At 52.4% G+C, this 283,780-nt stretch overlaps 3 protein-coding genes and 1 long non-coding RNA gene across 10 annotated transcripts; 3 read left to right on the plus strand and 1 right to left on the minus strand.

Moving 5' to 3' along the window:
- The first annotated feature begins 8,966 nt into the window (after positions 1 to 8,966).
- KCNJ1 (potassium inwardly rectifying channel subfamily J member 1) lies at positions 8,967 to 45,674 on the plus strand. Of its 4 annotated transcripts, none has more exons than XM_056509579.1 (3): positions 8,967 to 9,316; positions 11,013 to 11,082; positions 24,909 to 29,579. In XM_056509579.1, the coding sequence occupies exon 3, from the start codon at positions 24,911 to 24,913 to the stop codon at positions 26,024 to 26,026; it is 1,116 nt and encodes a 371-aa protein (XP_056365554.1). In that variant the 5' UTR covers positions 8,967 to 9,316; positions 11,013 to 11,082; positions 24,909 to 24,910; the 3' UTR covers positions 26,027 to 29,579. The 4 variants fall into 4 exon arrangements, 3 of the variants coding, with proteins under 3 accessions (XP_056365554.1, XP_056365555.1, XP_056365556.1); XR_008842119.1 differs by lacking the exon at positions 24,909 to 29,579 and adding an exon at positions 43,984 to 45,674 and having other exon boundaries at positions 9,203 to 9,316; XM_056509580.1 differs by having other exon boundaries at positions 9,212 to 9,304.
- On the minus strand, positions 37,289 to 128,419 carry FLI1 (Fli-1 proto-oncogene, ETS transcription factor). 4 transcript variants are annotated; one of them, XM_056509575.1, is made up of 10 exons: positions 128,384 to 128,419; positions 126,455 to 126,536; positions 75,816 to 76,024; positions 67,609 to 67,760; positions 63,543 to 63,746; positions 56,740 to 56,805; positions 43,184 to 43,249; positions 42,276 to 42,338; positions 40,748 to 40,795; positions 37,289 to 39,819 (listed from the first exon to the last, which is right to left on the minus strand). In XM_056509575.1, the coding sequence occupies exons 2-10, from the start codon at positions 126,491 to 126,493 to the stop codon at positions 39,290 to 39,292; spliced, it is 1,377 nt and encodes a 458-aa protein (XP_056365550.1). In that variant the 5' UTR covers positions 126,494 to 126,536; positions 128,384 to 128,419; the 3' UTR covers positions 37,289 to 39,289. The 4 variants fall into 4 exon arrangements, with proteins under 4 accessions (XP_056365550.1, XP_056365552.1, XP_056365551.1 ...); XM_056509577.1 differs by lacking the exon at positions 43,184 to 43,249 and having other exon boundaries at positions 128,384 to 128,416; XM_056509576.1 differs by lacking the exons at positions 126,455 to 126,536; positions 128,384 to 128,419 and adding an exon at positions 111,975 to 112,417.
- Positions 110,640 to 114,012, plus strand: LOC130262441 (uncharacterized). Its single transcript, XR_008842120.1, has 3 exons — positions 110,640 to 110,903; positions 112,586 to 112,777; positions 112,966 to 114,012. It is a non-coding gene; the product is annotated as an uncharacterized LOC130262441 (long non-coding RNA).
- A 41,575-nt stretch (positions 128,420 to 169,994) lies between the features above and the next one.
- ETS1 (ETS proto-oncogene 1, transcription factor) lies at positions 169,995 to 247,765 on the plus strand. Its single transcript, XM_056509594.1, is given in 11 exon segments — positions 169,995 to 170,074; positions 176,465 to 176,547; positions 178,464 to 178,499; positions 178,501 to 178,609; positions 222,522 to 222,641; positions 223,099 to 223,299; positions 227,391 to 227,468; positions 228,458 to 228,703; positions 233,040 to 233,300; positions 241,942 to 242,060; positions 243,241 to 247,765. Coding segments are annotated over 10 exon segments (1,458 nt in total). The 5' UTR covers positions 169,995 to 170,074; positions 176,465 to 176,475; the 3' UTR covers positions 243,457 to 247,765.
- The last annotated feature ends 36,015 nt before the right edge of the window (positions 247,766 to 283,780 follow it).

Here is a 283,780-nt window from a genome sequence, read left to right on the forward strand (position 1 = left end):
CCATGGCCCTGTGCTCCCTACAGCCCTGTCCTGCAGCCCCTGCCCTGCTCAGCTGGACTGGGGCTGCTGTCTCTCCCCTGCCTCCTCATCAGGAAACCAGCATCCCTCCTTTGTCCCTCAGCTGCTGGCCTTCCCAAGCAAGGCCTGGGTCTGCATTCTCTGGGAGATGCTCTCCTGCAAAGGGAGCACTGGGGCACCTGCAGGGCTCACTGGGTGCTCCATGCTCCTTTCTTTGCTGGCAGCAGCCACACACAGAAGGAATGGCAGCTCCTCTGCCAGCCCACTCTGCTGGCAAAGCCCACCAGGAAAAGGGCTGGGGGCTCCTCAGGGGGCAGGAATTCAGGGGCTCCAGCTGCCCTTGGTGCCTTGGTGGGGCACAGACTCACAAGGCCAGGCTTGGCTCCTGGATTCAGCTCTTCCCATGGAGCCTTTGCCTCACAATTCCAGGCCTGAGCTGCCCTCAGGCACAGCCAGAGATGACCCTCCTCCCAGGGAAAGGGCAGAACAAAGAGCATTATACATGTGAGGGGATGGCTGAATTCCTCACTGCCTGTCCTGTCTTTGCAGCCTCTGGTTCCTCGCTCCTCAGACTGGGGAGATGACTAAATAAATAATCATTGCACACAACTTGCTCACTTCCTCACTCTGCCCATCACCCTGGGCTCCATCCCCGCCATTATCTGCAGGGGGAATTCAGCAGGGCTGGAATTCCTCCACACAATGTGCTCTCACTTTCTTCATGGCTCCCAGGGGAGATCCCTGCCTGACTGCAGTGGGCCAGGAAATCAAACCAGGTTTCTCCCTTAGTTATCCTCTGTGAAAAACAGAGTGGTGACTGCACCCCCAAGGGAGGGTGAGTTTCACTGATGGATGCTGATGGAGCCCTTGGACAATGTTCTGCTTCACAGAAGGATTGTGCTGCACTCTTCCTTCTCAAAGCACCTACTGACACTGTCCAAAGTAAAAGCAGCAATAATCACACCCAAGGAAAGGCTGAGCCTCACAGGCAGCCTGCTCAGGGAACAGGTGGAATGAACTGCCCAAGGTGGAAGGAAGGAAGGAGGGAAGGAGGGAAGGAAGGAAGGAAGGAAGGAAGGAAGGAAGGAAGGAAGGAAGGAAGGAAGGAAGGAAGGAAGGAAGGAAGGAAGGAAGGCTGAAATGGCCAGTTGGACATTGGCCCAAGGAGTGACCCTGGGGACACATCCCAAAGGGGACAATGGCACCACCAGCAGGTGCTGCTGCAGAGGAAACCAGAAGCATGATAACATCTGGGAATTTCTGAGGTGCAGCAAGATCACCCCACTGGATTGTCAAGGGGACAGCAGAACAAGGAGTGGTGCTGCTGAGCAGAGTGAGGCAGGGCTGTAGCTCCACACAACTCTTCCTTTCTTCATCTGGGAAGTGCAAGGAGTGGAAAACTGAGGCACAGACAACAGACTTACCAGAAGTCCATATCCTGTTCTCCAGAACTAGAGATCATATTCTATTCCCAACTGAATTTTGCTGGTGATATTGAACACAGCCCTGAGAAGACAACTGAAGTAAGCCAAATCTGCTCATGTCCTTTTTGGAAATTCTCCCTCTGGCAGACAGAGACAGTCCCCATGCCTGGCTGTGCCCTGCCCAGCTCCCAGGCTGGCTCAGGCAGGCAGGGTGCCACATGCTCCAGAGGAAAACGTGTGTGGAGACACCTCTGTGCTCCAGCAAAGCTGGATCTGACAGCCTGGGGGCTCTCCCAGGCTGGTGTGGGGACAACACATCACAAATGGCAATTTAGAAACGTCTCAGGCCCTTGAGAACAACTCAAACTTCCCTAAATGCCCTTTTAGAGCTTCCAGAAGTGTGTTTATTTGGAAAGCAGTGTGAGAGGAAACATGCAGAGGATGAAATGGAGTGTGAGCTCATTTTAAGGCTTCAGAGTATTTGATCAATTGCTGCACAGAAAAACCTTCATAGTCGTGTGTACCTGGGACATCTGTGCCCCTTCCTCTACCTAATTAATTAACTTTGTCACTGAGTTGGAGCTCCTAATTAACACTTTTATTACCATAATGCTTTATTACACCAGAAGGGTGAGAGCTCCAGTGTCCCACGGAAACCTGATGGTACCAGACAAACCCAGCTGAAAACCTGGAAACAAAACTTCAGCAGGAGTTACCTGCTGAGCAGTTCTTCAGTGGCTTCACTCTTCTACAACAGAGGGTTTCAAACTTCTGTTTTTCGAGCTTCAAGCAGAAGATATTTCAGATCCCTCTGAGTCAGTGCCAATGCCACTGTTCAGAGCTCTCACTCATTTCTACACAGATTCCTTTGCTCAGGAGTGCAGAGAAGGTGACAAAGATACAGCTGCCAATGCAGGAACATGGCTCTTTATCAGTTCAAGCTTCTTCTGTAGGCTCAGCTTCACTCTCTGAAAGGAGGATTCAGTGACTAGGAAAGGGAAACAAACTCCTGCTGTTTGTGCAGGGGGGATTGCACACCCACCCGAGGTGCCATGAGCCCCTGCTCTGATCCCTGTCTGATCCCTCTCCCTGCTCCGATCCTGCTCCTGGTTCCAATCCTGATCCCTGCTCCAATCCTGCTCCTGGTTCCTGCTCTGATCCCTGCTCTGATCCCTGCTCTGATCCTGATCCCTGCTCTGATCCCGATCCCTGCTCCCATCCCTGCTCTGATCCCGATCCCAGCTCTGATCCCGATCCCAGCTCTGATCCCGATCCCAGCTCTGATCCCGATCCCTGCTCCCATCCCTGCTCTGATCCCGATCCCTGCTCGGATCCCTGCTCTGATCCCTGTCTGATTCCACTCCCTGCTCCGATCCTGCTCCTGGTTCCAATCCTGATCCCTGCTCTGATCCCAATCCCTGCTCTGATCCCCATCCCTGCTCTGATCCCAATCCCTGCTCTGATCCCAGCTCTGATCCCCATCCCTGCTCTGATCCCTGCTCTGATCCCTGCTCCCATCCCTGCTCCCATCCCTGCTCCAGTCCCTCCCTGCTCTGCTCCCATCCCTGCTCCCATCCCTGCTCCCATCCCTGCTCCAGTCCCTCCCTGCTCTGCTCCCATCCCTGCTCCCATCCCTGCTCCCATCCCTGCTCTAATCCCTGCTCTGCTCCCATCCCTGCCCCGCTCCCTGCTCTGATCCCGATCCCTGCCTTGCTCCCTGATCCCGATCCCTGCTCCCATCCCTGCTCTGATCCCTGCTCTGATCCCGATCGCTGCTCCCATCCCTGCTCTGCTCCCCTGCCTGCTCTGATCCCGATCCCTGCCTTGCTCCCTGCTCCCATCCCTGCTCTGATCCCTGCTCTGCTCCCATCCCTGCCCCGCTCCCTGCTCTGATCCCGATCCCTGCCTTGCTCCCTGCTCCCATCCCTGCTCCGCTCCCATCCCTGCCCCGCTCCCTGCTCTGATCCCGATCCCTGCCTTGCTCCCTGCTCCCATCCCTGCTCCCATCCCTGCCCCGATCCCTGCTCCGCTCCCACCCCTGCTCCGCTCGCTCCCTGCTCCGTGCCCCATCCGTCCCTCGCTGCCGGGCTCTCTCTGCCCAGCCCAGCCCAGCCCAGCAGAGCTGAGCTGCAGCTCAGTCCGGCCAGCAGGGAGAGCGGAGCTTTGTGCGCCCGTGCCCCGCATTTCCCGGGAAGGGAGGCTCTGCCGAGCAGCTGAGTTAAAGTAAACGCAGGTAAGGAGCTTTGCTCCTTGCAGCAGAAGTCGGGATAATTCCCTCCATCAGCAGAGCTGCATAACCCCCTTTCCCCACGTGGCACTGCCAGCAGAGATGTTGTCCTGTCAGGCCTTGCCAGGGACCCGGGGGCATTCCAGTCCCACGGTTTTAGGAATTGTTTTATGGCAGCTGAGCTGCTTCAGTGTAACTTAAAGAGAGTATTAAATTCTCGTCATCAGTTCTCTGAAAATCATAGAAAAATGAGGTGTGTGAACGTGTCAGAAAGACACAGAACAACTTGGTTTGTTCAGCTTGGAGAGGAGGAGGATGAGGGGAGACCTCAGGGTGGTCTTCAGCATCCTCACGAGGGGCAGTGGAGGCTTGGACAACATTCCCAGGCACAGAGTGGGACTGTTGGGTGTCCTGTGCAGGGCCAGGAGCTGGACTGGATGGTCCTTGTGGTTCTCCCTAGCTCAGCAATCCGTGGTTCTGTGATTCCATGGTAACTCACTGGGACATCTCTCATGCTGTGAGTCCGAGGAGGGATTTCCCGTCTCTGAGCCCATCTCCTGTGCTCTGTAAAGAAGAGAGCAGAGATCTCAAGGGTCTTGCTGCTGTTTCTGACCTCCAGGAGTCCAATCCCACTGGGATCTGCCTTTCTGGGCTCCCACACTCGCTGCCAGCACGACAAACCAGCATTTCCACAGCCTATGCATTTAAATTTTGTCATTAGGCAGAGGAGGACAAGGCTTCACCAAGCTGCTGCTCCAGAGCACGTGAGGCTGAAGCGATTACAAACCCTTTACTCTCATTGCCAGCAAGGCTGGAGGGTGCTGGGAGGGACGGGGTAGAATTTTCTCCATCTCTAAGGCTGTTCTTCCATCGCAGCACTCCGAGATTTACACTCTCTGCCTGCGGGGTTTATTTAGGAAAGGCTGAGGCTTCTTGGGGAAGCCAAGAGGAGCCAAAACGCTGCTGTGCCACATTTCCCTGGGCTGTGCCAGCGCTCATTCGCAGGGCAGGAGGTTCGGGAGTGACTCAGAGAGCAGAGATGAGCCCGGCTCATCCCGGAAGGATGGAACCATCCCTCCCGGGACTCAGAGCCCTCCCGTGCTCAGCACACCGAAAACCAGGGCTGTGAGGCTGCCAGGATCCCTGCGCCGAGGTTAATGAATAAACAACCGCCCGCAGGACTCGCTCGCCTCCTATTTTTAACATCTCTATCTCTGATTGCATCTTCGAGAGACCTCTCCAGAAATAACCATTCCAAGAGATAAAAGCTCTGGATGTTTCCTTTGACAGAACAGAGATTAGCAGCACTTAGACAGAAAAACTGCTGGTAGGCAAGCAGGCTCTTGCTTTTTATAGAAAATGTTGCCTTTATCGTGGCAAACAGAAAGCTGAGAGACAAGAAAATGCAAATATAGCAAGGGACATCTGGAAATGGGAGCTCAGCCGTGCCGTGTTTCCCCCATTTCTTCCTGGTGGGAGATGCTCTCATCACACACATTTCCAGGAAAACAATGAAGGAAGCTCAGAAAAGTGGGCAGGGTTGGAAATTGGGAGAGCTGCCAGCACACCAAGGTCGCTGCTGAAAATGGGATTTAATTGCTTGGTTGTGGATGCAATTTTGGGAATATTACCCGAGGTGAATAGAACAAACAGTTTCACAAACACAACCCCTTGGATTTCCGAGAGTGGCTTGGGTGGTTTGGAATGCCTGGCATGAGAGACCAGGAGGAGAAATCCTTCTGCCCCTTGTGGGAATCCCTGCCATCCAAGGGGGCTCTCGCAGCAATTTGTCACTTGTGCAAATCTAGGTCATTTACTCCCCTCCTCCTGCTCTGCTTTCTTCATGCTAAATATAGAATGCATTTTCTGGCTTCAGACTGAATAAAGTTGTTAATTACACTCTTTCCTAAAAACCTGCAATTGAAATTCACTTGGGGAGTCTCTGAAAGCTGGGGAAGGCTATTCTTTTTTATAGTATTCGTTTGACATGTCTTAGAGGAAAAAGGAAGAAAGCCCATTTGCTTTTAATTTCTCAGTTTTGAGAATAATATTTAACAGAAATAAATCCCTTTAAGGGCTCAGCTATGCTCTTTGAAGCTAGAGGGGAAAATCCCATTGAGTTTCAGTGCAGGAGAACCAGCCAGATGCTTTGGAAAATTATGTTAAACAATCTGCAGTGTGTTAAACGATGCAAGAAAATTAATTTGTGCCATCATGGACTGCCAATAGGTGAAAAAGATGTGAATCCTGAGTGTGGTAGGTAGGGTACAAAAATAACCAGGTTCTTTCAGGGTGTACCTCATCACTCAGCTCTGGGTAAAGGCTCTGCAGCAATTCCATCCTCAGCTCCTGGTGCTGTAAAAGCCCAAAGGTGCTGGTGCAACACCCTGCCTGCCAGGAATGTCAGGAGGTGGAACAGATGGATTGACACCCTCTGCAGATGGAAAGGGCTGCCTGTGTGATCAAATTTGTTATTAATGATGGAGCTATTAAAACAAAGGGGTGTCACTCCTGCATCCCCAGTGGGGTCACTCCTGCATCCCCAGTGGGGTCACCCCTGCATCCCCCAGCAGTGGGGTCACTCCTGCATCCCCAGTGGGGTCACTCCTGCAGCCTCATTGGGGTCACTCCTGCAGCCCCATTGGGGTCACTCCTGCATCCCCCAGCAGTGGGGTCACTCTCACTCCTGCAGCCCCACTGGGGTCACTCCTGCAGCCCCACTGGGGTCACTCCTGCAGTCCCAGCAGTGGGGTCACTCTCACTCCTGCATCCCCAGTGGGGTCACTCCTGCGGCCCCACTGGGGTCACTCCTGCATCCCCCAGCAGTGGGGTCACTCCTGCGGCCCCACTGGGGTCACTCCTGCATCCTCAGTGGGGTCAATCCTGCATCCCCAGTGGGGTCACTCCTGCAGCCCCAGTGGGGTCACTCCTGCAGCCCCAGTGGGGTCACCCCTGCATCCCCCAGCAGTGGGGTCACTCCTGCAGCCCCACTGGGGTCACTCCTGCATCCTCAGTGGGGTCAATCCTGCATCCCCAGTGGGGTCACTCCTGCATCCCCATTGGGGTCACTCCTGCAGCCCCACTGGGGTCACTCCTGCAGCCCCCAGCAGTGGGGTCACTCCTGCAAAGGGCTCAGATGGACTCAGGGGCTCAGCTCAGATCTGGGGGGAAGTTAGAGCAGGAGTTTGGGCAGGGCACAGCCAGCTCCCAGAGCACAGTGCCATTAGATCAGGCTGCAGAGGGCTCTGCAGCACATGGGGGCAGCAGGAGGCACCTGGTTCTTGCCCAAGCCTCTCCCCATGCAAAGGGAAGGCCTGAAGCTCCCAGGTGGCCGAGGCACTGTGCTGTGCTGTGGGATGTGGCACTCAGGGGCTGTGGGATGTGGCACTCAGGGGCTGTGGGATGTGGCACTCAGTGCTGTGGGACATGTGGCACTCAGTGCTGGTGGGACATGGCACTCAGGGGCTGTGGGATGTGGCACTCAGTGCTGTGGGATGTGGCACTCAGGTGCTGGTGACATGTGGCACTCAGGGGCTGGTGACATGTGGCACTCAGGTGCTGGTGACATGTGGCACTCAGGGGCTGGTGAAATGTGGCACTCAGTGCTGTGAGATGTGGCACTCAGTGCTGGTGACATGTGGCACTCAGGGGCTGGTGACATGTGGCACTCAGGTGCTGTGGGACATGTGGCACTCAGGGGCTGTGGGATGTAGCGCTCAGTGCTGTGACATGTGGCACTCAGTGCTGTGAGATGTGGCACTCAGATGCTGGTGACATGTGGCACTCAGTGCTGGTGACATGGCACTCAGTGCTGTGGGATGTGGCACTCAGGTGCTGTGGGACATGTGGCACTCAGTGCTGGTGACATGTGGCACTCAGTGCTGGTGACATGGCAGTCAGTGCTGTGACATGTGGCACTCAGGGGCTCTGGGATATGGCACTCAGTGCTGTGGGATGTGGCGCTCAGATGCTGGTGACATGTGGCACTCAGGGGCTGTGGGATGTGGCACTCAGTGCTGGTGACATGTGGCACTCAGTGCTGTGGGATGTGGCACTCAGTGCTGTGGGATGTGGTACTCAGTACTGGTGACATGTGGCACTCAGGGGCTGGTGACATGTGGCACTCAGTGCTGTGGGATGTAGCGCTCAGGGACTGTGACATGTGGCACTCAGTGCTGGTGACATGTGGCACTCAGTGCTGTGGGATGTGGCACTCAGAGGCTGTGACATGTGGCACTCAGTGCTGTGACATGTAGCGCTCAGTGCTGGTGACATGTGGCACTCAGGGGCTGTGGGATGTGGCACTCAGTGCTGTGACATGTGGCACTCAGTGCTGTGGGATGTGGCACTCAGTGCTGTGGGACATGTGGCACTCAGTGCTGTGGGACATGTGGCACTCAGTGCTGGTGACATGGCACTCAGGGGCTGTGGGATGTGGCACTCAGTGCTGTGGGACATGGCACTCAGTGCTGTGACATGTGGCACTCAGTGCTGTGACATGGCACTCAGTGCTGTGACATGTGGCACTCAGGGACTGTGACATGTGGCACTCAGTGCTCTGGGATGTGGCACTCAGTGCTGTGACATGTGGCACTCAGTGCTGGTGACATGGCACTCAGGTGCTGTGGGATGTGGCACTCAGGTGCTGTGACATGTGGCACTCAGTGTTGTGACATGTGGCACTCAGTGCTGGTGACATGGCACTCAGGTGCTGTGGGATGTGGCACTCAGTGCTGTGGGATGTAGCGCTCAGGGGCTGTGACATGTGGCACTCAGTGCTGGTGGGACATGGCACTCAGTGCTGTGAGATGTGGCACTCAGTGCTGTGACATGTGGCACTCAGGTGCTGTGGGATGTGGCACTCAGTGCTGGTGACATGTGGCACTCAGTGCTGTGGGATGTGGCACTCAGAGGCTGTGGGATGTGGCACTCAGTGCTGTGACATGTGGCACTCAGTGCTGGTGACATGTGGCACTCAATGCTGTGGGACATGTGGCACTCAGTGCTGTGGGACATGTGGCACTCAGTGCTGGTGACATGGCACTCAGTGCTGTGACATGTGGCACTCAGTGCTGTGGGATGTGGCACTCAGTGCTGTGACATGTGGCACTCAGTGCTGTGACATGGCACTCAGTGCTGTGACATGTGGCACTCAGTGCTGTGGGATGTGGCACTCAGTGCTGTGACATGGCACTCAGGGACTGTGACATGTGGCACTCAGTGCTGTGACATGGCACTCAGTGCTGTGACATGGCACTCAGTGCTGGTGACATGTGGCACTCAGTGCTGTGACATGGCGCTCAGGTGCCGCTGGCTGCAGCAGTGGCCGCTCCTCCAGGCAGTGCTGCTTTGCTCTGCACCTCTGGCAGCCCAGCTCTGCTGCTGGCTCCCATCCCTCCTGCAGCCCATTCCCCTGCCTTCCACATGGCCCTTCCAGAGGAGGCCCAGCATTAATGAGCCATTGCATACAGATGAGCTGGCAGCCAGTCCCAGCTGCCACGGCCACATAAAAGCCAACCAGGGCCTTGGGCTCTCTTCCTTTGGATGCAGGAGCTGCTGGACCCAGGTTCTGTGGAAGTTCCCTGCTCTGGGGGGCACACACAGCTCTTCTCCCTTCTGCAGACACCTGCCCTGGGTAAGGCTCAAGGTAAGGGCTGTGTTCTACTCTTTTCCCACCATATTTCCCTAGAGACTGTCCCTTCTCTTGCCTTGCACAAATTTGTCATGTCAGGACACAGCAAGGGAACCAAAAGATCCTTTTGTTTTTGTGGACTAGCATGTGTGGATTGCAGTCTGCCTTGGCACTGGCTCACCTCTCCCAGGGCAGCCCTTTGCCATTCTCTGCCTCCATTTCTGCTCCCACTAAGCAGCTACTGAGGAGAACACTGCCAAAGGAAAACTCTGCATCTGCTGGAGCCAGACAGTGAGGGCAGATGATGGTGATTCAGGGAATGCTGAGTGGGTTTCTGACAGTGACATGGGGCTAGAAGGGCCTTAAACCTCAGCTCTGTGAAAAACTGGGGTGGGATAAGCTGGTGCAAGCTCAGGGCATGTTAGATTTATGTGGGAGCTGCCAGTGCTGTTCAGCCCTGTGCTAGCAGCAGCCACCTGGGCTTCAGAGTGCCTTAAGCAGCTTCAGAGTAGCTGAGGGGCTGATGAAGTGTCAGTGAGCAGCCGAGGAGCATCAGCTCAGGGTTTCCACAGCCCTGCCTGAACTGGGAGTGTTTCAGCTCCCCAGAAGCAGCAGCTCAGAGCAGAAGTTCCCCCAGCTGAGCTGCAGGAGATGCTCAGAGCTCCAGGAACAAGGTTCTCAAAACTTCTAGACCACCCTTACATTCTGTTCCATTTTGGCATGACAATGTGTAGTGCATGGTTCACTTCCTTTATCTCACAGTCAGTTGCTGTTCTCAACCCCTATAAACATCAGCAGGGAAAGAGAAAAATCTGCATATGTGTTAGTAATAAATTTAAAAATCAGGGCATACCACGTAAGGGTTGACTTGTCAGAAAATGGTAATTAAAAGTGTTCCAGCTGACAGTGCTGCTTTAATGAATTATTAGTAATGTTCTCTGAGAACATTTGATGAAAGACACCATAAGAGCTCTTGCTTAAACAAACCAATTTTCTGCATCATGCAACCTCAGTGCACAAGAGGGGGAAAATGTCCCTTATAGAATTACAAAAATAACCAGGTAATGGTTTGAATGATCAAGTTGGCCATTGGTACTCAGCCTGCATTTCCTACAGCACAGCCTTTTCCCACGGGTGCTTATCTGAGAGCTGCTGCTCCTGAGTTAAACTCTGTCCCAAAAGCCCCAAGAGGGGCAGTGCAGGAGCCTCTCACAGTCACAGGTGCCCCTCAAGCCCAGGCAGGGCCTTGGGCTCTGGGTCCTGTCCCAGCTGGGGCTCCTGGATCCCCCCAGGCTCTGCCTGGGGAGCTGGGCAAGGCAGCCAGAGCACGAGTGAGGAGCTGGGGGTGGATGCAGAGAGCATGAAGTTCTAGGGATGGGCTCTTTGAGTGCCCAAACCAGTTGCCCAGTGGCTCTTTGTGCCTTTTACTGCTTGGCATCTACGGCAGCTCCTGCAGGAGGTCCTTCATTCCAGGCATAGGCAAGGCTGGGAAGGAGACAATGAGGGGAGAGTGTGTGGAGACCTGGAAACACAGCCCTGCTTAGTGTGGAGTGGGGAAGGATGAGGGCAAAGGGCACCTAGCCTTAATCATGGATTTGTGTCTGGGTGTGGAGGGGACAGGTGGGGAAAGAGGCTCTCATGCCTCGTTTCCTTGCCATGGGGCTCTTGCTGGGTGCCAGCTCCATCCAGATTTGTTGTTTGTCCTTGACAGGAGAAATGTAAGAGAGCAGCACTGGGAATTCACCCTTCTGGCAGAATCCTGTGGACCCAGCCCAGCACTGGTGAGCAGCACGTCCTGGGGACCTGGCAGGGTGGTGGGACAGCACTTCCAAGAGCTCAGAGCTGCAGGGGCTGCTCTGGCCCAGCAGCCCCCTGGGACCAAGGCACATCCCCAGATCTCTGGATCATTCAGGAAAAGGGCAGCTGGACACGGGAATGGCACTCCCCTCTGCAGTGCCTGCTGTGAGCCCCCACAGCCTGCCTGCTGCAGCTCAGCCTGCCCACAGGGAAAAGGAGCTTTAGAGCTCAGCTGCAGAGCCTGGGTGCCCCAGAGAGCTGCAGAGCTGTCCCAGGGCAGGGCTGGGAGCAGCAGGGCCCATGAGGCTCACCCTCCCTGCTGAGCCTCGCTCAGGTAAGGCTTTGCTCCCTCCTTGCCTTCACCAGCGTGCTGGAACAGCTTGGGATTTGGAGAGCAGGGCTGGGGACCTCTTCCTCTGCAGCATTCCAGGGAAAGGCAGGGAACTGAACCTCAGGCTTTAGCAGCCTCTCCCAAGCACTGTCTGTGCTGAGGGCAGAGCTGTGCACAGGGAGCCCAGAGTGGGAAGCAGCAGCCAGGCACTGCTGGGAGCCCTTGGAATGCCCATCCCAAAGGGAAAACCAGGCAGTTTTCAGCTTTACAGAGCTGCTGCCACCTCTGTGGCCACCCTGTGTGTGGATGTTTGTTAGCACTGAGAGGAGCCCATCTCACTTCCCTTTTTTCTCTGAATTTGGGGCTGTGTCTAATCTTGTCAGCTCCTCCAATACAAACTGCAGCTCTGGTGCCTCTCCTAAATGAGCTGTCTGGGCCCTTCAAGAGTTTGAAGGGGTAAAGTGAGGCGACGGTAAATCCTTCATGGGTTTTACACCACTTTAGTGGAACTCTGGAAAGCTCAAATAACATCCCAAGGTTTGCTGCATAATTGAATCCTACACGAAGTGGCACAACTGATACAAGATTTTTAAAAGCTCATTAATGGCTGAGGTCAGAGCTTCGGTTTTGGAAGGAATTCAGTCCCAGATTCAACTCGGGCACTTAACAGAAGCAGAAACTTTAAATAGGAATCTTGGTACCCAGAACTGCTTGTGTAGCTGATGGCCCAGGGAAGTTTGAAGCAATTCACTCTGGAATGGCAGTTTCTGAGAACTGAGAGGAATTCTGAGGCACTGGAGTCACTTGAGTAAGTTGGAATGAATCACCCCCACAGAAAATTCCATCAGGACTTCAGCCCCTAGATGAGTGGGAAGGATGTGAGATGCCTGGGCAGGTTAAGCAGTTTTTCCCTGGAAATGACACAGGGATACATGCAAAGGGAGTCCAGGAGGTCAGCACTGCTCTCACTTTTCTGTCTGGGTCTGTCTGGAGCATAAGGACCTCCTGCAGGAGCTGCATCAGGTGCTGAACAATAAGAGGCCAAAAAAGCCACTGGGCACTTGGGGATGGTGTAATTTAAATACATAGCGTTGCACAGTGTGGGAGCTCATCATAAATCTAAACTGAAGACCTTAATTTGCAAAAGGATCTGCAAATCAGCTTTATATTTGTCCCCTTCCAAAAGCCATTGTATATTCCCTCTGTTTCACTCCTTGCTGAGAGCATTGAGATATTAGACAGGCAGAACTTTTTTCCCTTCACAGATAATAAACAGATGCCTGCCAATATAGCAGTGGGGCCTCTCTTATGAGAATCTCCTAAAATCTGTGCTCCATTCCAGCTCTGACTGCAGCAAGCTGATGCTGTCACCTGTCCACAGCTCCAGAGGTCTCAAAACTTTACAGCCATTTAATTTACCCACCCAACCCACTCGTCCCTCTTCCATCTCTGAGCAGATAGGGAAACAGGCACAAAGAGGAGAATATTTGTCCCACAGTATACAAAAAAAAGAGTGGAAATTTGGGAATTCAGCTTAGCTATTTGGGCTCTGGGGAATGCTTTATCACTTGACTGCACTTCCTGGGTCCTGCAGCCAAAAGCAATATGATTAGGACAGATTAGTTTGGGTTTGGGCTAAGACAGAATCTGTTCTCTAAGTTTACTCCTTGCTGTGAAATAGCAAGGAATGAATGTACTGAATGCTGGTCTCTGACCTTGGTAATAAGTTGATTTAATTGGATTTGATTTTTCAAATGTAACATCTCAAGTCAGCCATGAACTCTGGAATTAGCACAGCACATCTCAGCACAGGAGAGATTCTCCAGCAGCAGAAGGAGATGAAGTCCGTGCCCAATGAATTTCAAATTACACTGAGGATGAACTCAGCCATATGCATGTCAGACCCAAATTGGGCAGGCTCTGAGTGCAGCAGGCAGCACAGTTATTAATGGCTCACATTTGCTATTAGGAATGCAAAGCAGCTGCTTTGCAGCCAGTTTGTTCTGATGTCTCCTCACACCAATGACCCATGTGACGGGTCAATAATTCACTCTGTGCACTCTGCAAGGCAGGAGTGCCTTGCAAGTCAATTACACTCATAGAAATAATTAGGAGCACAAAAGTAGCTGGAAGATTGGGGTAGAGAAAGCCTTGCTGGTGAAATATTGCATGTCCCAGCAGAGCTGAGGGCTCCTGCCTGCAGATCTGCAGCTCGTGCTCCCCAGCACCTTCCAAGGGCCCTGAGCACGGCCCTGGCAGCAGGAAATGCCTGAAAAGGGACAATATTCAGTGCCAGGGTTTCAGGGAATAATCAGGTTCCCTTGTAACTAAAAGCTATTTTCTTTCTGCAGATGTATAAAAAAGTAGGGCATTAGGCAAATAGCTGCCTGCTGAGATCTGATCCTCAAAATTGTTCCTGAAATTTGTTTAGCTTCCATGGCATTAAATTGTAATAAATCCCAGGAACATTTCAACCAATCTTCTGGGCACAAGCAGACAGACAAAATCTGCTTCATCAGACCCTGTATGAAAGCACAAAGTGCCTTTCCCAGCCCTGAGTTCAGCTGGGAAGTTCTGAAGTTCTCTCAGCCTAAGTCTTGGGCTGAGCCTAAAGCTGTGGCAGGGCTGCAGGCTGTGCTGTGGTCCCTGGAGTCAGGGTGTTATCCAGCCCTGGGGGATGGAAATTGCTGAGATGAGGCTGGAATGGCACTAGGTGCTGTTGGAAATAAAGGGAACCAGGGGCAGACAAAACCCAGCAGTGCCAGCCTGCAGCACTTGTGATGCACAGGGATCTTCCCAGGCCCTGATGTGACACTGATGTGACACTGATGTGACACTGTGCAGCCTGGGCTGGCTCAAGGTGGAGCAGGAGCAGGGAGAGCAGGGCCAGGCAGCAGAAAGGAGCAGGGAAAACCAACAGGTTTTCCTGATGCCTTCAGTGCCAGCCCAGGAATCCCTAGGGCAGGAAACCTGTATTATCCCAAGGAAAAGTGCATCTGGTCAGGAATGCAGCTAATCCTTGCCCTTTGGAGCAGTTCTGTGGGGTCACCAGAGGTTTCTTTGCTTTCTGCATGTACAGTGAGAATTAAGAGGTTGCATTCTCACCCCCAGAGGATCCCACTCCCTTGGTGCCACTGTGGCCCACTTGACTTTGAGTGCAGATATCAGGGAGGGTCTTTTTGCTTCTGAGGTAAAAAGTGAGTTGAAAAGCTGAAGCCCAAAGTCTATGAACAGAGAGAAAATCTGGAAAATTCTGGTGTTCCTTTCAACACATCTGCTGGGAACCTCCTGAGTGAGAGGCAGGACACATCCAGAGGAGCCTAGCACAGGGTCTGTTAATATTCCTGTCTAAGAGAAACTGATCCTATGCACAGAAATTCAGGAAACAAGGACAACCTGATTGCAAAACAAAGCCAAGTTCAAGCAACAGCAGAGCCAGGAGCAGACAGAACAGTAGCAGAAGAGCTAAGAGTAGAAAAGCCCTCTGTAAACAGTGCATTTGTGGGATTTACTATGAGGTACTGTTATTTAATGAAGGGGATGAGAGGTGCTAAGTAATGAGCAGAGCTCAGGCTGCAGTGCAGCCTTTAATCCCTGGCAGGTGAGGCAGGCAGAGCTGGAAATGCTTCACACACAGCTCAGTGATGTGAATGATCCCAGGGAAGAGCTCCACGCACACTTTGATCTTCAGAGAAAGCCTTCCTCACCTTGCTCTGTGTTTGCATGAAGAAAAGCATCAAATGTGAAAGAACCACCTTCTGTGGGAAACAAATAGCAATAAATTCTATTTCTAGCCCAGCAGTGCTCCTGCAAGGTCTCAGAACCCCTGCCAGCTGTGCCCAGGGATCACTGCAGTCACTGCTGTGCTGCTCTAACAGGGCAGGGCAGTGAAATAGCACCTGGTGAAACCCCAGCCTTAAAATAGCCCCACAGGTGCATGTGCAGTAGAGAAATGAATCTAATTTCCTTTGCAGACAGGGACCAGGAGTTAGAGAGAGCTGGAAACATCTGAGTGCATGGGGTCAGCTCACCAACTGCTGTTTCCAGGCCAGTGAATCCTCTCATGAGCCACCCATCCCAGGGGAGTGCAGCCACCTGCTGTCCCACCCTGCTGTGCCTCTCCAAGGCTCTGCTCCCCAACCCTCTGTCTGGGGAGTGCTCAGGGGCTGGCACTCCCACTGGAGCCCTGGCAAAGCAGGGTCTGAACCTGGCTTACCCAGAGCAGAGTGACAGAGCTCTCTGCTCTGCTCGGGTTATTGGCACCAAACCAGCACAGACAGGGCAGTTTGGCCACCTCAGAGACCAAGGTCACCTTGTAACACCAAAGGCTGGGCTGCTGGGAGCACAGCTGAGGTGAGGACAGTGCTCTTCACATCCCACCAGGACATTCCCAGCCTGAGTGGGCATTCCCTGGAGCCATGTGCAGGGCAGGGATGGCAGCAGAGCAGGGACCCCAGGGTGCCAGTCCCACCAGGGCAGGGTCTGTGTGCCTCCCCTGGCTCCCCAGGCTCCCAGCAGCACATCCAGCCTGCCCTGGGGTGCAGTGTGGCCGTGGCAGGGCCAGCCAGGCTCTGGGTGTGCTCTGAGCACCCCTCACCAGTCTCTGCCCCAGAGCTGGAACTGGCTGCTCCCTGCACTGCTGTGGGGACACTTTATGTCAAACAACGTTTGCTGTCCTGTTTCTGCCCCTGTGCAGAGCTCAGACAGAGGAGCTGCAGTGCCCCTGCAGTGCCCTGAGTGGGGAGAGCCCTTTCCCAGCCCAGAGTTCACCAGTGCTGAGTTCTCTGCAGTACTGTCACATCCCGAGGTGTCTCCTCAGAGCTGAGATCCCCTCAGGAGGACATGCAGGTGTTTTGGAGCCCAGCTCTTTCCAATGCCAATCAATGAGAGACTGCAGGAGGCTGTTCTTACAGGTTTTCATGGTTGTTTATTGTTCCTTATCTCAGGAATGCTTTGTCCAGTGAACAGCAGTCTGCTCACCAGACATCCAGGGCAGAATCTGCCTGGCAGAGGCAGGACTTGTCTTTTATAGTCTAAATTACATACTAGGTATTTACAATTGACTCCCAATACACTTCAGTCTTAAAACATGGTCCAGCTCTGTTCTCATCCAATCTAAAAGTGCCAGCGTGTCACCCAGCATGGATGACACAGAGAAGAAGGAGGAAGAGGTATCCACACCCTCAATTCACCATGTTGGCCACGTGTCCCTTATCACAAACATTCTAGAAATCTGCTAATTCTACATTCTAACAGTCTAATTTACACTCTATTTATTTTTGTGGCTTGCATTTCTTCTCTCAATGTTGGTAAATTGTTCCAAGCAGTTAAATCCAGCCCCTGAGACACCTGGGTCTCATTCAAGGGTCTTTGGGGACCCCACCAGGGGGGTCTCAAACCTCCCAGGGAAGCCAGAGGAACACTCTGGGCTCCCACACAGTACCACAGCAATACCAGCTGAGACTCCCTGGCACTTTGAAAGGAAGCCTGTGCAGAGCAGGGCTTTATCTCCAAGGCAGTGCTGGGTGCTCTGCCAGCAGAGCAGGGCCAGGCCTGTCAGGGCTCACAGGTGGCTTTGCCTTGGCAAAGTCTGTCCCCTGCTGTGTCCCCAGCCCAGGGCCAGCTGCCTTTGGGCTCCTGCACAGCTGGTGACTGACACTTGACATTGCCAGCCTGGAGAAACAAGGTGGGAGTTAATGATTCAACCCCTTAAATGCCTCAGCCAAGAACACCGAGGTGGGGAATGTGCAGAATTGGCTCACATGACTCTGCCCATTTTCCCTGTGGCTTTCTGGGGGTTTTTATGCAGCATTTGCCTTCCAGCCCTGCTGCTGAGGGTTCACTGCATTCAGATCAGTCCCACATGTCCAGGTGAGAGCCCATTTCCATCTGCCTTTCACACATTCACAGGGCAGTCCTTTTGTCTGGCACACAGAGCAGGAGCAGCCACACAAACCTGCCTTTCTCCATTAAAAAACCAGCTAAAAGCAAAAGGCTCCATGGTCAAGGCTTCTCAGCCCAGCAAAATCAATTCTCTTAAAGCAGAACACAAATCTAATACAACACTGGGGGGAAGTTAAATCCCTATTTTTTTTCTCATGCAGCCACAAGATGTCACACACAACTCTACTACAATGAGAATTATTTGTGGGGATTTTTTGGGGCCAAATTAAAAATGCAGAAAGATACCATTTGCTTGAGAAATAATTTCTCCTAGACAGCAATTTCCTACTAACACTGACATATTTTCAGTGGAAGCCTATTTGCCTGAAAATAGGAATGAGTTCTGTTGAGAAGTCCTGCTAGAAAGAGAGTTCAGCTGCCAGTAGAGGCAACACCCCAGCTGCACCCTGAGCTGGAGCCTGGGAATTCTCTGTCCCAGAAGGGGCACTGGGAGGTTCAGTCCAGCTGTGGAATTAGCCTGGCACTGCAGGAATATCCAATAATGATGTTTTCATTGTTGCTGAATGGTTTTGTGCAGCCAGAGGAGTTTCCAAGGGAGGGACAGTGGGCCAGGGCAGGAGGAAATGCTGTTTCTGTTCCTCTACCAAACCCTTCCCAGTGTTTGTTATGGGATGTGTCCTTTCCTCTCAGCCAGCTGAAGCCTTTAACTCTCCCCCAGAAAATGCAGCCCTGGATTAATTTCTGTGCAGCATTAATTACAGTATTTTTATTTGCTAACAATGGCAGTAATGTCTTTATTGTTGTAAATCCTTTATTTATACGTCTCAAGTAAATATTTTAACCTTTGAGGACCCCAAACACTCCTAAGCTTTCAGAAAACAAGATTTGCTTGAGTCCCCAGTGCTGCAGTGCCTGTTCTTTCATTTATTCCCATGAGGGAATTATTTCTTCCCCTCAGATTTGTGGGGGGAGCTGCAGCCCCTCCTTTCAAACCATGTGTGCAGGGCACAGCATTCCTGGGTGGAATTAGTGACTGTTTGTTATCACAGGAATATGATGGAAAGGTGGCTCCAAGGGGCACCCAAGCCACACTGGGGCTGCTCAGCAGCAGCACATCAGGTGCCAAACCCTAAAAAACAGGCACAGGGCACAGAGAGAGGGTCTCACGAGGCAGAACCCCCGGCAGGGCAGCACTTCTGGGGGCACTGAGTCCCCTGGGCAGCCAGCTGCTCCTGTAGGGTCCTGCACCCCACAAGTGTCAGGGCTGGCATGGCTCTGATCCTCAGGGCAGGAGATGGGGAGGAGACAGTGCCTGTCCTGGGAATGTCCCTGCTGGGCTGGGCCAGTCCTGCTTCCTGCAGCTCTGACAGGAGGATGAAACTTCCCCTCTTCTCCCATCTGAGGGGGACAGCTGGGCACTTTGGGGGTTTCTTTCTGTGCTCCCCCAGAAATGTGGGGTGGGAGCTGCCTCTTCCAAGGAATTCCATTTCCCAGTGGGTGCTGTGATGGCCAGCCCCAGGCAGGCAGGCATCCCTCTGCCTCTCCTGCCTGGAGAAGGGCAGCTGGGGCACCTCTCAGTAATTCTGATCAGCAGGGGAGAGGGCAGGGCAGGGTACAAGATCCTCTGGGCTATCCACTTGAAATTCCACTTGGGCTTTAGGCAAGGGCAGGCCCTTGGCTGGAGCTGTGACAAGGCTGCAGCTTAGCCCTGAGCCGGATGGAAGGATCACATTTCCCACATGGAGCTGGCATCCAGGAGACTCTCTGGAGGCACAGGCACAGCTCAGAGCTCCAGGCTGCTGCCAGGGATAAATATTCCATGGTGGCACTGCCAGGGCCAAGAAGGATCCCTGCCAGTGCCAGCAGGTCTGGTCCTTGGCAGGTGTGTCCCTCAGGAGGATGCTCAGAGGATGGTTCAAAGCAGGTTCTGTACAGACAGACCCCAGGGCCAGCTGGCTGCTTTAGGGACCTTAGATTTCCTTCCACTCCCAACTGATTCAGCTCCCTGTGACAGCCCTTGATGCTGATTTTGGTGTAAGCAACAAGAGAGAATGATTCAACTGCTAACCCCTCCCAACAGGCTCATTCCTGCTGCATCCCATCCCAACAGCCTCATTCCTGCATCCCATCCCAACAGCCTCATTCCTGCATCCCATCCCATCCCATCCCATCCCATCCCATCCCATCCCATCCCATCCCATCCCATCCCCTCGTGATGCAGCTGCAGGTAACACACCATGAGGGTAAGAGTGTTAGAGTTTGCTATTCTCATAAAAAGGGATTTGATAAGGTATTAGGAATTGGGTATTTCACATACTTTGTTCAGAGGAAGTTCAACAAAAAGAAAAACACAGAAAGGACTGAAAGAAGATCTGAATTTTGCAAAGAACTGAACAGGACTGAAAAAAAAATAATCCTTTAACTCTGTATCCCCATTCTTCAACCTAAGCTGCTTAGGACTTCCTCTGAATCCCTAACAAAGATGTATTTCTCCAGCAGACTGGAGGCTCAGGGAGCTGCTCTGTCTCCCCCTAATGATCCAGCTTGGCTCCCATCCCCACTGCTGCCAGTGTGGAGCCACAGACAGAACTTCAGGGAGAGAGCAGGAGAGGGAACCCATCAAACATTCAACACCTTTTCCTTCTCCCCCTCTGATCTCTTCAAGGGCTGCACGTGGCTGGGATTAAAGCCAATTCCCTGGACTGAACTTACCCAAGGAGCAATTGAATATCTTTATCTCCCACATCCAAAATTTTTCAGAGCAGAGCAGTTGAAAGTAAAGAGAAGCACTGAGTAACTTTCCTGAGGGAGCAGAGGAACTCCAGCTGCAGGAACTGCAAGGACTGGTGTCACCCACTTGCAGAGAGCAGGCAGAGACACAGGTAACAGCTCTCAGATATCTGGGATGGAGGCACTGCTGGAGTGCTTGGAAAGCTGTGAATGGAAACATGGAAGTTTCTGCTTCCTCTGGTGATCCCTGGGGAACAGGAGACCAGGGAAGGGCACCCTCCTTGTTTCACAGCTGACCTGGACAGGCCCTGTTTGCTCGTGGGGTTTTTATTGGTGCCCATCCCCTGTGAAGAGCTGGAGCAGTGCACCTTCCCCAAATCCCACCACACACAATTCCACACTCAGACAGACAGCAGGGCCCTGTTTATTGGGGCCCAACAGGAAACACATGCTGGTAAACATTAGCCAGGATGTAGCTGGGCACCTCTGCAGATTTGAATTAAAAGGCCTTTAATTGCTGTATTATATAACTTGCTTTATATAATCTTCTCCAGACAGTTGGTGATATTCTCACAGCAGGCTTATCCAGGAGGGAATTTTTCTCCTGCTGAAGCAAATCAACACATTTCAGCTGTGTGTGGGGGCAAGGGATTTGTTGAAAGGAAAATTCCTTTGTCATCCTGCCTGAGCAGAGGTGTAATTCTTCTGCCTTTTGATCTGCTCGGGGGTAGCTTGAGCAGGGCTTGTAAAGGAGCCTGGGAAGGGCCAGGGATGATTTAAAGAGAATCTGGAGCTGGGGACCTGTCCTCAAGGATCCAGGCTGAGCATCTTGTTCTCAGCTCTCCTGTGGTTGTTTTCTGTCCAGCTGCATGTCCAGATCCTCACTCAAACCCCAGCAGGTTTCCAGTGGAGGCTGGATCAGAACTGTGGCAGCAATTTATTATTACTATTATTGTTATTGTTATTATTATTATTGTTGTTATTATTATTATTATTATTATTATTTTATTTTATTTTATTTTTTATTTTTATTTTTTATTATTATTATATTATTATGGGCAGATTAGAAACCAGAATTCCTGCAGGTTTCTCCCCTTCACACCTGTTCCCTGAGGCTGGGAGCCTCTTCATTCCCAAGAAGTGCATGTGCAGCTCACCATGCACAAGGTCAGGCATCTCAAAATGTCACCCTGCCATTCTGGTAAAGCCAGTGTTCACATTCCTGCAGAAAAGGACAAAATGAACACAAGGGCCAGCTGAAGTTGGGTGCTTTTTTTTTTGCTTTTTTTAAGTCTAAGCCCTGGAAAATTTTTTGGAATAATGTGTTACACAGGAATATTTTATTTCTGCTCAAGCTATGCATTAACATGGACATATAAAAAGTGCATCAGGAAAATAAAACTTGAGAGTTGTTCAGGAAAGTGTGACCTCATTCCCCTTTCCTTGAACACAGGTTTAAAGTTTAACCTCTGTCAGCTCCATTTGCAAGCAGTAAATGCAACAGCAAAAGGGTGAAAAAGTACAGTACAAAGTGACCTTCATTTCTTTCTTTTATTGAGCAGGGGAGGAAGGTGAGTCAGTCCATGTGCAGAAAAAAGGCAGCTGTAAGAGACACAGAAATAATTTTATTCCTGCTGCTGATACTAACAAGGACATTAAATAATAGAATTACTTCTGGCTTTACAAAATGCAATTAATTTGTACTTAGACTCCGTCCTTGATAATTTAATATTTTCTCTTTGCTGCTGATTGACTCATGTGAAGGTGTTTTCTGGTGCCTCTGACTGGGTCTGATGGGAGGATTTCTGCTTTAGCCAGCTGAGCCATCAGGCAGCTTCTCTAATAATATTACAGGGTAAAGGGACAATGCCAAGCAGCAATTCCTGACTCCATAAAGCTCTTGTGGTGGCAAGGGGACCCTCAGAGGGGACACTTGGTCCAGCTGTACAACAGGCACACACACTTCTCCAGTCTTTAAATGGCTACAGTTAAATGAGACAAATTTCACAATAAACCCCCAGCAGTGTCTGACTGCTGACTTGGGATTATCCTCATTTTGGATATATGAAATTAGACCTTAGGGGAGGTAACCAGCCCTTGCCACAAGTACTTAAGCACATGAAATCAAGCAAAATTTGGCCCTTTGCCACCAGTTTGAGCCCGAGCATTTTGCTGCTGACCAAAAGGAAGCCTGGGAGGGCTGGTGATAGGAGGCAGGGTTTGAGATAAGGGTGTAAAAAAAGTAATTCCTAAGGCTTGCTTTACTGTCCCTTCTACTGGAAGGTAAAGTAACAACAGAAACACAAACATCAGTTGCTGATTTTGGGTGAAGTCACAGGTTTTCCCAAAGGAAGCACTGCCAGGGCAGCTGCAGGAACCCCAAACCCTCACTCTGTGTGGCTGGGGATTCTCCTCCTCAGAACACCCCTGTGTGATTGAGTCAGCACTGGGAATATTTTCCCCTCAAGTTCTTGGTTTGGAAGCTGCAGCATTTTGCCCCAGGGCATGTGATCACAGCACCCAGCTCATCCAGCCACTAAAGAAGGATTTGGTTCAACAAAAGCTAAATAAAAAGGCACACATGGATCCAGGGCAGGCTCACTGGGCACTAATCAAACCTCCTCTCTGGCAAACAAACCTTTGGTGCTTCAAGGGTGATAAACTCAGAAATCAATTATTTCTAAGAGCTCCTAAGTTTTGGGTCAAAGTCAGGCCCTTGGATGGTCCATGAGCATCCCAGGCAGTGTCTGACTCTGCAGTGCATCAGCTTCTCCCACTGTGTGTCTGAGTAACTCCAAGACTGGGAAATTTTCAGATGTAGGTTGAGCCAAATTCCAGCCTGAACACATCTGTGGCATTTTCTCCATCAATGACTCTCATTTCCTGTGCCTCTTGTTAGCTTGGTCAATCATAAAATAAGAGGGACAGAGAGCTACACTTTCCTTTAGAGGATCAGGTTCAAAATCCATTCTTAGTTTTAGCATCACCTTTGTGGTGAGCAAATACCCAAATTCTCCTGCTGGAGTTTAATCTCTTCTTTTGTTCTCACATAATAATCCTGTTTGAGATGCCTGTGTGATTCCAGGGTCTGAATTTCACACCTCCAAACCCCATCCCTAACCATGCTAAAAATAACTGCGTGCCTGGCTTAATTATGCCTTCTGCATCTGCTCCCCTTTGTCCCTAAATTTCCATCCAGAGTCTCCTAATATTGAGACACACACAAAGCTGCATCAGCAGGCCAGCATTCAGCTCCTAAAAGGCAGAAGGTTCTCCAAACCCAGCAGTTTTCCCCAAACCCAGCAGTTTTCCCCAAACCCAGGAGCTTTCTCCAAACCCAGCAGTTTTCTCCAAACCTGCAGTTTTCCCCAAACCCAGCAGTTTTCTCCAAACCCAGCAGTTTTCTCCAAACCCAGCAGTTTTCCCCAAACCCAGCAGTTTTCCCCAAACCCAGGGGCTTTCTCCAGACCTGGCAGTTTTCCCCAAACCCAGCAGTTTTCCCCAAACCCAGGAGCTTTCTCCAAACCCGGCAGTTTTCTCCAAACCCAGCAGTTTTCCCCAAACCCAGCAGTTTTCTCCAAACCCGCAGTTTTCTCCAAACCCGGCAGTTTTCTCCAAACCCAGGAGCTTTCTCCAAACCCAAGAGCTTTCTCCAAACCCAGCAGTTTTCTCCAAACCCAGCAGTTTTCTCCAAACCCAGGAGCTTTCTCCAAACCTGCAGTTTTCTCCAAACCCGGCAGTTTTCTCCAAACCCGGCAGTTTTCTCCAAACCCGCAGTTTTCTCCAAACCCGGCAGTTTTCTCCAAACCCAGGAGCTTTCTCCAAACCCAAGAGCTTTCTCCAAACCCGGCAGTTTTCTCCAAACCCAGCAGTTTTCTCCAAACCTGCAGTTTTCCTCAAACCCGGCAGTTTTCTCCAAACCCAGCAGTTTTCTCCAAACCTGCAGTTTTCCCTAAACCCGGCAGTTTTCCCCAAACCCAGCAGTTTTCTCCAAACCCAGGAGCTTTCTCCAAACCTGCAGTTTTCCCCAAACCCAGCAGTTTTCTCCAAACCCAGCAGTTTTCTCCAAACCTGCAGTTTTCTCCAAACTCAGGAGCTTTCTCCAAACCCAGCAGTTTTCTCCAAACCTGCAGTTTTCTCCAAACCCGCAGTTTTCCCCAAACCCAGCAGTTTTCTCCAAACTCAGGAGCTTTCTCCAAACCCAGCAGTTTTCTCCAAACCTGCAGTTTTCCCCAAACCCAGCAGTTTTCTCCAAACCTGCAGTTTTCTCCAAACCCAGCAGTTTTCCCCAAACCCAGCAGTTTTCTCCAAACCCAGCAGTTTTCTCCAAACCCAGCAGTTTTCTCCAAACCTGCAGTTTTCTCCAAACCCAGCAGTTTTCTCCAAACCCAGCAGTTTTCCCCAAACCCAGCAGTTTTCCCCAAACCCAGCAGTTATCTCCAAACCCAGCAGTTTTCTCCAAACCCGGCAGTTTTCTCCAAACCCGGCAGTTTTCCCCAAACCCGGCAGTTTTCTCCAAACCCAGCAGTTTTCTCCAAACCCAGCAGTTTTCCCCACACATGCCCACCATGGAGTTATTGCTGCTCCAGGCTTCACTTACACAACCGAGCACAGGGCAATATTAACACTTGACTGACTCAGAGTTTATTGAGCAAGCCTAAATGGTTGTTTTTTACTGGAATGCTCCTTAGGCAAGGAACCCTGAGTTTCCTCACCAGCTCACTGGAACTCCTCCCCACCGACGGTGGGAAAACACGCAAACGAAATAACTCTGTGCCTTGTGTCAGGGTTGCCCCGGGCTGCAGGCAGAGGTTTGAGCCCGCTGGTGGCTGTTTGTCCCCCCAGAGATGTTCAGCTCCCTGCGGGAGCGCTGCCGCAGCCACCTGCGGGAGCGCGGCCGGCGCCGCGCCCGGCTCGTCTCCAAGGACGGCAGGTGCAACATCGAGTTTGGCAACGTGGAACGGTCCCGCTTCGTCTTCCTCATCGACATCTGGACGACCATCCTGGACCTCAGGTGGAGGTACAAGATGACCATCTTCATCTCGGCCTTCCTGGGCAGCTGGTTCCTGTTCGGGCTGCTCTGGTACGTGGTGGCCTACATCCACAAGGACCTGCCCGAGTTCAACCCCTCCATCAACCACACGCCCTGCGTGGAGAACATCAACGGCCTCACCTCGGCCTTCCTCTTCTCCCTGGAGACCCAGGTGACCATCGGCTACGGCTTCAGGTGCGTGACGGAGCAGTGCGCCACCGCCATCTTCCTGCTCATCTTCCAGTCCATCCTGGGCGTCATCATCAACTCCTTCATGTGCGGGGCCATCCTGGCCAAGATCTCCCGGTCCAAGAACCGGGCCAAGACCATCACGTTCAGCAGGAACGCCGTCATCAGCAAGCGCGGGGGGAAGCTGTGCCTGCTGATCCGCGTGGCCAACCTGCGCAAGAGCCTGCTGATCGGGAGCCACATCTACGGCAAGCTGCTGCGCACCACCGTCACCCCCGAGGGCGAGACCATCATCCTGGACCAGGTCAACATCGACTTCCTGGTGGACGCTGGCAACGAGAACCTCTTCTTCATCTCGCCCCTCACCATCTACCACGTCATAGACAAGAGCAGCCCCTTCTTCCACATGGCGGCAGAAACGCTGCTGCAGCAGGACTTTGAGCTGGTGGTGTTTCTGGACGGCACCGTGGAGGCCACCAGTGCCACCTGCCAGGTGAGGACGTCCTACATCCCCGAGGAGGTGCTCTGGGGGTACCGCTTCGCTCCCATCGTGTCCAAGACCCAAGAAGGGAAGTACAGAGTGGACTTCCAGAACTTCAGCAAGACGGTGGCTGTGGACACCCCACACTGTGCCTTCTGCCTCTACAATGAGAAGGAAGCCAAGGCCAAAGAGAAGAAAGGTTATGACAACCCTGGCTTTGTCTTGTCTGAAGTCAATGAAACCAGCGACACAAAAATGTAGTGCCAGGTATTCATGGGACTGAGTTTGCAGAGAAAATTAAGTCTTGGGACAATTGATAAATAACTCAGTAAAACAAAACAGAAACACAGGTTTGGGTTTGCTCTAACCCAGCATTTGTTTTCTCAAAAGCCTCCAATCAAAGAGGAGCAGCATACCAGTGATCACTATTTAACTACACTATATATATTTCACAGAATTTATATTTTTATATCTATGGGACATTTAACAAAGCTGCTATGTTGGAATGTCCAGCTCACCTAAGTTTTCAGGTGCATGCAAAGGTAAGCCTGAGAAGATGGAAAGAAATTTCAGGACATTAAAGATACACAGCTGCTGAAAGGAGAATGTGAAAAGGTGAGACAGAAGGCAAAGCTAAGGAAACCTAAGAGACTTAGGAGCCAAAACCTCAAAAAACATTCTGGTTGCCAAAGTCCTCTATGAAAACAGACTGTCTGGCCCTGCAACTTGAGGACCTCTGAATGTTCTGAAACAATTGCTTCCCTCTTTCTTTGGGACTGCTGCAGCTGCAGGACAGAGCAGTAAGGGGTGGGACAAGCTTAGGAAATAGAGAAGACAGAGCTTGGGCCAAGCTGCTGCATCTCCAACTCCAAAATGTGACTTCTCCCCTCTGAAAGCCTTTGACTCTTTTCAGGGGAAAAGAGCCAAATGGAAATGAAAACTGAAAAACCAAGAAGCAGAGACCCACTCTGGGACAAAAGAAATGCAGCTTATTCCCAACTGCCCCAGGAGCTGCCTGGATGGGGAGCAGGGAAACATTTGAAGACAGCTCTTCAGAAAGGTGGGGAGATGGAGAGCACATTGATTCCTTCACACCTGGCAGAAAGCACTCTACTGGGAGAGGAGAGGAAATTCCTTCCAAAAAATCCCCAATGCAAGCTGAGATTATCTTCCCCTTTGAAGCACAAAGGTCTTGTTCAAACAAAACCACAGCCCAGGAGCCTCCTACCAACATTTGGCTTCAGATTTGGTTCCAAACTGTTCATCTCCCCACAGCCAAACGTGCATCCCTACAGGAAACAAGGTCTGCTCAGTGGGAGCTGAGCAGTGCTGAACATTTTCTGGGAAGGATTTTTGACATAAATGAAACAAGAAGCTTCAGTACTTTTTTAGTGAATTTCTGCTTCCTCATGGTCATGTTCTTTTTTTCCCCAGTTCATTCTGTTACTGAGAGTTCTAGTGGCAGACCAAAGAGTTTTTGGGAACTCTTCCCAGTGATGTAACTCAGCTCATCAATTTTCAATGCTGTGGTAAAATGGAAATAGTGTTAAAAGCTGCTGGACTAAGTGGTTTTAAAAGAAGGGGAGAATTCAGCAGGTCAGATGATGCCAAGAGAAAGTTGTGCTGCAAATGAGCACAGTGTGAGCATGGAAATCAAACTCTGGGAACCAGGAGTGTTCAGGTTCCAGTCCCAGTGAAGTGTGAACTCCTCTCTTGGGTCTGAACAAGTCACTTTACTCTGAATCTCTGATTTGCCAACTGTAACACAGAACATAAACACTGACATTGTACAGAGAGTGATGTTATGAACAATTATGTCACTAAAGCACTTTAAAAGGCAATTCTCAATCTTTCCTCAGTGCACCACTGTCACACCCTTCTCCACCTCGGGATGGAAAGGTCAGCACACAAAGTTCTGCTCTCATCACACATCAGAGCTACCAAAAGTGGCTGCACCAGGCCAGGACTGTGAACAGAGAAGCAGCAGTGAGACCCTTGAGGTAACTCACAGACACTGCCTGATATTTTAATTGTGCTGGATTGCAGCCTTGCAAACCAAGTGTAAAAAATACAGTTTTTACAGCACCTTAATGTCCCTCACATAATCAGCTTGGAAGGACAGTTTTGACCCCCCAAAACAAACATCAAGAAATCAGTGGCCATGCACAGAAAGCTGGGAGGGAGCAGGGAAGTGAAATGATGTGTCCAGAGCCCCAGAGTGGGCTGGAGCAAAAGCCAGCTCCATCCTTGCAGAGCTGCTGCTGCGTTTCCTCCCAAGGCTTCCTGCACAGTGCCCTGGGTGCAATGCCCCAGAAAGTGGCACTGTCAGTGCTCAGGGCTTACCAGCCACACCTCTCACCCCTGGGAGAAGCAGGATGCCTTTAACAGAAGCAGAAAGAGTGTCCCCACTGGACAGAAGTATCAAGGGAAATGCATTTGAAAGGTGAAACCACACAGTGCAATGAGGAGTCAGGGAAGATTCCTGATTCAGTACTGGTTTGGGATGTTAGTGCTGGTGGGGAAGGGAATCAAACACTCTGCAGTGCCTGTCCAAGAGGGGGTGCAACCTCCAAAGCTCAGAGGTCCCTAAACAATGCACCTCCAGGTACTGCCCTTGGAAAACCTCCTCGAAATCCTGAACCTCACCGTCCTTCCTGATGCACTGATGGAACTTTTCCTGTCTCTGCGTGTGAGCATGAGGATGTGTGTCCCATCCCTGGAGCACAGCTCAGAGAGAGGACACCTGAGCCCCTGACAGTCACACCTGCCTTGGGACCTGCAAGGGAGCTGCCCAGGGGTGACTGTGCTCTTATTTTGGTGTAACTGGGAAGGACCCAGGAGCAGAGGAAATCCAGGGGATGGATCAAAGCTGGCAGGGCCATGGCTGAGCTCCCGTAGGACGGGATGATGCTGGGAGCTGACTGGGAATCCTGGAGTGAGCTCCCACCCCTGGAGCCCTGCCAGCCCCACAGCAGAGAGGGCTGAGCAGAGCCCAGCAGCAGCACAGCAATGAGTGGAATTTCCTCTGGTTGTCCAGGGAGAGCTGCTTGTCCCTGGGCAGATAAAGGGCTGGCCAGGAAGGAGTTATCAGGGACAGGCACTCGGGACACACGCCAGAGAAAAGCTATTTTGGGGCTGTCACCCCTGCTGCCATTAAAAGAAAGTTCTGTTAAGAGGATGAAAATAAATTTAATCTTGTTGAGCAGAAGTGGCTGGAGGGAAGCACAGAGCTGATACTGGAAGACAAAGGCTGGTTCTTCCCCTGGCAGGGCTTTGTTCCTCCAGCTCTGCTCAAGCCTTGCAGCTCCTGCTCCCTCGGGGTGCCCATCCTGCCCTTGTCCCACAAACTGGGGCACCCCATGGGGCCAACAGCCTGGGCCACATGCTGCAAAGGTCTAAGCAGAAAGTCCTGCCCCTTCAGGAGAGCAATCAGACCATTCCTGCTGGATTAAGGCCTAAAGGATTTCCCTGGCAAAGCCAAGCAGCAAGGCTTGGGAATAATGTGTCTGCACTAAACTTAATTTATCTTCTCATTTCACAAACAACATGTTTCTTCTACTGTATTTATTTTAAACATTCATTCAAGCTGTGCATAATATTTCAATCATTTTGAAATAGATTTACCCTCCTGCTGGCAAATGAATAAGGCATCCTGCTGACTGCTGGAGAAAGGGCCATGAATAAAAATAACTGCTTCTGGTAAACTGACATGTGCTGGTTTGCTGTCTGTCTGCACACATGCTCTGGGAGGAACTGCTGAAAAGACACTCCTAAATAATAATAACAACAATATAATAAAATATAATAATAAAAACTCCTGGCACACTGTTCAGATTCTCCCACTGACTTGCACTGCTGGATTGGGGCAGACTCTGCTCACAGGCTGCCTGGGCAGCTCCTCCTGGGCACAATTCCCTGGAAATTCTGCTGCTCACCCACAAACGAGTCAGCAGTGAGCAAAGACACCAGGGGAACAGCCCATCCCCTTCCCTCTCCCCAGGCTGACTGAGGTGGTCATACCCTTGGGAATTCTGCTGGGAACAGCCTCATTTCCCCTCCCAAAATCACAAAATCACCCTTGCCTTGATCCACAGTCATGGATCATGGAGCCCAGCTCCTGCTCCCCACAGGAGCAGGGAGAAAACACAGCCCCAGGCCAGGAATGTGAGCAGGGAAAGGGAAGCAGAGAGGGAAACTGTGCAAGCTCCTAAACCTTCAGGTGAATCCTGCTCCAGCTCGGGGAATTTCTGACACCATCAGCACTGGCCCTGAATCACATTTAACCCTGTGACAGCATCACTGCCACAAGGGTGAGGAAGGCTGCAGCTCTCCCAAACACACACAAAAGATAATTCCTGAGGCCAAGCTGACATTCCTGTGGTGGAAGCATCTGCCTGGGGACACCTGAACAAACTCCCTGCTGCACATAAATTCTGCTGGCTCAGGGGAGGTGGATGAGCAAGGGGAGGCTGCAGAGGAGACAGACTCACTTGGGGTCTCTTTGTTTTTTTGATGCTGGCCAAATTTAAGCACAGAAAGCATTAAGCCCTCACTCTTCTGGGCAACCACATCCCAACCAGCTGTGCAAAATCACCACGTTAATCTGTTAATCAGAGACAGGTGGGGAGCACAGGGATTCTGGGGAGCACAGGGGTGTTGGGGAGCACAGGGATGTTGGGGACCATCGGGGATTATGGGGAGCACAGGGATGCTGAGGACCATCGGGGATGCTGAGGAGCATAGGGATGTTGGGGAACACGGGTTCTGGGTAACACAGGGATTTTTGGGAGCACAGGGATGCTGGGGAACACAGGGATTCTGGGGAGCACAGGGATTTTGGGGAGCACAGGGATGCTGGGGAACACAGGGATTCTGGGGAGCACAGGGATTTTGGGGAGCACAGGGATTTTGGGGAGCTCAGGGATGCTGGGGAGCTCAGGGATTTTGGGGAGCACAGGGATTTTGGGGAGCACAGGGATTTTCGGGAGCACAGGGATGTTGGGGAGTACAGGGATGCGGGGGACCATCGGTGATTTTGGGGAGCACAGGGATTTTGGGGAGCACAGGGATGTTGGGGAGCACAGGGATGCTGGGGACCATCGGGGATTTTGGGGAGCACAGGGATGCTGGGGAGCACAGGGATGCTGGGGACCATCGGGGACGTTGGGGACCATCGGGGACGTTGGGGACCGTCGGGAAGCCGAGGATGAGGCGGTCCGCGGGTGTTTTCTGCGCCGCTGCCACAGGATGGCACCGCTCACCTGCGGATCAGCCGCTCCGCAGCCCGAACTGCGCCGGGCGACCGCGGCAACCGCGAAAAGCAAAGCAGGAATTTACTGGGACTGCTCCGCGTTTTATTACACGAAGTTCACTGCATTTCGCTCGGTTCTGGCACGGGCCGTGCCAGCAGGATATTTTTAGCCCCTTCACAGAAGCGTTGGGAATTGTCGGCGGTGAATTCGGAGGTGATGTGTGAGAGGAGGGCTGGGGGTTGCAAACATCGGTGCTGCTGCAGCCAAAGCGGAGCGGGGGATGCGGACGGCGAGGCTGGCTCTGGAGAGAGCCGTGTCCATGGGGAGCTCTGCTCCTGCTCTGTGCCTCCGTGTGCCCAGCGGTTAGAACCTCCCCGCACAGCGCTGCTGGGTTAATGCGTGCGCTCCGTCACCTCGGAGGCTTTGCCAGCCTCACTGGTTCCTCCATCCTCCCGCAGAGTGAGGGACCAGCCCCCCAGAGCCACTGTCCTGCTCAGATGGAGCCCCCCAGAGCCACTGTCCTGCTCAGATGGAGCCCCCCAGAGCCACTGTCCTGTTCAGATGGAGCCCCCCAGAGTCACTGTCCTGCTCACATGGAGCCCCCCAGAGTCACTGTCCCGCTCACATGGAGCCCCTCAGAGTCACTGTCCTGCTCACATGGAGCCCCCCAGAGCCACTATCCTGTTCAGATGGAGCCCCCCAGAGTCACTGCCCTGCTCAGATGGAGCCCCCCAGAGTCACTTTCCTGCTCAGATGGAGCCCCCCAGAGCCACTATCCTGTTCAGATGGAGCCCCCCAGAGTCACTGTCCTGCTCACATGGAGCCCCCCAGAGTCACTGTCCTGCTCACATGGAGCCCCCCAGAGTCACTTTCCTGCTCAGATGGAGCCCCCCAGAGCCACTATCCTGTTCAGATGGAGCCCCCCAGAGTCACTGCCCTGCTCAGATGGAGCCCCCCAGAGCCACTGCCCTGCTCACATGGAGCCCCCCCAGAGCCACTGTCCTGCTCACATGGAGCCCCCCAGAGTCACTGTCCTGCTCACATGGAGCCCCCCAGAGCCACTGTCCTGCTCACATGGAGCCCCCCAGAGTCACTTTCCTGCTCAGATGGAGCCCCCCAGAGCCACTGTCCTGCTCACATGGAGCCCCCCCAGAGTCACTGTCCTGCTCACATGGAGCCCCCCAGAGCCACTGTCCTGCTCACATGGAGCCCCCCAGAGCCACTGTCCTGCTCAGATGGAGCCCCCCAGAGTCACTGTCCTGCTCAGATGGAGCCCCCCCCCAGTCACTGTCCTGCTCACATGGAGCCCCCCCAGAGCCACTGTCCTGCTCACATGGAGCCCCCCAGAGTCACTGTCCTGCTCAGATGGAGCCCCCCGTGCCCTGAAGTGAGGAGCCAGCCCCTCCAGAGCCACTGTCCCGCTCACATGGAGCCCCCCAGAGTCACTGTCACTGTGTCAGAGCCTGCAGAGCCAGCACATCCCTTGGGAAGGGTCAGGAACCCAGATCACATCCCTGTGTGCTGCTGTGCCCGGAGCTCCACACACCAGGACTGTGGGACGGTGAGACGGTGGAATTATGGAACTGTGGGACTGTGGGACTATGGGATTGTGGAACTGTGGAACTACAGGACTATGGGACTATGGAACTATGGGATTATGGAACTATCGGACTATGGAAATATGGGACTATGGGAGTATGGGACTGTGGGACTGTGGAACTAGGGGACTGTGGGACTATAGGATTGTGGAACTACAGGACTATGGGATTGTGGAACCGTGGGACTGTTGGAGTATGGGACTGTGGGACTATGGGATTGTGGAACTATCAGACTATGGAAATATGGGACTATGGGAGTATGGGATTATGGAACTATGGGACTATGGAACTATGGAACCAGCCCAGAATCCCAGGATGGTTTGGCCTGGAAAGGTCCTTAAAGCTCATCTCCTTCCGCCCCCATAGCAGGCCCCCCTGCTGCCCTCTATCCCTCATGGAGAAGGATGCTGGTCCCCAAATTCCCACAGCAAGGTTGGAATGCTGGCAGTCCTGGGTCTGCAGAGCTTGGAATGTGCTGGCTGAGAATTTTGGGGAGCTGCTCAGCTCCCTGTCAGCCTTGAGCCTCCAGAAATTGAGCATAAAGGGAAGTTTTAAAACCTCCACAGAAACATCTGCCCCGAGCTGAACCCCCTTCTCAATTTGTTTTGCCTCAACATTACAGTACACTATTATATCAAATATCAGTATATATACATACAGAATTTTATCAAATATGTGTGTATATATATACTGTTCTATGAAATAAACATAAATCTATATGGAATCACAAAGAGGTTTAGGTTGGAAGGGACTTTAAATCTTATCCCATTCCACCTGCTGACATGGGCAGGGACACCTTCCACTATTCCACATTGCTCCAAGCCCCATCCAGCCTGGCCTTGGACACTTCCAGGGGTGTGACAAGTGTATATATGTAATAGATAGATAGATGGATAGATGGATAGATAGATAGATAGATAGATAGATAGATAGATAGATAGATAGATAGATTAGATTAGATAGATAATGTGTGTATTGTACATGGGTCCTGAGGGAGACAGAAATCCCAGGGAAGGTGTTCAGGTTTCTGCAGGTGCTGTGTGCCAACACTCCCAGCCCTTCAGCCACTGCACAGAGACACTTGGGACACAGACCCTGTGCTCCCAAGGCTGGGGTGTCCCTGCCAGAATGGGCTGCAGGGAGCAGACTCTGCTGGCCTGAGCAGCAGCAGGGAGGCGAGGTGCATCCAGCACTGGATTTTACAGCTCTGGGAGACAGAAACTTAGGGAGAAGCCAAAGCAAACAATAAGTTTGCAGCAGTTCCTGGAAAGGAAGGAAGCAGCTCTGCTGGTGAAATCACACCAAACTGCCAGAGCCCCAGGCTCCTCATCTTCCCAAACCACTGCAGCTTCAAATAGGAGCTGCAGTCTGAATCCTGTAGTGCCTGGTTAGGAGCAGCAAGGTCCTTTCCCCTGGGAAACCTTCTCAAATCCCTTCCCACTGCAGTCACTGGTGCAGGTTAGGGTGGCTGCTCAGCCACACCCAGCTGTGCCCATCCCCTGCCTGCACAGAGCAGATCCTTGGGGCAGCTCCCCCACTTGGGGTGCAGGGCTGATGGGTTTATTGCTGCCATGGCCTCAAAACTGCTCTGCCTTTGGTCTTCACATGCAGTGGGTTTGGTATCAGACTCTGCTTGCTGCTCTTGGAGCCTGATTTTTGTCAAGGACCTCTAATTCTATTCTGATACAATAGAAGAATCTGAGCTTCATATAGAGGGATTTCTACCTGTGTAGCATAAAAAATTGTAACACACAAGCTAAATTATGTGTTGTCATTCTCCACATGACCTTAATCAAAGGTCTCTCAATTCCTTTCTGATACATCAGAAAGGTCTGAGATTTATTTGCAGCGAGTTCTGGTTTCACAGATGAAAATTTTCATGTGTATGTTCTGCTGGGTATTGTGCAAAAATATACAAATAAGGTCTTTGAAGTGAATTTATAAATGCCAGCCCCTGCCGTGCCCCTGGACTGCAGCTCTGATTAACACCAAATGCAGCCACGCTCGGTTTGATGTGGGAGAACAGCTTTGGTAGGCAGCAGGCTAAAGTCTCAACTAATTTCACAGAAGTTATTAAAAATACTGGATCAGCACAGCAAAGCAGCCTGTAAAACTCTGTTATTGTAATAGGATAATGAAGTGAAGCTGGCTGCTTTCACCCAGCATTTACAGACTGATGGCTCTTTCCTTGTGACAGAGGTGGGAAACAGCAGCTGGGTTCATCCCTCCTGAAGCACAAAGCTTCAGGCCAGGGCTCTTACTGCCATGGATGTGGATGAAACATCCTGGGCAAGTCCAGCCTCACATTAAATGTTTACATCAACAGAAGTCATGGCAGATTTCCCCCATAATTAATGTCCCATTTGGGCTGGAGTGCACTTGTTGGGCATGAGTAGGAGAAATGTCTTTGTCTTACTAAGGGAAAGTCTTGGCACAGGGAAATCCCTCTCCTTTGCCACAGTGCTCTGTTAGAAATCTGCAGCTGTTTGGAAGCTCATCCTCAGGGCTAAAATACAGTTTTTAGGTATATAAAGCAGGAAGGCAGCAGTGTGCTCAGAGGGTTCAGTCATACAGGGATTCTGGACAGGAGGGATCTCAGGTGCTTGGCTCTGGAAGGATTTGCTATCCCTAGTTCAGAGCATCTAACAAGTGCTTAAGCTGGGAGCTCCATCTTCCAGTGGGGATAAAAAGCCTGCTTCAAAATCCAGTTCAAAGCAGGTTGCAAACCTGCTGTCTGCAAATTAAGCAGGAGGAATTCACACACAGAGAGGCAGGAGCAGCTCAAAGAGAGAAAAGCAGCACAGAGGTCCAGCCAAGAGAGCCAGAGCTCTGAGCCTGTAAAGCCATTGCTGATTCTACTCAATGTACAGGCTGCATCTCTATTTATAGACAGAGGAATGTCGAGTTAATTCCAGTTTGGCATATTTGAGCTCGATCCCATTCAGGGTTTGAGGCTGGTGGATCAGAAATCCTGGGGAAATGCCAGATCCCTGGAAATCAGCAGCTGAATTCACCCTGATTGCAGTGGGAGCTGGGTTTCCTGGGGAGCTCTGAGTCCTGAACAGAGAACATTGGTGCTGCCCCTGTTGACTCCCAGCTCACAGCCATGTGATCCCAACCATCTGTCTGCTAAACTTTCTGACTGAAGCCTGAAATACTTGAATTCCATCTGCCTTGTCCTCCTGGGAAAAGCACAAAGTAGCATTAGGGCTGTCAAATCCCTTGTTTGCTTTGTCCCAGTGTGCCCCAGAAACTTGGGCTGGGAGGGGAGATCCCCCTGTTCCCACCCCTGGCACTTCCAACGTGGCAAAGCCAGGCTGATTTTGAGGGGTACAAATTATCTACTCCAATCTCTGTCTTATTTATCTTTCTCTATGTAGGAATGTCAATTATTAAATCCTCTGAAAAAGCTCTAAAAGGTGCCTGGGAAATGCCCCAGCACTGTGAGGCTGCCTGGCACTCTGGGGGGAGAGCTCCTTGCTCTAAGATCTCTGGATTCCATGGGAATGCCTGGAGTGGGAGGCAAAAATCTGTCTAAAGCTAAATATTAGCAAATACTACAAAAAAATTAGTATCTAAAGCTAAATATGAGTAAGTACTAGAAAGGATTAATGCCAGCAAGTACCATGAAGGGAAGGATGAAGGAGGCAGAGAAGACCTGAGCTGGGTTGCTGCTCTGATCATCTCCCATCTCCTTCAGCTGGGCAGCCAGAATCAGATGTTTCTTAAATTGTTGGTTATTTTCAAATGTCTTTTCTTCCCCCCCAGAATTCCTGCTGGCCAAATTTTGCTATCAGGGACATCTTTGCACTCTGATAACATTTGGATTCTGTCTTTAGATGCTTTTGTGTAATCTCATCTTCTGATTTTCCTATTACTGGCAGGCGGGCAGGATACGGTGTTCAAATAAAACACTTGATATTTCCACTGGTGCTGCACAGCCAGAATTAATCTCGCTGGTGCTGCAGTGGAAAACAACGGAGATAAGCAACAAACCACTCGCTCTTGTGACTAAATTGAGCAACCCTGGTGGAATCCAGAGAGGGAGCAGCCCTGGGGGCTGGAAGTTGCCCTTTTCAGAGCCAACCCAGCTTTGTCCTGGCGCTCAGCAACAAAAGGTTGTGTGCAGGAAGGAAGTGCTGTGCTTGTGCAGCCCTGGCTTCCCAAGGTTTATCAGGTCTGCAGGAGCTCCAGATATCTCTCAGGACCACCGTGCAAAGCTGCAGGAAGTGCCTCGGCCTGACCTTTATCCACAATCAGAAGATTCCTTGGCAGAGCTTGTTTTTGCAGCCTCCACCTCAGGAATGCTGTGGAGCGCTGGCTCTCCCTGGGGCTGGGGGTAGGTGGGAAACAGGAGCGGGCTGGGCACACACTGACATTCCTGGGGGGCCCTGGGGCACCCCAAGAGCCACCTCCACACTTCAGCTTCTGAGCTCTGGCTGCCCTCCTCCTTCCTCTGTCTCTCCCTGGACAAAAGCCAGAGCCTGGGGTCTAATCCCTTCAACAACCAAATCCAGTCTGATCAACTCTGGCAACAATTTTCTGGAATGAGTAGTCAATACTACAGGGATGGGTTTTGCCACTACTGTGAAGCTGCTTTCTTTCCCATTTTAGCTAAATTTGATTTCAAGTGTGAGAGGGGAGGGAGAGAGTGGGACAATGTGATGCCTTAGTGAAGAAAACCACCATTTATTTTGTCTTTTTTTTTTTACATCATCTTCCTCATACAACTGTTTCATTGTAACATTAATACATATTTAAAAAAAAAAACAACCCACCAAGATAGCTTGCAAAATTATATATATTTTAATATCCAAAAAGTACATTGCATATATATAGTAGCAAAAGCCCCATTTCCATGGGTAGCTCCTTCATACTTAAATTTTGCGATTATTGCAGAAATGTTACTTAAAAACACCCCGAAAGCACTAAGACCTAACTGTGTAAGCTTGATCTTCTCTTCCCACTGTGTTAAATAATGGCATCAGTGCTTGTGTTCAACGTTCTGAGCAGACTCCAATGCTCTGGTTTCAGACTAAGCTCCTGCAATCAGATGCACATGGACCAAATCCCGCCCCCACAGCGTCCCAGGGGTTGGTCTAGACTAGATAGTTGTGATCCTGTTAATTGGCTGCCACTTAATACAAGTCAGCTAATGGGTTGTACATGGAAATCTCGCCCCCCAGACATCTGTTCCAAACCCCAAACACTTGTGGTTTACCCTCTGTTTACGGCACCAAACCGCCGCTTGTGCAGCGTCACATTGACATGTGCAGAGCTGGGGATGGCTGAGAGCTCTGGAAGGGGTCGGATTTCCACAGAACCCCCCAGGAGAAGCCATCAGAAAGAGGGGCATTTCCTTGTTTTATCTATGAAGTGGTTAAGATCTTCCCAAAGTTCAGGATTGGGTTGAAAAGCGATCGCAGAATATTGCAATGGCTGCCTGGAGATGTTGGGCCTGTTTTCAATCAGTCTCAATGCAAACCTGGGAGTAAGTGGAGTTAATCTGCAGACAGCTACAACAGACTAATACAGAAAATCCTCTCCTCTAGACAAACCCAGGGCAGTCTGGAAGGTTTCTGGCCACTCTGGGGTCAGTCATGGATCCAATTGCAGGACCAAGCCTATCTCCAACAGATACATTACTCATGTCTTATTTTTTATTTTTTTTTTTTAGCAAAAAGTACAAAGCTACAGCCCAAATGTACAGATTGAAAAGATGTACAAATTACATTAAAAAAATAAACAAAAACAACCAAGCTGGTAGTAAAAAAACAAACCTGCATTTGTGACCGAGGTCAACTCGTTTTATTTACTCTTTCTTTTAAAACTGTGAGATATAGGGAAAAATAACTCTGCATAATTTATACAGTGATTTGCCTTCTGGTTTGTTGACCCTTGGTTTGGCGGTCTGACAAACGCACAGCGTTCGCGAATCGGTGCTCCCAGAGCCCGCGGCTCCGCAGAGCCAGGGACCTGCTGTCGTTTATTCTCTTCCCTTCTGCTCTCAAGGAATGTCTGTGCTCGACTTTGTTCTGGTTTCTGCTGCTTTCTGAGTTCACGCACACAGTTGAATCAAGTTGTACTCTAGAAAAGTTCCTTCAATGCCCTTTACTTCTTAAAATATACATGTACATATATATATATGAATATATATATATATATTTAATTTCCAGTTGGGTGAAAATACTCCTCTGCCTTAGAGCTAAGATTCCAGTTGTGGTCCCCTGCAGCCCAACGTCCTCCACTGAATGGTCAAATGGCCAGTGAGAGAAAATCCAGAGCGGTCATCTTCTCCTACGACCCACTGCTTCATCTATGCCTTGTCAAAAGCCTTTGAACCCTTAAAAATTCCTCTCCTCCAAAAGCTAATAATCCTTCCAGGGAATGGTGAACCATCTTCATTGTCACTTCCTACAGAGGACCAAGCCTTAAACCCCAAAGAAAATGCAGAGTACTGGCCCACAGGAGCTTCCATCTCTCAGTTCAAGACACAAGAGTCCAAGTTACAAAAGTAAAAGGTTTGGTCCAGGAATAACAAATATCCAGTTTTAATTCTTCCCCAGAAAGGCCGCAATTATCCATTAAGGATCATCCCAAAAAACCATAAAAATCCCAGGAGTAAAGAAAAAGTCCAACCAGGCTGCTCAAGGCCACTGGCGGATCAAAGCATTTTAGTAATAGCTGCCCAAGTGCGGCGTGACGTGGGCGTTGGGGTGGCGAGGCACGTTGGGGTTGGGGTAGATGCTTCCTGCAGGGGAGGTCCAATAGGGGGAGGCCGCTCCGAAGAAACTGGAAGACGTGACGGGCATGGAGGAAGGGTGTGGGGGCACAAAGTTCACCTTCTGCTGGTGGGTGTGGTAGGACGGCATGTAGGACAGATCCGACGGGTACTTGTACATGGAGGACTCGGTGGGGTGGGGCTGCAGGGCCTGGGCGATGCCGTGAAAGTCAAATTTGTAGGCGTACCTCTTGCCGTGCACCTTGGTCATGATGTTCTTGTCGTAGTAGTAGCGCAGGGCGCGGCTCAGCTTGTCGTAGTTCATGTTGGGCTTGCTCTTCCTCTCGCCCCAGCGCCGCGCCACCTCGTCGGGGTCCGTCATCTTGAACTCGCCGTTGGTGCCCTCCCAGGTGATGCAGCTGGCGTTGGAGCTGTCCGACAGCAGCTCCAGCAGGAACTGCCACAGCTGGATCTGCCCGCTGCCTGCAGACACAGCGGGGACGGGAAATGACTCGGGGCTCCTGCTCACAAAGGCAGGAAGCAGAAGGGCTGTCTCCATCTCGGCTGGAGCTGCTCCTTCAGCCCTGGAGAGGCAGCTCAGGAGCGGATAAACCGCTCCCAGCAAACAAGTTACTCAGCCCTTTGTTCTGGGCCTGGGCCTGAGGTCACATTGCGTTTCATAACCTTGCCTTTGGCCTCAAAATGCTCAGGCTGCTCACGAGCAGGGATTTCTGCAGAGCTCTCACTGCCTGGTCAGCACAGTGTGCTGCACCCCTCCACTGCTCACTGCTGGCCATGCAGATGGTTTTGGGTACCCCCAGCTCTCTTTCCAGGGGGTGATCTGAGTTACACAGATAAGTGTTCTGAGTTCCCCAGATGACTCCTGGTTTTACTGAGGGTAGTTGTGCAAGTAGTTTAGGGTAAGTTAGGAGCCTTAGGAGGATGTTTCCATGTGTAAAGGTTGGTTAGTTCAAGCAGGATTTGCTCCAGGCCTAACTCCCTAAAATCAGGGATTAGTTACTGCAGGTGATGATGTGCTAGGGACAGTTACACTGAGACTTTCAGATATATTCTGTGCCTTTCTTCCTGTAACCCACAGCAGGTAGTGAAAAATTAATCTGTACTGCAAATCTGAGAGACCTGCACCTATAAAACTCCTCTTAGGGAATGCTGGGTTTGGGTCAGAGCATCCAGGGTGGTGATTTTGCCCCAACAGTGATGTTGCACCACGTTCCTCACTTTCCTGTAAGGATTTGGGCCAAAACCCTTGTGAGGTCACAGGACTGAGTTCAGTGGCTCCCACAGGTCCCCCCAAGGGTACAGGGACAGCAGTGCAGGCTGGAGCAGCAGCTCCAAAGGAAAATAATTCACCTCTTTGATAAGGGGGGTCTGAAATGTAAAATGAACTCACCTGGATTGGCAAGACGGCTGCTGGTGGGCCCCAGGATTTGGTAGGGATCTAAAAAATAAAATAAAGTAAAAAAAAAAAAAATCACCCAACAAATTTTAAAGGATCGTTAATCAAAAAGAAACTCCAGGTCATTATGTTTTATCTAGAAACCAAATTTTCATTTTCTTTCTTTACACTTTCTGCCCTTTCCCAGGGCCTGGCAGTGCTCCTTCTTTCATTCTTAGCACACAACCACCAAGTATTTCTGGAATCCAAAATGGCACAGCCACAGTTTCTGGCACTGCTCTCAGACCTGGCTGCTCTTGCAGTCTGGGATGTCCTTGGACATACCCTGCACTGTGTGGCAACCAGAAAACACCAAATGTGGAAAAAAAACCTGTGGGATAGAGAAGAACAGCCACAAAGCAGGAGCCAAAGTTTTTCTCCTAACAAGAAAGAGCTAAATAAAAGGAGAACAGATGAGATTTTCAGATTCACTTGTTAGCAGCTGAGCTGAGGGCAGGAAATATTCACCCAAGTCTCTCTTTGTGAAGGAAACACGGCATTAGAGAGATGAGAGTAACAGAGTTTGTCACTGGCTCCACCAAGGCTGAGTGGCTCCTGAAAACCCCACAAAGCATTTATTAGGAATGAATTCCTTCCCTTTCTGTGGGGCCTCCTCAGCTCTAATCTCCACACTTCTCCTCTGCCTCTCTCTGGCTGTGGTGATTTGGATCTGCAGTTTGCTGGTGGATTGACTCGGTGCCAAGGGAACCAGAGGGAGAGGATGGAAAGCAGCAGGGCTGGGCAGGAAGGTGGGGAGGCAGCAGGAGCACCCCTGCCCTGGGGGCTGCTTTCCTCCTCTGCTCTGGGCTGGGCTGGGGAGGCTCTGCTGGAGTGGCTGGAGACACTTCCAGTGGGAAGGGCCAAGCTGGGATGTTCCAAGGACACTGGGATGTTCTTTGGCAGGGCAGGGCAGAGCTCTGCTGGGATGTTCCAGGGGCACTGGGATGTTCCTGGGGCTGGGGAGGGGCAGGGCAGCCACACTGAGCTCTGCTGGGATGCTCCAGGGGCACTGGGATGTTCCTGGGGCAGGGCAGAGCTCTGCTGGGATGTTCCAGGGGCACTGGGATGTTCCTGGGGCAGGGCAGAGCTCTGCTGGGACGCTCCAGGGGCACTGGGATGTTCCTGGGGCAGGGCAGGGCAGAGCTCTGCTGGGATGCTCCAGGGGCACTGGGATGTTCCTGGGGCAGGGCAGAGCTCTGCTGGGATGTTCCAGGGGCACTGGGATGTTCCTGGGGCTGGGAAGGGCAGAGCTCTGCTGGGATGCTCCAGGGGCACTGGGATGTTCTTTATCTGGGCAGGGCAGAGCTCTGCTGGGATGTTCCACGGGCACTGGGATGTTCCTGGGGCAGGGCAGCCACATCAGCCCATTGGGAAGTGCTGCTGGCACAGCTCAGTCCCTGCCCTGAGCCTTCCCTGCCTGTCCCTGCCTGGGGCTGCTCCACACTGAATTCCCCAGTCCAGGGCTCCCAAAATCCCCTCTCACCTGGCTGGGGCCGCTGCTGCTCCGTTGTCTTATTCACGTTTTGTGTCCCTGCAACAGGAGGGCCTGGGAAGAGAGAAGGGTTTATAGGCACAGAGAACAGGCACAAAGTACAAAATGCATCCCACAGCAATCTCAGCAGCTGCAAGGGAAAGGTTTGCTCAGACCAAGAGCTGGTATTTTGGGGATTTCATTATCAAATTAAAAGATGTCCCTAGAAATTTCAATTTTCAGCATAAAATGAAAATACACCAGTAAGGAAAGCATTGTGTAGATATTTGCAATTTGCCAAATAGGCAGCGAGACAAGGAAAATATTATGTAGATACTTCATTAATTTTCTGTCTTTTATTGCAACTGAACTTCCAGTCTAGTTTGCATCCATGCTGTGAACAAAAAATTGGATAATTAAATGTACAAATTCCGACCTCCTTCCACGTTGAAGCTTTCCCCACATTTTTTGCAAATGCAAATTGTTTTTTATGCCAAAAAGTTAGGGGTTTATCAAACATTTTGTTGAAAATTATCATGGTGACTTGTATAAATCCCAGGAATAAATAATAATAAATCCCAGGAGCAGGAATATCTGCTCCTCCTCTTTGTACCATTTCTCACAGCAGAAAACTGTGACTCAAAGAATAATTCTGCCATTTGGGGTGAGCAGAGCTCAGGAAGCTGCAGAGCAAAGGGGCAGGTGATTCCAGAGTGTCTGTGCAGAGGATTTGCTCCTGGCCCCTAAACCAAACCCTACTCTGTCCATAGATCATTCTACTTCTCATCTGCCCCTGATTCTGCCTCTTATCTGTCCCCAGATCTTCTGCCCCTCTGACACTCCTAACACAAGCCAGCTGTGCCCAAGTCTCATTTTAATCTTCCATTGCCCAGTCTGTGATTCCCATTGGGACAACTTACTTTTGGAGAGGCCAGAATTCCCATTACTGCCCCATCCTGCTCTCCTGACTGCATCATAGGAGGGATCTAATGACAAAAGACAACAGGCACACAGGGGTTGAAATGAACTTTAAAAAAAAAAACCAAACTTGGAAGAATCTGGCTTTGCTCTGTGGGCCCAGCTAGCTTGGTTTCTGTGGGGCTCAATGTATTTTCCTCTCCCACCTCTCCAGTGCTCCCCTAGCCCCTCACAGGAGTGTAAATAGGGGTGTAAATGCAGCAGTGGGGCTCTCTGACCATGAAGTGCTAGCACTGCACTCAGTGGAATTCAGTGGGACCCATCCCAAACAAAAGGAGACCCCTTTTTCTTAGCCCAGGACTCAGAGAACCACAGGCAGAGGAGGAGGTGATGAACCCTGTTATTATTTCACAGGAATTAAATGAGGATTTTAAACCTGGGGAGGCTGAGGATTTGGGGTCACAATAAGCAGGGGGTTTCATGGAGAGGGAAAGGGGAAAAGCATCCTCCAGGGACATCCCAGTGCTCCTCTGGCCAGCAGCTCCTGCCTGTGGGGCTGTGCAGCTCCCTGAGGATCCATCCCAGGCATGGCACATTCCTCCAGGGCTGGGAAAGCCGCTGAGGCTTTGGAATTACAGCCCTGCAGTTACTGGCATGGAAAGGGAAACACAGAGGGAAGGGAGAGGGTGGGGTGGGGGAGCCAGGGGAGGAGGGAGCAGAGGGGAATGGGGGAAAACACAGCTCGTGCAATCTGCCTGGTTTTATTTTTATTTTACTTGTTTGCCTTTTTCCCTTTTTGCAGAAACCACAAACCCCACTGCAAACAGATCAGGCTGGAAAACAAACCACTGTGGTTTCAGCTGGGACAAAGAGTGGGATGGGGCAGTGGGAAGAGGGAGGTGCCAGCCTCATCCCCACGGGACACCTGCCCACTCCTGATCCTTCCCTGCAGCTCTGGGCTCTGCCTTGCTGCTGCTGGGACCTTCCCCAGTGTCCAGCTGCTCTCCTTGCTCTGAACGAGCTGCTGCTCACAGGGGGGCTGAAAAATCACCATGTCATCCCAGTTTATCCCACTGAGCCACAGCTCTGCCAGTGACCAGCAGCAGGAGAGCAGGCTCTGGGGCTGCCCCTTGTCCCATGCCCTGCCTGCAGCCAGGCTCTGACTCCACTGCTCCCCTGGGACACCCCTCTGCATTACTGCAACCAGAACTATCAGAGCCATGTTTGGGGAAACGCTTGGAAAACCCCAAATTCTGCAAAACCTTCAGCAATGTCCACCTGAGGTGTGCTTTTTGGTTTGTTCAATCAATAAACAGTTCTTTAATGCAGCATTAATGGAAATGACTCTGTTAAAAGAAAGGCAGCAATTCTTTTTCCAACAGAAAAATCCTTTTCAAAACAGGGAAAAATTTCCTTCTCAGAAAGCAGCAGAACTCACTGACAATTTTCAGTTTTCTCTGATTAGGCCTGATCAATGACTCAAGGGAATTATCTGCTACAAAGGGGTTGCTTGATCCAGAGTCATCAGTGTGTTTGGAGTCAATAAACAGGCCATGACTTGGAGAGATGATCTTCCTCCTCCTGCTCCTCTTCAGGTTTAACCCAGGCTGAGTCCCCCTGCTTTAGTTTTTCCTCTATAAATATGGATTATGGAGCAAAGTGTAGCAATGTATGGGGGCAGCCTTGTGTTGTAGGATGTGACTTTGCCATAATAAAAAGGGTTAAATATGATAATCAGCCCTGCTATTGAAGCACCATGTGCACTCAGCTACTGCAAGTTTCTGACTCTTTCTCTCCCCTTCAAAAAAAAAAAAAAAATCCAAATGCAGGAAGCTATTTTTATTTCACAAAAATCCCTGCAACGTGAAAGAACCACACCAGCCCTCCTGGCTTCCAGGCCCAGGCTCGAAAGCTGAATGTGTTTAAAGCAAAATGGAAAAGGCAGAGCCAGGGAAGCCATCCAGAGACTCAGATTCCTGCAAAAACAGGATCATTCCCAGGCCCAGTGGCTTGAGAGATCCTACAGAACTACAGCCAGACAGGGAGAGTCTTATCTGTCATTTAAACCATTTGGATTTTACACCAAAACTTGCCATGGGATGGAAATGCAATTAAAAGACTTGGACTGGGGTTCTCTCCTGGTGTAAATCAGTGAAATGGGGGCAAATTTATCCCAGAAAGGATCAGGTCCCCATGTCTGGTTTAGACTTAAAAGGCCCTGTGGAACAAGAGCCCTATGACAAATGTGTGTTCAATACAAAATGGAATTAAAGAGCAGAAAATAAATCATAGATGCTTTCAAGAACTGTCATTCTGCAGCTGTCTGGTTTATGTCCAGAAATTCCCCAGCATGAATGCTCAGTCTATTAGGAGGAAGGTAAAGGATATTAATAATGCTTTGCACTTTCACAGCACCTTTCAGCTGAGGATCTCCCAGCTTTGCAAACATTCACACTCACAGTGTGTCTGGGAAGGAGGTTAAAGAGAACTGTATTTATTCACAGGCAGAAATGCACTTTCCAGCCTGAGTGCAGCCCAGAGAGCTTTGGGGAGTCTGTGTTTGAGATAGGATGTATTGGGGAGCAAACCCTCTCTGATAAGCTTCAAAAAAAACCCCAAAACAAACCCCAAAAAACCCTGGTGTTTTATAAATCTGAGAGTTTGGACAGAGGGAGGCAAGGAGGGGTTTCACAGTGCCTGTGCTTCCTGAGCTGCTGGGAGGTGCTGGCAGAGCCCCTCCAGAGGGGCTTTCCCACTCAGGCCAGAGTCAGGCACCACCTTGTGCTGCCAGCCCTGGTGAGGCTTTCCAGGAGAACAACGAGATTTGGGCCTGGAATAGCCACATTTGTAAGGCCTTTCTTTTTCTAGGATGGGTCATTTATGGACTCAATGCCTTATGGGCACTATAGGGGAATCCTGTTTGGGATGCCACACATGCTGGCACTACAGGCAAGACTGGGAAGGAATGGAGAGCCCAGAATGGCTGGAGCTGGTACCTCCAGGGAAATTCAGCAGCTGGAGGGTGGGAAGGGGCTTGTCCTAACCATGGAGACAGAGCCAGGAAGGGAGACAGGGGGAGGCAGGCCCAGGTGTCCTGGGGGATCCAGACCTGTGATGGGGCTAAGTGGTCACTGGGCATCTATTTTGTGGCAACCACTTTATAGGGAGAGAGGGAAGGGAGGGTCAGGCACCTGGAGAACTCTGTGGCTCTCACAGCCCAGTTCAGATCTGCAGCTTTCTCCTGATTTGCTTCACTGAAACCTCCAAGGCCAAGTCCTGCCTGGAAACACCTGTGCTGCCAGCCCAGGTGAGACAGGTCCTCCCAGCACAGCCCCTTCCAGCTCTGGCCCTCCTTGCAAACACAGGCTGGGCTTTGCCAGGACCCCTCCTGCTTCAGGAGGAAGGCAGGAGCCTGGCCTGGGGGTGGGATTTACATTAGCCCCTAAATGGGGAAAGCAGACACAGTGTGCTGGGGCTGCAGCCCTGGGATCACCCCAAGTGGTGCCTGGGGTCTGTTCTGTGGCAGGTCTGGACGGGCAGGGGAGGGCACAGGAGGCCAGGGTGGCAGTGGTGGCACTGCCCTGGTGTCCCCAAGGTGGGAACAAAGCCCAAACCCCTCTGCTGCTGCAAGCCCAGCACGTCAGGCAGGCCTGCCCAGGTCTGTGTGTCCTGAGCTGCCTCTCCCCTCCTGCAGATCCCACCCAGGGGCTGGTGCTGCTGAAAGGAGAGCAAAACCCAGACTGCAGCTTTCTGCAGGGACAGGGGGCCAAAGCCTCCCCAGCTCCTCCCAGCACATCCATGGGCTGCTTTACGTGCTGGCAGAAAACATGAGAGCTGTGGAGCCTGTCAGGTCCTTCCCTGGCTCCATGGACACGTTCTGAGTGCCCCACACACTCACAGGGCATTTCTGACTGTCACTGTCACACACACAGGGCATATCTGACACACACACACACACAGGACATTTCTGACTGTCACACAGTCACACACACAGGGCATTTCTGACACACACACACACAGGACATTTCTGACACACACACACACACACACACACACACACACAGGGCATTTCTCACACACACACAGGGCAGTTCTGACTGTCACACACACACACAGGGCATTTCTGAGTGTCACACACACACACAGGACATTTCTGACTGTCACACACACACACAGGACATTTCTGACACACACACACATACACACACACACACACACACACACACACACACGGCATTTCTGACACACACACACACATACACACTCACAGGACATTTCTGACACACACACACACATACACACACACAGACACACACACAGGGCATTTCTGACTGTCACACACACACAGAGGACATTTCTGACTGTCACACACACACACAGGATATTTCTGACTGCCCCATACACAGAGGACATTTCTGACTGTCACACACACACACACACACACACAGGACATTTCTGACTGACACACACACACAGAGGACATTTCTGACTGACACACACACACACACACACATACACACTCACAGGACATTTCTGACACACACACACACACACACACAGGACATTTCTGACTGTCACACACACACACACACACACACACAGGACATTTCTGACTGTCACACACACACACATACATACACACACACACACACACACACAGAGAGGGCATTTCTGACTGTCACACACACACACACACACACACACACACACACATACACACTCACAGGACATTTCTGACTGACACACACACACACACACACATACACACACACACACAGAGGACATTTCTGACTGTCACACACACACACACACACACACACAGAGGACATTTCTGACTGTCACACACACACACATACACACACATACACACACAGGACATTTCTGACACACACACACATACACACACACACACACACACACACACAGAGGACATTTCTGACACACACACACACACACACACATACACACACACAGAGGGCGTTTCTGACTGTCACACACACACACACACACACACACACACACACACACACACACACACAGAGGACATTTCTGACACACACACACATACACACACACACACACATACACACACACAGAGGGCGTTTCTGACTGTCACACACACACATACACACACACAGGACATTTCTGACTGCCCCACACACTGCAAAGCTCCCAGGGCCAGCAGAGGAGCTCCAGCTCCTCTCAGCACCAAGCACTGGGCTCTCTCCTGTCTGTAGGTGAGGGCAGGGATGGTGGGGCAGGGACTAGAGCAGGGGCTGAGGACTCCTGTGGCCTTTCCAATGGCTCTGCCAACTTCCCATCACATTTAGCCAGGCCCAGGGAACAGCTGTGTGTCCCAGCTGAGCACACTGAGGCCTCAGAACCCCACAGCATCACTCATCCTGGGAGGAACTGTTTTCAACTTACCACCCCTGCTAATTAAAACAATTCATTAGCACACGTGCCACATGTCATGCTCTTTGTCCTTCCTGGCCAGTGTTTCTGTGACTGTTCCCATGGTTACATGAGACTTCCCAGTCCTTCAGCATCAAACTCTTCCTCTTCCCCTTCAAGACACACAATGTGCTGTTCCTTGAGCTAAGGAACCACCACTCCCAGGGGCAGAGGAGGGAATCAGGAATTCTAAGTCTCTTCACTAAGAGGAAGCAACTCACTGAGTGCAGAATTATTTAAAAGTTACTTCTATTTGACATTATCAGGCTATTTGATTATTTCACAATTGGAAAATATTACCAAGCCATCTTTTGCATCTGCCTTGGTGCAGTAGGACTGGATGATCTCAGAGCCTTTCCAACCAGAATGGTTCCCTGATTCTTCTACATTGCTGTTCACCTGTTTCACAGATCCCAAATCCAGGCCTGGAACAACACCAGCTTTTGACCTGAAGTCAACTCAAACCAAGTGAGAAGCAGCTGACTGCTGGATTTAAATAAGAAACCTGCAGCAGAGATGGATGTGAAGAACAGATTTAGTCTGAGGAGTGTCTGAGAGTAGCTGAGAGCCTGGTTATGAATTGCTGCCTTTATAGAAATACAGATCAGAGGGATCAAACCTTTCTGACTGAACTCCTAAACCAGTGATGGATTAAAGCCCTGTGGCTGAAGCCCACTTATTTCAGACAGGATCTGGATGGTGTAGGAATGGAACTGGTACCCAAGGTTGTGTCCAAGGCTGGGCAGGGCTTGGAGCACCCTGGGATGCTGGAAGGAGTCTGTGCCCATGGCAGGCTGAGGCTGGATGAGCTTTAATGTCCTTCCAACCCAAGCCAGCCCATCCTGGGGGGATTTCCTGAGCTGGCCAGGCAGGGTGAGCTCAGGACAGGGCTGCCCTGTGCCTGTCCCTGCTCAGAGCTCCCACAGGCAGCCCAGAGCCCAGCTCTGCTCCCAGCCAGGCTCAGAGTGGCTCCAGCCCAGGAGCAGCCCTGGACCCCCAGCCACCTCTGCCTCGCCCCTGCAGCCTCACAGAGACACTGCATGTAGAAAAGGAGGAAGGAACAGGAAGATTTTTTTTTTCCCCTTGTTGTTTCTTTTTTTAATACCAGCAGCAGAAATCTCAATGCACAGTGCACAGAGACTGAAGAATGTGTCCTGAGAATCCCTCCCAGAGGCAGCCTGGAAAAGCAGCTGCTGTGCAGGCAGCAGAGATGCTCCTGAGCTGTGCAGGGCTGCAGGCACAGCCAGGGCACACCTCCAGAACCCCAAACACGCCCAGCAGGGGCAGGAATGGCATAAAACCATCCACAGGCTCCTGTTTGAAAAACACTCAAATGCAGAAGTAAAAAAGGCCCAGCCCTCACATCCATGGAGAAAAAGGCCACGCACACACGAGAGAAAAGGGAAGACACACATGCACAGCCAAGGCAGCTCTACAGCTTTTTAGTCATCATCAGGAAAGAAATTAACTCTTGTTTTAGGAAGCAGCCCGAGCACTTCCAAGGCTGGGGAGGGAGGGCCTGGCACCCCAGCAAACACCAGTGCAAAAACACCCCTTGCACTGCACCCCAGGCTATAATAATGGCTCTTTTGCTGGGGGAAAAGGAAGGATAATGGTTACTTAGAAAGTGCTCCAGACAAGCTGTCAGGTTGAATTCAGAGAACTGGAGCCTGCTCTGGGACAGCGCTGGCTCGGGGTGATCCCCTGTGAGTTGGGTTTCCTGCCTGCTCCAGCTCCAAGACAACGAGTCTTTGTTTCCAGCTTTTCTGGTGAAAAAACACACGCCTGCCTCCGAAGAGGGTCAGGGAGAAAGCAGACAAAACACTAACTCTGGAATTTCAAAGGAAAACAATTAAAAAAAAAAGAAAGTATAAAAAGCAAAATCCGAGCGCGCTGGCTACTGTCTCCCCTGAACTCATAAATCCCGGCTTGGCCACACAGCCAAAATGAAAGGAGACCTAAAAAAGCCTCCCCTTTCTCTGCTGCCGAGCTAAAAATGGGATATTTCATCACCAGGCACACAAATATCACTGAGAAATGTTTTAGCAAGTACAGACAATTATGAGGGCACAAAGCTGCAGCTGCTTTTCCTCTGCCACAACTGGAGAGTTTAAAAGCTCTGCTGGAAAAGGGGCACTGACACATTCAGAGGAGAGTTTGTTGGATGTGGTCAATGTTTTTCACTGCAAGTTTTTAGATGTGAAAAATGGCCTTTCCAGGAGAAGGGTTTTGTGCAGGAATTTGAGTGTTTTCCTGAGGGAAACCACATTCCCCGTGGTCTCTGCCCCTCTCTCCCCAGTTCCTCAAAACCTGAACCTGTTACCCCAAATTGTCAGTTTGACAAGAGGGAGGAAGAGTTTTGAGGAGTGTAAAGGGAACAGAGGATGCAGCCCTAATGGTGAGGAAAGCAGCTTGCAGAGACTCATTTTGTGAAGTACCAGGGAACTGGAGTGAGAGAGATTTTAACTGATGCTCCAACACCAGGAAACTCTTTCTCAGGGCCTCACAATGAATATTGGTAGAAAGCCCCAGGAAATCACATTGGATTTCAGAGTTCACTGATTTATTTATCTTCTTAAATTTGCCAACAGCTCCACCAAACACACCCCTTGTACCCAAACAACCCCATTGTTCTCACAACTTCCACAATGCAAACATAAATATGGGATAGCCACAGAATAAACCCCTAAAATCCCCTCCTCCATCTCTGTTCATGCATTCACTCAGAGATTTCTTCCCTCTTTGGAAGGCACCACATCCCTTTTCCCTGTGCTCTGCTCGAGTTTGGGTTGGATTTCTGAGACTTTGGGCTGGTTTGTCACTGTTCTCAACCAAATCTGGAAGGCTCAAGAAGGATCTCATCCCTCTCTGCAACAAGAGGAAACTGCCTCAGTTTGGTTTGGAATTTCTTCATGGGAAGGGTTCAGCACTGGAAGGGGCTGCCCAGGGAGGTTTGGAGTCCCTGGAGGTGGCACTCAGTGCTCTGGGCTGGGAGGGCTTCTCCAGTTTAATGATTCTGGGATTTTGGGGTTGGGCTGGGTGCATGCAGAGGACAAATTTGTGTGGAATGCAGCTTTTGAAGCAAAATGCTGAATGACCTGGAGACACAGAGCCCCGGGAACCCCTCTGGTTAATTCTGAGATGCTGAGCCTCCCTGCACAAACAGCACTTCCCTGGGATCATCACCTGCTGGAAAGCACCACAAATCCCAGCCCAGGTTCATGGGCACAGGGAACCTCACACATCCACACACCAGGATTCTGCCTCCCTGGAGCCCCCAGCTCTGCCCTGGCTTCAGCTCCTGCCCAGCATTTTGCTCGTGTATTAAACACACAAATTACACAGACCCTGACACATTGGAACTTTAAACTGTGCTGGAGCGAGGCCAGAGAGCTCAGAGCCCTTTGGGGACGTGGCCCTTTGGCCTCCCAGTGTTGTTGTATGTGAATATTCTTTCCATTTCCCTGTGCTCTAATGACTCCATTCTGCAGGAGGGCAGTTTAAGGTGCCCCTGGACTGGGGCAGATCTGTGGCTCAGATTCCTGTCCCTGTCTGCAGCACCCACAGCAGATCACTCCTTGCTCCAAAGAAAATGCCCCAGATCATCTCTGCAGTGGGAAGGGCACACAGCTCTCTCCATTTCCCAGAAAACTGCTCTCCAGCCAAGCAATGCTGGTGATTTTCATCAGGGCAATTTACTCCTCAGACGATTTGTCCCAGTGATGCTCAGCCCCATCCCTGGAGTGCTGATGAGGCTGCCAAGGGGAGAGGGGGCAGGACAAGGTTCTGCCAGCCCCAGCTGAGCCTCACAGGGTCAGAGATCTGCACTGGAGCCCCTCGGGCAGAGCTGCATCCCTCTGTGAGCTGAGCTGGCACTGCAGGAGTGACAGGAACAGGGACAAAGGGAGTCAGGTCTGCAGCTGCAGCCAGGGCACCAAAGCCAGCTCTGGGACAAGGGCCAGGCCCCCTGTGCTCCTGGGGACATCCTGGGGAGGCAGCAGAGCCATGTGCTGCAGCTGGAACATCTGCAGCTGTCTGTGCTGCAGCTGCACCTTATTTTTTTTTTTTTTTTTTTTTTCTTTTTTTTTTTCTTTTTTTTGGAACATGTTGTGTAAAGCAGAGTGTAAATGTATGCAAAGGGCTCCTGTCTCTCCCTGGAATCTGCACAAGCAGGCTATTTGCACTAGTTGTGTAGAAAAATTCCAGGAGGAGTGAAGAAAATGGTATTTTTTTTCCTGTCTTTGGCATGTTTGGTACTATTTCATCACCTGCCTTTGAATCCTCAAGGGAAGGTGGTTAGAAAAACTCGTCTGTTTTTATTCACAGGCGTAGAGAGGAGAAATATTTACAGGGTTGGTAGATCCCAGATGCATTGACATGAAGAAAACTGTTTAATCTTTTGAGATGCTAAAAAAACTGTAAAAAAACAACAATCGTAATTTTTAACCTGAAATTCCTTTTCGAAAGGAAGATCATCTTCTGGAGCGAGAATATCATCTTGAAGTTAGCCCATTGGAAAGGAAACAAGGAAAATCCTGTTTCCTAAAATAAAAAACCCAGATGAGGAATTCCAAGCCCAGTTTTATGAGCAGCATGAGTGTGTGCTGTGCTGCTGGGTGAGCACTTCCTTCTGCTCCCCAGCCCCTCCTGCCAGCCTGGTGTGCTCTCCTGTCTCCTTTCCTGCCTTCTTTCCTCAGCACCAACCTCAGGAGTGCTGCACCAACCTCCAGTGTGGAAGGAATGATGGAATTTCTGCCTTGCAGGAAGAAGTGGGGGAGGAATGGACGGGATTTCGACATTCCTACGTAGTTCTTAATTTTTATTTGCCTCTCCCCTGGGTGTGCTGTGTCCTTTATTGACGCATGATGAAAGTTCCATGTGAAGCTGAGGGCTCCACGCTGACAGCAGTGAGCCCAGAGCTCTGTCAGCTGCACCACAGACACTCCTGAGGCCACTAAAACTGCAGGGGGAGGGACATGTCCCCCTCAAATTTCTTTCAGTCTGAGTCACAAAATGTTTATAAATTCAGAGGAGCGCAGTTCTACACAGAGATTTTCTCTTTAAGGAAAAAAAAAAAAAAAAGTTTAAAAATAAATAATAATATAAAAAATTCAGACTTTTCTTGGCTTTATTTTTAACAACTGCCTGGCCTGATGCAGAATGAGCAGAGGTTTGGGTGCAGGGGGAAATTGTGAAGGAGCACATGTCCCTACTTTATTCCCACAGGAGCAAGCCCAGCTTGGATGAAGTGAGGTTTCAATAAAAGACCTTCTGCCTTTCCCCACTGTTCTTGTTAACCCAAACCTGTGGTCTGTCCATGCAGCCACGTTCTCCTGGAGAGCAGAGAGGCGTTTGCACCTCATTTGTGGGGTGGGCAGGAGGTTTCACCCCTTCCCAGAACCTTCTCGAAGGAGGAGCTGAACAGAGCTCAGGGAACAAACCCAATGTCCTGCAGTGGCACAGAGGGAAAGGAAAACCCCAGTGAAGGCTCCTGTCCCTGCACACTGAATTACAGACCCTGCACACTGAATTACAGACCCTACACACAGAGTTACAGACCCTACACACTGAGTTACAGACCCTACACATCGAGTTACAGACCCTACACACTGAATTACAGACCCTACACACTGAGTTACAGACCCTACACACCAAGTTACAGACCCTACACACTGAGCACAGACCCTACACACCGAGTTACAGACCCTACACACTGAGTTACAGACCCTACACACTGAGTTACAGACCCTACACATCGACACGGAGTTACAGACCCTACACACTGAGTACAGACCCTACACATCGAGTTACAGACCCTACACACTGAGTTACAGACCCTACACACTGAATTACAGACCCTACACACATCGAGTTACAGACCCTACACATCGAGTTACAGACCCTACACACTGAGTTACAGACCCTACACACTGAGTTACAGACCCTACACACTGAGTTACAGACCCTACACACTGAGTTACAGACCCTACACACTGAATTACAGACCCTACACATTGAGTTACAGACCTACACACTGAGTTACAGACCCTACACACTGAGCACAGACCCTACACACTGAGTTACAGACCCTACACACGAGTTACAGACCCTACACATCGAGTTACAGACCCTACACACTGAGTTACAGACCCTACACACTGAGTTACAGACCCTACACACCGAGTTACAGACCCTACACACTGAGTTACAGACCCTACACATCGAGTTACAGACCCTACACACTGAGTTACAGACCCTACACACCAAGTTACAGACCCTACACACAGTTACAGACCCTACACACTGAGTTACAGACCCTACACACTGAGCACAGACCCTACACACAGAGTTACAGACCCTACACAATCTGAGCACAGACCCTACACACTGAGTTACAGACCCTACACACTGAGTTACAGACCCTACACACTGAGCACAGACCCTACACACCTGAGTTACAGACCCTACACATCGAGTTACAGACCCTACACACTGAGTCACAGACCCTACACACTGAGTTACAGACCCTACACACTGAATTACAGACCCTACACACTGAGTTACAAACCCTACACACTGAGCACAGACCCTACACACTGAGTTACAGACCCTACACACAGAGTTACAGACCCTACACACTGAGTTACAGACCCTACACATCGAGTTACAGACCCTACACACTGAGCACAGACCCTACACACCGAGTTACAGACCCTACACACTGAGTTACAGACCCTACACACCAAGTTACAGACCCTACACACTGAGCACAGACCCTACACACTGAGTTACAGACCCTACACACTGAGCACAGACCCTACACACTGAATTACAGACCCTACACACTGAGTTACAGACCCTACACACCGAGTTACAGACCCTACACACTGAGTTACAGACCCTACACACCAAGTTACAGACCCTACACACTGAGTTACAGACCCTACACACTGAATTACAGACCCTACACACTGAGCACAGACCCTACACACCGAGTTACAGACCCTACACACCAAGTTACAGAGCACAGAACAGATTTTTGCTTTTTGTCACCCTGCTTGGCCTTTATTAAACCCCATTTAAGGCTCCTGTCCCTACACATCGAGTTACAGACCCTACACACTGAGCACAGACCCTACACACCAAGTTACAGAGCACAGAACAGATTTTTGCTTTTTGTCACCCTGCTTGGCCTTTATTAAACCCCATTTAAGGCTCCTGTCCCTACACATCGAGTTACAGACCCTACACACTGAGCACAGACCCTACACACCAAGTTACAGAGCACAGAACAGATATTTTTGCTCTTTGTCACCCTGCTTGGCCTTTATCAATTCAGCTTCTCTGTGCAGGTTAGGGATGTGCCTCATCCTATCCCTGCCCAAACCACTCTGGGATTCTGTGATCACACCCATCACACCATTGCTCACAGCTTTATCCTGACTGAGAGTCCAGTTTGTCAATAAAAATAAGAGCCAGGAGCAGGGCTGCAGCTGCAGAGGAAAACCTGAAACACCTGCTGAAGTGCACAAAAACAACTCCAAAGCTGGAAGGAGCCTCAACAGGGTTATCAACTTTGAAACTTCAAGGTTTCTAAGCTAGAGCTACATGGTCAGAATTTCTACTAGATAAAAAAAAAATTAAAAAGGGTTATTTGAAACAGGAAATAAAATCAAACTATTCCAAAATGTCAAAAAGACAGATTTGGTTTTCCTTGCTGCTTGAAAGGAGCTACAGATGGGTTTAGAATACCTGTGTGGTCTCTACAGCAGTGAAATTTATTGTGAGAAGGTTTTATCCTTTCAGCTGTGAGCTCAGAGGTTCACAGTGTCTCAGGCCTTGCTGTCTGTGAGATTCCAGCTCTCCACATGAGGAACAGGAAATGTGCCAGCAGCTCACCAGCTCAGCAGAGCACAAGTGACAGTGACACCTTTGGTGCTGGCTGGGGGAGCAGAGTGGGGCAGCACAGGGAGGATTATTCCTTTTGAGCCCTGCTGTGGGTGCAGAGCAGAGCAGAATATTTCCATGCCAAAGACACTATTAACAAGGTCTAGCTTTAACCCAACCCAACCCAACCCAGGACATTTATATGCACAACACTGACCTTCTTTGGTGGCAAGACGTGAGGAATCTGTGTGGGATGGAGTGTTGTAGACCAGCAGTGAGCTACCTGCAAGGCAAAGAAAAGGACTCAGAGCAGGCTGGGCACACTCTGCCAGGGGAACCATGAGGGCAGGCAGGAAATGTTGTTAATGGCATGAAAAAAGCTAATTTTGATCCTAATTAGGCACACATTTTCTATGAAATTAATCTGAAAGCTTGGTAGCTGCAGGTCACACATGCTGCTGTTTCTCCAGTTACAAAAAATAAAGATATTTGTCTCCTTCACCAAGAGCCTTGATGTCCCCCATTGAAAACTGATCAGAATCTATCCCAGCACAGCCTCCAGAAATGCCTGTGGCACAGACTGTGTGACAGGATAAGGAAGAAGCTGTGACAGAGAAATTTCCTGTTTGAGGAACAGGCAGGAGAAAAGGCACAAACTGCACTGTCAGGACCTGGCCATTTTTAGAGTGTCACATGCTTGGTTTGGGGCCAGCAGCTGCTCAGCTCTGGTGGGATTCCAGCATCTCCCGTGCTCTGGGGAACGGGGAGCAGCTCTGGGTTCTGAGCCCTTTTCCACACGTGCAGCACAAACAGAACCCACTGGAAGGGTCTGTTCTGCTCAGCCTGGGGGGATAATGTTCCTTGTGAAGCATTTCCCTCTGGTTCTGCTGCAAACTCCCCTGGAGATGGAGGGGGAGCTCAGGGAAGGCAGCGTGAAATGGTGAAGTGTGCTCACACAGCCCCAGGGCTCGCCTTCCTCGGAGCAGCCTGGCTCAGGGACAGCCCTGTTTGTCCTGAGGATGTGCTGGAGCAGCTCCAACCCTGCCCTGAGGGTGCTTTTGGCTTTTTTCCCCTCCAGAACGGGATGCTGCCCCTGAGCCCTCTGCAGCTGAGCTGAGCTGCAGCATCCTGAGCAGCAGCTGAGCCCTGCAGCCCCTCGTTCCCGAGCCTCAGCAGCCCCTCAGTGCCCACAGAGCATCTCCCTGCCCTGGAGCTGAGCTCAGGCAGGTCCCAGCCGGGTTTGGGTCCTGCAGGTGCTGGGGATGCTGGCCCTGTGCTGCTGTGGGCTCGGTCCATCCCCAAACGGAGCAGGGAGGACACGCAGGCAGGAGGTGCTGGGAAACAAAGCTGGGAGGGGAGGATGGATGGTCCCAGATGCTGCGAGTCAGGGGATGTTTCCTAAGGCCAGGATGGATGGTGAGCAGGAGGTGAAGAGTTCAGAGGGATCCCAAGGGCACCCTGGCTCTGAGAGCTGCCAGCAGCCAAAGGGACTGGCTGAAATATTTGGAGAGATCGGCAGCTTCAGGAATTGAAACAACTCTGTCCACGTAACTCATGTTTTCAGAGGATGGTTTCTGGCTTTGGCATTTTTTTCTCGAATATCTGCGGGGAAACTCCTGTCCACCACTCTCTTCTTTTCGGGTTATTTAAAGCCATCCTGAGTGCGACGCCCAGCCCAGCTTCCCCCTGCCAGACAGGGAAGTGCTGGGGAATTCAGAAACGTGGTTTTCTATGACTAAAGGAGCGGCTGGGGCGGCGGGGGTGGGGTGATGAATAGCACCGAGCAGGATCAACCTATGGCTGCTTTGGGCGGAAAAACGCAGCCCGAGCCGCCGGGAAGGAGCGGCTCCCCCGCTTCAATCGCCCCGAGTTCTCACCTTTGCCCGGCAGCCTGAGGTTTCTGCTGGGACACCACAGAGAGGGAAATGTGTTTCCTATTAAGGGTTCCAGTGGAGGAGGGAAAGGGAGAGAGGCAGACCCAGATCGGGGCAGAGGGAAGCAGACAGACAGACAGACAGAAGCCAGGCTGCTCCTCCCTCTCTCCTTCGGGGGCAGAGCTTTGGCTGCGATGAATTTTCACTTTTGTTCCTGTTCCCCCCCGGGTCAGTGACACCATGGAAGGACCAGGGTTAATGCAGCGAGGGCTGTTCTCCCACAATTAATGTCTGAACACGTTATTTATCCCATGGCTCCCCCACCCTTCCCTCTCTTGCATTTCCCTTGTGTTCACTGCAAAAAGATGGAGAAGGACTGAAAACCAGGAGAGTTTTTTCCCCATAACCCCTTCCCTCTCACAAGGCAGCTCATCCTTCAGAGGGGCAGGAACACCTTGGTCCTGCAGTCTCAGGGTTTTATTTAATTTGAAAATCTTTTTTTTACCATCACCTTCCCCAGCCCTGGGGCCCCACCTGCCCAGCTCCTGCTGGAACCCAGCTCCTGCTGCACTTGGCAGGATGGTTTTGTTGGGCATTTGTAGGAGTTTAGAGTATTTTTTTGGCATTAACACATGGCTCAAAACCACTGGGCAGGTTTTTCCTTCTCACCACAGCCTCATTCTTTCCCCTTCAGGTTCCTTTGTGCACACCCCACACCCTGGCCCCCAGCAGGAGGGAAAGGATGGAGGTGGCAGCTCAGCTCCTTTTGGTCCTCATGGATGCTTCTAGAACTCCCTTCCCTGCCCAGCAGCTGCCTGGAGAGGATTCACCAGGCAGAATATGCTGGAGAAGGATCAATCTGGAGCCCCAAAGTGTGTAGGGATGAACAAAAAGAAAGCAAATCAAGGCATGGCTTCGGGATTTTGGAGAGGGCACCAAAAGAAACATGCAAAAAAAGATGATTGCTTGAGGGGGTGGATAGGGAGCTCCCCAAAAAAGCCACTGGGATGTTTGGGAGAGAGTCCTGCAGGACTGGGCTCTGCACTCTGAAATCTCCTGAGGATGAGACACCAGAATTCCTGCCAGCTTCAGTGGCTTGTGGCAACAGGAAACAACTGCACCCTTCTGATCCCGGCCTAAGCCACAGATTAGAGGTGCTGTGGGATGAGTTTGGGTTACTCTCAGCTGCATTACACAGCTCACCTTGAACCTTCCATTGCTAAAACTGAGACTGAGCTTTTGTTGAGGTCATGCAGATGTTGCTGGTTTATTTTTTCAGTCTGGACTCATATATGTGCCAAAATAATGTATTTCAGCAGCAGCTTTAAGCAAGTTTTCACCCTGATCAGGAGTGTAAAATGCTGAAAACCTTCTGGGAAAGCTCATTTCTCCTTGCTGGGTGAGCAAACAGCTCAGAAAGTTCAGATCAGCTTTGTTTCTTGGGAAACAGACTCTGAAGTTGAGGATTCATGAATCATCACATATCCAGCTTTACATCCCAAGAGCACAAACACCTTTAGAGAGCCTGGGCAGAGGCAATCCAGCCTGCAGGGCTGCAATTCCCCCAAATCTTCCTTACCCCAGGCAGGAGCTGAATGTCTGTGGGACAAACACCCTTCCAAAAGGGGAAAACTCGTGAAAATAGCAGCCCATGTCCCCATGGCACTGAAGGTGGTGTGGAAAAGCCATCAGCTCCTCTGAAGCTGTGACTCCAGCAGGTGACACCAGCACTCAGAGCAGCCTGTCCTGGGGCTGGGAATGGTGCAGCAAGGAGGGATGCTCTGCCCAGCTCCAGCAGACAGGAGCTGCTCTGATGAGCACATCTGGGGCTCAGCACACACAGATTCCTCCTCCTAAAGCTGGGGATGCACTGGGACTGAATTCCCTGGGAAAAAGGAGTGAGTAATCTGCCTGAATCCAGCACAGCTCCTCGGGTTTTGCACTGGATTAACAGCACTGCAGGCACCACCCTGGCAGGACAGGATGTTTTGCTGATCACAAACACTGGAGCTGCAGCAGGGCTGCAGTGCTGGGCTGTGGCTGTGCCCCACAGATCCACCACCCCAAAGGAGGCCCAGTGACAAGGCAGGATGGTGCCACCCTGCAGAGAGCAAAACCTCCCAGGTTTGGTGTTTAAAGGCAAGGTGTGACCCAGGCAGTGCTGTCCTGGGTGCCAGCGTGCCCCCATGCCTTGCTGGCCATGGAGACCAGTGTGACCAGACTCCAGCACCCAAGGGCTGCTGGCATCAAGCAGGAAGTTGTTCCTGAGCAGATGGGAAAGGTGGCCACTGAACCCAGGATTTCTGTGGGAGCCCAGAGTGTTCCTCTGGCTTCCCTGGAAGGTTTAAGACCCCCCTGGTGGGGTCCCCAAAGACCCTCGAATGAGACCCAGGTGTCTCAGGGGCTGGATTTAACTGCTTGGAACAATTTACCAACATTGAGAGAAGAAATGCAAGCTGCAAAAATAAATAGAGTGTAAATTAGACTGTTAGAATGTAGAATGAGCAGATTTCTAGAATGTTTGTGATAAGGGACACGTGGCCAACATGGAGAATTGAGGGTGTGGATACCTCTTCCTCCTGCTTCTCCGTGTCATCCATGCTGGGTGACACGCTGGCACTTTTAGATTGGATGAGAACAGAGCTGCACCATGTAACAAGATTGTATTGTATTGGGGGTCATTTGTAAATACCTAGTACATAATTTAGACTATAAAAGATCAGTCCTGCCTCTGCCAGGCAGATTCTGCCCTGGATGTCTGGCGAGCAGACTGCTGTTCACTGGGCAAAGCATTCCTGAGATAAGGAACAATAAACAACCATGGAAACCTCTAAGAACAGCTCCTGCAATCTCTCATTGATGGGCATTGGAAAGAGCTGGGTTCCAGACCACCTGCATGTCCTCCAAAGGTGATCTCAGGTCTGAGGAGACACTTCGAGATGTAACATTTGGCGTCCCTGGGTGGGCCCGAACCACCAACCTTTCAGTTAACAGCTGAAATTTTGGGCTCATGCCATGAGATGAACGCTGCAGTTCCCCTGGTAGTGCCTTTGGACAGCCCAGACAACGGGACACAAACTGGGGATGAACCTGGGGATGCCACCTAGAGAATTCCACTCCTCTGCCAAGCTGCCCAAATTCAGCCTGCTCCTGTGCTTTGAACCCACCCAACCCCTCTCTCTGTCCATTCTCAAGCCTTATCAATAAGACAATTCAAGTGTCTCGCTTGCAGGTTTATCTGGTGGGAATTTAGAAGCGTTTCTGGTTACCAAGTGCCTGATTTCCCCAGTCAGCAGGTTTGGCCAAAGCACAGAACTGCCTTCCTATTTCCCAGGAAAGTGTGCAAACCTTTGAAAGCTTCCTGTGGGCCAGCAGCTCTTTGCTGATGAAACAGAATTGAATTTGCCAGTGATTGTGGATGGGAAATCGTTTCATTGGCCAGTCATGAGGGACAGAAACTGCTCCAATCCAACAGTTTGTTTTTTTGTTGTGAATCATTTCCTTGGCTCGACTTCTCAAGAAAAATAACATCACCAATCTGTGATCTAACTCCTGTGCCACTGGAATCTGTGAAACTCCCACTGATTTTAGGTAGAGGGAGATCAACTTTCCAGCAAAGTTGGAAGAAGCACCCTAAGTTCTGTATCTTTGCTTCACTGGCCAGAGGAGACATTTCCAGCTGCCTTTTCATCACAATTGGATTTTCTAGTGGAGAAAATACACTTTTTCCTTCCTCTCCTTGCATTCCCACCTTGATTTATGGCACCATCTCCTGATTTTTGAGTGCTTAAATAATGATACTCCTATGAAAGCTGTTTCACTTGGAAAAACAGCAGAGCATGTGGGGCCCAGCTCCAGTCCTCTGGTCATTACAGCACCATTACCCTCAGCACACCTTTATGGGGAACAGGAAATGCTTTTAGCTCCATTTATAGCAAAGAGGAGACATTTGGAAGCTGTGGATGTGATCATGATTGCACAGAAATCTTGGAAAAGCTGAAATCTAAGACTCCCATCACCCATCAGAGGGTGTGCTGTCCCCAGGGTGATCATTCCTGGGATAATGGATAATTTCCAGACTGCTCACAGCTCCTGGGCTTGGGCTTAATAGAGCAAAAAGGGGAACTGGATCCATCCCATATTCAAGTGTGGGGCAGAAAGGAGCAATAAGAGCTTCCACAACCTTTTTCTCATAGTCCTGGGTCATTTGCACAACATCTGCTCCAGTACATTTGTATATGGGGAATGACTCCTGGATTTTCAGCTCTCTCTAACAAACCTGGGCCTGCAGGAGCACAGGAAACCTCCAGCCCTGACCAGTTATGGGTCCTGTTTATGAGAGGGCACAGCTATAGAATCATCTGCCTGACACAAATCAGTTAAAGTCAGGTTTAATCTCCATGGCAAATATGTGTATTTTTATCACACATGCACAGATGTTGTTATCTGTGAGACTTATCTAATCTCATCCAGAGCCCTGCTCACTTCTTCACCTCCCTGATAGCACCAGTAGCTCCATCTGTGTTCATCTAAACTTTCCAAGGCAGTTTTATTCCTCGTTTCCCCGTTTGCTCTCTCTGCTTGCCTTTCTCTGTGGTTTGCCCTGGGGGTCCCACATCCCAGCAGGGTCGGGGTGGGGCAGGGTGTTGGGGAAGATGCAACAGGAAAGCCTCAGTTGCTGAACTACCATGAAACAACAGGATGGCCCCTGAAGGCAATCCCCTCTTGATTGAACAGTGCCCTCGGCCAGAGAGCAACTCCAAACGTCCAAAGAGCAGCTTTTAGAGTTTAAAATAACACATTATGTTAATATAAGGATTCCTATAGGCTGCCTGTAAATGCTACAGAATTTGTATCTTGTATTGCATTGGTTAGTGGAAATTAGAATATTCATCATGGAAGAAGATTTATTGTATTGAAAATGGGAAATCACTCTCTTCTCCCTTTTCTCTTCTTACTTCTCTTCCTCTCTCCCTCTGCTATTACCCCACCACCCTTTTACCCCATTACTCTTTTTCTCCCACCCCTTATCTCTTTTTGTCCAACTCTGGGCAGGTTTAGAAGGGCTCTTACAATAAAGTGTAACTTTTAGCACACACAGAACGCTTCAGTTTGTCCCCACCTCTGCAGGATGGGCAGTACTCACTTTCCCTGAGGTAACTGAGGTGGGAGAGCAGGATTTCCGTGTTGTAGGGGGAGGTGGTGCGCAGGAAGTCGTCCTTGTTCATCTTGCAGAGCTCCTTGCCGTCCATGTTCTGGAAGATGCTGGTGTCGATCTCCATCAGCCCGTACTCCTTGATCGCCCACTCCAGCCACTGGCGCACGTGCTCCTGCGTCCAGAGCGTGGGGTCTGCAGGACAGGCACGGGTGGGCACGGGTGGGCACAGGGGAGGGGCAAACACACACACAGGGTGGGCACAGGGTGGGCACAGGGGAGGGGCAAACACACACACAGGGTGGGCACAGGGTGGGCACACACAGAATGGACACACACAGGGTGGGCACAAGGGTGGGCACACAGGAGGGGCAAACACACAGACAGGATGGGCACAGACAGGGTGGGCACACACACACACACACACACACACACACACACACACACACACAGGGTGGGCACACACAGGGATGGGCACAAGGGTGGGCACAGGTGGGCACAGGTGGGCACAGGGTGGGTACAAGGTGGGCACAGGGTGGGCACAGGTGGGCACACACAGAATGGACACACACAGGGTGGGCACAATGGTGGGCACACAGGAGGGGCAAACACACACACAGGATGGGCACAGGGTGGGCACAGACAGGGATGGGCACACACAGGATGGGCACATGGGCACACACAGGGATGGGCACACACACACACACACTCACACACAGAATGGACACACACAGGAATGGGCACACAGGGTGGGCACACACAGGGATGGGCACACACACACACACACACACACACACAGGGATGGGCACACAGAATGGAGACACACAGGGATGGGCACAAGGGTGGGCACAGGTGGGCACAGGGTGGGTACAAGGTGGGCACAGGGTGGGCACAGGGTGGGCACACACAGGGATGGGCACACACAGGATGGGCACATGGGCACACACAGGGATGGGCACACACACACACACACACACACACAGGGATGGGCACACAGGGTGGGCACACACAGGGATGGGCACACACACACACACACAGGAATGGGCACACACAGGATGGGCACATGGGCACACACAGGGATGGGCACACACACACACACACAGGAATGGGCACACACAGGATGGGCACATGGGCACACACAGGGATGGGCACACACACACACACACACACACACACACACAGGGATGGGCACACAGGGTGGGCACACACACACCCCCACCCCTCCACACTCCCTGCAGCCCTGCAGAGCCCCTGTTTCCCAAGCAGACACTGAATTTCCTGATCCTGCTCTGGCAGGGGGAACAAGCTCTGTGCAGGCAGCCCCACAGCTGGCACAAGGAACCCTGAGCATGGGGGAACTCATGTGCAGCAAAGGGACTCCAAAAATAAAATAAAATAAAATAAAATAAAATAAAATAAAATAAAATAAAATAAAATAAAATAAAATAAAATAAAATAAAATAAAATAAAATAAAATAAAATAATAAAATGGTGTTGCTAAAACAGAGCAGCCTGGTGTGAGTCAGTTATTTGCCCCAGGGCAGGAACACAGCTGTAGCTCCCCTGTTTCCCCATCCCCCAGCTGTGGGGCAGGGTGGGTGTGCTGCCTGGGCACCCCCGGCTCCAGCTGTGGCTCCAGCTGTGGCTCCAGCTGTGGGGCAGGGTGGGTGTGCTGCCCGGGCACCCCCGGCCCCAGCTGTGACTCCAGCTGTGACTCCAGCTGTGACTCCAGCTGTGGGGCAGGGTGGGTGTGCTGCCCGGGCACCCCTGGCTCCAGCTGTGGCTCCAGCTGTGGCTCCAGCTGTGGGGCAGGGTGGGTGTGTGCCCGGGCACCCCCGGCCCCAGCTGTGACTCCAGCTGTGACTCCAGCTGTGGCTCCAGCTGTGGGGCAGGGTGGGTGTGCTGCCCGGGCACCCCCGGCCCCAGCTGTGGCTCCAGCTGTGACTCCAGCTGTGGGGCAGGGTGGGTGTGCTGCCCGGGCACCCCTGGCTCCAGCTGTGACTCCAGCTGTGGCTCCAGCTGTGGGGCAGGGTGGGTGTGCTGCCCGGGCCCCCCCGGCTCCAGCTGTGGCCCCAGCTGTGGCTCCAGCTGTGGCTCCGTTATCGCTGTGCTGACGGCTGCACTCGGCCGTGCAGAGGAGAGGCTGCAGCCGTGGTTACACAGCAATCAGCCCCCGAGCTGTGGGACGGGCACACAAGCTCAGGAAGTGCCCACACCTGGCACTCCTGGGCACCTGAGCCTGGGAAAAACAGCCCCAAGCAGGGAACTGGCAGCAAGGGAAGTGGAATTGTAACTGAGACCTTTCCCACTGAACCTCCAGAAAACCTGGGCTGCTGAAAGCTGAGCTCAGAACAAGGAATTCACAACCCCACACCTTTGCGAGTCTGCTCTAGGAACGACAGATGGATTTCCTTCAAGCTTTGGCAATAGTTAATTGAAATTCTGCTTTCTAAGCACTGGCAAAAGGCTGCAAGTTTTACAATGCAAGTATTCAAGGAAAGATTTATTTTTTTTTTTAATTGAAAGACTTATTTGTCTTCAGTTTTGAAAACAACCCAACATCCAGAGGGCAGAGTCAATGTGTGGCCTCCCTTTAAACACTGTAAAAGACATTGAATGGTGTCTGAAAATCTGCCTTCTTGAAACATGGCTTAGAGCTCATTATGACTACTATTGTAAGCCTAATGTGACATTATTCCTGCTTATCTTCACCCTAATGCGCTATAAATCTCCGTTCTGGATTAAATTAAAATATCCAAATGCCTTTCTTGGATGACTTGGGCCGTGTCTCTGCAGCCAGAGATCTGGGATGATGTTCATTACTGTCTCCCAAATCTCTGCTCCTTCACAAGTATCTCAAGGGTTTGATTTGTGGATGGTCATAAGGGAAGGAAAAGTCCTTTTCTTCCCTTTCCTTCAAAGAGGAGATTCCAAACCTTCTCCTCCACTGGGGGCACTGGAAGTAATTCCCCCTATTTCAACAATGCTGAACTTTAGCTCACCCTTGGTTTTTCAAACACAGGGGATAAATGTTCCCCTGGAGCATTCAGCAGCACAGGGGCTGGTGCCAGCTCCACCTCTGCAGTGACACTGGGCTGTCACTGGATTGTGCTGCTCTCCCCAGGGAGCTCAGCCAGCCTCCCAAACATCAGCTCCAACAGGCCCCAGACTGGCCATCAACCTTTTATTGGCTTCTCCTCACTGCACTCACTCTGAGCTTTTCCTTTTCATCCCAAATGGCAAACAAATGCTTGGGAGTTGTCATCTGTTCATGGTCAAGAGCAAGGAGCTGAATTCCACGAGTGCATTTCCTTCTGGCCCCAGCCCCCTGCCCTGAGAAACCCTTGGGCAAGTTGTGGGCTGTGCACTGGGCCAGCCTTGGCTCCTGTGCTGGAAACTTCCTGGCCCTGTTTGCTTGGATATTGTTTATAAACCTGAGAGGGAAACAGCTCCTCACTCCAGGTTCAGGCTTCACCCCTGAGTGTCCAAGTGCATCCAGAGCATCCTGCCAGCTCCAGGCAGCAGATGTGGACACCAAACACAAACTAAACTGGACAGGAATGTTCCTGTGTGACAGTTTTTGGAAGGATAACGCAGTTCCTGCAAAATATAATTTTTCTGGGTTTCTACTTCTAACAACAACAACAAAAAAGGAAACAAAATAGCTCATTTTGAATCAATCAGTGAGACTTGAAAGTGCAGCTGGATCCTGAGAGCACCAGGGGAGTTATAACTTGGGCCCACTTCTTTCCTCTTTGATCATCCCCTGCGTGTCCCAGGAAGCAGATTCTCCTCTAGCACATGACAGAAGATGGATTTGATTCAGCACACCAAAACAACACTTCATTCCAGGAAAAAAAAAAAAATGAAAAAGAAAGAGCAGCAATTATCTGCTGCCTGTCCTGATTCAGCTCATGCACTGGGACATGAGAATTCCCACTGCCCAGAAACTCTGATATTTTTTATGTGGTTTGTAAGAGAGAAAACTCCTCTGGGGGCAGATAAACCAAGTGGCCAAGCTCTCGAGCAGGCAGAGCAGGAGAGCTGCCCGGGGTACCTGCAGGGACGATGACTCTCCTCTCGTTGGTGGTCATGTTGGGGGGAGGCCCGTTCTTCTCATCCATGTACGTGCTGTAGCTCATGGGGCTGGACTCGCTGCCCGCTCCCACCAGCTTCCCACACTTCACACTGCAGTCCACGGGGGACTCCCTGCAAGGGAAAGGGAGAGCTGGGTCACCACCAGTGCCCCTGGGCCACCACCAGTGCCCCTGGGCCACCATCAGTGTCCTGGGTCACCACCAGTGCCCCTGGGCCACCATGAGTGTCCTGGGTCACCACCAGTGTCCTGGGTCACCACCAGTGTCCTGAAACACCATCAGTGCCCCTGGGCCACCATCAGTGTCCTGGGTCACCACCAGTGCCCCTGGGTCACTATCAGTGTCCTGGGTCACCACCAGTGTCCTGAAACACCACCAGTGCCCCTGGGTCACCATCAGTGTCCTGGGTCACCACCAGTGCCCCTGGGCCACCATGAGTGTCCTGAAACACCATGAGTGTCCTGGGTCACAGTGAGTGTCCTGGGTCACCACCAGTGCCCCTGGGTCACAGTGAGTGTCCTGGGTCACCATCAGTGTCCTGGGTCACCACCAGTGTCCTGAAACACCATGAGTGTCCTGGGTCACCATCAGTGTCCTGGGTCACCACCAGTGTCCTGAAACACCATGAGTGTCCTGGGTCACCATCAGTGTCCTGGGTCACCACCAGTGTCCTGAAACACCATGAGTGTCCTGGGTCACCATCAGTGTCCTGGGTCACCACCAGTGTCCTGAAACACCATGAGTGTCCTGGGTCACCACCAGTGCCCCTGGGCCACCATCAGTGCCCCTGAGCCACCATGAGTGTCCTGGGTCACCATGAGTGTCCTGAAACACCATCAGTGCCCTGGGTCACAGTGAGTGTCCTGGGTCACCACGAGTGTCCTGGGTCACCATGAGTGTCCTGGGTCACCATAAGTGTCCTGGGTCACCACCAGTGCCCCTGGGTCACAGTGAGTGTCCTGGGTGACCATCAGTGTCCTGGGTCACCACCAATGTCCTGGGTCACCATCAGTGCCCTGGGACACCATCAGTGTCACCAATGTCCTGGGTCACCACCACTGTCCCTGGGTCACCATGAGTGTCCTGGGTCACCATCAGTGTCCTGGGTCATCATCTGTGTCCCTGGGTCACCATGAGTGTCCTGGGTCACCACGAGTGCCCTGGGCCACCATCACTGTCCCTGTGTCACCATCAGTGTCCTGGGTCACCACCAATGTCCTGGGTCACCATCACTGCCCCTGGGTCACCAAACACCCACCCAAAGTGACAGGGCTGCCCCAGAGAGCAGCCAAAGGCAGCACAGTCTGATTCAGACAGGGCTGAACAGGACCTGTCTGTCTGTCCCTGGAGCTGCCACAGCTCCAGGAGCAGCAGCTGGGATTGCTGGGGTGTCCTGCTGAGGGACAGGGGCTGGACTCGGGGATCCTTGTGGGTTCCTTCCACACAGCCTGTTCAATTGTTCTATTGTTCAATTATTCTATTGCTCAATTATTCTATTGCTCAATTATTCAATTATTCTGTTATTCTAATTTTCTATTATTACTTATCATATTATCCTATTATTTTATTATTATTCTATTATTATTCTATTATTTTACTAATTATTCTACTAATTATTCTATTATACTATTAATCTCTGATTAATAGTGCTGGTGAGGAAATCTGTGAATCTTGCATGCCCCAGGTATGAGTCAGGAACTTCAAAGGGTGTGAAAAGGCTCTGGCCCCAGTTTAACTCCTGATGTGCTGGAATGATGAAGAGGGGACATCCAGCAGCTCAGGTGGCACCGAGCTGAGGCCGTGGGAAGACTCTGGGAGAGCTGTGAGCCTGCAAAGGCCAGAGAGGGAGCAGGGACTGTGCAGTTCTGCCTTCAGTCCCTTCAAAGCCCGGGGCTGAGCCTGCCAGGCACACACAGCACATCCCATCTCAGACTTCCAGGGCAGGGCACTCACCTTTCCAAGGGGGGAATTAATGCACAGCTCTGCACAGCAGGCCCAGGTTTAATCCCAGAGCCATTTCCAGGGCAGTTTAGGCCATGCTTTAACCCCAGAGCCGTCCTCCTCTGCAAGAAGCCAAGAGGTTTGGGAGGGAATCATTCCCTGCAGGGTAAGAACAGTGACAGAGCATAAATCCCACCCTCTGAGCTCAGCTGGCAAGAATTCCAAGCAGGACACTCAACAAATTTGTCTCTTAACCTGAGCAGGGGGGGAGGCAGAAGTGCCTGAAATTCAGTTATCATGGCCGGGAGATAAATGCTCCACCGAGATATTCCAAGGCAGATGGTAATTTTTTCCTCATGTCTGACGAAGGGAATGTTGCTCCAAAATGGAAATAAGATGTATAACTTACACATGTTCGAATTTAAGGGTTGACTATTTCGCCTACTGTTTTTCCAGGCAGGGAACCAAAATCCGCCTTCAGAGAGGGAACTGCTGAAGGCTCCGTGTCCCCCAGGCAGTGGGAGAGGCTGAGGAGCTGCAGGGATGGCACAGGGATGGGCAGGGCTGGTTCTGGGTGGGAATGGTCCTTCCAGGTGGGAATGTTCCTGCCAGGTGGGAATGGTCCTGCCAGGTGGGAATGGTCCTGCCAGGTGGGAATGGTGCTGCCAGGTGGGAATGGTCCTCCCAGGTGGGAATGGTCCTGCCAGGTGGGAATGTTCCTCCCAGGTGGGAATGCTCCTGCCAGGTGGGAATGGTCCTGCCAGGTGGGAATGTTCCTGCCAGGTGGGAATGGTCCTGCCAGGTGGGAATGCTGCTGCCAGGTGGGAATGGTCCTCCCAGGTGGGAATGGTGCTGCCAGGTGGGAATGCTGCTGCCAGGTGGGAATGGTCCTCCCAGGTGGGAATGGTCCTGCCAGGTGGGAATGCTGCTGCCAGGTGGGAATGCTCCTCCCAGGTGGGAATGCTGCTGCCAGGTGGGAATGGTCCTGCCAGGTGGGAATGGTCCTCCCAGGTGGGAATGCTCCTGCCAGGTGGGAATGGTCCTGCCAGGTGGGAATGCTCCTCCCAGGTGGGAATGGTCCTGCCAGGTGGGAATGCTGCTGCCAGGTGGGAATGCTGCTGCCAGGTGGGAATGGTCCTGCCAGGTGGGAATGGTCCTCCCAGGTGGGAATGGTCCTGCCAGGTGGGAATGCTGCTGCCAGGTGGGAATGCTGCCTGTGCTGGCAGGAAACAGCCCCTGGCAGCACCGAGGAGCTGAGTGAGTCCTGCCGGGCTGGGGAGGGCCAGGGGGCATCTGAGATCTGGGTGTGACACTGTGATCCAGGTGTGACAGTGATCCAGGTGTGACAGCGTGATCCAGATGTGACACTGTGATCCAGGTGTGATACAGTGATCCAGATGTGACAGTGTGATCCAGGTGTGACAGAGTGATCCAGGTGTGGAAGTGATCCAGATGTGACAGAGTGATTCAGGTGTGACAGCGTGATCCAGGTATGACAGAGTGATCCAGGTGTAACACAGTGATCCAGGAGTCACAGTGTGATCCAGATGTGACAGTGATCCAGGTGTGACGGTGATCCAGGTGTGACACTGTGCTCCAGGGTGTCAGATCCTGCTCCAGGTTTTCAGACTGTGCTCAAGGGTATCTCATGATTTTCCAGGTGTCACACGGTGTCCCAGGGTGTGACATCATGCTCCAGGGTCTCACACTATGCTCCAGGTGCCACACTGTGCTCCAGGGTGTGACACTGTGCTGCAAGGTCTCACACTGTGCTCCAGGGTGTGACACAGTGCTCCAGGGTATGACATTGTGCTCCAGGCTGTCACACTGTGCTCCAGGGTGTGACACAGTGCTCCAGGCTGTCACACTGTCCTCCAGGGTGTGACATTGTGCTCCAGGCTGTCACACTGTGCTCCAGGGTGTGACACAGTGCTCCAGGGTGTGACACAGTGCTCCAGGCTGTCACACTGTGCCCCAGGGTGTGACACAGTGCTCCAGGGTCTCACAGTGCTCTCCAGGGGCTCAGACTGTTGTGCTCACTGGTCACTCTTCCTGGCCAGTGACCAGCCTCCAGCCTCCTCTCCTGCCTGCCTGGGCACCTGGGTTGTCTCTCCCATCCTGCTCCGGAGTTTAATTTCCCTGGAAAATGCCCTTACAGATGGACTGGCACTACCTGTGCATTCCTCTCATACAGCACAGAGCCCTCCTGCAGTGCTGGGTCCAGCTCTGGAACCAGGCTGGGGGAGCTGGGGGTGCTCACCTGGAGAGGAGAAGCTCCAGGGAGAGCTCAGAGCCCCTGGCAGGGCCTGAAGAGGCTTCAGGAGAGCTGGAGAGGAAACTGGGACAAGGGATGGAGGGACAGGACACAGGAATGGCTCCCACTGCCAGAGGGATGGATGGATGGATACTGGGCAGGAATTGTTCCCTGGCAAGTTGGGCAGGGCTGGCACAGGGTGACAGAGCAGCTGTGGCTGCCCCTGGATCCCTGGCAGTGCCCAAGGCCAGGCTGGACAGGGCTGGGAGCAGCTGGGACAGTGGGAGGGGTCCCTGGTTTGCATTTGGGTGATGTCTGAGGTCCCTTCCAGCCCAAACCTCTCAGGGTTTCTGTGGCTCTGTGATTTGCAGACCCTTGAAGAGCCTCTCCACGTCTCTGCTGGCATGGAGAGAGCACAGGACAGAGCAGAGTCCTTGGCTGGCTGTGCTCCCTGCCACAGGGTGCACACCCACGACCCTCACAGTGAAACAACCAGAATAACCCGGGGCTGTGAGATCCCCTCCGTGTTTTTGTGATGATCTTTCTCAACACAGCCTCTGCTCTGGCATTCCAGCCCTGCCCATCCCTTGCTCTGTGTCTCAGCAGCCAAACCCAGAGAGCAGAGTGGCAGAGACGTCTGGCAGGAAGGTCTGAAGAGAACCTGCAGGGACTGAGGTGCTTCTGCCAGGCACTGTGGGCAGAGGAGCCTCTGCATTAACCCTGCAGGACACTGAATGGGCTCCAGGCACCTGCCAGGGTCCTGCCCTGCCTCTGGGGAAGTTTTTGGGGTGGCTGCATCCAGAGTTGGACACACATAACTGGGAACAGCATCACCCAAACTGGGCTGAGCAGGAGGCTGAGCTGTCCCTGAGAAAACACCACGGAATCTTCAGTGACAGCAAGTGAGAAGATCCTTTACTCTGTGTCCTCTGGAACCCAGCATTTCCTACCAAACACAGCATTTCTAGGGAGCTGAGACAGTTCTGCCAGTCTGAGCCAGCCCTGCAGCCCCTGCAATCCCTGCCCCAGGTGAGGGATTTATTCAGCAGGATGGGGGTGGAGCTGTGGCCATGCAGGGAAGGATTCAGCCTGGGGAACACCACCAGAGCCAGAGGACAGCAGGGAGCTGGGAGCTGTGCACGGTGTATTCATGGAATATCCACGGCTGGGATCCAGAGAAACACTCCCTCACCATTTGAGAGGGTTTGTGGGAGGGCATTCCAGATGCCAGATCAATCCCTGGCTTTTCTCAGGGAATCCAGATGTTCCAGAGGCTCTGCATGCTGGATGTGCCCGGGCTCTGGCAGGAAGCACTGTGGATGCACACAGGTAAATGATGCAGGATGATTTCACCAGCACAGTCCCTGTGGCAGGGGCAGAGTCCAAGGACATGAACAGAACTCGTTCCACTGCCCAGAGGCTCCTTGTTCCAGCAGCTCTCTTCTCTGGGGATGCCAAGAGAAGTTTTTCCTACGCTGGCCAAAATGGACAAGCAGCTCGCCTGGCACTGGCCACTAAATCCTCTGTCCAGCTCCAGCCTGGGCTCCAGAGGTGTGGAAATAAAACAAACACTGTCCCAGGGCTCTGTCTAGGAACCACCTTTGGCTTCTGCTTGAAAGAGCAAAATAATGGATCTCAGGAATTTCTGAACCTGACTCAGGGGAATAATTCCTCCTTTCCTTTCATCCTTCCTTTCTCCCACCCCTCTCTTCCTTTACAATATGCTGCTTTTTGGTGTGGAGCCCCATTTTAATTTGCTGTTGTCGAGTGGAGGAAGGAAGAGCAGACACTGGGATTCTGCTCGTGGTCCCCTCTTAGAGAATGAACAGTCAGCTCCTCCAAACTTACACCTGCCTGCACTTCAGGAATGCCTCAGGAAGAGGGAAACTCCCCTGAAAGGTGCTGCATGGTGGGAAAGATAAGGAATGTACAGAAAGGTCTCACAGATATGCATGTATAGCAGAAAGATCTTTGAATGTAGAATCTGAAGAAGGAATAGAAATAAAAGCAAGTTTTGATATAGAAGAATTGCTGAGCCAGTCTTACTGGATAACTAAGAGGTAAGTGAGTTGGAAGGGGGTGTTTATGACTCAGAGAAAAGGATAAATCCACCTCCAACAAAAGATGTTTTTACCAAGCAAAAGGATTTTCACAGGCAAACAAAAATGCCACGTTGCAAGTAGAAGATCTCAGAATTTTTCACTGCAAGAAAACTGAAAAACAGCTTCTAGCTTAAACTTTAACATGCTAACTTTTTGTGACTGGAAAATAGTAACATGAATATGGTTAGCAGTTATAATAGCATGTAGGTAATAGTACAGGTATTGATTGGCTGTCATGTTTTAAGATGCTCTGCGATGAAAAGTGTGTAATGCACTGTAACCAGAACTAGGGTTGGCTTCAGATGAACCCAGAGGTGATGCTGAAAGAGCTGTGGGCTGGGCTCTTGTCACAACCTGTGAATTGCTGCATCATCTGCACACAATAACCAGCATTTTACATAATAAATAAATTGCTGTATCATTTGGACACAATAACCAGCATTTTAAATAATAAATAAGTTGCTGTATCATTTGGACACAATAAACAGAATTTTAAATAACAAATAAATTGCTGTATCATTTGGATACAATAACCAGCATCTTAAATAATAAATAAATTGCTGTATCATTTGGACACAATAAACAGCCTGCAAATGATCCCCACGAGAGAGCTACTGCCACAAAGGCCTTTATCAGAGAGTAAAATCAGCATCTACTGTACACTCACGAGGAAAAAACAGCACACTGCTGTTTGATGTCTTTAACAGCATCATCTCTCTGTGGAGGCCTGAGAGTGCAAGGCTGCTTTCTGTTTCCAGCTCTGTGCTCTGCTGTGTTCTCAGAAACCAGGAAAATGTGCTGCTAAACTCACCCTAAAGTAGAAAAGCCCTTGAGAGTTTCACTATGAAGCACTAGAAATGCTAGAGATGTTTGTGACTTTGAAATTCAAATCACATTTAAAAATAATGTGAACTCTACAAACTTTTGCCAAGAACCAAAAGTGTACCTACAATATAACTATATTTAAAACTGAAAAAAAATATTGACATTTTTAGACTTAAAGATTATGTTCAAGAAGGTGAAATTTGTTTCCAGGCTGTGGACTTGTAGTAGTGTTTCTAAAAGGGGCTACCCGCGCTGCTATAACAAAATGTTATATATATATATATATATCTATATGATATATATATATATATCATTGACCAGTGAAAAGATTCACCTCTAGTTACAAACGGCAGGGGCTGGGCTGCCCTTTGGGCAGGTGACACCTCCCCAGGCACCCTCTGGGCTCCACACCTCCAGTCACTCCCGAACCCCCCGTGTCACTTCTGCCCACACACAAGGGGTGGGCTCAGGCTTTGGTTTTGTTCCACCTCACAGACTCCCATAAAGGACCCCAGTCTCCTCCTTCTCCCTTCTTTCCATTTCCAGAGGTTTGCCTGTGCCCTGCTGGAGCACCAGTACAGTGTCCTTCAGTGCAGCTTTCAGAGCCTCCCTGGCAGAAACTCTGATTATTGCTGCACGTCCCCCTCTGAGAGCAGCTGGAACCGCAGCACATCCAGAGGGGGAATGTGGGATTTCCAGCAGCACTGGCAGCAGGAGCTCTGCCCTGGCAGCCTCATGGCCAGTCTGTGGAGAGTTCGTGGAGACTGGGAGGGACACATCCTGCAGAACTGCACGAGAACTGCTCAGGCTGTTAAAAATGAGTCACAGATGAAGGAATTGCAGGACAGTGGGACATGGTCCTGCACAGAGAGGTTTGGTGATGTGCAGGACAAGAGCACAAATGGACAGTGTGTGCTTTGCCTTTGTTTAAACTCGGGGTTTGGACTCAGGAGTTCAACAATCCCTGCGGGTCCCTCCCAGCCTGGACACTGTGATTCCACCACCGAGCCTCTGTGAGCGTGCAAAGGCTCCTTCCTTTCCTCACCTGGATCCGTTCATGTGGTCATACTCCCGCTTGACGCTGACCCTGACGGGCTGGTTGATCCACTCCTGCTGCGGGGGCAGCGCGTTGATCTTGTGGGGCTGCCCGAAGTCGGGGCTGCCGGACGCCGTCATGTCCTTGGGCAGCTGCGCGGCCGCGCCGTACGAGGGCTCGAACAGGGACTGGTCGTCGCTCACCACCGACAGAGCCTCCTGGGGAGAGACAGCACTCACAGCCTGCTGCAGCAGGAGCTGCCCTCTGCTTCGCCCTGCGAGCTGGGGAGCACCTGCGGGGCCCCACGGCCAGCCACGGCCACCCGGCAGGGGAACCAGAGCGAGGGCTGCAGGAGCCGCTATGCAAACCAGGGCGGCTCTGCCCTGCCCTGCTGTGATGTGCTCTGCTCTGCCCTGCTGTGCTGTGCTATGCTCTGCCTTGCCCTGCCCTGCCCTTCTCTGCTCTGCCCAGCCCTGCCCTGCTCTGCCTTGCCCTGCCCTGCCCTTCCCTGCTCTACCCAGCCCTGCCCTTCTCTGCTCTGCCCAGCCCTGCCCTTCTCTGCTCTGCCCAGCCTAGCCCTGCCCTGCCCTGCTCTGCCCAGCCCTGTCCTGCCCTGCCCTGCCCTGCTCTGCCCAGCCCTGCCCTGCCCTTCCCTGCTCTACCCAGCCCTGCCCAGCCCAGCCCTGCCCTGCCCTGCCCTGCTCTGCCCAGCCCTGCCCTGCTCTGCCTTGCCCTGCTCTGCCCTGCCCTTCCCTGCTCTACCCAGCCCTGCCCTGCTCTGCCCAGCCCTGCCCTGCTCTGCTCTGCCCAGCCCTGCCCTGCTCTGCCCAGCCCTGCCCTGCCCTGCCCTTCTTTGCCCTGCTCTACCCAGCCCTGCCCTGCTCTGTCCTGCCCAGCCCTGCCCTGCTGTGCCTTGCCCTGCCCAGCCCTGCCCTGCCCTGCCCAGCCCTGCCCTGCCCGGCTGGCTGCCGGCTTTGGGTGGGAGCAGCTTTCAGGTTCACTGGAGCTCTGCAAGCAGAGGAGGAGCTGCTGGGGCTGTCACCCCCGGGGCTGTGTCACCCCAAAGCTGTGTCACCCCAAGGCTGTGTCACCCCAAACGCTCGCTGTGAGCAGCTTCAGCCCGTGCCAGTGAGTGGCTGCTGCTCCAAGCCCCACTGGAGTGTGTGGGGCTCTGGAGTGGCACCTGAAGTCCCCCAGGGCTCCTTTCCGAGGGTTTGTGCCCTGTTTGTGTTTTGAGGTTGCTGCTGGAGGAGAAGCAGCCAGAGCAGGTCACAGTTATGGGTGTTCGTGGTGGGGGAAAAACGCATTACTTTACACTTTTTGTTTATTTTGTGGGAAGTCAAGGGCTGCTGTGTTACCAAACTGTGCATTTCTAGAAATGCTTAAAAACAGGAAATTGTTATCCTTTTTTTTTTTTTTTTTTTTTAAATTTCCCCCCCTCCCCCCCCCCCTTGCTGAAACTCCAAATATTGACAAAAAGTTCTGACTATACATTTCCTTGTGTGGACGTGCTCGGGTTTTCCAAGCGAGGGCTGCTGGTGGCTTTGGCACAGCCCTGCCTGACTCAAAGTGCATCTGGCAAGGGCTGCCTGCTCTGGAGGGAGCTCAGCTAACCACACACAACACAGCTGCCTTTATGAGTGGCAGGGCAGGAGCCGAAGGAGGAACCTCCCACACTGAAAGCAGCCCCCACTTTAATGGGAGCTGATGGAGCAGGCTCCAAAAAAAAAGCTACAAAGATCTGGGCACTTAGTGCTCAAAAGCCACCCAGCAGTGGTGGGTGGGTGCAGAGGGTTTCTGAACACACAGCTGAAACATGGTCTGCTCAGCCTAACAGAATAATAGATTACTGCTCTCTCTCCATCCCCCCTACCCCTCTCCCTTCCCCAGAGGTTTGTTTTGTAAATTCTTCTATAACCAGGGAGGGAAACAGAAATTCTGACAGCTTAGAGAAGTGCAGCTTCTGGAATGACACCAGAGTCTGAGCACAAATCAGATACCACCAGGCTGGTGACAGTGTCACAAAAAACACCAATAATTCAGAGTGTGCTGGGTGAACAACACGAAAATCCCCCTCAGCCTGAAGTTAACCCATTTAGAGAGAGCCAGGCCTACAAAAATCAGCACTTTTCTATCTCTGATCTCAGATCATGTAACAAACCCCAACAAGCCCAAGTGGCCTAGAACTGGAGTGAGCCTAAGCTTGAATTAGAGGAGCCCTCAAACATCTGCATAAATGTTGCTGAAGTCCCAGCATCTGCTGCAATTTGTGGTCAACCTCTCCCACTGGTTGCAGCCACCAAAGAGCAAAGAGGGTTTTACCCCACACTGCCCAGTGGTGGCTGGTGAAAGGAGTTCGACCTTTCCTGCAGCTTTCCCCAACCTGTCAAAAATACCCCTCCCTTTTCCAGCTTTAGGGTAGACAGGGAGTGGGAGGTGTCCCTGGGAAGGGTTGGTGTGAATTGTGTCAGAAACCTTTCAAAGGGCTGGCTTTATCTCCAGGCTGCAAACTTCAGCTGTGCAGGAAGGTACAAGGACAAGAGATGGTTCAGGCTTAAAAGGGAGCAAGACTTCTCCTCAGAGATCAGGATTTGCTGCTCCTCTGGTTCTCTGAGCTCAGGATTCAGCTCAGGCAGAATGACACATGACACATTTGACACAAATGAAACATTTTCTGCAGGCTTCTACTTCCTGACAGTACAAAAAGTGTCAGGTCCCCACACTGGGCTGCTGGGCTGGCTCAGGGCCCTCTAGACCCAGTCTCAGCTGGGCAGAGACAAGGGAAAGGTGAGCACCACTGCAAATGCACCAGATAAAGATTCTGCAGGTTTGGGTTCGGAGATTTCCAGTCTGAAAACACACTCTAAAAACATACACAGAATTGGGATATTTTAGGGAAAATTACTATAATAACAGTTATCCCACAAAATCAGTGTGAGAGGATGCTCACAAGATTTTTACTGGCAATTCAGCAGGACTTAAGCAGGGGTTGGAGGGTTCTTCTGAATTCAAACTTGGGCAGGCACTCTTAATTCCAGGCTGCTTTTTCTGCCTAAAGCCATTTTTCTTCTGAATAAAGCTTCTGGGGGTAAAGAAATTCGAAAGCAGGGGTCTCTCTGGCTGTCCCAAAAACCCCCCAACCAAACAACACTCCACAGAATAACCCTGGACCAAGATCAGTGGCTGGGGCTGCACAAAATATAACTTTACACACACCAGCAAGTACCCACTGCTCTGTGACACAGAACCAGAGAACCTGCCCAGATAAGGATCTTCCTTGAAAGACAAAGTGGCTGCTCAGAGCTGCCTGCATGCAACTGGTGTTAACTGGGGCAGCAATAACCTCACTGGGGCACTGGGACTGGGCTCTGCCTTGTGCTGCACAGACAGCTCCAGTCCTGAAAACAGGAGAAGAAATCCAAAGCTGCTCTTGGCAGCTCCTGGGCCAGGAGTGGTTTGAGCTCAGCCCGGGTGGGCGGCAGCACAAAGGCTCAACCCTGAGCTGAGCCAGCCTGGCAGATGGGGACAGACAGGGCTGGTGACACCTGCTCAGCTCCAGGAGCACAGCACGGGCAGGGCTGGTGACATGCAGGGTCAGGGGGTGGCAGTGAGCCAGCCCTGTGCCACACACAGCTCACAGCAGAGCACAGGGACAGCTCGGGCAGCCTGTGCTCCTGGGGACACCCTGGGACCCGGGCTAGCTCTCCTGGAGGGGGCCAGGCTTTGGCTGCAGGCTGCAGGGACGTGTGCAGCCTTCTCTGGGCTCACTGGGCTGGCCAGGCACCCCTCCAAGGCCAGCCTGCTCGGGGGAGCAGCAGCTCCCACAAACACCGAGCCTCTCTCCCCTGCCGTGGACAGCTGCCCAGTGTTTGGAGACTGGGAAAACACTCCAAGGTGTCCCAGGTGCCAGCACAGCCTGCCCAGACAGGGCACAGCCCTGTCCCCCCACACTGCTCAGCCTGAGACAGGGCTGTGTGTGCTGCTCTGGCATACAAGTTACCTTGTGGTGCCTCTGGCAATAGGCTGGCCTCAGTTTTTCCAGGTTTTAATCACATTCCTGGCATAAATGTGGCTGTGGCAGCTCACAGCAGGTCCAGCTCCTGGACAGCCCAGCCACCAGTGAGTGCCACAAACGAGGAGCACACACTCCTCAGGCAGGGATCTGTGGTGTGCTCTTATTTATACAGCAGTTTCCAGTTGTGAGAGAGTCAATTATCAGGTTTGCCTTTATTTGGGTGAGCCAGGTCCCAGGTGGGAGTGGGAGGCACAGTTTGGCTTTGCCCTGAGGGCAGGAACAGCCAGTCTGGGATTCTGGGGGGCTGACAAGCCACCAGTGCTTCAGCCAAGTTGTCCTGATCTCCTTGCAAAGGGAGATGACACACACACACACTTCAGCAAAGGTTTCATTAGTTAATGAACTGAACAGGAGATTTGAGAAAGGAGAAAGGGCAGGGGAACAAGGGCTGGGGAGGTGGGCAGTCACCCCAGGTGTCCCCAGTGACTGAGGTTATTCCATGTGAGTGCAGTGAGATGTCACTGAACATCCTCATTTAGCTCTCTTCATTCACTTTTCTGTCCACAACCACATTTAAAAGGAGCTGCTAAAGATCAAAGCTGGATCCTCCTCTACAAAGGCTGACTTAGAAGAGAAGGCAGTGCTGAGTACCTGAACCACGGCTCAGTCACGGAGAGATGATTCCACCACTAGAGGGGTGGCTGTTTGCCTTCCTTTTTCCCCCTCCCCAAAATTTCACCACTCCTGCCCCTGTGGGAAAATCACTCCTGAGATATTTTTGTAAAGAGAATGTTGCCAACACAGACCTAATGATGTAACCCACCAAAACCCCAGGTCCAGCAGCCTCACACACAGCCAGGTTTGCACTGAGGAGCAGCCCTGGAGCAGGGATGTTACAAGGCAGCATTTCTGCTGCCAGCACCTCATGAGAGCACAGAGATAACATCAGACTTACAAGAAAATGAGTCAAATAAGAAACTCAAAGAGGAGCAGGGTCTGTGCTGATCTTGGGGCAGACATTAGGGTGGACTGGGCACTGGACTGGAAGAGGGAGTGTTCTCATGCCTGCCCTGGATGTCTGCACCCCCTTAGGGAGCATTCCCCTCTCCCTGCCCCGTTCCTCTCTCCCTTCCCCATTCCCCTCTCCCTGCCCCATTCCCCTCTCCCTGCCCCGTTCCTCTCTCCCTGCCCCGTTCCCCTCTCCCTGCCCTATTCCCCTCTCCCTGCCCCGTTCCCCTCTCCCTGCCCCGTTCCCCATTCCCCATTCCCCTCTCCCTGCCCCATTCCCCTCTCCCTGCCCCATTCCCCATTCCCCTCTCCCTGCCCCATTCCCCTCTCCCTGCCCCCTTCCCCGTGCCCCTCTCCCTGCCCCGTTCCTCTCTCCCTGCCCCGTTCCCCTCTCCCTGCCCCATTCCCCGTTCCCCTCTCCCTGTCCCGTTCCCCATTCCCCTCTCCCTGCCCCGTTCCTCTCCCTGCCCCATTCCCCTCTCCCTGCCCCGTTCCTCTCTCCCTGCCCCGTTCCCCTCTACCCCTGCCCCGTTCCCCGTTCCTCTCTCCCTGCCCCGTTCCCCTCTCCCTGCCCCGTTCCCCGTTCCTCTCTCCCTGCCCCGTTCCCCTCTCCCTGCCCCGTTCCCCGTTCCTCTCTCCCTGCCCCGTTCCCCTCTCCCTGCCCCATTCCCCTCTCCCTGCCCCGTTCCCCTCTCCCTGCCCCGTTCCCCATTCCTGTCTCCCTGCCCCATTCCCCTCTCCCTGCCCCATTCCCCTCTCCCTGCCCCATTCCTCTCTCCCTGCCCCGTTCCCCGTTCCCCTCTCCCTGCCCCGTTCCCCTCTCCCTGCCCCGTTCCCCTCTCCCTGCCCCGTTCCTCTCTCCCTGCCCCGTTCCCCTCTCCCTGCCCCGTTCCCCATTCCTCTCTCCCTGCCCCGTTCCCCGTTCCCCTCTCCCTGCCCCGTTCCCCTCTCCCTGCCCCGTTCCCCTCTCCCTGCCCCGTTCCCCTCTCCCTGCCCCGTTCCCCTCTCCCTGCCCCGTTCCTCTCTCCCTGCCCCGTTCCTCTCTCCCTGCCCCGTTCCCCTCTCCCTGCCCCATTCCCCTCTCCCTGCCCCGTTCCTCTCTCCCTGCCCCGTTCCTCTCTCCCTGCCCCGTTCCCCGTTCCTCTCTCCCTGCCCCGTTCCCCTCTCCCTGCCCCATTCCCCGTTCCCCTCTCCCTGCCCCGTTCCTCTCTCCCTGCCCCGTTCCCCATTCCCCTCTCCCTGCCCCATTCCTCTCTCCCTGCCCCGTTCCCCTCTCCCTGCCCCATTCCCCTCTCCCTGCCCCATTCCTCTCTCCCTGCCCCGTTCCTCTCTCCCTGCCCCATTCCCCTCTCCCTGCCCCATTCCCCTCTCCCTGCCCCGTTCCCCTCTCCCTGCCCCGTTCCCCTCTCCCTGCCCCGTTCCTCTCCCTGCCCCGTTCCTGAGCACACTGTGGCCACTGAGCCCCGGCCAGTGCTGCCCATGGGACACAGACAGCAATCCTTTGGACACACTCTCACATATCCACTCTTCCCTTGCTGCTAATCAAACCAAGAATTCCCTCTGCAGCTGTTCCAGCCCACTTCTCCTGAGGTCTGCTCCTGCTATTCCACCTGCCTTACAGGATGGGAGTGGGGCAGGAACTCCCAGAACTCCCCACAGAAAACTGGAATCATGAACATTTGATTGCCAGCAGCCACAATCCCATCCCGTGCCCTTCACAATGCACTGCAGTCCTGCTGAGAAGATTTCCTGGCTGCAGCTGGGGATCACCATTGCCCAGGTGAGCTCACAGGATGAGAGCTGTCAGCTCCCAGTGCACTGCTCCTGTGCCCCCCTGCAGCACTGCCCAGGGTCCCTCCCTGAGCTGCTGCTGCTGCTGGGGCTGGACACCCCCAGGCTGGAATCCCTGCCCCAGGAGGGATGGGAGGAGATGCAGGCTGCTGCCACAGAATCCTGGCATGCTTTGGGTTGGAAGGGACCCTAAAGCTCATCCCATCCCAGCTCCTGCCAAGGGCAGGGACACCTTCCCCTGTCCCAGGCTGCTCCAAGCCCCTTTCCCTGCTGCAGCAGCACTCAGGGTTAAGAAGGCAGCAAACCTTTTACACTGTGTCCAAGTCTCTGCAGATCTGAGGAGTTCTGGAGTAAAAGGGAAGGGTTTCATTTAATTCTTTTAGGGTTTCATTTAATTCTTTTAGGGCATCTCACACTGCAGGTTTTTGCCACAGTCTGCCCTGGAGATTTGCTCAGAGCCACAGAGCAGGACAGTGACCTGGACAAAGAGCCCAGACTACCTTTCCTTCCCTTTCCTCCCCCTTCCTTCCCTTTCCTCTCCTTTCCTTCCCTTTCCTCCCCCTTCCTTCCCTTTCCTCCCCCTTCCTTCCCTTTCCTCCCCTTTCCTCTCCTTTCCTTCCCTTTCCTCCCCTTTCCTCCCCTTTCCTCTCCTTTCCTCCCCTTTCCCTCCCTTTCCTCCCCTTTTCTTCCCTTTTCTTCCTTTTCCTTCCCTTTCCTCCCCTTTCCCTCCCTTTCCTCCCCTTTCCTCCCCTTTTCTTCCCTTTTCTTCCTTTTCCTTCTCTTTCCTCCCCTTTTCTTCCCTTTCCTTCCCTTTCCTCCCCTTTCCTCCCAGGCTACTCCATGCATGGGTAGCTTGGCAGCCTTGGAACAAACCAGAATTCCTTCACAATTCAAATAAACGGGAAACCACAACATGGTAACTCGTCTTAAGGGGGAACAAAGCAGGAGTAAGAGCAGCAGAAACAGCAAAAACACTGAAAAACACCAAAAGCACACTGAAATTAGACAGCTCAAAATTGGGGCAAAATGATTTGGCAAAACTCCTCAGAAGGAAAAAAAAAAATATATCTTTATCTTTTGGGAGTTATTTTTATATTCACTATTCCCATGAAATTTTGTATCAAGTGGTTAAAGGAAGGCTGCTAAAATCAATGCTCTGTTATTTTCCTCTCAAGATCCCCAAAAGCAGCCTCAAAAAGGATAAAAATATAAATCATTCTTCTGTACTCCTCAGAAAAGCACTTTACTTCAGGCACACTTTCATAGGATCTGAACCAATGACTTTTTTTTTCCTCAGTCTAGACTTCACATTAATGGTTTCAGGACCTATTTTGGTTTGTTTCCAGCCAACTGGGAATAACCAGGTGACAGTTTGTCCTTCCCAGCAAGTTTGTGCATTAAGCATTATGATAAGGAGTCTTAAACCAGGCCTGGAACTGTGGGAAATCCCCAGGAAAAGCCTCTGTGAGGTCTCAGAACAGGCACAGGAATGGAGGTAGAATTCAAAAAGAACCTGCCCAAATTATCTCTGTGGCCCCTTGACCTCTGGAAAGTAAATGTGGTGGAAGCTGAGGCTGGAGGGACCATCCCATCCCCATCACACACACCCTGAGCTCCTGGAGGTGCTGCAGCTCTTCCTTTGGAGCAGGGAGCAGCCCTGGCAGTCCCACCCCAGGTCTGCTGCTTCCCCAGCGCCTCCCACCCTGCTGGGGCTGACTGGGACCAGGTGTGTGTCCCTGGGACAAACACAGCCTCTGCTGCATCCCCAGAGAGCTCCCTGCCTTCTGTGCCCTGCCCAGTTCTGCCAGCCTGAGAAACTCAGGGTGAGGGCAGAGTGTGAAACCTGTCCTGAGTGCTGGGAGCATCACCTTTGGCACGGCTTGGGCCAGGTTTCTTATCCTGGCAGGTAATTTCCCTGACTCACTGGGAATCTGGTATCTGATAAAAGCCAGAAAATGGCTCTGACTGGGATGGACAATCCTGAGCTGGAGATTTTCCCAGGAGCCTGAAGTCACACAGAGCACAAAAGGATTTACCTCTATGGATTAACCAGCCTGACCCTGCTCAGGCTGAGGACTGTATGATCTCACAAGATCTTTTCCAAACCGTGTTGTGCTCCCAGAAAATCAATCAGCCTTTGCCAGGCATTAACACTTCTCTGTGCTTGTATCTCCACTCCTCTGTGCCCACAGCTTTTCCCATCCAAGGCTGAATCCCCTTCCCACTGAGATTGACACTGTTGGGTGATTGCTGCCCAGAGCTGAGCACTCAAATCCACCCAGCTCTAGCTGACCTTCCCTCTCATTTCATTTCTTTTTCCCCTCTGCTTTTAAAATACTTGCCTTGCTCTGAGCAGATGTGTTTGTAAACAAAGACACATGGGCCTAACTGTGAACATGCACCCTTCAGTAAATATTATTGTAGCATTTTATGGTCTTTTCTGCTGAAGAAACGGAGGGAAACTGCAAGATGGTTTCAGAGCCTGGCTTGCTGACAAACCCCAAGAATCCCAGAGCACAAATGCAGAAATGCTGTGCTGACCTCAGCTCTGTCCTGGAGCACCCAGTGCCCGGCCCCTGGCCTTGATGTGCTGCCAGAGGCTCTTCCCAGTGGCAGATATTCCATCAGGACTTTGTGTCAGGAAAGCTGAGCTCACTCCCAGCTGCATCTGCCACTGCAGTGGTTTCACCTGGTCCCTCCAAGCAGAGCTCCTGGAGGTATTTTTACTTGTGTCAGAAACTGAGACTGTGACAATCCTGCTGGTTTTGGTTCCAGCATGCAGAGATAAATTGAAGCTTTTCAATATAAATTATTTGCCCTAAAAAGGAAAATAACAAATGGAGAAACCCAAGAGTACTGGGGATTTGCCATGAGAGGAGGTTTGTCCCATCTCTGGGCCTACTCTCAGGAAAAGGACAGAAAGTACAGTCTTAAAAACACGAAGGAATAGGTGCAAACCACAAAACCTTATCTTTTCTCTTGGGATCTCTACTGTCAAAGCACTGGAAACTGCAAAAAGAGCGTTCTCCCAGGAATTCAAGAGGTGGGAGGCGGCGGCTTCGGGAGACACAAATATTTCAGGTTGTGACTCAAGGCTCCAGCAGTGCCCATTCATTATTTTTATTCCACTTTGATAGCATTGTCCCCGCTGCATTCACAAGGCTGGTGTATCCTGTTTTGTTCCCTGACACCATTCCCTCACAATGGCAGGAAGCCCATCAGGAAGCGACCATCGGCGCTGTTTGGTTTCCATCCGCGCAGAACAAAACAGGCTCCTGCAGCCCAACGTGACTTATCCCAGGCTGAGGAAAAACAACAGCATGAAAGGATCCCAGCAGCATCTCCAGGAGTGAGCACAGCCTGCCCTGCTCCCTGCCTGGAGCACCTCAGCGCCCCTTGGGGAACGCTCGGCCGCAGGGAGGCTCAGCTCAAAGGAAATGTGAAATAATCCATCACCGACAGCTACAGTGCATAGGGAAGGTCTGGACGCTCTCTGGGGGTGAAACACAAGTCCAGCACAGTCCTGCAGCTGGATCCTAAAGCAGATGTGCCTTGGATTTTGCAGAGTGAAGTCTATTTGTGCCCTGAGCCAGGTTTGGGTTAAATCTCATCTCAAGGTCTGGGTGCCTAAAACACCCCAGAGCACAAACTCAGGGTTTGAGGCCAGAGCTGGGTTTGGGCTAAATCTGAGCTCAGGGTCTGGGTGCCCAAGACAACCAGAGCACAAACTCAGGATTTGAGGCCAGAGCTGGGTTTGGGTTCAATCTGAGCTCAGGGTCTGGGTGCCCAAGGCATCCAGAGCACAGACTCAGGGCTTGAGGCCAGAGCTGGGTTTGGGTTCAATCTGAGCTCAGGGTCTGGGTGCCCAAAACACCCCAGAGCACAAACTCAGGGTTTGAGGCCAGAGCTGGGTTTGGGTGCCCAAGACATCCAGAGCACAAACTCAGGGTTTGAGGCCAGAGCTGGGTTTGGGCTAAATCTGAGCTCAGGGTCTGGGTGCCCAAGACAACTGGAGCACAAACTCAGGGTTTGAGGCCAGAGCTGGGTTTGGGTTCAATCTGAGCTCAGGGTCTGGGTGCCCAAGACATCCAGAGCACAAACTCAGGGTTTGAGGCCAGCCAGTTACTTGGGCTGGGTCAGGGACTGCATCACATGGAACCCAGAGAGAAGTGGAGAGGGGGGAGATGGTCCAGGACTCACTGGAGCCTCTTTGCTCCCCAAGGACACAGGCATGCTCCTGATCCAGCACTGGGAGTCTGATCTCTGCCTCCTTGCCAGACACATGGCTCTGACTGGCATGGACAGTCCTGAGGGAGAGATTCCCAAATATCCTGAAGTCACACAAATCACACTCCCATTTACAGCTGCTGGGAGCCACAGTGCCTTAAACCCCTCTCCAATACCGAGTTCAAATATGGAGACTGGCGCAGGTTTGCACTTCCCCGGGCACACTCAGGTGCCCTTGTGCAGCACTGCAGCCTCTGCTGCTGCTGAGCACAGCCCAGCTCTCTCCTGAGCCTGGCAGTGCAGCTGAGGGCTGCCACCCTGCTGGGATGGCACGGATCCCTGTTTTCCTTGTGCACCAAGCCCAGCCCCTGCGGCTCCAGTGACAGGATTGTTCCTGCCTACGCCTAGAGCAAAAGCAGAGATTTTGTGAACAAGCCTGCCTGTGGCATTCCAATGAAAACAGCTCAGCAGGATTACACTGAGATATTTTCTTTGTCAATCTTGATCGAGATATTTGAACAGGAAAACTCAGTTTACACCACTGGAAGTTCCCAGGGGCTTTTGATTTCTTTACAAAGAAACACTGATGTTTTAAATTTGGTGCAAGAGGAAGGTCCTGAAGGATTCAGGGATTGCCATCGCTCCTACCTCTTGGACAAAAAGGCTGAATCCCATCCTGGTACCTGGGCTGGAACCCAAAGTTAACATTGCCATACAAAAAGGAGCTGACAAGGTGCTGTTCTTCCTCCTGATATCAAACATTGCAGGGCAAAGACCACCCCACCAACAGTTCCAGGGAGCAGCAGCTGGGAAAGCTTCCTGCACAAATGAAGTGAAACTTGCTGAAGACCAACATTCCCCCTAAATAAACACATCCATGGCTTCTCTGGTGCTGCACCTACAAGAACCAGGCTTGGATCAGCAAGAACCTACAAGAACCAGGCAGTGAATACTGGCTCCTGGCTCACCCCACAGCAGATGTGAAAGTAAAAATTAAAATAAAGGGCACTTTCCCAGCTGTATTAATGCCCCCATGTCCCAGTTTCCCTGTCTGTGTGATGCTGCCTCCCAAAGAGCTCAGATTTTCTAAAGTCATCCCCTGTCCTTGGAGAAAGAAGCCACAGAACATCCAAGTGTTATCCCAGGCGTAGGATTGATAGACAAAGCAAAACTGACTTTCCTCAGAGACTGAGCAAAAAACCCTCACCAAAATCTCTTATCAGTGATCATTAGCAGAAAGGCTGTTGGCTTTATCAGCGTGGTACTGAGAAGGGCTTTGAGCCTGGCTCAGATAAATCAGGTCCCCTGCCACCTCGAGAAGTCCCAGAATCATGGAATGGCCCAAGTCTGTGCCCAGGGATAGTTTTCCATGAGATCCAATGTCTGGTGCAGCAGGGTCCGTGGATGAACTCCTGGCAGGGATTTTGGATGTTCTGCTGCAGGGAGGGCAGGCAGAGGCTCCTGGTGAGTCTGGGAGGGCTGGGAGCCAAGGCTGCAAATCCCAGCTTAGGCCAGGTCACTCAGCTCTGCATCCTTCTCCTGGACTGGACATGAGGCTAAAAATGTGCACCCAAGGGCCAGTTTGGGGCTGATTCTGCAGGTTTCTGCCATCCCCAGCACCTTTGCTCAAACCTCTGTGGGATTCATGTTACCCCTCAGCAGAGCCCCACGTGTACAAACAATGAGATGGGTTTGTTCTGGTTTATTTTGCTGTATTTCAAATGAAAATCATTAGCACTGAGTTGATAACTGATGTAGGGAGCTGTCAAATTCTGTCACAGCAATGATCCCAAAAGACAAAGCCATCATCTCAGGGGTGCCCTGCAGACACAGATGAGGCTGTTCCAGTAATTTTGCATCGTGGAACCAACACAAAGCACCCAAGCACTGCTCCAAGTCATTTTGTCAGTGTAACAAAGCAAGACTAGACCCCAGGCTGTCCCCAAAGCTCTCTCTGCTATAGAGCAGAGGATCTGCCTTTCCCCCCCTGCACTTTGGGGTGTTTTCTGAGCTGACTGCAGCACGTTCTCCTTTGCTGGAGAGTTTCTTACACTCAGACCCTGCTCAGTAACACAAATGAGAAGCAGAACCCTCGGCACATCTCCATGTTCTCAGCAGAGCTGATAGCTCTGCTCTTATCTCCAGCAGGGCATGTCCCCTGAGCTGTGTTGAAAAGCCTTTTATCAGATGCAATGTAAGGAGAGTTCTCTCTGAGATGCAGCTCTGCAGCTTTGGCAGCAAACTGGGGCTTCTGACTGAACCTCTGGTTTTGTTTAGTGCTGGGGTGAGGGAGCAGGACAAGGTCCTGTTTGTGGGGCTGGCAAGACAGGGCTGCTCCTTGGCCTTCCCGAAACAATTCTGCACTCCCTGAGCCAGAGGAAAGCCCTGTCAGAAACGGCTTAACGATCTTCTAATATTTCCCTGCAATTAAAGGGCACATCTGTCTTGCAGACCCTGTCCTCCTTTGCTAAAGCACAGACATGAACTAAACAGTCTGTCGTGTCGGGCCCGGGGTAACAAAGGGGCCCATTCATAACACAGCACTCGGCCACTTTGTGTGTGAGAAGTGAAAGAAAGTTTGCATTTGGAGAATAACCTGTGCTGGAGTGAGCAAGAGACTTCTGCTCTCATAAATCAATCAGCTTTCCCTAAGAGCCCAGCCTGCCTGCAGGGCTCGGGGAAGCTGCTGGCCGGGAAACTCCCGAGAGGATTAAAACACGGCAGCAGCCCGGGATTGTCAGGGCAGGAGGAGAAGGGGCTGCGCCAGCCCGGGAAGCGCGGGGACAGCGCAGGTGCCGTCCCTGGGCTGGCATGTCACTGTCCCCGGGCTGGCATGTCACTGTCCCCGGGCCTGGGTCACAGCCAGGGACGGTCCTGCTCTGGTCCTGCTGGAGAACGGGAGCACTGCAGGCGAACCAAACCAAACCGGACTGGACTGGACTGAGCTGAGCTGAGCTGAGCTGAGCTGAGCTGAACTGAACCGAACTGAGCTGAGCTGAGCTGAGCTGAACTGAACTGAACTGAACTGAACTGAACCGAACTGAACTGAACCGAACTGAGCTGAGCTGAACTGAGCTGAGCTGAGCTGAGCTGAACCGAACTGAGCTGAACTGAGCTGAGCTGAGCTGAGCTGAACTGAACTGAACTGAGCTGAACTGAACCGAACTCAGCTGAACTGAACCGAACTCAGCTGAACTGAGCTGAATTGAACTGAGCTGAGCTGAACTGAACCGAACTGAGCTGAACTGAACCGAACTGAGCTGAGCTGAGCGAGCTGAGCTGAACTGAGCTGAACCAAACTGAACTGAACCGAACTGAGCTGAACTGAACCGAACTGAGCTGAACTGAACTGAACTGAGCTGAACTGAACTGAACTGAGCTGAACTGAGCTGAGCTGAACCGAACTGAGCTGAACTGAACTGAGCTGAACCGAACTGAGCTGAACTGAGCTGAACCGAACTGAACTGAACCAAACAGAACCAAACTGAACTGAACTGAACCGAACTGAACTGAACTGAACCACACCAAACTGAACCAAACTGAACTGAACCAAACCAAACTGAACCCAACCAAATCAAACCGAACCAAACCAACTGTACCGAACCAAACCAAACCAAACCCAACCAAACCAAACCAAACCGAACCCAACCCAACCAAACCAAACCAAACCAAACTAAACCCAACCAACCCAACCCAACCCAACCCAACCCAACCCAACCAACCCAAACCAAACCAAACCAAACCAAACCCAACCAAACCAAACCAAACCAAACCAAACCAAACCAAACCAAACCAAACCAAACCAAACCAAACCAAACCAAACCCAACCCAACCCAACCCAACCAAACCAAACCCAACCCAACCAAACCAAACCCAACCAAACCAACGAAACCCAACCAAACCAAACCAAACCAAACCAAACCAAACCAACCAAACCAAACCAAACCCAACCAAACCCAACCAAACCAAACCAAACCAAACCAAACCAAACCAAACCAAACCCAACCAAACCAAACCAAACCAAACCAAACCAAACCAACCCAACCAAACCAAACCAAACCAAACCAAACCAAACCAAACCAAACCAAACCAAACCAAACCAAACCAATAAGCAACCATCCCTCAAAGACCCATTCCTGATTTGAGTGAAACTGGGAGTTTAAAACCAAAGAAAATCAATTGGGGCACACTTTGGCATAGTCCCAAGCCAAGGCCTGGGTTAGTCCTGGCTGAGAGTGTCAGGCAGTCCCTGCAGGTTCACCCAGGTGCATTGTTTAACATTAATTTAGAAATCTCTTGGCAATGGGCTCTTGGTTTTTTCTTCTCTTTGCTGAGCCCAGCACCTTGGTCACGGGCTGTATCTCTGTCTCCTAGTGCTCTCCCCATACAAACAAACAGAGTTCACACCTCAGCATACCTCATTTCCTCAGCTTTCAAGCAAGCAGGAAATGGCCAGGAAGCGCCCACAAGATGGTCCTGTGGTTTCAGAACTACAGTGACATTTGGGAGATGGGGGCTCATTTACCATCTCAGCAGCAAGGTAGTTTGTTCAGCTCTAGCCAAAGTTTTCTGTGTAAAATGAGGGGTAAAAAGGGTGTCAAGGCCATGGGGTAAGAGGTGGAAAAGCCTAGGATGTGGTGGGAGATTCTTGTTGTATCCTGAGAAAATTCTGGAGGTTGGGGAAAAAATTTCCATCTTAATGTTGGACTGAAGTCAAAACAATTACCCAGAGAATTCCACCTTAAATTAACCAAAGTATCTTTTGGATATTCTGAGTTTTTCATTGCAGTTTTAACCTTTCACTTTCCTTACAATATTGCAATAGGTTTCCAACAAAAGTGGAGTTGCAAAGGAAAACCTGAAAAACCTGAGAAGGCACCAGGTAGGGCAGCCTGTCAGAACTCAGCCTTTCCAGGGAACAGGAGGGCTTGGATCCATTTGCATCTTTCTGAGGAAAAGACACCCTGTAGGAAAAGGTCAGACTGTATCTTACAGGAATCTCCTGTACATGTCCCTGGTGCAAACACAGTGAGCTCTGTCACAGCCTTTGGGGACAGGCCAAATTAAGTCTATAGACTTTTAATTATATTTTTACTACTCTATACAAACACCTAAAGAAGCAATTGGATGCTTAGAAATAATTTAAGAAAATTAAATTATCTGGCTGATACAATTTGACTGCCTCAATATCAGTAACATTTGGAATTTTGATATCATGGTGACTCAAATTACACTGGATTCTTATCCTGGCAGGCCAATGGAGGTCTCAGAGAGACCAAAGGAAAAGTGGATCTTCCTGAGGTACCTGACACAGACTGGCCTGAGCAGCTCTTGCAAACCTGAGTTTCTGGGGGTCTGATTTTCCTCCCAGCCCCCAGCACTCGGGGAGCTCAGTGGGGCCCCTTTGAAGGCACAGGCTCTCCCTGGTTAGGAAGGTGACACAGGAACAGCCAGGGGAAGAGCAGCAGTGCCTCATGGCAGGTCTGGCAGTCACCTTCCTCATCAGCATCCTCCAGGAGGGAGATTCCAGCAGTGCCTCCCTGGGAGCTGCCCTGCCTCCTCCTGAGGTGATGGTGAGGATGGAATTGCTCTTCCGTGGGGACAACCAAGAGATCCAAACATTGCTTCAGATAATGTTTGCAGGGTTGTCAGTAAGAAAAAATCAGTCTGTCACACAGAACAAAGCTTTGAAAGGACCTGGGGCCTGTTTGGGGACTTGCTGCCAAACCACCTGATGGAGCTGCTACAAAACAGGGGGAAGAGGGAAAATGGGTAAAGCACTTCAAAATGAGATTCACAGAGTCACAGAGGGGTTTGGGGAGGAAGGTCCTTAAAACCCAGCCAGTGCCACCCCCTGCCATGGGCAGGGTCACCTCCCACCATCCCAGGCTGCTCCAAGCCCTGTCCAGCCTGGCCTGGGACACTCCCAGGACGTGGGGAGGAAGAGGTTGGAAATAGGAGTCAGCTCCCAGGAGAAGCTGGTGGGGCAAAAGCCTCTATTGGTCACGTTTTAATTACACAGATAAATGTAGGTTTGGGGGAGCAGAGATCATGGCCAGATCATTTCACATCTCTTACACTGATGTAATTGCAGATGTTTTACTGTCCCCTCCTCCTTCTCCATGTCAGACAGAACATGGCTGGGAATGCCAGGGGACCTCAGGGTTAACCAGGGAAACAATTTTTTCACTGCCATCAGGGGAAAATGTTGGTGGGGGTAGTTGAACATGTCAAAATATTGCCTGCCTCTCTCACACTGAAGGTCACCTTTGGGGGCAGATTTCACACTGCTTTTCTCATCTCTGAACCACTTTTCTGCAGCACACAGTCACAGGAGGCCCAAAGACACCACAGCACAAACTGCAGCAAAATTGGGCTGAGAGCACAAGAGTTTGGGTTCTCAGGGGCTGAGCCACAGTGGGGTGTGGACACAAGGGCTTTTCTTCAGGGGCATCTTCTAGGGGAAAATCTGATGCAGGCAAGCAAACACATCCTTCATTTAAATCTTCTCAGGTCCTACTCTCTGCCCTCACTCAGCTCCCATAAAATAGCATGGAGGTGAAGTCTCAGCCAGCCAGAGCAGGGACAGAACATTCTGTCTCTGTTTCATCCATCAGGCCTCTTCTGCCCAGCCTTGCCTGCAATTCCCATTTCCTTCCTTGCCTCTCACACCAAACAGCTCCACTGCACACACCCACTCTGCCTCACTGCTCTGCAGGCACAGGGAAAGTGGTTTACAATGATCCTTTACAAGAATATTCTGTTTTTGTGGACACAAGCAAAGGGATCAGTTGGTTCCTTCCCCAGTGGGGGAGTTTCAGGCTGTCCATGATCTCCTGAAAAATTCACTTCCCATTTTCTCATATAAACTGAAGGAACAATTTATAATTCCTGTAGTTTCATAAAGATGGGATTGACTCTCTGATCAGAACCAACCACAAAGACAGATCCAAGCTTAGTAAGTCTGGGCACTGTACATCTGGGTTTGTTTTTCTCTTTGGGAAGGAACTTCTAAAGACTCAAACAACACAGGATCTTCTTTGGGTGCCCCCAAGTTATCTTTCATGTATGACCTTAAGTTTTTAGCTCTATTTGAGTAGAAAACCTAAGCCAAGTATTTATAACTCAGGCTTTCAGTTCATTCATTTTAGCAAAAAGGACATTGCCAGTGCTACTTAAAAAAAAAAAAAAAAAAAAAAAAAATTTGTGGCTTGAATGAAATTGCTGAGTTAAAAATCCTGTAGTTGCAGGAACTTTCAGTCTGGTTCTCTAAAGACTTAATTCACACATGAAGATCCAGGGCCCTCCCCTCAGTTTATTTCCTTTCTCCTTGAGGTATTTCTGTGATTAACACACAGATGGGAGTGTTACTTTTGCTTCCATTTTCACTGAAATAACAAATCTGCTTAAAAGACAAAATTCAGTAAATACCAGGCATAAAACAAGCCAGGAGGAGTTTGCATTTCTGCTTCTCTCACTTCAAGGTTTTAATGTGCTCCATTTCCTTTGACAGACAAAATTAAGAATGGGTATAAATTGAAATAGACTGGGAGGGAAATGTGGGTGAATGTGACAAACACAGGATCCCTGAATAGTAAAATCATCCTGTTCCACCCCCTGGGCAGCAGCACCTTCCACTATCCCAGGTTACTCCCAGCCCCATCCAGCCTGGCTTGGGTCACTTCCAGGGATGGGAACTGTGTATTAAAGAGTAATTAATTTGATGTAATTAAGTGTATATAGACATTTAAGCCAACTCATCTCAACAGCAGGAGAATTTACCATTTTGCTGCCCTGAATTCCTTCCATAAAGGATCTTCCTGGTCCATTAAGGATGAGTGTTCAGCTCAGTGGCACAGAGCGCCTGATTTTAGGCAGAAAAAGCCATTTCAGGGGAGCAGAGAGCAGGGGACGTGTGTGTGACTGTGTGGATGCAGTCACACCCTCAGCCAGACACAAACCCTGTGCAAGCTGCAGAAAGAACAACAGGAAATGGCCGGGGGTATTTATAGCAGGATTGTGTTTATCCTGAAGTGATGTTCTGCACAGATTATGATGAAGCTTTTCGTGGGAGAGGACACAGCTTGTGTCAGCTGGAGGTTTGCAGGCACTTCACCCCGTGTGCTCCTGCCAGACTCCCCCGTCCCCCTCGGCTTTCCTTTGCCTTTTCCAGCTTTGCTGAGCACCAACAGGAGCCCTGGGAGCCACCAGGGCTGGCCCAAAACTTGATTTCTGCATGAAATGCCCCCTGAGATGGCTCCAGAGAAAAACAACCTCTCACGCTGAGAAATGCAGGCCCTGCTGCAACTGCACTGGAGCTCTTCTCGCATTTGGGGTGCTGTGAACAAAGGAACTGGTGGCACAAAATGCCTTTTATCAGAGCTCAGCTCCCCAGCACAGACTCCTCCTGTCCCGCGATTCTCTTTGGGGAATCATTTCGGTGTCCTTTATTTTCAAACGGGGATTGAAACATCTCCCCATTTATCCCTTTTTCGAGGGCAGGCATCCAGCAAGAACTAATAATTTTCACAGGCAGGTCATCTCCATATCCCAGCCTCACCTTTGCCACCTCTCTCTGCTTTGAACATGTAAACAGACGTTCTCTAATTCATTCCCATCATCTAAATTTCCCTGAAGAGGCAAAAAAAAAAACCCCAAATATGGGAGGTGAAGTAGATAGTGCAGCAGCTTAATATCTCTGTGGGGTAAAGAGCCCTCCACCCTCCCGCACAGCCTTTGCAGGCACATGTGCATCCCTGCCCAGCAGTTTATCTCGGCCAGATATGGAATGGGGAACGCTAAGGCAATCACGATAAAAAGTGGAACTCGAGCAGCAAAGACCCTGCTATTACTTCATTGTCAGAGCAGTTTTTCCTTATCTGAGTCACATCTCCTGAGGTTTGTTCAGCTCATGAGCGCTCAGCTCATTTCTCTGTTTACACCCCATGATATCTGAAAACCTTGATTAAAAGCAATCAGAAAAATCCATCATATGACACCGAGACCGTTTGCAGCCTGTGACAGTTATTAGCAAATGTTAACCTCTCCTTTGAGAAAACACAAGGAAATCCTGCTTTAATTTAGCCTTTCAAACATCACCCCCCCCTATATCTCTGCAGCAAATCAGAGCATCTCCACGAGGCCATTGTTTGCAAATATAATAAGTCCCGGGTTTGTGCGTTTAAAAAACAAACAGCGAGAGCAAAGCATCAGGAAGCGGCTGTGAATGGGAGCCGGGGCTCGGGACGGGCGCATTAATTACTGCGAGGGAGCCCCTGAGTGCCGTGGGGGCATCATCGGGGCTATTAGCGCTTCATTAGGGCTGCGGCGAGCACGGGCAGCCCCCGGGCTCATTTGCATCGCACTCTGCCAGGTGCTGCTCCAGGTGTCCCATTGTCACCGCGGATTAACGAGCTCGCTCCTTTTATCGGCGGCGGGACGCAGAACGGAGACCGGCCGGCTGCCGGGGGGGCAGGACGCGACCGAGCTCCCCTCCCAAAGCCTGCCGGGTTTCATTTCCAAGAATTTTGCATTTTTCGGATGGGCTGGTACCTGTCAGAGAGCCCCTGGAGCGGGCGGGTGAGGCAGGGCTTCTTCCTCATCCTACAAATTAATGGGGCTGGAGGAACCCCCAGTGTCCTGCTCAGATCTCCTTTCAAAAGCCATCCTTGTCCATCCCTGACTCCTCAGGTTCTGCCTGCCCCTCCCTTGCCAGCTCACCCCTCACAGACTAAAATCAAACTCTTAAAGCCATCCTGCTGTTGGTTTTCACACTTATTCACGTCAGCTGCTGCTGATCCTTAGTAGGACACACACGGCAAGAAGTGAATCCCGTGATTTAATTGGACATAATCTTAGTGGAACACGGGATTGTATTTATAACTGCTGTTTCAAACTTTTTAGGATATAATTTCAAGCACTGCCCTGCAACCTTAAGAAATTCAGTTCTATTAAAGAAAAGGAGATATTCTTATGCTTTTAGAGCATAATTCTTATTATATTCTCGATATCATGATATTATATTATGATATCATGATATTCTTATGCTTTTAGAGCATAATTCTTATTATATTCTTGATATCACGATATGATATTATATTATTATGATATCATGATATTCTTATGCTTTTAGAGCATAATTCTTATTATATTCTCGATATCACTATATGATATTATATTCTTATGATATCATGATATTCTTATGCTTTTAGAGCGTAATTCTTATGATATTATATTCTTGATACTATGATGTTATATTCTTATGATATCATGATATTTTTATGCTTTTAGAGCATAATTCTTATTATATTATATTATTGATATTATGATATTATATTCTTATGATATGATGATATTCTTATGCTTTTAGGGCATAATTCTGGTTTTCCAGCTGAAAACCAAATCGCACAGGAGCTGGCAGCAGCAGTGCCATGTCAGCCAGCATCCCTCTTCCCATCCTCCTGCAGCACTGGCCCCACACTGTCCTTTTCTGGCTTCTCTTCCGAGTTCCCGGATTTCCCAGAGCCCCCTGGCCATGCGGTGCCCAGATCCCATCGCCTGTGGCTCGTGCTCTCCCATTCCCGGGCTTTGGGGTGGATCAGTGGCTGCTGGCACCTGCCTGATGGCTCCACCAGCTCCTCACACTCCTCAGGCTCCTCTGGCAAACAGGGAATGCATTCCAGCCTCAGCCCAGGGCTGCCCTCTCTTATTGTCCATAAAAAAACCACAATTCCCAGGCTGTCCTCACTTCCTTCATTAAAGTAGCAATTGAAGCTCCTGCTGTTTATGAGCAAAGAATATTCCTGAATTTCCTAATATTCCAGAAATTCATCCCGCCCTGCCTCACTCCTCTGAGGCACCAGAGGGAGGAAACCTGGGGTTCAGAGCACCTTTTCCAGCTCCTGCACCAACAAATGTCCTTGTCCAAGTGAGATAATGAGCATTTTTCTAAAACACCCTAATTCAAGCCCAGAAGAGCAGGTGAATGACTTTACCAGGTCCTTTAGGCTTCAGGGTGCCTGCCTGGCTCATCATTTTATTTACCCTGAGCATCTTTTTATACAGCTTGGGCATCTTTTAATTTACCTTGGGCATCTTTTAATTTAGGATCTGCATCTTCCCGTTTAGCTTGTGCATCTTTTTATACCACTTCAGCACCTTTTCATTTGCCTTCTGCATCTTTTTGTTTGGCTGTGCATGCTTTCTCTCTGGGTGATGAAGCAACAGCCTCTCACACCTGCACTCCACTCTTGCACCACCCCCGCACCCAGCCAAGGCTCTGATCTTACTCAAAAACCAAAACTCACTTCAGCTGCGCGTTTTTTTTTTTTTTTTTTTCACCCCTTTGTCTTTTAAGAATCAGCTTGCCACAAATGGCACTCGCTAAATGACTGTCCGGGCAGACACAAAGGTGCAGCAGAGGGGGAAAGGCCCGTCAGGTGCTGCAGAAGAGCCCGGGTTCTATGGAGCATTGAGAGACAAGAGCTGCTCCTTGTTCCTGCGGCCTCTCAGGAAGATTTGCCTGCCGTGCAGCCGGGGGTGATGTGGAAGCCGATTTGCACCTGTGGCAGCAGCCCAAATCAAACAATGAGCGAGAGGGAGCCAAGGGAGCTGAGCTCCTCTGCTGGGCTCTGCCGGGCTCTGCCACCACAGCACCCGGTTTCTGAGCTCCCAGAGCCCTCACACACCCCAAAAGCAGAGGCTGGCAGGAGCAGAGGTGTCCCCAGGACAGCCCCATCCCTGGGGGATGCACTCCCCCTGCCCAGGGACCACACCAGCCCACGCAGCGTGTGCTTCAGGCTGAGCTTCTCTCCGTGTTTCACAAGCACCAGAACGCTCTCTGTCCTATAAATAGTTCTTTCCTAGTTTCAAAAGCTGCAGCTCTTGCATCCAGCTGCTTTGAACTGGATTTCAGAGAGATTTTCTGCTGACATTTCAGGCACCTGCATGCTCTTTATCCAGGGCTTACACAACTCTTTGTGGAGATTTGTCACTTCTCAGCTTTACTTCAGAAGAGCATTTCCCGTTATTATTTTACAATTAGGAAAATCAAGGCATAGAAACCTCTGATGATTCGCTGTGGGTTTCTGGGTAAGGAGGAGGAATAAAGCCAAGGAGTCTCCACTTGCAGGGTTTGATTCTACCCAAAGTTGTGAGTTTTTAAAGAGGGCCATGTGAGCTGATTGTTATCTCCTGAGCAGAGCAGATACCAGCTGAGAGATCTCTCCTCATTATCTTCTCACTAAATAATAGATGTCTGATTAGGATCTCACATGCTAAGAAAACTTTGTCACAGATAATGGCAGGTTTCTGAACATGCTTGTCTTCTTGAAGTGTTCTTGTCTCCATAACCCTTTAACTGAGTCTTAACAGAAGGTGAATATCCAAGGGCAGGTCCTGGACACAATTCCTGGGGAAATTCCCAGCTCCCAACCCAGGATTAGCAACTTTCAAGTTGCCCCTGTGCTTTGCTGGGCAAATACACCCTGAGGGCTCCTGCTCCAAGCAGCTCAAGGAATGGGCAGGCAGAGGATGAACAGGGAATGACCAGGCTTGCCTGAGGCTTCAGTGGCTTCTCCAGGCTGCACAAAAAGTCACTGGAAGAGCCAGGAATGAACCAAGCCAAGTGTCCTGGATCACAAATCCCTATTTTGGCAGAGATTGCCCTGGGAAGCTGGGGCTGCCCCATCCCTGGGAGTGTCCAAGGCCAGGTTTGGAGCAGCCTGGGATAGTGGAAGTGTCCCTGCCTATGGGGTGGAACAGGGTGATCCTTTAGGTCCCTCCCAAGCCACCCCACACAGAGATTCTGAGATATATGAAATTAGCATCACCTCAGACTGAGTTATTTTAGAGCTGTTTGCTGAACTCCACCAGGTACCCTGCTGTTTGTACAGGGTGAGAGCACAACCTCCCTCCTTTAATCCTGAGCTGGAGGCACTCCAGAGCCAGGGCATTGCCCATCCATGTGCACAAACCCTGCAGTGCCCACCTGTACCAGACATCTGCAGGTGCCCCAAACCCCCAGGCAGGGTGAGAGGAGCCTGGGGAGGACATGGGGCACTGGTGGAGGTGTGAGGAGACCACAGAGTGTTCCTGTGTGGTAGGACACACCTTGTGGAGGCTCAGCTCAACCAGAATGGAGCCCTGAGAGCAGCTGGGGTCATGGCCTGGCTAAGGAGAGACCTTGTGGCACTTGGGAGAATGGTCTGGCAGGACTTGGGGGGTTTCTCTGCTCCCCCACCTGTCCCACTCACATTTCCCCTCTCTGCTGGGGTGCACAAACCTCCCACATCCCACATTTCCAAAGGTTTGCCCAGCCACCTGCACTCCCCCAGCCTGGCACAGAGCTGCATGTGGTGAGCAGAGGGCTGCTCACAGGGTGGAGTTTCTGTGGCTTAGGCTTCTCTTAATTAATGAATCCTTTCTGTTATTTTTGGAAGCCTGCAGCTGTTAGTTTTGAAACGACAGAGCCTCACACTGCAGCAGGGTAAGAAATGGATGGATGAAGGAGAGAATTAGAGCAGGGTCCTGAGCCTGTGCTGGCTGCTGGGTTTTAAACACATCAGGTTTAGCTTATGCAAGAAGCCACCTGGTATTTATGCACGTGGATCCATGGACAGCTCCACAGGCACACACATGGACTCTGCTGCCTCCTCCTCCAGGGCACCTGCAGCAAACCCCTGGAAAACCTCTGGAAAACCTCTAGGCCTTCAGACCCTGCTGCAAACCAGTGGAAAACCTCTGGAAAACCTCTAGGCCTTCAGACCCTGCTGCAAACCCCTGGAAAACCTACAGGAAAACCTCCAGGCCTTCAGACCCTGCTGCAAACTCTGGAAAACCTACAGGAAAACCTCCAGGCCTTCAGACCCTGCTGCAAACCTCTGGAAAACCTACAGGAAAACCTCCAGGCCTTCAGACCCTGCCTCCTCCTCTGGAAAACCTCTGGAAAACCTGTAGGCCTTCCTGCCTCCTCCTCTGGAACGGCCCTTAGCCTGTGGGAGAACATTCCTGCCCCTCCCCAAAGCCACACTGCCCATATGTGCAGGACCCCCAAGGCTGGGAGCTTTGCCCATCTCTCAGGACAGGCAGAAAGGTGTGGGGTGTTAATGAAGGGCAGTGATGGGAGCTGGTTTCTGTCTGCCCATGGCACCCTGAGGTCTCTGCTGTCCTGAGCAGAGCCAGAGCCATTCCCAGCTGGGAGAGCATTCCCAGTTGGAGCAGAGCAGGCAGGGAGGGAACAGAGGGTTTGCAGATGAGAAGCTGAGGTGCAGAGAAGGGCCTGAGATCCCACAGTGGCACAAGTGACTGAGCCAGGCTGGGCACTGTGACACAGACTGGAGTCAATTGGCAGCACAGATCTTTCTGATTCACCAGAACTCGTAAAAGCCAAAGCATCCCAGTCCTGGGATTGCATCAGGAGGGCACTTCCAGCCTAGCCCTGGGAACAGCTTGTGCCCTTGTGATGCTGAGAAAAGGCAGACTGAGATGGGATCAGGTGCAGCTGAGGAATTACCAGGAGGAGGAAGGTGTGAAGGGATCAGAAGGGTTTTGTCTGTCCCAGCAAGGCAAGAGGGAGGTGTGGCACTGGTCTGTAAATGCACTGGGGACATTTCCTGGGAAGGGAAAGTGCTGCAGTGGTGCTGGCATGAGAAAGGCATGAATCAGTCATGAGCAAATGCCAGCTCCAAGTCAGAAGAAAGTGTCCAAACCTCAGAAGGAAGAAGTTACAGAAAGTCCTGTTCAATGGGGAGCACTGGGGGTGGAAAGAAAATCCTTTACAGAAGCCTTGGAGATTTTGGGAAGGGAATGACAGCACGTGGTCCTGTCTGACAGCAGAACAGAGCCCTAGAACTGCTCCCACTCTGCACTTCAAATTAAATGCCTCAACTTTTCTTCACTGCTCAGGAATTTTGAGGAAGACTCTCCTGTTACACACAGCAGAGACCACGCTGGTCTCCAGGCATTGCTGCAGCACAAATAATTCCTCACACTAACGACCAACCATAATTACATCCTTCCTGCAGCAGAGATGACACAGGGGAATACCCAAACTGAGGAGCAGGGAGCAAACTGCAAGTTCATTGCATCCATTACTGTGTCCTGTGAGGATGAGAGCACGTCTGGTGCAAATCCAGAGGATTTATCCAGAGCAAGCTTCCACTTCAGGGCACTGCTTTCCCTTTCTGAACGTGATGAACTCTGCCCTTTGCTCAAACCTTTGCCTGCTGCTCTCAAGTGCTGTGCAGGGAAAGCATCCCTGGGTTTGGGATGCCCTGTGCAAACCAAGGGGGAGATGGAACTTTGACACTGACAGGCAGAAGATGTTGTCCCTGGCAGGACTGAGTTTGGGTGTGGAGTTAAAATTGGATTCACACTTTTCCTGCCACAGGAAGGATCATATGGGGCTGCATATGGGGTAAGGTTTTCACACAGGATCCAGTCTCCCTGCCAAGGGCAGCACAGAGGGCAAAGTCCTGTCCTGCATCTTCCCTGTCCAGTGGCTGGGTGGGTAAGAACACTTATCATCCTGCTCCCCTTTGTGCAGCCCAGACAAAACCTGCACAGGGAGGTTGTGGCAGAGGCTGGACAAGGCTCAGCAGGGCCCAAGCCATCACATCTCTCCTTTCCTTCTGGGAACATCTCGGATTTCCAGCACAATCCATGAATTCACCACCAGGGGGGTAAAACAGGACACACATGAAACTTGCACTCACTCTTGTATGGAAGAAAAACCAATTCAGGAGAAATGTGTGCAGTTCAAAACACCCCAAACCCTGATCAGACTCTTTGTCCCTCACCTGGGCTCATTCCTTCTCCTGTCACTGTTAAAGACAATTTTGGTCATATTTGCAGGATGATACTGAGAGCTCTGGCCTAACAAATCACTCCAGCAAGTGCTTATTTTAAAGCCTGGTTGGTTCTAACAAAGTCAGATGTATCAGTTTAGAAATATCAGCAAAATATAAATATTTGTGCTGTGGAACTATATACATAGGCACATTAGATCTAATTAAGGAAGGCTGCTCCAGCTCGTGTCATGTGAATTCTGCTTTGGGTTGGGAGTGTCATGGGCAGAAAAACTGCCCTGAAGGACTTCTGGCTGCCCAGGCTGGCCTGGATCCCCAGTGGCCTCAGGGACACCCACAGCAGCTGCCCCAAGCAGCTTTTGGGATCAGTGCTGAAGGGACCTGTCCCCTTTTCAGCTCGTGCTGTATCAATCATTTCTGCCCCTGCTGATTCTCAGTGTAAAACCATGGAAGGTGTTCAAAACCCACAGTCCCTGGGCAATCCTGAGCCAGGAACTTGTGAACAGAATCTTTGCATCTCTGCTGGTGCCTTGCTGAGGGACCAGATGCTTCCTGCATTTCATCTCCTGGTTGTTTTTCCTTTTTCCCTTTGCCTGTGTGGATTTGGGGCTCTTGTTCCATCTACGTGCCAGGGCTCTCCTTGATGGGAGCCCCTGGGGACAAGTCCCATAATGCAGGAATTAATCACAGAGCCACCACTTCTGGTTCTAATCAGGAGTCAGTCCTAAAGGCTGAGCTGCAGCACAGCCCTCATGGACAAATCCTCAGAATTTAACAGGGATTAAATCAAGGGGGTTCTTATGGAAATTGAATTACACTCTATAGAAATTGCTCCATAAACAGAACACAGAAGAAAAGGTAAAACTTCCTTGATTTTCCCCAGGATTTTACAGTAGGGATATAATTTTCTGATGCCTTTTGCTGGGTAGTCCAAAGTGACTTGATTAAAAATGATATTTTTGACTGCAAAGGTGCATGAGAACACGTCAAAGCAGTGCACAGAAACCTGCAGAAAGGCAGTTCTGTAGAGGGGCAGTGGTGTGAACCCTTTCCCTGGATTAAATAATGCAGCTCTTAGTCCTGGCTGCACAGGATTCCCTGGGAACTCTGCCTGTCCCTGGAGCTGGTGCAGGGATCCTCTGCTGCCTCAGCCTGGTGTAACCAAGCCTTGCTCTGGCCACCCTTGACACATCCAGACACATCCAGGAAACAGCCAACTCAGAATCTCCAATCCTGTTCCATATTCTGCCATTCCTGGGTGCTGGTGGTTTGAACAAATGAGCCTTGGATTGCAGCTGAGTTGGCAAATTCCCTTTGCCTCTACAACCCAAGGGGCTGCACAGCCCAGTTTCCCTTCCCCTCTCCAATCCTGCTGAGCTCTGGGTTTGGATGAATGGATAAAATCTGAGCAGGAGCTCTTACACTGATTTCAGTGGGATCCATGTCTATTCCTCAGAATCAGGCCCTTTGCTTTGCTCTGAGCTCTGCACTAACATCAACTCCACACTTTTCCAGGGGATTCTGGTTGTGTTTGAAGGATTTTTATGGGCATCTACTCAGTCCTGCTCTGAGCTTGTGTTCCCCTGTCTGAGCAGGAAAACAAGGGGTTCTTGTCTGCCAAGTGAACAAGAATTTGGGATTTTTTCTGTAGAAAAAGCCTCAGCTCTGAGATGTGGGCATTATAAAGGATGGAGCATCTCAGCAAGATGGGGAAGAACTTTCCCAAGGAAAATGATCTCACTGCAGGGAGAATTTGGATTTTGCAGCCATAGGCTGCTCCTTTTGTGAAGGAAACTCAGCCCCTCACATCTGAAGCAAAACCAGAGCAAGAAGAGAGCAATTGCCCTTCAGTGTGGTGGCTTGAAAAGAATCCAGATTAAAATATAATATACAGGGCTGCCAGTTCCAGTGTGTGCCAGTGACTGTGCACAGATGACATTTTTGGGGAGCATTTCCACCAGTGGCTCACACATTTCAGGACAGGTTCAAGTATCAAAGTTCCCAACATCAGCCTGAGCAAATCACTGAGACCTCAACACCTGGTATTTGCTTCAGCAGGACACTAAAAACCCCAAATCTCCAGTGCCACACTGAGCCCTTGGGTGAAGTTTCCCTTTCTGCTTTCCTGCACTTTAGCCACTAAAAGCTGCTGGCTGTGGTGGCTCTGGCAGTGGTTTCCTGTCAATAGCACCCAGTTCCTGCCCCTCTGCAGCTGGCAGAGATGAAGGGGGCTCTGGAACTCCAGGCAGAGAAAGTGCAAGGCAAGGGTTGGATGGCAAAAGTGTGTGAGCCCCAAGGAGATCAGGAACAGGAGCAGCAGAGGAGTTACAGCCTCCTTTGTTCTGGTAAAAGGAAAAAGGAAACACATCAGGAAACCAGACTGTGGAGCACAGGAAGTCTCACTCTGGCTGATAAAAAGGAACTGATGTGAGGTTGGTTCAGATGCAGTTATAAGTCAATCAAACTTGGAACAACAAGAAGAGATATTCAGAAGAAACCAGAGAGCCAAATTCTGCCTTTAGCTGGAAAAGGAGTATTTTAACCTCTCCTAATCTTTTCCTTATCTTTTTTTTTTTCTTTCTTTCTTTTTTTTTTTTTTTTTTTTTTTTTTTTAAGAAAAGCTGCTATAAAAAGCCATTCAAATAAGTATTTTCTCATCATATAGAAGTCGGTTTCCTGAACTCACCACACCTTCCCCTGACCCCACCATACCTTACTCCAGTTTCTTTCTTTCACTCATCAACCAACTCAAAAAACTGTATTCTTGCTGATTTATCTCTTCCCCTCAGACCAAAACCAGCAGTATTAAGGAGGGCAGTTTTTTTGCTGCATGAGGAATCAGCAGATGAGTAATAGGAGGCTCTGCTGCCCACTGGGTTATTTTTCACTGCCCCTGGATGACTGACAGGGATGGCAACGTTCAGTTCCTGGGTGTGCAGCTTTGGCAGGCTGGACTTAAAGCTTTCTAATTGATTTTAATTGTTTCTGACTCCTCCACAGCCCTGCTGGAGTCCTGGTTTGGTCTGTGCTGTAAGAACAAGAGGGACATAAATGCAAAGAAAGCAGCAAGCTGATCCAGGACACTTCCTCTGCTTTGCTGTGCTGTGCTTCTCACTGGATTTTAGTGAAAAATCAGGAAAAGAGAGAATGCTGGACACAAGTGAAGGGTCATTTTCTGTATCCTGAAGAGGAGCAAAGTTTGGGATTCTGCACCAGCCTCTATTTCCCCTGGCCCTTGTCAGGGTGTTACTCCCAAATTTTGGTGCTGTTTGGAGGAGCAAGAGGTTTGTGAGGAGAGCTGGACCTCTTGCAGCCAGTGGTGCACACCCCTTGGTTTGGGGAGAAGCTTCAGGAGGGGGAGGAGGGCAGGAGGGAGGCACCGTTTGTGGTAACTCAGCACCAGAGACAGGTTTCCAGGTGGGTGGTGCTGGGGGAGATACACATCAGTAATTACGTGGCCTGCTGATGAGAGGAAGGGGGAAAACAAGCAGAAAATGCATCAACAGCTTGCAGGTTTTGCTACCTGGAGCTCAGCAGAGCAGATCAGGCACTGCTGGGGGGTATGGTTCCCAAATGATTCCCAAAGGAGGCAGAAACCCACACTGGGGGGATATTTTAGCCTGTATTTCAAACCCAGGTGTAAATGTGCAGCCACAGCCCTGTCTGAAAACATTTGCTGGCTCAGAGAATGTCCCTGGGGTGTGTGGCAGGCCCTGGGTCACTGAGGTGCCTCAGGCAGCTCCTTTCAGCTGCCAGAGCTTTGTGTGCACAGGGCACCTGTGTCCAGGTGTGCACCAGGGCAGGAGAGGCACAGGGAGCTGCTGTCCACTTCAGGTGAGGGATCTGAAGAGAATTTCCCATTTCTGGTGCCAATTGGCCTCAAACCAAGTTGTAGAACTAAACTCAGTGTGTTAGACCTGTTTATCCCAGGGGCACATCCATGCACACCAGGCTTCTGCAGCTTTAGGTGGTCAGCAAACCCACAAATACCCAAACCCTGCAGTTAAGGCTCCCCTGGCTCCTTTAATTCTCCTGTTTTTTGCACTGAGCTGAGACTTGGGGTCTCTAAGTGCTCAGGTGAACTCAGGCACAAGCAGAGACTTTTGTTTTCCAAGGGCAGTGATGAGGGGCTGTAAAAGAACCTCAAACACCGATGGGTTGTGGGGAAATAAAAACTGGGAGATGCTCTGTGCTGAGGCTGTGCATTGATGTGGAGCAGATGGGAGCTGAACCAGAGGAAAAACTCCTGTAAATCCAGGAAGGTGAGACCCAGAGGAAATAAAACCTTGCTCCAAGTGCCCTCCCCCAGCATCTCTCACCTGAGGGTGTCACTGAGAGTCACTCGGGGTGCAGCCCCCCGTCCTGGGGGTGACCCTGCCAGGAGCAGCTCCTGCACCCACAGAACTCAGTGGGAGCAGAGGTGAGCAGGGACAGAAGCTGTTCCTCCCCATCTCACTGAAGGAATAGCCCAGAATGAAAATCAATATTTAAAATAAACATGAAATCCTCAAGACATGCACTGCTACTCCTTCAAGTGACCACATCCTGTGGAGGTGAAGAGAAACTACAGCACCTCCTCAAAGCCTCAGAGAGAAACCCCAAGGGCTTCAAATCCAAGCAGCTGCATTGTTTTGTGGGGTAAAGGTTTTCTTCAGAGCAATCATAATTTTCTGAGCAGGAAAAAAACGCACTAGAGGCTCAGAAAAGGCACTCTGATGCACTCTGAGCTGGCAGCAGCCAGCAGGACAGCAAGGCTGGACGTTCATGCCAGGGCAGGAGACATCCCTTTGCACACAGATCTTGAAGGGAAAAATCAAAATATCCCCATCACAAAACCTTTCCAAACGGTTTCTGATGTTAGAAAGTTGTTATGCAATCTAAATATCTTTGAATGGGGATTAGGGTATTGCTGTTCATGCCCTGGAAATTCCAGATGGTTTTGTTCCAAATTGCTTTTGAGGGACAGCCACATGGAAAGTTGCTGTCCCTCAAATCCTTGTGATTTATTTATTATTTTTCCAACGTGGAGATTAGGAGCCTTGCCCCACGAGTCAACACCCTTTAGCCAGGAAAGGCCATCCCCAGGGGCCAAAGCTGGGTGATTAAAACGAGCCAAACACACACTAAAATTGCTCAAAAAGGAAACGTTTTCTTAGTGTGAGAGCCCGATGGCCAAGTTTGAGAGCAGAGCAAACGCCTGCAGCTCACAAACGACGGCGACGGCTCCAAAACCGGCCCCACCCTTCGCTATGGCAACGCCAAACACGAGTCCTCATCCCAGGACACGCTCGTCCTCCCTTGAATAATGCAAAACCCTCACCCAGAGGGGCTCCCCGATGGCCACAACAGCAGGAGAAACCCGTCTGCATGGAACGAGGGCAACAGCCACACGAAATCTGCTTTTCACCAACAGGCAGGCTCTGGCAAGTGTATCTGCTCTAAAGTGGAACTGAAACAGTTCAAGCAGTTCGAAACCACACCATTTGTTGTTGGGAGGGAGGCCATGCATGAGCATCTTTTCTGATGTATTGTGTGGCAACACAACCCGAGTTCTGCCAAACACAGTGCAAGGCAAAGTGTGGTGGGTGCTAACCCAAAGAAAATGGGATTTGAAAGACTAGAGGCACAATAAAAATGTTGGTGACTTTAAAATTAGAGAAAACACAAGAGTCAGGAGTTTCACTGGTTCCCATCATCATCTGTCCACAGAATATGAACAGAAGGTGGAAATAACTCAGAAAGATTTCCTGCACTTCTCTCTCCACAGAGCTCTTTGAGCATTGCTCCAGGGGCACTTCCCAAGCCAGCCAGCTCCTCTCATGGCAGGTATTACACAGATTATTTGGGGAATGCAGCAAAAATCGCCACCAACCTCCTCAGCAGGTGATCTGATTCTCTCCAACGTAAATGACCCTTTGTGAATAAATAAAAATATGTCCATGGCTCAGCACTGTCACGTGTGATGTCAGTCAGTGCATGATTTAAAATCCCAAGCTGATCCTGTGCTTTGTGTTCATATCCATGGAGCCCTGTTTGGGTTGAAAGCCTGAGGACAACTCAATTCACACTTGCCACAAGGATCATCCCAACCACATTTATTCTATTATTATTTATATACCATGCCCTGTTTCCCCAGTGTGACTCTGAGCCCTTGGGACAGCTCAAGGCTCCAGTGGATTTATCCTTCACCTGCAGCTGGGCAGGTGTGAAGTTAAACTACTCCAGGGAGGTAAAATCAGCAGTGAGAGAGGCATCAAGAGCCTTTCTAATAAAAAGATGAAGAGGAGAGCAAAGCCAAATATTGGAGATTGCAGGCAAAGGGAGAGATTTGGCTGGAGCCACATCCCTGCGTCTGCCAGTCAGCAGTTAAAGGCTTCAGCTCAATTAAAACAATTAGTCTGTAAAACAGTATTGCATAGGCTTTCAAAAAGTCACTGGTCAAATTTAAATTGCTCAAGAAGAAAATCCTCAGGAGGGGACAGCCCTGTCCCAAATCTAGCACTCGTCCTCTCCAAGGACAGGAATGTTCCTGGGTTTGGGGGAAGTGCCTTTCCCCACGCCGGAACTCAGATTTCATCTGGGCCCACCCCGTGTTCTTGCTGTAGATGATGAAAGAACCTTTCTCAGCTTCTCCTGCTCTCCAGTCACTGATGTGCATCTTTGTACCGTATTTTTCCCAACAGAAATGCAGAGCCCTGAGAGAAATCAGTGCCTACATGGGAGAGCAGAGCTGAGGGCACAATTGCTTTTAAATTGCTTTGCTCTGGATGTGCCCGGGTTTGCTTTGCTGTGCCCTTAACCCTGCAGCACAGGTTAAATACAGAGCTCAGCACACCAAAAACATTGCAGCATCTCCAGCCACATCCTCTTGTGCTGCCCTCCACCTGTGAGAAGCCAGGCTGGGGGTCTCACCCTTCCCTGCAGCAAAGCTCTCCGTGTGGGGAGCTGCCACTCCCTGAACCCTCTCTTTTCTGCCTGAATGAAAATTTGCAAGGAGTCTCAGCCAATCCTCTGGGCAGGCCAGGAGCACTGATCTCAGTGCATGGCACAGAATTTCAGAGGGCACATTTTTAGAGGGGACCTGCAAAGTGCTGCTGACCCTGGAACTCAGGGGGAGATGCTGTGTCTGGATGCTGTTTCTCCCAGCCCCAAGAAGCTCAGGACTGCTGCACTAGCAGGGCAGTGGCAGAGCAGCTGAGAGCAGCCCCAGGGCAGCCCCAGCCCGGGGCAGTGACCTGGGATGTGGCCGAGTTCCTCCTTCGGCCGCAGCCTCCAACGTGACTGAGGCAGCCGGGGTGTCACAGTTCCTCATCCCCGAACCGCAGCCGGGGGGAGCGGCAGCTCGGGGGGCTCAGGGCGAGGGGAATGGCCCAGCCCCGCTCGGGGAATGGGGCTCGGGGCTCCTGCACAACAGCAGCTCCACGTGTGTGCCGCAGCAAAGGCACAGATGGGCAATTTCTGCACTTTCACTGGACAATATTTAGGGCTCCATAAATCAAAGGAGGTTGTGGTGCATTAAATGTATCCTGAATGAGGCCCAAGTTACTTTTGCTACAGATCTCAGGAGGTGGAGGGGAAAACCTGTCTTATTCCAGCCATACCTCCCAAATATTGTGCTTTCAACACTCCTGCTTTCTCCCTTCCTTTCTGACATTCACCCTTTCATTCCCTCTTTCTTTCCTCTTTCCATTTTCTATTCCTATTCTATACCATCTCCTTCCCTCCCCCTTCTCTTGAGACCCTTCCAAACCGTGCACTTGTCACAAGCTGCAATCTAAGGGAGACAGTTTCAGTTCCTGCCCGTTTGCAGCTTCGTTCTACTCAGGTCAGCAAAATTAAAAAAAAAAAAAAAAAAAAAAAAAAAAAAAAAAAAAGAAAAAAAAGAAAAAAAATTAAAAAAGAGAGAGAGAGAGGAAAAAAAAAAAGAAGCACTTTCAAGACGAGCTCGACACCCCACCCAGCCAGGCGATAGGCATCTTTCGAAATCCTCCGACCCAAACACACCCACAGCGTCTCTCGCTTCAAGGCTCCTCCGTTCCAGCGGCTTCTGTTCCGCAGCGCTCCCCCAAGAAGAGCCCGTGGGAAGCCCACGGGGGTCCCCCAAAGCAGCCCAGTGCCTCCCGTGCGCTCAGGGAGCCCGGCAGGGCTCGGATTGCCCGTGCAGGGACTCGGGAGCGCCCGGCCCGAGCGCAGGAGGGGAACTGCTCTCGCAGCCCCAGCAGCGTCCCTGCTTGCTCAAGGCCACCAGAGGTTGGTTATGTCGGTGGTTTATTTGCCACACTCTGCTTCCCTTTCCCCCAAGCCAGGGTGATGTTTCTCCTCCAACCCGAGGCTTTTTCCGCGCCAAAAACCCCAAAAAAGCCGCCGGAGGGAACGCACGGGCGGCCCGCAGAGCCGGAGCGGGGACCGGGGCCGGGGGAGAGACCGGGGCCAGGCAAGGGACCGGGGCCGGGGGAGAGACCGGGGCCAGGGGAGAGACCGGGGCCGGGGGAGAGACCGGGGCCAGGGGAGAGACCGGGGCCAGGGGGAGAGACCGGGGCCGGGGGAGAGACCGGGGCCGGGGGAGAGACCGGGGCCGGGGGAGAGACCGGGGCCAGGGGAGAGACCGGGGCTGGGGGAGAGACCGGGGCCGGGGGAGAGACCGGGGCCGGGGGAGAGACCGGGGCCGGGGGCTCCAGCACGGCTGGGGCGGCTCCGAGGCAGCCTGGGACAGCGGCTGGCACCGGGACTGGCACCAGGACCGGCACTGGCACCGGGACCGGCACCGGCCCTGGCAGCGGCACAAGCACTGGCACTGGCTCTGGGACTGGCACCAGCACCAGCACTGGCTCTGGGACCGGCACTGGCCCTGGCACTGCCCCCGGAGCCGGGCACCGGCACTGGCCCTGGCGCTGGCGCTGGCACTGGCCCTGCACTGGCACCGGCCCTGGCACTGCCCCCGGAGCCGGGCACCGGCACCGGCCCTGGCGCTGGTACTTGCCCTGGCACTGCCGCCTGCTCGGCCCTGGCACCGGCACCGGCACTGGCCCTGGCGCTGGCCCTGGCACCGGCACTTGCCCTGGCACTGCCCCCGGAGCCGGGCACTGGCACCGGCACTGGCCCTGGCACTGCCCCTGCTCGGCCCTGGCCCACGGCTACGAGCCGGCTGCGAACCCCCGAGCACCGGGGAGGCGGCGGGAGAGCCCCGAGGCGCGGCGGCGGCGAAAGAGGAGGAGAAGGAGGAGGAGGAGGAGGAGAGAGCCCGGCCGGAGCCGGCCCCCAGCCCCGCGCCCCCTCCCAGAGCCCCCCCAGCCAGGGGACCCCCAGCCTGCTGCCCCTTACCTTAATAGTGCCGTCCATCGGGAAAAACTTCCAGCCGGGACCAGCAATATTCCACACATTGACCCGGTTTAGCCTGCGACTGACGCCTCCTGAAGTTTTTTATCCTTCTCTCTCTTTTCTCTCTTCTCGCTGCCCTTCCAGCGGTTTTGTTGCTCTCTCCGTAGCCTCTCTCCCCCTCTCTCTCTCCCTCCCTCCCTCTCTCTCGGTCTCTCTCTTTTTTTAACTTTGGTTGTTGCAGCAGCGCGAAAAAGAGACAGTTAACCGGATGAAACGTTTTTTTCTGCTAATTTTGGGAAGTGAAGTCACTCGAGGAGGAAACCTTCGTCTCTACGCTGGTCCTGCCTTCTTGATGAAAATATATATATTTTACATACAGGATATTTGCTCCATTTAGATAAGAAGGGGCAGAACAATAGGCACCTCTGTCACAGCTCTTGTTTGTCGCTGGGACAGCCGGGCCAGCGCAGACCTCGCCTCGCACCCCAGCCCCGTTAGGCAGCCTGTGTCATCCCACGTTTAGTTTAACGTGGGGTTTTGCCATTTTTTTTTTTTTTTTCTTTTGGCTGGAGCAGCTTTAGCCTGACTCACTGAATTTCCGTCTCTTCCCACAGATTTTTTTATTAATGCGTTTTCCAGTCAACGGGAAAAATTAAAGGGAGAAAACCGTAAATGCAATTCAGTGACGGCAGGCGGAGGGAGAAAAGAAAAAGTCTGGCGATTAAAAAGTATTTAAAGCACATTGCGAGCCCTCTCCTTCACGCCTCCCAGCACGGAGCGTGAGCCGAGGGGGACAGGAGCGAGCGGTGAGTGCAATAATGCAGGACAGACAGACAGACAGACAGACAGCGGGCCCAGCGATGAAACCCGGGTTTAATCCCCAGGCTCTGGCCGCTCTCGCCCCTTCCCCTCATTCCCGCTCGTCTCTCGGGGTGGGATGTGAGGCTCGGAAGGGAAGGCTCTGGCACGGATGGATTTCCCTCATTTCTTTCAGGTGCGGGAGTCCTTTCCCTGCCTCCTCTCACAGCGCGAGCTCCTCGCTGAGATGTTAAACCCCCTCAGAGCGCGGGGGGGGGACACCCCCCAACTGATTAAAATGTCAAAACCTCACAAGAATTGTCGGAACAGCCGAATTTACCGCTCCGGTGGCACAGCAAACACAACCCCTCAGCCCACAGCCTTTAAATCTCGCTCCAGACCCGGGAGCCCCTGGCTGCGATTCTGCCTCTCGTTCAAAGCGGAGCGAGCAGCAGCCGAGAAACGCGCGTTTTCCTTTTTCCGGGAAAAGCCGAACCCTTCCAAAGGAGCCGGGCAAAGGAGACAATACCCGCCTGTCCTGCTGCCCCCTCCCCCGCCCTGGCCAAAAGAGCCACTTCGGAGCTCAGCATGCGACAGCCGGGGCGGCCCTTCTGCCCACAAACGGGGACACAGCAGAGCGGGAGAGGAGGGGGAACCCAAAAACAAAAGTGTCAAGGCAGGACGGCGCCCTGCCCGAGGTGGAGAGCGTTACCTTGTCCAGTGCCAGTCGTGTCCAGGCTTTTTGTTTCCCCCGTCCTTAGTTCGGCCACGGGGAAGGGGATGAGGGGAAGCAAAATGATATCCAAAGTTATCCTGCCCCTTCCAAAAGGGAAATGCAATAATGGCACCAGTGTTTCTCCCCGGCTGCGGCAGAGATGCTTTATTAATACTTTATTTCTCCAAGCCCGAGGCTGGCAGGAGAGAGCCGCAGATCCCCCTTGCCCCTCCCTCCCCTCCCTCCCCCTCCTCTGAAATTAGCCTCATCAATTCAGCTACAAGTTTGCAGTTCGGATGCAGACACGGGGCTGAACGTGACCAGACCCGGAGGTTTTTGGCTCGCTGCTCGCCGGCGCTGAGGGGGGCGCAGGGACAGCCCCGCAGCCGCGGCCTCTCCTGTCTGCTCCGCGCTCCGGGGTCTGCGCGGGGTCCCCCGAGAGCAGCACATCTGGATGCTGCTAGCGGGGTCAGGTCCCCCCTTGCCTAGGGCCACAAAACTGGAGTTCAATTAAGAGAAATCGCGGTTAACCCTTTGCTTTCCTCATTCCTCTTGGTTTTCCCTGCCCTCTGTCCTGCCCCCACCCCCGGCATTGCTGCGGTCCCGGCTCCCCTCGGCGTTCCCGCATGGCAGGAGGAGGCAGCGACCGGCAAAGGGAGAGGTTGAAAGGAAGAGTGAAACGCATCCTTTCTAAACCCGAATGGTTTCCTCTCCAGACAACGCTCCCCACCAGCCCCGACAAACAACGCAGGTGGGGGTGAGGGAGAGGACAGGTTGAGGATCTCAACCGCGAAAGGAAAGGGATAAAATCCCCTGGAAGGAGCCTCTGTCACCCACCGACCTCACAGGGCACTTGGAGTCGGGGCTGCGGGACCGACAGTCGGGGAGCCGGGGATCCGGGACAGGCGGGGGGAAACCACCTGAAAACGTGCCCAGCTCACGGGGGAGGAGCCCGACACCCTAAAAACCCCTGAGCCAAACCCTTGTCCTTCAAACCCCCTGAGCCCAACACCTTCAACCCCTGAGCCCAACACCTTCAACCCCCTGAGCCCAACACCTTCAACCCCTGAGCCCAACACCTTCAAACCCCCTGAGCCCAACACCTTCAACCCCCTTAGCCCAACACCTTCAACCCCTGAGCCCAACACCTTCAACCCCTGAGCCCAACAACTTCAACCCCTGAGCCCAACACCTTCAAACCCCCTGAGCCCAACACCTTCAAACCCCCTGAGCCCAACACCTTCAACCCCTGAGCCCAACACCTTCAAACCCCCTGAGCCCAACACCTTCAACCCCCTGAGCCCAACACCTCCAACCCCTGAGCCCAACACCTTCAACCCCCTGAGCCCAACACCTTCAAACCCCCTGAGCCCAACACCTTCCAACCCCTGAGCCCAACACCTTCAACCCCTGAGCCCAACATCTTCCAACCCCTGAGCCCAACACCTTCAACCCCTGAGCCCAACACCTTCAACCCCTGAGCCCAACACCTTCCAACCCCTGAGCCCAACACCTTCAACCCCTGAGCCCAACACCTTCAACCCCTGAGCCCAACACCTTCAACCCCCTTAGCCCAACACCTTCAACCCCCTTAGCCCAACACCTTCAACCCCTGAGCCCAACACCTTCAACCCCTGAGCCCAACACCTTCAAAACCATGAGCCAAACCTTGTCCTTCAAACCCCCTGAGCCCAACACCTTACAAACCCCCTGAGCCCAACACCTTCCAACCCCCTGAGCCCAACACCTTCAACCCCTGAGCCCAACACCTTCAAACCCCCTGAGCCCAACACCTTCAACCCCTGAGCCCAACACCTTCAACCCCTGAGCCCAACACCTTCAACCCCCTTAGCCAAACCTTGTCCTTCAAACCCCCTTAGCCCAACACCTTCAAACCCCTGAGCCCAACACCTTCAAACCCCCTGAGCCCAACATCTCCAACCCCTGAGCCCAACACCTTCAAACCCCTGAGCCCAACATCTTCCAACCCCTGAGCCCAACACCTCCAACCCCCTTTGCCCAGCTCCGGGCTGAAGGCACACACAGATCCGCCTCCTGCCGCGCATCCCCGGCGCTCCCAAAGACGGGAAGTTGCCAAACAGACCCCCCGCTATCCCACCGGGAGATATTTTAGGAACCCAACTCTGCATTTTATGACCAGACGGGCACCGTGACCCGCGGGGCTCATTTTGCATGGTTGGGCACGACTCGAACGGAGCCTGCTCAGGTCACTTTGTGATACCGGGTGTGACAGGGATGCTCCGTGCTTTTCATCCTGTGTTTGGTCTAAACAACATTTGGGAGAATCCAAGAGATAAGGGATTGAGCGAAGGTGTTACCCACTCTAAAACCAAGCCAACAATCTGCTATTTTTCTCCCAAATAACCAAGAATAGAAGCTATGCTTTATTTTTTCTTTCAGTTTTTGTTTTAATCCCCCACCCCCCCCCCAAACAAACAAACAAAGAAACACCAAAAACCTCAAAACCAAACCCAAAGCCACCTTTGAAGTTATGCCATGCTTTTTGGAAAAGTTTGTATTCATAACCTCCTTGTGCCAAGCTCTGAATCATCCTAGGTGGTTGTGCCGTGACTCGGGGCATTTAACTGTTATTTGAGTATTTGACTGGGTATTTGGTTATTTGAGGTTTTAACTGTTACCTAACTGAGCATTTAACTGTTATCTAAGCGAGTTTCAGCTGTTACTGAACTGCATTTAACCAAGAAGAAGAGAGCCCAGACAGGCAGGGGAAAGGCGGGCACGGGGCTGAGCAATGAGCGCCCTTTGGATGCACATGTACGTACAGCAAAGGAATTAGGATCTGTTTAATGTGGTCACCACCAGACATCTGGAAAATCATTTGATCTTGGCAGCCATGGAAGATTTCAAGTGCTTACATCGGGACAGGCTGGTAGAAATCAGTTAATCCACAATTATTGTTGTTATTGTTATGGTTTTTCTCTTTCACGCCGCTAATGAATGGAACGGAATTGTCGAGCGGCGTTTTTAATTATTCAGTATTGGTCTCAGGCGCTTGGCACGTCCTCAGCTCCTGTCCCAGTCCTTAGGGCTGGTCCCACACGGGGAAGGTGAAAACGCCGCGCTCGGCGCGATCCGAACCAAAGGAATGAGGAGCCGCTGGAGGATGTGGCCTGGAGCTGTTTGTGTCCAGACCCAGAGGAGTTAACCCTCCGTGCAGCTCGGTGCCAGGCTCTCGCAGAACCCCAAAGATTTGGGTTTTCTCTCTGCTACCCACAAGAGATTAGCGGGCATCACTCCATAATCAAAACTGTCCGGTTATTCCCTAGGAATAAACACCATGAAAACCTTCCCGAGCCCCATTGCAGGTTGGGAATCTCATTTTTCGATGATGGGAGAGGGAATTGGCTTCTGTCACCCTCTCTGATCCCAACAGCATCAGCTGAGCTGTCCTTGAGCCCAGCCTGGAAATGTCGCTGTGAACTAACGCGGTGATAGGAGAGGGGAGCTCAAAAAAACTCCGACATCCACACCCTGGTTTTGGCGCTAGAAAGTGCCTCATTTCCCACTAAATGTGTCAAAGCTTTCCCTTTTTAAAGAGAGCTTTCAATACCGTGTATTTACATAACCCGCGCTGGGTGCATTGTGTGCATTCTACATCTGATAATATTACTTTCTAGACAACTTGTCATACACTCTGTTCTCTCTAAACCTCTGTACAATTCTCATCATTCCGTACTTGCAGAGGGCCAGAGTTTATCCCGCTCCAGCCTTCCCTGGACGGAAACTCTCCCCCAGCTCCCGTGAAGGTTTAAAATCCCCGGCTCTGACTTTCCTCTGGCACCGACCCCATGGCAGAAAGAAAAACGCGACGTGTTTGTTTATTTTCTAAGCCCACATTCTTACGAGCAAAAAACCCAAACTGCAGCCCTGGGATTTGATCCCCAGAAACGAATCCCAATTTTAGACCCAACTAATTGGGCAAACCTCCGCTTTTCAGCTGCAGCAATAAAAGGGAATCAGGAGAGTGTTGCAGGCGCAGAACTGAAGGGTCGGGTCCCTCCTCCCTACAGGAAGAGCCCAGGAGATCTGCGAACCTGAAGCCGGGAAGTTATTCCCTGCTAATCGCTACTAAGTAAAACATAATGTCTTAAAAGTGGGGTGGAGAAGATGCAGTAGCTTTGAAGCTGCATCGCAATGAGAGGCGAGCGGGGCGAGCCAGGGGTGTCCTGGCTGCTTTTATTTGAGTTCCATGTCCCAATAAAACAGCCCCCGCCCTCCCTCCCTCCCCCATCCCGCAATTATTGAAAAGCTGAGGCATAAAAAACAAAAATACTGAAGGCCAAAAAAACAGACTGCAGTGCACTAGCTCCGAACGTCTGGCCCCTCGCTTGAGGCCATAATTAATTTGAGATTTATTTTTATTGGAGAACCCAGTCTCGTCTGACCTTAGCCAAACAAGACTTCAGCGAGACCCTTGATGCGCTTGAATGGAACAGAATATTTCTCTCTAACTTCTCTTCAGGCGGCCGTGCCTGCTTTGAATTTGTTCCTCAGGCTTCATATATTTGGAGATTTACAGGAAAGATTTAAAGCATTTTTTCCCCTTTAGCATTCACTCTCTCTTTTCTTCTCTTTTTGCTCTGCTTTCCCTCCATACCTCCTCTCCTTCTAAACACGGGGCTGGGAGAGCATAGGGAGGGCTGGAGTATAAAATTCGCTGGATTCGCATATTGGGAGAGGGGCATTTTTCTGTAAATTGGGAAAGAATTGAGCCGTTAAAAAGTCGCAGCGCTGGGGAGGGGGATTGCTTGCTGCTGCCTGAAGACGGAGCTTGCTGGAAAAGCTCGCCTCTTGTGCCCGGTTTATTTTAGAAAGCTCCAAAGTGCCACAATTCCAGGAGTAAAACAACTTTTCTCCCACCTCGACTTAAATTCAAGCCGGGTCTTGAAGGTAAAGCGGGAAAGGACAATGCCAGCCCTTCCCCGGGGGCTGAGCACCGGAAAAAGGCAGGACACGGGGACACGGATTTTTCACAAGACCTAAATCCTTAAGCACCAAGTTGTCGTAAGGCGTTAATCAACGACTTGCTGAAGTCCGGCAATTATCCAGCGTTTGTGCCCCGAGAAATGGGTGTCAAAAAGGGGAAAAAAAAAGAGAAACGATTTGGTATAAACGTAATTAGTGACCGCGGAGGGGAGTGACGTGGGAGTTGACAGCAGCTGGTGGCCCCGAAGCCACCGCAGTGCCCCCCTCCCTGGAAGTGCCTGTCCCGTCCTCCGAGCCCAGGGGAGGGGACTGGAACCTCCTCATGCCAGGGATGGCGAAAGGGTAAAAAAAGAATAAGCAGAAGCGGATAAAGCTCGGGAGGATGCGCTCAGCAGGAGCATCAGCACCTGGACTGGGGAATAAACAGCCCAGGGAGGTTTTGGTTTTCCCCTTCCCGCCGGGCTCAGGTTCTGCAGCTGCTCCTGGGAACACGGGCAGGGCTCTGCCCGCTCATCCCTGAGCACCGGGGCTGAGCCCTCCCGGGTCCCTCTGCAGCGCCAGGCACCCCAAAATCCCCTCAGAACCACCGAGAACATCCCGGGGTGCTCGGAGCGCCAGGCACCCCAAATCCCCTCAGAACCACCGAGGTCCGGGTGCTCGGAGCGCCAGGCACCCCAAAATCCCCTCAGAACCGCCGAGAACATCCCGGGGTGCTCGGCCAGGCACCCCCAATCCCCTGTAAAACCACCGAGATCCGGGTGCTCGGAGCGCCGGGCACCCCAAATCCCCTGTAAAACCATCGAGAACATCCCGGGGTGCTCGGAGCGCCAGGCACCCCAAAATCCCCTCAGAACCACCGAGAACATCCCGGGTGTTTGAGCGCCAGGCACCCCAAATTCCCGCAGAACCACCGAGAACATCCCGGGGTGTTTCTCTGGGAACCTGCCCTCTGCTCCTGCTCAGCGGGAAAGGGACGTGCCCGAGCCAGGCTCTGGCAGTGCCCGCTCCAAAGAAAACTTCACTGTTTTGTCCTTAAAAAAATGAATTTAGCCCCTCTCTCTATAGGGCTTCTGTAAACTTTGCAGGCGGAGGGAGAGCAAGAACAAACTCAATATTGTTCCGAGCCACGCAGCCCCTTTTCCCTCCATGAATGTCCTTCTTTGTGCAGCCCTACAAACCTTAGGGCTGCGTTAAACCCAGGTTTAGGGCGAGAACCCCGCGCTTGCACCGAGCTCCTTCCCGAGCAAAAATCCACCTCCGTGCCCTTCCCGAGGGCTGGGGCTGCTTTCCGCAGAGCTCGGGTCATTCCCGGCACGGCACAGGGGGAGAGGAGAAGCGGGGAGATGCCGGGGCAGCACAGCCGCTCCTCACCGCCCTCTCCTCGCCTCTCTCAAGGGGCTTCCCCGGGAGGGGCTTCCCTGGAGCGGCTGGGGCTGTACCTGGAGTGGAAACTGGACAGAGCAGAAACGCCAGGAGCAGGAAAAAGGGGCTCCAGGAGCAGGAAAAGGGGCTCCAGGGGAAAAGAAGAGCTCCAGGAGAAAATAAGAGCTCCAGGAGCAGGAAAAGGGGATCCAGGAGAAAAGAAGGGCTCCAGGAGCAGGAAAAGGGGCTCCAGGAGCAGGAAAAAGATACCCAGGTGGTAGAAAAGGAGCTCCAGGAGCAGGAAAGGCGCTCCAGGAGAAAAGAAGTGCTTCAGGAAAAGGAAAGGGGCTCCAGGAGAAAAGAAGAGCTCCAGGAGCAGGAAAAGGGGTTCCAGGAGCAGGAAAAGGGGCTCCAGGGGAAAATAAGAGCTCCAGGAGAAAAGAAGGGCTCCAGGAGCAGGAAAAGGGGCTCCAGGGGAAAAGAAGAGCTCCAGGAGAAGGAAAAGGGGATCCAGGAGAAAAGAAGGGCTCCAGGAGCAGGAAAAGGGGCTCCAGGAGCAGGAAAAGATACCCAGGTGGTAGAAAAGAAGCTCCAGGAGCAGGAAAGGCGCTCCAGGAGAAAAGAAGTGCTTCAGGAAAAGGAAAGGGGCTGCAGGAGAAAAGAAGAGCTCCAGGAGAAGGAAAAGAGGTTCTAGGAGAAGGAAAGGGGCTCCAGGAGCAGGAAAAGATCCCCAGGTGGTAGAAAAGGGGTTCCAGGAGCAGGAAAAAGGGGCTCCAGGGGCAGGAAAAGATACCCAGGTGGTAGAAAAGGAGCTCCAGGAGCAGGAAAGGCGCTCCAGGAGAAAAGAAGTGCTTCAGGAAAAGGAAAGGGGCTGCAGGAGAAAAGAAGAGCTCCAGGAGAAGGAAAAGAGGCTCTAGGAGAAGGAAAGGAGCTCCAGGAGCAGGAAAAGGGGCTCCAGGAGAAGGAAAAAATTCCCAGGAGGTAGAAAAGGAGCTCCAGGACACAATAAGAGCTCCAGAAGCAGGAAAGAGGTTCCAGGAGCAGGAAAGGGGATCCAGGACACAATAAGAGCTCCAGGAGCAGGAAAAAGGGCTCCAGGAGCAGGAAAAAATTCCCAGGAGGTAGAAAAGGAGCTCCAGGAGAAAATAAGGACTCCAGGAGCGGGAAAGGGGCTCCAGGAGCGGGAAAAAGGGGCTCCAGGAGCGGGAAAAAGGGGCTCCAGGAGCGGGAAAATAGGGGCTCCAGGAGCGGGACAAAGGGGCTCCAGGAGCGGGAAAAAGGGGCTCCAGGAGCGGGAAAAAGGGAGAGAGGCTCTCCCGGGCTGCCTCGGGGCGGGCAGGGCACGGGAAGCGAAAGCAGAAGCTCGGGTGGGCGAGGAGGAGGCGATAAAGGGGACATGAAGCATTTGGATGCTGCCCGAGGGCAGAAGAAGAGCGCGGGTGAATAATGAATTTTGAATAATGAAGCACCAAACGATCCTTGTGCCACCTCTAGGCACACCTGAACCCACAGACTGGGGCAGGAGGGACTGAGGGCGGCTGTGACCTGGAGGAGCTCGTTACAGTGGTAATAATTAAAAAATCAGAATTCAGGCATCATGTTGCTTTGCTTATGGCCCTAATTCTTTCCATACCTCTCCACTCAGGACTCCAGTGCTGCCTTTTTTTAAAATTTAATTTCCCAGTTATATTCCATGTTTCATTCTCTGATGAATGTGTTTAGGTGAGATTTGCACCCTCTGATACACTGAATTATTAAATACCTGCAGATCAGTCAGTCCCTAATGCTCTGAGGAACAGAAATTCTTCAACAGTTATGCAGAATAAGCCATGAAGGATCAAAATTATTTTTATTTCTATGAATTCCCAGCCCTCCATTGAATTAAGACCCCGGTAGGAAGTGGGTATGAGAGAGAAGCTTGGGTTCCCCTGGAGGAGTTCTGTGGGATCTGTTATCAGTGATTTCATCAACCCCTCTGCACTGTGATGGAAATCGAGGTTACAGCACCGAGAAGCTGAGCTCCAATCCGAGTGACTCCACAGAAAAATCCTTGTTAAAACAAAGCATTTTAGAATGAAATCCACCTCTGCCTCCTGCAGCTCCCTCACCTCACCTCAGCCACGGCAAGAACCCCCTGGCCTGGAGGTGCTCACAGGATATTTGGTGAATTTGTTCCCCCTGGGAATTCCTGTGGAACACCCTGCTGCCACCCCCTCTGTGCTCCAGCCCAGAGAAATGAGACCTTTTCTGTCCAGGGCACGGAGGAAACCTGAATTCACACTGCTCATCTCCTGGGGAGGATCTGGAGAAAAGATCAATCCCAATCTCTCTTTTTCTTGTAAAAAATAATGAAGAAAATACTTCTCCCTTCCATAAGACAGCAAAAAAGGTTTTTTTGGAGAAGGAATGACATGAAAAAAATAAAACAAAACAAACAACAACAAAAAAAAAAAAAAAAAAAAAAAAAAAAAAAAAAAAAAAAAACAGAATGAGAGAAAGAGAGAGGAATTGGGATTCAATCTTCTGCTGTTCAAACTTTGCTCTCCACAGAGCTTGGGAAGCCTTCCCAGGTCAGTGTGGGCAGCAGGAAGGGAAGGAAGGCAGGGAGGTCTCAGTGGGACCTTGTTCAGCTGCACCCACCCTCTGGAGATGGGGAAATGCAGCAGTGGAGGGAGGAGCTGGGCTCACTCACCATGCCTGGAGCACTCATCACCCCCAGCTCTCCTGGCAGAGGCCAGGCACTGTCAGAACCCCTGGATGTGCTCCAGTCACTGGAAGCTCCAAACTCAGAGGGGCAGAGACTGACCCCACCCACGTGTTTAAGGTTCAAACTTCCCTGAATTTCACTGGATTCCCACCTGGATGAGCTGCTCTGAGTGAACTGCCCAGGTACCATTTGGTCCCAACTCAAACACTCAGAGTCAGGGGCAGACACTTCCACTGTCTCCAGGAAATTTTGGATCAGACTCCATGGAAATCCTGTTGGTTTTTCTAAGCACAGGAACAAATCATTTCCCCAGTGCCATCAGTGTGAGAGAAGCTCTGCAGACAAAACAGCTGAGACAGGATCCTTGCCCAAAATACCCTCAGCTGAGGAGGAAGGGCTGTGCTAGAGCAGAGTCCAGCATCCCACTGCTCATCCCTCCCTGACACTGAGTCCCAACAGGGGAGCCCAAACCTCTGGGAGCAGAGCTCTGGGAGCAGCACAAACCTCTGGGAGCAGCACAAACCTCTGGGAGCAGCACAAACCTCTGGGAGCAGAGCTCTGGATGCAGCACAAACTTCTCTGAACAGAGCTCTGGGTGCAGCACAAACCTCTGGGAGCAGAGCTCTGGGTACAGCACAAACCTCTGGGAGCAGAGCTCTGGGTACAGCACAAACCTCTGGGAGCAGCACAAACCTCTGGGAGCAGAGCTCTGGATAGAGCACAAACCTCTGGGAGCAGAGCTCTGGATAGAGCACAAACCTCTGGGAGCAGAGCTCTGGACACAGCACAAACCTCTGGGAGCAGAGCTCTGGGTACAGCACAAACCTCTGGGAGCAGAGCTCTGGGTACAGCACAAACCTCTGGGAGCAGCACAAACCTCTGGGAGCAGAGCTCTGGATAGAGCACAAACCTCTGGGAGCAGAGCTCTGGATAGAGCACAAACCTCTGGGAGCAGAGCTCTGGATAGAGCACAAACCTCTGGGAGCAGAGCTCTGGGTACAGCACAAACCTCTGGGAGCAGAGCTCTGGGTGCAGCACAAACCTCTGGGAGCAGCTCAAACCTCTGGGAGCAGAGCTCTGAGTGCAGCACAAACCTCTGGGAGCAGCTCAAACCTCTGGGAGCAGAGCTCTGGGTACAGCACAAACCTCTGGGAGCAGAGCTCTGGGTGCAGCACAAACCTCTGGGAGCAGAGCTCTGGGTGCAGCACAAACCTCTGGGAGCAGAGCTCTGGACACAGCACAAACCTCTGGGAGCAGAGCTCTGGGTACAGCTCAAACCTCTGGGAGCAGCACAAACCTCTGGGAACAGAGCTCTGGATACAGCTCAAAACTCTGGGAGCAGCTCAAACCTCTGGGAGCAGAGCTCTGGATAGAGCACAAACCTCTGGGAGCAGAGCTCTGGGTACAGCACAAACCTCTGGGAGCAGAGCTCTGGATAGAGCACAAACCTCTGGGAGCAGAGCTCTGGGTACAGCACAAACCTCTGGGTGCAGCACAAACCTCTGGGAGCAGAGCTCTGGATAGAGCACAAACCTCTGGGAGCAGAGCTCTGGGTACAGCACAAACCTCTGGGAGCAGAGCTCCGGATAGAGCACAAACTTCTCTGAACAGAGCTCTAGGTGCAGCACAAACCTCTGGGAGCAGAGCTCTGGGTGCAGCACAAACCTCTGGGAGCAGAGCTCTGGGTGCAGCACAAACCTCTGGGAGCAGAGCTCTGGACAGAGCACAAACCTCTGGGAGCAGAGCTCTGGGAGCAGCACAAACCTCTGGGAGCAGAGCTCTGGGAGCAGCACAAACTTCTCTGAACAGAGCTCTGGGTGCAGCACAAACCTCTGGGAGCAGCACAAACCTCTGGGAGCAGAGCTCTGGGTACAGCACAAACCTCTGGGAGCAGAGCTCCGGGTACAGCACAAACTTCTCTGAACAGAGCTCTGGGTGCAGCACAAACCTCTGGGAGCAGAGCTCCGGGTGCAGCACAAACTTCTCTGAACAGAGCTCCGGGTGCAGCACAAACTCTGTCCCAGCCTCTTGCCTGCTCTTCCTGAGGCTGCCCCGGCACAGACAAGGACAGGATCCCCGATCCTGCTGGAATGTTCAGTGATTCTCGCCTGGGTCTCGGTTCCACTTGATTCCAAAGGAATCTTGCTCCTATCAGGAGCAGCCCTGGGTGTGCCTCCCAGCCCAAGCAGTGACAGACACCAGAGGACACACAGATCCTCCATCCCTCACTGCAAACAGCATCCCGGGCCATTTCCACAGCCCCAGCCCCAGCTGGCCACAGCCAGGCACGCACTGGGGAACATCTTCCTTTGCTGGAGCTCAAGGGGGTTTGCCTTCCCCAGACTTGAATTTCAGCTGTTCCCCACAATTTCTGTTGTTCCAGAACCTGGTCCAGAGCAATGCAAGCTCCATGAGCAAAATTAAGTCACCAGCATTCCCTGAAACACCAAGATGGGAGCGGGATTTTGGGGGATATCAGCCCGAGGGGAATCCTGCCCATTCCTGGCTGGATTTTTTTTTAGAAATGTGAGCTGCAGCAGCTCACCCAATGCCACAAGGCCTGGGATCATCCCAAGCCAGCATTTCCACTAATTGTCCCAACGAGCTGCCCAAACTGAGCCATAACCTCGGGCTCATTCACAGGAATCATCCAGTGGATCATCCCAAATAATGTGGATGTACATGAAAATCCTAGTTGGGGTACAGATCACTGAGACAAGGAAAGGAAAAAAAAAAAAAAAAAAAAAAAAAAAAAAAAAAAAAAAAAAAAAAAATGAGAGACCAAATTCCTGCAATAAATTATTCATTACAAATTATCCACCCAGCTCTAGTTAACACCCTCCTGTGTTTCTTCACAGACAGGAGAAGCTTGTGGTTTAGATTTTCCCTAAGTGCTGCAGCATGCAGGGTTTGCCTCAAACGTGTAACCCAGATGTCCCAGCTTGGTTTATTTACATTCTTGGGAGCTGTTGTGAAAAAAACCCCATATGATGTCAAATATAATATAGAGCTCAGCTGAGGTATAAAGGGACAAGGCTGTGCCAACCCTGCTTTAGTTTTTTGTTTTAATCTTTTTAAAAAGGAAGAGGCAAAAGTGGCCCATCAAAATAAATGGTAAGATCCATTCTTTTACTTATATAAATAAATGGATATCTATATCTATATCTGTATGTGTGTGTGTGTGTGTGTGAGAAATAAGTATTCAGAGTGTAAGATCTGGTAATATCAGTTAAAAAAAAAAACAAAACAACTGAAGTTAATTTTCCCACTAAATTGCATGGAAACGTTCAAGCACATAAAGAAACTCCAGGAGCACAGAAAGAAATCCCAGTGTTCACAGCACTGCCTGGTGTGACAATTCATGCTTCAGCAGCTGAGAGAGATGTTTGCCTTTAACTCATTCAGAATTTCCCCTCTAAATCCACTCTGAAATGCACCTTTCAGAAACCACACAACTCCACAGATCATCTTGCATGTGGAATTCAGAGCTGGCACGGCAGAGAAGAGAAATGAAATTTAGCTCTGGTTCAGGGTTAGGGGGCTGGGAAAGCAGAAAATGGGAAGGAAATGCAAGGAACCACTATGAGAGGTAGGACAGCCCATGGTTGGTTCCAGAGCAACAAACCAGGAGCAGACTGGAATTTAAGACAGCCTGGCCATGGGATAACCCAGCAAACCCAGCATCAGGATGAGAGACAAGCCCACCAGAACTCTTTGCTGGTCCCCGATGATGCAACTTCTGACTCACATTTCCAAAGTGACAAATTTGATATTTCAGTCTCTGACCCCTCTCCCACTGAAGATCGAGGGATCTTTGTCCAGCTAAATTCAGTAAGAAAGGGAATGAGATTTTTCCACCAATAGCAACGACTGTGAATTTGGGAGGATTGTAATTTTTCACATTACCTGTTTAAAGATGCTGTCATGTCTTACCTTGACGTAAGACGAAGTGTCTGGTACAGTCTGAAACATCCTTACTTGCTTATTAGATGTATTTAAAGGTCCTAAATTTGACCTGAAATAAATCATAAAAATACTCCCAGTCATATAGATTCATGTAGAAAAATAAAGGAATAAAGCCCAGTTTAAATAATAAGATTGGCAATAAAATTTAGAGGGGGATGACCAAGCATTGAAGTGCAAATTTAAAAGGACAGAGAACCACATCAACACAGTAACTAAAATCAAGCTAGAGTCTCCCAGAGCAGGGGTTTATTTCTCTTTTTAAATACCAGTTTGGTTTTTCCTTTGGATTCTGCCTCCTCCTCAGGAAAAGAGCATCCTACACTTTTGAGCAGAGCAGAGGGGAATGTTTGACATTTGATTAACTGAATTTCTTAGCCAACAATTAAAAGGCAGCTGAAATACTCGTGTTTTCATGTCGAGCCTAGTTAACCCCATTGACTCGCAGCCCAAGGTTTCCCTTGGCTGAGCGAGGGGCACTTGCCTTTCCTGGCTCATTGAAACCATCCCGAGCCATTAACCCGCCGGCCCCGACTGATTTAAGGGACCTTCCCCACCAACAATAATTAAACCATAAATTAAAAAATATTCCGCAAGGAAGCATCGCTGCAAATATTAAAAAAAAAAAGAAAAAAAAAAACTCTCAGGGTTGTCAATCCCATTTCTATTTCGGGTCCTGCTCAGACTTTATCTCCGACTCAAGGCACCCCCCATCTGTTTTTCTGTACTCCTAAGACTTGACAAACTCCTGATGAACAGGGTTGCTTGTTTTTTTTTTTTTTTTTTTTTGTTTTTTTTTTTTTTTTTGCCTCCAACCCCCAAAATCGTCACTACAGAGACGCAGGGATTAAAAACAATGCTGAAAAACGTGACGGCGTGTGGGCAAACAGACCAAAACCTCCACAAACCGATTTTATTCGTCCTCCCCGATCCTCTCTGGTTCTCCTCCTTCTGGAACGCGCCAGAACACAATTAGCACGGTGTAATTAGCGAGGTGTCAGTGGTGCATCATTAAGGATCGCGGGTACCGCACACATCCCCGATGAAGGAAGGGTCAGAGCCTGCCCCGGGAATTACCGCAGGAAAATCAGCCGGCAGGACGAGCTGGGCTTGGGGTTTTTTTTTTTCCAAGCTCTTGAGGAAAAACTGTGCGGTCCAGAGCGCGCCTTTAGCGCGGCTCTAATCCCAGGGTTAATTACAGAACTGCGTTAATGAAGCTGCCCGGCGAGACCCCGCAAATTCCGGGGCACCCCCAGGTCCCTGGAGCCACCCGTGGAGTTAAGGGAAAGAAAAACAGAAAAAAACCCCCCCCCCCCCAAAACCAACAAAACAATGAAAAACCCCACAGTCCAATAACTGGAAAATAAAAGTTCGCTATCTGCACGTAACCCCCCTTTAATTGATTTTTAAAGTATTTATTGCCCGTCCAGCTGGCACGGGAGGGCAAGCGGCTCTGAAGCGGACAATGTGTTTCTGATAAGTACAATTCTTTTTTTTTTTTTTTTTTTTTTTTTTCCCTGTCGTCCTCCCTCCTAACACATTCCAGTTTCTTTTGCTTCTGAACTTGCGACGGGGGGTGGGGGCAGGCGGAGTGGAGGGACAAGGTAATTTTGCCTCGCCAGTAAATTTTCTGGGGTCAAGGATTCCCATATTGGTTTCCCCCGCTCTGCTCTTTACCCCTGATTAGCGCTCCCCCCTCTCCCCTCCTTTACCTCCCCGTTGCAATTACGCCTGTGCATGTAAATAAATACATCTGCATATTTTGGAGCCAGTTCTCCAGAGCCTGCAGTGGATTATTTATCAATCGTCTCACCCTGCCAGCGTCAGCCGCGATATCAAAAGGCCTTTAAACTACTTTTAGAATCGCTTATTCTTATTGCTATGATTGAAAGGACTCACCTTTTAGCCCCTTTCCCCTCAGCCAGTGGCAGAGCAGTTTGTAAAGATCCAGGTTGAGACCGAGCCCAAACTCCCACCAGCTGTGCAGCGCTGCCCTGGCCGCTGCAGCTTTGCGGGGAGCAGAGAGATTTAAACTTGTTGGATCCGAAGCAGCGCTGAAGTTAAAATTCCCAGCCCATCCAGACAGGCTGCATCAAGCAGGCATTTCCTCAGGGGGCTTCTGTGCTGCTCGCAGCTCCAGGACGTGCTTTGCTTTCCTTTCCCTTTGCTTCTCTGCCCTCTACTTTTCATTTGATTTCCGTTTTCCCCCCTTATCAATATTCCAGCTGTTCCCTCTGATTATTCGTGGCCATGGGACATCCTCGCCCCATGAGCCCGCCTGGCGCTATGAACGACTTTAAACAACACACCAAAAAAAAAAAAAAAAAAAAAAAGAAAAAGAGAAAAAAAAAAAAAAAAAGGAAAAAATTCACAACTTTAAAAAAAATTTGCTGAGGAGTCAAGCCAAAAAGAGACGCTGAGTGGAGCTCAAGTGCTACTTTAAATCCCCCTTTTTAAATAAGGAAGTTTCAAATATCCGTTTTTAAATCATCGTTCCTTATTTTGAGGCTTTCTTTCCCGACTCGTACCCAGAAAAGAGTTAAGCCATTTCCCCTGCAGCAGGACCGAAAGCATGACGGAGCACACGGCTGGGAAATGGGATGGAATCGGCTCCAAACGATTCCTCTGGATAAAGAATTCCTCATTTCTCTCTGCAAGCCGAAACCTCCAGCCCTTTTTAGCTATTTCATAAGAGCCTATCAAACAGTAACGGGTTCAGGAGGGAAAGGAAACACATCTTCAATCCAGGGATGGATTTTTCCCCATCGCAGTCACGTTCCTGGTGCATTTTGTCATCTCAGAAACCTTCACAGATAATATTTTGCGCTAACCTGGACAAAATCTTCCATTTTAGTACAACATCAATTTTAAACGTAACCCTCAGACGGGTTACCAAAACTATTTGGAAAATGTTCTTCCATTCTCTATTCTCTTTCTCTCCTTCCCGGCTTTGCCCCAAATTCCAACATATTGAAACATTTTTCTCCTTAATAAGAGGAACATATAAAGTGAAGGGGTGAAAGGGCAACCTGGGAGCCGTGCCTTGAGCTCCGCACACAATTTACTCCCTGGTAGACGAGGCGTTTAGCATTCCTCCCAATTTCCAAGGAAAACAGACTCAGACCAGGACCCAGCGACCAGGGACCACGCCGCTTTTTAATATAGAAATTCTTTGGATTCTTTGTTGTTATTATGATTGTTGTTGTTTGTGGCGAGAGAAGCCCTTTCCTAAGCGAGGTGAGGGGACGGAGGTTTTAGGGAGAACCTTCCTTGGGATGGAAGGAAAAGCAAAGCGACAGGAGCGGGACAGAAGGGATCGGGGGGAACAATCAGAAGAGGAAGGGAATAGGGAAAAAAACCCTCTAAAATCAAAAGCAACGTTGTCATCATTAAAGGATTTTAAAAATCGCGTGCGCGGGGTTAAAAACGCGCTTCCCAAGCCTTAATCTCATTATTCTGCGAGGATGGGAACGACTCTGCAGAGCCGAGCCAGCCGGGGACCGAGCGGGCTCACGTTTCAAAGCCATCGCTCCTTCTTTTCTCACGTTTCCACGTGTGAATTACACAGAACACGGCGCACAGGAGGAGCCCCGAGGGCTCCGTCCTGAGCTCACTGACGCCTCTTCCCATTTTCCTGCGGGGCAGGGAACCGCGAGGGCATCTCTGCCCCGTCCTCTTATTTCCCTCTTATTTTCTTATTATTTTCCTCTTATTTTCCTGCGCTTTTAAAGCAATCTCCGCCCGGAGCACACGCACAACCTGCAATGAAATAACTGGAAAGCTCGGCGTTAACAGGAATTTGGGATGTAAAGCACTCCCAGCTTCAGGGGAAACCCCGAATCCCGAGCTGCGTTTGCTGCCCCTTGTAACCAAACCCCACAGCCGAGGGGAGAAACCCATGTGGCCACTTCCAGCCATCCTGGGAGCTTTACTAGCCCAAAAGAAAATTGCTGGCAAATTGGAAACAGCTGTAGCGTCGGAGACTGGGGAAAAAAAAAAATAAAAAAACCCAAGGCCACCACCCCCTGCTCTGCTGGGCAGGGAAAGTCGCAGGAGTTTTGTTTACACGAACATCTCGGATGCAAAGCGCGCATTTCAAGTTTTCCTGGCAAATTTGAGTCGTTCGTAAGCAACATTTCAGCGCCCATCAGCGGCGGTGATTTTTGAAAGAATCCTTCCCTCCGCTGCCGCCCGTGTGTCCCTGTCCCCTCTACGGGCTGCGAGCGACACAAAACCAAAACTCCGAGCCCACAAAGGATTTATCCCGACCTGACAAGTGCCGCCTTCCCACCAGCCGGGCAGACAATTGCTGGAACAAACGGAGCGGTGGAGAAGCTCCGAGCCCTGCAAAATGTGCTCTCTTTTCATGTTTTCTATTTATTAGCTACGTTAAGAGAAAACAGACTCATACGAGTCCCAAATGGAGGCAGGGTATTAAAAGAGGCATGTGAATGCTCCAGCAATTACAGCTGAATTTGATTAAAAACGTCATGAGGGCTGCAAAAGCAGGAGTTACCTGATACACTCACCCCGAGGTTGCTTTAGGATGAATTATAACACAATTCATTTTATTTTAATAGGTCGCTATAAGATTAACTGTTTAAGGATGGAGCTGTGCTATAAATGTTTACATCAAACCAGAGAGAAGCAAGCTTTCCTTTCGGGTTGTTTAGAAATAATGTTTATTACATTTTAAAATTCCTCAACATGTTAATTAGGAATAAGGGGAACGTCTGGGAAGGCAGATGGAGCTCCAGTGCTTGACATGGAACCACACACACACACACACACACTGCTGTGCTTGAATTTCTCTTTCCTGGAGGGAAATGTGGGGTTTGAACCAGTGTTCCCACAAGATACAGGGAAATAAGAATAATTTGTTGGCCCCTGCTCCTCTGCCAGGCTTGGCCCATAATTAAATGGCACCTCCAGACTGGCACCAGAGCCCAGGAGAGGTGACCACCCTGTCTCAGTGAATTTGGCCACCACAACACCCAGATTTGGGTACTTGGGAGGGAAAACCAGGAAGATCCAAGGGCAGAACTGACAGGAATGGAGGACTCTGTGCTTTAAGGGGCACAAACTCACCTCACAGGTGGAATAAAACCCTGAATTGTCCCGAATTTCTGGATTTAGGAAGAAATGGTGAAACGAGCCATGGAGAGATGCCCATGTGGGTTTGCATCTGCTGAGCTGCTGGGGAGTTTGGGGGTGAGATAAAAACCCTCTGTGGCTGCAAGTTCTGCCTTTTCCCTGTGTGACACAAAGGTCCTTTTGCAGAGGTGGAGCTGCAAGGAGCAGTTAAATTGAATGAAAATTCGCCATATTCCTGAAATTAAATTGTTAGTCTGAGAGAAAATTCCTCCCTGTTAAAATTTATTTTCATTTTCCATCCATCAGAAGGGCAAATTTAGAATTTTAGCACGAAAAGTATTTTCTGTTATAAATTACCAAAAAGGTTTAATTCAGAGAGCTCAGAAAGCCCCATTTCAGCAAGGGTCTGCTCCTTCATTTCCACTAATTAATTTAATCATGAAAGGCACTTTGATGGAGTCCACTGAAAATCAGCAAACCCACTATAAATATTTTGGGACAAATATTTCAGCTTTGCTAAATCATTCTCTAGCAGGACAAACACCTTTGAAATAGAATACACTTCACCCTAATATTAGTGATGGATGTGATCAGTGTATTCAAATAAATAATCATAAATTATTGATAAAATCATTATCACAACACAGGGAAAGCTTTAGTTCCAGGGATAAAATGAGGGCATATGAAAAAAAGGGATTGCTGTCATTGTTGGATGCTATATTATTCCTGGAAAAGGAATGTTAGGTGAAGGTTCATGAATGCCCCAGGAATTTTAATTTCCTTGTTCTGTCAGTTTAATGGGAATGAGAACCTTTCTCTTCTCACTGTCTGGATTTCAGGACATGTTTGGAGTATTTCTTTTGAGGAGTGTTTATTGGGAAGTTACAAAAGTGGGAGTTGGGTGTTGTTGTTAAAGTCCTGATCGTTTACAAAACATCAGAGTTTCCACTCCTGTTGTTTACAAACATCCAAGGAAATGATTTAGTGGCTGTGGGACGTCGTGGAACTCCCATTAAACCAGTTTGGGCTGGGACTGGTGTGAGCCTCAGTTCATGTGGGCTTTCACCAGTCCCCAGAGAGACCTTCCTGAGGTGTGTGGGGTGGGACAGGAGGGTGACAGTGACATTTCCTGGACAAGGAAAGCTTCATGGACAAAAGGCAGGGAGGAAAATTTAGGGATGGGGTGATAAAACCTCAGACCCCATGGCAGAGGGGTGGGCAGAGGTGGGACAGGAATTCCTTCAGAAAAAGGATTTAATCCCTGAGTGGCAGAGGTAGAACAGGAATTCCTGTGGCACAGGGATCCAACCCCTGTGGCAGAGGTGGGACAGGAATTCCTGCAGCAGAGGGATCTAATCCCACAGGGGCAAAGATGGAATGGGAATTTCATCCCTGGGGCAGAGGGATCTAATCCCTGAGTGGCAGAGGTGGGACAGGAATCACTTCAGAAAAAGGATTTAATCCCTGAGTGGCAGAGACAGAACAGGAATTCCTGTGGCACAGGGATCCAACCCCTGTGGCAGAGGTGGAACAGGAATTCCTTCAGAAAAAGGATCTAATCCCTGAGTGGCAGAGGTGGGACAGGAATTCCTTCAGAAAAAGGATCTAATCCCTGAGTGGCAGAGGTGGAATAGGAATCCCTTCAGAAAAAGGATCTAATCCCTGAGTGGCAGAGACAGAACAGGAATTCCTGTGGCACAGGGATCCAACCCCTGTGGCAGAGGTGGAACAGGAATTCCTTCAGAAAAAGGATCTAATCCCTGAGTGGCAGAGGTGGGACAGGAATTCCTTCAGAAAAAGGATCTAATCCCTGAGTGGCAGAGGTAGAACAGGAATCACTTCAGAAAAAGTATTTAATCCCTGAGTGGCAGAGGTGGAACAGGAATTCCTGTGGCACAGGGATCCAACCCCTGTGGCAGAGGTGGAACAGGAATTTCTGTGGCACAGGGATACAATAAATCTTCTTCCATTATGAATATTCTAATTTCCACTAATCAATCTAACACAAGATACAAATTCTGTAGCATTTACATGCAGCCTATAGGAATCCTTATATTACCAGAGTGTGTTACACTTTAAACTCTAAAACCTGCTCTTTGGACCCTGGCAGGGATGTCCCTGACCTCCAGACCCACTATCCAGCAGAAGGCATTGTTCTATCAGGAGGGGATTGCCCCTAGCTCCCATCCCATTGTTTCATGGTAATTCAGGCTTGGTCTCTCAAACGTGGCTTTCATTTCCATCTCGTTCATGGTTTCTGTATCCCCAGAATCTGAGCATTCATATTTGTAAGGTTTTCCTGTTTCATCTTCCCCAACACCCATCCCCACGCTGTGAACTGAGTTCAGCCAGTCCATCCTGAGCCAGGCAGGGCTGGAGACATCAGTGGCACTCTGCTCTCCAGAATGCTGCCTTTGCTCTCAGCAGCTCTGTCATAAATTACAGAGTTTAAGGGAAAACCAGAGCAGCTGCCCCTGAGTTTGCAGAAGTTTTCCTGCTTAGAAACAACCATCAGAGCATGCAAGCTTCCTCCAGTTGGCTTTCCAGAGAGCAGACAACCTCATTTTCCATCCCACAGCCATGCTCACCACACTTTTTGGGCTGCCAGAACAATGTGAGCTGCTGTTCTTGGATATAATTAGCCCAGATATTTTTGTGTTTGAAATACATTACAGACAAAAGCCCACACGCTTTTCCAGTTGCCACCAAAACCCTTGTGCACATGGGGATAACAGGTGATTATAAAAATAACGTGGTGGGTGTGAAAATCTCCATGTGAGCAGCTCCTGCCTCGTGCTGTGGGTTCTGAGCCACACTGGGGGCACATGGACAAAGAGCAGCTGATCCCCTGGGAGCCTCTGGATTTACACAGAACATGATAAACTTGGGTGTGACCCACTGAGCTGGGTGTGGCTGCTGGGCCCAGCTCATGCTCCCACCCCTGCGAAACCAGGAGGGTATTTCAGGGGCTGTAAAGGTGGTAATTGCATCACTTAATTGGTGCTTTGTCTTAATTTTCTTCTGTCTTCACTCAGAGTTAGGATTAAAAACACGAAGGAGATGAATTTTCTCGTGTTTAGGCTTGGTTGTTTATTAAATCTTGTCTAAAGTACAGAGAGTTGTATAACATTTCTTGCTACCAGCTAGAAGTGAGCAAAATGGAGGTGACTTTAGCTAGTTACAAGGTCTCTTGAAGCTACACAGGCCAATAAAAAATTGACACCTATATTATTTTTACTTTTTACCCAATAACCAAACTTGTGTTACCCACAGTGCAGCTGTCCAACCAGAAACTGCTGCCTGAAATCAGGAAGAAAACAGAACAGAGACAACACCCCAAATCCTCCACCTTGTCCCATCCCTATTGCTGTATTCTAAAAACTTCAAATTCCAAACCCTTCTCCATGTGAAATCACTTCTATTTAGCTACACACCCATGATTTTATCTGCATCACTCAAATTTGGAATCCTTCTCCAAGGCCTCAGGTCCAAAGCAGTGTTCTCCAGGGGGTCAGTGCCAGAAAACACCGAAATCCCAAAAATCCCAGGTTTGTGGGATCCAACAAGGAACCTCCTGTGGGTTGAGGAGCTTAAAACTGGGCTCCTCCCTGGCGAACACTCCAAGTGTGTGAGGAGATCGGGAAGTTTCCCTTCTTTGCGGGCGAATCCGCTCTGCTTGCCGGGGAGCTGCAGTCGTGACAGAGTCGTGACACTGAGTCGTGACACTGAGTCACATCCTTGCCCTCCGGAGGTGTCCGGTTGCTCGCTCGGCTTTGTTGACTCTGCTCCAGTCACCAGCCCTATTTCCTGCACTTATCTCCCGCAGCAGATTTCCCCCGTCCCTCCCTCCGTGCCCATAAACTCCCAAATCTCCCGCAGCCCCAATCTGGGCTCGCAGCCTGTCGGCAGCAGATAGCGGCAGATAAGGGGCCAGCCCACATTGTCTTTCTCCAGCCTGCACCCGGAGTTCGCTTTTAAATCTGAAAATTGTTTGCTTAAGGAAAAGGAAATGTGCCTGAGTGTGCTGGGGGCAGCGGGAGGGGAGGGGGGAGAGGAAGGGAGCGGGTTCAGAGAGAATTGGGGCACACGAGAGGGAGGGTTGATGGGGATGGATGGGGGGAGTTCAGCCAAGGTCCCGGTGCAACACACCCTGAGCTCCTGCCCTGTTCCCAAACATCATTTTGGGCCTTTCCCAAAGGATGGGAGAGTTTCTGCAGCACAGCCCTGGAGGAGCATCTCCCTCAGGAGAGTTTGGGATGTTTCTGCAGCACAGCCCTACATGAGATCTCCCTCAGGAGAGTTTGGGATGTTTCTGCAGCTCATCCTGCATGAGCATCTCCCTCCAGGAGAGTTTGGGATGTTTCTGTAGCACAGCCCTGCATGAGCATCTCCCTCAGGAGAGTTTGGGATGTTTCTGCAGCACAGTCCTGAGGTGAGCATCTCCCTCCAGGAGAGTTTGGGATGTCTCTGCAGCACATCCTGCATGAGCATCTCCCTCAGGAGAGTTTGGGATGTCTCTGCAGCACATCCTGCATGAGCATCTCCTCAGGAGAGTTTGGGATGTTTCTGTAGCACAGCCCTGAGGTGAGCATCTCCCTCCAGGAGAGTTTGGGATGTTTCTGCAGCACATCCTGCATGAGCATCTCCCTCAGGAGAGTTTGGGATGTCTCTGCAGCTCATCCTGCATGAGCATCTCCCTCAGGAGAGTTTGGGATGTCTCTGCAGCTCATCCTGCATGAGCATCTCCCTCAGGAGAGTTTGGGATGTTTCTCTAGCATAGCCCTACATGAGCATCTCCTCCAGGAGAGTTTGGGATGTCTGTGCAGCACATTGTTCATGAGCATCTCCCTCAGGAGAGTTTGGGATGTCTGTGCAGCTCATCCTGCATGAGCATCTCCTCCAGGAGAGTTTGGGATGTCTCTGCAGCACATCCTGCATGAGATCTCCCTCAGGAGAGTTTGGGATGTCTGTGCAGCACATCCTGCATGACCATCTCCCTCCAGGGGAGTTTGGGATGTCTCTGAAGCACAGCCCTGGAGGAGCATCTCCCTCTAAGAGAGTTTGGGATGTCTCTGCAGCACATCCTGCATGAGCATCTCCTCCAGGAGAGTTTGGGATGTCTCTGCAGCACATCCTGCATGAGCATCTCCTCCAGGAGAGTTTGGGATGTTTCTCTAGCACAGCCCTGGCTGAACATCTCCCTCAGGAGAGTTTGGGATGTCTCTGCAGTGCAGCCCTGGATAAGCATATTTTCCAGGAAGATTTGGGATGTCTGTGCAGCACAGCCCTGGGGAGATGCTGTGCCCAGTGCCGTGGCAGCCACAGCTGGGTGCTGCTGGATGTGGCAGTGCTGAGGGCAGAGCTGGCAAAGGCAGCAGAGCATCCCTGCTCCGTGCTCTCCCAGAGACTCAGCAGGGAGTGGCCGGAACACCACACGGGGTTATTTCATTTTAGGAAGGAAGAGCAGCTCAATCCGTGGGGATTCTCTGCCCCATCACCTCCCCACACCATCTCTGACCTCCCAGGAAAATCCTTCACCTGCTCATGTTCCCACAGCGAGAGGAGGAGGAGGGCAGTGAGAACAGATGGCAGCTGCAAACTCCAACTTTTATGGCTGAGCCATCAAAAAATGGCCTCGAAAATTCCAGGGTGGGATTCTGAAGGGCTGGGAGCTGCTGAGATGCCGCCCTGAGTCTCAGGGTGGAGGCAGATGAGCTGTGCCCGGGTTCCTCCCGGCAGGGAGGGCTCAGCTCCCGCTCCCCATCCCGTCTCCATCCCTCCCATTTCCTGCTCCTTTGATTCACGGTGCCCGGCCACCCGTGACCACCCAGGAAATGGGAGCTGCCCCCGGGAGGAGCAGAGCCACGATAACATCACTCCATTTCAGCGGAGCCCATTTGTCACCCGCCCGTCCCGCTGCTCCTGCCGGGACTGTCCCCAGCACACCGGGTGACCCCGGAGCCACCTCTCCTGGCTGCATCCCTGCATCAGAACATCCAGCTCTGCCACAAGGAGCGGGCCTGTGCCTGTTTCCCACCCCTGCCCGTGGGGACACAGAGCCTTTGGGAGCTGGAGTGTCTGAGGAGCGCTGGGCTGAGCTCCTCTGCAGCTGGGAGCAGACAGGCTCTCCCACCTGCCATCCCAACATCCTCCCCACAAAATCCTGCTCTCCTCAGGCCCATTCCCAGTGCTGGGGCTTGGGTTGATACTGGACCCTCAGCCACGAGCAGCAGCCAGGTGGCAAAGGAGCCCGAGCCAGCTTTCCAAGAGCTTTCCAAGGAGCTTTCCAAGGAGCTTTCCAAGGAGCTTTCCAAGAGCCTGGCTGAGACAAAGACACAGTCGAGGACAAATAAACAGCAGCAGAGGAGCAGAGCAGTGGGAGCAGAGCCTGGAGGGCAGCAGGAGCAGGAGGGGAGCCTGACTCGGGATGCCAGAGGGGAGGCTGCAGCCTCCCTGCTCCTTGCCCAGCCCAGCCCAGCAGGAGATGCTGCAGGAAAGGCAGCAGGAGTGTCCTGGAGAAGGATGAACAGCTGTGCATGGCCGTTGCTTTTGGAATTCTGTTACAGATGTTCTCTAGAAGGAATGCAGCCCATTTTCCTGTGGGGTCATGTTCCTGCTCCCCTGCTCATCCCCTTCCTTCCTTTGTGTCCTGTCCCACCACCCAGGGCTGGGCTGGCTCTGCTGAGCCGAGCACAGGGTGTCACATCAGAGCCCTGCCTGGCTCTGCCCTCCACCCAGCTGCTGGGGGACAGGCTGAGAATGGGCCCCATTTCAGTGGCACCGAGGTCACCTGGGAGAGGAGACCTGCTCAGGGTGTCCCCACAGAGGAGAACACCAGGTCAGGATGTCCCACAGGGATGTCCTCACAGGGGTGTCCCCACAGAGGACACCAGCCCAGGATGTCCTACAGGGGAGGACACCAGCCCAGGATGTCCCCACAGAGGAGAACACCAGCCCAGGATGTCCCCACAGGGATGGACACCAGCCCAGGATGTCCCTATAGGGGAGGACACCAGCTCAGGGTGTCCCCACAGAGGAGGACACCAGCTCAGGGTGTCCCTATAGGGGAAGACACCAGCCCAGGATGTCCCCACAGAGGAGGACACCAGCTCAGGATGTCCCCACAGGAATGTCCCCACAGGGAAGGACACCAGCCCAGGGTGTCCCTACAGGGGAGGACACCAGCTCAGGGTATCCCCACAGGGGAGGACACCAGCCCAGGATGTCCCTACAGGGATGGACACCAGCCCAGGATGTCCCCACAGAGGAGGACACCAGCTCAGGATGTCCCCAAAGTAGAGGACACCAGCTCAGGATGTCCCCACAGGGAAGGACACCAGCCCAGGATGTCCCTATAGGGGAGGACACCAGCTCAGGATGTCCCCACAGAGGAGGACACCAGCCCAGGATGTCCCTATAGGGGAGGACACCAGCCCAGGATGTCCCTATAGGGGAGGACACCAGCTCAGGGTGTCCCTATAGGGGAGGACACCAGCCCAGGATGTCCCCACAGGGATGGACACCAGCCCAGGATGTCCCCAAAGGGGAGGACACCAGCTCAGGATGTCCCCAAAGGGAAGGACACCAGCCCAGGATGTCCCCAAAGTAGAGGACACCAGCTCAGGATGTCCCCACAGGAATGTCCCCACTGGGAAGGACACCAGCCCAGGATGTCCCCACAGGGATGGACACCAGCCCAGGATGTCCCCAAAGGGGAGGACACCAGCTCAGGATGTCCCCAAAGGGAAGGACACCAGCCCAGGATGTCCCCAAAGTAGAGGACACCAGCTCAGGATGTCCCCACAGGAATGTCCCCACTGGGAAGGACACCAGCCCAGGATGTCCCCACAGGGATGGACACCAGCCCAGGATGTCCCCAAAGGGGAGGACACCAGCTCAGGATGTCCCCAAAGGGAAGGACACCAGCCCAGGATGTCCCCAAAGTAGAGGACACCAGCTCAGGATGTCCCCACAGGAATGTCCCCACTGGGAAGGACACCAGCCCAGGATGTCCCCACAGGGATGGACACCAGCCCAGGATGTCCCCAAAGGGGAGGACACCAGCTCAGGATGTCCCCAAAGGGAAGGACACCAGCCCAGGATGTCCCCAAAGTAGAGGACACCAGCTCAGGATGTCCCCACAGGAATGTCCCCACTGGGAAGGACACCAGCCCAGGATGTCCCCACAGGGATGGACACCAGCCCAGGATGTCCCCAAAGGGGAGGACACCAGCTCAGGATGTCCCCAAAGGGAAGGACACCAGCCCAGGATGTCCCCAAAGTAGAGGACACCAGCTCAGGATGTCCCCACAGGAATGTCCCCACTGGGAAGGACACCAGCCCAGGGTGTCCCCACAGGGATGTCCCCACAGGGATGTCCCCACAGGGATGTCCCCAGCCCTGCTGTAACCCAGCATGTTCCCCTTTCTCTGGAATGGGTTTGTTGTTTTTGGGGCTGCCAGGGCAGCATTTCCAGGCAGGCTGAGGGACACCCCATGTGCTGTGCTCAGAGCATCCTGCACCATCCCAGCAGGCTTGGCTGGACACTCCTGGTTCCCACTCGAGCAGGGTGCTCCAGGCAGGGCTTGGGCCCAGCTGTGCCCTGCTCCCTGTTGGCTCACCAGTGCCATTCCCTGGAGCAGCACTTTGGGATGGGTGCAGGAGGGGATGGGGACACTGCCTCAGTGCCAGGGACGCTCAGAGCCCAGAGCCCACTATGTCATGTGCAGATGGAAGGGGCCCTGAGTGCCCACCCAGCACCTGGGGCAGCAGGAGGGATGCAGATCCCATGGAGTCACCTCTGGGGTGTGCCCTGCCCTGGCTCAGAGCTGCTCACAGGGCTGGGTGCTGCCCCTGGGAGCTGTTCCTGTGCCAGGAGCCTTTCCTGGGACCCTGCAGGATCCATGGATGCTCCTCCTTTCCCTGGGAGCTGTCCCTGTGCCAGGAGCCTTTCCCGGGACCCTGCAGGATCCATGGATGCTCCTCCTTTCCTGGGAGCTCTCCCTGTGCCAGGAGCCCAGACCCTGCAGGATCCATGGATGCTCCTGCTGTCCCTGGGAGCTGTTCCTGTGCCAGGAGCCTTTCCCTGCAGGATCCATGGATGCTCCTGCTGTCCCTGGGAGCTGTTCCTGTGCCAGGAGCCTTTCCCTGCACCCTGCAGGATCCATGGATGCTCCTGCTGCCCCTGGGAGCTCTCCCTGTGCCAGGAGCCTTTCCCTGCACCCTGCAGGATCCATGGATGCTCCTCCTTTCCCTGGGAGCTCTCCCTGTGCCAGGAGCTCAGACCCTGCAGGATCCATGGATGCTCCTGCTGTCCCTGGGAGCTCTCCCTGTGCCAGGAGCCTTTCCTGGAACCTACTAGGTCAGACAGACCCTGCAGGATCCATGGATGTTCCTGCTGTCCCTGGGAGCTGTCCCTGTGCCAGGAGCTCAGACCCTGCAGGATCCATGGATGCTCCTGCTGCCCCTGGGAGCTGTTCCTGTGCCAGGAGCCTTTCCCTGCACCCTGCAGGATCCATGGATGCTCCTGCTGCCCCTGGGAGCTGTCCCTGTGCCAGGAGCTCAGACCCTGCAGGATCCATGGATGCTCCTCCTTTCCCTGGGAGCTGTCCCTGTGCCAGGAGCCTTTCCCTGCAGGATCCATGGATTCTCCTGCTGTCCCATTTGTTTCAGTTCTTTTCTGTTGCTGTTTTTGCTCTGTTGGGCCGAGCAGATGTTGCACACATCTGGCCACAGCATGTTTGCTCTGCAGGCTGGTCTGTGCTTTCCCTGCAGGGAAGGGAGCAGGGGTGTCCCTGCCACACCTTCTGCTGCACAGCCCAGAGGCTTTGGAGCCTTTGCTGCTGCTCAGGGGCACCCTGTAGCAGCTCCCAGTTAAACTGGGCAGCCTCCAGTGCTCCCAGTGCCAGGCAGCTTTGGGCTGTGCTGCAGAATAATCACTGGGGTTAGGGCTGAGCTTTGCTCTGCACCATGACCTGGCTTTCCAACCAAAGCTCTGGAAGGAACTTTTCCCTGAGGAAAGGTGATGATTAAATATTCCTTTATTTTCTGAGTGTAAAGACTTCACAGCCTCAGCTGCACAGTGGAAATATTATCAGGAAACTACAAATCAATAATTTGTGGTTGCTTAAAGAAAGAGAGAAGTTGCTCTCTAACAAAAATAAATCAGGAGCATACAGTAAAACATTTGATTTTCCACTCTGGTGCAGAGAAGTCCATTTTATGTGAGTGTGTGTGTGGAAAAAAAGAGATCAGTTTCTGAGCATCCTTGTATTTCACAGGCCAGCCCACGCTGTCAGCTCCAGCTGAGGGTTTGAACTGCCAGCCTGTGGTGAGCAGGAAAGGAATTATTGCACAGCCCCACTTCACAGCTCTCTTTTATGGAGACAGCATTGTCTGGAAGCACTGTCTGCCTCCCTAAATATTCTCTGATAAAGCTGTGGCTCCCTGCTACAGAAGTGAAACAGGAAATTTATCCAACACCTCTGTGGAGGCGTGGAAAGCAGAGTGCTGGAAGACTGGCAAGTGTAAAAATCATGGCAAAGTACAAAAAGTCCTTGGCCTGGGCTCTGGGCTGTGAAAATTGAGTTCTTTGCTGACATCAATCCCGATTTGCTGTAATGAGGTGAGGAATTCCATGATTACAAAGGCAAATTCCCAAGCAAAATTGTCCTCCCGTGCTGTGGTCTGGGTAATAAAGCTCCAAACCAGCTGGCTGCCCTCAAAGCAAATGGGGATTTGGGGTTTTAGTATATTATCCATCTTTTCCAATTATCTGCCTTATCCCTCTAGGTGGGAAGGGAGATCCATGAAGTGAGGAAAAAAGGGAAAGGAATACATTTATTTATAGAAACAAGTATTTACAGAAGCAGGGGTGTTGGTTCTCCCACCTCCCCATCTCTGGGGGAATGGACAGAAAAGGGGGTTGGCACTGCTGGATCTTACTGGGGGGATGCCAAGGGGTGTCCTCTCCCACAGGCTCATCCCCTGCAGGAGGGATGGGCTGGGAGGGCCCAGGTGGGGTTTGGGATCTTTGGAGGATTAGGGGAGTTACCCAAGGGAGCAGCTGGTACACAGGGGGGGTCAGCAGGTTATCAGGGTGAGGAGGAGCTGTGTTTCTTACCTGTCTTTCCACAGGAGGAAAAAACTCATCCAAGATGCAAAATCCCCTTCAGCTGCCCTTTCTAGTGGCACTCTCAGGTTTAGGGACATCCAGGGGCTTTGTGCCCCAGGCAGTGACTCCTGAAGGAGAGCTGGGCCCACAAAGTCCTTCTGGGAGCTGCTGCAGGGCTGAGGTGGAGCAGGAGCAGAACTGAGAGAGAGCTGGAGCTGCCCAGGGATAACTGAGAGGGGGAAATGGGGAACTGCTTTATTTGACTCTCTGTGTTTGGGGAAGTGAGAGGGACAACTCCCCAAGAAAATGTTATCCTCCATCCCCTGGGAAGATGTTATCCTCCATCTCCCCGAGAAGATGTTATCCTCCATCTCCCCGAGAAGATGTTATCCTCCATCTCCCCGAGAAGATGTTTTCCTCCATCTCCCCGAGAAGATGTTTTCCTCCATCTCCCCGAGAAGATGTTTTCCTCCATCTCCCCGAGAAGATGTTTTCCTCCATCTCCCCGAGAAGATGTTTTCCTCCATCTCCCCGAGAAGATGTTTTCCTCCATCTCCCCGAGAAGATGTTTTCCTCCATCTCCCCGAGAAGATGTTTTCCTCCATCTCCCCGAGAAGATGTTTTCCTCCATCTCCCCGAGAAGATGTTTTCCTCCATCCCCTGAGAAGATGTTATCCTCCATCTCCCCAGGAAGATGTTTTCCTCCATCTCCCCTGAGAAGATGTTTTCCTCCATCCCCTGAGAAGATGTTTTTCCTCCATCTCCCAAGAAGATGTTTTCCTCCATCCCCTAGGAAGATGTTTTCCTCCATCTCCCCGAGAAGATGTTATCCTCCATCTCCCCTGAGATGTTTTCCTCCATCCCCCCAAGAAATATTTTCCTCCATCCCCCCAGAAGATGCTTTTCCTGAATCTCCCATAGATGCTTCCCTCACCTCCCACGGAGATGCTTTCCTCACTTCCCAAAAAATGCTTTTCCTCCACCTCCAGAGCAGATCCTTCCCTCCACCTGCCAAGGACTCTCTTTCCTGCACCTTGTCCCCTGTCCCAGGGGTTCTGTGACATCTCGGGGCTCGGGGGGCTCAGCCCACCCGGGCTCTCCCGGAGCCGCGCTGCCTCCGCCGGCTCCCGGCTCAGGAACTCTGAAATGCTGGCATCTTGTGGCAGCTCGGGAAAACAACATTTCTGCTGAAAAGCTGCAGCTGGGAGAAATCCCTGCTTGTTTCGGGTCCCGGTGGGCAGGGATGGAATCCCGGGAAGCGGAGAGAGGAGCTGGGCGCGTTTGTTGGGGGATGTGGAAGTCCTGCTCCTCCCACCCCCCGTTCTGCAGCTGCCCTGGCCCTTCCAGAGGACGTGGTTATCCAACTACGAACTTCCCAGATGGGTTTGCATCCCCTTTCTCCCTCCGTGCCACATCGTGCCCTGCCTGTGGTCTCTGGGCTGGGAGGTTGTGTCAATCAGCCGAGAAGCTGAGACCACATGAGACATTTCCCTCATCTGATTTCGGAAGATCTGAGGGAGCTGAGGTTTGATGGCAGCTCTGTCCCCTCCAGCCAGTGCCAGGTAGGGGTGAAAGATCTCTGTGGGTTTGGCTCAGGCCTTCTCCAGCTCCTTTTGCCAGATGGACTCAGCCAAGCCCAGCTGCAGTGCTGGGGAAAATTCTTTAATCCATCGGAGTTCCCACAGCTGCAGTTTCAGGTGGATTCACTCAGGGTGAATTTTGGCTTATTGGGTGCCAAATCCCCTCCTCAGAGCCCTTCTGGACTCACAAATTCTTATCTCAGAGCATTAAATCACCAGGAGCAGCCCCCACCCCCTCTCCCCCCTGTCCTGGCAAGGACACTCCAGGAGCTCCTGTGGCTCTCACTGCTCTGAAAAATGACTTGAGGACCTGGAGCCCTTTAATTTAACAGGAAACATCAAATATCCCAGGGATATAAATCACCCAGGAGAAGCAGGCTATGAGAACATCTGGCTCTGGAGGCTCCTGTACGGTCTGATGGCACCAGGACAGGAACTGGGAGGGATCCGATCTGGGCATGGCAGGACATGCAGGGCTCAGCAGGAGCTCTGAGCCTGAGCAGCTCCAGAGGAACCCGGGTTAAGATGAGCCCAGGGAGGGGACTCGTGTCCCACCTCCAGGGCAAGCCCCACCTGCCAGCAGCTCTCCCAAACCTTCCCCAGGTGTTCCCAAACCCTGCTGAATGCCCTGCCCAGGTGAGCTGAGCCCTGGCTGCCCCACTCCGGGCTGAGGGACGTGAACTCAGAAAACCTGCAGAGGATGAGGCAGCCCCAGGTGTGTCTGTCTGTCCTGATAACCCAGCAGGGCTGGGAGCACTGGGCTCCTCCCTGCTCCCCCAGGAGGATGGGGAAGAGACCATGGATTAATAGGGATTAATGGATTAATAGAGTTTTGGGGAGTTCTGGGACTGTTTTCTGCAGAACTCCTGCTGGTCTGGCAGCCCATGGGTTCAGGGTGGCTGAAGGCTCCCAGGAATGATTTCTTGGCAAAACGTGCTGGGATTTTTTTTTTTTCTGGGGAAAAAATAACCATCTTCTAAGGAATGTGCTGAGGGATTGTTTTCACAGCCACAATGGGCTTTGGAGGATGATGCTCATAGAGAAAAGAGCAACTTAAGGGGCACCAACTGCAACATTGGAGAGAACAGACACACTTTGGGGGGCAAATCCTTCTTTGCTCTGTGCTTTGTTTGACTGGGGAGGCAGCCTGGGAGCCATCCTTCACCCAGAGAGGCTTCTGACATGCAAGCCCAGCTCTGAATCACTTCCTCCTTTATTAGAAATAACCATTGGCACAAGCTGCCACGGGAAGTGATGGATTCTCCATCTCTTGAAGTCCTTAAATCAAGACCGGATGCCATTTGGGAAGAGAAGTGGAGCCAGGCAGGAGGGCTGGGAGCAGGACTGAGGGGATGGACTCATCTGGGCTGCGTTAGGAGGGAAGGCAGCCCGGATAATCTACGGCTCTCTCTGCTCAGAGGGCTGTGCAGGTTCAGATCTGCAGCCAGAGTGGGAGGCTCCTCCCGTGCCTGTGGCACAGCAGCGCCCTGGGGTGCAGAAAGGCTCTGAAGTGCCTGGAGAGCTCCCAGTGCCTGCAGACTGATCCTCCCTGGTGCCTGAGCAGCTGTCACTGCCCAGGAAAGGATCTGTGCTCTGCTACCCCAAAACCCCCTTGGGATGTTCCTGCTCCCAGGCTGGGCACTCGTGGTGCCCAAAGGTTCTCCACATCCTCGCCCTTCCCAGCTCTCCTGCACTTGGAGGTGCCTCTCCTCCACCCTCTCAGCCCAAGCAAACTCACAATAATCAAACTCGAGGTAATTACAGCAGCAGGGGAAGCTGCTGCAAACTCCCCAGCCCTGCCATGGAGTGGCCAAAAGGAGAAGAGCTTGGGGAGTTTATTTCTGGCTCTTTCCAGCACTTGAGATGGATGTGGAAAACAAGCCAGGAAAGGCAGGAGGGAGGGAATCCACCGAGCTCAAAATGAAAAGCTCAGCCCAGGTCTGTTGACAGTGACTTTGTGCTCTAGGTCTTGCCCAGGTGAAGAGAAAAGCACAGAGACCAAAGTCTGGGGCTTTGAGAGATTTAATCCTCAGACACGTTTGCCGTGATTTAATAGGAAAAGAGCATCTCACTTGTGACCTCTGCCTCCCTGGAGGAGAAAAGGAGCATTTATTCAGCCCTGAGACTGTCTGCACCTGCAGATCTCTGATGGAGAGTGGTTTGTGCTGCCCTTGGCTGGGCCAGATCATCCCTCCCTTCCCGGGAATTGGGGGGCTCCATCCCCATCCCTCTCCCCGGGAATATGGGGGGCTCCATCTCCATCCCTCTCCCTGGGAATTTTGGGGGCTCCAGCTCCATTCCCGTCCCTCTCCCCGGGAATTTGGGGGGCTCTATCCCCATCCCTCCCCCTGGGAATTTTGGGGGCTCCAGCTCCATTCCCGTCCCTCTCCCCGGGAATTTGGGGGGGTTCCATCCTCATCCCTCTCCCCGGGAATTTGGGGGGTTCCATCCTCATCCCTCTCCCCGGGAATTTGCGGGCTCCATTCCCGTTCCCGTCCCTCTCCCCGGGAATTTGGGGGCTCCATCCCCATCCCTCTCCCCGGGAATTTGGGGGCTCCATCCCCATTCCCGTCCCTCTCCCCGGGAATTTGGGGGCTCCATCCCCATTCCCGTCCCTCTCCCCGGGAATTTGGGGGGCCCCATTCCCGTCCCTCTCCCCGGGAATCTGGGGGCTCCATCCCCATTCCCGTCCCTCTCCCCGGGAATTTGGGGGCTCCAGCCCCATTCCCGTCCCTCTCCCCGGGAATTTGGGGGCTCCATCCCCATTCCCGTCCCTCTCCCCGGGAATCTGGGGGCTCCATCCCCATTCCCGTCCCTCTCCCCGGGAATTGGGGGGCTCCATCCCCATTCCCGTCCCTCTCCCCGGGGAGCTCCAGCCCTCCCTGCAGCGCGGCCGGCCGGCGGCTCCCGGGGATGCTGCTGCCTTCAGGCTTTAAAAAAAACCCGAACACAGGGGAGCGGAGAGGTCACTGCAGAGAAAAGCAAAATGTGAAATCTGTGCGTACATTAACCCTGGAAAAAAAAAAAAAAAAATGGAAAACACGGCAAAAAATAACGGGAGCTGCTGGGAATGCTGCAAGTGAGGGGATGGACCTGGAGCTCTCCCGGATTTGCTGCAGCTCGAGGATTCTCATGTAGGATTAAATCTTTAAAGTGAAGTTCAAAGCTCAGATCCACCTGAACCTTCCAAACCAGCAGCTCCATCAGCGGAGAAACGCCTCTACATTTCCTCCTCGTTTTCATTTATTTTAAACAAAACCGTAACGTTGTCAGCCGAGCGCTCGTCCCGATGGGTGAGAGCTTGGGAGTGGCACTGACGGAATGTGAGAGCAAGGGAAGGGAGAGGGGAAAATGGGTTATTGTATCACCCGGGCAGAGAGAGAGAGGAAGGAAAGAAAGAGAGAGAGAGAAGGAAAGAGAAAGAGAGAGATAGAGAAGAAAAGAAAGAAAGAAGAGAGAGAGAAGAAAAGAAAGAAAGAGAGAATGAAAGAGAGCGAGAGAGAAGGAAAGAAGGAAAGAAAATAAAGAAGGAAAGAAAGAAGGAAAGAAAATAAAGAAGGAAAGAAGGAAAGAAAATAAAGAAGGAAAGGAAAGAAGGAAAGAAAATAAAGAAGGAAAGAAAATAAGGAAAGAAGGAAAGAAAGAAAAAGAAAGAAGGAAAGAAAATAAAGAAGGAAAGAAGGAAAGAAAGAAAAAGAAAGAAGGAAAGAATATAGATTCTGATATTTTGGTGTAGGAATGGAGGGTTTTGCTATAACACCGGAGATGACTTTATTTGCTCTTGCTTTGAGTTGGAAAAGGATCTTTTTAAGGCAATTGAAATCCATGCAAAGGCTGGATGGGGCCTGGAGCAGCCTGGGACAGTGGGAGGTGTCCCTGCCACGGCAGGGGTGCAGTGAGATGGGCTCGAAGGTCTCTCCCAACCCAGTCCTTGATAAAGTTCTGGAATGGCCTGCCGGGGAAGCTGGTGGAGTCAGCATCCCTGGTGTGCTTGGAAAAGGCTGGATGTGGCACTCGGTCCGTGGTTTCTTTGGGATGTTGGGCATTGGTTGGACTCGATGATCTCGAAGGTCCCTTCCAGCCAGGTGATTGTGACTCTGTGGGACCCTTCTGGGGCTCCGTGGTCCCTCAGTGTGACTCTGGGACCCTTCTGGGGCTCCGTGGTCCCTCGGTGTGACTCTGTGGGACCCTTCTGGGGCTCCGTGGTCCCTCGGTGTGACTCTGGGACCCTTCTGGGGCTCCGTGGTCCCTCGGTGTCCTTTGGAACCCTCCTGGGGCTACGTGGTCCCTGGGTGTGACTCTGGGACCCTTCTGGGGCTCCGTGGTCCCTCGGTGTGACTCTGTGGGACCCTCCTGGGGCTCCGTGGTCCCTCGGTGTGATTCTGTGGGACCCTCCTGGGGCTCCGTGGTCCCTCGGTGTCCTTTGGAACCCTCCTGGGGCTCCGTGGTCCCTGGGTGTGACTCTGGGACCCTTCTGGGGCTCCGTGGTCCCTCGATGTGACTCTGTGGGACCCTCCTGGGGCTCCGTGGTCCCTCAGTGTGACTCTGTGGGACCCTCCTGGGGCTCCGTGGTCCCTCGATGTGACTCTGTGGGACCCTTCTGGGGCTCCGTGGTCCCTCGGTGTGACTCTGGGACCCTCCTGGGGCTCCGTGGTCCCTCGGTGTCCTTTGGAACCCTCCTGGGGCTCCGTGGTCCCTGGGTGTGACTCTGGGACCCTCCTGGAGCTCCGTGCTCCCTCGGTGTGCGGGGCTGCTCCAGCACCGCTGCAGACCCCTGACCCTGCAGCTCAGCTCCCGACCCTCCAAAACCAATCCCCTCCTTCCCCACGGAGGGCTGAGCGCCCTTCCCTGCCCCCAGATGTGCTGGGGGACGAACAGCCCGCAGGCTGTGAGCTTCTCCAGATGCTGGGAGGGGAAACCCAGCCCAGCAGAGCAGGGCAGAACCCACCGGGCGCTCCGGACCGCAGCGCGGGGAGCTTTGCCAAAGCCGGCAGCGGCTTGGGCGCTATACATTTATTTTCTCGGATGGGTGAGGAGGCTCTTTGGTCAGCGGGGGGCTCACGGGCTGGGATCGCCTTCGGGCGGCGTCCTTGCGCTTCCCGAGCTGCGGCAGGGGCGCAGCCGAGCCGCTGTCGAGCGCGGAGCTGCGGCTTTCGGGGAGGCGCTGCCGCCTGAGCTCAGCTAAGGGAGCGCTTTTAATGGGAAACGACACAGGTTTGGCGCTTGGAGGATGCGGACCCAACTTCTGGGATGCCAAAATGGGAGCAAACTCCGGGCTGCAGGGCCGGTGACTGCACGGAGGGTCTGAGCCAGCTGCCTGCGGGATGTGAGGTTACCCAACACCCGGGTCTGGTGTGAGGGTGATGTTTCCTCCTTGGGATGGAGGCTGCGTCCCCACGGGGTGATTTTCAGGGCTCTGGGTCACTCTGGGTGTCCCAGCAGTGGCTGCTCTCTCCTCACCTGCACCCCAGCCTTGGCAGAGGAGGGAGGGGCGAGTGGGAGTGCCCGGGAGGGACTGAAGGAAAAGTAAAAATAATTGGAGAAAGTTTAATCTCAGCCCCAAACCCCCTTATTTCTCTCCCTCTTGTCATCTCCTTCCCCAGCCTGGAAGCAGCTCTGGCAGTGCTTGGATCCCTGCTTGAGCCTTACAAACTTGTGATGTTTCTGAGCAGGATCACGGAATTCCAGAATGGTTTAGGTCAGAAGCGACTTAAAGCTCATGCAGCCCCACCCTGCCCTGGGCAGGGACACTTTCCAACATCCCAGGTGCTCCAAACCCTCCAGCCTGGGACCCTCCCAGGGATGGGGCAGCCACAGCTGCTCTGGGCACCCTGTGCCAGGGGCTCCCCACCCTCACAGGGAGAATTTCCTCCTGATTTCCAATCTGAACCTCCTCCCTCTCACTTTCAGGACCAGATGGAGCTGGGGGGGCACAGCTCTGGTTGGACTGTGCCCCTGATGAGAAGCAGTGAGGCAGAGGCAAAGCAGGGCCTGGTGTTGGCTCCTCGTTATTAAATTGCCTCTGATTCTCGGCTGTGTCCATCACACAGTGAGATAACAGCCATCATAATGCATAAACTCTAATGGGAATGCACAGAAGCCAGAGCACAGGTGGGTGACAAGGGCACAGGAGCCTTTTAGCATCCCCAGGACTGACCCTTCATGGCCCTCAAAGCCACATGCACCACAAGTATTTTCATGAAATCCAGGAATGGTTTGGGTGGGAAGGGACCTTAAATCCCATCTCATCCCACCCCTGCCATGGACAGGCACAACTTCCACTATCCCAGGCTGCTCCAAGCCCTGTCCAGCCTGTCCTTGGGACCCTGGGGCAGCCACAGCCTCTCTGTGCCAGGGCCTCACCCCCTCCCAGGGAGCAATTCCTGCCCAATATCCATCCATCCCTCTGGCAGTGGGAGCCATTCCCTGTGTCCTGCCCCTCCATCCCTTGTCCCCAGCCCCTCTCCAGCTCTCCTGGAGCCCCTTTAGGCCCTGGGAGGGACTGAAAGGTGTCCCTGGAGCCTTTTCTTCTCCAGGCTGAACAACCCTCATTCTCTCAGCCTCTCCTTGCAGGAAAATCATTTCCACGTTCCCTTGCACTGCATCCCCACACAAACAGGGCAGCTGAGATTCCCAGGGCTGGGAACTGGGAACATCCTTGGATTTTTCTGTTCCAGGTTAGCCTGGAATGGGCCAGACCCTGCTGTGGTGCTGGGTTCTCCTCTCCTTTCCTGCCAACCCCACTCCAGAGCACCCCTGGCCTCTGTGTGAGCACAGCCAGAGGAGATGGGGAGGATGGGAGGGCTGGTGGCCACTGGGACTGAGGAGGATGGGAGGGCTGGTGGCCACTGGGACTGAGGAGGGCTGGTGGCCACTGGGGCTGAGGAGGATGGGAGGTTGGTGGCCAGTGGCACTGGGGAGGATGGGAGGGCTGGTGGCCACTGGGGCTGGGGAGGATGGGAGGTTGGTGGCCAGTGGGACTGAGGAGGATGGGAGGTTGGTGCCACTGGGGCTGGGGAGGATGGGAGGGCTGGTGGCCACTGGGGCTGGAGAGGATGGGAGGGCTGGTGGCCACTGGGGCTGGGGAGGGCTGGTGGCCAGTGGCACTGGGGAGGATGGGAGGTTGGTGGCCAGTGGCACTGGAGAGGATGGGAGGTTGGTGCCACTGGGACTGGGGAGGATGGGAGGGTTGGTGGCCAGTGGGACTGGAGAGGATGGGAGGGCTGGTGGCCAGTGGCACTGGAGAGGATGGGAGGTTGGTGGCCAGTGGCACTGGGGAGGATGGGAGGTTGGTGGCCAGTGGCACTGGGGAGGATGGGAGGGCTGGTGCCACTGGGACTGGGGAGGATGGGAGGTTGGTGCCACGGGGACTGGGGAGGATGGGAGGTCTGGTGGCCACTGGGACTGGGGAGGATGGGGGGTTGGTGGCCAGTGGCACTGGGGAGGGTTGGTGGCCACTGGGGCTGGGGAGGGTTGGTGGCCAGTGGCACTGGGGAGGATGGGAGGTTGGTGGCCACTGGGGCTGGGGAGGATGGGAGGTTGGTGCCACTGGGACTGGGAGAAAAGGGTCAGCCAGGGCACTGGCAGTGACCCCGGTGCACACTGAGTGTTATTGCAGCCGTGCTGGGTGAGGCTGGGGCTGTCCCTGGAGAGGAGTGCTGGCTGCCAGCAAAGCTCCTCTTAACAACAATTAATGGCACCTAATTACTCTTTCTTTTGTCTTTTATTTAGCAACGGGGCTCAGCCCAGGAAGCCCCGGCTTCCACTGAGTGTTTTGACTCAGAACTGCAAAGGGCTCGTTTCTTGCACAAACACGACCAGCAAAGTCCCCAAACTCCTGCAGATCCCCTCCTGCCCCCCGTGTACCCCCAGAGTGTCACAGGGACACATCCTGCACCATCAGCACCCCCTCTGCTGCCTTGTGGCCCAGGATGGAAAATTCCCTGCCCAGATCCCTTCTCCCTGGAGTTCTGTGTCTGTCCCATGCAGGAGAGCCCCCAGCTCAGAGGGATGTGGAGAAATGGTTCTGCTGAGCCAAACCAGCAGCTCCACTCTTGGGTCCTCCTGGGAACCAGAGATAAAAGCGGGAGAAAAGGGGCTGATCCATCCCTGTGATCCTCTCCAAGCTCCAAACTGGGATTTCCTGAGCCAAAGCTCATTTCTTTAGTAGCCCTGGGTGGATTTTTCTTCCTTGAATTTCTTGAGCTGGTTCCTGATCCCATGCCAGCCTTTCATCTCTCCTGGCAGTTTCCAGTGGCATCTGTTTTGTTGTCCTCCTGGGATGGACAGATGGCCTGGAGGGCAGCACACAGCAAGGTCTGGCTGCTGGCTCAGCATCACTGCAGGTCGGGATGGAGGACTGGGAGCATCTCCCGGGGGCAGAGGACCACAAGGATCTGTTTGAACTTGGAAAGAGCAGCCCGAGGCTGAGCATCAGTCTGACATGAGGCTGACATGAGCAGCAAGAGGTGTCTGGGATGTGGAAATGTTTTTTTTGGGAACTGGTGAGGGATAACCACAAGCCAACCCACGCCAGAGGAAAAGGCTGTGCCTGGCAGTGTGCATAGAAAAGGGGGCAAAAACTTCTGCTCCCAGGGATTGGGGGTGAAGCAACATTTGGGGAGGATGGGAGGCAGAATGGGGATGAAAATGGGGCCGAGCTGTGCCCTGAGGGCAGGACAGTGAGAGGGCAGGGAGGGGAGCAGGGCAGGGCAGCGCCACACGAGCGGCAGGAAGAGGCAGCTAAAATAAGCGGAGGGGTGGAAACGGGAGGAGAGAGCACCAGGGAGATAACAGAAAGGTTAGAGAGGAAAGGCAGGGGAAGTGAGCTGAAAACAGCCGGGATGTCACGGAAAGGTGAAGCTGCGCCTCCCGCCCAGCCCTGTGGTGATGTCGGGGCTGCGTCAGACACTCGGGAACGCGCCCTCTGCCCTGGCCCTGGACACCATCGGCCGGTCCCCGGCACACCTGGACACCATCGGCCGGTCCTCGGGACACCTGGACACCATCGGCCGGTCCCCGGGACACCTGGACACCATCGGCCGGTCCCCGGGCAGCGGCACCGCCTGTGCTCCGTCCCGAGGGAGCGAGCGCCTGGTTATCCCCGCCAAGGGAGCAGTGTGGCACTGCATTCGGGAACTAATCCCAAATTAATGATTGCTCCCATCCTTTCTACGCGGGACGGTTTTTATTTCCACTCGTCCCGGTGTGGGAACATCGCGAGCCGTCACATGTGAAACCCTCGGGGGTTTGTGTTTGCGAGCGCCGAGCAGGCTCGGGCTCAGCCCCAGGTGCCGTTAGCTCACGGCTGTTTGCTCGGGCTGGGAATAACCCGGCAGCTCTTGGAGCCAGAGCCCTGCCAGACACCTTCTCCCTGGCTGGGATCCCGGCGGCAGCGCCCCAGGGCCGGGATGGGGGAGGGAGAGTGGAGGACAGAGGATGGAGTTTGGAGAATGGAGGATGGAGGATGAAGGACAGAGGATGGAGAGTGGAGGATGGAGAATGAAGGACAGCGGATGGAGGAGGGAGGATGGAGGACAACTGATGGGAGGATGGAGGATGGAGTGTAGAGGATCGAGGATGGAGAGTAGAGGATGGAGAATGAAGGACAGAGGATGAAGGACAGAGGACGGAGGATGGAGAGTGGAGGATGAAGGACAATGGATGGGAGGAGGGAGGATGGATAACGCTCTTTGCCCCCCACGCTTCACTCCCATCTCCTGGCTGCCAATCTTGATTTAACTCCTCGGGCTCTGCATCACGACACAGCCGGGGGGGATGAGGCTCGTGGGCTCGGAGAGGGGCCGGAGCTGCAGCAGCTGGAGGGAAAGGAAGGGGAGAGGAGCGCAGAGATAAAGCCCCCTCCCCAGCAGGGCTGTGCTGCAGCTGATAAGAGCCTGGCGGGCTGTAATGGGAGCCTTGGCTGGCTGCTTCCTCACAAAGTCATGACTCAGGGATAATGTTCACATCCTCCGAACGGCGAGGGAGCTAAAAATACAGCCAGGAAAATGAGAATGAGCGAGCGAGCATGAATGAGAGCGTGAGTGAGAAATGCACTGGGGAAAAGAGAGAGGAAGCATGAATGAAAGAGCCTGGGAGAGAGAGAGGGAGGGAGGGAGGGAGTGAAAACAGCCGCAGCCGTCCAAGTTTCCAAGCTGCAAAGCTTTGCCTGCAATCAGCGCTCTGGCAAAGGCAGCCCGCAGGAATGTAAACCCAGCCCGGCAACTCGGCTTTGCAGCAGCACCGCCGGCATCACCTCCTGTCACCTGGGCAGGGGACACCCGCACTGCCCGGGCCGGCAGCGGGGTGTGCTGCCCGCTGGGGCGCACCTGAACCCACGGGCTGTGCTGGCGTGGCCATGCACAGATCCAGACCCATCCCAGCTCTCCCGCCGATCCCGGGAGGATTCCCCGGCAAGGAGGGATGGATGCCCCTCGGCCCTCGGTGCGGCTCCCGGGAGCCCCGCTGGTCCCCCAGCCCCGTCTCTCCATCAGTTCCTCTGGTTTTTCCCAGTACTGCACACAGCCCAGCTCATCCTCCTGGAAAGGCAAAGGAATTGTCCCCCACCGCTGCCCTGTCCTGTCACAGGCATCCCTTTGGAGCTGCAATGTGTTTTACAGATCTATCCCAGTGCTGGGGTCCCACCACAGCCCCCCTGGCACTGGGCACTCTCCCCCGTCCCCTACAGCTCCCCTGCTGCAGAGCCAGCATTGACAAAGGGGCCTTGGAGCAGTCTTTAGGGTTTGGAGACCCCCTTTGCCTGGAGGAGAAGGTGATTCCAGAGCAGGATGGTGAGAAGTGGTTCTGGGTGCTTGGGAAGTGCCTGAAGCGCCATTTTCTTTCCAGCTCTGGTGGGATTGAGAGGAATCTCCTGGGGAAAGCAAAGCCCCCTCCATGGAGACTGAGGAGTTCAGTCACAGAAAGGCTTTTCCACCAAAATTCAATTTTCGGGTGTCTCCTCTCCCTCACCCTCTCATGGGCTGGGGCAGGGGAGTGGCTACTCCTGCCTGCAGTGCCTGGAGAGGGATGGCAGGGAACGATCCCCCATCCCATCCATTATCCCATCCCATCCCATCCCATCCCATCCCATCCCATCCCATCCCATCCATTATCCCATCCCATTATCCCATCCCACCCCCAGCACGTGCTGGAGCCTTGTTCCAATTGTTTCCTCCTGGGATCCGGCTGATCTGACACAGCTGATCTGACACAGCTGATCTGACACAGCTGATCTGCCACTTCCCCCGTCCTGCATTTTGTTCTGAGCTTCTTTTGTCCAAGGTTTCCCCAACTGGGCTGGACTGGGCTGGGCTGGCAGAGGGATGATGGAGGGATGAGGGAAGGATGATGGAGGGATGCTGAGGGACGATGGAAGGATGCTGAGGGATGCTGGAGGGATGATGGAGGGATGCTGAGGGATGCTGAGGGATGCTGAGGGATGATGGAAGGATGATGGAGGGATGCTGAGGGACGATGGAAGGATGCTGAGGGATGATGGAGGGATGATGGAAGGATGATGGAGGGATGCTGAGGGACAATGGAAGGATGCTGGAGGGATGCTGAGGGATGCTGAGGGATGATGAGGGATGCTGAGGGATGCTGAGGGATGATGGAGGGATGATGGAGGGATGCTGAGGGATGCTGAGGGATGCTGAGGGATGCTGAGGGATGATGGAGGGATGATGGAAGGATGCTGCTGAATGAGGCTGGGAGCAATGAGTGTGTCCAGCCCAGGGCTCTGCCAGAGCCATCGAACACACACTGCCCGTGCTGGACACATCCTCGGGAGCAGCTCTGTGGGGGCGCTGGGATCAGGATATGCTGGACCAAAGCTAAAAGATGGGAAAAAAGGTTCATGGTGTGAGGAATGTGTTGCCATTCTGCCCCAGTCCCTGGTGCTGCTCTTTGTGGCAGAGCCCCTCGTGACAAATGTGATGAGAAACCCCAAGGGACAGGAGGGGCTCAGCCACCACCTAATTGGGCTTTATTAAAAGGAGCAGATCCAGCCCAACCTGTGCTAAACCCATTTAAAAAGCACAATTCTTCCCCCCGGCCCCCACAGGAATAGCGATCCACACTCCTGAGGAACCTTTTCAGGGCAGTGAACGAAACGGGACCGCCGGCTCCTGAGCCGTGCAGGGCTCCTGCTCCGGGCGGGTCACGGGGGGGAGCAGGGCCGGGTTAATCCCGCCCGCTCCCGATGGGAAGCGAGATTAGCTCCGTCTCCGTCATCGCTGCGGCCCCGCGCTCCTCACAAAGGCCCCGGGCCGAGCCTGCTGCTGATCCAAGGAGCCAATTTTAGAGCCCGCTCTCCGCAGACAATCTCCGATTGTTTGGGCTGGTTTGAAGCTTTTCCCAGCCGCGCCGTCATCGCATCCTGTGACTTGGCAGGAAAGGGCTCGGAGCACAGACCCCGCTGCCAAGGAGGCTGCGAGGTGTGACAGCGTGGGCTGCACATCCCTCCTGGGGCTGCACATCCCTCCTGGGGGCTGCACATCCCTCCTGGGCTGCACATCCCTCCTGGGCTGCACATCCCTCCTGGGCTGCACATCCCTGCTGTGCTGCACATCCCTCCTGAGCTGCACATCCCTCCTGGGGCTGCACAAACCTCCTGGGGCTGCTCATCCCTGCTGGGCTGCTCATCCCTCCTGTGCTGCACATCCCTCCTGGGGCTGCACAAACCTCCTGGGGCTGCTCATCCCTCCTGTGCTGCACATCCCTCCTGTGCTGCACATCCCTCCTGAGCTGCACATCCCTCCTGGGGCTGCACATCCCTCCTGTGCTGCACATCCCTCCTGTGCTGCACATCCCTCCTGAGCTGCACATCCCTCCTGGGGCTGCACATCCCTCCTGTGCTGCACATCCCTCCTGAGCTGCACATCCCTCCTGGGCTGCACATCCCTGCTGTGCTGCACATCCCTCCTGAGCTGCACATCCCTCCTGTGCTGCTCATCCCTCCTGGGGCTGCTCATCCCTCCTGTGCTGCACAAACCTCCTGGGGCTGCTCATCCCTCCTGTGCTGCACATCCCTCCTGGGGCTGCACATCCCTCCTGTGCTGCACATCCCTCCTGGGGCTGCACATCCCTCCTGTGCTGCACATCCCTCCTGGGGCTGCATAAACCTCCTGAGCTGCACATCCCTCCTGGGGCTGCACATCCCTCCTGTGCTGCACATCCCTCCTGAGCTGCACATCCCTCCTGGGGCTGCACATCCCTCCTGTGCTGCACATCCCTCCTGGGGCTGCACAAACCTCCTGAGCTGCACATCCCTCCTGTGCTGCACATCCCTCCTGAGCTGCACATCCCTCCTGGGGCTGCACATCCCTCCTGAGCTGCACATCCCTCCTGTGCTGCACATCCCTCCTGGGGCTGCACATCCCTCCTGTGCTGCACATCCCTCCTGGGGCTGCACAAACCTCCTGGGGCTGCACATCCCTCCTGAGCTGCACATCCCTCCTGTGCTGCACATCCCTCCTGTGCTGCACATCCCTCCTGAGCTGCACATCCCTCCTGGGGCTGCACATCCCTCCTGGGCTGCACATCCCTCCTGGGGCTGCACATCCCTCCTGGGCTGCACATCCCTCCTGAGCTGCACATCCCTCCTGGGGCTGCACATCCCTCCTGGGCTGCACATCCCTCCTGTGCTGCACATCCCTCCTGTGCTGCACATCCCTCCTGAGATGCACATCCCTCCTGTGCTGCACATCCCTCCTGGGGCTGCACATCACTCCTGGGGCTGCACATCCCTCCTGAGCTGCACATCCCTCCTGTTCTGCTCATCCCTCCTGAGCTGCACATCCCTCCTGTGCTGCACATCCCTCCCTGGGGCTGCACATCCCTCCTGAGCTGCACATCCCTCCTGGGGCTGCACATCCCTCCTGTGCTGCACATCCCTCCTGTGCTGCACATCCCTCCTGGGGCTGCACAAACCTCCTGTGCTGCTCATCCCTCCTGGGGCTGCACATCCCTCCTGAGCTGCACATCCCTGCTCATCCATCCTGAGCTGCACATCCCTCCTGGGGCTGCACATCCCTCCTGGGGGCTGCACATCCCTCCTGTGCTGCACATCCCTCCTGAGCTGCACATCCCTCCTGGGCTGCACATCCCTCCTGGGCTGCACATCCCTCCTGAGCTGCACATCCCTCCTGTGCTGCACATCCCTCCTGGGGCTGCTCATCCCTCCTGTGCTGCTCATCCCTCCTGGGGCTGCACATCCCTCCTGGGGGCTGCACATCCCTCCTGAGCTGCTCATCCCTCCTGAGCTGCACATCCCTCCTGTGCTGCACATCCCTCCTGGGGCTGCACATCCCTCCTGTGCTGCACATCCCTCCTGAGCTGCTCATCCCTCCTGGGGCTGCTCATCCCTCCTGGGGCTGCACAAACCTCCTGGGGCTGCACAAACCTCCTGGGGCTGCACATCCCTCCTGTGCTGCACATCCCTCCTGAGCTGCACATCCCTCCTGAGCTGCTCATCCCTCCTGGGGCTGCTCATCCCTCCTGGGGGCTGCACATCCCTCCTGGGGCTGCACATCCCTCCTGAGCTGCACATCCCTCCTGGGGCTGCACATCCCTCCTGAGCTGCACATCCCTCCTGGGGCTGCACATCCCTCCTGAGCTGCACATCCCTCCTGTGCTGCACATCCCTCCTGAGCTGCACATCCCTCCTGGGGCTGCACAAACCTCCTGTGCTGCACATCCCTCCTGAGCTGCACATCCCTCCCTGGGGCTGCACATCTCTCCTGTGCTGCACATCCCTGCTGGGCTGCACATCCCTCCTGTGCTGCTCATCCCTCCTGAGCTGCACATCCCTCCTGGGGCTGCACATCCCTCCTGGGGCTGCACATCCCTCCTGTGCTGCACATCCCTCCTGAGCTGCACATCCCTCCTGGGGCTGCACATCCCTCCTGTGCTGCACATCCCTCCTGAGCTGCACATCCCTCCTGGGGCTGCACATCCCTCCTGAGCTGCACATCCCTCCTGAGCTGCACATCCCTCCTGAGCTGCACATCCCTCCCTGGGGCTGCACATCCCTCCTGTGCTGCACATCCCTCCTGGGGCTGCACATCCCTCCTGTGCTGCTCATCCCTCCTGGGGCTGCACATCCCTCCTGAGCTGCACATCCCTCCTGAGCTGCACATCCCTCCTGGGGCTGCACATCCCTCCTGTGCTGCACATCCCTCCTGTGCTGCACATCCCTCCTGTGCTGCACATCCCTCCTGTGCTGCACATCCCTCCTGAGCTGCACATCCCTCCTGGGGCTGCACATCCCTCCTGTTCTGCTCATCCCTCCTGTGCTGCACATCCCTCCTGGGGCTGCACATCCCTCCTGTGCTGCACATCCCTCCTGAGCTGCACATCCCTCCTGGGGCTGCACATCCCTCCTGTTCTGCTCATCCCTCCTGTGCTGCACATCCCTCCTGTTCTGCTCATCCCTCCTGTGCTGCTCATCCCTCCTGGGGCTGCACATCCCTCCTGTGCTGCACATCCCTCCTGAGCTGCACATCCCTCCTGGGGCTGCACATCCCTCCTGGGGCTGCACATCCCTCCTGTGCTGCACATCCCTCCTGGAGCTGCACATCCCTCCTGAGCTGCACATCCCTCCTGTGCTGCACATCCCTCCTGGGGCTGCACATCCCTCCTGTGCTGCACATCCCTCCTGAGCTGCACATCCCTCCTGTGCTGCACATCCCTCCTGGGGCTGCTCATCCCTCCTGTGCTGCACATCCCTCCTGAGCTGCACATCCCTCCTGTGCTGCACATCCCTCCTGTGCTGCACATCCCTCCCTGGGGCTGCACATCCCTCCCTGGGGCAGCAGGTTTCTTCTGGGGCTGCATGTTTCTTTTGGGAGAGGGGCTCTGTGGTCTCGTTGGAGCAAAGAAAAGCCGAGAAAAGCAGGGAAAAGCAGCTAAAAGCAGAGAAGAGCAGGGAAAAGTAGAGACAAGCAGGGAAAAGCTGGGAAAAGCAGAGAAGAGCAGGGAAAGCAGAGAAATGCTGGGAAAAGCAGGGAAAATCAGAGACAAGCAGAGAAGAGCAGGGAAAAGCAGGGAAAAGCAGGGAAGGCAGGGAAATGCTGGGAAAAGCAGAGACAAGCAGAGAAAAGCAGGGTAAAGCAGATACAAGCAGGGAAAAGTGGAGAAAAGCAGGGTAAAGCAGAGACAAGCAGGGAAAAGCAGAGAAAAGCAGGGAATAGCAGAGAAAAGCTGTGAAAAGCAGAGACAAGCAGGGAAAAGCTGGGAAAAGCAGAGAAGAGTGGGTTTCTCCAGGCAGGAGTTGGCCTGAGCCTGGCAGGGGACCAAGCACAGATGTGGCAGCTCAGGGCCACCCACGCCGGTGTCGGGGATGCTGCAGGTGGGGGGAGGTGGCTGCAGCTGTGGGACACCCCAAGGAGCTCAGCTGGACCACGGGATGCTGGAAGGAGCAGGGGATTTTCTCCTGGGCTGGGGAAAAAGCCATCACGACCGAGCACAACTTCTCTTTCTTTTTCCTGCCACATTACTTCGGTTTTCCTCCTCCACGGCCTCCCCTTGCGCCCCCAGCCCTGCTGCACCCCCTTCCCAGCCCCCTTCACCCAGCCCTGCCCGTGGCTTTTCCCTCTGGCTGTCAGCAGCTCTGCCAGCTCCCTCTCAGGATGGGAAGAGGCCAAAGCAAGCAGAGATACCTGAACCTGCCATCCACCCACTCCTTGTCTGGACTCAAGATGTTTCAAAGCTCCCCCCTTTCTATTTCTATCCTCATTGTCATCCTCCTTTGAGAGGAAGGTCTATTATTCCCCTCCTCCTTTTCTCTCTACAAAAAAAAAAAAAAAATGGGACATTGTTTCTTCTTTCTTTGATTTAAAGGCCAAAAACAGTTATAGGAAACTGTTCAGCAGATGTTTTACAGTATGAACCTAGAGAAAAAAAAAAAGTTAAAGAAAAAAGAAAAGCTCTTGGATTTTGCTTGAGAAGCTAAATTTAGCCTAATACTTCCTCCCATTCGGGGTTTGTGTTGGCATAGGCAAGGCGTAGGTTTGAGCACTTTGATTGTAGTATTTATTTTATTTCTCTCATTTGCTGCATCCATGTAAAGCTGGAGCTAATTGAGGGAGGAGGTGAATCCAGCCTCAGCTGGGTCTCAGCGAGGTCCCTCTCAGCCCACAGGATGGGATTGAAACAGAATAATTCCTCATCCCCTTTGCAAGGCTTATCCATGCCCGAGCCAAAATTTCCATATCCTGGAGCTGCCAGCTGTGCCTGGGAATATCCAGGGAAAACCTGCAGCTTCCCACAGCTTGGCACTCTGGATATGTGCCCAGGGGGTTGGATTTGGGCAGAGACCCTGCAGATGGGGAAAGATGGGTAAAGCTTTGGAGCTCTGGATCAGGCAGCCCCGAGGATCTGGGAATGTCCCATCCCTGGGATGGGGCTTGGAGCCACCTGGGGTAGTGGAAAGTGTCCCTGCCTATGGCAGGGGGTGGCACTGGGTGGAATTTAATGTCCTTTCCATCCCAAACCATCCCAAGAGTCTATGACTCACCAGCAGAAAAAAACCAGAGGTTATTCAAGGCAGAGAAGATTCCTGTTAATGAAGATACAGATCCAGCAATTAGCAGAGATCCTCTGCAAACATCCCAGTGAAGAGCCAGAAGGGTCAGAAGTCAAGTCTGTGCTTGCTCTCCATTGGAAGTTTTCCATCAGGAAAAGGCAAAGTTTTCCATCAGGAAAAGGCACACTCATTTCCAAGCTGTGAACCCGAGTGTCTCCCTGGATGGGGTGGAGGCGGGCAGGGAGGGATTGATCAGAGCTGGGACTGCACGGGGCACATCCCCACCAGGGATCTGAGCTGTGCTCTGCCAGTGGCAGTCCAGGCCCTGCTCCCAGACATTAATGGCTTGTTTGTTGTCTAAGAGGGTGGAAAACCAGAGCAAATCTGGAGCTGTCTGATTCCAATGGGGCACTGTTGGTGCAAGTTCCAAGGCAAACTGCCCCCGACCCACGGGCAGGATAAAGCTCTGATTCATGGGCACATCTTTGGCTCCTTTCTTCAGGATCTCTGTAAGCTACACATGCAGACAAGCAGGAATGTCATTTTTTCCAGACTGCTTTTGGCATAAATTAGGATTGTTTGCTGTTCACCACCTCACCCCGCCGTGACCCCCCCTCCAGCCCTGCATCCCCACGGACCCACGCTGGCTCTGGGAAGGGGGAAGGCAAGGCTGGGGCTTTTTGGGAGCACCCAGCACAGGCTGGGAAGGGTTTTCCCCCTGCAGGGTGGGTGTGCCCACCCTGCCACCCCCGAGGATCCTATCCCTGCCATGGGATCGTGCCCTGGGCTCTGCAGCGCTGCCTGGGAGATGCGAAGCGCTCCATCAGGCAGCCTGGAGCCGGGAAAGCTGCTCGGGCTCGGGACGCTGATAAATGGGATGCTGCTGCTTCCCCTCCCACCCACACACTTCCACTTTCACTTCACATGTGGGACCCAGCCCTGCAATTCCCAGCCCGGCCATAAATAACCCCTGCAGCCCCGGGGACGGCTGGGTTCAGCCTGAACCTGCCTCATTTATCCCCTTTCTTCCCCTGGAGCTCTGGGTGTCTTCATGGAGGGGATGTCACACCCTGGGGATGTCACCTGTGTCCTGTCATCCTGCCTGAGCTCCCCTGACACTGGACAGAGGAGACAAAGGAGAATCTGCCCAAACCCCCTCGGTGCAGGTCAGGGATTAAATATGAAAAGACACAGCTGTTCCCAAAGCCTAATCCTTGTCACAGACAAACTTTCCTTGACCTGGAACCGTGTGGAAAGTAAACAGAGAGGTAAAGGACATGTTAATAACTCATTTCCACAAAACCCAGCCTCACTCTTCTGCTACTGGAATTTTTCCCTCTGCTGCTCGCTCCCATAACAAAAAGTGTTTATTAAGGTGTGGATCATTGTACATTGTTTTAAATGTGCAAATAAAGCATTGAAAAATGTCCATCTGGGAACATCTCACACCTTCCCTGCCCTAGGGGAGAGCCAGGATAACATTTTCTTAGCTGAGTGTGTCCCTGGCATTCCTCCTGTGGGACCCAGGAGGGCTCAGCCCCCACCAGCCAGGGAACCCTGGCTGTCCTTGTGTCTGTCAGCTGATGGAGAGCACAAAGGACACTTTGAGGCTGGGAAAAGGCCTCAGGAAAAGGAGAGTTTCCCAGGTTTGTCAGCTCCCCAATGCAGAGAAATCTCTTTATTCCTACATCATCCATGTCCTTCCTTCTCCTGCTCCCCACACAGAGTTTGTGATGAGATGTGACCCGTGGAAGGACAGCCCAGGGATCCAAAGGATGAGCTGAGCTGGGCTGGGGTTGTACCATGAGCTCTGAAAATGGGATCACCCCTGGGGGAAGGAGCTGGTGCATGGGTCCAGCTGAGACCTGTCCTGGCCACTGCTCCATGGTGTCCCTGTCCTGGTCACTGCCCCCCTGGTGTCCCTGTGCTGTCACTGCTCCATGGTGTCCCTGTCCTGGTCACTGCTCCCTGGTGTCCCTGTCCTGGTCACTGCCCCCCTGGTGTCCCTGTGCTGGTCACTGCTCCACGGTGTCCCTGTGCTGTCACTGCTCCATGGTGTCCCTGTGCTGGTCACTGCTCCACGGTGTCCCTGTGCTGTCACTGCTCCCATGGTGTCCCTGTCCTGGCCACTGCCCCCCTGGTGTCCCTGTGCTGTCACTGCTCCGTGGTGTCCCTGTCCTGGTCACTGCCCCATGGTGTCCCTGTGCTGTCACTGCCCCATGGTGTCCCTGTGCTGTCACTGCCCCCATGGTGTCCCTGTCCTGGTCACTGCCCCCCTGGTGTCCCTGTGCTGGTCACTGTCCCCATGGTGTCCCTGTGCTGGTCACTGCCCCCCTGGTGTCCCTGTCCTTGTCACTGCTCCATGGTGTCCCTGTGCTGGTCACTGTCTCCATGGTGTCCCTGTGCTGGTCACTGCCCCATGGTGTCCCTGTGCTGGTCACTGCTCCATGGTGTCCCTGTGCTGGTCACTGCCCCCCTGGTGTCCCTGTCCTGGTCACTGCTCCATGGTGTCCCTGTGCTGGTCACTGCTCCATGGTGTCCCTGTGCTGTCACTGCCCCATGGTGTCCCTGTGCTGGTCACTGCCCCCCTGGTGTCCCTGTGCTGTCACTGCTCCGTGGTGTCCCTGTCCTGGTCACTGCCCCCCTGGTGTCCCTGTCCTTGTCACTGTCCCCATGGTGTCCCTGTGCTGTCACTGCTCCATGGTGTCCCTGTCCTGGTCACTGCCCCCCTGGTGTCCCTGTCCTTGTCACTGCTCCATGGTGTCCCTGTCCTGGTCACTGCTCCATGGTGTCCCTGTGCTGTCACTGCTCCATGGTGTCCCTGTCCTGGTCACTACCCCCATGGTGTCCCTGTGCTGTCACTGCTCCATGGTGTCCCTGTCCTTGACACTGCTCCATGGTGTCCCTGTCCTGGTCACTGTCCCCATGGTGTCCCTGTGCTGTCAGTGCCCCCCTGGTGTCCCTGTGCTGTCACTGCTCCATGGTGTCCCTGTGCTGTCACTGCTCCATGGTGTCCCTGTCCTGGTCACTGTCTCCATGGTGTCCCTGTGCTGGTCACTGCTCCATGGTGTCCCTGTCCTGGTCACTGCTCCCATGGTGTCCCTGTGCTGTCACTGCCCCCATGGTGTCCCTGTCCTGGTCACTGCTCCATGGTGTCCCTGTCCTGGTCACTACCCCCATGGTGTCCCTGTGTTGTCACTGCTCCATGGTGTCCCTGTGCTGTCACTGTCCCCATGGTGTCCCTGTGCTGTCACTGCCCCCCTGGTGTCCCTATGCTGGGGGAACCTCCAGGACCACCCTGAGTGAGCCCCGTGGTGTCCCTGGGCTCTGCCTTGGCAGTGCCTCCTCCAGCCCCTGGCTCAGGGAATTTGGGACCATTTGGGTTGGAAATTATCTGTGGGCACCCAAGGGTTCCCCTAGCACTGCCAGGGATCCCCCACTTGTCCCCAAGTGCCACATCCACTCTTTAACTCCCTCCAGTCATGGGGCTCCATCCTCAAGAGCTTTTCCACCACTCAACCCTTCCCCAATATTTTTGGAATCACAGCTTGCCAGGAAGGAGGAATTCCAAACCCAGGACACCAAAGCCTCCAGCACAGACCCCCCTGGGGACACAAAGCTTTGAGATGTGCCCTGGTGTCCTCAGAGAACCACCAGCAATAAAGAGAATTCCAGCTTCCCATTCATTCCTGTCCCAGCTCAACCCTCACAAGCTGCTGATTATTTTCTGAATGGGTTTTATGTGACATTCTCAGTGCAGTGCTAATCTCATTTTTTGAACAAGAAGCTGCAAAGGGAAGCAGTGAAGTGATCTCAGTTCACTCCCTGCATTTTTACATGGGCTTGAGTAGCAGTTGACTTTTATAAAATGTCGTGATTTTTATCAAGGCTTTGAATTCCACCCCAGAAAGATGCAGGGAATATTTTAACAGATAAAAGAAAGTAAAAATATCTCTTGCTTTTTTTTTTTACCCCCAATGCTAATAGTAAGTTAAGTAATAAAGAGCAAGTGATTAACTGGCTGCTGAATTGGTTTTGAAATCTGGCCAGATGTGTTTGAGCAGGAATTGTTGGCTGATAGCATTTTTATAAATCTGATCTCTATTTATGTGCCTGCCTGGGAAAAGAGCACTTCTGAAATCTGGCTTTATAGTCCTGCATTAAATGATTCTGGATGAGGATTTTAATTTTCAGTTTGAAGAGAGTGTGTGTAATGAAATCCTCGCTGGTTTTTTGTCTCAGTGTATCAGACTAATCAAAGATCCTTCTTCCAACCAAGAGGCCAAATTCTTCCTGCAATGGGAGAACTTGTGAGTAAGGACTGATTTCTCAGTTAATATTGACTGAAATGATAATTAATTTACCTTGTTCTTGCAGCTTTCAGGGCTTTGTTAATGGTGAGAGTGGGGCAGGCACCTGCACAGAGGAGTTTGCACTGAAAATGTTCACACTGGCCTCGAGAAAAGGGATCAGGTTTTGTGCCAACTGTGCAAAATCCACGAGTTTGCATCTCAAGGGCTGAGGCTGGAGATGTTCTGGTTGGAACTTCCCCAGAGATGTTGCTCAACAGCAGAGCTGAGTGGAAACTTCTCACTTCCTCTTCCAGAGTGAAAATGTGACTGAATCCCAGGATGGCAGAATGGGTTGGGTGGGAATGGACCATGGGCAGGGACACTCCCCTGTCCCAGCTGCTCCCAGCCCCGTCCAGCCTGGCCTGGGGCACTGCCAGGGATCCAGGGGCAGCTGCTCTGGGCACCTGTGCCAGGGTCTCCTCATCCTCACAGGGAAGAAAATGTTGTTATTGGTGTGATTTTGGGATTTCTCAGCTCCATGTGTTTTTATCCACGTGGATAGAAATGAAAATGGATTTTTCCCCCACGTTGTTTCTCAGCCAGTCCTGACACCTTCAGGTGTTCCTTGTTTAGAGCCTGTTTTCACATGGATCTGGTGTCCCTTAGAAAAGTGGGATAAACCATGGATGAGCCAGTTCATCACAGTTATCTTGGTCGATGGAGGAGATCCACGTCCAGCAGCTCCCATCTTAAAAGGGCACCATACAAGTCACTTTTTGGGGCAGTTTAAGCATTCGGGATATTCAATTTTTCTGTTTTAGTGCAAATCCTGCACCTTCACATCCGAGGTAATGGACATCAGGGATCTGAGCTCCTGTCTGATCCAAGGGTAGAAGCAGCTCCTTCTGCTGTGGAGGGCAGAAATCTCCCTTAGCTCAGACATTCAGCATCCTTGGACTCCATACAGGGGGGATTCATCGGGGTGGGTCCAGAGGGATGAGCTCTGGTGCTGTCCCCATTGGCAGCTCCAGAGGGTGTCAGCACCTGGATCCCAGATGTGCCCAGCTCTGGGACCCCTCAACATCTGGGCACAGGCTGTGAGTCCTGCCTGGGCTCTGAGGAGGGGCAGAGGGAACGTTTCCCTGGGCAAACCTGCCATGGATTTCCAGGCAGCTCCTGATCTGGCTGTGCCACCTTCTCCCAGGGCAAACACTGGGAACCTTCCCCCAGCTCAGCAATCCCCATTTTACTCCCTCACCCTGGGGTAACACCAAAAGCAGAGATTTGAGTGCTCAGGATCATTTTGTTGGTCCCTGCTCTGTTTTCCCAGAGTAAGATGGGAATTGTGATCCATGAAGGGCTCTGGAAACTCACTACATGCAGCTCCTCCCCTTCAGTGGTTTATGATCCACAGGGATCTCTCCCTGGAGAGGAACCTGGCCTTGCAAGGAGGGGAACTGGGGTAGGTGCCAGTGGGTGACACTGGGGCTGGGCTGAGTTTTGCCCAGCTGATCCACGCTCACTGCCCAGCTCCAGCAGACAAACTGGGAGCAGCTGCAGCTGCAGCCACCCCCACAGAGCTGCTCTGAGCTTCCATCCCAAATGGGGACGAGCATTTCACAGGTTACTGGGGAAGGGGCTGCTTCTGCTGATGCTGATGTGCTGCACCTTTCAGCAGGAGCCTGAGTGCCCCAGGTTTAAGCAGCCTAGGAGAGCAGAACCTGTGAAACATCCCCAAGACATCTCCAATTCGGTGCAACCATCAATAACTGCTGCAGGGAAACATTAAGGGATCACTTTGTTTTTTATGAGCACGGAGCAAACCCAAAGCAGCTGCCATGGAAAGTGCAATGACTTAATGATCAATTCCATGAGCTGCCCAAAATTCAACCCAACGTTTTGCTGTGAGCTGAAGCAAGTGGTTTGGGTGACTGATGTGACAGCAGTGACCTGAAACCGGGCAACCACGTGGAACCTGGTGATCTTCAGGGTCCCTTCCCACCCAAAGCATTCCATGACTGGGTGATTCCGTGTCCCAGCCTCCTGTGGCTGCACAGGCACTCCTCAGAGCTGTGGATGTCTGGATGCTGCATCCCAGCTCCCTCCTGAGCAAGGACATCTTGCTCACAGCTGCCAGCGGGGCTATCCCGGGAAGAGCTGCCCAGACAAAAATTGATTGCTGAACACATTCTGCTCCTTTGGAGCTCAGATGTGACAGAGCCTTTGTAGCAAAGCCCAGGAGGCTGGAAACCTTCCTGGGGAGATGGAAGCCTGTAAATCATTTCCTGTGTTAAAGCAGCTACAAGAGGGAGCAGTGCCTGGCGAGTGCAGCAGGTAACGGGTTTGGGCCACCTGGAGCCATGTGTTTCTGAATTCAGGGCTGAAGGAGAGATTCATTCATCACCTGGGAGCTCCTGAAGGACCTGGGAATGCTTTTATGTGCATAAATAACGGGATTTTTTCGCTATTTGACACTTTGTGCATTTTAGCAACCTCCTGGCATGGGAGAGGGGGGACAGGAGGGACCTTTATGCTGTGAACACTTGCTCAGCACATCTGATTTCTCTGGGGAGCAGGAGATGCCTGTGCAGGTAGAAATTATCCACGTGGGAGCAAACACAGTTTTGATTTGTACTTTGCAAATGTCCACTGTGCTGAGGGTACCCAAAACACCCAGGGCTGTGCTGGGGAAGGAGTTTCCAGGAATTATTCCTCTCCCCACACCGATCCTTCAGCACTCAGATATCCAGGCTGCTTTGTTCTTTTGGTGAGGCTGCTGCTAAATTCCCTGGGAATCGGCCCCTGCTGCAGACACTTCATGGTGTCAGTGCAGCGAGCAGCGAGGGCTGAGCCCACGGCTGGGGCTGTGCTGCTCTTCTGGCACAGTTGGCTCTGAGGAGCTCCTGAAATCCCAGCAGCTGCTCCCAGCTGGAGCCCTCGGTGCCTGGGACATGGGACAGCGGGATGGGATCCTGCGGGAGCCGGGCAGCATCCCCAGGCTGGAGCCCTCTCCTGGAGGAAAAGGCGGCTCTGCTGCCGGGAGAGCCAGCGAGGGGCAGAGGGCTGGGCACGTCCTGCTGCGCCCTTTGGAGCCGCTGGCCAGGCTGTGAGGAGGAAAACAGGGGCAAAGGCAGCCCCACACCCGGCTGTTCCATAATTCACAGGGGTTAGAGGACTGAGATCACTGCCGTGGTCCCGGGCAGCCTGTGCTCTCCTGCCCTTCTCCTGTCTGGAGACGCCCCGGACACCTTCAGCACCTGCCTTGGGCTGGGCTTTGGAGGGCTGCGGGCTGGGACCGTCCACCCCTGTCCGAGCTGATCCAGCGGCTCCCAGCGCTGCCAGAGTGAATTCCCTCCCCAGCTCCTCACGGGAGAAGGTTTTATTCAGCCTGTAGGGCTTTAAAAGCAGTCAGCGGCTACCAGGGCGCGTTTTTGGTTCCAAGGGTTGGCAGGACTCGCTGGGTAAGGCAGGAAGCAGAGGAGAGAGCCCTGGCACACGCAGGGGACCAGTGACAGGGGCCAGGGGCCTTTAGGAACAAGGGATTCCTTCCATGGCTGGGCTGGGATTTGGGGATCAGGGTGCAACAGCCTCCCCCGGCCGTGCTCTGCGAGCCTTATTCGGTGCCTGGCAGGAATAAGCTCTGCCCGCAGGGCTTTGGGGGCTGGAGCCTCGGAGGGATTCCCAGGGCACGGCACCCAAGGGACACCGAGCCGCAGCCCCATCCCCATCCCCACCTCCAGGCAGCCGCTGTTTGTTTCCCCGGCGCCGTGACATCGGCCAGAGGTGGCTCTTTCCTGGCTCGCAGCGCCCTGGGCGCGGGGCTGACCACTCCCCCTCCCTTTGAATAGAGCCCTGCCTCGAACACTATGGTATTTCCATCCTCCCCGGCTCCAGCGCCGACAGCACCAGGTAGCTGGGAGGAGAGCGGACACGAGCGTGCCAAGCCTGCAGGATACAAAGCTTCTCCCCGGGTCCTTCAGCTGAGCCGTAAGTGGTGGCGACAGAGGCTCTTTGAACTCTTTCGGGGGTTGGAGGTACCTGCGGACATTTTCAGGACACGCCAGATTTGGGTTGTGGTGATTTACTTTTCCTCTCTCCGTTTCCAGTTTCACTTGTGTATCCCTACTGCAGGGAATGTCTCAGATGATGTTTCCCTTTAAAAATCTTTACAGATATATATATGGTGCATAAATTCTATATGGAGATTCAGGAGAACATTATTGTTTTCCTCACAGAGGTGGAAGGCTGTGCACTGGCATTAGTGCAGTGAATTAAATCTGCTGTTTTGAATTGCAATTTGGTTTTGGTGTAATTCGGTTGAGTTTTGCTGTGAGAGTGGGGAGATCCAAAGTGCCTGAGCTCGGACAGACAGACCTGGGGCCGATTCCTGCTTTGCAGGGATGATTGGGAGGATTTGCTGTGACTCCCCCAGGTGTTTTCCATGGCGATGCCATCCCCTGAAGGGCCGAGAGTGCCACAGGTGCCAGCACTTGCCTTTGGGGGAAGCTGGAGTGTGACAGCTGCGGGGATGTGCTGCCGTTCCTTGGGAAGAGCAGAATCCTGCCCCCCCAGCCCAGGCAGGGGGACTGTGAGTCCCTGAGGAGCCCAGCCAAGGCCTTCCCCCTTCCCACTGCTCTGTAAATCATTGCTTTGCATGTGGCCACTCACTCGGTGTCAGTCACCAGCAGCTTCCCACCCTGCCTTGCCAGCTGACACCTTTGGGGCCGGGCTGGTTTCCTGCTGCAGCTCATTCCCCTGGGATTGCAGCTTTCCCCTGCCTGCCATGTGAACAATGTTCTGGCAAGACTGATGTTTTGGGGCATTTTCTCCTTGCCCAGGGGTTGGGGGTGTGTGGAAGCTCGAGGTGCTTTTGGTACTCCAGCACTGGGATGTGTGTGTCCCTTGTGCTCAGAGCTTTGAGGGGGGACCGTGTGCCCCTCCAGATCACAAAGCTCAGAGTAACCCCAGCTTCCCCAGTGGTTTGGAGCCCTGTGGAGAGCGGGGTTTGGTGGATTTTCAGCGCAGCTTTGGGCGGCCTGGCCCGGTTGTCGTGCTGAAGGTCCCACAGGGACAGGCTGGGCTCTGTGGGACGGGGTGAGGATCCCCGGGCAGGGATCCCTCTCTGAACACTGAGCTTTGATCCCGTTCTTTCCCCTTTTGCTCTGGCCCATGGCATTGTGCTGTGGCTGCTTCACGGAGGCAAATTCGTGCGTGAAATAACCGCTGCCCGAATGAACCCTCCCTTCACATCCTCCCGCAGTTTCCAGCGGCTGCTGCGAGCCGGGGCAGAGCAGGGCGAGTTCATGGCAGCAGCTCCGGCGTCCCACCCGGAGCCTCTGCTGCCGGAGCCCTGCTGTCAGCTCGCTGTGCTGCTGCTGGGGGCATTATCTCAGCTTCATTAGCAGCTGACTAATCGATGAATGAGCAGAGAGCAGGAGAAAGAGAAAAAGCACTTTACTCCAAGCACAGAGACTGGGGGCTCTGTGAGACACGGCCAACTCTAACCAGCCTGGCGCTCTCCCACGGCCCTGTCACCCGTCCCAGCCAGGCTTTGTCCAGCCAAACGGGAAGGCTCTTGAGATGCCATCGCACGTCGCTCAGATCTGACAGGCACCGGGGGAGGGAGGGAAGAGCCCCGAGCCAGGGATGCGCTGACAGGGATGCGGCTCATCCTTCCCAGCTCGCTCCTCACGCCGCTAATCCCCCGGCAATCAGCGCCCGGGGGCTCAGACCCTCGGCCTCGCCCCTCACTTTCCCTGGGTGACCTTCTCCCGGCCCTTTAACCCCTGCAGTGCTGACAGCGGCTGCAGAAGGGCCATCGCTGCTCTGTTTATCTATTGACTGCCCCGGCAGGAAACCGCGTGCCAACACTCCCAAGTTACAAAACCATAAGAAATGAGGGATTTAGCGCGGCAAATCTATTAAAATCCACGTTTGTAAGTGTGTAAAGCACGCTCCTGCCCGGCGCTGCGCTTAGGGATGCTCCTTTTGTCCGAGGTGAACGGGAGGAGGTTTGTGAGATGCCAACAGATCAACAGCCCCTGCTTCCCCTGGGAATGGGGCTGGAAAGTGCCCGGATCCCAAGGGTTAAAGCCTGGCGGAAGGATGTCATTTCCACCGGCCCTTTGCCCCACCCCCTCAAAGATGATAAATTATGATGCACAAATGAAGTGGTTATCACTGAGCAGCTCTGGGCCGGCCTGGCAGCCGGGGAGGCTGCGGGTGTGGCAGGGGCTGCCGCAGCGTTTTAAATTCTTGATTCACCTTCTTGAAGCCAGAAATATTTTGGTGGGGTTGCTGATGCTGCCCCATCCTCCTGGCTTCTTGTCAGACCCCACGGAAAAGCAATTTTCCCAGTTTGCTGGGATGGAGGAAAGCACCCGAAGAGTGTTTGGTGGCTGTCCCAGGTGTGCCACCCTGCAGTGCCACCTGCCCTGGGTGCCCAGCTGGGCTGAGGGATGTGGGATGGAGCTGAGTGTGGTGCTGCAGCTCAGAAATTGGGGAACAGTCTGAGCCTCAGGGCTTTGCAGCAGAGCCATGGATGGAGCATTAAACTGGGAAACAGAGATGGGGCTTGACTCTGCCACAGTCACAGTGACATCACTCCACTTCCCTCTCCCTATCGTTAAAAAAAACATAAAACTAAAACACGACATTAAAATACTGTTAAGTGTCTTCATATATCCAACAAAGTTCGCTTTATTCTAATATTAATTTTTAACTCCTTCCCAACTTCTCCAGGCATTTGTGTGTGTGTTAATCATGAGCACAAACAGTTTTGCCCTTTTTAAACCAAGCTTGGTAATTGACTTAAAATTAAAAAAAAAAAAACAAAAACCAACCTTGTAAAAGAGGAGGGATGGATGTTGAAATGAAATTAAAATTTTAATTTAGTTTAGAAATGACCCAAGAGTGTAATAGCTTTGGCTGGTACTTGATCAAGTCCCAAAATAAATGCTGGTTCTCCCACACATGTTTTCACAATAGGACAGGAATAATAAGAGCAAACAATAAGGCTGAAGTCAAGCTGTTAAGTCATTAAAGATTTTACCAAATGGTTCTGATTCCCCTCTATTCACTCGGAGCTCGCAGCAAGCTGTGGCTCTGGATTATCTTGATGTAAATCTGCAGTGATTTCCTCAGCACCAGCCAAGTTACCTGCCCGAAGGAGCAGTGGAGCTGAGCTGAGCTCCCTGACAGCATCCAGGGCACGAGAGGAGCTCCTCAGGCTCTTATTAGAGGAAGCTGAAGAGAAGCAAAATATCGCTCAGCCATCAGGGAAACTTGCTGACAGTGAGAGATGTTTTGGGCTGTGAAGTAGTTTCCTCTGGGAAGTGGTGGAAGTTCTGTTAAAATTAGCCCGGACAAAGCACAGCAGAGCTCCCCCTGTGCCGTCTCTGCCTCCTCTTCCACGCTGGCTTTTCCAGAGCTCAATTATTCCACGCAGGATCTGCTCACCCGCCTTTCCCAGCGGGGCGTGTCACCTCCTGGGTGCCATCCCTGTCCCCAGTGGGGGCTTGGAATGGTCCCTTCGGGGCTTCCATGATTCCAGGTCCTTTTCGCAGCCTCCAGCCTGTGATTCTCTGTCCTTTAACCATTGTCACCCGCAAAACCCGCATCAGGTCGGGGAACTGGTTTAATTTGCGTTTAACCGGGTCTTCTCTTGAACCCACAGAGACGGGGATGCAAATTGTCGCTGAGTTTTGTGTTGTGTTCCTGCCTCTCTCTTGTGCTTTTAAACAGCTCAGCTTGGAGGGGAAGAGAAACCAGAAAGCAAACTGGCTCGAAATGTCTTGGAGCTGCTGTCTAGAGATGGTAATCAGCTCTCGCAGGCTGTGAGGGAGCTCTGGGGCAGCTCTGGTTAAATCCCATCGCTGTTCCTTGTCGCACGAAGCCTGTCCCGGCTGTCAGTTCGGGTTTGGTGCTGCCAGTGCCAGCGCACACCTCGGGCAGCAGCGTGCGGTGCCTTGCTGGAAGGTTCAGCCTGAGAAAGATGCAAACGACACCCAGCGAGGCGTGAAGGGCTCTCGAGAGCTGCTGCGAGCGAGGTGCCTCGATCAAAGGGGAAAAACCCCAAAGCAAAGCAAACCCCAGCTGCCACTGCACGGGCTGCAAGGCGCAGAGCAGAGCTGCTCCCGGGGATGCTGTTCCGCTGCTCTTTGGAGCTGTGACCCGCGCTCCGGGACACCTGGCTGTCACTGCGCGGGTGAACAGCCCCCGGCTCGCTCTGGCTCCCTCCCACCCTTTGCCTTAGGGCGAGGTCAGATGGTTTCCGAGGGCTGAAGGCTGGGGTCAGGTGTGCGGTGGGCTGGGATTGAGCACCCTGCCCCGCATTAGGGGATGCTCTTCACGCCAGGGATGCTCCACCCTGGAAGTGTCCAAGGCCGGGTTGGACAGGGCTCGAAGCGCCCTGATCTCAGGGAGGTGTCGCTGCCCACAGCGCGGGTGGAACGGGAGGAGCTTTGAGCTCCCTTCGAAGCCAGATGCGCTCACTCAGGTTGCAGCAATGGGCTCCACACCGTCTTTGTCTCGCCCAGCTGCAGCTGCCCCAGCTGCGGGGAGATCGAAGGCAAAGCGTTTCAACGCCTCGCTAGGGCGGGCTGGCAGGGCGTGCACAGATGCTGAGATTAGTTAAGGCTTCTCAGCCGCACTGACTGTGTGGTTTTGGGTACAGCACGAAGAGAAACAGACTGGTTGTTCTTCCACCGCGTGAGGGTAGTTTTCAGTCTTGTGAATTAAAAAAAAAGAGAAGTTTGAAAAAAAAAAAAATCGGCTGGTGTTCGAGGCAGAGTTAGTAATAACCAGCAGGAAATGATGATGATAATTTAATACCGTGCACATGCAGGTGTTTTGTGTTGGGCCATTACTCACAGGGCGTGGGGGAGATGCTCTGGGGGTCCCTGTTTGCTGAGGTGCTGAGTGAGGCACAGCCAAAGCAGCTCTGCCCTTCCCCGGGGGTGGAGAGCTGCAGAGAGCTCGGCAGCAGCAAAGCCCCCGGGGAGCAGCAGAGGGAAGGCTGGGAGAGGACCCAGGCCCTCCAGGAGATGTTCCAGATGTAGAAGCGGAGGCTGGAGGTGATGTGGCTGCGCTGGTTCTGCTGAGAAGAGCTCAGCACAGCACATGTGGAGCACGAGTCTGATGAGGGAGCTGGGAAGGGGCTCAGCCTGAAGGAAAAGAGGCTCGGGGGGTCCTTCTGGCTCTGGGCACCGCCCTGACAGGAGGGGACATCCAGGGGGAGCTCAGTCTGTTCTCCCAGGGAATCAGTGATATGAGTAAAAGAAACAGCCTCAGGTTGCACCAGGGGAGCAATGTGGGTATCAGGAAAATTTCCTGGACATCAGGAATATTTCTTCACTCGAAGGTTTGCCAAGCACAGGCACAGCTGCTCGAGGCGTGGTGCAGTCACCTGGAAGTGTTCAAAACGTGAAGTGGCACTTGGGACAGCCTGGCCGTGCAGTGCCAGGGTGAGGGTGGGAGGGGATGCTTCTGGGATTTTGTCCTAAGGTAACTCAGCCAGGAGTTTGCAGCTGCAGAGGCCACAGCCCAGGGCTCTGCGGGAAGGCAGAGGTGCTCCCCAGCTGCGTGCTCAGGGAGGGTAAAGCAGGCTGGGAGCAGCTGTGCCCTCGGCTCCGGTCCCCTCCTGCCTGAGCCAGCCCACACTGTTCCCTTCCCTCTTTCCTCGCAGCACCTTGGAGTCCCGTCCCCCAAAAAAACCAGTGCATTTCCAGTGGCATTGCAAGGAGAGGGAGAAACATCCACGCTCCGGTAACAGATATAACACAAAGGGGCTCGTTGCTGGTTAAAAATTCCAGCTAATGAGCAGCTCTGGCAGGGCGTGCTCAGGAGAGTGACTCCATGTGAGGAATGGCACTGCAAGGGAGCCACGCAGGAGGGAAACCTAAGCTCATGTGCAAACCAGAAAAACAGCAAAGTTCTTTGTGAGACAGACGGGGCTTGACAAAGGAATGGTGTTGATCTCAACAAACTGCCTCTTTTTTTTTTTTTTTTTTTTTTTTATTTTTTTTCTCTCTCAAAAGAAAAAAATTGGCAACAATTTCCTACCAATTCTCCAGCAAAGGAAACATGATCTCATCTTCCCTCAGAGCAGCTCCTTCAGCCTGCAGGTGATCATTCCCCATTGTCAGGCTCTCCCTTGGTTACACTCCTGCATCTGAGTGCTGCTTTGTTGGTACAACCCCTCTAATCACAACATTTCCTATTCACCCTGGCTTTTTTCCTCTTAACTTTTCCAGCCCAAACTGGTTAAGGTGGCAGTGGGACACCGTTAAGGTGACATGCAGCTGTGGAAAGCGTGGATTTAGGTGGTGCTGTCAGTTTTCATGGCATGGAATCTAATGCCCATCTCCATTCCTGCAGGAACCCGCAAGATGATGAGTTATTACATGGACACAACCATTGGCAGCACAGCTCCTTATCCTTTGGCTCGGCCTGGAGTGATGGTAAGGTAACATTTTCCCCAAACTGGGAAGAAAATCCACCCTGAGCTGGGAAATATTCCCAAGGCAGCCCCATCGTTTTCCTTTAAATGGTTCCGAGCAAGCATTTGGCTTTTAAATATTGATTTGCCATCAAGGAAATCTATTCCCCCACAGGGAAATGGTAACAATGATAAAAAATTCAAACATCCTGCATTTATTTATAGGTATGTGCATGGTATTGTCTTCTTCTGGGGAGACAAACACTTAAATGCAAAGTCTTTATTAGATTATATATATATGTATATGTGTGTGTCCATGGTAAATATAAATAAATATATATATATATATATATATATGTATATATATAACATATGCACACAGATGCACATAATAAATATGGTGTGTACATTTATATATGTATAAAATACATGTGTATAAAATGAAAATTATAACCTGGGATCACTTATTAAAGCTTTGTCCCCAGTCTAAACAAATCTGTTCCTAAATATGTCTATGGCTAAGAAATATATTTTCTTTATATTCACCTACAATAAAAATAAATGTACAATTTATATAGAGTTATAAGCTACGATTATATAGGTGTGAGGATGTAAATGCTGATATCACACATATAATTAAATCTATAATAAAGTAAATCTATAATATATTGTGTGTTAACACAATAATACAGAATATTATGCAATTTATGGCTAATAATACATTATATTATATAAATTATATATGCATCTTTATTTTTGGTATGAGTTGCATAACTCATATACCCATGTGTGCATACCACATGTATAAATATGTCTGTGGACAAAACAATAAGAGAAATATGAATATAAAAAAAAACAAATATAAAAAAATAATCCCAAATATTATCCCTATAAATAGGAAACTGAAATATAATATAATGTAATGTAATATAATGTAATATAATATAATGTAATATAATATAAATTGTATATATTTTATATATAAAAATAAATATAACTCATATATCCATGTGTGCATACCACATGTATAAATATGTCTGTGGACACAACATAAAGACCAATATAAATATAAATAACCCAAATATAAAAGAAAATAATCCCAAATATTATCCTTATAAATAGGAAAATTAATATAATATAATATAATATAATGTAATATAATATAATATAATATAATATAATATAATATAATATAATATAATATAATATAATATAATATAATATAATATAATATAATATAATATAATATAATATAATATAATATAATATAATATAATATAATATAAATATTTTGCATATGGGTTTTCTATATCTAAATAAATATAACTCATATACCCATGTGTGCATACCACATGTATAAATATGTCTGTGGACACAACAATAAGACAAATATGAATATAAAAAAATCCAAATATAAAAAAATAATCCCAAATATTATCCCTATAAAAAGGAAAAGGAACATACATAAATAAATAAATAAATAAATAAATAAATAAATAAATAAATATATATATATATATATAATATTGTATATGTTATATATTATATATATATATAAATATAACTCATATACTCATGTGTGCACACCACATGTATAAATATGTCTGTGGACGCAACAATAAGACCAATATAAATACAAATAACCCAAAGAAAATAATCCCAAATACTATCCCTATAAATAGGAATAGGAACATAAATAAGTAAATAAATAAATATACACACATATATATATACATATATATATATGTGTGTGTGTAAATATTACTCATATACCCATGTGTGCATACCACATGTATAAATATTTCTGTGGACACAACAATAAGAGAAATATGAATATAAATAACCCAAACATAAAACAAAATCCCAAATATTGCCCCTATAAATTGGAAATGACCATGGCTCTGCCAGCCCGTCCCTGACGTGTCCCTGCTCCTGCAGAAGGCGGCAGCGGCTGCTCCCTGCCAGGACCCCTGGGGGGGGCTGTGCCCTGCAGGGCTGCTGCTGCCAGCCCCGGCCCTGCTGCCCGCTCTGGGACGAGCCCGCCACGCAGGAGGTGCCCACCGGGCTGGAGCACTGCGGCACCGGTAGGACACGGGGGACAGGGGTGGCACTGGTGGGACAGGGATGGTACCGGTAGGACAGGGGGATGGCATGGGTGGGACACAGGGATGGCACGGGTGGGACATGGGAGTGGCATAGGGATGGCACAGTAGGACACAGGGGTAGCACTGGGATGGCATGTGTGGGACAGGTGGGACAGGGACAGATGGCACAGGTAGGACACGGGGGTGGCACTGGTGGGACATGGGGGTGGCACTGGTGGGACAGGGGGATGGCATGGGTGGGACATGGAGGTGGCACTGGCGGGACACAGGGATGGCACAGGTAGGACAAGGAGGTGGCACCTTCCCTGTGCTGAGGGCTCAGAGCAGCCTCAGCTGGAGAAACATCCCTGAATTCCCACCAGGTTCTGTTCGTTGTGTCCCCCCAAGCGTCTCCTTCCAGATTTGCTTTCTGCCCCTGTCCCACCTTCCAAATTTTTTTGGGTTTTTAGTGCCCACTCAGGCATAGCATCACCAGCTTGGTACCTGCCCTCATGCTGTCAGGGGTTTCCCTTAGTGAAGATTGGCCCAGAAAGAAGAAAAAACCTTAAATATGGGGGTTTTTCATATCTATTTTCCTCCTAATGAAGTGGTGCTGAAGGGTGTGAGCTTCCTTCTTCCCTGCCATGGTGAGGGAGAACTCCTCTTTGCTTTCAGCTGGTGATTTTGCTCGTTTTTGGAATTTTGAAGGTCTGTGTGCACCTCCCTTGCATGTTGGGGCAGCAGCCCAGCTTGCTGCTCCCTGGGGTCTCTGAGAAGGTCCCATGGGCAGAGTGGACCTGCCAAACTGCTGGAAATGCATCCTCTGCATTTCAACTGGCATGTGCAGGACTCATGTCCTGGCTCCATGGAAAGTGGCATCCATGGAGGCTTGCAAGGAAACAGGGATTCCCAAATTTCCATTCCACTGGTGGTAATTTTGGGTCTCTTGTAACTCAATGTTTTACACTGGCACATGGTGCCCAGAGCAGCTGTGGCTGCCCCATCCCTGGAAATGTCCAGGGTTGGGACACTTGGAGCAACCTGGGATGGTGGAAGATGTCACTGCCCATGGCAGGGAGGGGTTCTGGGTGGGCTTTAAGGTCCCTTCCAATCCAGTTCTGGGGTTTTATGATTCCTTGGAAGGTTGGTGGTCACCAGAGCTGGAGAGGAGAGCCCAGTCTGGACCATCAGCTGAAGCAACCCCCTGCCTGACCCAGGGAATGTCTTCCCTGCCCAGGCCTAGCTGATGTCTCCTCCTACGCCTTTGTTTGGAAGTTGTTAGAAAAGCCCCAGTGTCTGGTTCTTGACATGAATTTTCGTGCTGAGCTTGCACCTTGGGCCGTTTCTGGTGCTGTGGAAGGTGGGATGGGATGGGATGGGATACAGGGATAATGGGATAATGGGATAGTGGGATAATGGGATGATGGGATGATGGGATGGGATGGATGGGATACAGGGATGGGATACAGGGATGGGATACAGGGATGGGATCAGTGGGATGGGATGGGATACAGGGATGGGATACAGGGATGGGATGATGTTTAAGGTGCCATCCAGCCAGCCCATGCTGGGTTCCAGGGCTCCTGCAGGAACAGCTGGCAGGGCAGATGTTCCCTGGCCTGGCTGGGGAGGGAGAGCAGCCCAGGCTCAGGCACCGCCGGGCACAGGACCAAGACAGAGCTCAAATTGCACAACAGTGACCTTTCCAAGGGCCAAGGTGAAGTTTATGTTTCACTTTAGTCCCACATAAGCCTGTCCTGAAGCACTTAAACCCCGTGTGAGCTTCCCCCTGGCGTGTGCTGCTCTCCTGTGAGAGGCTCCTGCTCATTATTGGCCCCTGGGGAGGGAAAGCCCTGATGGTCAGAGACTTTCTGCAGCTGAGCAGCTCTGCAGAGCCAGGGATGCTGTGGTCAAGCCTACACTTTGAAATCTCTGCTTGGCAAAAGTTCAGGCATTTGGTTTTTTTTTTCCTTTCTCCTTTGGTGAGCACTTGAGTGTGAGCAGGAGATGGACACGGAGCTGTGGCTGCAGCAAAGCCCCTCTGCTATTCCCAGGAGTCCTTATCCCAGCTATTTACTCCTGGGAGTGACCTCTCTCAGCCTGATGTCAGCTCTGCTCTGATGAAATCTGCCCTGGCAGCATTTGGATTTGCTCAATTTTGCAAGTCTGTGCCTGGAAAGTTTTTTTTAGGGCCTTTTTTCCCAACCCTCTCCTGTTTTCTGTGAAAGTGCTCTCTCCAGGGACCAATATATCTGCAGCTCAGATCTCCCTTACTGCACGGTGGCTCTGTGAACTTTCTTGTTGCAGAGGCTGAAGCCTGCCTCAGATTAGTCAATTAATTATTGACCCTGCCTCAATTAGTAAAGCCAGGGAAAGAAACCCAAGCTGTTGCTGTCTTCCACAGGTTTTGATGCAGCTTTTAGTGAGTTGGGATGAGCAGGACAGGCCCCTGGGTCTCTTGCAAAGCCTAAAAATTACTTTTCAGTTCTTCCTGTTGCAATGAAAGGTGCTCTTTCTCTGATCTGTTTTTTTATGTTGCTGGTTCTTCAGTCTAGAGCAGTTTCTAATTTTAAATGAGAGGAAACTCTTATTTGTATACGGGGCCAGGAACAGCCTTTCATTTCTCCTTTGTGTCTCGGCTGCACATGAAAACCATTTGTCATCTATTCTTCTGCTGCACCAGAGGCTATTTTGGTTTTCATGGTCTTGATGTTGGTGAAAGAAACAAGTCAACAAGGAAAATGCAAGTGTGAACAGATCCTCCTGCAATAGAAACCCACAGCATTTCTAGAGTTTGAGGGCTGCCTGATTTAGGGAAGATGCTTTGCCTTTGAAGCTTGGGCAAGTTTATTTACACTGTGCTTGAAGCTGATAAGATTATTCTGTGATATGGATAAAGGAAAGCCTGATGTGGATTTAGCTCACAGATAAAGCAAGAAGGGGTGGAGTTTTTCTGGCTTGAAAGGCCAAGGTTTGAAAATGGACTGGAGTCAGTTTTATTTGTCAGCTTGTACCACAATGTGTGGTGCACATGTTGGCAAGGTCACTGCCCAGGAATCAGCACAGGGAGGAAAAGGCCCAGCCCAGAGGTGACACAACAAGACCATCCAGAGGGAGCTGCTGGCTGCTCATGGGCAGGAGGCAGCAGGACTGTAAAAGCACCTTGGCTGCTCCATCTGCCACCAGCTGCAGGTGCCCCGTGCCTGCCCAAAGCACTGCTGAAAGGATGCTGAAAGCCACACCTATGGTGAATTCACAAGGAAATTGGATCCTAGTATTCCTCCCTGGGAGTATTTTTTGGATTACACAAGGTTAGGTGTAAAACTGGAGTGGAAGAAAAGATTTGCTAGTGGAATTATTAAATTATTGTGAGGCTGTGAGCAAGCTGATCCAGGGGTGGCATCCTGCCAGTGGGACAAGGGTTGGAATGAGATGATCTCAAAGGTCCCTTCCTGCCCAAACCACTCTGGGATTCTGTGATTCCATTCCAGTTTCAGCATGGCTGTGCTGCCTTCAGGAGCCAAGGCCACTTCAACAGCCCCTTCCACTCAGGGTGGGTTTGTTTTCCTTGCTGATAGGGGAGATAAAACTGTTGTTAATGGCAAGTGAGGGATGGAACTCTGACTCCAGCAGAAGAAGTTCCTACAACTGTTGTGCTGAATTAGCATCCTTGGACTGAAGGTATTCCCAGCCTTTTGTACTTCTGGAGCATTTGGGGAGTGCTCCTGGCTTCACTGGGAAATGAATCTCAGAATCCCAGAATGGTTTGGGGTGGAAGGAACCTTAAGGATCATCTCATTCAGGCTGGCCTAGAACAATTCCAGGGATCTTTTGGAGAGCAGAAGCTGGTGCTTCATGGGCACCAAGTCCTTGCTCCTGGTGTTGAGCTGGTTTGGCCAGGAGAGCCCAGCCCTTGCAGCTGGAGAAGCACCTGGCTGTGCTCTGCCCCCACACCAAGCAGGGCTGGCTGGGTGGGTGCCCAGATCTCCCCCCTGTGATCCTGCTTCCAGCCCGGGGTCAGGCTGCCAGGGGCTGCCCACATCCCTGGCCAAGCCTCCCTGGTTTTCCCTCTCCTGCTGCTGTGCCTGCACTCCTCCCGCTGCAGAACCCAGGAAAACGTTCTGGGAGCACTCTCTGGGCTGCCTTCCAGGCCCAGGCTCAGAGCAAGGGGCTTGGGGAGGAGAAGGAGGAGGAGGAGGAGGGGGGGGAAGGTAAAGCTGACCAGGCTCAGCCCGATGGCTTCTCCAGCTGCAGAGCATTTTCTGAGCAAAGCTTTTTTTTTTTTTTTTAAATCTGCTTTTTTTTTTTTTTTTTTTTTTTTCATGGCCTTTTATCCTATTTTTAACTGCAGCCTCCTTCCTTTTCTCAGCCTCCTCCAGCACTTCCCCCTCCCCTGTGCTGTGCTGCCTCCCCCGCACGCTCTGGCAGAGATGAATGGGCGCCTTCTCCCAGGGCATGCACAGCTGCTGCTGCCTGCAGGACAGCCAGCCCTGCCCTGGGCCAGCCAGGATCATCCCTGGGCCGCCAGGATCATCCCTGGGCTGGCAGGATCATCCCTGGGCTGGCAGGATCACCCTGGGCCAGCCAGGATCATCCCTGGGCCGGCCAGGATCATCCCTGGGCCTGCCAGGATCACCCTGGGCTGGCAGGATCACCCTGGGCTGGCAGGATCATCCCTTGGGGCTGGCAGGATCATCCCTGGGCCAGCCAGCCCTGCCCTGGGCTGGCAGGATCATCCTTGGGCTGGCCAGGATCACCCTGGGCTGGCAGGATCACCCTGGGAAAGTCAGGATCATCTCTGGGCTGGCCAGGATCACCCTGGTCTGGCCATGATTATCTCTGGGCTGGCCAGGATCACCCTGGGCTGGCCAGGATCATCCCTGGGCTAACCAGCGCTTCCCTAGGCCTGTCAGGCTCATCCCTGGGCCGTCCAGGATCATCCCTGGGCAAGCCAGGATCACCCTGGCCCAGCCAACCCTTCCCTGGGCCAGGCAGGATCATCCCTGGGCTGGCAGGATCATCCCTGGGCTGGCCAGGATCACCCTGGGCTGGCAGGATCATCCCTGGGCCAGCAGGATCATCCCTGGGCTGGCCAGCATCATCCCTGGGCCACCAGCCCTTCCTGAACCAGCCAGGCTCTCCTCACCCTCTTTAACAAACCAGGAGCAGGCAGAGGAGATGTGCAGGAAGGTGAGGGGAAGCAGGATGGGGTGAAATCAGGGTGACCCCCATGAGGAGGGATGCACTGGATGGGAATTCATCCCACAGCTCAGGAAAAGCCCTGCACAGACTCCTGCCCCTTGCCAAGCTGCAGCACTCCCTGATCCTGGGCTCCCCTGGCCCAGCAGTGACTGAGGGCTCTGTTGTCACCTCTGGCACTGAGGTGACACGGCCTCTCTGGCTCTGGAGCTGCTCAGGCCTGGCTGGAATGGGCTTTCTTTTCCTTTGGCTCCATTCCACTGGCTCCAGTTAAAGGCCAGTCCCAGCTGCTGTGCTGGGACACTCTGGGCTCTTGAAGGACACAGAATTTTCTCAGTTAAGGGCACTTCCCAATCTGTTGGTGGAGAGAGGAGATCCCTCTATGCCTTGGGAATGAGTTGCTGTGTGGAATGAATGTTAGTGATGTGTTCCAGTCTGCTGGGAGGGATGAGCAGCTTTCTTTGCTCCCAGGTCAGGGAGCTGCAGTGCCTGGTTCCTGTGGATCCTGTGTTTCCCAGGTGAGGAAAACACAGCCAGGTGCTCCCCTGGCACTCAGTGAGGCTGGGAGCTGCTGCAGCTCAGCACTTGGAGAGGATTATTTGCACTAAGGTGATAGAATGACAAAAATCCAGGCTTTCACTTTTCCATTTGTTTCCTGCCTGACTCTGGAAAATTCCCTGTGTTGCCTCTCCCAGACAAGCCCCCAGGGACTCCCTGTGCCTTGGTCATCAGCAGAGAATGAGCTCAGAGCTCTTTTCCCACTTGAGCTGCAGACTGGAGGCAGCTGGGGATGAGGGACTGTGCTCAGAACAGGGCATTGGTCCCTGGGATGGGGCTGGGGGAAAGCTGGGGTGTTGGTGAGGGGTTTTGGGAGAAGCCTGGAGGTGTGTTGGGGTTCTCAGGTGTAACAGTGGGGTGGGAGCTCAGCAAGAGGCAAAACTCAAGTTTGGGAGCTGCAGAAACGAGCAGGAGCACTGAGAGCTCCAGTGTGCCTTGGGGAAGGGATAATGGGATGTAGAGCCCAGGAGGGAGGGAGCTGAGCCCCAGCCTGTCCAGGCTCGTGTGATGAGCAGTCTCCTTTTGGGGTGCCCCTGGAGCAGACTGACCCCTCCATAGGGATGGGGTGAGCTGCATTACCTGTTTGGTTTCCCAGAGCAGGAAACCATCCTGAGCCACCAAACACTTCAGACAGGCCACACAAAGCAAAATGGGGGGAGAGAGGGCCTGGTGTTTGAGCTTTCCCAAGAGAATTCCTTGGATCTGTGCCCTGTGGAGACTCTGGAGCACAGCAGCCTCCCCAGAGGGTTTGGTTGCCCATGGCCAGCCCTTGCAGCAGCACTCAGGGGAGTTTTACTGGGCTGGTGAGGAGCAGGGAGGGCAGCAGAAGCCAGGAGGGTTATTTAGAGCTGGCTTCCCAGAGAAGTGCTGGAATCCCTGTCCCCTGAAGTGTTCAGAAAATGTGCAAATGTGGTACTGGGGGCCGGGGTTGAGTGGTGAACCTGGCAGTGCTGGGAAAATGGTTGGACTGGGTGATCTTAGGGCATTTCTCCAACCTTCAGGATTCTCTGATTGTGTTTTCTCCTGGGATGCCAGGAGAGCACAGCAGGGCAGGCAGAGGGGCTGTGGGGAGCAGGGAATCCAGGACCCTGCCAACAGCCTGATCCTTTCAGCCCTGGCAGCTCAGAGCACCTCTCTCTGCCTCCAGATGTTCCTTGTGTTTATGGCTGCTGGAGAAAGAGCCTGAACTCTCTCATTAATGCATTTCTCTCTCTCTCTCCCTCCCATGGAAGCCAGAAGTCTCAGCTCCGAGGCTGCAGCTGGGAAGGAGCTGGGGTGAGGGGTGGGAGAGGGGAGGAGGTGCTCGCCCGTCCCACTCAGCTCCCCCTCCGCCTCCCTCCCCCCGAGTCCTCCCAAAATACACATGCCCCGCAAAAAGAAAAACACTGGCAGATTTTTTATTTCAGAAAGTAAACACTTAGGCCATGGGGGTCTGGAGGTTATGGGAAAAGAGGAAACCATTGGGCTAATCAGGCCGGGACACACTTCCCCTGCTGAAATAAAGCAGAAATCGCTGCCTCACAGGGCGCCGCTGTGGTTAACCCTGGGGCTGCCAGTGCCATGCAGCCTTTCCCTCAATCCTGGAATTTGGGGCTCCTGGTTAACCCTGGGGCTGCCAGTGCCATGCAGCCTTTCCCTAATCCTGGAATTTGGGGCTCCTGGTTAACCCTGGGGCTGCCAGTGCCATGCAGCCTTTCCCTCAATCCTGGAATTTGGGGCTCCTGGTTAACCCTGGGGCTGTCAGTGCCATGCAGCCTTTTCCCTAATCCTGGAATTTGGGGCTCCTGGTTAACCCTGGGGCTGCCAGTGCCATGCAGCCTTTCCCTCAATCCTGGGATTTGGGGCTCCTGGTTAACCCTGAGGCTGCCAGTGCCATGCAGCCTTTCCCTCAATCCTGGGATTTGGGGCTCCTGGTTAACCCTGGGGCTGCCAGTGCCATGCAGCCTTTCCCTCAATCCTGGAATTTGGGGCTCCTGGTTAACCCTGGGGCTGCCAGTGCCATGCAGCCCTGTGAGCTGGGCATTGCCCAAAGGTTTTCCCTAATTCTGGGATTTTGGGGCTCATGGTTAACCCTGGGGCTGCCAGTGCCATGGAGCTCTGTGAGCTGGGCATTGCCCAAAGGTTTTCCCTAATTCTGGGATTTTGGGGCTCATGGTTAACCCTAGTGCTGCCAGTTCCATGGAGCCCTGTGAGCTGGGCATTGCCCAAAGGTTTTCCCTAATTCTGGGATTTTGGGGCTCCTGGTTAACCCTAGTGCTGCCAGTTTCATGAAGCCCTGTGAGCTGGGCATTGCCCAAAGGTTTTCCCTAATTCTGGGATTTTGGGGCTTGTGGTTAACCCTGGGGCTGCAGAGCCCTGGGAGCCCAGAGCTGCCCACACATTTTCCCTCAATCCCAGTTTTCTGGCCAGGCTGAGGCGTGGGGTGGAAGGGGAGCCAGCACTCCACCGCAGTCCTGTGGCCCTTTGGGAATGAGCCGTTGGGAATTTTTAGTAGGAAATGAATTTTTTTCCTCTGGTTTATGAGCCATCCTATAGAATTTCATCATTATTCTTGCCTGAGAACTCTGCCTGCCGGCTGCAAACCTCTGCAGAGAGGAAATCTCTGCTTGGATCAGCGGCATTTGGGCAATTTCTGCAGAGCTTTGAAGGGTTTTCAGAAAGCTCCATTTCCCCATCCTTGCCAGATTTGCATGAGGTGTAGAAATGATCAGGTTGTGGATTCTTTGGTCACAAGCCCTCCGGGGAAGGAATCCTTCCTGCTCTCTTTTACTCCAGTGCCTGTAGAGCACAGGGAATGTGGGATCTGGCCAGGAGATGGGAGACCCTGGGTGCCCCCAGGTGTGAGCCCAGCTTCCAAAGAGATCCCAGTTATCCTTCTCAGAGCCTGGCCTTGGCCTTGCCAGCTCCTTTCCCATCCTGGGCTGTGCACTGGGAATGGCTGTCACTCCCAGGTCTCACACCTTCTGCAGCTCTGTGTGTTTTTGGAAAGGCTGGATCGTTATCTGTAAGTGAATATCAGGGACTGATTGTCCCGTTGGTGTGTCCCATCAGACCTTGTCCCAGGGACTGCTGGCTCCCTTTGCATCCTGCCAGGCCGGGATTGTCAGAGACTTTGCACCCAGACCCCTCTTGCCCCGGGGGACCCCAAATCTTATCCCGATGCCCACAGTGCCACGGTCCCTGAGGGATCCCCAGCACAATCCCCACGAACCTTCCCCCTGCCTGCAATCACCGAGCAGGGCCTGAAAGCAAAAGCCAACAGGGAACAATCTCTAGCCCAGGGAAAGTGATCTTGCCACCAGAGCGGGAAGTTTTCTCTCAGTGAGCGAGCGCGGTGGTGAAAGGTGCCGTCACCGGTTCCTTGAGCCATCCCGGAGCTCTTGCGACATTCCCGGCAGGAGGCAAATCCCAGACAGCCGCCACAGGGGAGCTGCAGACCTGCCGGGTCCCACCCTGCTATCTCAAGAATGCATTTGAACAGGAGCTGTTTCTGCAGCCTCTGGAGGTCGGGGCTTCAGATGGAAATCAAGCTCCAGACACAGTCCCACGGGGCAAATTTCGGGATTTTTGGAGTTGGTGTTCGGCTCAGATAAGCCCTGGAGAGCACAGATACTTTATCTGAGCCTTATCTGAGCTATTTGCATCACTTCAGCCTGAGAAACTGCTGTCAGACTTTGGGGGGGAGGGGCAATTAGGATCATCTTTCGGTCCTTTTAATTGTTATTTGCAGCGCAGAGACCCTTCCAGGAGGGCGGGACTGTCCTGTGCCCCAGCGCAGCTCTGGAGAGGGGAAGAGCAGGAAGGAGTGCCAGGCTCAGAGAAGTAAGGACAGCCTGAGGAGGGATATTCCCTGGAAGGAATTGCATCTCTGCTCTCCTAAAATGAGAGAGAAATCAGCCCGGGCTGCCCCTGCTGCCAATTGGGAATGGGAATGATTCCTCCTTTCCTGAGCGGAGCCAGGGCTGAGCTTTCCAAAGGAGCTCTCTGCACCTCGTTCTCCAGAGCCTGCTTTGTGCCTGTGCTGTTTCTCACCCTACCTGGAGCCTCTGGGGGAAATATGGGGTCCCTGATTCCCAGCTCTCCCTCTTCATCCCAGCTTTGCAGCAATCAGCTGTTGGACTGTTCCCGGAGGGTGGGAGGTTCATCCAGCCAAGCTCCCAGTCCTGGGGACTCTTCCCAGCACCCATGGTCATGGAATCAGAGAATCCCACAATGGTTTGGGCTGGGGGAGCTAAAAGCTCATCTAGTTCCTGGTCAGGGACACCTTCCACTGGTCCAGACTGCTCCAAGTCCTGTCCAGCCTGGCTTTTTATGGGAGAAGGGTTCCCAGGGATAAGATCTAGGGGTCCAGACTCTTGCAGCTGGGGTTTGGGAGACCTTGGCTATCTCACCAGAGAGTCTTTAGGCATCTGAACCCCACTGCCTTCCCTTGGAGTGAGATCCCCAAATCCCTGCAGCCGTCCCTGTGAGCCCCTGCACAGCAGTTTCTCACGTTGGAGACGCAGATGATTAATTCAGTGCACATTTTATTGCCATACTTAATTCAGTGAGGTCAGGAGAGTGGCTCGGGTCCCTGGAGAGCAGGGCTGAGCAAGTGCTTGGGATTACACACAGAAAGAGATGTCTGAAGTGATCCTTGGCCCTGGGGCTGCCTGCAGTGTCCCCAGCACGTGCTGGAGTTTCCCAGCCCTCCGGATGGACCTTCCCCCGTGGGCTCTGGGATCCATAGGCTTTGGAAAAGCTGCACTGGGCCAATTCTTGGCTGTGTGACCAGGAGTGGAACGTGGCTCCTCTCTGTGCAGCTGGTCCTGGGGAGGCAGGCAGGGAGAACGAGGTCCTGCTGTGTTGGGATGATGGTTTCTCCTGGGGACAGCCAGGGGACACTTGCTCTGGATGGCTTCAGAGGTGTGGGAACAGCTTGGAACGGAGGATGGACTTTGCACATGGGCTTGTTTCCAGCTTTAGGCTCACAAAAGGAGCTTCTCCCTGCTCTTGGAGCTGCCTTTGGAGACCTGTGATCCCCTCTTGGAGACAGGGCTTCTCTTCTGATGTTTTTCCTTCCCCTGTGATGCTGCAAGGGCAGGTTGGGATGCAAACCTGGGATCCTCACAAATTCCCTCCGTAGGGTGGAGCCCAAGGGGGGTTGGTCTTTTCTCAGGGGCAACAAAGGGCTGGACAAGGAAAAACAGCCTCAAGTTTAGTATTTAGGAAAAATGGAGACAAGAAACTGCTCCGCCAAAGGGGAGATTTGATTTCTAAGGAGATCCAGCCCAAACTCCTTCTCCTTAACTCAGCAGCAGTTCTTTTCAAGAGTCAGGAGTGCCTTTCTCCCAGTCTGTGTGATTCACTCTCCACATCTGAGGTTCAAGTGGGGCCAGGGGGCTCTTGCTTGGTCAAACTGATGTCAGCATTGAGGTAGAAAAGGAAAAAAGGAAGAGATGCCCCAAGGGAGCCTGTTCATGGAAAAAATTCTAATTTGGTCAGTTCCAGGCATCTTGTAGAAGAGTCTGCACTTGGGAGATTTCAACCCAGTTTTCCAGACTCCAGAGACAGGACTAATTCTGGGAGGCAGTGATGGAAATAAAGCTGGCATCTCCTCCTGCCCTGCACCAGCTCCTCACCACCAGCACCCCTGGGGTATCTGAGGCATCTCCAGAGGTGTCCAGCCCTGCTCTGCTGCTGCCTGAGCCCAGGAGAGCAGAGGCCCCTGTGTCTGGCAGCCCTGGCTGTGTTTCCATCCAGGCAAACAGCCACTCCATGGAAGCAGGAGCAGCTTTCCTTGCTCTGCAGTAATCTGACAGGATAACGAGGCAGCCCAGCAGCTTTGCTTTGCCTTCCCCTTGTGCTGACTCCCAGGCTGGGTGTCAGCTCAGTCCCCATATCTTGAGGAAAAACCTCCCTTTTTTTTTTTTTTTTTTTTTTTTTCTTTTTTTTTTTTTTAACTTTTCTCCTCGTCGCTGCCAAAAGTGAGAGATTGTCGGGCGGAAATCATCAATATTTTATCAAAACCAAATCCAAATATTTCCAGCCAAACCTCAGCGTTTTCTGGTGCTGATGCAAAAACAAATCTCCGTGGGAAATGCCAGCAGGGAAAGCAGATGGAGCCACGGGCTGCAGTGGCTGAGGGGCTGTGAGGCACGGGGTGGTTGAACCCAGCAGCTAAATTTGGGCTGCTCTGTGTTTATCCAGAGCACTGTGGTGTAAACAGCCGTGCTCTGCTGACCTGGGCAGCTCATCCAGAGTCTGGAGCACAGCAAGCACTGAGTCCCCCCCCTCCCATCCAGGAGCAGGATGTGCTGCTGCACCCCAGCCCCACTCTCAGCTCAGGGAATGATTTTGGGGGTTTCTAAAATCCCACCTGCTCCTGTGATCACTTCTCCCTCCACTTTTGCTCGCCTGCCACACTTCCACAGCATCCCTCTTCCCAAAGCCCTGCCCCAGGGCCTCTCAGCTCCACTGGGTCATGGTGGGAGGATTCTCCCCTCCACAACCACCTGAAGTCAGAGTTTTTGGGGCTCTCCCACGCCTGCCAACAGCACCTTGCCCTCCCTGGCTGTTGCTGCTGCTCCTCACTTCATTAGCACCAGGGATGTTTATAAATGGCAGGATAATATTTTTCGTTTCCAGTTTGGGTTTCCAGGGCAGCCACTTTCTGAAGCACTTAGGAAGTTTAGAGAAGACGAGGTTATATAAACGGATTTTCCCCCCTGGGCCCTTATTAATCAAGAGGCTGTGGAGCCATTCCCAGAGCTTTGGGATGGAGGGCACTGGCTGGGTGAGGGGAGGCAGCTTTTTCTTGGCTCCTGCCCTTTATCTGGGAGCTAGGGATGAATGGAGCTCTCAGAGCTGTGGGGTTTGAAGCTGCAGGAGGGCTGAGGAGGCTGCTCCTGGGTTATGTCAAAATGAGTTTGGGGCTGGACTCTTGTGGAGCCCCTTCTGGTTTGATGTTGCTTTTCCTGGCCCTGTGGATGCATCCCTGTAAAATTTGGTTATTTGGTGTAAAAACTTTGCATTTCCTGAGTTCAGGGCAAATCAAATATGATTTTGACAGCAGTGTTCATCAAGCTGATCCCTGTGCTTTTCCAGTGAAACCACATACACTGATAAATAATTCCCTGATGCATTCCTAAAGCTTCCCAGCTTTTTCCTACCCCAGCTCCACCAGCAGCTGCTCCCCAGGGTGGGTTTGGAAAACAGGAGCCAGCTTTGGTTCCCACTAGAATGAAACCAACTCTGCCTCCTCCTCTGTGTCCTTCCTCCTGCTGCCTCCTCCCCACAAGGGATGAGGAATGGGGATTTTCTCTTTTCCTGGGGTGGATGGAGCTCTGTGTGCTGGAGCTGCAGGTCCGCAGGAAATCAGCTCATTAATCTGCTGCTCCACCTTCCCAGCCAGGCTCTCCCAGTGTGAAAACGATGATTGAAATAGCCAGGGGTGGGAAATGATGATTTAAAGGGGGTAAAAAGGCATATTTGCAACTATTGCTGACTGGGGCCTTGACAGAAGGAAACTGAATTTCTTCCGGGTCTGGGGAGCGTGTGAGGAAAGGTGTTGAACATCTGGAGTGATTTAGGAGCTCTGGGCTGTTGTGCTGGAGCTCAGCTGGGCTGGGGATGCAATCCTCCCGAGGCTTGTGGCCGGGGCTGGTGCAGGTTGGATGTTGAGAAGGTCCTGGCCACCTCCCCCAGGGACGGCTGTGGGGCCCAGGACATTTCAGGCAGCCCTGGGGTGTTGGATGCATCATCCGAGGGGATTCTCTTCACTTCCCAGAACTTTTTCAGATTGGAAGGAAACTCCAAGCCTCAGAGGTTATTTTGTTTCATCTCACAGAACATAAATCTGCATCCCAGCTTCCCTTTGGCCCCATCCTCATCCAAGACCTTCCCCTCCCACAGAATCCTCCTCGAAGAGGTGAACTAACTGAGTGAAAAGAGCTTGTTAACAAATTACTTTTAATAGGCCTTTCTTTTTTTCCATTTTGCAATTCCTTCCCATATTAAAAGTGCAAAAATAGAAAGTTTTAGCTCTGGCTAAATGACACAACATTTTCCTTGTTTATTTTCTTTCCACTGCTTTAACCCAATGAGAAGTGTGGGAAAAGAAAAAAAAACCAAACCTCTACAACAAACTGGTCTGTATCAGCCAGGAACATATTTAGAAAAAAATATTTGCATCTGATTTTTTTTTTTTTTCCTCCAGCCACCAGCAAAGCATGGAAAATAATAAATAAATCATGTTTTCACGGCTTTTGCTGCAGGCAGAGTGTGCTGAACCCTCTCAGATCGTCCAGCAGCTTGCTGAGGATGGGATGAGGGAATGGAGGCGGGTGGGTTTAACGGGATGCTGGGACGGAGTTAAACCCTCCCCGGCCAGAAGAAGCTGCGGTTGCGATCCCAAGGCCGGGCTGGGTGGGGTTTGAAGCCCCTGGGCTGGCGGGAGGTGTCCCACCCACGGCAGGGTGGCTCTGGATGGGCTCTGAGGTCCCTCAAACCCGAGCTCGGGGCGCTGTCCCGGCCCTCGGGAGCCGCCCTGCCCTGCCCTGCCCTGCCCTGCCCTGCCCTGCCCAGCAGCTGTCTGCCCCATTCACACCCCCGAGGATTTAGGAGCCCGGCGAGCTCATCAGGAGCCGCTCCCGGGGAGAGAGGCGTGTTATTTAATTAGCTGCACAATGGGCTGGCTGGGAGGCACGTGGTGGCTCTGATGGCAGCAGATAGATGTCCTTTTAGCCGGGCTAATTGTTGGGAAATAGCGAGGGCTTTGTTCAGCCCCAGCGTGGGCTCTGTGATCTCGCAGAGCCCAGGGGCTGCCCGCTTATAATTTTAGACAGATCTATTCAAGGCTGCCCTGCAGCGCGGGGCCGAACAAGCCGGGCATTGTTGCGGAGCCAGGAGCGGCGGCCAAGAAAACCACCCCGAAAAACCCAAACACGTGTAGGGAGGAATATTTCCCCGGCGTTTATCCACTGCCAGGTTGCCAAGCGCGGACAATTGCGGGAGAGGAGGTTTCCAGCGCCGGGCGAGGGTTTTCCCTCTTCGAGACGCATTTGCAGGCGGATCCCTCATCCCAGCGATGCTGGGGGTGATGCTGGCACAGCCTCTCTTGAGAGGGCATTTCCAGGGCTATGGGGCTCATCCTGGAATTCCCGTGCTTGGGATAGCCGTGCCCAGTCCCGAATTCTCTCTCTAGACTGGCTGTGTGCACCTGTCACCTTGGCAGGACACTGGTTTGGGATGGAGGGATTTTGGCTGTTGGGCCTTGTTTGCTTGTGCCTCCCTGTGGAACGAGGGATGGAAATCGCAGTTCTCTCCCCTGAGCTCTCCCCTCAAATCTCTCTCTGGAGAGTCCCAATCGCAGTCCCCAGCCCTGAGCTTCTCCTTTGGCACTGCTGAACTCCAGCTCCTGGGGACGGGAGAAAGTGTAATTGAGATAAAGGGATGGAGACACAAAGGTGGAAATATTGACAAGGAATTCAACTTTGATCACTTGAACCCCTCAGTCCTGGCCCTGGCCTTAGCCTGGGGGTCACTGCAGTCCTGTGGTTTGTTTTCCACTTCCAAGTGGCTGTGAGCATGGGATTTTCCTGGTGGCTGCCACTTCTCAGGCTGTGGGTTCTCTACTGGAGCTTGGAGCTGGACTGAGCTCCCTTGGGAGGTGCTTCTGTGCCTCTTGGACCTTGATAAAGTGAAATGTGCCTGTCCCCTCGTGTTTGGTGAAGCAGTGGGTGGTGTTCTGCTGGTGATGGGATTTTGAAAGATGGAAAGGGCAGATAAGCTCAGTGATCACAGTCTGGCTGTCAGGAAACCATTTATGAGCAATGATTCCTTTGCCTCTCCTTCATAATGCCGCCGTGAATCCCAGGGAAGGGAGTTCCACGGGCTGCCAGGGATCAGCTCGGTAAAGAGAGATTGTGAATACCAAGAGTGCAGCCAGAAGCAGAGCTGTGCTGCTTAAACCTGAACGAGCTGCTTTGTGCTCTGAAGGAGAGAGAGCTGAGGCCAGAGAGATCTGAGCCGGGAGATCTGAGCAAAGGCGAGAGAGGTGCTGCAGGTGAGATTGATGTGTATTGGCTGCACGTGCTCGGTGAAATTGAGAATATCGGGAGTTCAGCAGCAAAACCCTTCAGGATGTGTTTACCGAGAGCTCGGTGCTGTGACTTGAGGGGAGCGGGACAATGTCCCGACAGCAAACAGCGCTGCAGAGCAGCTCCCGAGGATTTTCCATCCAGCCACCGCTTCCAGCAGGGACACGAGTGAATGGCACGGAATTCCCGTCGGGAGGAATTCACCTGGGGAGCCCAGAGCAGCTCCTCAGGTGCGGGAGCAGCACCTCTGCGGAGGCGCTGGGAGATGCTGTGGGGCTCGCTCGGGGTCCCGCGGCGTGGGACGGGGCTGCGGGCTCTGTGTGCCGAGCCCTGACCCCCGCTGGCCACAAAGCGGCTTTTGTGAGCCCTCCCCGGGACTTAATGAGCGCAGGAGCCGCGGAGGCTCGGAGCCGGGCCGGCCGGACAGGAGCGCATTGTGGCAGCGATGGCTCGGGGCTGGGCCGGCCCGGGGCCGCACATCCCAGCGGGAACTCTGCCCTGCTCTTCCTGCCGCGGGGCTTTCCAGCGAGGGGAGCTCAGGGCCACATGTGGGGCACGGCCATCCCCGGGACCCTGCGCTGCTCCGGGAGCAGCATGTGGCACCACGGGCTCCGCTCCCAGCCGAAATCGGGAGGCTGCGGTCAGCAGGGCTAATCCAGCCTCCTCTTACCAAAATAGTCCAATCCTTCCCAGCTATTACGGCGCTTGAAAGAACTTCTCGTATCATTTTAAATTCCAGGAAAGGTATCTCCCAAGGGAACGGCCGTGGCAGCTGCCTGCTCTTTCCTCTCATTGCACAGGGCCACCTCCACACCCAGGGCCACCTCCCTGCTCTTTCCTTTCTTGGAGTGGTGCTGCTGCTCCTTCCAACAATGTCCCCGTTACGATAAATCCTTTCATGTCTCCGTTTCTCCCTGGAATTGCAGGACAGTTTTTTTGTTTTTTTTTTTTTTTTTTTTTTTCCTTTCCCCTTTGCTCCTGATTTTTGTCTCATGCCCTCTGGGTATTGTTTACTTGACAAAACATCAAACCCAATCCCTGACCGCTCGCGGTCATTAAAAATCCCATGGCAGTTTTGGGGAAGGCTCCAATTTGGCTAATTACGTTCTGCCATAAATATCCCCCTGCAGTTTTAATTGGATATGGTGTTCTTCATTTCCTGGCCATTACAGCTGGGTGGATGCTCCACGTTATTACGTGGCCCTCGTATTTCACCCCATGTTTTGGTAGCAGCAGTGCTCGGAAAAACTCCCCCTCCAGACCAGAAGTTACACCTAATTCCTGCTGGAATGAGAATGGGGAAATGCGAGGGAAAGAAGCTGACCCAGCTCCACGGCATCTGAAGGAGAGCCAGCAGTGCCCTGGGCTGGGACAGGAGCGAATTTGGCCGTGGAGAAGTGAAAGCCATCCCAGGCAGAGAGAGGTCATGGAAGAGCCGTCCTTGCGTTCGGAAATCACAGCAAAGGCCCGTCTCTCCGAACACCTTTCCCAGTGCTAAATGAGTAGTAATTATTGTTCTGTTACCCCAAGGTTAGCCAGCGGCCCGGGAACAATGGGGCATTGCTGCCCATCCTTTCTTTGTTCCCAGCGGTGGCAAACAGCGGGGCTGCACTGCGAGGGGGGCAGATGGTTATCGCCCATCCTCGGGCTCAGGGCCGTTCTCCAGCCCCTCATCCTCCCTCCCGCACCGAGCCTGAATGGATTCTAGCGTTCGGTAACCACACACTGGAAAACGAGGGTGAGACTTTGATGGGGAAGAGGAAAGATTTTCCTAAAGCCTCTGAGCAGCAAATAGGAACCAGTTGCTGAGGCGAAGTCATGTTTGGCAGGTCTTGGACTCGGAATGGTCACATCCCAGCTGAAGAAACTAATCAATGGATTCCTTCCATGCCTTCTGCGAACACTGAGCCATTGAGCGGCTCAGCTGGAGCTCAGAGCCAGCGCTTTCATGTTGCAGCTCTGAAGTGAACACAAATTGAGGCGGCTGCTGGGATGGAGTTCGAAGGAGAGATTCAGCTGCCCTGGGAGGAAACCTCTGTCCGCAGCCACTCTGTTCTCTTCGCCCCCTTTGGGGATTTTTGCCCTGGCGTTACTTTTGGAAACATTTCCAGTTTCCCTGCGTGTAGGGGTTGCCATGCATTGCACCAGCGAAATGGAACACGGGTTCAGGGAGGCACAGGGTGGTGAGGCGAAGCTCAGAGCTGCTCTGCAGCCATCCTGCACCCGTGGGCTCAGTGCCCTGGGCTGTGTGTGATCAGGGCTCAGCGGGAATGCCAGGAGCGTGTGGATCTCTCCTAATAAAAACCCCACAAGCTGTGAGGAAGGTCTTTATTAGAGCCTCTGTCCTGGTCCAGAAGAGAAGGATCTCCAGTACAGGTGCCCTGGAGTTCAGCCAGTCCTCGAGATGGTTACACTGCAGGAGAGGCTGAGCCAAAAGCATCGGCCCAGGAGAGCAAGGCTAAAGCAGAGACACCTCAGGGCACCCTCTGCGCTGCGGCAGCTCCATCCCGGGGCTCTGTGCCCAGGGGAGCCTGCGCTGCGTGCCGCCAGCAGCCCGTCCCGGAGCCCCCGCGCCTCCCGCTCCGTTTCGCTCCGGGGGTTGTGGTTTCGCTGCAGCCGCGCTCGGCGCGGGGGGGTCATTTCCATACGGTTGGGACCGCAGGTGCTTTCTGCTGCCCCGCCAGGCAGCTGCACAAACCGGCCCCAGCCAGCCCCCTCCCTCCCTGCCGCGGGACCCCAGCCCAGAGCGCAGCCAGGGAACGACTGGGGGCTCTGATGGCTGCATCAGGTTTCTCTTCCCAAGCCCGCTCTGGAGGGATCAGAGATCAGACAGAAAGGCAGCTGTTTCTCCTGAGTCCCCTTTTGATTTTCAACTGGAAATGTTCTGCTAAATCTCCTCTCTGTACTTTTCTTCCTCAATCGTTGACGTACGGGGAAGAAAGAAACCCAAACCGAAAGCAGGTGCAAGCACAAGATCGTGTCCCGGGGAGGGAGCACATTTTATCCTTGCAGCCATCCCCTTTCCACCTTCGGATTTCCAGGTTCATTCCTGTGGTAGGTTTCAAACCACCAGCCGAGGTTTCCAACCCTGTGCTCTGCCTGAGCGCGGCTCCGGTCCTCCCGAGCCCTCAGGAATCAGTGGGGGGAGTTTTCCATCACAGCAAATCGCCGGTCCCACTCCACTGCTGCAGAACTGACCTTGCAAGTAAACTGAAAGCAAGATTGCATGTAAAATTGAGAATGTGAGAGGTTGTCAGTGGGTGAGGAAGATGAACTTTGGGCTGGAGCTCCCTGCCCAGCTTTGCCAGCTCTCAGCCCTCCTGCTGCTCGATGTGCCTGCTTGGCAAAGCCGTGTGTGCAGCCAGAGCCGGCTCTCCTCGTCTGGGCCCTGCACCTCGCAGCTCCTTTCAGCTGCACAAACTCTCTGCTATAAATACGCCCATGGTGGCTGAGAAAGGCCCCGCTGCAGAAGCGAAATAATCTGAGCTGCGGCGTTTGCATCTGCAGTTCGTCTTTCGGGGCCTTGGGAGGTTTCAGGGGTGTTTGCAAGCGGGACCCGGGTCCATCCTAAGGGCTGGGCAGTGGCTGTGCCCCCGGGCAGCTGCTCCTGCTCCTGTGCTCGTTTGAGCCTATCTTTGATGAGAGCAGCCTGATCTGTGCCAGAGTCGGAAGCTGTTAAAGACTTTCGGAGTGACAGAACCACAAAAGCTGGTTGCTAATGACTTTTTTTCTCCGTACCGGTAAGCTGACATCTGTGAGTCATACTCTCCTTCTGCTGTGCCGTTTGTGGTCTGAAGTTTGTGCTACCTAAATACAATCAAACAGATTTCATGTGAAAAACGATATTCTTCTGTTAACTCCATGCCGTGCTGGCATGACACTCATCTTGTATCTTCAAGATGCGTTTATCCAGTCAGTTCCCAACTCTCTTTGGCGTCCCACCCGTACCAAGCAGGGCTGGGAACAACCACCCCTGGCTGTCACCCACCACGGCACAACGTGCTCTGCTCTGCCCCGGCTGTGCCCCTGAGTTTGGATGTGCTTGTGGGTGGGAGAGGATCAGGCTGCTTCAGGCAGGAGGATGGGGATTGACAAAGGGGTGATGGAAACGTGAGGAGGTGATGTGAGCGTGAAAGGGCGATGGGAGCTGAGGGGGGGAGTGTGAAAGGCGGCGGGTCATGTCGAGACGGGCAGGGTGAAGACAACTGGCTTGGTTTCGAGAGCCATGGGTTTCCCCAGCGCGCTCCAACTCTTACCCCGTGCTGTCTGCGGAGCGGGACGGAGCAGCGGTCGGGGCGGAGGCGCCCTGGATGCGCTGCCCCGCTCCTGCCCGGAGCCCCGCTCCCCCGGCAGCCGGCTCCGCTCCCCGCCGGGCCGGGGCCGCCTCCGGGGCGGGGCGGGGCGGGTCCCCCGCCGCTGTCACCGCTCGGGGCCGCCCAGCGCCCTCCCCTCGGCTCAGCCCGGCCGGGGCGGCGGCGGCGGCAGCGGCCGGAGCGGAGCGGGGAGCGCAGCGCAGCCGGGAGCGGAGCGAGGAGCGCGGAAGGAAGGAAGGAAGGAGGAGGAGGAGGAGGAGGTGAAGCAGGAGGAGGAGGAAGAGCAGCGGGAGGAGGAAGGCAGCGCCGGCCGCGCTGCCCCGGGCGCCCCGCTCCGCGCTCGGCGGGGCTCAGCCGCCGCCCCCCGCTCCCGGCGCGACGCCCCCGCGGCGCTGCCCCAGCCATGAAGGCGGCGGTGGATCTGACCATCATCAAGACGGAGAAGGTGGACATCGAGCTCTTCCCGTCCCCCGGTGAGTGCCGTGTCCCGTCCGCGCCCCGCTCCGCTCGTCCCGTCCCCTTCTCCCTGCGGAGGATCGGGGGGAGAGGCTTGGCCGCTGCGGAGGGGGGGCTCAGGGAGCTCTGCCTGGGGTTTTTTGGGGGTGTCTGTCGGAAGGGAGCACGGAGCGCACCCCAAGTCGCAGCGCAGCGGCGCCGCCCGGGCTCTGCCCGCTGCCGAAGGCGAATTGACTTTCCGAGCGCTTTTATGACTTTCCATCCCCCTCCTCCTCTTAAAATCCATCCCGCCGCCCTTCCAGCCGCCTTCCCTCATGCTGCTGGCATCCTTGCCGGGATGTAGGAAGTCCGTCCGGCGGGGAGGCAGGAGAGATGCGCTCCCCGGGACTCTCCGCCTGTTCCCATCGTTAGCTGGGATGTGCGTTCTCCCCATCCTTCCCTGGAAATGTCCTGTGTGGTCCAGGCGCTCGTTGTAGTTGGGAAACACAACTCCAGCGGTAACTGCTCTGGATTTAGCACGTTTAATCCAGGAAAACCCGCCGCTTTGATTTTTTTTTTTTCCGCCCTTCTGGAGCTGGAGAAATGGGTGGAGGGAGGGTGTAGAGAGCAGCACGGTACTGAAGGGAGGCGAGAAGGGTTTTTTGTGTTGTAGCGGCGAGTTCAGCTGCTGCTGGCTGTGGTTTCTGTTCCGAGCCGAGCCCTCACCAGAATAAGGGCTGCTCTTCACACACTGGCGGCTTCTGGCTGCTCGCTGACCCGGGCGCTCAGCTCCTCTCTGCCCTGCCCAGGCGAGGAGGAGGATGGAGCTTGGAAAAAAAAAAACAAACAAAAAACAAAAAACAAAAACAAAGAAACCACCCCGTTTTTCTGCATAAAACGAGTCCTGTTGCTTCATCTCTCCCTGCTGCAATTCCCACTGCGCCAAACTGGAAGTTTGCTGGATTTTGTACAGCACCAGTGTGGCGAAGAAAATCGAGTTAAAGATTGAGTTGTGCGTTTCTTTGCCGGTTAGGAAGTTTCTAGGAAAGCCAGAAGGGAGGCAGAGCTCCTGCAAGCATTGGGATTCGGGGCTGCATGTGGAAATAAAACGACAGCTGAGTGCTGGAGCCACGCAGGGGTTGGTGCTTAGACTTCAATAGGTGCAGCATCAGCTGGGCTGCAGAGAGCTCCAAAGGCAGCACCCCCTGGGCATCAGCCACCCATGGGCTGTGGAGTGTCCAGCGCCGAGTGTCTCCCGTGGGTCCCTCCCTGTGCTGCTCAGAGGGTGCAGTGATCCCTGCCCCGGCAGGCGTGGGCTGGGGAGCACCAGGCTTCGAAATGCTCGAGGGGCGCTGAGGGTGCACCCACAGGGCTGAAATGAGAGGCTGCAGTGGAGCTTAGGACTTGTTTGTGCCTATTTCCTAAAACTTTGGTAAAGGCTCATTCCAGCCCTTCAGCCCCTGAGGGCAGCCTGTTTGCTTGGCGGGGAGGAAAACGGGGTAGGAATAAACACCAGGACCGTCAGGCTGGGATGGGGTTTGCTTTTCACTCCAGAGTAAAGGGTCTGTTCGAATTTGCACTCTCCTGGTGCGGGTGAGAGGCTCTCCGTGCCCTGGGTGTCTGTCTGAGCCCCGGAGCAGTGGAATTCCCTGGTGCCTGAAGGGAGGACTCCCTTTCACCCTGCCTTAAGTTCATTTTCCTCTGTCCCTGGAAGCTCTTCTGCAGCTGATGTCAGCAAACAGCTCTTAGTGCTGACCCAAAGTTTAAACTTGGGCAGGAAGGAGGCTGAAAAACACAAACCCAAGAGGTAGGAAGGAGCTGCCCCCCCCGCGGCCTCAGCTGCAGCCGCTCCTGTGCTGGTGGCTGCCTCGCTGGGAGCCACAAAGGTCAGCGCTGTCAATTAGCTGGCTTAACCTCATTTCCCCTCCCGCTCGGGGAGAACGCTGCAGCTCGCTGCTTTGGTGGGATTGATGGTGAGGGAAGGAGTGTGGATGCTGCTGGGTTGTGTTCCTGGGATCCAGCCGTGCTGCGGGGAGGGAACCTCACTGCTCTCTGCTCCCTGATGGCTCCTTCAGCCGTGAATCTGCCACCAAATGTCCCTGTTGTCCTTAATTCCCAAACGGGCTGTGAAGGGCTCCAGCCCCTTGTCCCTTTACACAGTGCCTGATGAGATCACGGGGTTAACCCTGGGCAGTGAGGGTCCCTGCGGCCAGAGGGGTTCAGCTGTGCAGGATGTTTGATGTGTTTGATGGAACCTCTGTCTGAAAACTCCGGGTAGTGTGTCCGAAGGGTTCAACAATAACCTGGAAGGGATGTGGAGCTGTAGAGAGCTTCCAAAGCCAAATCCCCCCCTCCACCCCACTGTCACCAGCAGGAATGTGTCAGTGAGATGAGCAGGTCAGAACCAGAACCCCGTGGGGATGGGCTCTCCTTCAAGATACAATTCTATGTGAGTGGATATTTTTATGAGGATGTGATGGAGAGGGTGGTAACACCACTTGTGTTTGCACAGACATGGCTGGTCCACCAATGGCTTGGTAGGATGTTTTCTGAGACAGTAAAACCCCAAACCATGCAAAATTCAACCCCAGGGGAGCTTCACCTGGGGCCTGGTGAACGCTGCCCTCCACAAATCACATTGTTTCCTGCAGCTCTGCCAGGATGTGTTTGCTGGCTGTGGGTAGAGCGAGAAGCAGCTCCCCAGCCCTGACTGGGAGCGAGAAGCAGCTCCCCAGTCCTTACTGGGAATGAGAAGCAGCTCCCCAGTCCTTAATGGGAGCGGGAAGCAGCTCCCCAGTTCTTACTGGGAGTGAGAAGCAGCTCCCCAGCCCTTGTTGGGAGTGGGAAGCAGCTCCCCCAGCCCTTACTGGGAGCGAGAAGCAGCTCCCCAGTCCTTAATGGGAGTGAGAAGCAGCTCCCCAGCCCTTACTGGGAGTGAGAAGCAGCTCCCCAGTCCTGACTGGGAGTGAGAAGCAGCTCCCCAGTCCTGACTGGGAGTGAGAAGCAGCTCCCCCAGCCCTTACTGGGAGTGAGAAGCAGCTCCCCAGTCCTGACTGGGAGTGAGAAGCAGCTCCCCCAGCCCTTACTGGGAGTGAGAAGCAGCTCCCCAGCCCTTACTGGGAGCGAGAAGCAGCTCCCCAGCCCTTACTGGGAGTGGGAAGCAGCTCCCCAGCCCTTACTGGGAGCGAGAAGCAGCTCCCCAGTCCTGACTGGGAGTGGGAAGCAGCTCCCCAGCCCTTGTTGGGAGTGGGAAGCAGCTCCCCAGTCCTGACTGGGAGCGGGAAGCAGCTCCCCAGTCCTGACTGGGAGTGGGAAGCAGCTCCCCAGTCCTGACTGGGAGTGGGAAGCAGCTCCCCAGTCCTTGCTGGCAGTGAGAAGCAGCTCCCCAGCCCTTACTGGGAGTGAGAAGCAGCTCCCCAGTCCTTACTGGGAGCTGTGGGGTGTAACTGGGGCTCCCCAGTGCTCCTTTCTTGCTGAGGACGCTGCGGATTTGCTGCTCCCGAGGTACCAGGGCAGGGCTGTAATCCCAGGTGCGGTTCCCGGGCATCCCAGGTGGAGCAGGGATGCCGAGCTCCCCATCCTGCATCCAGCCCTCCTTTTGCCTGCTTTCCCTGGAGGTGTGGGACAGGAGCAGGGTTGGATTTGTTCCTGGAAAAAGGATTTGCTCCGTGCACACGCAGCCCAGAATTCCGGACTTTTTGGCTTTCCAGCTCTTCCCATGCCTACCCTGAGGGCAGCTGGGACACGGACACGTTGTTTCCATTGGCCTGTGCGTGGGTGGCATCCCAGGGGTGTGTTTTTATCCGGCAAGAGTCTTTCCCTCTGTTCAGGATTTGGGACAACATCAAGATTTTCCCTTCCAAGCCAAAGCTCTGTAAAGTTCTGGTTCTCCTGCTGCGGTGGTGCAGGGAACAGGGAAGATGCTGCACAGCTTCCGAGCTGCTTTTGGGTGTAGGACCTGCCTGAATCGTGCTTCTCCCCCTTCCCACAGCCAGGTCAGGCTTTGCTTTCACTTTCAGCGCAGACAAATCAGGGAGCTCGCATTTAAAGCGAGCCTGGCAAATGCAGAGCTCCTCCGCAGAGCCTTGCCTCGGGCAAGTGGCAGAGGAAATCCCTCTCTTCTTTGGGTTTTAGCAGAGGGTCCTTCATTCTGTCCTCTGCCTTGTCTGGGAGGACAGGTTTGCAGCCAGCCCTGGCTCCCTGTGTGTGGATCGGGTCACAGCTGGATCAGCCTGACCAGCGCGGTCAGTTTGCTGAGCTGTCGGGGTAAAAGTGTTCCGGAACTTGGGTCATTATTCTCCACAAAGAAAGGTTTGATCTGCGCTATCCTCGCCGGGCTGAGCCCTCCAGCTGTGTCAGCCGCGTGTGACTCAGTTTCCCTGCTGCTGGCCGCGTTTTATTTCCATGGGGGATAAACCCCAGCAAGGATCTGCAGCTTTTCCCTCCTGCTCCGGCACGGTCTCTGTCCCTCCCTCTCCTCCGGGACACGCGGCCAGAGCCTGCGGAAAGGAAAGCCCCGATTGGTGTTTCCAGGGATGCAGGGAACCGCAGCCGCATCTTTCGGGATGCTTTGCTCTGAAGTGCAGCCGAGGTGAGAGCTGGGCTCGGCTGGGGATGCGCTGTGTGGGCTGCAATGATCAGCAGCGAGGCCGAGCCTCAGAAATGGAGGGCTTGGGGCTGCTCTCGCATTTTTGGTGCTGATTGCCTGCGGAGGAGGTGAGAACTCAGCTGAAGAAGAGCGATTACCTCTCTATGCGCTGACAAAATGCCCATTACTGTGGTATCCAGCCGGGATGCGGGAATGAGAGCTTCCCAGGAGGGGGGACTGGCTGCACTTGGCTGCCACCAGCTTCAGCTTTTTTAGTGTCAGCTTCACCCCGGAGCTGTGGAAAGGGGGTGAAATAGGGCAGCTCACGGGGCTGTCCTTCAGGGACACATCCACAGCACAGCCCTGGATCTCAGCCCGGCTAAGGGAGGGAGATCTCCAGGGAACAGAAGCAAACCCCGTTCCTTTCACGTCTCCATCCCGAGCTCCCCAAAGCACGCACCAAGTGTGTAATTACATGAAGTGGCCCCTAATTTGCCATGTAATTACAGCGTGCCATGCTTTGATGGGCCTTGCAGAATGCAGGGATAACACAGGCTCACGCTGGAACGCTGCTCTCCAGAGCGAGCTGCTGAGACATCCTAAGACTTCCTGCATTCCCAAATCCAGAGCAGATTGCTGGCAGGCAGGCAGCGAGTGGCTGGGACTCCAGCAGGACTGTGGCATGCTGAGTTTTGCCACGGGATTATCACAGAATCCCAGGATGGTTTGGGTTGGAATCCTTAGAGATCTCGTCATTCCTCCTGGGACACCTCCCACCAGCCCAGGGTGCTCCAGCCCTGTCCAGCCACAGCTGCTCTGGATTTGCTGCACCCTCTGGAATGGACCCTGTGAGGAGCTGGGGGCAGCTGGGTCAGGCTTAGGGTGCAGAGTTAAACCCTCAGGTGGGTGTGGGTGAGACCAGGCTGAATGCACACCAAGGATGTGAACTGGCAGAGCTAATGGCTCTTGTCACTTGTGGCAAAATCCTCTGGGATTCTGGGGAAGAAGGGAACAAATCCCAAGTAAATCTGTCCCAGATAAGGCAGGGCAGTCTTCTCCTTTTCGCAGTGTCAGCTGGTCCTTGCATGGCACAAAGTGAGTAAATCACATGATTTAGGACAGCAAGTGTCACTGCTGTCCCTGATCCAAAGGATGGAGCTCTGGCACCCTCCAGGCTCACCAGTCTTGCTTGGAGGAGCAGCTGTGCTGGGTAGGAGTGTGCCAGGAGGGCACGAGGAGGGGATGATCTGCTTTATTCCAGCACTACAATTCCCTGCAGCCAGGGCCTGGCTGTTCATCCCACTGAGACTGGGGATCCCTGTGGCCATTGGGATATCCCACAGGTGCAAGGCACAGTTTGCCTTTTGCCTGGCAGTTCCTGTTGGATTCCAGAGTTGCCTCCTGGTGCAGCTCCCAGCCCCATCCCAGCAGGAGCCAGTGGCACAATCTGCAGCTGATCTGAGCAGCACAGCTGTCTCACAGCCAAAACTCAGGCCTGCAGCCCTTTTCTGTAACCCCATGCCACAGTTATCCATCTCAGCTCTTTTGTTCCTCTTCCGTGACTAAGCTGCTCGCTGCCTGTGTTTCTTTTTTTTCCTTTCATTGTGTAGTTTATAATCTTCCAACGAGATACAGACAAAAATTTGTTTGCAGTGCTGGCCAAGAAGGCTCTTGTTTCCCTGGCACAGGGCCATGCTTACATCTCCAGTCAAAATACTGCTGGTTAAACAATAAATATTTATTGATTCTCCTACGAGCTCCTACATTTTTCCCAGGTGCAGTGGAATTTGAGGGGGGAAGCACTTGAGTGCTGCCCATGGCAGAGCTGGGAGATGGCTCCAGAGATAACAGAGTGCAGGATCTGCTCTGCAGAGGTGACCCTTGGACAGCTGGGTGGCTCCTGCACAGCCCTGCAGGGCTGCTCTCACCTCTCCAGCCCAGCTTCCCCAGGTTTGGCCATTTGTGCTTGCAGACTTCCATGGCAATGATGGGAAAATGTGGAAATCTGCCATCACTTGATGTGCCTGAGTATCTCCTGGAACAGGGGAGGGATGGACACAGGGCTGGAGGCAGAGTGAACAGAGATGGCAGAAAAAGAAATAAATCCTTGAATTTATTATTCCACCCCCTGCCCTGAGCAGGGGCACCTCCCACTGCACCAGGTGGCTCAAGCCCCTTCCAGCCTGGCCTTGGGCACTGCCAGGGGGTTCCAGTTTGGAATGTGGTGCCAGGCTCAGCTCTGCTGTCCCAGTGCAGCACCCCTGGCTCTGCAGCCCTTCACAGGTTGCACATGTTGCCTTGCAGAGCCTGAGCCCGGTGCTGAGGTGGAGGCAGAGCCCTCAGGGCTGCTCTCACATCTCAGGTGTTCCATCCTTCTCCAGAGGGGTGGCTGCCTCAGAGGAGCCCTGGATGGGTCACACCCAGCTCTCCCACTACTGTCTCTTTCTGAACTGAAACTCTGCGTTTTTATGTTGAGGTTTTGTTGGTTTTTTTTTCACTCTACTGCCAAAAATCCAAGGCCTGGTTTGCTCCTGTGTCCCATGAACAGCACCAACTCCTGGGAGCCCCTGTGCAGGACCAGGCAGGTGACACATCTTTCCCTGCTCCCTCCCCTGGCTGTGCTGACCTTGCACAGTTTCCTGGCTCTCCAGGCTGTGTCCAGCTCTGTGCAGGGCAGGTGGACCCAGAGTTCACAGGAAAGCAGGAAGCTGGTGCAGCACAGCCCCTCAGTCCCACATCTGGTTCCTGGAGCCTGTGGATAAATATAACCTGCCAGAAAAATACCACAAAGGCGCTGAGAAACAGCAGCTTGCTTTCCCAGAGAGGAAAATCCCCTGTGCTTTGGGAATGAGGATTGGAGTCATTGTGATGTGTATTGGCATGGGTGAGGTCTCAGGGCTCTGTCTGCGTCTGAACAGGGCTCTGGGGCTGTAATTCCCATTCATTCATCTCCCAGTTGTGCTTGGGCACAACAATACCTGCTCCAGCAATTCCCTGCTTTCCAGCAGGAAAAAAACCTCATGTTGAAACCTTTCCTGTAGAGCCAGAGGAGCTCAGGAGCCCTGAGGTTATTTGGGCTGGAGCAAATGTCCTGGGAGGGTGTGCAGGGAGCACTGCTCTCCTCTGGGCTGCAGCTGTGTGCAGGATCTCTTCCCACTGAACCCCACGTTTCTGGGATGGCTGTGGGGCTGCAGGCTGCCTCCTCAGCCCAGCTGAGCATCCAGAGCTGGTTAATGAACAAAATGCATTTTCTTACACGGAGGGGATTCTAAATTGGCTCCACATGGGTTCTGTAGGTTGTGGCACTTTCCCGGAGGGTGATGGCATGAGCAGGAATGTGGGATTGATGAGGGAAGCCAGACACTGAGGCAAAGCTCCCCCTCTCCCCCCATCTCATCTCAAATACTTGATGTGATTCCAAGGCATTCTTCACATGGCTGGTGGGGAGTGCAGGAGAAGCCAGCCCAGGCACTGAGCTTTTCTTAAAAAGCTTTTTTCTAAAGCTTTGGGGCCTCTGGCCCCAAAAGATGCTGAGAATGGGCTTAATGAGACTTTGTTTTTAGGGAAACTGAGGCACAGAGCTCCCATTCTGCCACGTCAGGGAGGTGGGAGCATCCTTAGCTGGGTGCTCCAGGGTTCCCATTCTCCGTGGTCTGTGTCCCTGCAGCAGGCAGGCCTGGAGCCATCCAGCTCCTGCAATTCCCAGTTTGGGGGTGCTGGGTGACTGGGCAGGCTCAGCATCCCTCGGGAGCTGAGTGTCTGGGGCTTGCTGGGATTCCTGGGATGCTGCCTCCAGCAGCAGGATAACACTGCTGACTCAGGGAAGCTGCCACTGCCACCAGCACACCCCAAAAGCTGGAGCTGGACACTGGGCAGTGCTTTGGGGGTTGTTTTCTCTTGTTTTCCCCCTGTTGTCAGCAGTTTTTATCACAATAATCAAACTGTGGCTTTTTGACCCACATGAAAGTTTTTTCTCAGAGGTGCCTGCATGTGTTTGTGCAAAGCCACTGAATTTGGTCACTGCTCTGGAAGCAGCAAAAAGGGGATTTTTGGTTTCTTACCTTTTAGTTTTGAGCAATTGTTTATCGAAACCTGAACCCTCTGAAGAAACAACTTGCAAGAGCTGAGTAGTCCTGGCTTTTTCCACTGGAAAATTAGAAAAAGATGGAGTGGGACACGTGAAATTTGGGTCTTTTTTTTTTTTCCCTTCTTTTTTCCCCCATTATTGTTAGAAGCGGTTTGAAAAGGCAATGCCAAGAGCTTTCTCTTTTCAAGCGCTCGAGGCGCGTTACCCAACTGCTCCATGAGGTCAGCAAACGCAATTCCTGCTGCTGTGCAGCTGGAAATGAGGAGCAGCTCCTCTGCTCCACCGCTGCCATCAGCCCCCGGCGCAGAGGAGCGCAGCAGGTCGGGAGCGGCAGCGGTGCCCCCAGCCCCTGGCGTTTCCCAGTCCTTCTGAAGGGCTGCCAGGAAGTTTGGGCTCGGGGTCCGAGGCTGTGCCGGGTTCTGGGAAGGCTGGAAGGTTTCCCTTTCCAGCGGCAGCAGCGGGATTTGGGATTCGGAGCTGTCCCGGTAGCCGCGGCCGCTCCTCGCTGCGGCTCTTTCCATCCCTTTAAGCGGCTCCAGATTTGAATTTGGCTCCAAAGGCCGGAACATGAAAGGCCCCGGCCCTGCCTGTTTGCCTCCGAGCGGGATGACTCGCAGCATCCCTGCTTCCGAGCGGCCGAGCCCGGAGCGGCCGGGGCCGCATGGATCCGATGGAGCGACCCGAGTGCCCGGCGGGCACGGGGCTGGGACGGGAGGGATGGGACAGGAGGGATGGGACAGAGGGGATCAGGAGGGATGGGACGGGAGGGATCAGGAGGGATGGGACAGGAGGGATCAGGAGAGATGGGACAGAGGGATCAGCAGGGATGGGGACAGGAGAGATCGGCAGGATGGGGACAGAGGGGACCAGGAGGGATGGACAGGAGGGATCAGGAGGGATGGGGACAGAGGGGACCAGGAGGGATGGGACAGAGGGGACCAGGAGGGATGGGACAGGAGGGATCAGGAGGGATGGGACAGAAGAGATCAAGAGGAATGGGACAGAGGGGACCAGGAGGGATGGGACAGAGGGTATCAGGAGGGGCTGCCCCGAGCTGTGGCACCCCCGGGCTGGACCCTTTCCTCCCCTTTGGCGTCTTCTGCCTTCCGTGGCTGTCTGGCTGCCCCGTGCCAGGCACTCGCTGAGAGCCAAAGTTCGGCTGAAAGAAATTTAAAAAACAGGAGAAGGGAAAAGGGGATAAAAGCCCGGAGGAGAAGGAGGAGAGGGGAGGGCAGGGGAGGATGATGTGCCTTTAAGCCGCGTGTGTAACTAGCCGCTCGCTAATCTGGTGACTAAGTCCGTGCGCGGCTGCCAAGCCGGGATCCATCCCCAGCCCAAGGCTCGGGAGTCATCGGGTCCCCTCCCTGCCCCATCCCGCGCCCCGCCGGGCGCCAGCCCCCCCGGCCCCCCGCGCTCCCCATGGCAATTTATTTACTCATCTGGAGGGCACAGCCCCGGCGGTCTCTTGACTCAGCAGTCCGGGGCCGATGGGAGCTGCGGGAGCAAATTCCAGGCAAGAAATAATCTCATGACTTGTCTCGGAAAAGATTGCTCCGCAAAGATCCCCTGACGGTCACGGAGCGCTCCGTGCCGGCCCCTCTGGCAGAGCCTGACCAGGCTCCCGATTTCCCAACCTCGGCAGCCGGCCAAGGGTCCCGGGGGACTCGCTGGAGCTTTCTCCCGTGGAAAAACAGGGATGGATTCGGAGATAGGGGGTGGCACGGGGGCCTCGGAGCAGATGCTGTCCCGCCTGGGACACAGAGAGCTGGAGCTGGCCAGGGCAGGGAACCCAGAGCTGGGGGCTCTGCTGCTTTTTGGGGCATTCCTCCTTTTCTTTCCCTCCACTTTCCAGGGAGGATGTAAGCCCTTCCTTCATCCCCAGGCAATTTTGGTTCCTCCATCTGTGTTTTTGCCCAGGCACTGGCATCAGCTCCGGGAGGGCTGGCACCAAGGATGACTTTTGAAGCACATTTATCCTTCGGGGTTTTTTTCCCCCCTTCCTGTTGGCTCCTACATTTCTCTCATCCTGTCTTTTTTCCCCATGTCCTTCCCGTCCAGAGTAACTGGAGCTCCTTCCCTCTCTGAGGGCTCTTTGGGAGGTCTGGTCCCATCCCCAGTGGGGATCCCAGGGCGCTGGAAAGGGGTGGGATTACTCCAAGCTGGCAATTAAGGATTTTTCCAAACCTGCATTTTTCTGGGAGGAAAGCCCAGGGCTGGGCAGGGCTGTTGGGCTGACAGCTCCTGTCCCTCCTCCTCAGCTGGGACCAAGGTTTGGGATCACACAGCTCCTGGGACCATCCCCTCCCTGGAAGGGAGCTGCTCCAATGCAGGGTGCCCTTGGAGATGAAGGGAGAGGAACCAGCCTTGGATCACTGAGGACTCACTCCTGGAGCACCAGGAGCTCGGGGCCAAGCTCCCAGGGGAATCTCACACCCCTCAAACCACACATCCAAGTCACTGCCAAAACTCCTCCAGCCTCCTTAGGGCTGATGGAGGATTCCTGGAGTTCCTGGCAAGGGCTCTGGCTCCCGAGTCCCAAATGCTGCCCCTCCACCCCCTCCTCCTTTGAGTCTCTCCTAAAGAGCCTCTTGGCTGGAGCAGCCGAATTCAATCAGCCCTTTCACCATCTGCTCCCAGCACTTCTGCTGGGGAGGGCTCGGGGCCAGGGAGGCTGTAATTCCTTAATAGCTTCCGGATGCTCCGCGGGGTGGATGCGAGGCTGGGAGTGCCTCAGCCTCTCTCCCCCAGCCCAGGCTTCCTCTGGGCAGATCTGAGCACCTCCAGCCTCTCAGATTTATCCCTGCCTGCCCTTCACTCTTCCCAGCTGAGGCCAGGAGGTGACATAATCCCATCCTGGACAAGGCTTGGCTCTGGGATGGGGATGACAGAGGCTGATGGGGCAGCCCAGCTCCTTTTGGCCGCCTTCCCCAGCTCACTCCCACCTTCATCTTCCCAGGGCTTGGTCTGGCCCAATCCCTGCACTGGTCCCTTCCCTGGTGGGAAGTTTCCTAGAAGTAAGAGCTGGAAAAGAAGAAATTCCTAGGTTGGATTGGGAAAACCCTCACTCTGTGCCTGAGGATACTGGAAACCTGGATGTTGCCCAGGAGCCCTGTGCTCAGCCTGGGATGGAGAGGATTAATCTTGGGGCTCTCCTGGAAAACCCCCTTTGCTGGTTTTCTTGTTTGCTTAAAAATGAATAAAACCAGGAGAATTGTTCCTGGGAAGTTGTGAAATGAAATTACTTTGGCACCGTTGCTCCTGGGGCTGGCGTGGGCTGCAGAGCTTTGGGTCCCAGGTTCTTCCCAGGCCCCTTCCTGGCCTCCATCACTGGGGGAGCTGAGCTTGGACAGGGGACAGGGAGGTGAACTGGTGTAGGGCTGGCAGGAGCACCCAGGGCTGGCCTTGTCCCTGCTTCCCTGCTGCTCCCAGGTGGGAAGCTGGCCCTCCTTCTCCTCTCAGCAACCCCTTGGCTTTCAGAGCTTCCAGCCCAGCCAGGAAAAGGCTCCTGTCCTGCTGTGGCTGCTGGGATCATCTGCTGCAGTGCAGAGCCTGTCCCGGGCTGGGGGGGATGTGCAGTGTGGGGGACACGAGTGGTGGCCATGGAGGTGGCAGCTGGTGGCATCAGCAGAGCCACAGCCCCGAGGAGAGCTGAGGAGGTGGGGCTGGCCCAGGTGGCAGAGCTGAAGGAGCAGAGCACCTTTTCTCTCTCCTGTCCAGCTGGTTCTCCCTCCCCTCCCTGCCTGGGAGATGCAGCTTGGGAAGGTGCCTGGAGTGTGCAGTGACTGCTGTGAGCTGCCCTGGGGTGGGATTCAGCTGCTGGGTGTATCTGTGTGTGTTTCAGTGTGTGCTGGAGAGCCCTGGCCAGGGGCACACTCTGAGAGGGTCAAGGCACTTGCAAAGGCAAATCTTCAGGGCAGCAAATCCAGGGATGCAAAGGAGTCAGTCCATAAGCACGCAGGAAAACTGGAGGCATGTGGATCGTTACCTGCCATCTCTTGGCAGCTGCCAGCAGAGTTGACTGTTTGCTCTAAAGAGTTGTAAATAATTTTGTTGATTAAAATGATTGATTATTCTCAGTCTAATATTATTTAGGCAGAGCAAACAGCGCTGAGATTTACCAGCTGCTCTCTGACCTCCCAACCCTGATCTGTTTGCAGAAAGCCTGTGCAATTATTTGTTTGATTTCAAAGCTAAATATCCTAATCTTCCCTCTCTGCCTTTGGAAACTGCAGCTGGCACCGGGACAGCTCGGGCTGCTAAGGGGGGGCAGCCCTGGAGTGCTCGTGTGCAGTGACACCTCCCTGGGCACAGGGACTCGGGAGCTGGTCACAGGTGAGGACAGCGAGAACTCTTGGGCTCCTCCTCCTGCTCTGCACACACGGAGCGCTCCCGAAGCACTCCAGATGTGTGGAAGGGAGCCTGGGGGAGCGAGGGCTGGCCTCCCATCCATCCATCCATCCATCCATCCATCCATCCATCATCCATCCATCCATCCATCCATCCATCATCCATCCATCCATCCATCCATCATCCATCATCCATCCATCCATCCATCATCCATCCATCATCCATCCATCCATCCATCCATCCACCCATCCATCCATCATCCATCCATCCATCCATCACCCATCCATCCCTCCACCCATCCATCCATCCATCCATCCATCCATCATCCATCCATCCATCCATCCATCCATCATCCATCCATCCATCCATCCATCATCCATCATCCATCCATCCATCCATCATCCATCCATCCATCCATCCATCATCCATCATCCATCCATCCATCCATCATCCATCCATCATCCATCCATCCATCCATCCATCCATCCATCCATCCATCATCCATCCATCCATCATCCATCATCCATCCATCATCCATCCATCCATCCATCCATCCATCATCCATCCATCCATCATCCATCATCCATCATCCATCCATCATCCATCCATCCATCCATCCATCCACCCATCCATCCATCATCCATCCATCCATCCATCCACCCATCCATCCCTCCACCCATCCATCCATCCATCCATCCATCCATCATCCATCCCTCCATCCATCCATCCATCCCTCCATCCATTCATCATCCATCCACCCATCCATCCATCATCCATCCATCCATCATCCACCCATCCATCATCCATCCATCCATCCATCCACCCATCCATCCATCCATCCATCCATCCATCCATCCATCCATCCCTCCATCCCTCCATCCCTCCATCCCTCCACCCACCCATCCCTCCATCCCGGTGCCAGCCGCGGTGGACGCGCCGTGACTTGCAGCTGCCATTGAGCAATCTGTCTGGCTGGCACTGCCCTGCGGGAAGGGCTGCGGAGGAGGGGTGGGACGGGCAGGAATCTGCAGCTGCCGAGCGGCGCCCGGGGCAGCGAGCGGAGCTGACCCGGAGCTGCCGAGCCTCCCTCCCTCCTCCCTCGTCATCCTCTGATCCTTCCGCAGCGCCGCCTTCGCGCTGGCAGCATCCCACGGGATGTTCTGGGCTTGGGGAACATCCTGGGGACGTTCCACGCGTGAGCGCGGGGACACACGGGCACGCCTCCGCAGCAGCTCCGGCTCTGCCGCACGCTCCTGGAGGGTGAATGGGAGCTGTGAGCGCAGCCCAGGCTTTGATGTGGCCGGACATATCCGGGGGGTTGAACACCATCCCAGCCCTGGGCACTGCCGCTGTCCTGCCATGTGCTGCCCTCGTGTCCGGCGTGACTCGGCCCTGGGGCAGGGCCGGGCCGGGACACAGAGGGATCAGTCTGAGCAGGGAAGGCGAGGGAAGGCTGGGGAATTCCTCGGGACAGACAGATCGGAGGTGTTTGGCTGAGCATCTCCGTGTTTAATCCCTTCCCGAGGCAAGGATAACTGAGGCGCCTGTCAGGAGCAGTGATTGATTTCCAGCAGTGATTTCCAGCAGCAGGGGCAGCTCTGGAGTCCGTCTGCCCCAGAAACGGCTCGTGTGCTGCTGCCGGGCAGCACAGATGATGGGGTTTTATCCAGGGCATGGACTCATTGCACATGGCTCACCGGGATTGTGGCATGAAAACATCCCAAGCTGTGAGGTCATGTGTGGCTGCTCAAAGTGTGCTGGCACAGTTTGTTCCTCAGGTGTGTTTGAGCTGGCTGGGAGGGTTGGGATCCTTTGTGAGTGATGAAAGAGCTCAGCTTGAGTGAAGGTTCCTTGGCCCTTCTCCTGCTGCGAGAGGACAGCCCTGCCAAGAGATCTCAGCCTTCCCTTTTCACACTTCCCATCCTGACAGCATCTTCCCCACATGATGTTCTGCCAATTACCCTCAACCTGGCCTTGCTACATCCCTGCTCTCCCTTGCTGGGAGCTCTGGTGCGTGGCTTGGCAGCCCCAGGCTGCAGCAGCAGCTGGAGGTGTTGGAGTGAATCCCCTTTGTGTCTGTCCCTGTTCCCGGATGATGATGAAGGAGAGGGAGATGAGTATCTGCAGAAGAGTCTGAGGGTTTGTTTGGATGGATGGAGAAATGTCCCATCTGAACTGGGACCTTGGGAGCATCGCACGGGGGCTTCTGCAATCCAGGAAAAATCCATGTCAGGGTTCTGGGGTGGGACAATTCCTCCAGTCGCATCCCTTCTTCATCGAAGATGCCAGAAAGGCAACATCAGCCAGGGACCTGAGGAGCAAAGGGCAGAATTCCTGGGTTCAACCTGGCTGGAAGGGAATGTGCGCTCTCAGGAGTGGGTGTGGATGACCCGGAGCACCGTGCCGTCCCTGGGAGCCAGAGCCCAGCGCGGGATTGCTCTGGCCGGGCTCCTGCAGCCCTGGAAGCCTCCGGGAGCACGGCCGGGGCTGGGGGCTGCCGGGGGGAGTGCGGAATTCCAGGAGGGAGTGCGGAATTCCAGGGGGAGTGCAGAATTCCAGGGGGAGTGCAGAATTCCAGGTTTCTCTGCAGGGTGAGCCCGTGCGCACGGGAATACCTGTGCGCGTTTGCTCGCTGCCGGGGCTCCGCAGGGGTTTTTCCCTTCTTTCCCCACTGCGGTTGAGCAATCCCGGCTCTGCGGGGTTTGGCTGAAGGGAGCGTCTCCCGAGCTGGGGCAGTGCCAGGGCATGACCTGGGCTGGTTTTCCCTGCCCTGCCTCCAGCCGCCCGGGTGTCCGTACAGGTTTATCCAGGCTCGGCAGCGTGTGCCCGCGCCAAGGGATTAGAGCTTTTAGCGCTCGGTTAGCAGGGATTAGCGCGATTATCCCGGGCTAGGAGGCTCACAGGTCCTCCCAGCCCTGCCGAGGAACGATCCCAGCCTGCGAGTGAGGTGCGAATCCCTGCAGAGGGGACGCGCTCCGGGGATGCTCTATCGGGACAGAGGAGGGAAGGGCTCAGCGCCCTCCTGAGCAGGAGGGATTTGGGCAGGGGGAGGCTGCTCCGCACTGCTGCAGCCTCCTGGCCTGGCTGTCTCCAGCCTGGGGCTCCCACAGGGCTTTAATTAACCTGGACCCTGCCCGCAGGCCATTGGAAAAGGCTGGTGGAAGTTTTGGGTTGTGTGAAATTTAAAGGGAATGCAGAGGCCATTTAGAGCTGGTTCAAGAGTGGGAGGGTCTCTGCTGAGCTGATGGTGCTGCTGCAGCTTTGTAGCATCTCCTCCTAGAGCCCTGGGATGGTTGGGCTGGGAGGGACCTTAAAGCTCATCTCATCCACAAACACCTTCCCTAGCCCAGGCTGCTCCAAGCCCTGTCCAGCCTGGCCTTGGACACTTCCAGGGCTGTGCAGCCACAGCTTCTCTGGGCACAGTGATGGAATTTTATTGACGACTGATCTTATTTCTGACTTCTTTGGTGGTTCCAGTGAGTGCTGTTAAGCTGTGGCCACACTCCCCAACCTCAGAGGTGGCTGAACCTCCCCAGGGTTTGCTTTATCCATCTGTGCTCCTTCCAGCAGCTGAGATGGGGAGGATGGGGTGAATCCCCAGCTGAGGGAAGCTCCTGAGCTGCCTAAGGAAGAGGAGCTGTGGGCCTTGCTGAGCTGGGGGAGCTTTCCCATGATCACAGTGAGCGTTGACTCAGGGGCTGTGGTTTAGCTCAGCTTCAGCCCTGGCCTTTCTCTAGCACTTCATTCCCTCTTCTCTCCCACAAAACCAAGGACACAGTGAGCTGCCCACCAGGCTGCTCCCCTGCAAGCTCCTGGGACTCTCAAGGATGCTGCTTTCCCAGGATTGCCATCCAACAGCCACATTACAGAGCAGGGAGAGGGAGGGAGCAGAAGGAGCTGCAGCCTGAGCAGGGTGGGCTGTCACTGCAGAATCCTCTCCCTGGGCCTGCTTCCTCACAGCTGCCACATTCCCAGAGCCAAACCCAGCCCTCCCTCACCTGTGCCCAGTTTTCCTCTCTCCCAGGCCAAGCCAGAGTATCCACAGGACACAGGGAACCCCAAAACCCGAGGAGAGCAGAGCATCCCAACCCCTCACCCACAGCTGAACCTTCCCCTCCGGTGCTCCAAGTGCTCAGAGCCCAACCAGGGACAAAGTGCTTTTATCTGCCTTTGGGGAGGACAGTGTTCAGGCCTGGTTTTTGGGGAAGAGCTGGCCCCCATGGCACACCACATCTCCCTAAGAAAACTGCTGAGGGCCGGGAAAAAGCCGGCTTTGTTGGGCTTTCTGCAGCGCTAAGCACTGCGGGCTTTCGGTTTCCTCTCTTGTTTTTCTCTTGAAGCCCAGCTTTCATCTCAGAGTATTTATTTTTCACTGCTTGAAGGAGGAAAAAAAAGACTTATTTTTCTTCTCTTTTTTCTTTTTTTTTTCTTTTTTTTTTTTTTTTTGTTGTAATATATTTATTTTGAATTAAAAGAGCAAATGTCTGCGCCTTTTGTGCCATCCTTGCAGAGGGAAGCAGAGCTGGTCTCTGGCAAGTTGCTGCAGGGGACCCAAATCTCCCCTTATCTGCTCCCATCCCATCCCCAAACACCTCTTGCTGTGCTTATCCCTGCTCCCATCCAGATTTCCTTCTGGTGCCTTGCTTCCAGCCTTCTGTCCCACTTTCCCTTTCCCCCCCTGGAATCTCGCTGCCCTTTGGGTCTGAGGAGCCCTAATTGGAACAGGCCGGCTCCTCTGCTGCTTCCTGCGTGGGAGTGAGAGGCAAGGCTTGTGAAAACAGTTCAAAAGTGCACACAAATTTTTGCCTAATCCTGCCTAAAGAACAGGGGGCTCAGCCAGGGTTGTTTGCCCGGGTGTCCCAGCTCCAGGGCGGGGGGCACCTGGGAAAGGCAGAGCTGCCTGGGGGCTGGGGGTGCCTGGGGGCGCTGGGGGGGCTGGGGACACGCTGGGGACACGCTGGGGACACGGGGACCTGGCGGTGCCCTGGAGCGTGGGAAGGGTCTCAGCTCCCAGCCCCCCTCTCCTCAGCCTCCTCTGATCCTGAGAAAGGTTCTCTGCTGCTGAACCCTCCCAGCTGGGGGACGTGGGGAAATGTGTGCTGCAGCCTCCCCCAGCTGCAGCTCTGCCCTGCTGGGATGGAGGGGGCCGTGGGTGTGGGGGCACAGCTCACTGTGAGCGTGGGGAGGGGTGGGAGAGGAACCCCTGCCCCCCCTGAGAGCCCCTGGGAAACTCCTGCTCCATCCCCATTGCCATCCAGCACTGGGGGACATCCTGGAGCATGGGCAGCTCCAGGGGGATGGGATGGGATGGGATGGGATGGGATGGGATGGGATGGGATGGGATGGGATGGGATGGGATGGGATGGGATGGGATGGGATGGGATGGCATGGGATGGGATGGGATGGGATGGGATGGGATGGGATGGCATGGCATGGCATGGCATGGCATGGCATGGGGGCTCCAGGGGGATCTCAGCTGCCTCAGGGCTCAAGGATTGAGGTTTCTGAGGGACACAGGCACAAACTAATGGAGCCCTTGGATGCACAGTTCCTGCAAATGATCCTGATTGAAACCAATGTGTATCTTCCCCCCTAATTTAATCATGGAATCCTGGAATTGTTTGGGTTGGAAGAGACCTTAAAGCTCATCCAGTTCCATCCCCTGCCATGGGCAGGGACACCTTCCCCTGTCCTAGGCTGCTCCCAGCCCCGTCCAGCCTGGCCTTGGGCACTGCCAGGGATCCAGGGTCAGCCACAGCTGCTCTGGGCACCCTGTGCCAGCCCTGCCCACCCTCACAGGGAACAATTTCCTCCTAAAATCTAATCTAAATCCAAATCTACTCTGTTTCATTTTAAAGCCTTTCCCTCTTGTCCCTGTGGCTCTGCCAAGCCACACAAAGGCCTGGGATCTCCAGGACATCTGTGTGCTCCAGGCTTGGGAAGAGGAGGCTGAGGAGACCTTGGGTTCCTGCCCTTGGTGTCCATCCATCCATCCATCCATCCATCCATCCATCCATCCATCATCCATCCATCCATCCATCCATCCGGACAGGGACAGGAGGCTCCACTCTGACCCTCCCACATCCATTTCCAGCAGCTCCTGGGTGAAACCCCACACAGGGACACACTGGGGCTCTGATGGAAAAAACAGTGAGTGGCCGAGGGGAGCTTGGAGGAGTCACTGACCTTGAGTGGAAACTCGGCTGAGAAATTACTTTGCTCCCATCCTTCTGCTCAGAGCATCCTTTTTTCTTCCCTCTCTGCCATTTATTTCCAGCTGCAAGTGGCTTTGGCGTGCAGAGGAGCTCTGTGCATTTGAAGGTCAAAATCCCTAAAGTTTGTAAATCTGAGCCCTTTAAAAAGATCAGATGTGTGGAAATAGTTTACACATGCAGGGCCTGGTGGGAGCAGAGTGGGAATTCAGCTGGGAGATGAACTTGGTGATCTTGTCCTCTTTGCTCTGCTTTTCTCTCAGGCTCCACGTGCCCCTGGCTGGGGGGTCTGGGCAGCTCCCCCTTAGCACAGAGCCCATCCAGGGCACTCTCAGCGTGTTTTATCCTCCTGTCTCTCTGAAGTCCCATCCCCAGGGATGCCAGGGAGCTGAAGAGGGCTGGTTTGGAGAAGCCATGGAGCCCCCAGATCCATCTTTGCTGAGGAAAGCTGCAGCCAGATAAAAGCTGTCCCCACACGAGGCAAATTCTGCATCTCTGCTCTACAGATGCTGCAGATGCTGCTGCCATAATTCTCCAGGGCCACTGCAGCTCCTGGCACTGTTTAAAAATCAAACCATAACTGCCTGCCTGCTGTCCCAGGAGGGGAATCAAAGGCAGCTCTGTCAGTGCAGGACAAGGACATGGCATCCATGCACAGTGCACGTGGCAGCCGTGTCGGGGGGGCTTTGATGGGCTCGTAAAACCAGCCAGAAATCCCAGTCTGGCTGAGCTGCTGAGCCTGCTTTTGGGATTAAAGCCCTGCATTCCCAAGCTGGGTTTAGGTGGAACAGCTGCTGGCTCCTTCCCCAGCCCCTGCACGAAGCCCTGGGCTCCGTGGGCAGCACTGAAGGAGAGGTTTGATTGGTGCAAGGTTTGATTAAAATCTTGCAAACAGGTTTCAGATGGCACTGAAAGCTGATACCGGGGCAGCTAAGCCGGGCTTGTTGCTTTTGTTCCTGAAATTCTGCTCAACTCTGACCTTTAGGCATCCCAGATGAGGTGAGGGGCTGCAGGACATTGCTGGGCTGGATTTGCCTCCACAGGAAGGAATTTCTCTGCACCCAGCAAAGTTCCTGGAGCTATAAAATATTCCAGGTTGGAGGGGATTCACAGGGATCACTAAGTCATGGTGAAGCCCACCATGCTCCCTGCACATAAACCACCCAGTTTTTAAATAAATACTGAATTATTTAAATAAATTCAGTACCTCCAAATCAGCAGAGGCAGAATTTAGGGTAAAACCTGTCCATCCACCCCGTCTTTCTCAAGCCTTGTCCCCAAATGTGTCTGCAGAGCTTCACACACACATTTGGTTTTCCCTGGGTGAGTTTTCCCCAGCTCTGGGACACTTCTGACCCCAGCAAGGCTTCTGCAGGGCATTGGGACTGCTTTGTCCTCAGCAGAAATTTGAACAAGTGGCTGTGACCTCACAGAAAAAAAGCAGATGATGTTTCAGTCCTAAATCTGCCGAGCACAACACATTTTGCAGGAGCCTTGAAATGCACATTAGGGTTGATTTGGGTATTTAAATAGAAACTGTCCTCTAGCATGTTTTTTTTTTTTTTTAATTTTTTTTATTTGGGAACAGACTGTTTGCTTCCCTGTGACCTCTCCCTGGGAATCACTTTTAAGTCTCCCGTTTTGACAGGTTGTTTGTGCAGAGCTCAGCATTCACCTTCCTAAACCGAAATCTTATCCTCCTGCTACTGAAAAATTGATTTGCTGGGTTTGTGCAAAGCCAACCCCACGGATCCTGCATGACCAAACAGCAGGATCAGGGATGGGCCTTGCTCTTAAGGGATAAAAATACCATTTTTCACCCTGTTCTAGGTGTCTGGCCTGAGGAGCTCACCTCCACACAGGTTTTCATGGGTGATTCAGTGCTGAAATTGGGGTTAGAGCCGTTTTCAGTCTCAGTCTGACTCATCTCCCCAGCGAAGGCAGGAGCTGCTGCTGAGGCAGAGGAGGGAGCAGATTCCTGGGTGGTCCCTGTGACCACAGAGCAGGGAGAGCAGAGCATTCAAATGTAACTTGAGGATGAAGGGAAAGGGGCACTGAGCCACTTTCTCCCAGTGTTAACTCAAGCAGCAGATGGGGAACAGAGATAGCGATGGTGGCTGCTGGCTTTCTGTGCCCTCTCCAGCCAAATCCAGTAAATAATGAAGTGTAATTTGCCAAATAGCCTTTGGATGTGGGATTTGCTTTCAAGGGTCCTGATCCTGCCACTGTGGAGGCAATCCTGGATTTGTGTGGTGGCTGAGGGCAGCAGTTATGTTCTGTGTTGGGAATTCCACTCTTCCTACCTGAGCCAAGAGTCTGCAAATCGTTTCTTGAGAGCCTTGGGGACTTGGCTGGAGGATGTGCAAAGGGAAGGGGGAATTTTGGAACTGGGGTGAGAAGTAGAAGGGGCGGAAGTGGGGACACAGAAGTTGCTCTGCTTGGCTTGGCAGTGGAATTGCATTGGCAGCATCCAGCAGATGATTTGGGGATGCTTTGCAGCACTGTCACCCTCACTCTGTGCTACAGAGCTGCATGTGAGGTTTATCCAAGGAATCACAGGATTCTTTAGCTTGGGAAAGACTTCCAAGATCTTGGGGTCCAACCATTCCCCAGCACTGCCAGGCTACCACCACTCCATGTCCCCAAGAGCCACATCCACACATTTTTAAAACATGACTCCACTGCCCTAGAATTGTATTGCCCCACCCTCAGATTCCCACTTGGGGAAAAAACCCAGAGTTGGGGTGTTTGGCCTTTAAATGATGCCCATGAGCTGGCTGGGGAGGAGTTGAGTGGAGCAGGAATTCCAGACTGGGAATCAGCTGGGCTGGCTGTTCCCAGTGGCTGCAGTGCTGCTTCCACCCCGACTCTGTGTTTTATCAGGAATACACCAACACTGCCTGGAACAAGCCCTCAGCAGCATTTTACAGGTGTAAAGGTTTATTAAATCAGGAGCTTAATGAACTTGGAGTGATGGAAAACCGTGGTGGTTAAGTTTCCACAAGACACAGAATTCTTTGATTTTCAATGTCTGCGTCCAGATATTCATGAGAACACCAAAGGCTTTGCCCATGGTGTCATTTTTCCACTGAGTTTTCATGGAAAATTTCCACTAGGCTGCAGAGCTAAACCAACCTCAGGTGGAAGATTTCCATCTCTGCTGACCAAGTGCAGTTTTTGGGATGGTGGTTGTTCAAGGCTTTCCTTCTCCATCAAAGATGTTTTTCAGGGATACTGAGAGTACAGGAAAAAGAGCCACCAAACTTCTGTTCAGATATTTCACCTCAAATGGTTGCTTTTATTTGTGAGACCCTTTGGCAACAAAGATTCTCCTTCTTCCAAATAAATTAGAAAAAGGATTAAAAAAAGGGAAGGAAGAGGTTTGGTGCTTGTCAGGATTTACTCCAGGCCTGGCTCTGGCTTGGCCCTGCTGTCCCCTGGGGTGCTGGCGTTGTCCATGACTCACCCTGCTCCGTGCTGAGGATGTGCATGACGTAACTCTGGGCTAATGTGGGATTTTCCAGCTCTTTGTTTCCCTTCCCCCCTCAAGTGGGGATTCTGCTGCTTCTCCATCCTGTCTCAGCCTGCTGTCAGCTTGGTTTTTCATGGAGTCATAGAGTCATGGACTGGTTTGGGATGGAAGGGACCTCAAAGCCCATCCTGCCTTGGGCAGAGGCAACTTCCACTATCCCAGGTTGTTCCAAACAGCTTCTCTGGGCACCCTGTGCCAGGGCCTCCCCACCCCCAGAGGGAAGAATTTCCTAGGATAAAGACTTCTTTAATTTTCTCCTTGATTTTCTTTGGACTGGGACAACAGTGTGGTAATTCTGGGATGCTTTTTTCCCATTCTCTTGCTCACCCTGGTGTGGGACTCTTTGCCTTCCTCGGTGCCTGGAGCTGCTGAGCCATTTCCCAGGCTCCAGACACACCTGGAATGCTGAAGCCCAGCAGGCTGATGTCTGGCAAGGCCATGATATCATCATCCAGCAGCACATTCCAGAAGTACAGGAACACCATGTGCACCTGGCTAGCATTCCCTGACATCTTTCCCAGTCCTGTGTCCTCATGGCTGTGTTTCTCCACGCTTCTTTCAGACATGGAGTGTGCAGATGTGCCTTTATTAACACCCAGCAGCAAAGAAATGATGTCCCAGGCACTGAAAGCCACCTTCAGTGGCTTTGCCAAGGAGCAGCAGCGGCTGGGAATTCCCAAAGGTAAGACATGGCTTCTTGTGAATAACCACAGCACCCACAGGGGTTGTGTCCTTCCAGGCTGCCCAGAATTCTCCCTGTTGGCTCTCCTCAGGTGGTGTTGCCTTTTGAATACCACCTGAAGCTTCTTGGATGCTTCAGCTGGAAAAACGTGGGCAAGTCATCTCCACTAAACAGAGAAGCAGCAGGGACCCTTTACCAGAGGCTGGTGGCAGGGAGGAAAATTGGAGAAATGGAGGGGGGAGAGGTGAAGGGATTTTTGGAAATCCCAAACAGATCCAAAGCTTGTTTCTTGGATGAATTGTGTCTGCATTAAGGCTGACCCAGGCTGGCATGGTGTTCTGCACACCCAGTGGGCTGCCAGATGAGGCTGTGCTAGTGCAGGGCAGCTGGAGCACGCCCTGAGTACAGTTTTCCTGGGCAATCTGCCTGTGGGTGCTCACTGCTGGCTCCTCTCCAGACCCCCAGCAGTGGACGGAGACGCACGTGCGGGACTGGGTGATGTGGGCAGTGAACGAGTTCAGCCTGAAGGAAGTGGATTTCCAGAAGTTCTGCATGAATGGAGCTGCCCTCTGTGCCCTGGGCAAGGAGTGCTTCCTGGAGCTGGCACCTGACTTTGTGGGAGATATCCTTTGGGAACATCTGGAGATCCTGCAGAAAGGTGAGTCCTGGGGTGTCCTGGGTAAACAATTCACAGCATGCTGGTTTTGGGGATTTCCATCAGCCAGGTGTTCACCTTGAGCTTAATCCCAGGGAGAATATCTCCCAAAGCCCAGCTTTTCAGCAGGATTCCAAATGGGCATCCCAACAGCAAATCCTGGCAGTGCCTCAGAGAGGCAGAGTGTTCGTGCTGGCTGCTTGGCAGGGATCCCCAGTGGGCAGGGACACCCTGCCTGCCTGGAACCCATGGTGGGATTTTCCAAAGCATTTTTCTTCAGCCTATTCAGCTCCTGTTGTGAATTTTACTATTTCCTCCACTGGAACTGGGCACAGGAACACAGCCAAAATCCTACCCAAGTTTCCCAGTGGTGACTGGAAGCTGCTTTGCTTTGTTCCATGTCCCAAAAAAGAGTGTTTCATGTCCCCAAAACCAGCATTTCTGGGAGGAGAAGCCATTCACTGACATGAATTTTCAGTGACTGGGGGCTTTGATTTTGACACACTTTGATTTAGGGTGTTGATTTTCTGTGTCTGGATGCACAGGAGCACTGGGATGGTTTTTAAGAAGCAGGTGAAGAGCTGAGCTCCTCTACCTGAGCCACAAGCAGGAGCTGCAGCATACCTGGACTCTTTTTCCAGCTCCTTTCTCTGGAGAGCTGTTTGCTTTCCTGGAATGTCCCCTGTGCTGTCCTACTGACCCTGGTGGCAGGAAGGGGAGGGGGAGCCCAGTTATTCCTTCCAGGAAACCATTGACAAATGGATGTTAATTGCCCATTACTAATTTTACTGCTACCTGTGGTTTGCAGAAGGTAAACACTGCCCTTCCCGGGCTCTGGGCAGGCCAGGCTGTTTTCCTGCTCTAAATCTGGTCTGTCCCTTTTGTTTTGCACATTTTTCAAGGATTGCTTGGATCAACACCGAGCAGTTTAACCAAACAAAGCCAAACCTTGTGGTCAGCCCAATTTCTCCTTGCAATGAGCCATTGCTTGCACCTTCCCACAGCCCTTCTTCCTTGCCGTCCCTGCCCATGGTTGGGAATAGGTGGTCTTCAAGGTCTTTTCCTAGGATTCTGTAATTCTGTATTTTTTGGGCTGTGCCCACTGGAGAGAGTGAGATGTGCTGCAGGTACTGCCTGGGTTTGCCCCTCCTTCCTGCAGATTCCCCACACATGGAGATGGACTTGATGCTGTAAATTTATGGCAGAGCAGGAATCATAATTTCAGTGTGGGTATTCAGACACTGAAGTATTGATGGTACAAAGGCCTGGGATAGGGAGGAGGTTTTTCAAAGAAGCTGAAAATCTTTGTGCCTGCTGCAACTCTACTTCTGAAAGGGTGAAAATGAATAAAGCTGAATTTCTGTGTCTTACCACTGTTGGTGTTGTCCTGGGAGCCAAGAAATCTCCATTCCCTGTTTGGTTTCACTGGTGACTTTGTCACTCTTGCTCAGACAGGGTCCCTGCTCCTCTGCTGGGCTCTGAACACATTTCCAGTGAGATACTGGGCGAGTAGCAAAGAGCTTCCAATAAATAACCAGCCAGGAACTTCATGTTCCCTGTAAGTCCTGGGGCTCATCTCTGTAGGAGTCCAGAGTAGTCCTCTGCCCTCCTTGGGGGTCTCAAAACCCCCCTGGTGAGGGTCTCAAAGAGCCCTGAGTGAGACCCTGGTGTCTCAGACACTGAGTTCACACACTTGGGGGAAATTACCAACACAGAGGGAATGGAAACAAGCCACCAGAATTAGTAAAGTGTAGATTAGGTTGTCAGAACGTAGATAAATAGACTTTTGGGGATGTTTGTGATAAGGGACACGTGGCCAAGATGGAGAATTTGGGGTGTGGATACCTCTTCTTCCTTCTTCTCCGTGTCATCCATGCTGGGTGACATGCTAGCACTTTTAGATTGGATGGGGTCAGAGCTGGACCACTTAACAAGACTGTATTGTATTGGAAAATTGTTATAAACATATAGTACGTAATTTAGACTATGTAAGATAAGCCCTGCCTTCAGCAGGCAGATTCTGCCCTGGATGTCTGGCTGGACAGACCGCTGTTAGCTGGACAAAGAATTCCCGAGATAAGAAACAATAAACAACCTTGAAAACCTCCTGCAGTCTCTCATCAGCAAGCTTTGGGGAAAATCTGAATTTTAGACCATCTGCATGTCCTGCTGGAGGTGATTCCAAGCTTAACGGGACACCCCAGGCAGCGACATTTGGCGTCCCTGGATGGGCAGTGACATTTGGTGTCCCTGGGTGGGCAGAGACGTTTGGCGTCCCTGGGTGGGCAGAGACATTTGGTGTCCCTGGGTGGGCAGTGACAGTTGGCGTCCCTGGGTGGGCAGAGACGTTTGGCATCCCTGGGTGGGCAGTGACAGTTGGCGTCCCTGGGTGGGCAGAGACGTTTGGCGTCCCTGGGTGGGCAGAGACGTTTGGCATCCCTGGGTGGGCAGAGACATTTGGCGTCCCTGGGTGGGCAGAGACGTTTGGTGTCCCTGGGTGGGCAGAGACAATCTCCAGCCCTGAGCAGAGCTGGGCTGTGCTGGTGCTGTACAGACAGAACAGAGTTGTCCCTGACACATCTCTGCCCTCACAGGAGGAGCTGGGGTCTCCCTCTGCACCTGGGTGTGACATGGGAAGACATCCAGGTGTCTCCAGGCTCAGCAGGGCTCCAGCTTGTCTCTCCATCTTCCCCACCATCCTCACTGGGGTGTTGTTGCTGGGAGTGGCTCTTAACCCCAAAATGCCTGGCTTAACCCCTTAATGCCTGGCTTTACCTGTGCTGCTGGCCCGGGCTCGACCCTGCTGTCCCCTGAGCTGTCACTGTCCCCTGTGAGCACTGCCTGACTCATGGGCCACAGGGTTTAAAAACAGCTTATGGGCACCTTTTCCCTGCATGGATTTGGGTTTATTTTCAGGCTTATTTTTCCATAATTCTTCCTAAAATAAGCTCCTCAGTTACCAGCAGTCAGCAGTGCCCTGCACTTGACTCTAAGCACTGCCAAAGGTTCTCCCCTGCTCTATGGCCACCCCCTGCCCCTTGGCAGACACTGTGGGGAGAGGAACAGAGCATTTCTCATTAGTCCTCTGTGTTTGCACAACCCCTCCTTTTGTCAGGGATTATTTTCCAGCCTGCAGTCCCCAGGGGACAGGGCCAAATTTAGGCTTCTGGCAGGGGAATGTGCGCTCTATGCTCGGTTTCTCTGGGGGCTCAGCAGAAACAAACCCAGCCCAGAGCTGTCCAGGGGCACTGCTGTGGTTAAAGGAAAAAAAAATCTCCCATCCCAGTATCCCTGCCACACTGGAATGAGCCAGGTGTTCATGGAAAAAATGCTGAGGGTCAGGGCAGGGTGGCTTTTACTTGGGAAAGCAAATTCAGCACAGCCCAGGAGGAGCAGAGCTCTTGGAAAAAGCCATGGGAAGCAGGGAATCCATGCTCTGGTGTGCTATATGCTCCTGCCCAGTGAGTTATGCCTATGGAGAGCTGAAATTTGGCATTTTGTTTGTATATACGTGGAGGAGTCTGTGTCAGGAGTGGGGTCAGGGGCAATGAGACAAAGCAGTTTTTAATATGGAATGTTCTGCCTGGATCAGGTGCTGCACAGGCTGGGATTTGGGGTTAGAGGAGCTGGGTTTGGGATGGGTTACCTGCTCCCTTGTACACACCTACTGCTGCTCCAAAAATAGGGCTTTTCCAGGAAAACAACTGTCCTTGTGTTGGGAGCATTTCCAGGAGCTCACACATGGAAAGTGTGCTCAGCAACCCCCAGGAGAAGGAGAGGTGACAAAGCCTGAGGCAAGCAAGGAAATGATGCAGCTGGGAGCTCAGAGCCTCCAGGAGCCCTGACTGAGAAAGTTTGGGTTGGGTTGGTTCTAATTTTGGTCATACCTGCAGCGGAAATTCCCCAAGGACCCCACTTGACCCAGGTTTCTGTGGGATTTCAGCTCTGAATTAATTTCTGTTGCTCAGAACATCCCAATTTAACCCAGGGAGGAGATTTTGGGAAGTTCAGGGCTCTCCATTGTGTCACAGCACGTCTTGCACAGCTCTGTGTGCCTTCAGACTGGTGACATTTCCTTCCTTTGCTCTTTGCAGAAGAGGTGAAACCGTACCCAGCAAACGGAGTGAGCACCACATACCCCGAGTCCCGCTACACCTCAGACTACTTCATTAGTAAGTCTCAATTAGCAGTGTCAATTATCACCATTAGCATGCCTGGAAGCACCTTTGAGCAGCGATTTGTCCACACCACAAATAGCACTGCACCATGCAAAGGGTGATGTTGCTTCTTTGATTTGGAAGCCTTCTGTACTTTTTGGTGGCTGCCTTGTGTGCCAAAATCTGATTTTTTCAAGCACTATTTGTTTGAAGCTGTAGCTCAGCAACTTTGAAAGCAGCCTCAGCACACCTGAGTATTGGGAATTGTAAAAAAGCTGTTAAAAAAGGGAGGGAATCGGGGGAGAAGCCTTAATTCTGGATTTCCAGGGAGGAGCCTAGCAAGGAAAGGGATGAGTCTCCACCTGCACTTCCCATTGCCATTGCTTTGGAGATTTTCTTTAAGGGCCTTGGAAATATGGGAGAAATTTCAGGAACCAGAAAAAGCCAAACTGATCTGAAGAGGAGAGATTTGGATGAGGTGTGAGGGAGAAATCCCTCGCTATGAGGGAGGGGAGGCCCTGCACAGGGTGCCCAGAGAGGCTGTGGACTCTCCATCCCTGGAATTGTCCCAGGACAGGCTGGTCAGGGCTTGGAGCAACCTGGGATAGTGGAAGGTGTCCCTGCCATGCCAGGGGTGGGTTGGATGAGCTTTAAGTTCCCTTCCAATCCAAAACCATGGTTCTGTGGATTGGGATTCCAGGCTCTGGCAGTGGCTGTGGAAGGGACTCACCTTTCCCAATCAGCAATGAAACATTTCTGCCCTGTTGCCCCTTTGCTGAGACTCCACTCCCCAGGATTTTCCAGCTTTTTCTCTCTGGCAGCTCCCCTGGGAGGACTGAGGATGACTGGGGGGTGTTATATTTTGCTAAATTGCTGCATGTTTTAGACCCCACCCCTGTATCTTCTAGAGCCTCCCCCAAAGCAGTGCCTGTGGGTGGGGCTGGGGATGCTCTGGCCCCTCGGGGCTGGTTTTGGGTGGGGTTTGATTGGCGTTGTGCCCCCAGGTTATGGCATCGAGCACGCCCAGTGCGTGCCCCCCTCCGAATTCTCCGAGCCCAGCTTCATCACCGAGTCCTACCAGACCCTGCACCCCATCAGCTCGGAGGAGCTGCTGTCCCTCAAGTACGAGAGCGACTATCCCTCGGTGCTGCTGCGGGAGCCGCCCCAGGACGCGCTGCAGACCGACTTCTTCTCCATCAAGCAGGAGGTGGTGACGCCAGACAACATGTGCATGGGCCGTGCCAGCCGAGGTAAAGCTGGGCTTAAACCTGCCTTGGGTTCCTGCTGTTCTCACCTCCCCTCCCATGGAGAGGCTCTGGGGACACCAAGGCCACCAGGGAGCTGTGGTGCTGTACTGGTTTGAAAGCAAAACCAGTGAGAGACTCCAAGTCAGAAATACAATTTAATAGGGGGAAAAATTAAAATACATGCAGTAGTACAAAAGAAAAACCACTGGCAGAGTCAGAATACAGCCTAACACTCCTCTAGTTAGGGTGGTGGTAACAGTCCAGATGAAGGGGTCTTGTTGAGGCTGTGATCCTGGTAGCTCTTGTCCTCTGGAAACCAGTGAGTAAGGGCAGCTTTGGTGCTCCAAATCTCAGTTTTTATCTAGGCAGGAAATGCTTGGCTCCTCCCCTGGGTGGAGCATCTCCCAGTGGGATAATGTAATTTTATCAGTCATGCACTGGGACTCCATGGCCCATTAACAGGAGATATCTCCTGGAGGGAGGATGGAAAAGATAAAGATCACTGCCCCACCTGGTTTAACAGATGGTGATAGGATCCATACTTTTGGGCTCATCCTTACATTAACCTAGGACAAATGCTAACACAGCCCTCTCCCAACACCTGTTGGTTCCCTGGTGCCTTTGAGCCCTCCCTGCCCTTCTCTCCAGGGAAAACTTGAGGCAGGTCTTTCTTTCCTCTCCTCTGCTGCCCATTTGTGCATCACCTGCAGACATGGCATGGTTCTGGTGCTATGCTTTGATGTTGAACCTGAGTGAAATTGAACTGAGCTTTCATGTTATCAGGGAGGACAAACTGCTGGGTGCTTGTAGAAATCCCATTTTTTATTTGGCCCAGGCAAAGCCCCACAAATTCTTCACAAGTTCTCATCAGGAACTGCTGTTCAAGGCTCTGAAGAGTTTTGTATTCTATGATCCAAAGTCTTTATCCATTATGTCCAGGGATTTGATGGCTGCTTGTTTGAAATATTCTGCTGTAGCCAATTCCTGAGCTTTGTTAAAAGGTGCAGATGTCAGGGGCTGAGGCAGCAGCAGAGCTAAGGATCCCCCCAGATGCTCCTCTCCAAAGAGTTACAGGTACATGATTCCTGTTTGAGATGGTGGGATTTAAACACCTGAACACTCTGGAGGATCTGAGCCCAAATACCTTCCCAATTAATATTATGAGACTGGCAACACGTGGGGCCCACGTGTCTGAGGGCTTTGTGATCACATCAGTGGTGCCAGGCAGGCCATGTGGCTCTGTCTCCATTCAAAGCAAAAAGTTTAACCCACAGAGCTCAAAGTCCCTCACAAGTGGGATCATTATCTCCAGATTCCAGGTAGGGAACCTGAGGCACAGGGAAGAGATTGACCTGCCTGCACCCCCTGAATGGAATCCAGGTGTCCCCAGGCCAGAATTCATGACAGTGCCGTGTTGCTGTGAGCCAGGTTTGATGTTTGTGTGTTAAACCCATTTATCCAGAGAGCTGGGGATGAGCTGCCTCCCAGGAAAGCCAGAGCTGCTTTCCAGGGCTTCACTGCACGTGCAGCTCATTTGAACTTTCTCACTCTTTTCCCAAGCTGGGAGAGCTAATTACAGGGGAGTTGTTATTGGTGTTACTGCCTCTCCTTCTGACAGAGGTGACCTGAGCCAGAAGGGCAGCAGGGTTTTAATTTTGGGTAAACTTCTCTTTTTGGGGTTGTTTTTCTGCCTGAATTTCAGCAGTGCTTTTCCCTTTTCTTGACCTTTTCTTCAACACAGGTGATTTCATCATTCTCACAGTGCAATGGTTCAGGAAAGCTTTTGCAACTGTGCTTCAAGCTTGTTCTCAGTGGCAAACCTAAAAATGGTTTCAGGGCAGGGAAGAGAGAGCCCTGGCTGCTGCTGTTAGCAAAGACTTGAACACTGATTGCAAGAGGCTGTGCTCACCCCAGTGCTGCATTTCAGCCATGGAACGGCCTCTGGGGGACACAAATCCTCCCAGGGGCGGGGGGAAGCCTTAATGTAAAGCAGAGCCCAGTTAATTTATATTTATGTCCCTCTTTACCTTGCACTGTCTTACAGGGTTAGCCTGACACAAAGTCAAGCCCTTCAGCATCACCTCAGGGTGAAGGTTTTCCAGACAGTCATTTCTGTGGGGCCTTTAGGAGGAAATTTTGGGGTCCCATGGGAGTTGTTTCTCTCTGCCCTGTCAGCCAGGGCAGCTGGTTGAGAATTGGAGCTGCCAAACTCATTTAAGCTCCTCCTGAGTAAATGCAGGGCGTGATTGTTCCAGCTAGGTGGAATTTAGGTGAATTTTTGATGGATTGGCACAAATCACGTCTCTGTCAGATTTTAATTCCTTTTCTAAATGAGCCTGTGCTGCAGGACTGCTCAGAGAATTGGTTATGCCAATTAATGTACACACACAGAGCAGCCTTGCGCTCCCCTTAGGATTCAGGGAAGGACTGGAGTGTGAAATCCTCAAAAAACTAGAAGAAAATAGAAAAGAGTTTGAAACAGGGCTGTCCCAGCAGGATGAAGCCAATGGATCCCAGCTCCCAAGGATTCCAGGCCAGCAATCAGGGCAGGGCCTGCAGTAGTTGAGTCTTTTCACAGCAAGTGCTTTTCAAACTACAACACAACAAATATTTGGGGGCGTGTGCCAGCGCCCTTCCACGTTCCCCATCCCCTGGGATTTGCTCTCTGGGCCCAGGCTGTGGGTAGCTCTGCCAATGGAAATTTCTCCAGGAGCTCTTGCACAATCCCAGCAGCTGTTTTTAGCTGGGTTTGGGAAATTAGTGAACTTGAATGATCCTGTTACGCTCGTAGCTTGTCAGGAAAGATGTTGAGCAATCAGCAGAGTAGGGAGATCAGAGGCAGCAATTCCAGTTTGTTCTCTGGGTCCTTTTTTAGCTCTGTTTCAGTACAGAGGCTGCACGGGCTGGCTCTGGGGGGTGTAAATCAGCACTGCTGAGGATCTGGCCTCTCATGTTCTGGCCTTGACTAAAAATACTCCAGAGAGTGACTTTGACACAAACCAGCTGTGCTCACCTTACCAGAGCTGGAAAAAGCTGTTGGAGCTCTCAGCCATTGGCTCTGCTCCTCCAGCAAACCTGCTGCTGGTTAGGGATTTGGGGCTGGCTGGAACAGATGGCAGCAAAAGGCTGCTGTGCACTTTGGGAAGAAACATCGAAATTAAAGGAGCTGGGTGTGCCTGAGCAGTGTTTGGGTAGGGCTGGCAGATGTAATTGGAGACCTCCAATATCCTTCAGCAGCAAGAGAATCACAGAAATCAATGCATCATAGAAAGACTTGGGAGGGACCTTAAAGTTGGTTCCACCCCCTGCCATGGCCAGGGACACTTCCCACTGGCCCAGGCTGCTCCAGGCCCCATCCAACCTGCCCTTGGACACTCCAGGGCTGGGACACCCACTTGTCTGGGCACTCTGTGCCAGAGCCTCACCATCCTCTCAATAGAGTCCTGGAGTGCCCATGTTTAGGCTCCCGAGCTCAGCCTTGACTATCTGAAGTGAATTATGTCTCTGATATGCCTTTTGGAGATGAGGGACCATTTCCAGTCAGCCCCAGGCATCAGTCTTGGCTAGAGAGGCCAGATTTGGGTTTTTCACCTGTCTCTGCCTTGCTCTTCTGCCTGAAGTTTACCACGGCTCAGCCCTGCTCTGAATAAAGGTAAAAGTAGTGGAGATCTGGGCTGTGCTTACTTTGGAGCTGGGATGTAAAGGACAGCATCAGCTGCCCTGTGCATGCACCGTGCACAGGTGGAACAACCTGAGCTGGCCAGATAAAGCATCCTGTGCTGGCCAGGTAAAGCACCTGAGTTGGCCAGGTAAAGCACCCTGAGCTGGCCAGGTGGAACACCCTGTGCTGGCCAGGTGAAACACCCTGAGCTGGCCAGGTGAAACACCCTGAGCTGGCCAGGTGGAACACCCTGTGCTGGCCAGGTGGAACACCCTGAGCTGGCCAGGTGAAACACCCTGTGGTGGCCAGGTACAACACCCTGAGCTGGCCAGGTAAAGCACCTGAGCTGGCCAGGTGAAACACCCTGAACTGGCCAGGTGAAACACCCTGTGCTGGCCAGGTGGAACACCCTGTGCTAGCCAGGTGAAACACCCTGAGCTGGCCAGGTGAAACACCCTGTGGTGGCCAGGTACAACACCCTGAGCTGGCCAGGTAAAGAACCTGAGCTGGCCAGGTAAAGCACCCTGAGCTGGCCAGGTGAAACACTAAGCTGGCTAGGTAAAACACCCTGGACTGGCCAGGTTAAACACCCTGAGCTGGCCAGGTAAAGCCCCCTGAGCTGGCCAGTTAAAGCCCCCTGAGCTGGCCAGGACCATCTCACCTGCTGTGCCTCCCCAGGTAAGCTGGGAGGCCAGGACTCCTTCGAGAGCATCGAGAGCTACGACAGCTGCGACCGCCTGACGCAGTCCTGGAGCAGCCAGTCCTCCTTCCAGAGCCTGCAGCGCGTCCCCTCCTACGACAGCTTCGACTCTGAGGACTACCCTGCCAGCCTGCCCAGCCACAAGCCCAAGGGCACCTTCAAGGACTATGTGAGGGACCGGGCCGACATGAACAAGGACAAGCCTGTCATCCCTGCTGCTGCCCTGGCTGGCTACACAGGTAGGGCATGACCTGGGAAAGCCTCTGTGCCCCCAGCACCTGGGGCAGCTCCTCCCCATCCCCAGGGGCTGGTGCAGGGGGTGAGGGAGGGTTTGGGCTGTCTCTGAGGTCAGCCCAGGGCTGTGTACATCCCACACATGCCACCCCTCATGGGGATGTGGCACCTGGCTGGGCACAGGGCACTCAGTGCCTTGTTCTCCACTTGCCCCTTGTTCTCTATTTGGCTGTGGCAGGAGCTGGGCTGGTTTGGTTCCAGGTGCTGCAGAGCCCCCAGCCCCCAGTGCTGGTGGCCGGTGGCCTCTTGGCTGTGGTTTCCCCCGGGGCAGGAGCAGCCTCATCTCCAGCACTGCTGTGTGTGGTGGGGATGGAGCCTCTCCCCTCTGGCACAGAGGAAGCCCCGCTGTGCTCCACACCTTGGTGTGAGGCAGGGATGGAGCGCTGCCAGAGCCATCCCAAACATTTTCCATTCCCTGGGTGAGATGAGAAGGTGATAGGCCACGGAAACTCTGGCTCTTTATGACAGCCCTTCAGCAATCTGGCATCTCCAAGGAGACAAACTTGGTGGGATGGGAATTCCAGCTAAAGCTGAGCTAATCCTTTCCAGCCCTTCTGTGCCATGGCTTTTCCCTGTGCTCTGAGGAAAACTCCAGGGCAGCCTCCTGCCAGCTGCCCTGGCTCTGCACATGCAGATCTGTCCTGCCCCAGCTGGTGGAAGGAGTTTGTGCTGATAAAGATCATCACCATCGGAGCAGATCCTGAGGTGTGGCTGTCCCTGAGAGTCCTCCCATGCAGGCTCAGCTCTGGGCTCCACTGAGCCCCTGTGAGGCTGGGGAGAGCTGCAGCAGCGAGGAAAGGTGGGGAGATCATTTTAGGAGTGTCAAAAAGGAAGTGGCTTGTTGCTACAGCTTTAGTTAGAAAGAGAGCTCAGCCCTGCCTGCTGAATGAGACTCTACCAAGCTCATAGAAATACGAGTGTGCTCTGCATTCCTGAATGGATTGGAGCTTGGTGCTGTGGTGGGGAAGGAGAGGACGGACTGTGGCCTGGGGCTCATTCTCTGCTGTGCCATGGAAATACATGTTCCTGAGAAAAGTGACCACTGAGCACAAGTTGCTCTTTTCATTCCTATTTTTATTCCTATTTTCTCCTGGCAATGCCTTTCCCCATGGCACCTGGAAGTGCTTTGGGTATGCGGGAGCCTGGGATGTGTTTGAACAGCTGGGGAAACTGAGGCACTGAGGTGCTGGCAAAATCAGGAGCACTTTTTTCCAAGCTGGATATTTCCCTCCACGTTTGCTGTAGCTCATGGAAAAGTGCAAAAGAACCACCCCTGGAGAGAGGCGAGGAGCTGAAGTCAGCAGCTGGGCCCTGTTTTTGTATTTAATATTCCTGTTTTTCCAAGGAATATTAGCACCCCAAAGGCTGTCCTTGGAGCAGTGCCTTTGGGAAGAGGAGACTTGGGTTCCTGCAATGTCAGAGCACAATTCCAATTGCTTTTCTCTGTGCAACACTTTCCCTCAGCCTCATTTCCAACCCCTCTTGGAGCTGGGAAAAAAATCCCTAGGCCCAGGCACTTTGGTGGGATCAATAAGTGGCAATGCCTGATTTTTTATTTATTTTTTCATTGCTTTACTTGAGGAGCTTTAAATGTGGAGAGGGAAATATAAAATCACTGGGAAATGCTCAAGCTGGAGCTCTGTTTGTAGGCTGCTGAGCAATATTCAGTGCTCAAGCAGCTTTTGCCATTGGGAAAGGTCCCTGGGCAGGTGATCCTGGCAGGCAGTGGCTCCAGAGATGCCCTCTGAGCCATTTGAAAGCCCCTGGACCTTCAGCACTGGGTTTTCCAAGCAAAGGGAGCCAGAGCTGGGTGTCTGTGAGAGCAGGTCCTGGGCAGAGCGAGTAGAACGTGTTGGGTTTCAAACTGGAGGAGAACTGGGCACTCTCCTCCCTCTGGGTTTGTGTCAGTGTGAAAAACCCTGCTCAGGCTGCCCACTGAGAAGTGCTGGAGGTCTGGCCAGCTGGGCTCAGAGTGGGGACTCAAGCAGAGCTCAGGCCTTTCTGTGCTCTGCTGTGCTCTACTCTTACTTTACTCAGAGGAGGAAGTGCAGTCTGGCAGCCAGAGCAGAGAACCCAAAGTCTGGGTGTGGGTGAGGTGGAGCCTCCCAAGCAGCAGAGCAGGGCTCTGCCTTCCATGGAGCCCAAAACACCAAGACTTTGGGGTTCAATTTCCAATTTGGGGACACACCCAGCACCCAGCACCAGCACCCAGCTCATGGTGGCCCTGCGGGACCTGGCAGGGTGAGGAGGGACATGGCATCCCTCACCCCCAGAGCTTTCTGTGCTGACTTTAAGGACCTGAGAGCCCTGTTGGGGTTCTGTCAGCAGGCCCTGTTGCTGTGGTGCTCAGGGAGGTGGCCCCAGCACATCAGTGATGGTATCTGCCCCCGAGGCCCCTTCTGGGGTGAGAAGGTGCATTTTGGCGGAAGCGCCGTTTGCGTTTGATGTGTTCTTCACCCAGCTCTGAGCAGCCTTCAGAGCTGCCTTATCTGCCCCCACATCTTGACCTATTTTGACAAGTTGCCATGGTTGCTCACAGAGAGGTTGATGCAATTTTCTTATCTTTTTTTTTCTGATGGAGAAATGTAATTGCTCAGGAGTTGGTGAACTTCAGTTTCCATCGCTGCAGGGAGGGCCAGCCCTGCACCCCTGGGTTTGGAGCTCAGAGCTTGGCCAGCTTGAATTTGACCTGAGGGAATTGCTGGAGCTGTGCCAGGGGATGTTTAAGTTGATCTCAGGGAAAGGTTCACTCCCAGAGGGGCTGGCACTGCCCAGACTCCCCAGGGAATGGGCACAGCCCCGAGGCTGCCACAGTTCCAGGAGAGTTTGGACACCAGGGATGCCCAGGGTGGGATTTGGGGGTGTCTGTGCGGGGACAGGGTTTGGACTGGATGATCTTGGTGGATCTCCAGCTCAGGAGATTCTCTGGTTCTGAGATTCCACACTTTGCCATGACACAGAGTGCATCCATGAAATCCAGGCAAGGGATGGCTCAGGATGTGTGTCCACTGCTTAACCTCACACTGGCTTAGCTGAGCCCAGTCTAAGCTCCCTGGTTCAGCAGCAGAGCTGTGTTGGGTGTGAGTGGGCAGAGATGCCTCCAGTGCCTGAGCTCAGCTCTGCCTTCACATCCCCTGGGGCTGTGCTGTGCCTGGATCCTGCAGTCTCTGACAATTCCCACAGCACCAGCACCCTGCAGGAGCCCCGGCACCACCTGGATAAACTCAGCTGGATCTTTGTGCCCTGTGTTGGTGTTTGCAGCCTGTGCACAGGAGGCTCAGACCTTGCTGGCTCACCATGCCTGTTCAGCACTGAGCTGGTTTTGGGTTCCCTAGAGCAGCAGTGTGGTTTGGCAGCCAAGTTCTGGGGTTTGTTTGCTCTGTGGTGGGCAGGACTGACACCCCGGGGCTTTCCATGCCTGGTGTCAGTGCTGCCATGGCCCAGAGCTGCTGCTCCACATCACTGAGCACACAGCAGGGCCATCCCTCGTGTTCCAGAGGGGAGGGGAGGAGAGAGGGATGGCAGAGGTGAGCTGAGTGCACACCAAGCCCTGATCCTGCAGATGCAAGGCTGGGATTGTGTGGCTGCTGAACCCTTTAAAGCCACTCCCAGCACTTAAAGAGTGAATTCCCCTTCCTGATCTCACCCATGACCCTCTCAGAGCGATGGCACCCTCGTCATCCTGCTGGGCATTAGGAATTCGGGAGGCAGGGCAGGAGCAGCCTCCCTCACAGATGTCACCCACCCACAGCTCTCTCCTCTGAGCTGCCCAGCCAGACCTCGCCCTGCCCTGGCTACCAGCCCCAGGCTGTGCCCAGATGTGCCTCCCAGCCCCGTGCAGGGTGTCAGCTGCCTGTGCTGCAGAGCCCGGAGCTCCCCAGCCTGTTTGTGAGCGATGCTTATCTGTGACCCAGCAGTGACAGCACAGCTGCTGTTTTGCAAGATCCAAGGCGGTGCCGAGGAAAGTGGGTCTCTTTCAGACAGCTCAGGTGCTGCTGCCCCTCCCCCTGAGCTGTGCTGCTGCTCTGAAGCCTCTGAAGATCCCCCATCAGCACCCAAAAACCTGCCAGCAGCTGCCTTCCTGTCCCCTTTCCTGCAGCACTCCAGCGGCCTGGCTGTCCTTGCCTTCCCCAGCACCCTCCCTGCCCTGCTGCACAGCGTGGGGCTGCAGGCACCCCTCCTGTGCACAGCAGCTCCTCTGGCCCTGCTGGGATGCAGGGATGCTGTTATCCTGCTCCTCTGGCTCGTGCCCTTGCAGGTGGCTTCAGGGTGACCCCCTGGGCTCATGCCCACTTTTGCCTCAGGCAGGGCCCGAAGGGCTCAGTGCCCTTGTGGTGTCCCCAGGGTGGGACTGGGGCTGGTTCAGTGGCTCCTGCCCCACCTGCCAGACGTGCAAACGAGAGCAAACCCAGCCCCATGCACTGCTGCCCAAGCGTGGCAGAGCTCAGCTCTCCCCAGGGCTCCTCCAGCCCGGGGAGGTGATGGGGGGCAGCAGCTCTGCCTGTCTCCCCCACACCCAGCTGGTGTTGCTGAGCACCTCCTGGCCTGCAGGACCACTTTTTGGGGGGATGTGGGGCTCACAAGAGCCCTGGAGCTTTGCCAGGTGCCTCTGGAGCCAGCCCTGAGCTCAGGCACAGGGTGGGGCTCTTGGGGCCAGGAGCTGGTGATGTGTGTGGGTCTCTTCCCACTCCTGAGGTTCTGAGACTGATTCTGTCAGTCCTGCCAACGGCCCCTTCCTGAGGGCAGAGGAGCTGCAGCACGGGGCAGCTCTGGCCTGGAGAGAAGGGCCCCTGGCTCCATTCCTGGGTGATCATGGCCATGCTGCTCCCTAAGGAAGGGGCTCCCTGGCTCTTTTCCTGCTTTTTCACACCTGCTCTTTGGAGATGCCTCCATCCAAGCTCCTCTCAGCAGTGTCTGATGCCTGCACCAGGAGCTGGGGAGGAGCTGTGGGATGTTCTGACAAGGGACCAGCACTCTGGGGGCTCTGGGGGCCCTGGTGCCATCGAAGGGGTGGCCAGGGTGGGCAGGGAGGCACGGGGGTGAGGCAGGGGCTGTTTTGGAGCCGTTGCCAGGGCTGAATGTTTTGTGGGGTTGGAACCACAAACCGCAGAGTGCCAGGAGAAGGTGCCCTGCTGGGGGGTTGGTAGGTGGGGTTTTTCTGTCTTCTTGTCTTGTTTGAACCAGGGGAAACAAAACAGAGGCTGCTGGGAGGGGTGGGTGTGTGAAACCATCCTGAGAGAGGTGATGGGGCCGGGGCTGTGCTCTCCCCCTGGTGTCACCACGCTGCTGGCACGGCCCCATCCAGCAGGGTTTGGTGTCCAGGGCTTGGGAAGGAGCTCAGGGACCTGTCCTGACCCAGGGAGGTGGCACCAAATCCTTCACTCTGGGGACACCATCAGGGCTTGGCGCTGAGGGAGCCCTGCTCGGGCAGCAGCTCCCATTCCCACAGTCCCCTCTCCAGAGGAATATTTTCCCCCTGACGCCGCAGCATTCCTGTGGTGTGACAGTCCTGCTGAAGGACCCTGTTCAGTGCCACCCAGGCCAGACAGGGCCCCTATTGTGGGGGCTATTTTTAGCAGCCCCCTGGGTGCAGGAGGTCGTGGCAGGGCGGGAGGACCCCCCCACCCCTCTGAGCTCTCCCCTTGTCTTTTGTGGAGCTGCCCCCAGTCCCCAGCCAGGCCTGGGGCTGCTCTGGGAAGCCCCTGGGTGTGTGTGGAGGGAGCAGGGCCATAAAAGCTGCCTTGTGCCCCTCCACCTCACGCTTGGAGCTGCATCCCAGGCCAGGCTGTGGGAACAGCTGGCTGTTTTGGGATAACCAAGGCAGCAGATCCCGTGGTGGGATGCACCAGCTGGCACTGGGACAGCCTGGCTTGTGCCATGCAGTGATCCCAACCTGGCATCCTGATGGGGATTTCCAGCCCTGGCTGGGATGAGGGGAAGGGTTGGGGCAGAAGGGATGGAAAATGGGCACTGCTCCCAGCTCCTGTGGGCGAGGAGGTTTGGGGTGCAGGGACAAGCCTGGGAGCTTCCTGCTCGCCCTGTGACATTGAGGGGAGTGTCACTGCTGCAGGAGCCACCTCGAAATCCTCTGGGAAGGAATTCCCTGCTCCTTGCTGGCTGCAGAGTGGCTCCTGAGTGATCCAGCACTCATTTCAGCTGCAGCAGATGATGCCCTGACCTCCAGCACTGCTCCCTGCTCTGTTCTCCTCCCTGCCAGCGCTGATTTGGGCACAGGCCTGGGCATGTGCTGGGGTTTGGCTCCTGCCACCTCGCTGCCATCTCAGCAGTGCCACATCTGCCAGGCTCGGCTGCCTCCCCCTCGGGCAGGGAGGGGGTGTTTACAGGAGCTGGGACATGCCTGGAGCCCTGCACAAACACATTCCTCACATAATTGCCTGTCCAGCCAGAGGAATTTGGGGTTTTACACGTGTCCTGCAGGCAGCTTGGAATAGACCTTGGGAATCCCTGTTCCAGGGATGACACCAGTTCTTTGGAAATCCCAAAATACCCAGCAGAGCAGCACTGGGGGCACTGGCAGGAGCCCCACCTTGCTTGCTGGAGAGAGGACAAGGATTGCTGGGTTTCCCAGCACCTCTCCCTGCCAGCTGGCAAACAAACAGGACTGGCACTGGCCATTGGCTCAGGGCTAGTGGGGCTGGAACCTCCAAAGATACGCAGGGCCAGGATGGCCCAGGGGTGTTTTGAGGGTTCCTTGCCCAAGAACTTGGCACCCAGGGGATGAATTTCCATTTTGGGGAAGGAGCCAACTAAAAGTCCTTGTTCTTCAGGTGGTCAGGAGAGAAATCAATGGGAGGAGATGGACCTGGCCTTGGACTTCTTGGGCTGTGTCTGTTAACTTGGTTTGGGTGTTGGACGCTCCCTGGCTGTGTGTGGGGAGCTGATGTAAGGTCAGATGGGCCAAGAGAATGCATCCCCTTGGGAATTCACCTGTGGAAGACCTCAGGCAGCCACTAAACCTTTTCCCCAGTGTTTTCTCTGCATTTAGAGCTCACTGCTATAAATAGGCCTGAGCCTGGAGATGTGGTGGCTCTTCAGGCCAGGCTTTTCACTCTTCCTTTTCAACAAGAGGCGAAGGCATCATCTGAATTTCCTCCTTCAGCTTGGCGTGGATAACCCAGCTCCATCCCTACTGGAGAGCAGTTGTGGAGTCAACATCTTGGCAAGCTGCAGAGCAGTGACAGCCTGGAGCCTTTCCCTGCTGAGTCCTTTCCCATTTCCAGCAGAAGGAGCTGGGAGCTGCCTGCCTTGCCCTGCCTGTGGCTGTGATAACCCCGGGCTTGGCGCCGACAAACCCTGGAGCGCTTCCATGGGGATAACAGGAGGGAAATTATTTGGGAAGGGCTGGATGGGACACAGCCACTCCTGGAGCCAGCCCTCTCATTTCCTCCTCCCCAGCAGCTTTTGAGTGATTTTAAACTTTGTGGAGAAGGGGAGCAGCACTCCCTTCCCTCCATGGATTATCCCAAAGCCACAGCTCGGACAGCATCCATTGTCATTCCTGGAAACAGGCTGGGCTCCATCCCTTTTTCTGAGCCCATAACTCATTTTTTCCATTCTTGGAGCTTTGCTCAGGGCTGTCAGCACTGGGATTACCCCAGCTAATCCAGCCTGTGCAACTCCCTGTGGATAAATCATTTCCTCTCTCCTCTGGCTGCCTCATTATAATTATTGTCATTATTGGTGATCTATTTCAGGCTGGGTTTAAACCATGGCAGAGTCTCTCCCAAAACACCTTGCCCACAGCTAAGTGCAATGTTTGGAAGTTGCTCATCAAAGAAATTTTAGCTCCAGGGCTTCTCCTCTACCTTGGATTGGGACATAAGCCCAAGGAAGAGAGAAATATTTCAAAACTTCTCTATGACTCCAGCCAAACTCCAGTGGGTGCACTGGGACAAACTGGTGATGGCCAAAGTGGGCGACTGGAGGGGAGATGGAGACCAGGTGTAGAGGAGAGGTGGAACCATGGCATGGGATGCTCCACATCCCCCCAGCTGGGCCATGGAGGTTCCTTGTGGATTTACTGCAGCTGTGCCAAGGTGGCGATGAGGAGATCCTGGGCTGGGGAGCTCTGAGTGCCCCCACCCTCCCCACGAGCCAGCAGAGCCCGTTCCTGCAGCAACACGCCCTGGAAGGAGGCCAAGGAATTCTCGACTTGGTCCCTTATCTGGATCAGCAGCAGGAGCAGAGCCGAGGTCGGCAGCGCAGTCTGCCGGAGTTCAGCCGTGGCCGGCGGCTCTTTGGCACGGAGGGATTGGTGCTGCCCCGGTGCCAAGGCACTGACTCCTCCTGTTTGTGTGCCAGAAAAATAATCCTATTTATGTAACTCCATGTGAAGCATTCCAGGGCATGAATATTCGGCTCTTCCTGCAAATAGGAAGCTCTGTTGCCTGTAGGGTTTAACTCCCAGCTCAGCTCCTGCCCTGTGGCTGTTGGTGGCTCTTTTTGACAGGAGAAGGTTTATTGCATACACTGAGCACCTTTTACATGGGAATTTTCCCTCCTCTGTGATAGAATGAGCTGTGCTTCTCCCGGCATTAATATCCTGTGTTTCCTTTGTCTTCCTAGGCAGTGGACCCATCCAACTGTGGCAATTCCTGCTGGAGCTGCTCACTGACAAGTCCTGTCAACCCTTCATCAGCTGGACGGGCGATGGCTGGGAATTCAAACTTTCAGACCCAGACGAGGTAAAGTGCCCTGGAATTAAGTGCACAACCCAAATTCCTCCTCCCTTTGGGCAGCCACTTTTTTCTGGATATGTTGTGGGGAGCCTAGGGATCATAGTCCAACTGAGAGTTTGTTGAAAATTGGGATGCAGTCACCCTTTGGAAGCAGGGGTTTGGGCCCAGAGTTGGTGGGAAGTAGCTGACACACCTTAGGGAGAGGAGCAGTGGCAAAGCTCTTTGGATAGGCTGGGTACATGTGAGGGGCATCCGAGTCCTGGTTTGGGGAGCAGATGGGATCTTTGTCCCCTTCTCTGACTGGAAGGTGGGGATTGGTCTTTTCTGCCAAGGACCAGTGACAGAAGAAGGGGAAGTTGCACTAGTGGGGGTTCAGGCTGGATATTAGGGAACATTTCTTCATGGAAAGGGCTGTCCAGCCCTGGCATAGCTGCCCATGGAGTCCCCACCCTGGAGGGATTTAAAAGCTGTGTGGATGTGGCACCAGGTAAAATGGCTCAATTCTGGGGGACGGTTTAACTCTATGATCTTAGAGGGCTTTTCCAACCTAAATAATACCACAAGTGACTGGAGCCTGCTAAAGTGCAAAAGTGACTGGCACTGGGCCATTGCACGTTGGGATCATCTGGTTTAGAACTGGCAGAAGGTGGAGGAACCTTGGGTTATGAGAATGTGTCTGAAATTATCACACCATGGTGGATGTAGCACCTGGGGACATGGGTCAGTCCTGGGGGACGGTTGGACTCCATGACCTTAGAGGGCTTTTCCAACCTAAATAATTGCATGTTGGTGCCATCTGGTTTAGAACTGGCAGAAGGTGGAGGAGGAACCTTGGGATAGGAGAATGTGTCTGAGTTAGCAGATGAAATTATCAAAATAAATCCTCATGGAACGTTCTGCCATGGTGGATGTGGCACTTGGGGACATGGGTCAGTGCTGGGGGACAGTTGGACTCCATGACCTTAGAGGGCTTTTCCAACCTAAATAATTGCACGTTGGTGCCATCTGGTTTAGAACTGGCAGAAGGTGGAGGAGGAACCTTGGGATATGAGAACGTGTCTGAAATTATCCAGATAAATCCTCCTGGAACGTCCTGCCACGTTCTGCCGTTGCACAGCGGTTTTCCCAACCATCAACTCTTAACGATGAGGAAAACCCAGCCTGACTTTTCCCCCCATCCCTGCAGGTGGCCCGGCGATGGGGCAAGAGGAAAAACAAGCCCAAGATGAACTACGAGAAGCTGAGCCGCGGGCTGCGCTACTACTACGACAAGAACATCATCCACAAGACGGCGGGGAAGCGCTACGTGTACCGCTTCGTCTGCGACCTGCAGAGCCTGCTGGGCTACAGCCCCGAGGAGCTGCACGCCATGCTGGACGTCAAACCCGACGCCGACGAGTGACAGGCTGCCCTCCTCGCCGCGGACTTGCGTGGTGGTTTCTGTTCTTACCCGTTTTCGCTGTTTTCTGCTCGTTTTTTTTTTTTTCGATGGTCGCTCGAGGCTTTGAGGAAAAATTTTGGGAAGGATGGGCTTTTTATTGATTTCCTGAAAGGGGAAAATTCTGAGTTTTAAAGGCAGAAAAATGTAGCTCACTTTAAAAAAAAAAAAACAACAACAACCCCCCCTCCCCACACTTGGCTGTTTAGGAAAAACAATGCGATTGAATGGATCCCTTTGGTTGCTCACACACAAAACTGACAGGTCAGGAATGATAACATTCCAGAGGATTTGAGGAATTTAAGCTTTCTTCTTTTGGGAAACCAAAATGGGTGAATATTCTTGCTTTGGGGAGGGGCAATATAGGAAAAAGTCAAGAACTGTTGTTCTTATTCCATCACCTTTCTGTCCATTGTCTTCTTTTTTACAAGAGATAGAATTTTTCCTAGGAGGGATCAAGACTTTTTTTATTTTTTATTTTTTTTTTTTAAGTTTTATTTTATTAAATTTTGTGCCAGTATTTGTCTTTTTTTTTTTTTTTTTCTAAATAGTCTTAAGCTCTAAGATGGTCTCAGTATTGCAATATTGTTGAGTGTTTGTTTCTGTTCTGCCAGCAGAGACTTTTATCCCAGGGAGGAAAAAGAGAAAAAGAGGAATAAATTTATGTAGACCCCACTGGAGAATTGGAGTGCTGGGACTAGGTTGGGAAGGAAAATGAACCCCAAAGTGGCTCCTGTTGATTCTGGCTGGGGGTGCCACTCATGTTTCCAGCCCCACATGCTGTGCTGATGATGCTGGTTGAAATCCCTTTTTTTTTTTTTTTTTTTAAATATCTGGCTGCACAAATCCTCTCAAAATTTCCATGGAAAATGTCTTTTTTTCATTTTCCAAATCACTTCTTTTGTTCAAGGAATACTTTGGTGCTTACAGAATTGGTTTTTTTTTTGGGGAGGGGGAAAGGAGAGAAATTGCCACGTTTTCAATGTGGTAAATGGAAAATATGCAAGTTAATTGAGGGGAAAAATCAGGAAAAAGTTCAGAACCCAAAGGGAAATGTTTTTTCCTTCCTGACTCAAGCAGCTCTGTCTTTATGGCAGTATGTGGGCACAGCAGAAAGGGAATTGTCCCTGCAGTGGGCTCCTGATGGCTCCTGGGTGTGAGTGGCACTCTGCTGTCACCAGGGCTGCTGTGGCATCAGTCCCACAGAGCTGCTCCCTCTGGCCTCCAAACCCTTCCTGCAGCTGCTTTCCTGGAGGGGTCACTCCTGCTGCTGTGCTCTGGGCAGGCTGAGACACAGTCCCACCCTCGGGTGTGCTGGTGGCAGCTGGAGGCTCAGAGCTTGTTCCCAGATCCTGATACCATCCCAAAGCCAGATCCCTGCTGGAAGGGAATCTTGCACCTCCCTGGGTGTTTGCGTTTAAAGGCAGCATTTTGTACTTTGCCAAAATCCCTTCTCTGTAAGTGCTTTGTCTGTGTTTTTGGGGCGCAGAGTTCATTGCAGAGGCACTGTGGGGCAGCTCTGGGGGTCAGAGCCTTTCCAGAGGTGCTGCAGAGTGATTCCTGCCTGGTGCCAGTGGATCCCAAAGGACAGGACAGGAATCTGTGTCAAACAGCCAGAATATTCAGGCAGAACCCACCCACAGAGGGGCAGAGCTGGAGGGGAGCTCCAAGGTGATGCCCAGAGGTGCTGGGCTCTCCTTTCCCTCTGGAGCTGAGGGCACCCAGCAGCTCTGTATCCTAAAGCTGGTAATCCTAGGGAAAGTCACCCCCAGAGCTGCTGTGTCCTGATAAAAGGAGGCTGGAGAGGAGATGGGAAGGCTCCTGCCAAGGGGGTGGAAGCAGAGGGGTCAGGAAGGGAGGTTGTTGCACTCAGGTGCTGTGGGTTGTCTGAAGGAAAGGATGGGAAGGATGGAAAGGAGGGAGGAGGGGATGGAAGGAAGGTGAGGGGAACCCCAGAGGAGGAAAGGGACACTGCCCACTGAGAAGTGGAATTTGGCTCATCTCCTCAGGCAGGGAGCAGGAGGATGGAGGAAGCCTGGCCAAGCTGGAGGGAGGAAAGGAAAACTGGGATGTCATGGATGAGACCCCCCCCAGGTGAGGCTGTGGGACAGTTCCAGCCTGAGCCAAGGCTGGGCAGGGGGCCAGGAGCAGTGTGAGGGCACAGAGTGCACAGGGAAGAGCTGCTGAACAGCATCCCAGCAGGAAGGGTTGGGCTCCCAGCAGTCAGAGGGGTTTTTTTGGATGTTCAGGGTTGCTGTGAACTGCCCTGAGCTTGCCCATCATGGGGCCCTTAAATTCCCTTCCACCCTTAGAAAGGGACCCACAGACACCCCTGGCCAAGGGCTGTGTCCCAGGACATCCCCCTACTTTTCTTGGATGCTCCAGGTGAAAAACAAAAAGAATGGGATGAAATTTCCCTGCAGCAGGAGGAATTGCAGGTTTGGCTGCAGCCCCATCTCCCTGCCAGGCTAAATCCCTCATCCACTGTGCTCATCCCAGGTTTCCCAGCCCAGCCTGGGTGTTCCCAGTGATTTTGGGGTGGTGGTTCGAGGTTAGCAAGGGTGAGCCATGGGAAGCAGCTCTGGATTTTTGGAAGAAGCCTCTGGCTGGAGTTTCTCCATCATTTCTCCCAGCCCTTTGCCCTCCCAGCTGTGACCAGTCCCAGACACATCAGCTCCATCATTTCCTATTTTCCTTTGCTTTTATTCCCATTCTAGAGGCCATCCCAGAGGTGGGTGCTGTTTATACACTGGAAATGTGCAGATTTCTCTTTGTTTCTTTTGCTTTGGTTCCTTTTTCCTTCTGCTTGTCACTGCTGGCCTTTGATGAGGGCTGTGCTGAGCTCAACCCAAACCCTCTGAGCTCCTTCAAGTCCACAAAAATGTGTTTAATCCCCACCTGCTGGCACAGAAGGATGGATTTGAGAGGAATGATGGAGCTCTGCCAAGAGTGGAGTCCCAGGAGTGAATTTCCCCTCACAGATCCTGTTGGGAACGGGGTCATTTTGTTTTGGTTTGGAATGTCTCAGGTGCTTTGGCCGAGTTTTTGGGATATTTTCTGTGTCCTGCTCATTTTCTGCTGTTTCCATGTGGGTTGGTGTGCCCTTGGCCTCTCTGGCAGAGCCTGCTTGCAATCAGCTGTGGAGGCCTTGACAGGTGATATTTGTGAACTCAAAAATAAAGGGAAAAAACCCAAGAATGATGAAAACCCACCCCAATAATGACAAAAAACCACAAGCACTTTCCTGCTGCCAGTCCCTCTCCATCTCCATGTGTGGGATCACCACAGTCCTTGGACCCTGGGGTGTGTCCAAGTGGAGATCCATGTTATTCCCACACTCCCACCATCCTGATCCAGATCAGGGGGAGAAATAACCAAACAGGGGGAAAAAATACAGAATAATGTAAAATTTCACTTTCTCCTGTCGTCCCAAACCAACATCTCCTCCAACAAACAGTCCCAGAAAGCACCAGTAAATCCAGGTTCTGCTGAAAGCATCTCCACCTTGTGAATTCTGATTTTTTGGAGGGGTTTTCTCTGAGGTTTTAGGACTCAATTGCTGGTTCCTTGTGAATTTTGCAAAACTGGGTTGCCTTGGTCTGCTCTGCTCCCTGGTAGGGTCTATGTAACACCCAGGAGCTGTTGTCTACATTCCAAAGAGGTTTAAATAAAGGAAAAATCTATGTATACATATATGTTATAATGGAATATCTCCAGGAATTAACTGCCTCAGTAAAAAAAACAAACAAACAAAAAAAAAAAAAAAAAGGAATTTTTTTTTTGTTTTATTTTGGTTTTACACTTTTTTTTTAAGCTGACAAACTTAGAAGAAGTAAAAAAAAAAAAGAGATTGTTATATTGTGCTGTTCGACTATTTTCCAACGTGTATTTTCATATAATTTATATTTTTTAAAAGTGGGGGAAAAAAAAAGTTTAAAAGTGAGATTTAAAAAAAAAAAATTAAAAAAAAAAAAACAACAAGGAAAAAGCAGGTGCTTTTTTTAAAAAAAACCTGAGCTGAGGTAGCTTAGAGATGTAGCGATGTGTGTGTGTGTCCGTGTGTTGTGTCTGGTTCTGTTTGGTTTTTTTTAAAGGATTCAAAAATAAAAAAATAAAATCCCTCCTCCACTGAATTCCTAGACAAGGAGGAGATTGGTTTTGTTTTAATTGCTGATGCTGGCACATCATTTTGCTGGAGAGTTTTTTATATACTGTAGCCTTATTTCATATCGTATTTTAAACCATGTGAAATTAAAAGAAGAATAATTCCTAAGCCTTGGTGTCTGTGTGATTATTCCTTGCCTTTCCTCTTTAGATTTGGGACAGAAAGTGGGAAAACAATGCAAGACCACAGAAATCCCATCAATTTCTGTTTTCCCCACTATTGAAATTGGGGTTGTATGGGAAGGAAGGGGTGGGGTGATGCTCATGGGGGGGTGAAGCTCCCGCCAGCTCCTCACTTTGGGATCGTGGATCCACATTCCAGGCTTTCCAAACCCTCCTCCATCCCAAGTCCTCACTGAGATGAAATGATTATGGGATATGTGTGGCTCACCAGCCCAAACGAGCTCTGAGAGTGGCATTTTCCTCAGCAGCATCTCAGGGAATGGGTGTGGCCAAGCGGGAAGATGTGCTGGGAATTCACTTTCCTCCTGGAAACCTCAGGCTGTGACCCACGGGGAGGAGAAACCCACCTCGACACTCTCCAAATCCTTCACCATTTTGCTTCAGATCCTGAGAAAAATTAAAAAAAAAAAAAACAACAACAAAAAAAAAACACGTTTGAATCCGTTATGGAATATCCCGGGTTGGAAGGACTTGCAATGGTTCTAACTCCCAAGCCCTGCACAGGAGCTGGGATGTTTTTTCCAGGGAATTTTATGCTGGCTCTGGTGTTTCCTTGTCTCATCAAGCCAGGAGGAAAACTGTGCTGTGCCCAACTTGCGTGGGGCTCGGTTGGAGTCTGAGCCTCTGGAAGTGGTGATTAATGACTCCAGCATCCGGGAGACGTTCGCGGAGCAGGAGCTGATCCACAGGAATCGGCGGGATGGAAATTCCCGAGGGACACCGGTGACGCTGGACTGGCCGAGTCAGCACGAAACAACGGGATCGGACCCATCGCTCGGGAATGCGACGCTCGGGTTTGTTGGACACCGGGAAGAGTGGAGGAGTCACGGGGGATCCAGGATGAGGAATTCTCTCCTTTTATAACAACTTGTAGCCACGCAGGGAACAACATCCCGGGATGCTGAAGGATGAGGGTGGAGCATCCTGGTGGTCCTCAGGGCAGCCGGGGCGGTGTCCCGGCTCAGGGCTGCGCTCCCGAGGCTCGGGAGGTCGCTGATCTCCAGGGGACAGCGCTGGGACCAGCCCGGTGCGCTCCATCCTTCCCCGGAGCCGCGGAGCCCCGGGCGGGAGCGGGGCTCGCCTTTCCCTCCATCCTGCCGGGGCTCGTGCTCGGCTGTGCCGGGAAAATAAACATCCAGCGGCTCCTTTCTGCTCCTTTCCGCTCCTTTCTGCTCCTTTCCGCTCCTTTCCGCTCCTTTCCGCTCCTTTCCCAGCGCCGATTCCAAGCGCAGCCGCTGCGGAGACTCTGCCGACCCCCAAAGGGGTGAAGGTGCCCCGGCTTTGGGATTTTCCCTCCTCGCAGAACCCCGCGGGTCCCCGAATCCCGCATTCCCCGGGAATTGCAGCCACTAAAAACACGCACGGGCCGGGGCAGCCCCGGGGAGTGACGCTCATTAACGCCCCACGTTAATTAGCAGCCCCATTAACCGCCCTGACCCCCAGAGGAAGCACGGGGGGAGAGCGGACACATTTGCTCCGTGTGGCCCCCTTGATGCCCCTGCCCTGTCCCCACACCTCCTTTTCCCGAGGGTCTCCGTGCAGCCACCGGCTGCTGGGAGATTTGGGATGGGGAAGTGGAATTTTGGGAGTTTCTCCCATGGGAAAAACCATCAGCTCTGCTCCCCCCAAAATCCATCCCCTTTGCAGCATCCTGCAGCCAAGCTGTTAATAAAAAACCGTGGGGATTTGGAATCGTAGAATGTAATTCAGGTTGGAATTCAGGCTGCTCCAAAACCATCGAGTCCAACCGTTTTGTGAAATCATGGAATAAATGAGCTTTGTGATAGAATTGAGCTGAAGGGGTTTGCTGGGAGAGATGTCCTCCCCAGCAAGAAAATCCTGGAGGAGGATTTTCCCGGTGTGCTGCTCAGGTGTGGGATTGAACAGAGCCAGAGTGGGTAGAAATATTTCCCGGACTCCAGCTTGTGATTATCCAGGGATGCACAGACCCAGCAGCACAGCAGAGGATCCTGGAGGGGATTTCTGTGCTGGAAACTCCGTGAGCTGCTGCTCCAAGGAGAGACCAGCGAGGAAAAGGGACATTTTCAGGTCGGTGTCTTGAAACGAGACATTGAAACTGGTGTTCGAGGGACATTGTGATCGAAACAGCAACAGGAATTACTGAAGTGAGGGAAGGGCTCTCTGGAAATCCCTGGGATCCCAGGGAGGTGGAAGGAGGCGGTGGAAGAGAAGGATGAATTTAAGGGGGGCAGCAGAGGGATGAGAGGGAGGGGTGGAAGGAGGAGGATGGGTGCTGAGCAGCAGGGGATCCTTGGCTCCTTCCTGGGTGATTTTTTTGGATGATCTTGAAGATCCCATCCAAGCCAAACCATTCTGTGATTCCACGTGGGATGTGCACACCCTTCCACACATCCCGCTGATGAGTCCCTGTTGGGTTGTTTGGTTGTTTCTTCTTATTTTTTTTTAAGAGTTGAGTTGTTATTAGTTGCTCTAAAGTTGTTTATTATAAAGGTACATTAGTCATGAAAGGCAAAGAGTTTTAAAGTCCATGCTAAAAATTTTTGGTACAGAGTTTCAAATGGAAGTGAAATCCCAATTAGAAGTAGGAGCTGCTCCTGTCGTCTTCTGGGTGATGCTGATGGTGAGGGGAGAGAAAATGGAGAGAAAAAGTGCATAGATTCTTATACACAAATTACTTAGTAAACTAAAACCACGAATCTGAAGCATTTCTTCTTCACTTATTAAAATTCTAGTTTTTTAGTATGAAGGTTTATATTTTTTATTTATTTTTTTACTATGAAGGTATAATTTACCCATATCTTGTTCTATCTGAAAAATGTGAGCAATATTTTTACTACATTTTAATTTTATTTAAAACTATGCTTTTGGAGCTTTCATGGAGACTTGTTTTTTATATTGGTATCTAGGACTGTTTTTTAGCTCTTACTAGAATTTATTTTTTAAGACTTGTTTTCTATATTAATATTTCAGACTTATTAAAGCACTTAAAATACATTCTTGCTTATTTAAACTTATTTATTTACTTACTTATCTAAAATTTAAACTTATTTATTTATTTACTTATCTAAAATTTAAACTTATTTATTCACTTACTTATCTAAAATTTAAACTTATTTATTTCCTTACTTACCTAAAATTTAAACTTATGTATGAGCGGCTTAATATACTTTAATTAATTTAAAGGTTTTGATCCAATTCTTGTGCTTTGATCTCTCTCTGAAGAATTCAAAGTCGCTTCTGATTTACAGCCTTGAGCATCTCCCGGGCTCAGCACGCACGTCACCCGGAGCAAGCGGAGATTTCGGGCGCGGGGACATTTTTGGTGTTCCCATGCCGCGGGATGCCGGGGTTGCCTTTCGCAGTCAGCACTTTCCGCTGTTTGCTTTGCTCCCTCCCGCCGAGCCCCGGCCTCTGAGCCTCGGCCAACAGCAACTGCGGCTCTCCCAGCGCCCTTTCCCCGCCGCCGCTGCCTGGCCGCGCTTGAAAGGCGCGCCCACAATGCGCCTTTGTGCGCCGAGGGACCCGCTCGGGACTGTCGCGACACGGGGCCAAACCGCCCCCGGCAGGGGCTGAGGGCCTCGTGGGGAGCGGGAGTTTGAGAGGCCGGGGTGTTCCCCAAAATTCTGCGTACCTGGGTAGGAATGCTCCCCAAAATTCTGCATCCCTGGGTAGGGATGCTCCCCAAAATTCTGCATCCCTAGATAGGAATGCTCCCCAAAATTCTGCATCCCTAGATAGGGATGCTCCCCAAAATTCTGCATCCCTGGGTAAGGATGGTTCCCAAAATTCTGCATCCCTAGATAGGAATGCTCCCCAAAATTCTGCATCCCTAGATAGGGATGCTCCCCAAAATTCTGCGTACCTGGGAAGGGATACTCCCCAAAATTCTGCATCCCTCGGTAAGTGATGCTCCCCAAAATTCTGCATCCCTAGATAGGAATGCTCCCCAAAATTCTGCATCCCTGGGTAAGGATGGTTCCCAAAATTCTGCATCCCTGGGCAGGGATGCTCCCCAAAATTCTGCATCCCTGGGCAGGGATGCTCCCCAAAATTCTGCATCCCTGGGTAAGGATGGTTCCCAAAATTCTGCATCCCTGGGTAGTGATGCTCCCCAAAATTCTGCATCCCTGGCAAGAGGATGGCTCCCAAGAGTCCCTGGGATGCTCCCCAAAATTCTGCATCCCTGTGTAGAGATACTCCCCAAAATTCTGCATCTCTAGATAGGGATGCTCCCCAAAATTCTGCATCCCTAGATAGGAATGCTCCCCAAAATTCTGCATCCCTAGATAGGGATGCTCCCCAAAATTCTGCATCCCTGGGTAAGGATGGTTCCCAAAATTCTGCATCCCTAGATAGGAATGCTCCCCAAAATTCTGCATCCCTAGATAGGGATGCTCCCCAAAATTCTGCGTACCTGGGAAGGGATACTCCCCAAAATTCTGCATCCCTCGGTAAGTGATGCTCCCCAAAATTCTGCATCCCTAGATAGGAATGCTCCCCAAAATTCTGCATCCCTGGGTAAGGATGGTTCCCAAAATTCTGCATCCCTGGGCAGGGATGCTCCCCAAAATTCTGCATCCCTGGGCAGGGATGCTCCCCAAAATTCTGCATCCCTGGGTAAGGATGGTTCCCAAAATTCTGCATCCCTGGGTAGTGATGCTCCCCAAAATTCTGCATCCCTGGCAAGAGGATGGCTCCCAAGAGTCCCTGGGATGCTCCCCAAAATTCTGCATCCCTGTGTAGAGATACTCCCCAAAATTCTGCATCTCTAGATAGGGATGCTCCCCAAAATTCTGCATCCCTGGGTAGGGATGCTCCCCAAAATTCTGCATCCCTGGGAAGGGATGTTCCCCAAAATTCTGCATCCCTAGATAGGAATGCTCCCCAAAATTCTGCATCCCTGGGAAGGGATGTTCCCCAAAATTCTGCATCCCTAGATAGGAATGCTCCCCAAAATTCTGCATCCCTGGGTAAGGATGGTTCCCAAAATTCTGCATCCCTGGGTAGTGATGCTCCCCAAAATTCTGCATCCCTGGCAACAGGATGGCTCCCAAGAGTCCCTGGGATGCTCCCCAAAATTCTGCATCTCTGGGGTAGGGATACTCCCCAAAATTCTGCATCTGTCAGAGAAGGATGCTCCCCAAAATCTCCATCCCTGGAGTAAGGGTGCTTACTCCCTGAGATGCTGCATCCCTGTGAGAGGATGCTCCCCAAAATTCTGCATCCCTGGGTGAGAATACTCCCCAAAATTCTGTATTCCTGAGGTGGGGATGCTCTCCAGAGGCTGCATCCTCCTGCTGCCTTCAGCATCATTTTGGGAAGGGATGAGGACACTCCCAGCTCGGTCATGCTGAACTGAGCTGAGCTTTTCCTTGAGACAAGGCTCTCTTTCCGTGGGGTAAATTTCCTAATTTCCCATTCCCCGAGCTTGGCTTGCCCTTCCTGGACCCAGGAGAGCCTCTCCCTCCTCCCTCAAGCTCATTCCTTAACTGCCTTCCCACATTCCCTTCTCCTCCACCCTCCATCCCAGGCTTGGCACCCTCCATCCCACATCCCCTGCTCCAGCTGGGTGGGAAGGGCATGGCAGGAGCAGCGCTGTGGGTTTCCAGTCCCATTAATGACATTAAAGCACGAGGTGAAGGCAGAGCTGATCCCACAGCCAGGGTCTGGAGGGAGCCAGGAGCAGCCTGGGGAGGCTGGAGGGGAGAGCAGAGTCTGCTGAGCTCCAGCCCTGCCTGAGAAAAGGTTTCTTTTGGAGCAGGGAATCATCCTCTCCAAGAAAAAAAAAAAAAAACTAAAATTCCCCACGTTGAGGTTTTTCCTTTGGGGTTTTTGTGTTTCTCCTCTCCCTGTCCCAGTTGCTCCTGCAAAATTCCCACTGGTGCTGGCATTGCTGTCCTTGTGCTGGGGGCTGTTCCAGGGGGAGAATCCTTTGCTGAATGAGCCCAGAAAGCCAAGCAGGGGGATCTGGCAGCAGGAAAAGGCTTTGCTTCCCATCTGAAGGGCAGGAGGGGCTGGCAGGGATCCCCCAGTGGAGCTTTGGGATCTGTGACCTGGGAGCTCTTGGGAAGTTTGGCCTCAGTTTCCCCAAGTGCAATCCCAGATCCCAAACCTTCCCTGCCTTAAACACACAAACATTGGGGTCCTTGTTTGGGGATGGGATGGGATAATGGGATAATGGGATGGGATAATGGGATAATGGGATGGAATGGGATAATGGGATAATGGGATGAGATGGGATGGGATGGGATGGGATGGGATGGGATGGGATGGGATGGGATGGGATGGGATGGGATAATGGGATGGGATGGGATAATGGGATGGGATGGGATGGGATGGGATGGGATGGGATGGGATGGGATGGGATGGGATGGGATGGGCTCATGGGATGGGATGGGATGGGATGGCTGCTCCTTCCAGCCCCACTACCACTGTGATTGTTTCATTTTTCCAGTCCCCTGACTCTTCAGGCAGGATCAACCCAGCCTGGCAGAATAAACCCATTCCCACATTGCTGCCACCTTTCTCCAGCTCTGTCCCAGATATTTCCTAGGACAGTGGGATGGGGCACACTGGGGGATGTTATTTTGGTTTCCCTGGTGACACCACTCCCAAAACCTGGGAGCTGGGCCCATCCCTGTGGGGACCAGGATCCTGTGGGAAGCCCAAACAGCTCAGGGCATTTCCTTCCTGTGAGCATTGCAAGTTCTGTGTTCCAAACACATCCCAAATGCTTTCCTGGGAACATGGGGAGCATCAACACAGAGGATTAAAAGTTCACTGGGTCACTTTGGACCTTAATGATGTGCCAAAGCTCTGAGAGCCTCATCCAGCTGGGTTTGTCCTGCTCCTTTGGGGCTGGGGCTCAGGGACCCTGGAAATGGGGCTGGTGACAGTGGCTGCACCTTGGGGACAGTGAAGGCACTGGAGGCACCGTGTCCTCAGGCTGTGCCCAAACCTGGGACAAGGTGACCCTTGTGGGTCTGGACTGAAGGTGTTTGGCAGCATCTGCTCCCAATTCCCTGCCAGCTCTTCTCCCCACACCCCTCCAAACCTTCTCCTCAGCACCACCACTCTGGCCAAATCCTCACTGGAGGAGAACTCCCCATAAATCACCAGGATCTGCATCACCATGCTGGGTTCTCATCACAAAATCCCCCCAAAAACAGCAAGTGGGGGAAATCTCACTCTCAGCACGAAGCTGGCACAGCCCTGGTTTGACTTTTCCCTCCTCCATGAAATCCCAGCTCAGCTGCTGGCATAGGGTGAGATCAATGTTTATTTTTCCCTCTCCCCTTTTTGGGATCCTGGGGTTGCTCCTGTGAGGTCCCACTTTCATGGCAGAGCCAATTCCTGAGGATAAAAATAGAAGGCAGGGGCTTCCTGCCAGCGAGGGAAAGAGGAGAAAGTGGAATGAAATGCCAAATAAATGAATAAAAGTGAGTGAGTGGCACTCACAGAGCTGCAGGAGGATTTGAGGACCCAAGGAACTCCTGGCTGGGTGGGATCAGCTCAGGAAAAGGGATCAAATGGGGTGATTTTGTCACCACCCTTGGGTGGTGTGAAGCAATGGATTTATGTGAATCCAAAGCCCCTTCCCAGCTGGATGTGGAAATATCTGTCACTGCTGACCTATTTAAAGGCTGTGCCAAACTTTGGGCTGGGATGTGCCAGAGGGTTTGGATCCCACGGAGTCCATCCAGTCTGATGTGGTTTCTGTGGGATGCCAGCAGATTCCCAAAGCCCCCTGGGACCCCCCACACCCATGGGTGCCCTTCCAAAGGGTAGGATGGGATGTGGGAGCTTCTGTTTGCTGCTGCCCTGGGATTTGCCAGGTTTTGGGAAGATCTGTCATGGAATCCTTGAGAGTTTGGGTTGGAGAGGACCTTAAAGCTCATCTCATTCCACTATCCCAGGGTGTTCCAACCCCCTCCAGCCTGGCCTTGGACACTTCCAGGGTTTTAATGTCTATGCATCCTTATCCCCCCAGCAGAACAGGGATGATAACCAAAAAAGGGTGTCTGATCTCATGGCTCTGCCAATATCAGTCTGATTTGGGGGTGGAAAAGCAGGGAGTGTGAACCTGGAGCAGCAGGAGCATCCCAGAGCTGTGACAACTTTTGGGCTCCAGCAGCACCAATATTTACAGCCTGAGTGGAGGAGCTGCAAAATTTGGCAGCAGTTCAGGAGAGAGCGAGGAAAATTATTGGAATGAGGCTCTGGGAGCTCCATTTCTCTCCCTGTGTGTCAGGAAGGATTTCTCCAACTCACAGGCTCCCTTCCTCCACGGGGAAGGGAAATTTGGCCACGAAGAGTTGGGAGGCAAAAACTGATCAGTGAACAAATAGGGAGGGGCAATGAGGAAGGTGTTAATTGAGGTTTGTTAAGCCCAGGAATGCTGTGGCTTATATGGAGCCTGGGGCTCGTTTTCACTCCTCACCCCCCAAATACGTTCTGTGGCTCAAGGAAATCCTTCCTTGCAGCAGGACACGGCAGCTCCTTCAGGGATCCGGTCTGGATGCCAAGGCTGAGGTGCTGACAACAAACCTGGGATTTTCACACGACTTTTGGGAGAGTTTCTGCAGCTGAACCTCATTTTCAGCTGGAAATGTACCTCGGTGTCAATGGCAAATCCATCCTGAGTGTCCAGCTCAGAAATCCAACATCAGAAGTGGAGCTGCTGGAGTGAGTTCAGAAAAGCCACAAAGATGCTCCAGGGCTGGAGCCCCTCTGCTCTGGAGCCAGGCTGGGGGAGCTGGGGGTGTTTAAACTGGAGAGAGCTCTGGAGAGAGCTCAGAGCCCCCTGCAGGGCCTAAAGGGGCTCCAGGAGAGCTGGAGAGACAAGGGATGGAGGGACAGGACACAGGGAATGGCTCCCACTGCCAGAGGGCAGGGATGGATGGATATTGGGCAGGAATTGTTCTCTGGGTGCCCAGAGCAGCTGAGGCTGCCCCTGGATCCCTGGCAGTGCCCAAGGCCAGGCTGCAAGGGGCTTGGACCAGCCTGGGACAGGGGAAGGTGCCCCACAGGAATCAGCTGAGCTTTAAGGTCCCTTCCCAAACCATTCTGATTCCATGATCCCTCCCCAAACCCAGGATTGCCACCTTCTAACAGCAGCAAAATGGGATTTGGCACCTTCCCCTTCCCAACCACCAGCCCAGCCCAGCCCAAGCTGGTGCCATCCCCAAAACCTCCCAGCCTGAACCCAAAATTCACGTCACAGCCAGACAGGGAAGAGCTGGATCCTTTGCCTGCTCATGGTGAATCATCAGCAGTGGGGCTGTGCCAGCTGCTTGCTCAGCCACCAGCAAGGAGGGAAAAACTCCAAACAAACCAAACAACTCAACAAAAATCACTTTTCAGCTCCTCTCAGGAAGAGCCACTCTGTGTCTGCACTGCCCTGGCAGGAAAACACGATGCTCTGTCCATGGCAGCATCCCTGCTATCAGCCCAGGGATCTGGGCAATCCTCCTCTGATAAAATTAGCAACCAGGAATGTGCAATTCCTGCTGGGCTTATTGGAATGAGAAACAGAAACAGAACAAATCCGGGTCTGGTGTGTGGATTTAGAAATCTCAGCTGAATTCCCCTCAGAGAGCTTTGGGATTGTGGGAGAGGGGGAACTGCTACCAGAAGTGGCACATTTTAGTGAAATTCCTTTAATAAACAATTTAGATGGTGATTCAAACTTGTTTACCCACACAAGGAAAGCTGAGAGGAATCACGTGGGGGCTGGTTTGTGCTCACTCAGGATTTACACAGATCGTGGGGCATCATTCCCTGTTGGAGATGGAGATGATCCCTTGGAGATAAAGGCTGGATCAGCTCAGGGATCTGGGTACAAGAAGAATCTGAAGGATTTTACCCCAAATCTTGCCTTGTTCATGTCCAAAATGAGGTGGCACAGGAGGGACACCAGCACACAGCAGATGATTGTGAGTTGGGAGGACCCACATCCCTCCCTCTGAGAGCACATCCCTCCCTCTGTGAGCACATCCCTCCTTCTGAGAGCACATCCCTCCCTCTGAGAGCACATCCCTCCTTCTGAGAGCACATCCCTCCCTCTGTGAGCACATCCCTCCCTCTGAGAGCACATCCCTCCCTCTGTGAGCACATCCCTCCTTCTGAGAGCACATCCCTCTCTCTGAGAGCACATCCCTCCTTCTGAGAGCACATCCCTCCCTCTGTGAGCACATCCCTCCCTCTGAGAGCACATCCCTCCCTCTGAGAGCACATCCCTCTCTCCATAGAGCACATCCCTCCCTCTGAGAGCACATCCCTCCTTCTGAGAGCACATCCCTCCCTCCATAGAGCACATCCCTCCCTCTGTGAGCACATCCCTCCCTCTGAGAGCACATCCCTCCTTCTGAGAGCACATCCCTCCTTCTGAGAGCACATCCCTCCCTCTGAGAGCACATCCCTCCTTCTGAGAGCACATCCCTCTCTCTGAGAGCACATCCCTCCTTCTGAGAGCACATCCCTCCCTCTGAGAGCACATCCCTCTCTCCATAGAGCACATCCCTCCTTCTGAGAGCACATCCCTCCTTCTGAGAGCACATCCCTCCCACTGAGAGCACATCCCTCCCTCCATAGAGCACATCCCTCCCTCTGAGAGCACATCCCTCCCTCTGAGAGCACATCCCTCCTTCTGAGAGCACATCCCTCTCTCTGAGAGCACATCCCTCTCTCCATAGAGCACATCCCTCCTCCTGAGAGCACATCCCTCCCTCCATAGAGCACATCCCTCCCTCTGAGAGCACATCCCTCCTTCTGAGAGCACATCCCTCCTTTTGAGAGCACATCCCTCTCTCTGAGAGCACATCCCTCCCTCTGAGAGCACATCCCTCCCTCCATAGAGCACATCCCTCCCTCCATAGAGCACATCCCTCCCACTGAGAGCACATCCCTCCCTCTGAGAGCACATCCCTCCCTCCATAGAGCACATCCCTCCTTCTGAGAGCACATCCCTCCCTCTGAGAGCACATCCCTCCCTCTGAGAGCACATCCCTCCCTCCATAGAGCACATCCCTCCTTCAGAGAGCACATCCCTCCCTCTGAGAGCACATCCCTCCCTCCATAGAGCACATCCCTCCCTCCATAGAGCACATCCCTCCCTCTGAGAGCACATCCCTCTCTCCATAGAGCACATCCCTCCTTCTGAGAGCACATCCCTCCCTCTGAGAGCACATCCCTCCCTCCATAGAGCACATCCCTCCTCCATAGAGCACATCCCTCCCTCTGAGAGCACATCCCTCCCTCTGAGAGCACATCCCTCCCAGTGAGAGCACATCCCTCCTTCTGAGAGCACATCCCTCCCTCTGAGAGCACATCCCTCTCTCCATAGAGCACATCCCTCCTTCTGAGAGCACATCCCTCCTTTTGAGAGCACATCCCTCTCTCCAGAGAACAGATCCCACCCCACCTCCCAGCCCTGATGACAATTTTCTCAGACATTCCTTCTCAGCCCTAGTGCTCCTCGTTTGGGGTTGCTGTGACTCCAGAAATGAACACAGGAGGTTCAGCTGGGGGATAAAAATGCCGTGTGGTTTTCCCTGACTGGTTTTCTGTGCACTCAGCTTCCAGATGCTCCAGGAGGGCTTGGAGAGAGTAGTGCTGATGTGGCCTTGGGTCCCAAAATTCCAAGCCTGGTGTTAGGAGAAGGAGCTGATGGAGCTGTGGATAAAGGGACTGGGCTTGGCAATGTGAAAGGTGCAACATGAAGGAATTTTGCTGTTCCATGTGCTTTCCTTGTGGATGATGGCTTTTTCTGCAAAGGTGGATTTGTTCTAAAAGCACCAAACTGGGATAAGTCCCATCCTGAGAGAGATCAGAAGTGCTGACAAACATGAGCTCAGTTTTGTCTTCCCTTTTTCCTCACAAAACACCGGGAGTTGGTGGAGACAACTCAGTTCCTGTTTGCTTTCCTTGTCATGCTCTGGTGACACAGACAGACCCAACCCAAGTCCTGGTTCTTGTTGGACAAGCCCTGTCCAGCAGTCCATGTGTAGCCACCAAAACCGTGGCATGGTCTCTGACTCCATCCTGAAGCCCCAGCACCGGGATGGGATGGATCCTGGGGGACTCCAGATGAGAAGTCACATGGTGTTTTCCTAAGGATGGAATCTCTGATGCCTTTTGGGGAACATCCCTCAGGAAAACAGCCAGGGAGGAGCCCAAGAGACCTCCTTGGGAAAAGCACAGCCTGGAGTAGGAAAGCTGGTGACCAATGAATGGGAGTCCAGCTCAGGGACTCTGAGCTTGGAAGATCCCAGACAGCCTAACCCAATCCAGATTTCTGTAGGAAATAACTCCAGGACACTTCCACCACAAACCATGTGCTGCTGCTGCTTGGATGAGTCCCTACACCGTCATCCCTGGCTGTTTTTTCCCCATCCTCCCTTCCAAGCATTGTTCCAAGGCCGCTGCCACAGCCAGCTGGGTGTCCTTGGAAAGAACTTTCCAGCACTTTCCCTGTCCCTGGGAAGGACCGGCAGGGAGCACACGAGTGTGGGGATTTCAGGAATGAGGTTCTGAGGAGGGAATGCCAGATCTTCCTCCCCACCAGCAGAGGGACAAAGATGGGATCCAGGTGGTTCCTCAGGATCCACACATGGAAGCGTGGGCTGGGCTGGGAAGCCAAAGCCTGGCTTGGGTGGATGGATGATGGATGGATGGATGGATGGATGGATGGATGATGGATGGATGGATGGATGGATGGATGATGGATGGATGGATGGATGGATGGATGGATGGATGGATGATGGATGGATGGATGGATGGATGGATGGATGGATAGACGGATGATGGATGTCTGGATGTATCTCTCTGGGAAGAGAGACCTGACCCGCCATCCTGACAAGATTTTGTGGTGCAGGGCATTGCCACTGATGTATCCCAAATAATTTGGAAGAGATTGAAAAGATGCAACTGATGCGTAGCTGAAAACCTTTTTTGTGGGCTAAGGGGATTGTGACTTCACTAAAATTCCTTTAAACTGTGAAATATACTTGGGGAGGTTTGGATGCTTGACAAGAAGACTTTTTGCCTCAGGGAAATGGAGCTCTCTGTTCTGAGACTGGAATATGAACAGAGACATTTGATAATGAAGGAGATGAAGAGAATTTTGTTTTTTCAGCAGCCTGCCTTTAAAAGTGGTACCCCAATTGTATAACATAACCCATTGCACAGCTCTGGAAGGACTGTGACAGAATGGGAGGAGAGTCATAATCTGCAATATTTTCCCAGGCAAATGTGGATTGTGAAGGTGAAGACACCCCCTAAGCCATAACTAAAAAGGGACTTTTCTCTCTCAAGTAAACTGAATTGATTATTTGGGTGTATAACTGACTGAAGTGTTCTCTGAATGTTTGTTGGTAAGAAATGTGGAATGAAGGGGAGGAGGGAACAATCTGGGAATCTTATTCTGAATTTTTTTTGTGCTATTAATTTCTTATTCTACCTTTTTAAGTTTTAAGCCTGCCTTGTCTCTACCCCTGGGTCCTATCTCTAAAAGAAATTAAACTGGGATCTGAGCATGGAGAAATCTCCAGCAGAGAGAAGAGAAAACTGGGATTTGACCATGGAGAAATCCCCAGCAGAGAGAAGGGAAAACTGGGATTTGAGCATGGAGAAATCCTCAGCAGAGAGAAGGGAAAACTGGGATTTGAGCATGGAGAAATCTCCAGCAGAGAGAAGAGAAAACTGGGATTTGAGCATGGAGAAATCTCCAGCAGAGAACAGGGAAAACTGGGATTTGAACATGGTCCCTGGCATTAATCACTGTAATGGAAACCAGAGCTGCCTCTGGGCCCACTGCAGCCCCTGCAGAGGTGTTGGGAAATTCACAGGCTGAGAATGGGCAGCAAAAGGAATTCCAGGCAGGGCTTTGACTTTTTAATTTTTTTTTTTGTTAATTAAATGGAATTTCAAAATTAGATCAACATAAATGGAGTAAAAATAACAACAGCAACAGTGAGCTGCTGGGCTTGAAACTCCCTCCTCTTCTTCATCTCCCTTTTCCACCTTTCCAACATCCCTGGATTCCACTTCCCACTCCCTCCATCCAAAGTTGGGATGGTGGAGCAGGGAGGAAGAGAAAGGGACAGGTGGGACAGGGCACCCTGGGATAGGGGAAGCTGTCCTGCCCATGGCAGGGGTGGCACTGGAGAAGCTTTAAGGTCCCTTCCAACCCAAACCACTCTGGAATTCCGTGATTCCATGAAAAGCCCTTTCTGATCCAGCTGAGGAGGGGTTTCATGGCCTGGATCAAAGGAGGGTGGGTGGTGTCAGAGCCACACCATCCTAAAAGATCTCAGTGAAGACCACTGGGATTTATGGTTGGACTTGCTGACCTTTGAGGTCTTTTCCAACCAAAATAATTCCATGATTCTGTGATTTTTTTAAGCTGCTTGACAACAAACATCTCACCCCAAGCCTTTGGTCAGCAGAAGCAGAGATGCCATGCAGGGTGACAGGATTGGATCCAAATCCTTGTTTCTGACCCTTCTCCATCCCTGGGCAGCTCACATTTGGATTTTTCCCACTCCTCCAGCTGTGTCAGGTGGGATGAGCTCAGGTAAAGATCGCTGCAAGTGCAGGGATCACAGGAAAACTTAGGAGAGAAGGATTCTCAAAACACTTAATGATGATTAACTTAATTATCTCCTCTCCCCACTCTCTAGGAATTGGTTGGAAGATGATGGGGAAAGAAATCCCTCCAGAATTTCACTGGATGATGCCAAAGCGTGAAAGAATTTTTTTCAAATCAGTGTCCAGAATAATTTGGAGTCACTGGAATGTTTTGGAGCATCAGGGCTTGACATCCGGACAAAGAAAACTGCAATCAAGGAAAAAAAAAATCTACCCCAGCTCCTCCATCCTCCCTCCTGCAGCCTTTTCCCACCAGAAGAAAACTTGGATGTTTGATAGAACTGTTTAATAATGTGATGACAATCCCAGCCCCTGCTGCAGCCTCGGGCTGATCCCTGATCCAAAACCCTGCTCCCTCCTCCTGGAGGAGTTTTCCCTCCTGGAGAGTTCTCTATGTGCAGTGGGAGAATTTTAATTTTTTTTTTTTTTTTTTTTTTTTTGTTACATTCCTGCTGCTTGGACATCACACGTGGGGGGTGGCACATGGAAATGTCACTTTAAACACTGGAATTTGTGTTAAGCTCATCTGGGCAGTGAGTTTTAGCACATCCCAAAGACAAACAGGGAAACTGAGGCACACAGTGCCTGCATCCCAGTGATGCCCTGGGGATAAAGGCAAGAGGATTTCCCCTCCTTTTTACCTTCCTCATCACCCTCTCCTTCCCAAGAATATGGCAAAAAGAGGCTGAAAATCATCTGTTTAATCAGAGCTTCATTCCTGAAGCTGCCCTGGAAGCACAACCCTGTGAGTTTGCTCATCCAGCACCCCAGAACCTCTCCAGGGATGGGGCTGCATTTATCTGGGATCTGAGAGCAAAAATGGGGGCTGTGACAGAGATCCTCCATCCCAGGTGGATGCAATCAGGGCCAGCAGCACAGAAAACATCCCTCAGGTGCTGTGGGAGCTCTGCAGGAACTCCCAGCGCTCCCAATCCCTGTGTCCTGAGTTATGGTGTTATCCCACCTCTGCAACCCGGCCCAGGGGTTTAGCAAACACTCGGATGGTGCTGGAGATTTGATATTTTTCCCCTTTTTGTCTTCAATTTATGCCCAGCTCCATCCCAAAAATGTGGTTTTCTCAGATTGCCCCCGATTTTCACAGGTTTGATCCAAGCTCCTCCCTCTCACTACCTTGAATTCTTTCCCTGGCACCCCTCTCTGCTCACAGCTTTATGTCCTTTTTTTGTTCTCATGGATAAAAAAATCCCAAGTTTTTCCAAGGAAGGCACCACAGGGAAGCTCTGGTCACTGCTGGCCGTGAGAACTGGGGCTTTTAGGAGGGAGTTTTTGACTTGGCTTGTTTGATTTATTTTTCCTTCAGTGGATGTAAAGTGAGTGGGGCAGCCTTGCTCCATGTGGGGAGCATCCCATGGGCAGCAGCTTTGATTTGCTCAGAGTTGTGTGAAAACTTGAAATTCCCTGTCTCATTCCTAGGATATGAAGGGGAAAGCAAAATCCACCCCTGCTCTGTGCCTCAGTTTCCACACCTTAAAAATTATATCAAGAATAACGTCCCAGGGTTTTTTTTTTTTTTTTTTTTTTTTTTTTTTTGGGGGGGTTGTTTTTTTGTTGTTGTTGTTTTGTTTTTTGGGTTTTTTTTTTGTTTGTTTGTTTGTTTTTGTTTTGCTTTTTTTTTTTGTTTTTTTTTTTGTTTTTTTTGTTTTTTTTGGTTTTTTTTGCAGAAAGGGTCCCCACATTCTTCATTTTAGATCCAGGGCTCAGAGCTGAACAGCACCAGTGGAAAGGATGGAAGGATGGGGAAAAAAATACCAACAAAAGTGGGGACACCCCTGAGTGACCTTGAGTGACCCTGAGTGACCACAACCCCAAAATGACCTAAAAATGACCCAAAATGCCTCCAAAAAACCCCAGATATTACCCAAAATATTACCTTTCCTCCAGGAATTTGGAGTCCAGCAGCCAAATCTCTGCTGAGTGTGTGGAGATGCTGCAGCACGAGCTGAGCCCCTTAAAAACCAGCAGAGAATCTCCAGTGCAGCTTCCAGGAGCCTGCAGGGAACTCTGTGACTCTTCCCTGGTAAAATGGAGGGTTTGGCTTCCCATTCAAAGGGATCAGCTTTCCTCTTCCCAAAAAAATGGCTCTGGCAGAGATGAGTCCTCAAAGGAGCTGTGGGGATGGAGATTGAGCAGCAGCAAAGTTCATGGCCTGGGAGCTTTGGGGTTTTTACAGAACTACCCCAAAATGTTGAAAATATCCCTTCCCTCTTGTCCAATATGTGGATTTCACCTCCTGCATTACTGAATATCCCAGGTCAGGACAAACAGGTCCCTGTGGGCACCTCCAGGCTTGGGCAGGAGGATGGAGCATCCCTGGGAAATCCAGCACATGCTTTTAATTTTCCTCCTGCTCAGCAGAGAAAAGGAAGCCCAGAAGATTTATGGGTTCTCTGCTCTTCCTGCAGGTTTATAAATAGCTTTTCTCAGGTGCTGGGCACATGGGGGAGCGATCAAAAGCAGCTTTGGGTCCCTCCTCCTCTCCCCTCTCCACGTGTCTCATCCCTGCTCCCATCTCCAAAGAGCACAGGAACCTCTCTGGACGTTCACTGGGATGATTCCTGAAATCCTGAAATCTCAAAATGAGCCCCCTTGGGAGCACCAGCAGTGCCCTGGCTTTGATGTTTGCCCTGGGAAAACTGCAGCTGGGGAGAGGGAGAAGCTCACAGGAGGGAACCCCAGCTCTGTGCTGCTCAAAAGGGTCTCTGGGCTGAAGGGAAGCATCTCTGGGAATTAAAAATGAAACAAAATATATTAAAAAAATCAACCTGAGGAAATTGATTCCAGCATCATTGCACAGAAGTTGGCCAAAACTCCTTCCATAACTTTGGGTTTTAGCATTAATTTTCACTTGAAACAAAATTTATGAATTTTACTGAGACGTTTTCCTGGTTTTTTTTTTCTTTTTTTAACTGAAAGTTTTTTAGTTCTAAAAGAAAAGTTTGATTTGATAATGGGAAGTTGAACCCCACTCACAACCTGCTGCTGTTTTCTCCCAGTGCTTTTAAGGGAAAGGGAAATTTCCCTCAGTGCTTTTTAGGGAAAAGGAAATTTTCCCCCAGCACTTTTTAGGGAAAAGGGAATTTCGCCCCCAATGCTTTTTAGGGCAAGAATTTTCCCCCGATGCTTTTTAGGGAAAAGGAAATTTTCCCTCAGTGCTTTTTAGGGAGAGCAGAATTTCCCCCCAGTGCTTTTTAGGGAAAGGAGCATTTTCCCTCAGTGCTTTTTAGGGAAAGGGAAATTTCCCCCCAGTGCTTTTTAGGGCAATAATTTTTCCCAATGTTTTTTGGGGAAAGTGGGATTTCCCCCCAATGTTTTTTAGGGAACGGAGCATTTCCCCCCAATGCTTTTTAGGGAAAAGGGATTTGTCCCCCAAGGCTGGAGCTGTACCCAGGAATATTTCTCTTTCCCAGCAATTATCACACAATTCTCTCCCACCTGGAGCCGGAGTGAGGAGCAAACTCAGCTCGGGGCTAATCCTCCTCCTGCCCTGCAGCGCCCAGGGACACCCCAGCCCAACCCAAATCACATTTTCCATGGGGAAAACAAAATTGTGCCAGGATTAACCTTTCCAGACCCCTCTTGGAGTTTGGAAAGTGGTTGGGGATTTTTTTTTTTCTCGGAGATGTCAGGCCCAGGAATAAATAGATGAGAGAAGTTTTCCAGCACTCGATGATTCAAATCTCCTTCCCTCCCGCTAGCAAAGGGGGTTTTTTTGTTTGGTTTTTTAGGGGTATTTGGGTTTGTTTTTTTTTTTTTTTGCAGATGCCTTTCCTGATTTCAGCACAGATCCGCAGCAGAGGGGCTGTAAATGGAGGATTAAAACTCTTCAGTAAACAACGCGGCTCCACTCACGCCGGGAGAAGATTTCCAGGTGACAGAACTCAGCAGGGATGGACACGGGGACGGAAAATCCTCGTCAACACAATTGCAAAATGAGCAGCTGCTGGTTTAAAGTGGCTGGTTTACTACAAATGATGAAACAATGGCTTTTTAACTGATCAGTGTGGTTTAAATCGGTTTTTTTGCCAGGTCTGAGCCAGCCTGGCAGCTCTCTCTCTCCCTGGCTGGTTTGGATGGTAGGAGCACTTTGGGGCTCACAGATGAAGGAATCCCAGAATTTCCAGGCTCCTACACACACCAGTTCCCACTCCTCGGAGTGCTGACCCCGTGGCCAGCTGGATTTAGGGGATTTGAGCACTTGCACGACTCCTCCAGCCCCATGGGGTGGTGTCTCCTTTCCAGGCTGACATTATCCCTGGGATTGCCATTCCCACCATTCCGGGGATGGGATTCCATCCCTTGCAACCCCAACCCTCCGGAGATGTGGGATGTGGAACAGGGTCTGACCTGGGGATGTGCTGAGGGCCCCGGATCAGGCTGAGCACAGCTAAGCCGGGCCTGGCAGGGGTGATGGAAAGCAGATGCTGCCCCCATCAGCTCTGGTTCTGGGAAAAACAGGAGCAGAAACAGCTCCTGGAGGATTTCTGGAGGGAGAACATCCATGGAAGGGAGAGGAGAGGAGAGGAAGAGGAAGAGAGGAGAGGAAGGAAGAGAGAAGAGAAGAGAAGAGAAGAGAAGAGAAGAGAAGAGAAGAGAAGAGAAGAGAAGAGAAGAGAAGAGAAGAGAAGAGAAGAGAAGAGAAGAGAAGAGAAGAGAAGAGAAGAGAAGAGAAGAGAAGAGAAGAGAAGAGAAGAGAAGAGAAGAGGAGAGGAGAGGAGAGGAGAGGAGAGGAGAGGAGAGGAGAGGAGAGGAGAGGAGAGGAGAGGAGAGGAGAGGAGAGAAGAGAAGAGAAGAGAAGAGAAGAGAAGAGAAGAGGAGAGGAGAGGAGAGGAGAGGAGAGGAGAAGAGAAGAGAAGAGAAGAGAAGAGAAGAGAAGAGAAGAGAAGAGAAGAGAAGAGAAGAGAAGAGAAGAGAAGAGAAGAGAAGAGAAGAGAAGAGAAGAGAAGAGAAGAGAAGAGAAGAGAAGAGAAAGGGAAATAGAGAGAAAAGGGCACAGAAAGTTGGGGACAAGGCACCCAGGACAAGGCACCAGCTGCTCCACAGAAGAGGCTGATGGAGCAGTGCTTTCCTTGGTGGGAGCAAAAATTTCCAAAATAAATTGGTGTTTTCTTGCTCTTCCCTGTTTCCCTTCTAAAAATGATAAACTTCCACCTAACCCCAAAGCCAAACTCCTTCCCACAAAGCATGTATGGCAAACAGGGCATTTTTAGGATAATTCTTATTTCACCTGAGCATCTTCTTTTTTATTTTTAATAAAAAGAAATCTTACAAAAACGCAGTTTAGGTAAATGGATTAAAAAAACAGGTTGTGTATTCTGTATAATTTTCTGTGCTGGCAGTTTTTCCTGTCTTCCAGGATAAACCCAGCACTCAGGGAGCTGCTGCCTGGGCCTCCAGCCCCAGTGACTGGACACTGATTTATCCTGGCAGGAGACCTGGACTGCAGCCTGGGAATGGGGGATGGAGCAGCTCTGGCCCCACAAAGGTGAGCAGGGAAAAGCTCAGCTCCTTTTGCTGGCACTCCCACAGCTGCAGTTGTCTCTGCACAAGGTCTGGGTGATCTATTAAAGCTCTCAAATCAGGATTTAATTTAGTTTTAATAAGACAGTTTGGGAGATGTTAATTAAATTGAGTTATTAAAGCCACATGGGCTGGACTTGGCTGATACATTTCCATCTTTATTAAGTCCGTTAAAAAATAAGGGAAGATGGAAGGGGGGAAAAATAAACGTTTGGATGCAGCAGCACATTCAAAGAGTTTCTTTTTCCTTTGTTCAATTAAACATGTGGAGATGAATAAACACCAAAAACCAGGCAGGTGAGCTTGAATCCTCCCAAGACCAGCAAGGCTTGGCTGAAGCCAAAATGATGAAACCCATTTAACCCAAGAGTCCAACAGATTTCTGCACCCTTAATCCCAAAATTTCCTCCAAATTCCATCCCCACTGCTGGATTACCAATGGGAGTGATGCTGGATCATCATTTCCATCCATCCACACTCCAGCAGGGAAAACTACAGGAATGAAAGTTTTTGTCATCTTACCTAATCAGATTTTTCCTACCTCTGGCAAAAAATGCTTCTGGGAATGTCTTCAGCTGCAGGAATTGTCAGGGTGATTGGGTTAAGCTGAAGAAAAACTCCCACGTGCCTTAGAAATGACAAGTGTTTTATTAGCTGGAAGTGTAAGCAGCTCTAATTAGCTAAGCAGGCCTGAGTTAATTGATTTAGAAGCTTTAGAGGATGTAATGCACTGGTGAGACAATCCAAAGGGTCCTGGGGAGGAAATTAATCCTGCACTTCCCAAATTATCCTGTTCTTTATGTCTGGGCTGAGCACAGAGAGCTCCTGGTCCTGCCCTGAGACTGCAGAGGGTGGGGAGCACACCAGGCTTTATCCCAGCTCTCTCATGATTTATTCTGGAATTTCTCTGGAATTTTTTTACTTTTCCAAAGCCCCTCTGGCTATTATTTATGATGTGTCAACACTGGCAGCTCCCATCCCCTCCCTGCTGATGACTCCTGGTTGATATTGGTCCTTTTCTACCCTTTTCTGTTCAGTGCTTGAATGGAAAGGGATTAACAACACCAGGGGAAAATCCTGGGGAATTTTATGCCCACCAAAGCTGGAAACCACGAGGAAACACTGGAAAATAGCCCAGCCTGCCTTTGGGGATGGTTTGGGGCTGTCCTGGTTCCATGTCCTGCCCAACGAGGGCAGGGAAAAGCTGCTGAGGGTCCAAAGTTTTTGTCATCAGGTTTCCAGCAGGGCAAGGGCAGGGCTGGGGAGCCCTGTGAGGTGGGGACAGTGCAGGGATGGAGCTGGGACAGTGCACAGAGCTGGGACACTGCACAGAGCTGGGACAGTGCACAGAGCTGGGACAGTGCAGGGATGGATCTGTGACACTGCACAGAGCTGGGACACTGCACAGAGCTGGGACAGTGCACAGAGCTGGGACACTGCACAGAGCTGGGACACTGCAGGGATGGAGCTGGGACACTGCACAGAGCTGGGACACTGCAGGGATGGAGCTGGGACAGTGCAGGGATGGAGCTGGGACAGTGCACAGAGCTGGGACACTGCACAGAGCTGGGACACTGCAGGGATGGAGCTGGGACACTGCACAGAGCTGGGACACTGCACAGAGCTGGGACACTGCAGGGATGGAGCTGGGACACTGCACAGAGCTGGGACACTGCACAGAGCTGGGACACTGCACAGAGCTGGGACAGTGCAGGGATGGATCTGTGACACTGCACAGAGCTGGGACACTGCACAGAGCTGGGACACTGCACAGAGCTGGGACACTGCACAGAGCTGGGACACTGCAGGGATGGAGCTGGGACACTGCACAGAGCTGGGACACTGCACAGAGCTGGGACAGTGCACAGAGCTGGGACAGTGCAGGGATGGAGCTGGGACAGTGCAGGGATGGAGCTGGGACAGTGCACAGAGCTGGGACACTGCACAGATCTGTGACACTGCAGGGATGGATCTGTGACACTGCACAGAGCTGGGACACTGCAGCTCCAAGGCTTTGGGTGATCCCTGGCCAGGAGCTGAGGTGGATTCCCTCTCCCTGCCAGGAAAAGGGACCCTGTGTGTCCCAGTTTGAGCCCAGCCCCTGCCTGCTCGTGCAGGGAGGATCTGGACACAGGACCAGCTCCCCCAGCAATCCAACAGAGGCTGCAGAGCACCTTGGAGCTGCTTCAGCCATCCCATGGATCTTGGAGCCGTGTCCCTGTGTCACCTCAATGCAGCCACAGTGACCTGCACCGAGTCAGGTGGATCCCACCCTCAGCGATGGCCACAGGATAAAGGAACTGACAATTGCCCAGGTCTTATCTCAGCGGCCACGAGGGAAGGGAGCCCTCAGCTCATGGGTTTATTTCTAAGTGAAAGGGAAATTCCACTGACCACAGCTGCCCCTCAGCAGGCACTGAAATAAAGAACTTTCCCTTTCTAATCCCTTCAGTTCTTGTTTTGCAAGATGTTCCATCAAACAGGGCTTGATGGCCACAGAGCAGGGATGCTTTGGGAAGTCTCCTCTGGGCGTGGAGGAATTGGGGGTTTTTTAATGACACCATCAGTGTGAGACCCTGTTCTGCTCTGCTTCCCTTCATTAATCAGGGATGGAGCCAGGCCCCATCCCTGGCAGTTCCCAGGCCAGGCTGGACAGGGCTTGGAGCAGCCTGGGACAGTGGAAGGTTCCCTGCTCATGGCAGGGGGTAGAACTGGGATCTTTGAGATCCCTTCCAACCCAGACCAGCCACGATTCCATGGATCTGTGACTGCAGACTTCAGGTCAAGGCTGAAAAATTGAAATTTTTTTTCTTCAAATGAGGGAAGGAATCCCTCCAGAGAGCTCATCCACAGCACCAGGTCCATCAGCAGTGCTGGGGACTTTGGCAGGGGCTCACCCAGGGGAGTCCAAAGTGGGAATTAATGCAGAGAAAACACTTGGCATGACCCCATGGAGGAACCTCAGCACTGCCAGCACTGCCTGCCATGTGCAAGGGACGTGGGTCTCCAGCTTCACCTCCACCTGAGGCAGGTAACCAGCACCATCCTGCTTTGTGCCCTGAGAAAATCCCCATTTTCCTGCTGGGATCTCCCCCATCCCACCACCCCACGTTCCTTGATGCACCAGTTCCCCCAGAAACACTTCCAAGGAGTCCCCTGCCCAGCTCTGCAGAGGTGCTGAGGGGGCTGGGGCTGATGCAGGGTGGGATTTGTGCTGGCAAAGCTCAGCCTGCAGTGCCTGGAGCAGGTCTGGCAGGGGAGGGAAGAATCCCAGCCCACACTGGCACAGGCTGTGGGTGGGATGTTTGGATCAGGTTCATCAGCTCCATTTCACAGGCAGGGACAGCCAGACAGGGGCTTTCCATGGAAAATGTTTTGCTTCAGAGTTAAAATACAACTAAAAAGTGAAAACTCAAATTTATTTTTTTATATATATTTGTTTTTCTTAGGAGTTCTCATTCTGCCAAAACCAACACATCCAAAACCATCCCAGGAGCTGTTTGATCTCTCCCAGGGATCAGGGAAACCTGTGGAGTGCCTTCAGCTGGGTTTCCATCCTGGTGCCATTCCCAGCAGAGGGAATTCAGTTCCCTGCATGAGGCTGGTGTGCTCCCACTGCCTCCTTTATGTGGGATTATTCCTGTTATCCATCTCCCTCCCCATAAATCATGTTATCAATGGCCTAACAAACTAGACAGCACATGGGATTTTATTTTTATATTAAATACTGGCTAACAGGAGCTGCATGGAAATTTTAATTTTTTTCCCTATTTTTTGGGGAAAAAAAAATCAGTGTTTGCAGGCAGCTGCTCTCTCCAGATGTCCCAGTGCCAGGCAAGCCAAGCAAACAGTGAACAGCCCAAAACAACACTGAAAAACCCCCAAAACCTTGGGCTGGGCTCCGGGGTAGGAAACATCTGGAATTCTGTTTGCCTGGCCTGTCAGGGGCAGATAAAGGATAAATGTGGAGTGACAGCCGTGGGCTCTGCACATCTGCCAGGGCTGCAGGTGGGATTTTGGGGGGAATTCTGCCTGGATGGGCTGGGAGCAGGAAAACTTGCAGCTCGGTGAGTCAGGGCCATTGTTTGGCCCGAGGGGAAAACACGCCTCGAGTTCCTCCGGGGATGGATCCAGCGCCATCCCCAGCTGGAGCTGGGACAGCCCGGAGATAATGAATTCTGGATTAATGACCGGCCCGAGCGGGGGTTTCCTGCAGCGCTGGTCCCGCCCGGCCGGGGCAGGGCAGGTTAACGCTGGCAGGGCTGTGCTTGCCTTTGTTCCATCCCCACTTCCCAGGGCAGGGGCTGCTCTCGGCTCAGGGTGGAGCTGGGGTTTGGCCCTGCAAACTGTGGGGTCAGTGATGGCTCTGGTCAGCCGGGAAATGGGGATAAATCATCCCCTGTGCAGTGCCAGCCTTCTGCCCACCCCGTTCAGAGCACAGCCAAGTAGTGCTTTGCCTCCTTTTTGCATTTTTTCCTCTTTCTGGCACAAGAAAAACACCTTTTCCCTCTGCCTTGGCTCTCCCTGAGAGCTGGGGATTCCTCACACTCATCCACCCATTTCAGCAAGAGTGACTGGAACCGGGATCAGGTCTGATTTTCTTGTCACACCTTTTCCCATTAAGCACTGAGGGTTTTTTGTCAGCCTGAACTGAGGCCCTGCAGCAGAGAGGAGCCCAGAGCCCGTCCTGTTGTGGCCCAGCTCTGTCACAGAGGTCACCAGGAGCTCTTGGCAGCCTCAGCTCTGCCCCTTGCCAGCGCTCATTTACCTCCCCCAACAATAAAAACTATCTGGGAAAAAGGTCTCTGCTGCTGGAATGAGCAGGGATCAGCACAGAATGGAGAATTTTCCCACTTTTTCAAATATAAAACACATCCAGGACTTGCCTGTGTCAAGGCGTGGCCATGGCCTGCTGAGCTACAACGCTGCCTGTTCTAAGAGTCAAAAAACATCAAATTGGCACCCAAATGTGAGCCTGGACATTATTCTGGGGTCACAAAGTGTTTCAGCAAGGTAGAAGAACTTGAGATAGCCCAGCTTTTATTGCCTGAGCAGACCCAGGAGAAACTCTGCAGGGCTTGACGCTGGTGCCTGCCTCGGTGGCAATGGAATGGGGTGTCCTAGAGCCCATCCTGGGTTAACCCAGCTATTCCCGAGTTTCTGGCTGCGCTGGTCCATCCCCAGGCGCTGCCTGGAAGGGGCAGCAGAGCTGTGGAGCCCCGAGGAGGGGCCGAGCCGGGCTCCGCCCGAGCGCTGTAAACAGGAAAGCGCGGAAGCGGGAGCGGGGCCGGCTCATCCAGGGCTCGGCACACAATGCCGGCCCGGAAAGGGGATTATAAATACCGCAAACACCCGGGGTCAGGGCCGGGCTGCGCGAACAATGGGATGGAAAAGGCTGCAGAGGACGAGCGCGGGGCCAAGGCCACCCCGCCGGGCGTGACGCAGCTCAGCTCCGGGGTTTGGGTCCCTGCAGGGGAATGGGGGTTGTGGGGTGATGGTGTTCCCAAACCACACGGTGAACCCCCAGAAAGTCATGGAATCCTGGAATGGTTTGGGTTGGAAGGGCCCTTTACAGGCTGGGATTTCTGCAGGGTTGGGTAAATCAGTGGGAGCTGGGGTTTGGGTTTGGCAATTGCAGCTCCCCATTGCCAGATTTCCCCAGAAAGATGTGACTCCATCCATGGATGCTGCTTGTTGTGGTGCCTGGCTGGGTTTAAATTCCCTCTGAGGTTTAACTCTCAACACCTGGCAGGCTGGGGAGGAAGGGTCACACCTCTGCTCCACCCCGAGCCTCCCAGCAGTGCACAAGGACACCCGAAATTTATCCAGGATCCCCATCCCAGGAGCGTCCAAGGCCAGGTTGGACAGGGCTTAGAGCAGCCTGGGAGAGGGGAAGGTGTCCCTGCCATGGCAGGGCTGGAACAGGATGAACTTTGAGATCCCTTCCAGCCCAAACCATCCCAGGGTTCCCTAGGACCTTACACCACTACAGTGGTTTGGGATGATGTGGACAATGGGATTTGCTCTTCCCAAACTGAGTGCAGGCAGCAGGATTCCCACCCTGCCGCAGCATCCCAAGGGATTATCTGTGCCGTGCTTGGAAGGGAGGCTGTGCTGCTCCCCTGCTGCCTCCTCCGGCCCGCGCTGATCCAGAGGCGCCCAAGGAAGCGGAACCACGGAGAGATAAATCCCAGAGCGGGGGATGCTGCAGCCGGGCTCGGGGGAAGGTCGGCGATAGCCACAGCCGGGTCAGGGCCCGCAGGAATTCCAGGAAACACCCTCGGGAGCGCCGGGAGAGCCGGGATGGCTCTGGGGGGACCCGGCACGGGGATGCTCGGGAAGCTGCTCGGGATCTGCATCCCGACAGCGCCCGTGGCTGGAAGTGCTGCGGGTGCGCGGAATTCCCGCCCGGAGAGGCGCGCTGGGAACGGGAATTCCTGCGGGCGCACAGATTTAATACTCTGGGAACGGGAATTCCTGCGGGTGCAGAGATTTAATACTCTGGGAATGGGAACGGGAATTCCTGCGGGTGCAGAGATTTAATACTCTGGGAATGGGAATTCCTGCGGGTGCTCTGGGAACGGGAATTCCTGCGGGCGCACAGATTTAATACTCTGGGAATGGGAATTCCTGCAAGTGCAAAGATTTAATACTCTGGGAATGGGAATTCCTGCAAGTGCATGGAATTCCCACCCGGAGAGGTGCACTGGGAATGGGAATTCCTGCGGTTGCAGAGATTTAACACTCTGGGAATGGGAATTCCTGCATGTGCACAGATTTAATACTCTGGGAATGGGAATTCCTGCGGGTGCGTGGGTTTCTCACTCTAGGAATGGGAACTTCTGTGGGTGCACAGATTTCCCACTCTGGGAACGGGAATTCCTGCGGGTGCACAGATTTAATACTCTGGGAATGGGAATTCCTGGGGGTGCATGGAAGTCCCACCCAGAAAGGTGCTCTGGGAATTGGAATTCCTGTGTGTGCACAGATTTCCCACTCTGGGAACGGGAATTCCTGCGGGTGCACGGATTTCCCAATCTGGAGAGGAGCCCTGGGAATGGGAATTCCTGGGTGTATGTGGATTTTCCATCCCAGAGAGGCACTCTGGGAACGGGAATTCCTGCGGGTCACGGATTTCCCAGCCCAGGGAGGCACTCCAGCGTCCCCTGGGACTCTCATTCCGGCTGGAAGGACTCTAACGCTGGCTGTGACGCGGTCGGAGCATTGCTGGGATGAGGTCTGGAGTCCCCAGATTCAGGTCAGGAGCAGGGCTGGGGGTTGCTCTGCTCTCTGGATTTGCCCTCCCCCATCGCTGCTCCCATAAATATCCCGTTTCCCATCTGGAATCCTTCATGGTGCCCCCCGGGAGTGCTCAGGGATGGTCGGGAGGGGCACAGCCATCCCTCGGGAATGGCAGGGATAACATCCCCCGACATCCCTGCTCGGAATTATCCCGGTGCCCGCTCCTGGGGGCTCCCTCTCCCTGTTTGCCAAGCTGAACCCCAAATTCCCAAGAGAAGAACGGCAGGAAAAGCTGTTCCCTTCCTCATTTCATGGAAAAAGAGTTCCAAAAATCCCGGGAGAGCTGCTGATCCCTGTTCAGCCCCCCACGGCAGGAGGGTCACTGTGAGCTGAATTCCAGCCTGGGAAGGGGAATGACATCCACGCAAATAACTTTAAACAGGTACAAACGTGCCCAAAACATGGATTGTAAATGAAATAATGATATTGGCAGCTGCAGACAGGGGCTGAAGTGTGTGAGATTTGCTATTGCAGGAGTCTTGGAGGAGCCTCTATATTAAAATCCTCCCAAATAACTGCAGGGACTTCATTTTTTTTTTTTTAAATTATAAATTTTTGGAAGAGATTGAGTGATGCACAAGCGATTTTTAGGGCACTGGATATTGAGATGAGCACAACAAGGAAAGCCCCAGCATCACTTAAAGCCCTTCCTGGGCCCTCTAGCGGTGCTAAGGGTCAGCTCTGCTTCCTAAAATAACACCAAAAATCCCGGTTTTAACACTTTGCCTGCTCTCTTCCCTCAAATAATAAGAAAAAAAGCCAAATATCTCTTTTTCTCTTCTTTTCTTGCAGCACACCTGTGGGAGGAGCTGTGAATCTGACGGGTTGGGACCTTTCTCCTGCACTTTTTGAACCAAAACCAGGGAGTGAAACTCATTTTAAAATGGAAAAGAAAATCTCTGGAAACTCTGAAAGGAGAGAGGAGCAGCAGGAGGGAAACTGAGTTATGCAGGACCAGCCTCTTCCCAACCTTTACTTTTCCCACTTTCCACTTCAAAGGAAAATGATGATCCCAGGAGTTTTGGAAGCTCAGAGGGATGAGGGATTTATGAGTTTCTTTCCAAGCCATGTTTCTAAAATAAATAAAGGTTGAGTTTGGCTGCAAGGGGCAAAATATTTGATTTTTATTTCCTGCCTGGAAGTTGCAACTGGTTTAACAAAGGGGAGAATGGGGGAAAGGTGACTTGGAAACCACCTTCCTTGGGGATTTGGGAGTTAAATATATAGGTATTAAAAATTAAATATAAGATATATAAAATATATAAGCTAGAGATTAAATATCTATATAAAATTGAGATATAAATAGATAATAAATCATTCTTCTTCTGGCATTCTGGCCATCATATCCTATCCCAGTTTTCATGGGAAACACCCAGTTTTGTTAAGGATGACATTTTTTTCCCCCAAAATAGCCATTTCTAGGGGTTGCTCCTCAAAAAGTCCTTTGTGCCATAGGGTGTAACAGGTGTTTGCAGCACTTAATCAGTATTTTCTTTGAAGTTTCTTCTGTCTTCACTCAGAGCCAGGATTAAAAACACCAAGGAGATGAATTTTCTCATGTTTGGGGTTTGGTTGTTTATTAAATCTTATCTAAAGTGCAGAAAGTTCTATAACACTTCTTGGTACCAGCTAAAACTGAGCAAAGTGGAGGTGAGTTTAGCTAGTTACAAGATCTCTTAAAACTAAACAGTCCAATAAAAATTAACACCTGTATTATTTATATTTTTAACCCAAAAACCAAACTCCTGTGACCCACAGTGCAGCTCTGTCCATCCAGAAGCTGCTTCCTGAAATCATGAAAAAAAACATCACCAAAAAGAGACAACACCCCAAATCCTGCATCTTGTCCCATATCTATTACAATATTATAAAAACCTCAAATTCCAAACCCTTCTCCGTGTGAAATCACTTCTATTTAACTACAAACCCATGATTTTAACCCCATCACTCAAATTTGGAATCCTTCTCCCAGGCCTCAGGTCCAAAGCAGTGTTCTCCATTTTTTAAATTATCCAAGAGTTTCTTTAAAGAAGTGACCCTCAGTAATGGAGAAATATTTATATAGATAAGATTACTTATTTATTTTTTATTGTTTATTTATTTATTATTTATTTAAAATATATATTTATTCAGTAGATATTTGCATATATAAAGATCTCCCCGTTGAAGAAAATTGATAATTATTTAATATTTTTGATAATATTGATAAATTATATTATATATTGTGTATTATTTACAAGTATTTAATATATATAATACATATAATGGATGTGTATTGTATACATTATATATATTTATATAATCTATAGTATATAATCTATAATCGATAGTATATAATATTATATATTATATATTATAGATTATAGATTATAAACTATAGATTTTATACAATAGATTATATATTATATTAATATTTATTAATGTATATTTATATATTAAATATTTCCAAGTATTTAATATACACAATCCATATAATGGATATGCATTGTATCAATTTGATATATTAATATCTATTAATATATTAATATATCAAATATTTCCAAGTACTTAATATATATAATCCATATAATGGATATGTATTGTATCAATTCGATATATTAATATATATTAATATATCAAATATTTCCAAGTATTTAATATAGACAATCCATATAATGGATATGCATTGTATCAATTTGATATATTAATATATTAATATATCAAATATTTCCAAGTATTTAATATATACAACCCATATAATGCATATGCATTGTATCAATTATGACATAATAATATATATTAATATATTAATATATCAAATATTTCCAAGTATTTAATATACACAATCCACAGAATGAATATTATCCATAATATGCAGAATATATTTCTAGCAATGAGGATTTGGGGAGGGTTTTCCCATCCCTCCACGGTTGCAGAGGGATGCTGGTGGTCCCTTCCCAGGGCTCTGGGGGCAGCAGTGCTGTTATTTTTGGATTGCATTACACAGCTCCCAGATGGAAAACCTCCCTCCCCGGGAGCAATAAAATGGATTAAAAAGGAAAAAAAAAAAAAAAAAGGTCCTGACCCCATCAGCAAAGCAGGAACAGCATTTCTCAGGGAGAAAATCCTTTTATGAGGTGGGGAGGAGGAAATTTGGAGCTGGGGGATGGATCAGGCACACCCAGTGCGTTCATCTGGAGCCTGGGGGATTTTCCAGGAGGGGATTTCATCCCACCAGGCTTCACCAATAAACAACTTTTCCATGTGGAAATGGGCAAAGAGGGGATCCAGGCAAACCTGGGGCTGGGATGCTCCAGCTTGGAAAACAGGAGAGAAAGGTGGGAGCTCTTTGTTGGAATTTGGGTGGAATTGGGCCCAAAAATCTCCTTCCAAGACCATAAAAACATTTCCATGGAGGGGAAGGACTTGGCTGATCACTATAAAAATTAATGGATCCGTGGAAAATTGGGATTTTACAAAATGCAAATTCTCATTGTTCTTCCCAGCTTTCCCTTTAAAAGAAAGCTGGGAAAATTCAGTTTTTCTGATCCTGGAGGATCCTAAAGAAGCTAAAAAAATTAATCACTATAAAAATTAATGATCACTATAAAAATTAACGGATCAGTGGAAAATTGGGATTTTACAAAATGCAAATTCTCATTGTTCTTCCCAGCTTTCCCTTTAAAAGAAAGCTGGGAAATTTCAGTTTTTCTGATCCTGGAGGATCCTAAAGAAGCACCTGGATTGGGAGGGAAAGGGAGTGATGAGGAAGGGGAGAATTTATTTTCCTCTGAAATTCCTGCTGCTCTCTGAATTTCACTGAGAGATCTGCTGAGGATGCCTAAAAATATCATTTATTAAAGAGATCCTTTAGGATTTATTTACCCAGCATTTATCAGGATATTTGAACAGGCTGAGCAGCTTCTCCTCTTAATGAGCAAAACACAGCTTTCCATGGGAAAATCTCCTTTGCCTCCAAAAAAGGGGAATTTATCCAAACAAGGGTTTGATTTTTGGAGCTGAATTTCCCCTTTCCAGCACAATTCTCTCCCCTGACTCCAGCAGTCCAAGTTTTCCTGGACACAGGATTATTTTCTTACTGCTTTATCACCAGTCCCTGGTTTATTCCACCAAGAAATGTGCTCCAAAAATCCTCCAGTAAATGTGGAATATTTCAGCTGGCCAGCATTTTTCAAGTCCTGTGCTGTGCTGCAGTTTCCCTGTTTTTCCAAACAGAGATTTTCTTTGCCACCCTCCTCTGAAGAAATTATGCCCTTCAGGCTTTGATCCACAAAGAGATTAAAATCCTCCAAAAAAAATTTTATTTGAGCCTCTGGGCCAGGAATTTTGGAGTTTTCATCTCCAACCTCAGCCCCTTCCAGTGGATTTGCAGCAATCTGAGAGTTTTTATGGGGAGATCATGGAATCACAGAATCCTTCAGGTTGGAAAATGCCTCAAAGACCTTCAAGTCCAACCATCAGGATTCATCAAGGAGCAAATCTGAAGGAAGATCTTGGAGATTAAATCAGTTTAAATAAATCCTAACTCACTCATAAAGCAGCTGCTTCATCCCAGGGGTTTCTCCACCCTCAGAGCTGGAGCAGGAGCTCCAGCCCAGGTTTCTCCAACAGGATCAGGAGCCCCAGTCCAACCCTCCCACTGTGGTTCCACCTCCTGGAATAGAAGGAAAAGAGAGAAGAAGGGAAAGGAAGGGCTCAGCATTTGCTCACCATAAGGACAGAAATAAAATAGCAAAACACAGATATTAGAAAGACAACATGGTTCAAAGCTTTGGGGTTTCCATGGGATGAGGGGGGCGAGGATGGGGATCCCTGCAGGTGTCCCAGGCTGGGTGGGGATTGGAGCAACTGGGACTGTGAGATTTTGCCATGAACAGGATGAGCTCTGAGAGCCTTTCCAGCCCTGAGATGCCATAATTCCAGGATTCCAGGTGATTTCAGAGCTTCACCCCCACTCAGGTGCAGCTCCCACCAGGGCAGGGGGGCAGGGGTGGAGGGGAGGGTTCAGTGCCCAGGCCCAGGAGATTTTGGGTGGTGCCCCTGAAACCCCCAGGAGCTGCTGGGACTGAAATAGGGACCTGCCACACCTGGGCCCTGCCACCCCAAAGCACCTGGAGGGGTTGGCAACAGGGAAAAATGAGAGAAAAAAAATGAGAAAAAGAGGAAAAAGAGGGAAGGGAAGCTCAGCAGCACGAAGCTGCTCAGGTCAAGGAACATCTGGAGCTGGTTTTAGGTCCAGATTGGAGCAAAATTCTAAACCCAGACTTGCATCACTGCAAACTGAACCTTTGCTGCATCTCCAGGAGTCAATAATGACCCACATTTTGTGGTATATTCATATCATATCTCATATCTTCAGGAGCCAATAAATGACACAAGTTTCAAATCATATTTATATCATATTTTGCATCTTCAGGAGTCAATAATGACTCACATTTTGTGTTATATTCATGTGATAATCTCATATCTTCAGGAGCCAATAAATGACACAAGTTTCAAATCGTATTTATATCATATTTTGCATCTTCAGGAGTCAATAATGACCCACATTTTGTGTCATATTCATATCATAATCTCAGATCATCAGGATTCAATAATGACCCACATTTTGTGTCATATTCATATCATATTTCATATCTTCAGGAACCAATAAAGGACACAAGTTTCAAATCATATTTATATCATATTTTGCATCTTCAGGAGTCAATAAAGGACTCACATTTTAATATCATATCTTTTATCTTCAAGAGTCAATAAAGGATCCATGTATATATATATATAAAATAAAATATATATAATATTCATATAATATTTGATGTGTTCAGGAGCCAATGAATGCCCCCCATTTCTTATCATATTTATATCACATTCTGCATCTTCAGGAGTCAGTAAAGGACTCACATTTTGTGCTATATTCATATGATAATCTCATATCTTCAGGAGTCAGTAATGACCCACATTTCAGATGCTATTTTGTACCTTCAGGAGCCACTGAAGGCCCCACATTTCAGATCATATTTGTGTCATATTTCACCCATCACAGGCTGCTGGGTTGCCACGCAACCTTTATCTTGATCTCTGAGTTTCACTCAGCTCCTGGGCAAAGCAGCTGCAAACCAAACCCCAAAAAACTCAAAAAACCCCCATAAAGCAGGAGCTGCTACTGAGCTGGCAGAAGTGAGAGGGGAGGTCTTGTCTCATGCACCCCAAACTGGGTTTGCTCAGGGTTTGGGTGGCCCTGGCAACACTCAGAGCTCAGCAGGACTCACTGAAATCTCTCTCTGCATCTGCAGTTTTGCGTTTTGGAGAGGTGCAACACAGAGACAGGTTTGGGACTGCTCACGTGTCCTGGGTGCACCTCACCCAAAACCTCCTTTCTCTGAAAATGAAGCCAAATATGGCCCAAAATGTGGGGCCTTTGTTGGCTCCTGAAGATGTGAAATGTGATATAAATATGACACAAAATGTTGGTCCTTTATTGGCTCCTGAAGATACGAAACATGATTCAAAATGGGCTTGCTGAGTCCTGAAGATTAAAATATTATATGAATATTATATATATATATATATATATATATATATATATATATATATAGGTCCTTTATTGACTCTTGAAGATGTAAAATATGATATAAATATGATTTGATACAACAGAACAATCCCCAAACCCTGCCAGAGTCAGAATCCAAGCTGACACCCGTCAGTCAGTCAGGGTGTTGGCACAGTCCCATTCAATGGTGGCTGCATCCTCCTGCAGGGGCAGATGTGGTTCAGCTGGAGCAGTGCTCCTGGAGAAGGTGCAGTTTCCTCTGAAGCTCCAGGGATGATGTGGAAAGGTCTGGCTTTCCTCTGGAATCCAGTGGAAAGAAGGTACCTTGGTGTCCAAAATCTCAGTTTTTATCTGGGTAGGAAAGGCTTGGCTCCTCCCCTGGCTGGAGCATCTCCCAGTGGGATGATGGAATTTTATCAGTCATGCCCTGGGACTCAGTGGCCATTAACAGGAGATATCTCCTGGAGGGAGGATGGGCTGTGGGAAGATAAAGATGATTGCCCAGCTGGTTTAAAGATGGCCCATTAACAGGAGATATCTCCCATGGAGATCAGGGTCACTGCCCCACCCGGGTTTAACAGATGGTGATAAATTCACATTTCTGGCCACACCAACCCAACCCAGGTGGACACAGAGCCAGGACCAGCCCAGCTCATCCCCCCAGCCCCTCTGCAGCCGCTGCTGGGCCCCCCTGGGGTTGAGCTCCTGGTTATTGGCAGGGTCCTGACCTTGCCCCGTTTATTTCCCCGCCGGGATCTGGGCATGGAAAGGGGATTTGTAACGTGACACTCACAATAACACAGCAGGACAGCAGGACAGGGCTGCTTCCTGGAGTGGACATTGAGAAAAGAGAGGGATTTTTCCACAATTTCCCTTCCAAGCTCATTTTTTATTGGATTTTTAAAGAGAGGGAGGCATGGGAGGGTGATGGGGGGTGGCTGCTCCATGCTGAGCCACATCAAACACCAGTGACAAAAAGGAGCTTCCCAGAGGGTTTCCCTTGGCTTGGTTTGGGTGGGTTTTAATCTCCAAATGCCTTGCTCTGCCCTCCCTATGGATTGCAGGATGAAGGAGGGATGAAATGAGAAGAAACTACCAAACTGTGGGAATGCTGCACATGGACATCCCAGCCCAGTGCTGGGGTTGCATCCCTGCTGCAGGCCTGAGGACTCCAGGTGGAGAAAGCAAATCCTGGGGATGCCAGAGGAGAGGGAAAGGAGAGGGCTGGAACATGTCCCCATGCCACAGATCCAGCTGGTTATGGCTGCAGCAAGTCCTGGGACACCCCATAGCTCAGGAAATATTCCCTCACCTGCCAGGATGGAAAGCTGGAGCAAAGGTTCCCATCCCAGTTACACCCACTGCAGATTCCCAGTCCAGCCAAACCCTGCCAGGGCTCAGTTTCCCCAGGAAAACTCCATGTGTGGATCCCATCATCTCCCTGACATCATTCCCTCATCTTAAACATTGCACAGGAGGTGCTGAGCCATGGAAAGCACGATGCCCTGGATGGCTTTTCTGCACTTTTCCTCCTTTTCCTGCTCCAGTTTAAAACTGAATCCTTTCCATGTGCACAGCTCATCCCACCCCACTTTTCCCTGCTCCAGTTTGGAGAGGATCTCAAAGTTCCTGACTCTCTTCAAGGTGAAGTTTTTGGGATGGAATGAAATCTGGAAACCTCTTCAATTAAAAGAAAATAAATTGATCTGTAATAGTGGGATTTGGGGCTTTTGGGAGAAATGTGAGGAGTGGGAGACACAGGAACAGCTCAGGGGACCTGCCATGAGTGGGAACTTCCAGCAGGGTGACAAATATGGAGAAAATTCCCTTGGTTTTGTAGCTCATCCCAAATTCCAGCATTCACTGGAACGAAGGCCAGTGAAACTCTGGCTCTCCTGGCTCACAGGATGCCAGGAAGAT

This window comes from Oenanthe melanoleuca, chromosome 24 (assembly GCF_029582105.1).
Source record: "Oenanthe melanoleuca isolate GR-GAL-2019-014 chromosome 24, OMel1.0, whole genome shotgun sequence".
Taxonomy (NCBI): domain Eukaryota; kingdom Metazoa; phylum Chordata; class Aves; order Passeriformes; family Muscicapidae; genus Oenanthe; species Oenanthe melanoleuca.

Coding starts and splice junctions, on each gene's coding strand:
- FLI1 (XM_056509575.1), bottom strand. CDS start 126,493: ATGTTTCAGACTGTACCAGACACTTCGTCTTACGTCAAG. Junction 56,806..63,542: donor CCTCAGTTACCTCAGGGAAA/GTGAGTACTGCC, acceptor TTTGCCTTGCAG/GTAGCTCACTGCTGGTCTAC. Junction 42,339..43,183: donor GAATTCTGGCCTCTCCAAAA/GTAAGTTGTCCC, acceptor CTCTCTTCCCAG/GCCCTCCTGTTGCAGGGACA.
- KCNJ1 (XM_056509579.1), top strand. CDS start 24,911: ATGTTCAGCTCCCTGCGGGAGCGCTGCCGCAGCCACCTGCGGGAGCGC.